Genomic DNA, 288,358 nt, shown 5'->3' on the forward strand with positions numbered 1-288,358 from the left:
ATCTTAAAAATATGAGTACAGAGCTGGTGCAGATTAAATGCAATCATTGAGTATCCCAGGAATGGAGAATTTTTGAAAGCATTAAGAAAAGGTGCGTTAAATTTACAGTGTATGTCATTAATAGTAGACTCATAAGATTATATTGGTTAACTGGGTTAGAAAACATTCTGCTAAATAGCAGAGTACTCAAACTCCAGCTGTTTGTTTGCTTAGGGATTTTTTTTCATTTAAGAGTGGAGATGAAGGAATTACTGAGCCTTACCTAATTTTTTGGTAGGAGCTTTGTTCTGCCACCTTTTTTTCACGTGTAGAGCCATACTACTGACACCAAGAGAGCTGGTTACGTTCAAGCACTCCATTAAATCAAAAGTTCAAAGGGAGGATTGTATGCTTACAAACATACATGAAACAATGAAAAATGGCATCTGTTTGAAATGTGTATTTAGGACAAAATACAGCGGTCACAGTAATAAATTTAGTGCACAAGATGAATACAATTCAATTTTCTGGGGGAAAATACTTAAGGTTCATTTTGTCTGGTATTAAAAAAAAGAGATATGTTTACTCTCTAGGTGTGAATGTCAAAAAGAATGAAAACAAGGGACAGGTTTTTTTTTTTGTTGTCTCAAATGTTTCATGCATACTATGAAATACATTTCTGTATTTTTGTACTTTTTTTTTTTTTGTAAAGTGTTTACTATGCTATGGTTTGAGAAATAAGTAAGATCTGGAGATCCCTGAAGTTCATTTGGAAATGAGAAATTGCTCCTTTCCAGAGCAAATCAGACATGAGCCACTAGGTGTCCCTAAATGTAAATTAAAAGTAATCAGGAGGTTAGCTAAGGCTACGTAAGAGCATGTGGAACAGCAATGAGAGAGACTGGAAAACATTTCCTTTCACAGGGAACAAACTGGTGCTTGTAATAATCAGTAACTGAGAACAAATGTTTGGTTTGGCCTCTGATGAGCTAAGTTTCTTTTGAAACTTATTCCTTCTTAATTAATATGAGCACAGTTTAATTTTTGTGTGACAGCAAGCAATTTGACATTAATCATACCAATGAGTGGCAATGCTAACGGCAAAATAAAAACTGTAGATAGATTAAAATAGATTGTAAAAAGGGAAACACATATTTTTATAAGATTTATATTTCCTTGCATTGTTTTAGTTCACTTTTTCTGTGTCTTGCTGCCCAAAGGGGGCAATGCTTTCTGGGCTGTGTGAGGTCAGTGATCCAAATGACTTCATTGAAGAGACTGAGGTTGCAGTGGGGGCAGAGCTGTACCCAAATTTAAGGATCATTATCAGAAGTAAGTGATCCTCTGTCCAGTCAGTGTAGTGGTACAATTACTGGTTTGTACATACTCAGTTTCTATTTATGCAAAATAGTAAGCATGTTTTCTTTCTTTCAATAAATTCTTGATCAGAAGATCCAAACCCACTGCTAATTTCAACACTATTTTCAAAAGACAGATAAGTGATAGTTTTCTGAGTCTTTATGAAACTGAAGTCAAGGAAGGAGAGATGTGAAGTGACATGCAAAATTTGTACAAAAAACCCCTAAAGTTAATGAGAAATGAATAATCTGTTTTTTTCTAAAGTTTAGGACCAAAATAAAAACTATATGGTCTTCTCAATACATCTAAGTATTCAATTATGCGAAATTTTATATTTGAGGCACTTATTTGTAGTTTGAATACCACTTTAATATAAAAACAAACCTGTGAGATAAGTCTAATTTTAGTCTAACAACCTACTAGGTCCCGTGACTATCACAAGTATGAGAGGTGGAATATGAATCTATGACAAGTTCTTGTATTTTTGTTTGGGTTAAAACGTCAGGATTTTTATTGCTGTGGCTTGACTTCATTACAGTTTTGGAGATTAATAACAAATAGCTATTTCAATAAAATTTATATCTATGTTCTTGGTGTTTAATAACACATAAACATTTTGAAGGGCCCTTCATTTGTTTCCTCTTGGAAAAGGGTCAATGGAGTGCTTTGAACTCATTTATCAAGGTGATTCTTGTGAAGCCCAGAACACACCACCTATTATCCCTAGCCATAGTTGTGCCTAGCTTTTGGAGGCAAGGACAAAACTGATCTAATTTGTAGTTCCTATCTTCAATATTGCTCATAGTATTTCAGGGTCAGAAATCAACAGATTGATTTTCTGCTTATCCTGTCGCTTTGATGATGTATCTCTTGATAGCATATTTTGTTACAGAGTTCATTATTTCTATCTTTTATCACTTATGAAGTCTACTGAAAATTATAGTATACACCTGGGAATGCAGAATCTATATTTCTGAAAGGTAGAAATGAACTGTCTGGGAAAAGTGATTTTTTTTTTTTTTTTCCCTTGCTTTGCTGGTAGAATTCCTGTTCATGGGTTTCAGGTTTCTGTCATAAGGATGATAATAATAATAGTAATAAAGCTATTTATCTGTGATCAGAAGAGTGTGTAATTTTTTCCTCATAATAGACAAAAATCTTTTCCCACTAGTTCTCATTTTAAGCCAATGACTGACTTCAAGGGGAATGCAAAAAACCACTTCATGTGTTAGTCTTCTCAGGTGAATGGCAAATTTCTTCATGTGCAAATGTTAAGGAGATTCTGATGAATGTTAATCACCTGGAAAATTCACTCTCTAATTTTCAAAGGAGCAAATTTTCCTTCTCCTCAAGGAAAGGATTTCAGAAGAAAGACAGTCAAAATGTTCATGTTCCAACACCAAAGGTTCTTTAAAAATAAACATGGGTCAGCATAAAAGCAGACAAGAGAAGATGGCTTCATGATGGTCTCAGACAAAAATGTAGGGGATGCAAGGAAACTGCTCCTACACTCTATATATGTAATAACAATTGAAATTTGGATTTTTTTTTTCTCAGCAGGGTTTTTTTAATATTCTCTTCTCTAAGTGACATATTGTTCAAACAACAATAAGCTGTGTTTTCATTTCCCTGTGAAAGTTGAGAGGTTGTCGTCCACATTTTTTTGCAATCAGTATTCAAATGTGCTCTGTTTTCCTTTTGCAAAATATTATATTAAAATCTATGAGTCCATGACCTTAGTTATTGCATCACAAGTATCCTGTAGAGGAGAAACTTCCTGAAAAGAACAATATGTAGTTTTAATGCCAAGATGGTGAATCACCAGGGTGAATTCTCCTTGCTTTTGATGAATTAACTGAAAGATGGTGGCAGGTTTTAATTTGCTAATATACGCTGTATGAATTCATATAAAGGAAGAAATAAAAAAAAGGTGCATTCTCACTAAAAAAAGGTCAGCTCACAAGTGGGGAAAATCATATTCTCCTTATATCAGTTGATAATTTGAATTGAAAAATAAATGCATAGCTCTCTTGGAAGCAGATAGCTCACCAGTGTCAGGTATCAGGTGACACATCTTTAACAGCATTGCACCTAATTACTCTCTTCTAAAGAATAAATTTAAATGAAAATATAGGTAGTTTTGAAACAGTTTACATAAAAAGTTCAATGTAAACAATTAATTTTGCTTTTTTTAAAAAAATTTCTTTCTAAATTCTTGATTCTGCATATAGGTCTGTGATGCTGGGTCCTTTTAACTGAAGTTAGCATATAGGGCTGAAGTGTTATATCAGGCACTAAATAACAGTTGTAATGTGGAAAGGGGAAAACACTGGGGAAAGCATGGCTGAGTAATCAGGTAAGTACTTGAAGTACTAAAGCTCTCAGTTGGTGAAGCATGGATTTTGTACTGCAGCTTCTACTCATATGCCCTTTAGCCAAACACCATCTTGACAGCTTGTTCCAGCTCTGTGCTTTCACTATTCTTTTGTTAAATATAATAAATGCTTTTTCCAAATGAAAGAGCATTGGCACATGCCCTGTTCTCAGTCCACCGTGACCTTCTGCCAATGTTCAGGTATTCTCTGCATATTTCTCCCCATAAAATCATAACATCTTTCTTAATTGCTTCTGTAAAAAACAACCCTGGCATCATTGTAAAGTGAATCCACCAGAATGGCCACTTTTGTACCTGTAACCCGTGCATTTAAGGAACAAGTCAGTATTCCATATGAAGGTCCCTGGTATCTGAGAATGGGCATGGAAGAAAAGAAGAAGGCTAAGTTTGCACAGTTCCAGATAGATGCAGAGATGCAGCTGTGTAACTTTGTTTCATGCTAAGGCTTACTGTAAACTCTACGTACTGAACATTAAGTCAGCAGTGATTAGATTTTTGTTGCAAGTAAATATTTTTTTTCATGTGATCGAAGTGTACCCTTGGGATCAGTGTCTCATCCAGTGTGTACCAGGCTGGCTCTGTTAACTTCAGTAGAACTGTGTTGTTTGCATAAGGTGGAAACCTGTCTCTAAGGCTATCAGACTGCTGTGGGAGACTTGTTCAGAACAGAATTCAGAAGAGAGATATGCAAATATACTAGTCTAAAACACAAGACCCAAATGCAATGTTAACACCTTCACATTGTGGTATAGTAGCATGATCCTAAAACAACATAATTGCTTCTTCTGACACTTCTGTGGAGGGAAGAAGTTACACACATTATGTGTAGTGACTGTAGGCTTTCATGATCTCCTGAACTAAATTTACTTCAGTGTCACCCTTCACAGTTTGACTTCGTGGGCTTTCACAGAATCACAAGGAAGGAAACTCTCAGTATCATCTTGTCCAGCATCCCTGCTTTAAGCAGGATCAGCAAGAGCAGGTTGCCCAGGATTGAGTTCAGTCAGGTTTGGGGTATCTCCAAGGACAAAAAACCTCCACATCTGGACAACCTATTTTAGTGTTAGACTACTCCCACAGTAAAAAGAGTTTTCTTATGTTCAGATGAAACTGTGAGTCTCAGTCTATGTCTCTTGCCTGTTCACCTGTTATTAGACAACAATCAGAAGAGTCAATCTTGTTTGCATCTCTCATCAGGTGTTATAAACTTTGATTAAACCAACCCCACATCCCCAAGCTTTCTCACAGCCAAGCTAAACAATCCCAGCTGTCACCTGTATTTTGAGGTGTGCCATCCTCCAGACCCAGTTTCTTGGAACTGCAGACAGCCACTCTTAAACTCTCCCCTGCTTCAAGGACACTCCCCTACTTGAATTTAAGGCCTCAGACCTCAAATATAATATGATGGAGACTGAAAAATTTATGAAGTAAAATATTCTGTGTCTGTGGAAATATATATACCATTAACCACAATTAGAAACAAAAAAACCCATCCCAGTGTTAATCTGAGGAAGTAGTCATGAACAGCACAGTTTTTATAATAATTTAAGTGCTTTGAGTATTTGTTGTAAAAAATTGTGAGGATATTTACTGTCTTATGAAGTAGAAGTGCTGCAACAGAATTAGAAATTCACAAGGTATAATAAAATTCAACTTCTTGTGCAATATTTATTTACTTTATTTTATGAGAGTACTTATGTTTAGCTGTATTGTAAAGTGTTCTCTGTGACTCTACATTCAACAGAAAAAGGCCATAAACTTACTATATTCCAATTCAGTTGCTTTGCAAGCATCAAAATCAAAGTATAAGAATTCCAAAAGTATGTTCTTAATACAATAGTTGTACTGAGTTTGTTATTTCTGGAAAAGATGGCATTTAGAAATGTGTTTAGACAAGAAACAGCTGCATACAGCAGATAGAAGTGGAGGAAATGAGGGTAAGGAAACACTTGTAATATTTCTCCTTTCTGTGTGTGAAGAGGGAGATGGAATTTGTCATCTCTGCTCCATCAATTGGTTGGCTTTCCTCCATGTGAGCCATGGGAGGAGTGTTCTGCAAAAGTGAAACACACATGCAGTGAGGGAGTAGCACCAGAAGGGTAATTTAATTCAAGACAAACTGTTTCTTTTCCTTTTGTATAAAAACCCCCTGAATTTCAATGCGTGGTCTTTAATATATTTTTCTACTGGAATGGAACTTCTCTCTGTAAAAGGTAGGCTTTTCTTATCAAGCTCCTTCATCCATGTGAAAAGTATTTAATGTGTAGCTATAAAAAGTAACTTCAGAGACTGGAGTTGCGCACTGCTCATTTATGTTGATGAGAATATTTCTTGCAGTATTTCCTTGAAGGGAAGTATGTAAATTGTGCCCTCTTGTAATGCCGTTGAATTGCTCCTGTGTTTGGACTCTGTTCGTAGCTCAGCAACATTTAGGCCCCTCAGCATTGTGTTGAAAGTGAAAGTTTCCTGGGTGTGAGATGTGATGGACTTATTCAGGCTGACAGACATCCTGGAAATATAGTGCAATTCCATAGAATTCTTAGGGGTATTTAGGGAGAGAGGAAAGCAAGAGTAATAGGAATGTACAGGAGGTTAAGCAAATGGAAAGGATATTGGAAAACAATGGCAATCTCTTGGGAACCTTTACATTAGAAAGTTGTGGACTAATCATTTTGTTTTATTGACAGTTACTGGCTCCTAAGTACAGCAGTAAAACATACAATGTATACATGAATATATTCATAGAGCATGATTAATTATTGTAGGATGGCAGTGATATTTCATTCAAATGAAACTGAACTGTCTTACATGTATTGACATGGCAGGGAAATTTAAAGAATATTTAATGTTGTTTAAAAGTCTAAATATACTGAAATTTATTAGTCAGACACTTGATACAAAATTATGACCAGGTTATATTTTCATAACTATGACTATCTGAATCACAATCCCAATAGCTTAAGAGCATTTTTCATTAATGGAAGAGATACCATAGTGTGGAACTTTCGGTTGTTGAGCAAAATCAGGATTTGGAATGTTCACTTTTTATTTGGTAAGTTGTTTACTGAAGTATGTTCTTTCTAACAAGCAGGTAAGTACACTGTAATAAAGGATTCTTTGTAAAATGATAGAAGTTATTTTAGATTATGTACAGTCAGTCAGTTATCTGGGACTATTATTGGGAAGAATTTAAAACTGGCATTGTGAGGTGATGAATAGTAAGTATAATACCCTTCCTTGTCACCTGATCTCCATTCTGCCCTTTGTATTTATTAAGTTCCTCTAAAGTACATAGACTTTCCACATGTTTTCGTTCCCAAAGAATTCCAAGTAATCATGTTAGCTTCCCACAGAGACACTTTTTTAAGATTACTTGTTTTCATTTTTGGTTGTTTTTTTATACCACATAAATCCCTTAAATTCATAAAACTTACCAGAAAACATTGTTACAGTATTATGTGAAACTAATAATAGTTCTATTTTTTTAATACAGTAAAAAAAGGAAGGTTGGATAAAACAACTGGTAAGTCTGATTTCCCCTTCAATTTCTGCTTTACATTTTTGTTTTTTAGGCAAGGGGCTCTGTATCACACTAAAGAATCATTTAAGCTCGGGGTTACATCGACACATTGGATCGACAGTTCTATAAAAAATAAATGTGGAAAGAATTATATATATATATTTTAAGGATCAAATTATCAACCAAAGTTGTGACCTGAGACAATTTGTAATTTTAAGTTATGTAGTGTTACTGTCTCGCAAACTAGGGATATGTAAAATATATTTCCACTAAAGCAAATGTTTACGTAATTTGAGCACCTAAACATGTCATCAGTTAATAGAAACTTTTTAAGATAAGAGAGTACAGTACTTTAGCTTAGCCAGGATGGAGAGAAGATGATGTCTGAGTTTTCCCAGTGAGCAAATACAGACAGGAGACACTGATGGACAGTTATAGGGAGCAGCTGTATACCCTAGGCAATAAATATGAGCAAAAGGAAGCTGCCCAGGACTATCCAAGTCTATCTCCAGGACCCAGTTTTAGCCATGGTGGAAAAGAAATTCCAAACACAGCCAGAGGTTTCTCACAGACATGTAGACTAAATTTTAGGCCTTCAAGACCTTTGTAGTTATTAGTTCTCAGGAGAAGCTGATATACAACTTAATTACTGCAGCAAAATTTGCCAGGAGATGTCTGGCTAATACATTGAAACAAATTCAAATTGTTTAAAGTTATCTGGATTAAAGAAAGGTTACCTGAGTGGACACAGACAGAGCTGCTAGTTCTTCTAACAGGCTATGAAATACATGTACAAAGTATAGACTGAAAAATCTTCTCTGTTTCATTGAAATCCTAATGCAATCAGAAAAACTTTACAATGTTATATTTTGTTAGTACTCAAGAGGTGATAATTTACAGAACATGGTTGTCAAACAGAATAATTTGATAAAAGAGAAGTAATTTTCCTTTAAATGGTGTTGAAGTCTTGTCAATGCCACAAGTAATGGCAATAAAGTTTGAATGGTGTATTCTCTGATAACTGATCATGTTTCCTTGGGCAGAACAATTCTGTAGATGGTGAATGAGAGCAGTCTTGAAATACCCACATTATTATGTGGGTATAAAATTATGTGATTCTCCTGTAGTTTATTTATTCCTTTGTGTCACCTGCTCTGCCCTGTTTTGGGTTGAAAGCTGAAGGTACGAGCAAGTGGGTAATCTGCCTTTTTATTTTTCACAAAAATTATACTACATGCCTCCATTTTTTGACCAATAAAGGGTTGGAAGCTGCAGTAATGGCTTTGTGGAAACAAAACTTCTTATCATTTAGCAGAATTGACAGCTCCTTTCCACTGCCAGGGTATTGTAATAATATTCATCCTTGACAGTGTTATTCTTCAAGGAGGTTACATATTCAGTTATTTAAAAGGTAGAGTATCTACATTTTCTTACTTAACACACAACTTATGATATCTAAAGAAGGTGAATTAATCAGAAAGTGCTGAAGGGTAAGATTTAGATCCAGAGGAGAGCAAAAGAGGCCAAGGAACTGCTGGAGAAATAGCTATTTTAAAAAGCTATTTTAAAGCTACAGTGTTTCGGGCAAGACTATATTGCAGGCAGTCCAAGATATTTTTTATTTTTCATGCTAGAAAAGGAGCTGGGAAAAGATACCAGGTAATTAGGTATAATCATCTGGTATGGCACATAATAACATGAAATTTTAAAATGGGAATTTGAAATTAGATTTAAATATGAAATAATAGAACAATGAAACAGATTAGCACTAAAATTGTGGTTTCAAGTGTCTAGCTTGTAATTTATGGCTTAAAGGAGATACCTTTTAGTTATGAGGGAGGTAGGTATTGTAGTTTTAATTCAGTGGGTGCTCTAAATTGCTCAAGTTAAACATTGTAGATTGCTATTTTTAGCCAAGTAATTTAGAAATCTTTTGAAATTTTCCCAAACCTTGAGTTGCAAGTTCTCCCAACTGTAAAAAATTTTGCAGCTAGAAAAGATTTTGCAAATTTTGTGTTTTGTTTGCCTCAGTTACATAGAATGGTGGTGTGGGAACCATGCATTGTTGATGCCATTTCTCACAAGTAAGTCACCAGACTTCTAAATTCATATTGTCTTTGTCATGTTTTTTCAGTATAAAAACAAAGTCATGTTTGAGATGACTGGTGCACTGAGTTATAGAAATTAAATAGATAACACTGGTCACCGTTGACTTTGTTTGTTAGAAAAATAGTTTCTGTTACATGATACCTTTAGTCTTTTGGTCAAATATTATAATTGGTCCAAATCCATAAGATCTACATACAGGATGCACACAGCCAACGCTGCTTCTTCACACCTTTTGTTAACTGCAGTGTCATTTGATACAACCTAATCAGAAACCTATTGTGCACAGGACAGCTTCCCTCCAATGCAGAGTGTTTGATTGACCTGTGGTAATGCAGACACTCCAGAAATTCTGTTCTTGGCTACATCTTGCATATCTGTTTCAGCAGTAGTTCTGTTAAAAAAGAGGTCTTTTTTTCAGTCATGTGTCAATGTTGATCCTTATCTAGAATGCTGGAGGGTAGTGAAGGATGTTTTACATGCATGCAAGCTAAAAAGCCATGTTCATTGAGATGATAGAATATGCCTTTGCTGCCTTAGATTCCTGTGTGAGGCCCCACAGGACAGAGCTTTCCCTCAGTTTGTTCCCTTTTTTTCTATCAGTGATATTTTCAAGCACTTTGAAATTTTTAAAATTTTATTCTTTTTGCTGATTAGGTCCAATTTTATGAATACTCATACCATGCCTCTAAAAAGGCACTTAGAAAAATCTGTGAGTTCATCTGAAACCCTTTTTGCTGCTGCATCAATACACAGAACTAGATTTGTGCACGAAGACTGAATTACACATTACAAGTCTATGGCCTTGCCTTAATTGGACATAAAAGCCCATTAGCCAGTCCACAATATTATCATATCAATTGAAAAGCAAAGAAAATGCAAATTTGCAGAAAAGGAGTGTGTACTGGTTTCTCGCAAGAGCTGCCAGAGAGACTGATAAACAGTAAAAAGCTCTGTCTGGAAGCTGATCTTCAAAATATTCACATTTAGGATTATGTTCTCTCTCACCTGTCATGGGCAGAGATTTTCCTGTCATAATTCTACTAAAATAAATAAGAATTTCCTTATTCAAATCCACATATTTGAACCACACCTCTGAGTGGAAGTATGCATGATGTATGAGCTAAACCCTTGCTGCCACGTGAATAAATATTTCCAGCTTCTGTGAAGAACTTAAGTGGGGTTTAATGTGCTGGTTATTTCTTTTTCAGACACATCCAAAACCTACGTTGTTTTAAAAGTCCAAAATTTAAAAAGCACTACAATAGATAGAAGAGGAAGTGAGCCTTGCTGGGAGCAAGACTTCATGTTGTAAGTAAAAGGGCATTCTTATCAATTGATTTTGTTTTATCTTTGCTGTATTTGTGAAGTGTAGAACAATTTAGTATCTGTGAGGTCATGTACAGACCACAAAAACAAGGAAAAAGTATCCAGCTCAAAGAAAAGGTGCCAGCCTAGCTCTGGGGAACAGAAGTTAATTTTGCAAGACTCTGAATAGCTGAAGGATTTACATGAGTCAACATATGTACCTTCTTTACATTCCATCTTCTGGATAGATGAAATGACATACCATAGATGTCATCAAAAATTCTGACTTCTGACCACATCAAACTAATCTTAATCTGGGGCTGATTCCTCCCCAGCTGCCTGGTCAACAGGCTTCTCCAACAGACTAAATTTTCCAAAGAGGAGGATTATATCTCGCTTTGAAAATGTTAAGGAAAGTTATTATCAATAGCTGTCCTTTAATACTGCAGCATTCACTTGTAGAAAAGATAGTCATGTTTCAGTGTAGAGGAATCATTGCTCTATGCTAAAGTTTTCTTGTCATGATTATTTCAGAACTTTACTGATTTAGACATAATAGCTCTTTAAACCATTTGGTATGGACTGAATGACAGTGTAAAAATATGTCAGGAAGTAGATCAATTAAACTTCAGCATTTGCCCTATCTGTTACCTTTTGGGCAGGAGGCAATTAAAAATATTTTAAAGTGAGTGTGTGTAACCTAGACTCTGAATCTTCCTGAGGAACATGTTACACTGTTATTTAATATATTTGATTTGCTGTTGTTTAAATGCTTTTGATCATATATGTAAATGAGTGTTCCATGCCATCATTAAAAATAACCAATTTATTAGGATCATTTTCTTCATTTGCAGTTTAATAATTACCAAAGAATACTAAACCACTTTTGTAGAAATTGCACTACAAGGTTTGTGTAGCTCCATCTGCTGCCTACTTATCTATACAGCACAGCAGACTTTGAAAAGGGGTCATAACCAAGCATTTACAAATATATTTATCTAGATTTTGATAAGTATTCTATACTTTATTTTCTTAAGGGCTCTCACTCCATCTCAGAAACTGTGTTCCATTACACGCAGATGTTAACAGCTTGCATTTTAAAAGTTGCAGATTGTTCAGCCTTTCAATCTGCAGTTTCACTGTTCACTTGCCAGTGTTAAAGTTGGGGTCCAAAAATACTAGAAGGTAAAAATTTGCAATTGGTCTTCCATAACATATTTGTAAAGAGAGAAGCTGAATAAAACAAAAATTTAATATGTTTATTTAATTCCATAAAGTAAGTACAGCAGAAAATTAGACATTAATGCAGGTTGGTTTCTGAGAGCAATGGGGTGAGTTAAGCAGCTGTTTCAGAGGTGGCACTCTTTGCCATTCTCTGATTTCACTTGTTCTTTTCCTGATGACTCTAAGTATACAGTAATTCTCTGTGGTACATGACACAATAAGTTGAAGATGAATTTTACTACTGAAAATCAATTCACTTAAGTGAAGATTACATACAATCAGTCACAGCACAGACACCAATACCTGCTTTATTATATTGTTCATATTTCCAGAACTGGTCTGTAACTGTTTATAGTAATACATAAAGGAATGCCTGAGGAACATTCCCTGAGGAAATAACTTCTCTCTTAATATTAATTCAATGTCAAGAGGAATCCTATGGCCTGGTAAAATTTGATTTTAAATTCTTGCAAAATGAGGTTTTGGTATGGTATTTTTTGGGTCAAAACCAGCTAGTATTAAAATGCATGTATCCTATAATTGGAACTAATATAGAGTCTGGATCTGCAGCTTTTGAAGTTAGGAGTTATTTTCCCAATGTTCCAGCAGAACTGTCCTCATCATTTTGTAAGGCCAATCCTGAACATTAAGACTTGAGATTTGGCTTGTTCAGTCTAAAATTTGTGTCCATCCTGCTAATTTGTATTTTACAAGTATACAGAAAAATCCCCACCTCTGTATCTGCTGTAAGAAGATAATAGTAAGTTGTTATTATAATAGATTGCTGAGCAGTTGAGATTGCATTTTCAGATTAATGATTTCTGTATTCACTCTTTTTAGTGAAATCTGTGCTGATGGAAAGGGCTTCATTATAGAGCTGTGGAAGAAGGGCTTGCTCTGGGATAGCATTTTAGGAGTTTTATGGATTCCCCTTTCCACTGTGGAATATGCAACAGATGTAAGTTGACTTTCTGTGGAAACAGAAAACACTGAGCAAAACCCAACAAATTTCTCATTCTTAAACTCCCCAATTACTGTGACAATATTTGTGATGTATATTTCTGACTCCTTTGCTTCAGCGTGTAATATTAAGGCATGATGTACATATGGCTCTCAAAGTGACAGCTGGCATGCATTAGCCATATACCCTGGAGAAATGGCTCAGATACTGAGGCAGGTATAGTACAGAAAGTGAGTTAATCAGCACTCAGCAACTATTAGGGAGGCAGGGATTATTTGGTTTATATTATTAGAGTGAAAGAATTTTTGACCAAATTTCATGGTCTGGCTCTTTATTGTGTTACCTTAGGTAAATCTCAAGGGCAAAATGGACAAAATGCTGTCGGTCTCTTTCTCATGGGTATTGACCATTGTCTCAAAGAGAAAAACAGAAAAGTGCCCTGTGGTACTACAGAAGACATTAATAGTATAGTGAGGGCATAGAGAAGGATGAGTGGGGAAACTGGGTCAATACAAGAGTTATGTAACCACCATAGTCACTTGGCCACCAGAATGATCATACTTGCTTTCAGTAGGGTATAAAATAAAGAAAAAGGGTTTCTGGGAGTGTGGAAATATGGAAGCAAACTGCAATTGCTGCAAAATTTTCTAAATTCAGAAAAGGTAAGAGGTACCTTATTCTAATAATCCACAATTCTCCCAATCATAAATATGCTTTCCTATGCATAGTCCATGGAGGCTGTTTTTAAAGGAGTGACTGTAAATTAGACAAGCTGAATTTAATCTTTGCAAATAAAAATTATTTGTCTTCTTTAATATTTCTAAAACATAAAAAAGGCAATTGAAGATCGGGTAAAGGCAAGAAAATCAGAACAACTTCCTGCAGTATCTCTCATGAGACTCTATAGCCAGTTCTTTAAAGGAACTAATAAATATTAATATATACATTGAACTGACATTTCAATGATTCTTCTCAGAAAATGGAAGCAGGGGAAGAAAGTAATTCCTGCTTAAATTAGAAGTTACTCTGTATCACAGCTGCCAAGTGCCATTTCAAGCCCCAGGGCAAGTTGTTCTGCTCTGCTGCCCAAGCTGTTGCTGAGTTACAACTTGCTGACACAGAGGTTGTGGCTTACTTGAAACTACTGAAACTTTAAACAAACAAAGATGCAAGATAAGAGATTGTTTCTTAATTTCTTCAGATCCTCTAAACCTTCATTTATAATTAGTCCACTGTGGAACTATCTTAGTTATTTATCCTCCTGGTCTTAACCCTGCAGTTCTGTTCTAGGCTTTATAACTCAGAAGTAACCTTCGAGGGAATGTTACTTTAGAAGCTCTTTTTTGGCTTGGTTAATGACTTATATGGATTGTTTCAGTCTTGCTAGAATGTACTTGTTTGGCACCAGTTCAGAGGGGAACTGGAAAATCTCAGTTGGTAAGAATAATTTTCAATATTCATATTTGCTCTGTCTTGATCATCTGAAAACCTCAATGTGTGTTTGTCTATATTGGATTGCAAATGTTATATTCTTTTGAATTTGATAACTGTGAGAAAACTTGATGAAGTTGATTTAAAAAAAAGCTGGAAAATTCTAAAATGGTGTTCTAAAGAGACTCATATTGATTCAGGGGAAACTTCATTCAGTAGAAAGTGGATAATGCCATAAATCCCGCCCAGGTAATTTCCATAACCTGTTTTTCCTAGGAAGGCCCAGGTTCCTGGTGGAGATTGCATTCTGAAGTAATAAAAAATGGAAGTGAGATTCAAGGCACAAAAACACCAACTTCTCATGAGATCTTACTGGATATCTACTTTGCATTACCATTTGGTGAGTTACAGATTAAGCTCCAGCATTCCAGCTGTTCTGTTCCTCTCTAAGTTCCTGAAATTTCACCTAAATTTCTGAAATACAACCACAAGTAGCAATTTTTCTATAGAATACTAAATGCCTATTCATCACTGGAGCATTTTCACAATTGATACTGGTAATTTTTGCTGGTAAGTAAGAATCACTTCCCACAAGGAGCTGGATGAGCAGTTTGCCCAGTTAATGTTCATGCACATGTGGATTGCAGAGCTAAAGAAGGAAGTAACTCCTCAAGGCTCAGTACTAGAGCCTGTGTGTTACAGCTCTGTAGCACATCAGCTTTGACCAGCTGTTTGCACAATGTAAATTTTAGTAAAATCTAGGCCTTCACAGCATTTTTTACCCTACTAGAAAAGGTTGTCTGCCTTAATGTTTAGTGCATATGAAGATGGAATCTATTTATATGTATATGAATGTAGTGTATATAAAGGTAGAAATGGAAACCTCCTCTGAATTATCAGAATGTTTTAAAAAAACTATGTCCTTACATAGTTTTCATATCTAGAAACCTAGTGTAAATCTGGTATAGGAACTCCAATGGTGTGTTTTGAAGATGTAAGTTCAGATTGTTGCTGATTTCAGGCCGCTGCTTGGAGTGTGTTGCCTTGTATGTTGAAGCTTGTATTCCTTTTTCAAATAAATATATTTGAAAATGTTCCAAAGACAGTCCCTGAGATTGTAGTCCTGGAGCACTGTGGAAATCCTGTAGAGGTCACTCTTACACTGTAGTTTTCTTCATAGAGCAAAGAATTCAAAAGCATTATATCTCGGTTATTGAGAAAGCCAGGTTTATCATCTGCCTGGGGTTTGACTAGGGCATTTTCATTGCTCATCCTACTGAATGACTCAGCTCAGCTGTGATCACCTGAGAATCTGTCCTTGACTACTGGAATCAGTACAGCTTCTTTATTATGACAAATTACACTGGAAAGGTAGAAGACTGCAGTTACTTTTGACAATTCCTGAAAGATGTTAATTTGAGAATGCCAGTTAATGGGCAGAAATATAAGAGCCTTCCATGCTGCTTTAATAGTATAACTTCATTTGGACTTGAAGCCCTGCAGGTAGTAACATGGAAATGTGATCTCATCTGTAATTCAGTGCCTTTTTCTAGAAGTATCCTCTAATATCAGTTGTGGTAGCAATGAAGTGGCTATTTCACCATCGCCAACTAGACTGAGCTCCATTAAAAGGCTGCTAAGTAAAATGAGGACCTACTATAGTTAAAATTCTGTAAGCAAAGTAACAGTAATAAAACACTGACTTTAGATAAACATTACAGTTGAATTGCAAACATTTTTAATGTTTTTAAAAGTCAAGTTTTTTAAAGGGTAATTGGGCATTTATGAAATACAATAATGTTTCTTCAAACTTATTAGTTCTGTCTTTTAAGAGAAGACAGAAGAAAATTTAAAGGACATGTCTTATTTTTCCCTTGAATTCAGTAACAGAGATATGTAGCTTCCTCCTTCACATTCAATTATACATCACATAAAGAGTGTAAGCTAAAGAAGTTAAAAATAATTTCACTGAAGTTATTGGTAATAGCTATTATTTGGAAAATCACCTGTGTGTCTTGGGAACTAAATCAAAGCATCATTCCCATTAAATAACCAAAACTTTAAAAATGGAAAAAAGAGATGGGCACACAAATTGTTCTCATCATTATGGAAGAAAATTTCCTCACAGTTAGTGTCAGATCATGAACCCTCTCCTCTCACTAAAGCTAATGGGATGATTTATAGAGTAAAATGTTCTGCAGGAAATCAGTTTGTACCTCCCACTGCAGATGAAACTTGTCATGTTTCTCTCAAGACCTTAGAATTTGGGGGGGAGGGGGGGACAGGGAAGGTCAGTTCTAGACAAATAGCATGTAGAATTAAAGAAAAGCCTGATTCCTTACATAAAGCACACACCAAAAAAACCGAACAGAACCAAAATCAAACCAAACAAAAACCGCTAGATCTCAGAATGCTCTGCATGGACACATAAGAGATACCCTGCAAGTTGGACTGGAAAATTTGAAAGACCAGCTTTCTTCCCAACCCAGCAATAGGTAATTTTTTAAACTGTTACATGAAGTTTGTTGAAGAAGGTAACTGGTTTAGGCCTCCCAAGGTTTTTAGAGTAACAATAAGATCATCTTGAAACTCTTTCTTCTTGTTCTTGTAGTAAGTGATTTTTAATCATTAGAATGTTTGTAATTGATTTGATAATCCCCTATTACTACAGATTTAATGAATTAATTAACTTTATGTGTACTTCCTCTTTTAGAAGTAAAATGGACTGAAATATTTCTAGCAGCTTTTTCCTTCTCCACAGATACCCACACAGATTTAGATTGCAGATGTTGGCACAGAGAGCTGCCCCTCCAACACACAAGACATTCTCATCAAGATACAAATGATAGTCAGTCATCCGTGGAAAGTGGGCTCAGCATACAAGAAAGCATACTAAGGTATTTCTCCTTGTCACATCAGGCATGTGTGATACCATTTGTTGATTTTCATTTTTTTTTAAATGTCTGAATGTCAGCATGATGCATATAAAATTATTTTTAGCAAGAATATGACTGGAAGTTTCTTAAACTTATAAAGAAAATGCAGGTATGTATTAGTTTTTCTATGTTATTTTATAGCATTTACATGTGCACCTGTCCTGTTCTCACCCTTGGGTGTGTGTCTGCACAGAGTTCAGCTATTCCACAGTGACTTTCTGAAAGCTTACGAAAGGAAGGGAAGCAACTCCTGAAGCGATTTGGAATTGAACTATTACTATCTATAATATAACTAACTATAATAATACCTATATTACTAACCATAAAATAACTGTTTGATTTCCTCTGGAAAGCAGGAAAGATATTTGATTCCATTTTTGAAGCTAATATATTTACCTAGACAGGCTGCTTCCATTTCTGGAAGTTTCCAAGAATAGAATTAGTATTTTCTATCTATTTGTTTTGAATAGCAGTGGGAAATAAAAATAAGGGAAAGATAATTGCTGTCTTTCTGCTTGCCTGAGTGTGCAAAATAACGATGCATAATGGTGGAAGGGGCAAGGAGTAAGGTGGCAACAACTGTAATATTTCTCTGCCATCACCTTCTGCCGAGTGGAGTTCAAGTCTCAGGAGGGAGCCCTGTCAGCCTCTAAGAACACCACTCAGCAGTGGTCTCTGAGCAGAGAGAGCTTTCTGTGTGTTGGAATAATCACTTAGCTTCCCTTCTTTTGAAAGGCAAACTGGTGAGAAAAAAAGTTCCCTCTACTGTTCATTTTGGCTTTCATATCAGCTGTCACAGACTGTATTACACTTCATTCATGGTGTCTTTTATCCATAGCAGTGCAGGGAAGGCACTGTGAGCACCTGACGCTCCAAAAGGTGTTCTGTTTTGATGAGGGTAGAAAAGGCTCCTGGGAAATTCAGCAAGAATATTTGGTGTGTCAGGCACTTGGCTCATGTTTAAATTGTGTCTAACAGCAGTGGTACTAGAAAATTAGCTCAAACACAAGAGAAAATATGATAAAAGCTGTTACATGATTAAGTTATGTATTCTCTGAGGCAATAACATCTTGATGAACTTAATTTACCTTTTCACGTAGTCTAAAAAAGCACGGTCCTGGTGCATGTAACTTCAACACAAAATTAGGAAATAAAGGAGTCTGCAAAAAGCTCAAGCTCAGGGATGCAGTTAGTCAGTCTGCACATGGACAAGGTGCCACAGCATTGCGTGGATGCTTGTCAGCCTTAGCCTGTTTACATTTACTAGGCAGTCCTGGCAGGGTATTTACAGAGAAGTACAAGTGCTTCCTTAGGCTGAGAGCTGTCAGTTATGGCAGCATTCAAGAGCTGTTTCTCTGTATTTTTCTAAGCACATGTCCAGTCATTAGCATATCATCTGTGCTGACGTGTCATTTTCAACAGAGATCTGAGCCTCTGAGCAGGTTAAGCTAAACTGAAAGAAGTTAACCCAATCTGACTCTGCAATTCTTTCCTTTACCTCTTTGTAGCAAATTTATTGAAATTAAATGAACTTTCATGTTACTAAATTGAGGGTCAGCACTGAACTACAAGATATTATTTTAAAATGAAAAGTTATTTTATCGAATAATAGGTATTTTCAAAAATTCTGAGCAGAAACATGATTGTTTTAAAGCTTAATTAAAGGTAGAGATGGGTATTTATTCCAAATAACTGCATTTGTACTAAAAATCTGAAAAGTGGGGGAGTAGATGAGACTGTTTGTTTTGAATAGCTGTATTAAACACCAAATCTAACTGTCCTGTAAATATTTAAGTGTTCATGCATTCCAAATTTCTTCTTAAGTTGTTTTTTGCACTGGTATTTACTTTTCAGTTCTCTGTTTATATACATAAGCGGTGCTTATGGCCATTGACTTTGTACGTAGACTGATGACTAATAAACTGTAACTGATTAACTTTTTGCATAAAGGAAAAACTCAGTAAATCAAAATTTCAAGGATGTGGTAAATAATTTAGTGACTTCTTATTAGAGCAATTTCTAAGTATTTTCTCCTAAAAACTTAAAAAAAAGGACAGAGAGAGAAGGGGAAAACACTGGTTAATAAAAACCCCAAACCAAAAAAACTGTTTCCCTCCAATGAATGTAATGAATGTAATTAATGAATGAATCACTGTGAATTTTTTTAAATTATCAATCAAATATTTATTGTATATGTCATTGCAGCTCAATATAGTAACCATAGGATAAATCAGTTGGTTCTCTCTTCATGCATTATTAGTATCCAGTGCTGAATGCTACTACTTGCAAGAATAATGATTTCATGGTTAATCTTTGGTGCCACTGAGATAGAAATATGTTGCTGTATATCCAGAATAGCCAGAAATGTGCAGATATGCCTGGCAATCATAAACTAAATGAACAACATGAAATGGATTAGGGGCATTTCCAAAACAAGCAAAGTGGAAAAAATATATTTTTAAAAATAGTTGACTAACCCCAAAACTTAAGGAAGTACATCAATGCGGACAAGGATCTTTCTTTTAATAAGAATATTGATTTGCCCTGTGATACTTGTTTTCTCTATAGAACTGTAAATCAATCGTTGAACAAGGAGGAAAAAAACCACATTTTAAAAAACCCCAAAATTCCATAATTCAGGTTTATTTATTTCTGCCTACAAAGGCCACATGAGTAGATGTCATCCCTACACACACAGGAGAAGAAGGAGGGACTTGCTGCCCACAAAAGACCTATTCTAGGCCTACATAGATTGTATGGACAAATTTGGGTTTGATTATGGGTTCTGAAGTGTTTGGTTTTAACAGTCCTTTCTCTTTTTTAATAGTTTGGGTAATTGCTGAGTATTAAAAGGAGATAGATTACCAAAATTGGACCTTGTGGTCTGCAACCACTAGCAATGTTGATTTTAGTGTAATATTTATTGAGCTAATATTAATTAAAATAAATTAGTGATTTGTGACAGCAAAATGCAGATTTGTTTTCAAATGGATGAAAACTTGAAGAGAAAGCTTCAATGTGATAGTCTTAGAAGTTTCTTAATGCTTGAAACATCATGAGCCTTAAATGGCCTCTTAAAAATGTAATTAATCTTTCCTGGTTTTCCACACAGGGAGAAGCAAACAATTGCTGAGGTCTAAATTAATTTGAAGTTATTAGTTTACAGCCATTTTTTCCAGTAATCTGTTTCATTATTCATGGCTAGATAACAGAAAAAATGATAGGCAAGCAGAAAATTATTTCTAAACCATGAAAATTTCCACCTCCACCTCTTGGCTACATGTTACATCCTTAAACTAAAGCCATATTTCCAGTATGTAGCCATACCTCTTTAAGCAGATAATGTTTGTCCATATAAGTTTGGTTTTTATTGTGATCTTTCAATGGGAGATTGTTCCTCAAATTACAGAATAGCTGTAATCAACAGAAGCATAACTGATCTTCTGTATTGTTATTGTTTCCTTTTATATTTACTGCCAAAAAAAAAATAAGGTCCAAAAGAAGAAAAGAAAGAGGCAGGGTAACAAAAGATGCATATCACATGCAAGACTTTTGGCTGTGGACATCCCCTGTTTTCCAGCCTTTCAGAACTGGCAGATTTTATTTTCAAAATATAAAAAGAAGTTGACATTATAATTTGTGATGTGTGGGTTTGCATTTAATTATTATTTGGAGGCTATTCTCTAAAATGGAGGTAGTTTAACTCCTGTAATACTTGTGTGTTCCAAAGGCAAGGTAAAATGACTGTTTATTTCAAAACCCATGAACCAAGAGAGTTCCCTGAGTATGAACTATTTTCACATATGAAAGAGGATTCCTCTAAGCTCTTTTGCTTCTTGGGCAGCTTTGTTCTGCTTGAGCTGCAGAAAGCAGTGTGGGCAGGAAGGTATTCAGCTTTAGGTGATGTTTAGTCTTGTATAATAGATCAGTCATTTAGAACTGTAAATAAATGTTGTCATTAATTTATTTACAGTAAGGCAGATCTTTTCAATACAAACCTTATGTAAAATTAAGCCCTTTGTATACAAGCACAGTGTTGAGAGTTCATTTCACTGCACCCCAGGCTTAATTCTCATCTGTCAGTCAAACTCACATGCTCATTGATGATCCTTCCTGCTCTGCTGCCCTTTCCAATTTCAGTTCCACCCTCTTGCTTTTCTCAAATGTGTTTCCTTCAGATCTTCTATGGCCTGAAACTATTGCTTGTGATTGGATTAAAAGTAGTACTTCAAAAAAAAATTTTGAAATAATTTTAAAGAATGTTACAGTAGCTCTCTACAGCAGAGAAGGCACAAACAAAATCTAAAATTAGAGTTGGGGAATGCTAAGTCTCATACATATAGTGAATTTTAAGTTTAACCAATTTTATGGGGTTTTTTATATCTTTACTTTATAACTGTGACAAATTTACAAGTATTACCCATTTTATTCATGTATTTTAAAATTTTTGAGTTACAAAAAATGGAAAATAAGATAAATTAGCAGTTAACAAAATACAGAGAAAATATTGTACTTGAAAGAGATTGAGAAAAAAGACATTGAGATAATTGAGAAACAGTTAGGGAATTGAAGATGTGTCAGGAAGAAAAGCCCAACAAATTATATGTAAAATTGTTACAAAGTGTAGTAAGGAACAAAACAGATTCACTTTGCAAGGCAATTTGCAGTTTAGAACAAATGATGGTGAGTTGATATGACATGCTGATGTACATTTTCTTTCCTAAAGTTATCCCAAATAGATTTTATTCAGTTATTTTTGTTTGATTGGTTTTGAAGTTAAATGCTTTAAGTCACATCCTGAAGTTCTCAGTAGGACCTATTTAAGAGATTTTGTAAAATTATATAATGTGCAGCTCTGGATCCGATCTTTGTGGCACATCTGAAAGCCAAAATCTTCATACCTAGCTGGGTTTGTAGAAATGTGCAGGATTAAGGCTTTAGGTAAATGAGGATGGGCAGTCAGGCAGGATAACGCAGCAAGCAGGGCAGGGGCAGGGCTGTCAGTGCCCCAAGCCAGTGCCCCAGGCAAGCGTGGGAGTAGCAGCAAGGGCCAAACAATAGTGCAGAAGGCTGTGCTGATGGAACAGGTCCAAGGCCAAACTGGCAGCCCCTGGAGCTCAGGGTCAGATCCGAAGGTGCAGCCAGGGCAGAGCACAGCAGTGATCACCAAACAGTACACTGGGGTCAAACTCAAGCCTGGCAATGAGTCCAAGAGTGGGGATCTCAATCAGCAGGTGCACAGGCAGAGCTGTGCTTGAGCCACAGACTGGCACTCTGGTGACATAATGCCAGGCAGGGACATATTTTTTTAGGCCATTCCTTGGTTTTGAGCATGAACTTGTATTCCAGTCTTGAGACAGTCTTGGAAAAACTTCATTAGAAGAGTCGTAGTGTCTAGCTCTAGCACAAAAGATACATCCAATTTTTATATCCTGCTGTATATGTAAAATAACCTACAAACCCCAATTATATAATAGATTGCACATTAAAATAAAATGCAAATACCTTTGTCACGTAGCAGAGATTACTCTTGGTTTCTTCCAGTGTCTATCTCCACCAGTCCATATTGTTTTGTGTCTATTTTGGTTTTGGTTATTTGGAGTACTCTGATGATTGTTTTGCATCCTGACATGAACTGATACTGAGCTTTAATTGACTCCCTTATTAATATTCATAGTTTTATATTGTTTATTATGGTGACAATTTTTCATAATAAATGAGAAATCATTAAGACTTTCCCTGAGATTCTGTGTAATATAACATCATTCATGATAAATTCTTTAGGTTTGAAAGGAATAGGAAAGGCTTTTGAAATTTTCTCTTACATAGATTAAGTTCTATGCCTTCTTAGAGGTCTCTAATATCATGTAACTGTATTAACTCTATTACTGTTCTGCAGTTATCTTATTGTGGGTTCCCAAAGGTTTACTTGCTATAAAGGTTAACTCATTTTACTTAGACCTTACGTAAGTAGTAAATTTTTTTAAGTAACCTTGTTGGCTTCTGGGAACTAGTCTATCTAATTAACACTTCTAGCTGTGTGTAAAAGATGTGTATTGAATCTCTGTGCAAGTATTCCCTTGTAACTATTAGAAAATCTGTTCATTTACAGAAAAGCTAAAATAGTCATCAGGTAGCAGTTCTTCTGCAGAGAAATTCCCTCTCTCTGTATGACTTGATCTCTAAAAACAACAGCCATTTCAGGTAGAGGCATAAGAACTCTACCTAACGAGCTACACAACAGGGGGGAAGAGAGAGCTCTGGTGGGATGAGCAACAAAAGTTTATAAAAAGTTTGATCGGGCTGCTAGTGCTGTGTCGTATTTCATCTTTAAGCTGCTACCCTGAAAGATACCATTATATTCAGGTGCAGGGTAAGCTTCACTGGAATTAGTTTACTTTATTTGCATAGCAGTTTATTTTGGTTTTTTACTGCATGCATACTCATTTAAATATTTTTATAATACTAATTTTGATGGCTTTTTAATAAAATTATTAATTTATGGACATGGTTATGGATAGAGATATTCTGTAAGAGGAAATTCAGTTCAGTTGATTGAAAAAATATTTCTTTCCAATATATACTTGGGGAAACAAAAGACCCATAGTGTTATTTTTTTTAGTTGGGTGTATTAGAAGAAAAAAAAAACGTTTTAATGATGCAGCATGGAGGTAGGTGAGAAATTGGGGACTAACAAATAGCTGCATAGTGGCAAATCCAGGCAAAAAATCTGGAGAAATTCATAAAGTTTCTCTAAGTGTCAGATAGGCATTGTTTGCTTTCTGGAAAAATCCAAGATGACACTTTGACAGATTCAAGATTGATTAAAAGCTGCAACTTCACGGGACAGCAGAACAATGTCTTGATAATGTCTTATTCACATCAACATGTGTTTCTTTGTGTCACCTGTCTTCTGCCATAGCCTTTGGTCTCATCAATCAGCTTCTGTCCTAACTACATGTTCTTTTGTTCAGATAAACATCTTGCAGTTTGGAAATAATTAGTGTAGCTATTGCAACACTGAGGAGATAATGTAGCTTGTGGGGGTTTCTTAGGTAGCAACATTGCCTTGTAATATCTTTATATCCGTCAGAAAGGCTTGGAAGTTACTTTGTAAAATGTTGATTTACTGTCTTGGCAGGACTTCATAAAATAGAATCTTTCTACAAAGCTACTGTTCTATGGCAACGTAGGGGGAAATATGAGCTATTACTTACTGGCACTGTATTAAGTATATGAGATCAACATCACAAGACATGGTTTTCACTGATGTGAATGACAATTTACAGGAATTTAATAGTTTAGGTATGGATTACTGTACATTTCTGTTTGTACACCCTTTAACACCAGGCCTGCAGTTATGGTGGTTCTTCAGAACAAGGTTTAGTGTAATTGAATAAATTTCTCCAACATAATAAAAACAAGATGTCACCCAGTCTTGCAAACCAAAGCTTTTGAATAAGGGACATATTAATATTTGAGAATAATAGTTCATCAAATAGCAAGAAAATCCCACAACCTTGAATGCAAAATGCCTCTACATATTTTGAAGTCTAAGCATTTGAAGTGGCCTAAAATACAGAAGTTCAAGTAGTTACTATTTCTTTTTCCCAGTACTCACTCTCAGCTACACAGAAGAGTTTGCTATTTCTCTATCTGTGATGAAAAAAACAATTTATTGGGTACTGTAAGTCAGAGCACCAAAATAACATTACTGGAAAGTAATTTTTAAAACAAGCTGTGACTTTCCTAATTGGGTTTAACAAAGAAACAAAGACAGCTACATCTCATAAATAAGTCATACTGTGATCAGACTTCAGACTCATCTGAGGAGTGAAAAGACACAAGGGAGAGGAAAGTACTTTCCTTGCAACAAACAGTTCTGCCCAGGAAGGGGAGGAGTGGTCAGGCTGCAGTAATTAAAGGGTTATCTCTAGCAGCTGTGCAGACTTGCCTGGGGTAGTTCTAAAAGCAAGCAGGGACAAACCTCTTTCTTCAGGAACATATAGAGAGCAACATCGATGTGAATAATGCCTATGAAAACCTTATGAAGAACTGGAGGAAAAATTTGAAATAGGAAAAAAAAATATGAGTTTGTGTATGAGGATAGATACATACCTTCCAACTTTATTAATCTGCTCTAGAGGTGAGCCAAAATATGTAGGTTTTATATAAGACTTAAGTTCTTAATGATTAGGTAGGTAACCCGTGAAAGAGTGCTGGAGGAAAAACTGAACTTAACTGAACAGATATGTAAGTATATTTTAGTTTCTATTCATGAATTGCTTAATTTTTGAATCTGAAGGGCTGAAAAACAGAACTTACTGCCATACTATGTGTTTTATGCATTTAAGGTGATCTCGAAGAAGTCAGAAAATGTTATTTCATTACTGTAGTAGTGTTGGTTTTAAAACACAGTGATAAAATTTAGTACCTTGTCCCAAAGAAACTAGGAACTTGCAATTCTAGTTTCAAAACAGAAAAAACAACCAAGAACTCAGAACTGTAAACTACTTGAAGTGAAAGCTAACAGTAGTATAAACATAGGATTGAAGATGATAATATAGGTACTGAAACTTGTTATTTTAGACAGTAAGAAAGCAAATGAAAAAGAAGAAAATTATACTCAGATTTAAAACTAAAATCTTACTGTAGGGATGAGTGTCTGGTTGCTGATCTATAAGTACATTTTGTTCTCTGCTCTGGTGTCCAAAACTTGTATTTTCAAGAGTAACCTGAACATCTGTAAAAGGGGCCTGTGTAGGGGTATAAATTTGGTGCTCCCAGAAAAGTGTCTTGGAGGAAACTTTACCTTCTTTTGCCACTAACACACAAAAATATCTACACGAGGGAGTTGGGTAATGCTAAATTGTATTAATCTATGCAAGGCTTAAAAAAAGTAGGTCTTACTGTGGTATAGTTAACTGTGAAAAGCCTAGATCACTTAATTTTCCTTTGCAATTTTACCACATCATTAATTTCTTTTAAATGTGACTGTAGCTAAGATGGATGAGTATTGCCTACAGTTCTTCCTAGTGTTTTACTAAATTACTACTTACTGCACAGCTTTTTAATGTTATAATGATTCTTTTATCTATACTGTATAATTGTGGCCTATGAAAAATTTTAAATTGAATTATGGCTTTATAGCCCAATAATCCTTGATGGGATACCCTTTCTACAGCTCCACACCTCAGACAATTTTCCAGTAAGGACGGTGTTTCCTTCTACCAAGTGCATGAGTTGACTTAAAATCTAGTGATGGAAAGCACTTGTTGTCAGCTGAAAACTATTTCAGTGCAATCAGCTGCAGATGATCACAGGTGCTGTAACAAGGACAGGATTTTGCAGCCCAGGTGGATGTAATATTGCTCATGTTGCTGTGGCTGCTGGGCATGACTGTGGTATCAACTGCACCAACAGAAATATCCCCAAAGAACTTGTGCTGGTCTAAACGAGTGCCAAGTGTGTAAATCCTCATCAAAAAAGTTTGGGGTGTGTTACAAACTTATATATTGCCAATGTGCATTAAATTGTGCATGTTTCAAAAGTTACAGCACTGGAAGTGAGATACTTGAAAATACCTTGTTTGGTATTTTGAACAATAGAGAAGCTGTTATTCATCTTCATTCTTTTCTGTCCTCCTTCTGAACTATAAAAACATGCCGAATAAAAAGCAAAATTGTCATCAGTATCCTTTTGCCATATTTGTACAAGAATGACCATTACCAGAATATTCTGAAAAGCACATTTAAAGGGAAAAAAAGCTAAACAGTTTTGTGGTAGTGTACTATGCAAGTATAAGTCTGCTTGATATGTCCATTGGAGATTGATTTAAGCACGTGATGTTAGTTTCAGCCTGACTGTTGCCAGTGGGGAGTGGAAATTGCCAAATAAAAAATGCCATAATAGAGTATAATTATTTCAATTTTTCTTCCACAGTTTGTTTCCAGTTATATTCAAAGCTGACAAAATTGACATTAGTGATGAATACTTAGAAATGAATGCAGATGTTCAGGATTGCCTATTACAAACAAATAAGCATTCAGAAGATGTCATTTTTTGTCTGTATGTGGCCACACTGCAACTGCTATGTAATTAACTGCCTTACAATGAAGTCTGTAGAGAGATTTAATTTTACAAGAGGTGCCATGAAAATGCAAATCATCACTGAAATGCTAGAGCAATTTTAATGTATTTGGCCAGCAAAATTAAGAGGGAAAACATGTATTAAATAAAAGTGTCAATGTGACTTTTGTTTTCTATTAAGAATCCTTAGCTTTTGATAAAGCAGACTGAAGAGCCCTCGTATTTATCTATCCTGTGCATTCCTTTGCACATAATGGTCTTCTGTTGGTAAATCACTGCAACAAGATTGGTTCTTTTGATCCTTCTGGCTAGGAGGTGTGAAACCCCGCTGAGTTTGATCGATGGTGTATCAAAAGTTTGAGCTGGGATGCTTGTTGATCTCACCAGATCTGAATGTTGTTGGACTTCTCCTAAGGTGTGTCTTGCAGTTCTCCCCCTCTCATTGTTCTTGAGGTCTGCACTGCATCAGAGACCACAGTATGAATCATATTGATTCACCACCCCTACACAGCTGGGCTCTATATTGTAGGGGTGGTGAATCAGTATTTGTCATTTGTTTTCAAACTTTTTGTTGTTCAACCACTGGCAATTAATGCTCTTCTAATTATCAGCTACGATTCCCTTATTTTCTGGCTTAATGCTTGTATGAAGTTCCCTAATCTGCTGCTGTTCCTGTTCTTTGTTTCATAAGATTATAGTAAGGCATCTGCCTGGCACGTATATTGCTTGTGCTTAGTTCAGTTAGCAGGACAGATCATTCCCAGCAGCATCGGGTGGTCTTTGTTACCCAGAATTCCTGTAAATCACATGTCGTCAGAGACTAGGTTCAATATTGATAAAGTGTTTTCTGCCAGGTAACCTACTAGTTTTACTAGATCTGAATAGAAAATTACTAATCACTTGTTCAAACTGGACCCATCACTGTGTCAGCAGGAAGTGAGCATGTGGAAAGCTGCTCCTTGCTGTGTCTGTCTGTGCTGAGTTTCTTAAGTGGCGCAGGAAAAGTGTGTTCAACTGCCTTGTCTGACTGCTCTGCTCAGCAGTCTGATCACAGATTGATGACTTCCTAAAAATATTACATACCAGTTAAATATTGTCTCCCTGTGTACATTATGCCTCAAAACTTAAAAATACTCTTTTCCCTATTTTAGTTAAGGCAGAGATAGTTGTTTGTCTGTGTTTCCTCTGAATCAACACTGACAACACAATCTCCATCTGACCTTGAGGTTAATTACCCTAGTAATTCCTAAGATTATTACCCAGTATTTCCAGTCTAGTTAACAACTACCGGATAGGGTGGACCAATTACTAGTATCACTTGGTTGATTTACCTTAAAACAAAACCAAAAAAAAAAAAAAACCAAACCAAAAAAACAGTAGAGAAAAGGAAAAAGGCTGAACTTGCAAACATGCAGCCTCAGAGATGAGGGCAGGGGAAGACAAGCCTCTTCATACTTAGTTTGCGTCATGTGCACTCAGCTGTGCGTATCAGAGCGAACGTTTTTCTCCTCAAATAAAAGAGCACTGTTCCAACAGTCGAGCACTGTTCCAACAGTCCAAGATAATTAAACAGTAATGTGTAGACCAAGGGATGGCACTGAAGTATAATATAAATATACTGCAAAAACTTTACTTAGGAACAGGCTTCTGCTGTCCTCTGTAAATTATATGTGTAAAATTTTACTGTGTACTTTATATTTTGCTACTTAACTGGTATTGTACAAGGCAGTGTCTTTTGAATTACTCAGAATCTTGCAAGAGTGGTAGAGTCTACACTAATTATTTTAACCTGTGCTTAACAGCCACGAAAGGAATTAGCATTTAGCAGTTTAAACCAACATTTTTTACAGCTGTGGTGAAACAGCTGAATAATGGCCCTGATTATAATTGGCCTGTGCAAGTGTGCAACTTCTGTGTGGGGGCAACCAAATATGCAACAGATTGTATTTGAAAGATTGGATGGAGTAAATGTTGGTTTTTGTTTGGTGGTACTTTTTGGAAGGGAGTATTGTTTTTATATAATGTAGCTTCTCAGTAACTCCTTTAGTGCAGTGGGCAAAGGCTTGGTGACTGTGTCTCTGTCTCACAAGGGATATGCCTTTCCTGAGGAAATGCAAAGGTTTCCTTTTTTCCCTCTCTTGGTGGTTTGGGTTTTGGTTTTGTTTTCTGCCTCTCCTCCTGCCATTTGATATTAAAGACTTTGTAATCCTGATTTATGAGCCACTATAATTGGGAAATGTATTCCTTTGCTATGTTCTTTTATGCCTTGATAATATGGTGAACAGGGATCATGTCTTTTAAAGCCAGTAAATCTTAGTTTCAATAGAACCCCCTGTAATCAAAAGGTGATTTTGTGGATAATGCATCTGACTTTGATCCACTTGTCCATAAATTTATCAGATTTATTTTAATTTTTTTTTTCATACTTGTTCTGAGTACTTCTTCTTTTCCCCCTTCTTTTCTCCAGCAGAAATACAGACCAAGGTAATGGAGGTAATTTTGCAAAAGCAAGATGGGCCAGGGCTATTCAGAAGGTAAGAACTACTCTTAAAGCTGCTGATGTGTCACTGTAATTTAAATAATTTTCTTAGTTTCAAAGATAATTTAGTGTAAGAATTATAGTTCATATAAGTAGGACCTGAGGATGTGACTGCCAAGTTTCTGATAGTTGAGACAATTCCTTCCATTGGTTCTTAAATCTATGTGGTTTCCTCACTTCACAATTTTTTTTATTCTGAAATAGAAAGAGGATGAGATTGTGAGACTTCAGATGAGGAGTGATTGTAGTTTGGCCATCTTATAGGTGTTACATATTAATCCAGAAACCATAATACCAGACATGTTTTTATAAATAATTTTGGTATTGAGGAAGATCAGTACTTCAATAATATTTAATTAAAATTGTTTTAAGAACATTTTCTCCTAGAAAAAAATCTTATAAATTCTATTGATGATACCACTGCCTCAACATGGATTTTTTTATTAGATGTGATAATTAAGGGAAATTAATATGATCACTTGGTATCATTATTTTCCACATAAACAGACCAAGTATTTTCTTTCTCTCTATTGCTCTTAAACTGTACAAACCACTACCTCTCGTCAGTAGTTGGGAATTCAGATGCCATTGGTTTTTGCCCAGTCTTCTAGCCTTGACTGTAGTGCAAAGCTATTGTTGATAACTTGTGAGAATCACAGCAATCATGTCTTTAGTGTGTATAATGACCTACAAAAAAACTGAAGAGTCATGGACTTACCTTCCTGTTTCGTTTGTGTGTAGGCCTCTTGGAAATACTGCTAATTCTCAGGTAGTGTACTGTAAAATACCACTTCTGTGCTTTTGTGGCACAGCCAGACTTGGTTAGTGGAAATATGAGTCAAACCCTATCTAAAATGCACCTTCATCGGTTCTTTTTGAGCTGGTTTTTTCCTGGTTTTTTGGGGGGGACCAAGTCCTATTTCTTTTTTACTGAATTCTCTTGTCTTTATGATAATTCATAGACTGTGCCTGTGCAAAAAAAGGGCGGGGGGGGGCGAAATCTGTTTATACTGGGGTGTTGTGGGAAGAGTACTCATCTGATTCATGTGATCTCAGTTTCTGCATCCAATTCTGTCACTAGTTTGATCTTTTCCTTTTCCATGCTGCATGTTAGCCTGCTGAAGGAGACTGTCAGGAAGCATCCTGGTCTCCCATCAAACACAGGGAACAGATAAGTCAAATAGTCCTGTTTTGTCTTGAAGAAAGAAGTTGCAGTAGCCTTAAGATAAATTCTTCTGTGAACAGTTATCCTTCAGTGTGTGCTTAATTGCCTAGTCAGTGGGATAAACTTATTTCTGAGTTTAAAACCAAATAACTAATGTCATACAGTCAGCAACTTGGAGTTGATGAAACAGCTGAATTTCATTCAGATGTTAAAAAGTGTTTTAATGAAGTAATATTAGAATTGCACTTCTTCCTGCTGCTGTTCTTCAAAGTAATTTTGAGGTCAGGAATTAGAAGATGGTTAAGTAAGTGAGTTAATATGCATGAGCTGGAACCTTGGGCTGTCACTGTGCCATTTAGTTATTTTTTTGTAGCCAAGTAGTCACAATATCTTTTTGCACTGAAATAAGAGCAGAACGCTCAGCAGGTAATCTAGCATCAGTTTGGGACTGAAAGATAGTGGCAAAGTTATTGTAAGACCTTTAAGAGTTTGAAGATCAGGTGGGTGGGAGGTGTAAACATATACCTCATGTGCAACTCACTTTGAAGAGGAAAATTTCTTAAATATTTTGAAGTGTCATTTAATTCTTGAAACTGTAAATTAATTTGAATAAGGTTTTTCTTCTGATAAAGTTATTGTCCCTGGAATACAGTTATGTCTTTAGTCCTTCATACTTCAGTCTCTTACACTGTGGGTTGCCTTGGTCTTTTTGCTTTGTCTTTTCTTTCTGAAGATAAACCGGTTTTCAGAAAGAGTACACTGGTATTATCTCATCATTGATTTAATACAATTGATGTGACATTAACTGCCGTTGTTCGCCCAGAAACTCTGAGAGGCATGAAGGATGAATCTCTGCCAATGCCTAATCAAAATAAACTTTACTTTTGCAAGTATTATTGGGGCTAAAAAAGGCTGTCATGAAAAAAACCCCTATGCAGCGCAATAAGATCAGAAGACTAAACAATCCTGATTTTGCAGAAGATATAATATTCACAGAGCCTCACAATGGAGGCAAGCAAACAGATAAAGTAAAATAATTTTCCACAGAAAACCATCTCTATATGTAGGTAACTGCTGTCAGATGTTACCACAAGGAGGGAACTATCTCTTTCCATAAGGAGCTGTAAAAGAAGTAACAACCTTTAGTAACCATGAGGGACATTTTTAGGCATCAAAGCAGGCTCTAGGTAGGGAACCAATCTCTGGAAGCCCTTAAGAGCAGAAGAGTAACAATCTGGGGCAGGGAGGGGGATTTAACTGTTCCTGGAGGTTTAGGGAAGTGGGTTTAGCTTGGAATGGGGGGAAGGTGGGGGTAGTTTTCTCAGGTTGGTGGCCTTCAGGTATTTATTTCCTCACAGGTGAAACAAACATGACTTACTGCAACAGAAAATATATTGGTGGCTTAGGCTCCAGTTCTAATATTTGGAATGTAAACTTTTAATTATAATCTATGGAAATATGAAATTGAATTAGGCTGTTCTGATCAAATGTGAGGTGACAGCCCTGTGGTTCACCAGAGGCATTGTAGCTGATGAATATTTACTCAAACATTGACTAGATAGGAAGAGTGCCAAACTATTTTGGAGAACATTTCTTTTTAGATAATAAATTGCCTTGGTGCATATTAGAAATAGTAATGGTTAAACTTCCTTGCAATTATATAAGATTTAACAGTGTTAAGATAAAAGCTTTAGGGAAATCCCCTTGTTGAGAGGGGAAAGGAATTAAGAATTTGATGTAAAACTTATAAGCAGCAATTAATAGCTTTTAAAAAGACAATGCAGAACTAGATAGGATCCTCTATTTGTGTTTCTGCTAATTGATTAAAATTAATTGATTAAATACAAAAATCTAAACCATAGTTCTTTTAAAATAATCCAGTCCTAGTGGTTTTCCAGTCCTGGTTTTCAGTTTCATATTCACTATACTTCCAGGAACAGTGAGGGTTTTTTTGTTTACCTTAGTTTTCTAACAGCTTTGAAATAAGTGGTATGAAGTACTGACAATAATTATGAAAAGATGCACTTGGAGAGTTTTTTTCTTTCAACTCAGTGTCAGCTATGAGTATAATCAAATGGGTTTTCCCCTCTCCCCCTTCCTACCCCAGCTGTGTATGTCACTTTGATTATATCTTTAGTTACTAATCCTAAGTGAAGTAGAGACTGCTTTGCTGCTGAAATATATTTGAATAAATAAATGTCACCTCTCTGAGATGGATATGCTTTGTATTTGATAAAAAACATATCTATTCATTCCTAAGGCTAACATTAAGCAGGACACTACTCATGTAAGTTACCCCTTGCATCATTCCACAGCTGTTTATTGACAATAGCGAGTGCTGGAAACAAAAAAAAACAGTGGCATAGTGGCACTAAATTGACTGGTTTTATAATCTGGAGATCAACAGTGATAGTGGCACACATCTGCCTTGGCAAATCTTCCTGACATGCTTTATTCCTAACTTTGCAAAACGAGCATAACACAGCCGTAGATCACTACTTACGCAATTAATTAGAAATATTGGTGTGTTCCAATGTTAAGAAAATACTATGTAGCATTAAATATTCATTGTTGGTTGTTCTAATGCTGTGCTTTGTGATTTGTGGTGAAGTACATGACTGATGCTCAATATGAGAACTCTCACTAATAGAGAAGTTATCAGCAGTTTAGTTTTGTCAGCTCTATTGATTAACTGTCTTATTCAGAAAAAAACTTGATAAACTAATACTGAAGCAGGTATTACACAGTGACAGCAGTGGGAATTTAGGGCTGGGTAAGAAATCATTCTTTGTTTAGGAGCCATGGGGCTAAGAGAGTAATTCAAAATTTCTCTTTAAAAGATTTCAATAGGCCCAAAGAAATTGCTTTTTTTTTTTAAAAGCAGTCTTTCAGTTGAACAATTTTTTAACCTTGTATACCAAGTCATGCAAGTGTGTCTTGAAGTGGAAGAATTTCCTTTTCGTGAAGTATTAATAGATATTTTGCATCCTGATGCAATTAAAAAGTAATTATTATGATCAAGTGACAAGCACCATTTTGGCTGGGCAAAATTACTTTCAGCAAAGAAGCTGCATTTTTTTAGTTTTGTGAATTCATTTCAAAGATTAAATATTTAAACAAAAAATTACAAACTGACAATTTGAAAACAGAAATGTTGAAATGTGCTTCCTTTTCAATTAAATTAATTTAGTATTAGTGCAAATTTGCCAAGCTGCAGATATTTTGACGATTTGAATGTTAATTGGTGCATGAGGAAGCTCAAAATAACTGATGAGTTAAAGAAATTTCTAGGATGTCTTTATAAACCACATTTTTTCACATATGTAGTGTATGATGAAAATTATTGATGGTTATATCAAGCAGTCCTACTTCTATAATGCAAGTGATTTTGATTGCATTATGTCTGAACTCTGAGTTTACAGGAAGGTAAAAAGGTCAGTGTGAGGTGATTAGACTAACAGTTCTAAGATCACTTCATAGTTGCCTTTAAATCGTTCAAAAAGTGGTGTTCAGAAAGTTTACTTTTATTAAAGGAGACTGATAAAGGCAGAAGTTGAAGAATGTGTCACACATCAATTCTGATCAAACTGCTTTTGTTTCCTCTGTTTCCTATCCTTTCAGGTAAACATTTGATTTCTTTTGTTTTTCCTGGTTTGTTTTTGTTTTTGGGGGGTTTTTTGTTTGTTTTTTGGGGTTTTGGGTTTTTTTTTGTTTAATTTTTGTTTATTCTGAAATTACTTTCTCTGTAAGTTTCTCAGGGAGTAAATGATTTGAAATTTGATATAACTGTGAAGAAAAGAAAATGGAGATGTCTTTTATCTGAATAGAGTTACAGTTAACTTACCCGAAGACTTATTTTAAATTAGATCTTCCTATGATATTGTGACTTTAGATATTCTGTGATTTACTCCCTGCCCTCACTGCCTTAAATCCACATGAAAGTTGAAAATTTCTTTCTTCACTTAATTGAAGATACTGAGTGTTATAGACCCTGGGAGAAACCTTTATGAGCTGCTCTATCATTATTTGAGGATTCTGTTAGGCAAGGTCAGAAAAAGACTCATCACTTTGCTTTTCTCCTCAAAAAGTGAGACATAATGATTCACAATAGAGGATTAAAAATCTGTTTTTCTTTTGACCATCGTTATAGAAAATCAACAAGCAGGAATGGAACATGCTCTCTTCCACTCTTCCACAATTAAACTTCAGTTCTCTCCTTTGCTTCAGAGTTCAGAAGGGAACCATTGGAACATTTTTTCTCTTTCTCCTGTTTCAAGTAACTATGTTAGAGCATTTTGCAGGTTGTTTTTTGACTGATGTTAAATGATTTTTTACTGGTTTTATTGGTAACCTGTGGGTAATTTAATGTGTTATGGCATTATACAGCTCCTGTGCTTGTTTGAAATTGAATTATAGAGTGCTTTGTGAACATTTGCGGCAATGCTTTAAAAAAATGCTTCCGAAGACTGGAACTCACCAGGGTTCTCATCAGAGAAAGTTTACAAGTGATAATGGACGTTTCACATAAACCAGGAAAAATAAGCCAGTTAGTATGAATCAGCTGGGCTGTTCTTTATGGACACCATTCTGTGGAGGCAAAAGTTGCCTTTTGGAATGTAGTGAAGATGAGTAGGCTTGTGAAGGCAAGAATCCATTACATTTGAGAGAATTGGGATTGTTAGTTGAAAGGATTTGCAGAGAAGCTCTCACAGTGCAAGAAAGGGGAAGAAGTCCAAGGGTGAGGAGAGAGAAATAGTGGGATAACCAGCAATCATAGCAGTGGGACATCTAGGATAGGAGAGAGCACTGAGAGCAGCCAAGAATGGAGCACTGATGAACTTGGAATCCTAGCAGAGAGAATGACAGGTCATGCACTGAAAAGCTAATGACTTATACTGATGGACTCTAAGCAGTAGCTAGAGGGAGAAGGCCTAGGGGGGAAAAAGATCCAGGAGAGTCAATTACCTTGCTTCCAGATTTATGATAAAAGATGTAGCTCTTCACAATTGTTGCAATCACTCATTTTCTCAAATCCTTGCAGCATCTGCCTTAGAGTTCCTACTTCATCACTGTGGAACTCTCTTGTGATCTACCCTCTTTAGCCATTTTCAGATTAGTGGGGTTGAATGTTTCAATTCACTACCAAATTTTTTTCAAGTTGGGTGGTGTGCTCTTTATTTCTAAATCTTTCTGTGCTGTTGCCACTCTGACAAATCTTGAGACGTCTCTTAATTAGCACATTTAGTAGCTCTGTTAAATATATACTTGAATTTAAGTATATGACTGCGGGTTGTATTGAATGGAGATGCTGTAACTCTTCCACTCTGTCACTTCTGTCTCAATGAGCTTTACCCTGTTGTCATGGTTTAACCCCAGCCAGCGACTAAACCCCCCAGAGCTGCTCATTTGTTCTACCCCAGTGGGTTGGGGTAGAGTGAGAAAACTTGAGGGTTGAGATAAAGGAAATCTAAAACCAGTTCCCCACATGAAAAGTGGCAAATGAGTCAGATTCTTCATTTTAAAAATGTTTTAGCAAGGGTTCTAAATTCCTAGACAAAAAACTGAAACAAATTCTAGAATGAACGCGTTGCTAGAGAATACTATGAACAAGCTAGGCATAAGGAAAGAACACAATAGGTGATTAAATTCAGAAGTAACATATATTGTTCTTAAGTTACCGCTTCAAATACCTAACATTTCTTAAGGCGCTTGACAAATCTGAAGGGGGGGAAAGCTCCATTCTAGGCAAAAAAAAAGTATATTATTGGCCTTTCTTGATTTGTTCTTCAGTTGTTGTTGGGCTTTTTCCCCTCTATTTGCTTTTTAACTATGAGCTCTTCTTATGATCTGTTATGAAATCAGGGCCAAATTTCGCTTAAATTGCAGCTGGAAAGAAGCAGTTATGCTTTTGTGTTGTTTATGTGTTCTCTGTTAATTGCAATTTAAAAAAAAATCTGAATTATGGTTTTATTTCACCTAATAGCATTCAAACTGCCTAATTTTATAAACCAAGCAATTGGTTTAAAGAAACAATGTCTGGAAAAGTTTTAACGTGGAGTAAGAAATGGCTTTAGCTTCCTTTTCTTCAGAATCTCCAAAGCACTTTTCACAGATGTCTGAAGTAAAATTTAAACCAGCTCACAGGTACACTATGAAATACAAGAGTAGTTTAGTCTTTCCCCCTCTTATTGCAAACTCTTCTATTTAGAAGGAAACATTGAGCTTCACTGTAAAGAAAAATAATAAATGTGGAGAAAACAAATTCTGATATGGAGAAGACTATCTTTAAAACGCTGTGCGTGCTTCCTGAAAGAAGCGGGGAGCGGCCGTGCTCGGGCAGGGTTGGGGATGCCGGGGAGCGGCTGTGCTCGGGCAGGGTTGGGGATGCCGGGGAGCGGCTGTGCGGTGTGTGCGGCGGGGCCGGCAGGGGGCGCGCTGGGAGCGGCCAGTCGCCCCGGGCGCGGTGCGGTGCGGTGCGGTGCGGGGTTTCGTCGGGAGCCCCGCAAACCCCGGGGATTTGGCTCCCTTGCGCTTTTCCGCTCTCATTTGCGCACGGTAGGATGAGCCAAGAGCTGTCCCAGGAGATTTCTTTCTAATTGATTGATTAGATTTAAGAATTGACAGTGATTGCCTTCCTTTGATAAATGGGCAGAAATAACCATCCCTTAAGCAAACTGGGGAGCTGATGTGCAGGAGAAAGATAGCTTGGGTCTGTGACAGCTTTTTCAACTTTCAGGCTGAAATCTATCATGAAATACAAATTACTTCAAAGTCGTTCTATCCGTTTAGAATTGTCACCTTTTCAACTCAAGTATTGCACAGTAGAAATAGTCAAATAATATCTAAAATAGTTATATGTTGTTTAATGCTGGGTTTATTACACAAAAACAGTGATGGAAATTGCTGAAATATGTTTTCAGGACAAACTTTTATTTCCATGAATTCAAAGAATCATCTGTGAAAGGCGTGATCATGTAACCCTGGAAGAAGCCACGAAGAGTAGCTATTATGTCCTTACCAGCTTATAGCTGCCCCTTGGGGTCTGGGTTTTTTGTTTGGGGTTGGTGGTGATAGTTTTTGCTTTGGGTGGGTTTTCATTGTTTTTCTCTATTAAAACTACAAGGTTTGGCTGGAACTGTGTGACAAATTGCAACAGCTCTTTACGTGTTGTATACGTTCATATAAATACATGTGTTTCTCCTCTTCCTTCTGTATGTGTGAGTTACTACTTTAATGCTATGTTTGACAAATAGAGTAAATCAGTGTGAATCCATTGAGTTCAAGGGCAGCTTCATCAGCATGTCAGGTTACTGCTAAGTAACCACTAAAATGTTTATGGCCCACACATGCAAATTGCTCCTTTGCATTACTTTTTTGAAAACTGATGTGGATGCACAGTAGTTTCATTCCAGTCATTGACTTACAAGTATCTGGGCTTCTAGAACTCTGAGAACTTCAGCTACTCTACAGAATTAAAACCTCTGATCATAGACTTACTCTAGAAAGTCACTAGTATCATTTCTGCATTAGAAGGGTGTGAACAGAGGTACAATGTAATTTCATTTGTAAGTGATTAGTAGGTATTTGTACATGAAACTTCATTCTTGATTGGTCAGCATCATTACAAGCAAAACCAGCACATTTCTGGCTTGGAAAAGTTGCACACAGAATTTGAACTCCAGGGAAGATAAACCATCATGAGTTCTGGTCTTTGTATTGATGTTTTCTTTTTTATTTCCTTCTGAATTATCAGTTGAGTAATGCACCAGGTACAAGAAAATGTCCTGCTTATGATGGATTATCAAATACGTTGAATAAGTTCAGCTTTCAGCTGAAATATTCAACAACATGTGGTAGCACAATAGATGAGTATAAACAGGGTCAACACTTAGGAACTTCCTCAAAAATGGTGACATTAATCCAAGATGTGAGTTAATGTTATTGGCTAACACATTTTTAAATTAAATTACAAAACCTTATACTTTTGCAAAACAATTCTAGTGTTTACTGTTTTAACTGTCTGTAGTCTCAAAACCATTTGTTTCATCTTTATTTCTAAGTGTGTATCTACCATGGGTGGCCATGCTTGACTAGGCTGCCTGGTTTTTCTTTTTTTCATCCTTACATGAGCAATCCTACTGATTTTGAGAGGCATTGTTATTGCACCTTGTGTAGTTAGGACTATAGTGATGAGCATTGATACCAGTGCAATATTTCCTATTGTGCACTTACAAGAAAGTTTTATTGTATATTTTGTTGGTGTGCAATATGGCAGTTTTGAAGAATCAGTTTGATTCAGTTTAGACAGAATATTAAGTAATTGCTGCAGGCTAATAACTACAATAAGATTTGAATCATCAAGCATTCATTCATCTGGTTCTTAACTATAAATCTAATTAATGGATTGTTTATAGGTTGCATTTATTTCAGCAAGACATAATAAATATAATAGTCCATAATTATTTTATAATGACATGCAAAAATCCAAAACATTGATTTAACAACTGTATGTAGGAGATATGATTCTAGAACTTTTCAGTTTATAAATTGTATGTAAAAAACTGTGTCCCAGGATGATGGTACTGACAGTAGTACAAGGATTGCAGAAAGTGAGAGCTACAACCAATATGTTTTAATTATTACTAGAAATTATGGGCTGCCTTTTACTCAAGGTATCCTTAATATATTTTTGAAGAAAGTAACTGATTTACAAGTTTCTCTGTTACAAATGTGTCAGCTCTTACCAGACTGTTCAAAGTTTGAGGGTTTGATTTTTATATGGGAAAGATACATAATTTAATATTCCTTATGGCATTCTAGGCATGCTGTCTCCCAAGATTAAAGAGGATAATCTCATACCTGTGGTTTTATGCCTGTACACGTTTTGTGAAACATCTATACTTGGGCTGTGTGTACACTTTATAGAATGGTTTTATATAGGCTCATCCTGGATGCATTTCTGTCGTTCTTTGTGTCAGTTTTAAATGTGTTTTCAATGCATGTAAGGCTGGATGGGGCCTTACATAAACTACTAAACCTGTTAACATTTGGAAAAACACCTGATGTATTCTGTGCAGGATGATTTATTCACTGCATGTACAATAGTAATCCATTCTGCTATTTGAGTTGCAGTAAAGAAATGACTGAGTCCTACTGCCTAGGTTTTAATTGGGGACATATAAAGTGCTTTACATGGAAAGTGAGTGATAACATTTGTTATCTGGAGCGCACTTAAATCATCATGGAATGATAGTAGTTATGGAGGCTATTTAGCAGATTCATTACAAAAAATTATCAGCTGTTGATGAAAGCACTACTGTAAGAAATAGCTACACAATCATTTCTCTAGGTCATGCCAGACTGATAAATAAAAGGTTAGGGAGAAACATGGCCCTGCCAAGCAAGAGATCCTATCTCCCGCTGCTATCCTTGCGGCCACAGATGCGCACCTGCCAGCTCCCCCGACGCACTGCATGTGTTGTTTCTGCGAGCAGGGCTGCTCCGTGAGCCTGTGTGAGTGGCTCTGTGAGCAGAGGGGCTGTGCCTATTGCAGCGAGTGCTGCATTCGGGAGCAGTGGCAGGAGAAAACAGCAGCGGGGGAAGTTCCCAGCACATAAAGCACCAGGATGATTACTGTTCTCTCGTGTTGATGTTGTTTTTGAACCGGAGTAGGACACTGACTCCTACTCTGCTATTATAGAGGAGAAACAGCACTGAGCTGCAGAATTAATTAGGAGCTATCATGATTACTCTTAGCTGTTAGCACAAGTTGTAGGAGGGGGAAAAAAAATGGGAGAGGGAGGAAAAAAATCCCCATTTAATTCTGCCTAGGGAATACCGTGGAATTTAGAACAGATACCGTTGCAGACTAGCAGCATGCCTGACTGCACTTGACTTGAATCACTGGGAAGCAGCCTCATGTTGTATCATTTAAGGCTGAAGGAAGAACGGCAAAATAGTAATGGATTTGTGTACAGTGTTTCTGCATAAATGGAAAATAATATAAAGATGGTGGTATGTAATTTGTATTTTATTTTTAAGAAGAATTTAATCCAGGTATGTATGCTCTTTGTATTTTTGTCTAGTCTACATACAGTTTTCTGTTTCCTTTGTTTTCTTTCCTTATTTTCATTCTGAATGTACCTCCCACTGTTCTTGCTAATGCAATGCATTGATTTGTAACTGATTTGCTTTCTAATGCTGTAATGTTGATGAAACTGTCTGGGCTTCTGGAATTAACACTTCATTAAAAACGGGGGGGGTTTATTCTGTAAGGTTGGTAACTTCACAGTTTAAGTTAAGACAGCATGGTGTTGGATTTTTCAATGAGTTGATACATTTAAATTGATACAAAAATACAAATAAATTAATATATGAATACATGGTGAAAATATAGTATGTTTTACTTATTTATGTCAGTACTCTTCCCCTAATTTGTGACAGGATTAGTAATAAATTGAGCTTTACGGATGCTTATGTATTTCTGGGTCTTGATTAATCTCCAAGATGAACACCCTGCAGCCTTCTTTTGAAGAGGCAGCTTGCTTAGCCTACATGCTTTCTGTTCCACAGCTAAATCTACATCTTAGAATACTCTCTATTCTGTACCTCCTCCAAGCCACAACCTAAAAAACCACCATAACTATTTCATACATTTTTGCCCATCATTTTAGGTTCAAGAAGATAACATAAGTATTTTTGCCTTCTGCAATTTCAGAGGCCAGTAGTAGCTGCAACTAATTTCTTGGTATGAGATTGATGCTTCATTTTGCTTTAAGAGGAAGAATAATGCAGATATGAAAATATGACTGTGTTCTTTAGCCCTCATCTTTCTTTAGTTACCTGGCTCCTTTAGCACTTTTTGTCATATTAATAATTTCTTTCAGCTGACGATTGGTTATATCCAATAAGTGAAATAGAACGTAAAGCTATCAGTGCCCTTAAACTAAGGACACTGATAGCTGTGTTGTAATGTCTAGTAAAAATGTATTAAAACCACTTAATGCCTATTTGATTGTTCATTAATCTTGAAATGTCTTAAAACATTATGTTGCATTTCTAATTCAGTGCAGCCTACTTACAAGTAAGATTATTTTTTTTAATAATGTATTAATCCAAAAAGGGTTAATATCTGTTCCAGCATCTTAATACTATTGTTGACCCTTGGCAGACAGTAACTCCTATGCCTTAAAAACATTCATTGGTGTAACATTGATTGCTTTCTGATGTGAAAATGAGCTGTCTGTAAAGTTGTAGATGTTTTTCACAGAGAGGGTGATACTATGCTTTTTTCCTGATTAGAGCTGTTGGTGATTATATAAAATAGATGCCTTTATTTAGCATACACAACTATGATTTGGCAATTGAAAATGTGAGGTTGCTTGACACATATGAATTTTCTAAAAATCAGTGCTAAATCTTACTATCTAAATTAATGTAGTGAGAAGAGCAGAGGGAGAATGCTGTTGAGTCTAAAAGCACTAAGAATGAAAAGTAGAATTTAAGGTTAAATCATGTTTTGTTCATCACAAATTCCTTTTGTAAGAGATACAATGATAGAAACTATGATTAGCTGTCCTCTCAAAGAACTTCATATAGAAAAAAGCCATGATGAAAGATAAGTGAGAGTTCTTTCAGTGGAATATACACAACTTGGAGAGTTCTAAACAGGTTTTCTGTCACTGTACCATTTGCTTGGTCCTGCAGTGATGTCAGCACAACATTACCATAATGACTATATACTGCTGTGAAAACACTTAGGAAATCTCAGGTAAAGTACTGAGATTCCAGAGTATTACACAGTAGGAGAAGACTCATAGCTTAGAATATCTCCCAATTCACTAAAACATCAATGAGGACTGAAAATTCCAAATTTTCCATTAACTGTAGTGTTATGAAGATCTAGGAAGATATTAGTAGTATAATAGCTTCTGCCTTGTGAGACCATTACAGCACTGAAGCATAAAAATTCTTTGGCACCTAAGAAGGTTGTTACACTGTTTTTGTTTTTCTCCTTTGTGTCATTCACTTCAGTTGGTAGCAGAGCTTCTTGCTCTCAGGTATAAATCTGAGTATCACTCACAGTTGTCAGTATATTGACGCAAAGACAGCAGGGGCGGGGTTTTTTATAAAGTTTTTGCAGCAAATTTGGAATTATATTTAATGTCTACCATCTTTATCAATGAATGTCATCTCAGGTGTTAAGCATGATTACTGTCTGTGTGTGCCTACTTATTCTAGTGTATGTTGTCAATAGTATTTGTAGTCATTTGTGCTTGTGGTACGTTTCAAATGCAAATGTCACAGATGATTGCTGCCATTTATCAAATGAAGGGCCACTTTATCAAAAACTTTCCTTTTCATAACTTTTTGTTCTAAAAGTTTGATGTGACTATTAGTTTATCAGATTTTAGAAAATAATGTAAAATCTCTTTGTTGGGGAGGAATGGAATCCAGAGGGCTTACTTTGCCTATATGAACTTGTTCTCTTACTGTCAGCATTTCACTGGGAATTTTTGTAAGTTGTTAAAAAAAAAATTCCCCCCCCTATACCATAAAGAAAGAGAAATCAAAGCTGTATAGTGATGTAGTTCACACATGGTCACAGAGTTCACGGCAAACTCTGTCCAAGAGAGATCTAATTCAGGGCAGTGTGTTGCCCATTCCGACGCTCAGGCCAGTACAGTTAGAGGATTAAAATTCTTACCTGAAAGAAAATTGAAGGTTTGTTGTGGGGTTTTTTTGTTTTTTTTTAATTATGTTTTGTGATGGAATTATTATCTTGAAGAGTTGCTGAAACTTCAGAAATGTTAGTATTAAAAACAACTTTGAATACAGTCAGTGCATTGTAAATACAGCATATAGGTTATGCTTCAGTGTAAATTAAATCACTTGGGTTCTCAGAATATAATGTCTATAAGACCCTCTTAAAACAGGAAAAACTAAAGACAGAACTGAGATTTGGTCAAAATGTATGTAGGTGCTTTCTATTTTTAAAAGGCACTAAATAGGTTCTGATTATTGTATGGTAACTCTTTTGTTTACTTACAGTAATCTGACATAATAGCAAGCTGGTAGCAGTCTAATTAAGCTAATATATCTGGTACTGATTTAGTAATACGGTAATCTCCATATTGTCAGCAAATAACTTTTCTCTCCCCTGTTTTCCATTCCTTTTGTAGCTTGCATTAAAGTAGAAATTAACTATTTGGAGAAATTGTCTGAATCTTAGTTTTTGAAGTGAGTATTTATTCAAAGTAAGTTTATCTAGGAAAGCATATATCATGTATACAGAAGGCGAAAAGGTCTCTATTACCACCGTGTTTATACACTACAGTGTCTTCTTTTTTTCTTTTTTTAATTGAAAAAGTTGAGGTAGAAACATTAAAGAAGAAAAGGTCAGTACATTTAGTCAAATAATATTGAAGCTGTGTTCCAAATAATCTGCAGTCTCTTATTTTTGCACTCCCTTGTATATTCAACTGCCCTGTGTTATCTACTGCTCTCCAAATGGGCCACATTTTACCTTTAGAATCTGTTCAATAGCATTTTGCATCTCAGTATTAATCTAATATATTTGGCATATCTCTTCCTTTGTTTTTAGTTCTAGTCAAGGCTATAGATCTTTAAGAAGAGTTGCCTCAAATACAGTTTTTATGTTTGTAATGTATTTACCACACTACAGATTTGTTTATAAAGAAATATTGTTCTAATTACCTTCAACCATCTTATTCATAAATATTTGAATTGCAATTTTAGCCTCAGTTGCCTTAGCAAAACTTTCTGGAGAAAAATGCAAATATTACAAATACAAAGGTGTGCAGAATAGTGTAACCAAAAAAGTAATTATACAAGTTGTTGCACAATAGTGGGTTTTTTATTCAATTCATATCTCTCTTCAACAGTAATTAAAATAAGCCAATCCTCTCTTTTCCCTTAGTGGTCATAGTAGTAGGGAAGCAGTGAAGACCACTTTTCTCTCCAGAAAAGTTACTCATCCTAGCTTGCTAGGAATTTACATTTTCTTCTAAACAAATCCAAAGACAATATGTTTCTATATATTACATAGTAGTTTAATTGCAACTGTTAAACTACTGAGTTAATTCACTAACACACAAAGTTCTAGATATGATTTCTGGGTTAGATGTTCTAAATTACAATGAGCCAAAGTCAGGTTTAAGCCTGTGCTGTTTGCATCTGTTAACCTTAATCAAGCTGTAGGCTGACAGAAGAGATGTGTAACAGCTCTCAATGACCAGTGTTGCAATATGACTGTTAAACAGTTAGATTGGATTCTGTGGTGCACTCCAATAATATATGTGCAACCTCTTCAGGACAGCAGTAGGCTATGTGGGTTAAAAAATAAGCGGATTGAAGGCCCTTCAGACTGGGGTTTGAAACAGTAGTTTGGTTAGTTTTACTTTTTACATTCTCATAGAGGAGGCAACATGTTTAAAGGGGGTTAGATATGTTAATGGCAAGATCCATAAAGAAATATCACCAGGTAAATAAGCAGATATGGTAAACTTTCCAAATCATTTTGGAGAACCATAGGAACAGCTTTCTAGCCAAAAGGAGAGTGCTGATAGCACTTCATGCTCTTATGTAAATGTTGGAAGGGCTGATCTGATAGGGCAAAAGTCTGCTGATGTGAAAACCTGAGGAGTTCTTGGAACAAAGAATAATTACCCAAAAGAGAAAGCAGGTCTCTTTATTGCTATTTCCAGGGTCTTTGGGCAGGTCATCCATGTAGCATGTGCAGTGTTGAGATAAGAGTCATTTTACCTTAAGAGACTCACCAATTACACAGATTTAAAATGTCAGTAGTTAAGACTACAAGGAGAATTTAAGAAAAATATAAAGAAGCAGATAAGTGCTCTAAATTAAGTTCTGAATTAGGTCATCTGAGATGATTGTCAGTATAATGCTCCTGTTATCATAAATTAATGAAGCAATGTGCAGTGTACACTGCAACGCTTGTCAAAAGGAAGGAGGCACAGGTTTCACCCAGCAGACATAAGCTGAGGGCAAGTACACTCATGTCACTATAACCTTATTCCCAGGCAAGAATAAGATTAGTACAAGACCATAATAAATCTCTATATTGGAATTCTGTTGTTTATTCTTGCTCCTGATAATGAGACAACCTCTCTTTGTCTTAGTTTCTGGATGCAGGGTAGATTGGCTACATTATTTTTTGTTATGTTTGATTAATTAATCTCTTTGGAGCATTTTGCAATTCACAAAAATAGGTTGCTGTCTCTAGACTCCAGTGACTATTTTGGCAGTAATACAGTGGTATTGCAGCAGATGAAGACTTCCTGGTTTTGTTTTGGTTCCCCCTACTGTCTTGGTGTTGTGAACATGAAATGTCACAGGGCATTTTATAGAAAAACTGCACTTCAGTCTCCTCATCCTCCCTGCCCCGTTTCAGTCCACACAGACCCCTGGTAGCTGATTAATAGTGTAAACGTTAAGGAAGGCTATGGTTCTGCCTGGTTCTTGCTTTATAAGGGGACAGTCTGCATCCACAAAGCTGCCTCTGAATGGAGAAAGCTGCAGCTCTGCAGCTCCATTTACCAGGTTCTGAACAGAAACTGAGCAGTGATCTAGCTATTCTATTGAAATACTGAAATTATATTTTAAAGATGATTCAGTTTTCTTTTTTTCTAAAAATAAAGGGCTGGATTTGTTAAAATAACTTTTTGAAATGGGAATCTCTGAGGGTCTGGTGTTCACATATGTAATTAAAATACACTGTTTGCATTATATAAAAAGCTCTCATTTTTAACTCAGCCCACTCCTCCCCGCTTCTACCTGACATTAGTTTTTGACTTTGGATAAGGGTTATACATGATGCTTCCAACTGACATTTTTATTTTGACAATGCTTTGTTATCAATGGTATACTTGAAACTGGTCCAAATTATCTGTGCCACATCAAGTTGATCAACAAAACTATTGTCAAACTTGCTATGGGTAAAAAGTTCATGGAAGTGTCATTTTGTCCTTTTGCTCTAGAAGTAACCCATTAAGAATTTAATTTAGTTCTAATCTCACAATCCATTTCCATTTCTCACAAATCCCAGTTTCCTGCTCTATAACCATCTAGCGTAAATTCCATACCTCACTGCTGTAACATTTCAACATGCTTAGAATGGGCTAACCCAGTGACGTTGAACTTTATCATACAAATTGTTTTAATTCAATAAACAAGCAAAGTGAAATTTTTAAAAATGAGGTCAAAATGGTTTATTGGGAGACCTGGATAAAACATGAAAATCTCCATATGACAACTTGCAGGTCATTCAGATAATTTACTTAGTTCAATGTGCTTCTTAAAAGACTGATCTTATGGAATTTTAACCTTACATTGATTTTAAATGTTAAGAACAAGCTATGCAAATCTTTACAGAAAGAAATGGGTGAGACCTAATAATGACTCAAACTTGATTCCATGTGTAGACATAAAATTGCAGAAAATGAGTTTTTGACAGAGCAATGGTAGGCTGTAAACTGATTAACAGATCATATGACTAATACAGCTGAGATGGAACAGAACTCGCATGAGAGAACATAAATCTGCTCCATTTAGCAGATCTCCCTGTGTTTGTAACAGTACAGCTTTTAATTCACTATGGCGTTGTCAGAAACTGGGTTTAAAAAAATCCAGTGCTGAATGTTGAGCTATTTGTAATACTTTCAATTATGTCTGATAAAAAGCATTGGTCAGACACTGGATAAAACACACACATATATGGCTTGCTATGAAATCAGGATTCTTCTACAGAGAAGCATTAAACCTTAGTTAAAATGAATGGAAATGTTCTAAATTCCAGTGATAACTTCATTATTTCTTGATGCTTTTTAGGCTGAAACAGGAAACAAGCCTTGTTTCCTGGCTTGTTTATACATTCTTGATTTGAAGTAATTTGAAGAATGTCCAAGTCATCTAAGTCAAGTTTATATAAGAGGGCATTTAAAAATCTGTGGCTGTGTGGGTGGAGGAGGTAGGCAGTCACACTTCAAATCTTGTTCAATAAATGTTTGCAAACATTCAGTGTAAGAGCTGAATGGTTAACAAGTGGTTTTATATCTAGAAACATGCCTTTGACATTGAAAAGTGTCCCAGGATGGTTCCTAACAATATGTGAAAATAAGGCAGCCTTGGCTCTAGTGAAAACCTCTCAATATTCATTTGCATTCTTTGAAAACTGCATGCAGTCTCATTGAACATTCTTTTTCTTCCAAACATTGCTTGGTCTTAATTTGCTCTTAATACTCTGACTTTAGGTATAAGCCTACAAGAAAAAGAAGTGGGAAGAACTGTACTGATGTATACTTGTTGAAAATGTGATTCATGTCCCACAGATATCTCACCTTTTTATAAAATAATGTTGCCACTTTGAGAAGAGTGAAGAACGTTGTCTGCTTCTCACTCTGCATCCCAATTTTGTTATAACTGGAAAAGAAATGTCTGTTTACATACTCTGTTCCAGGATTCCAGAAGCCAACCAGGCTTTTAGCAACTTTGCCTGTGCTCTATGCAGCAGTATGAATCAGGGGTCAGTGATTATTTACCATTACATATGTGTATGTATGTAACAAATAAATATATAGAGTATAATGGTAAGGTCAAAGAAGCCAAGCCATGCAATGCAAAGACCAGATCTTGAGGTGTGTGAGGGGACTGTAATGTTTCATACAGTGCCAGGCTCTTTGCAGACAAGGACAGTTGATATTCTCTACCCCTCTTAAGACATCACAGAGCAGTTTTAACCCTTCATACACCCTCTAACTAAACAAACTTCTTATTCTGCCAAAGAATTTTTAGCTGCTTTACAAACCAAAATTGTCTTTTAAAGAACTTTCTTGGATTTTTCAGAGCTGGATTTTTCTGAGCTGGTTGCTTTGGTTTTATTCTGCAGTTGTGAAACTGGATATGCTGTACAAAAAAATACATTTACATGTTTAAAATGTATTGACTATGTTTCCATGGAATACAAACTTTTATTTTATGGAATAGATACTTCCAGATACCTCATGAAATCTTCTTAGACTTCTTTTAGGTCAAATAGCTTTCCTGTTGTAATGGCACCTGTTTCTGTCCTGCAACTTGTTGTCATTATTATCTATTATCTTCTATGAGGTGTTTTCTTTTCACGTCTTAAAGAGAAATCAAGAAGATAAGCCCACTTTTGAGTCTTGGCTTATCAAAGCATGTTAAAGTCTGGTATCAAAGCAGCTATTTCACAAACCATAGTCATGCACATAATTCAATCTCACGGTAGAACAGTACTTCAAGGATAATATACTTGCTTGTTGTACCTGAATCCTACCTTGCTCCAAAAGATGAAGCAGGAGAGAACTTTCTACTTCTGTTTTACTAGCTAGTAACAATTTGTTACCCTGTCAGGTTTTTTGATCACTGCTGTATATCGTATGGATCTAAATTGAAATGTCAGTGCTCTGAAAGAAAGCACAGAGCATTCAAACTGAGTATCTCTGTTAAAGGCAAAGAATCAAACTGGACGAAGAAGCCTGTAAATAACTATAGCTTATTCATTGTTGTTAAAATATTTGCCTAGGACTGTTTTCATGAAAAAGTTATTTCAGTTATTCATGAAAAAAATCTATTGAGACAATAGGGAATCATCTGTGGGTTTTTGTTGTAACCTAATTAAAACATCAGCAGTATTATTGAATTATAGGTTTGCTTGACAGCCATTGTAATGTCATTCCCTCCTTTTTAGACACTTCAAGAAGCCATGTGCAACAGAGTGAGATTTTGGAAGACATACAAAGCTTCTTCAGGATTTTGTTTTGAACAAAGAGACGCATGATTTTTTTTTTATATAAATTTTATTTTTCTGTCGCAGTATTCCAGAGCATCAGTAGTTTATATGGCTATAGTCTCCATTGAAACATTTGCTGATGACCCTTTTGGAGATACAAATACTTCTCTGGATCAAAAAGTGTATTTTGTGGAAAAAGCTTAACATAAATTACACTCCATGGTTTCTGCTCTCTTCAAGAGCCTGATCTCATCTTACATATATAAGATTTGCAAAGGAATGTTTACAAAGAAATCGGGAAATAGTACAAAAAGGAAAGAGAGTTGTCAGAGCAAAAAGGAACAAGACTTAACTCAGATTGGACAAACAAAAAATCCAAAATTTTCAAATGCTTTAAAAAGCACCGTTAAAAAGATTGCCAAGTGCCCATCTGCTCGCAACTTATCAACTGAAGAAGAGGAAAGCAATAAAGAATTTTCACTTTCTCCAACATTCAGTTACAGAGTTGCTATTGCCAATGGACTGCAAAGGCATATTTTTGTAGCTAACACTAATAGTGAAGATTTAGTTCAAGACCTGTCTTCAAATGATAGCTCATGTTCTGAGTCGTTAAGTGAAGTAAAAACTAATAGCAAGAAAAACGAATACTTATCCCACACAATGCCTGTGAGACGCAACAGGAAAAGCTTGAGCAGCCTTGCAGCTTCTGATGGAAGTTCGGATGGAGAGCGCACTTTACACACACTGAAGCTGGGAGCTTTACGAAAACTAAGGAAATGGAAAAAGAGCCAGGAGTGTGTGTCATCAGACTCGGAGCTAAGTTCGTGGAAGAAAACTTGGGGATTAAGAAGTAAATCTCTGGACAGAACTGGCCGTCACCAGAAATCAAATACTCTTGAACCCGGCTTTAGTTCAACAGGTTGTATTAGCCAAACCCATGATGTTATGGAAATGATCTTTAAAGAGCTTCAGGGAATAAGTCAAATTGAAACAGAACTCTCTGAATTAAGGGGGCATGTTAATGCTCTGAAACAATCAATTGATGAAATTTCTAGTAGTGTAGAAGTTGTGCAAAATGAAATTGAACAACTACGAACTGGATTTGTACAGTCCAGAAGGGAAACTCGGGACATACATGACTACATTAAGCAGATAGGCCATCCAGGAAACAAAGCAAGTCTTAGGTTTCTAAATGTGCCTGAAGAGCGGCTTGAAAAAGCTGAAAACACAGTTTACAAAATATTAATAGAAAAAATGGGGTTCTCAGAGGCACAAAGCACTATTAAAATTGAGTTTGCCCAAAGGCTTGGGCAGTACAGAGACTGTCCAAATGCAAAGCCAAGACCTATCCTTGTTTACTTTGAGTCCTCACAACAGAGAGATTTGATTTTAAAAAAGTCTTATAAACTTAAGGGAACTGGCATTGGGATTTCTACAGATATATTTTCCCATGAAATTAAAGACAAAAAAGAAAGAGGACTGCCTACTTCTCAGACATATGAAAGCATGGATATGAAACTTTTAACTGTGGAGACAAAATCTAAAATGCATGACTGGGAGTCACCTGACAGTGATAAAGACTTGGAATCAGATATAAATAAGAACAGTTACGCAAAGATATCGAAATCAGCACTTCAAATAAAACCAAGCACTACAAAGGGGACAACTGAGTCCCCAGACACTAAAGGCCATGACAGAACTGCTGACAATAGCACCTTTTCACACAGAAGAAGTTATGACAATCAGTCACCAGAATTTGACACTATGGAAAAACAATCAAAAACCTATTATTCAGATGTGACTCCCTTATGGCATTTGCAGAATGACTTTGGAACACCAAAGCTTAGCCGTTCAGAATCAGATTTCTCAAAATTGTGTCAGTCTTACTCTGAGGATTTTTCAGAAAATCAGTATTTTAGCAGAACAAATGGCAGTTCACTATTGTCTTCCTCTGATCGAGAGCTTTGGCAGCGAAGGCAAGATGATTCTCTAAACTGGTATGGTGGCTCCCAAGAACAGACTTTTGCCCAAGACATGCAACAGTATCCAGAACAAAATGAAGCAGGGAATGTAGAAACTGTTGATAGTGGAGTAAGTAATGGAATACTAGGTGTATCTGGAGATATAAACCACTATGATGATAGTCAGCTTTCTTTACAGGATGATCTTTCCCCATGGAAAAACTGGAATCAGTTGGAACAAGGGGCAGACTTGGGCCTAGACTCATCCACACAGGAAGTTTTTGTGTATGATATGAGCAGCCCTTCAGATCAACAGACAGACTATGGAAAGGGCCAAGGTTCTGACCTCCAGTATGACACTGAAAGCTATGATTTCACTCTAGATGGTACTTCTCCATCCTGTCCAGGCCTTGACAGTGAAACACAAAGTCAGTGGACTGGTCAATATGATGATTATCAGGAAACAAATTCTATCTCCTCTTACCAGAATCAAAACAGATTGCCAATGATGTACCGAAGTCAAAGTGAACTGCCAAGTGACGACTCAGAAGAAACAGCCCCTAAATCATGGCATAGCCGATTAAGCATAGATCTTTCTGATAAGACTTTCAGCTTTCCTAAATTTGGATCTACACTTCAGCGTGCTAAGTCAGCTTTAGAAGTAGTCTGGAATAAAAGTACACAAAGTTTAAGTGGGTATGAAGACAGTGGATCTTCTTTTATGGGAAGGTTTAGAACTTTATCTCAGTCTACTGCGAATGAATCAAGTACAACACTTGATTCTGATGTTTATGCTGAGCCTTACTGCTACAAAGCAGAGTATGAGGAAGACATAGTTGAACCATCTGGTGAGAATGAAACAGACTATGTAGAAGTAATGGAACAAGTCCTTGCTAAACTAGAAAATAGAACTAATAGTAGTGAAACTAGTGAGCAGGTCCAAGAATATGAACTGGACCAGTCTTTGTATGAAACTCCATATGCAATGCTACCAGAGGAACAATATGACACACAGTTTGACAGTGTGATCAGTGAAGAGATATTGGAAGTTGAAGGTGACATGGTTCCTGAAGTAGAAATAAGGGAAGATGAAAATCAGAATGTTCCAGAAGTGATTACTGAAGTTACTGAAATTCCAAAGAAAAAAAGAATACGGCCATCATTTAAAGAAGCTGCTTTAAAAGCATACAAGAAACAAATGAATGATTTGGAGGAGAAGATCCTTGCTGGAGGTAATGGTATTTTAATATTGTCTTTTAAGTAGCACGTTGTTCTCATTAGAGGTGGACATTAATTAATTATAGTACCTTAATTTGCACCCATTAAATTCTGTAGCAAAAATTCTGCTTATGTCTGGTTTTGTTTATAGAGTGAAATAGTTCCCTAGAAATCAAAAGGTTAAATTTCACAAGTTTGTTTTGAAATACTGTTCTGAATATGTTTAGTCAGGCATGTTTGTAAGTAACTGTATTTCTTTGAATTTCAGTAACCTGAAAATTTAGTTTCACAAGTCTTAAGTCTTAAAAAAAGAACTAAATAGTACACTGTTCTTGGTTTTCTCATTACTTTATAAATGTATTTACAGGAGTAGCACAGAGTGTTCAGATATCAGTAGCATCCATGAATGAAGAAATTTTAGTAAGGAACTAAATTCACAGAGGGTATTGACACTGATTCATGATTTTTATCTTCTGTATTATCAGACTTCAAGGCAGTTATATATATAACTTTAATACCTCGAGTAATATACAAATATGGTAATATTCAATGTAAACATTGACTGTAACACTAATAACATATGTTATAATATTGCATGTGCATTTAATTGGGAGCATCATAATGACTGTAGCTAGCCAGATGGTAATTGTCACCTTGACTGAATCTTTCCTTTATCTGCCTTGGAAAAATAATCATCTGATACGTTCATTTTCAAGAGGAAAAACTTTAGCCTTTAGCTAAAGACTGAAGTGCCTTTAGCCAAAAACTGCATTCAGTAGTAATGAGCTTGAGCTACTATACCATTTCTTTGGTGCTTGGATACTTTTACAATAAATACATAGTCATCTTGAAAGTATGCTACAAAAGCATTTAAATATTGAGAGTAGTAGTTTACTTTAAAGTCTGTTTTTACATTTAAATAATGACCGTCAGTTGTATACTTGTATTTTCAGGTCTCTTTCCGCAGTACTCTGTTAGACGCTAGATGGGTTGTATATGAAGGAACAGCTATCAATAACTAGTTTTGGCATTACTTTATTGTGGTTTTATAAGGCATGAGAGAAGGAAGAACCGCATTCATTTTACCTAGTAAAATGTACAATAGGAATGTAATGGTCTGAGGACTTAATTAAAGATAGGACACAAGGAAGACCCAAAATATTGAAACCCAAATTGATTCCACTATGTAAAGTCTGTGTGTTTGTGTACATTGTTAGATAATAGGTTGTTAGAAAATGAGAACTAACTTTGGTGTTACATCTCTTCCAATCATTTCCATGAATTTAAATGTATGTTCTTCTTTTAACCCAGCAGGTGAAAGACTTTTTTTAGTCTCTTAATCTATTGACTTTTTTTTTTTTTTCTGAATATCCGAAATATTTCTTATATCTACAGAGAATCCTTCTGACACCAAGGCCACTTTATGAAAATGTGTTATTGGGTATAGTCTGTGGGGCAGGATGTCTGCATGGTTATAAGATGTCATACTAGGACCTCCATTTTTGTTTCCACAAATAAAATAATATAGAATATTATGAAAGAGAAGGGAAATAATGGAGAAAGGGAATACAGCAGGAGGTTAAGGGAAATTTACAGGTGAACTGCTACAACACATTGCTTCTCAGCTTATTTTGAAAACAGTGTGCATTCACTCTTGACTGTGAGGGTAGCAATTTTGTTTCTTCTCCACACTGTGTTTTCCATGCCATCAAGGGGGACACCTGTTTCAGTCAGGAATTCTGCCCCAGCCGTAGCCAACTGGTTTGTTACAAACGTATCTTTGGGTCCTATAGCACACTTAGCAGTACCTATTAACAAAGCAGTCTTTCATGGTTTTATATCTAATGGATGAAGATTATATTCTTACGTTTATGTCTGCAGGACACGTAACAGTTTTTCAGTGTTTAAATCTTGCAAAATACATTTTTTAGCTGGAGTAGTCTACTCAAAGAATATATTACCTGAAAACTCTCTGCTGAGTGACAGGTAGTATTATTGGAGCCAAATCTTTCTTTATTTTACTTTCGGCTTACTCTCAGTGAGCTGGATAATGGATATTACAGACAGTCTATTCCCAGATAATGAAGTCCACAGGTGAAATGTCTGTCCTTGGAGATAGTCAAAATCCATCTGGGCATGGTCCTGTGCAATCTGCTCTAGGTGGCCCAATTTAAGCAAGGTTCTTAGACGAGGCCTCCAGAGTTCCCTTCCAGCCTTAGCTGTTCTGTGATAAGGAAAGCCATTTCTGAATACTTTGTATGCAGCCTTTGAACAAAGGTGTCTTCTTAATGTCACTTTGTCTGCTGAGACAAAATACCTTTCACTTGTTTATTACTTGAATGGCGCATAGTCCAGGAAAATACATTTTTTAAATCGGTTCTTAAAAAGTTCTACAAAACTTACAAAATGTATTTTGTAGCTTCTCAGTCTTGATAACCTGCCTCCTCTTCTTGATGTGTGTAATTAGACATGTCCAGAGAATACTTAGCTTATCAATTAAGCAAATAGTAGTTTAAGGTATTCTGTCTTCATTTCAGTATTTGCAGGAGCAATAATAACTTCTTTTAAAAGTGACTAATAGCTGTTCCAGGGTTTATGTGACTTTTATGAATGGGTTTGGGGTTTTTTTACTCTCTTACCCCTGCAACTGATTGACAGTCAACTTCGATTTCTTACTTTTGGATGGAAAAGTACTAGTAAGAGAATAAGTTCTTTGAATCAATCTTCATTATATAACTAAAACATAACCTATTCTTTAATGAACTGCTTCCCCCCTCCATGTAGGCAGGAGCAGGTAGACAATAATCTGTCCAAGGAGAGACATAACTGTATCATACAGTAGTGTTAGTTCTCGCTTTTAATACAAAAGAAGGGTTTAGAGTGCTATGATTTTCATTCTAGTAGTGCCTAAGGTAAGGTCAATAAATCTTTGGTACATAAATAATTTATTAGTGCACAAGAACCCCATAAGATAGTCCTGTTCTCTGTCGCTAGCTGGAGAGAAAAAATACACTTTGGGCTGATTGCTTATGTATTATTTATTACAAAATGTTGTTGGAGACATACCGGAATGACGAGGCTGTACGAATGAGAGGAGATGAGCAGTACATGAGTAATCCTCAGATTTAAAGTTCTGTAAGGATATAGAGACATTGTGAGGATGCATGTATATTAATGGAGGGATTGATGGCTTGAAAAACATCAAAGAAATGCTATCCAGTTGTTTCTTTCTTTGTACAATGTGATGGAGAATAACTTACACTTTTATTCATTGTTCTAGTCCTCGCTTGCTATTGTCTTTTTCCCTGGTGGCTTCTTTCATTCCATCCCTGTCTTATCTTTTACAGGTGCCTTAGCATTAGCATGATTTTCAGTCCTGAAGGAATTATGGCTCTGGATAAGATTCCAGAGTTTCATGCACTCTTCTGAGTTGTTTTTAATGATAATATAGACTCTTTCTACAAATGGTAGTTTATGGAACAAGAGCACTAGCTTCTTGTTCCAGTTGTTGAAGATCTTAGTCATCATTTGATATGTCAGATTTTAAAAATCAGTGAGATTTTAAAACACCTTTGGTCTGAATTTTCCATCACTGAGTAACCTGTAGATTGTTCATGATGCTAAGATGGGTGAACCCATCTAACTCTATACATACATGCAGTGGCAACTCAAGAGGACAGGGCACAGGGATTGGATTTGCCTCCTTTACAGTGGAGGAAAGTGTTTCTATTTTTTTGTAGGAAGGATTTGTATTATGCTCAGTGGGGTCTGACTGAAGAACAGAACTCCTAGATCAGTATGAATACACTCTTATTCTGTTTATGCTAACATCTGAAACCGAAGGAACCAGAAATGTACTACCTCACTGCCCTGGTGGTGTGTTCATTTGGTTCCAGGTTAAGAATAGCTGCCAGTAAATTAAGTGAGCTTATTTCAATGCATATTTCAAACTCTGCCTATCCAAACTATTTTTTTTAAGTACACATTTTCTTATTTGGACAGCTTTTCTGGCTTTTTTGTAAGAACTGTTTGCTAAAATTGCCTGAGTCAGCTGTATTTTCTCAAAGAGAAAAGGCTTTAGAAGTCAGCCTAACCTTGTCTTGTAGTACACAGACTTCTTTTTCCTGTGTCTTACCTCCATCATAGGATTTTTTTAATACACTTGTATAGGTAGGTACACAGTTACTTGTAACTCATAGTTATAGTTAATAGTGTTGTACTGCTTTTGTTATGTGAATAAATCTTGGATCCAGACTTGAAATTATCAGTGCCATAGGCCAGATGAAAATCAATTGATCTGGTATTGTTTAGTAAATTAATCAGTCATTTTATAGCTATTCAGGTGGAAACAGGATAAATAAAACCTTACCTTGGCCATGAAAATTCCATACTGGTTGGTGGTGACTGTAATGGAGAAATAAAAAGCCTGTTAGAAGTTAAATTGGTTTTTTATGTTAAAGTGCTCTTCTGCATGCAATCTACATTAGCTGTGTTGGGAAGTGGGCTTTAAGAAAGGACCACTGTTTGTACAAAGAGTAATGAAAAATAAGTATATATCCCATTTTATTTTTTAAATGTTTGAGGTCACTACATTGACTGATTAAAATATGGTGAGTTGTGTTTGAGTTTGGGGAGGGGGGTTGGTCAGTAAAAATAAAGTTGTTTCTCAGGCTGCTGGTGCAGACTAGGGGAGGGAAGGATGTCCTAGACAGATGGTAGAACTTTAGTGTTTAAAATACTGAAGCAATTAATAAAGGTAGAGCAAGTATATTTGCATATATTGTGCCAGAGTGAGATACCTGTTCTTTCACTAACCTGTAGTAACAGCTACAGTTTACTGTAAACACTCCCTAGAATCCCCCGAAAGGGGGGGTGGGGGGAAAGAGAATTGAAGCTGAGTTGTGGCCACACTAAGTTTCCTGTCAGTTTAGCGTGGCCTTGTTCAGAGTAATGAATGAAACATTTTTCATGTGATGTCTTTGAGATGCTTTTCCTGCACTGAGCCCAATGGTGTTTCTCATCTTTCTAATCTCAGGCACAGTGTGATGGGGAAGGGTGGGCAGGAAATGAATGAATGAATGAGCATTCTGCAATTAGTCTTTCCATCACTGGGAAAGAATAGCCTTTACAGAAACACAGTTAATAAAAGGTAACAGCAGTACCAAGCCCCAAGATTTTCTGTTCTGTTTCAAAACATTGGAGCTGCAGTACTCAGTGATGCAAGGTTCTGTTTGTTTTTCCCACATCTTGTTTATTTATGGTTTGAGTTTTTTTCACGAGAGTGATGAATTACTTCATTAATATAAGGACTGATTGAGTATTCTGTGTGGCTGATACAGCTACATCTGCGATGTTTAAGGAAAATGAATATATATTCACCTAATATATCATCTATAGAGAGATGGATTTGGGGACAAAATACTTTTTAACAGAAGGTGATTAATCTTTTGCTCTTCTTATATGTACGTAATGTAAACAGGCAGATTCCAGAGAGTTTTCATCAGTGTAAATTCCCTTCTGTGTTCACATCAGACCATGGTCACAATGCAACAGATGTATTATGTAAGCAGGCTGGGGAAGAAATGGTTACTCTTGCTATACATTTTAATAGATGTGTAGTACTGAGGAAAGAAGATTACTGCAAGTTACGGAATCTATTTTGGTGCTGTATAGGAATGATAATGAACCACAGAATTTAATAATCCAGTTTTTTTAACTGCCTTTGTTTTCTTTCTCAACACCATGTTTGTGTCTGTCTTGTGGTCAGGCAAACAAAATGATGGATGTCTTGGACCTTTTTTTTGTTTGCTTGGTTTGGTTTGGTTTGGTTTTGTTTTGGGGGGTGGAAATGGTGCAATAAGAAGCTGTAGTTTCCCAGGGTGGGGGGACACAAAACATATTTTCAGGTGATGTGGGTAGAAACTGATAAATACAATATATTCCTGCACTCAAACTGGCTAGCTAAAATTCTAGAATATCCTTTTTTCATGTATGTATGTATGTGTTCACTCTGAAAATCCTCCACTAATATTGCAGTAGGTAAAATAGATCTGTAAAGAATTCTTAACAACTCCATGAATTCAATCAGGATTGTTGATGAACCAATGTATATTGATTTAACTGAGCTTCATATGCTTGTTTTGTGCACAGGAGAGTATATGAATTATGTTCTTGCTACTGGTTTCCCTGGAGTCACCCTTCACTTCCTATTTCTCTTCTGTCCTTTGATGGAGAAAAGGGATATCAGAGACTTAAAACAGAAAATGGCAGTCTGTCCAGCTTGAGGTTAATAGATTTGTAAAAAAGGTTGCTTTTGAAAAATTATGGGAGGAAAGTGAATCAGTTAATGATAAAGGTGATACATCCATCTTTTGTCTGTAAGAAAAAGCGAGTAGTTACACTCACCACCTGCTGTAAAGTTGGGGCTTTGTGAAAGGATGCTCTGTATCTGTTGTTTGCTACCTGTTCAGTCTATACTTTTTTTCCCACCAGTTACGTGAGTGAAAGAATTATTTATAAAAACCTGTTTAATATATCTCCCAGGAAACATACTAGTGTTCTTTGGCTTATATTTTAATTCTGTAGTTACAGCATTCATTCTTATAACAAAGTCTTAGATTATAATATTGCATCTCTTTGTAAACACGGTAGTAACCAAATAGATTGAAGATCAACAGTTTAATTTAGCATAGTAACTCCTGCTAAATCAGTGTGCATTACATCAGGGAAATGTGTGTCACAATTACATTTGGGTAACAGTCTCAGATTCAAAAAATTCTACTGTTATCAGATGCCTTTTCCTGGAATAGCTACACCTATTCTTTAATCATAAAAACGCAAATAAACCAATCAGCCAAACAAGCCCATACAAAACCCCAACCAAACAACAAACCAAAAACATGCACCACAAACACCCCACATCCTTAATCAGTAAGGTTTAGCAGAAATCTGTATTTTGGCTGTTTAATAAAATCAGATAGACAAAAAAAAAGGAAAAAAAAAAAAAAGGAGACCACCCCATACCTCTTCTTTTTAGAGAAGGACTTCTATTTTTAAGGAAAAGTGATTTGTTAAAACTGCTAGTTTCCTCCATAAAGGAAGAAAGTCTCTGCAGCTCTACTATTTTTGAAAACAGGAGACCATTTTACACTATTTTCATTGATCTTAGAATTAATGTAGATTGATAAATATTCATGCAGTTTGCCTGCTGTTTTTATGTTTAAGCAGATTTAAAGCTGCTAGGGCTAAGAGGAAAGCTGACCGTGAATGTCAATTCCAAGGGGTTTTATACTTATTTTGCTAGGAAAATGAACAAAACTTTGTATCAGCAAGTTTATTTTTTTTTCTTTTTATATCTAAAATATTTAAGCATTTTCTTTAGATCATTGTATTTTGGAAGAAGAAATAATACTGCATAACTGTTGAATGCAGCTTCAGGAAAGAAGGAATCTTGTGAAATCAACAGGCTGAAAAAAAAATCTAGACATGCATTTAAAGAATGTAATGGCTTGGAAAACATGAGTTCATAAATAGGCTCAAGTCTTCCTCTGGTTTATTGGTGAAGTAGGATATTACAACAGAGTGTGTATGAGATTCTCTGTTTTGCTGTCAAAGGGAAATTCTGACTACATTCCTGGGACAGGTACCAGAATTTTTCCTTGTGAACATTTTTCGGGTGATCAGTAGGAGACCTAGACAGTTGTTGCCCAGGAACTCTGAATAGAAGGAAATATCTAAAACCTCTCCAGTTATTGCCGATGCGAAATTATTGTTGATACTGACAGAATATTGTTAACTATGAGAATTGTTTCATAGCCTGCATGATCAGAAGTTTCAGGAAATCTGAAAATCAGGACTTACAGGTGTGTAACTGGTAGAGCCATTTAAAAATGTCTTGGATGCTATGATAAAGAATATGATACAAGCATTCAAGTGAGCTAGAAAAAAATAAAACCACAGAAGATACTGTAATCTGTTTTCACTAAATAAGTAGTGGCAAAGAGCAATCTGCTGACTGACACTTGAGTAGCTTCTCTGGAGTAGATTAGTGGAACAGCAGCAAGTGATTTGTCAATGCTGTCACAGACCCATAAACTATGTATAGCTCTGGGTATCACCAGTGCAACTGCAGCCTCACCAAAGGAATTCTTGTCCTTCAGCTGCATATATACCGAGATGGAATAAGGACAGACAGATGTGATGGATGTACTAATGTTTAATGTAAAAATAAAGCAGGAGAAAAGAATATTTATAAAATGGATGAGTATAAACTAAAGCACCTTTTAATCTTATCCTGTAGGTCTTCCTGTTTCATTTAGCACAAACAGGATGGAGCTGATGCTCCTCTGCATCTGTAAGGCAAGGAGGGCACTGCAAACATCAAGTAGTGGAATTTGCCTTGGGAACTTTAAAAGGCATGTTGGGTGGAATTTTCTTTTTCCAAAAAAACATAAAAGTAAAGGACAAGGGGACATGCCTTTTTCTATTAATTATAAAATGTGATTGAGGAATTCAGAAGGATTTATGCATGTCCTATCAAGCAAAAAAGTCCAAGAGTACCAAAAGTCATCCTTTGAATTCCAGTGTGCCAGTCTATAGCTCCTCTTAATATCTGTGTCTCTCTTTGGTGTTCAGGAATAATTATCCCAACGTATTATTTCAAGCAAAACCAAAAGAAATTGTAATTTGAATTTGGGTTCTCCTGTAGCATAAAAGATAACAGGAGGGTAAATAACCATTTTTAATGTTTTAATGCTAATCATATTATTTCATGTAGTTTTCTTCTTTTGTATCTTCTAAGCCAGTTTACTTATCAACAGAAGGAAATCTGATATCTTTGTCTTATCTCAGTAAGTGATCTTGGCTTGATGTCATCTTTTTATTCTGTATGTGATTATATATTGACTCATTTTTTCTTCCACTACTGTAAATCTTGAAATTAGTTTGGCTTATCTAAATTTTTTAGCTTCCTAGTATGGGGTTTGGGAAGAAAATGTTTAAAGTGTTTGAGACTATTTTAGATAGTTCCTTAAATCTTGTCTCAGAAGTGGAAACAACTACACAGAAGAAACAACTTCCTGCCAACCGTAGCTATGAGTCTCATACCCTGTGAAATATGCAACTGTTTCCCAGATACTACATTTTGATTCCTTGTTCCTGATCCTAGGTGTATGTTATTCTTGCTCTTTAACAGTAACATATTTATATTACTTAGGGGTTTGCCACCATTAGCATTTTATTTTACAACAGGGGTACACTTTTGAAGCAAATCTCAGTCTTCCCAGTTCACCACATTTCCTTTGATTGGTGGAATGGTTGAGTGGGTTCTCTGTGTTTTACTGATGCAACCAAGCCAGATGTTGCTCTTCAACATGTGATGTGCTTAGCAGCTGATGGGCTTTCAGTCATCAGGGCCAAAAACAGAACTGGTATGAAGTAAATGCCCCTGAAACACTTTTGCTGTGAGCCCTTGTGTCTTCATCACCAACTGCTTTGACCTTGTGATCTGCTCTTATGGCACTCAGCTATTTTCTTTTTCACATGTGTTTTTTGTGGCCCAAGGTGGGCAGCAGCTCAGCCCTCTGTCCCAGGCTGCCATTCACCATTCCTGCCCTGCTGTCACTTCTGTCTATGCTGTCAGCACAAACCAGCTTGAGTGTCTCAGTGTAATTCAATGCAAGAAAAACTAAGGAACATACTTTTGTTTGTTGAAGTCCGGAGGAACTACTCTCAAATTCGTTGTCAAACCAAGGATTGCCTGGATTTCTTTGGAAATAATCCAATTGGAATTCAGCTTGCAAGTAGGATCATGATAAAGTGATCCAAGTCAAACATTTGTGCCATTATTAGCTATGTGATATAGACAGGTTTGCAATAATCAATTATCTGATTGCTTTCATAGCAAGTAATTAATTACTTGGTTGCATGTACTGTTATCATATGTAATGAGGGAGATAAAATATGCCTTTTCATCCTTTTTGTATAATGTATGCCTTATCATTTTAATGCTTTCCGGGGTCAGAGTGCTTAAAATGCACATTGTCTTTTATTTCTTACCATCACCCTGACAAGCCAGAGACTGTCTTCAAGAGGATGGTAGTTTATTTGAGTCCACCACATTCTGTAATCAAATAGTTATTTTGACAATCAATAATTTATGCTTTTAGAGATAAGTTCTAGAATTTGGTAGAAGTGTCTACTAGCTATTGAAAAACAATAGAAACCTAAGCCATTAGAAGTCTAATGGGACTCAGTTTCTAAACACCAGAGATGTTTTTAAATCATGTCCTTTTGTTTCAGATTTGCAGACCATTTTATTAATAGAGACACAAATGCAGTTTTCATCTTCACCAAACTGACCTCCTGTTTTGGCTCTCCATGTATCCGCTAGTAATTTTTCTACATCACTGCTAGTAAAGTGCTAGCAGCAATTCTTCTATTTCTCCTGTCAACCAAGCTTTATTCAAGTTTGACCTTCTCTTTGTCAGACAAGCATCAGTCATCTCTTATGATGCGCTAGCTTTAATATTATCTTTCAAGCGTTATATGCTATCTCCCTAGAATAAGCTTCCATAATACAACATCCTCTAGGCTTACAGAGGGTAATGTTCTGTTCTGGAGTGGCAATAATAGCTTCCGGGTGCAGCATTTATTATTTTAGCATGGCTTCATTTGTGTCATTGTTTTGGCCAATCTACTTCTTTCATGTCCTGTTTCCGTTCAAACCTGGTTTTCATCTGTTGTTTTCCTTTCTTAGCTATACACACTAATTAAAATTGCCCACCTCAGACCACAAACTACTTCTGACTGTGGGTACTTTACACACGTTATTTTTGTGGAACAGCTGTATTGTTATCTAATTCCAGCAAGTATTTTGTCTGAAGGCTTCGCTTCCAGGAACAATGTAATTATCAGTCAGTTTGACATTTTTGTAGCCATTTTGCAGAATTAAATATTGAAATGGTACTTTGAGAGAATAATGAACCTTAATTCTTTCTCCTGTTTGGTGTTACGCAATAATGCACACTTACAAGAGTGGAAAATCAATGTTTTTATTAATTTTTATCCTAGGGTTTCCTAACAGTTTAGATTTTTAGAACCTTATTACAATTCTTGTGCTATGGCAGGGGTGGAGAACTGAATTTTTGCAGTCATTAAAGAAAGAGGAGTGTATTGGGACCATGTTCTGCTGCTCAAGAAAGTGCAGAAGTGAAATAATGACAAAAGGCTTTTGAAGGCAGGTTGTGGTTGGGGGGCAGAAGCACCTGAACCTCTTTGATATAAATATCTCTGCTGGCTGATAGGGCCAGTTGTATTTCTGATGGTGTCACCAGCTACAAAAGCAAAGGTCTGTCTTGACTTCTGTATGTTTATTGCTCACATACTTTTCATGCTGGAAGAAGCTGCCTTTTCAGCATCCGTAATAGATTTTTTTTTTTTCCTCAGAAATTTGGGTATAGAAACTACTTGTCTTGTATGATGAAATTCTGGTGAGAATTTACAGATGGCAACATTGCTAATAGAATGAATGAATTGGACCATGACGATTTGAAAACAATTGCTAACAATGTAAAGTTAAACTTTCTTAACATCTGTTTGTTTTCATACTAAGTTTGAATAGTAATTATGCAGCATTAATAAACAATTGTTGGAAATTTTACTAAGCCTACATTTAAACTGATGGATGGATAGAAAATAACCAGGGGGCTTATTTGAGGGTACTGAAAAAATGACAAATAAGCCCCTCTCACACCATTTCCCAGCTGTCCCCATATGTAAACCACTTTCAAGAGAAGCTAGGATTTAGTGGCTATGCTGAATATTATAATTTAATATTATCATTAAATACCTGGAACTTACTAAAGGAAACTTAAAGACTAATTTTATCTAATTTCAAGCTTAGTTACTGTTGTGGTCGCCATGGCCCTGTATAACTGACTGGCTTAAAAAATAAAAAGGATGGTGAGCATTTGCCTTTTGCCTTCAGTATTTGACATTTGTGAACATAATTTTCAGTAGTATGTAGCTAGATGAACATCCTGCTCTTCGTCATTCCACCACACAGGCATGTGTGTGTATATATATATATATATGTATATGGACTGTACTGAGCTGAAAGAGCAACAATTAAGGAGCAATAGGATTTTTGCTGTAATCCTAGTAAAAAACACCTTCCTGTTATCTAAAATGGCATGTGGTATAGAGGTCTAATATGAAGGCTATTACTGTTATTTCATAATGTTGGGGATTTTCAATTAAAATAAAAATTTAAGGAGAAACAACTAATTAAAATAAGAAGGGCTAACTAAATGAACCACTGTTTACGCTGCTCCTAGGTACACTTAGAACTTTATTTAGGTTAGTGTTTTGAATGTGTGGATGACAGAAATGACTTATATGAAGATAAGCTCTTTTAAGTAAATCATTGTCATTCAGCAGTATAATCTGAGATGTCTGGCCTTGAAGCCCTGATTTGAAAATACATTCAGTGGTATCTTACATAATCACAGTTCATTTCTTATCTACATCAAGGAATGTTGCTGTCTATTCTGGTAGCCTAATGACTACTAAAGTGAGTTGCTTGGTGACTCTGTACACTTCCTGATTCGGTGCTCTCAAAAACAGAACACTTCCATGGTTCACATTATTTCACTCGTGGTGAGTTCAGAAGAAGCAATAAACAATGAAGTTTTCAAACTAATTTTGTCTCTGAAGATGCACTCATTTGTTACAAAAAAAGAGATGTTCTTAAGATCTCTTTTTTGGGAAATCTGCGTCAGTTGTCTGCTTTATGCAATTTCTATTGAGAAAAGAAACCATTAGATGGGTGCATTTTTTTTTTTTTAATAAGAAGGAACTGCAAAGAAAATTTAAACCAAAAACATACCTTTTTTTCCCCTTCCTAATTTTTGATTGGCACTCTCCTTCCTAAATTTAGTCAAAATTAGGTTCCAGTTAATGAAATGTAGTGAAATTAGATTAAGTTGGCTGAAACACAAGAGAGGTAAAGAAAATTTTATATATCAGTCTCTCATGGTCTGAAAAATTCCATTTTATGTGGAAGACACATCTCAACAATTTTTGATATAGCTTTCTAAACAAGTGAGTTAAACATAGAATTCATGTGAATTTTTTGGCATCTGATAGCAATGTTATCTGCAACCCATTTAAGAATTGCATTCCATGTAACTTATACTGAGATTTATTATGTGCCTTTATATGGCAGTATTACCAATATTGTTATGAGTAGATATTCTAGAAAGAAGGTGCAGGTTGCATGAACAGATTATGGTGAGGTTTCTTAAATTACAAGTAGTGTCTTGCCTAAAACTTCCCTCGATCCCTAGATTTCTCTTTACCTTTTGGACTCTTCTGTTTGTACAAGTTTGAGAATTGATGCCTCTGCCTCCCACACAGAGCCCTGCTGGTATATGCTCTCATGCCTTTTCTCTCATTGATGTCCAGATGCTGCTCCAACCCTCTGGTTTTAACTATTCATCTTTTCTTAGGCCTCATAAAAGCACATCCCATCCTGTTTCCATGGCCAGCCCAGCCTCCAGTCCTCTATTTACTCCTGGCTCTGCTCTCACCCTGCTTGTGAAATGCTGTAATAATTTTGTAGTGGGGAAGTTAGATCATATGCTTGTCCAAATATTCTTCATATGCTTGAAAGAGTAGCCAATAGTATATGATGTCATGAGACAAACACATTTCACAAATAAAGAAAGAAAGAATATTTAAAGAGGAAGCTCATTTTCATAAATCTAGTCAGTCAAATTCTTTGATCATGTAAGTAGTCTCTAAAATTAGTGGCACAGTAGAGTCTTTCAGTTCACTGATTGTCACTACAGCACTCCATGCAGCATTAAAGTTGCCAGTATACTTTTGATTTATGTGTTTGAATGTGGTTTTTTCCCATATATAAACTGGTTTAAAAATTAAACATGGCACATGTTTAAGGTGTAAATTGTTATTTTATAATGTATGTAACCTGTGATATCTCCAAACAGCTTAAGGATACCTGAACAATTTAAAGGGTCCATAGAATGCACACTCCCTTTGGGGAAGTGGGAAGATCAGTAAGGTGACAATTAAAACAGTGCTGTTTCATGGATGCACTGTACTATAAAGTGCAAACATGGCAAGACAATGAAATACAGTTAGCTTTTTCTGTCAGCACATATTTTCTATCTGATTGTAAATGTTCACATTGTGGTTTTGCAGTAAGGAATTTAGAATGGAAGGGATAGATAGATAGATAGATAGATAGATAGATAGACAGACATGTGAAATAACTTATACTTTCCCATTGTAGTTCTATTGGCATTTGGGGTTAATTTCATTTTATGAGTAATTGTGATAGAATAGTTACAGTTCAGGATTTGGGGTGGGGAGTGTGGTATTTATATCCTTACAAACATTTTCCTTTTCCTTAAAAATAGAGCACTAATTTTTGAACACTGCAACTGTATTAAATATGTATTCATTATTATTAAAAAGATATTTTTTAAAAGCAATTAAATTGAAAATCATATGGAGATAGGCTATAAAATGGGAATTATATGCTATCTGCACAGTCCTGCATGAGAGGCAGGGGTTCTTACCTCCCAAGAACACCTTTTTGCTTGTTTAAAATGTAGTGACAGTGATCTTGCCAGAATTATACAGCTAAGCACAGGTGTTACTTGGATTCTGGTCTACATTAACAGATTAAAACACTGACAGATTTTATAGCATAAAATTTTTCTCAGAGACTGTTTTTTCTAACCTGTATTCCCCTTCTTCCCAATTCTCTTTCAGATAGCGGTTCTGTGGATGAAAAGGTTTAAAATCACCTATTTGCTATAGGGATCATGTATTTTGTTGATGTTTGTTTGTGACTTATTTGACCTGTTTTGTTCCTTCATTTTAGTTGTGAAATCTGCATGGTTTTTTTCCCAGCTTTCCACTCTTTTGTTCTCCTTTGAGTGTATTGCAAATGTGTGACATCTCTATACAGGGTAACCCTCACTGTTGTGCTTACCATAATTGCCAACACAGGGGTCTGCTACTGTCAAACATGATATCTGATTTTTGCCTCTAATTATCACCTACCCTGCATACACTATAGGATTTAAAGGACAACAGTATTTGGGAAGCAATACCTTATCTTCCCATGGGTTCTTCCAGTGTGTGTCACTGAATGCTGAATGCTACCAAAATGTTTCCCAAAGGAACAGTTACTCTAGCTTTGGCCTGGAGCTGACCCTGCTAAACATTTTCATATGTCTTGTATGTTTGATGCAGTTAAATTCTGTCCAAAACTTACTAAAAGCAACCAAGTAACTGTACTCTTTTTGGTCTCTATTAAAGGCTAGGATAGTAAGTGCAAGTTCCTTGGATGCTTCCAAGCTCTATGCAGTCCAGGCATTTGCTGGGTAAGTAAAAATATACTGAATTTTGTAATTTATATCTGTGAATTAGTCTTATAGCATTATAGTATTTTTTCTAAGTTTTCTTTGTTTTAAGAAATTGCATTATTCTAAAAGGATAGTTTCATTGTGTGTGTCTTCTCCTTTTAATTATTTTAATTCTTTATTTTTTGAGAAATTAATACAATAATTCAGATGCTGAGGTCAATTATATAAGAGATTTTTTTACCTCTTTGCATGTAAAATAAGTGTCCTCTTAAGCCATAGCACAATTTTGTCTTTATTCTGGTAAATGTGTAGTAATGCAATGCTAGCAATATAATATCACTCTAATACATGAAGTCTAAAAAGTCAAGGGAAAAGATCTTCCAGTGGCTGAGAGTGAATGTGATAGAAACCTGTACATTTTGCTTTGTTGTCTCTAAATGAAGTTATCTTGCATCCGCTTCTAGGGATTCCTTCTTGTTTTGAATACTTTTTTATTATTCAGGCTGGAAATGGAAATAAGTAAAAGTCTTTGGTAAAATTTATCAGCTATGTTAGTTACCTAATTAAAAGCGGTATCCTTTTGCTGGCACACTATATAAGCACTTTTTGCCATAATTACACTTTATTAGAATGACAAAGTGATGAGATTAAATTAGCCATTGTTCTTCTGATTTTTATATCTGAAATGCTATACAATACATGCTAGGCACTATGAAGTTTTTCCTGTTTAGGTTCCTGTTTTGGGGGAGGTGGGTGTCTCTAAAAGGTAGTTATGGCATTAATTTGCTTAATATAATACCCATGCTTCTATGGAAGGTATAGTTAGGGTAGAATTTCTACTTAGGCTAGACTTTAAACAAATACAGGAGCAGTCTACAGCTTTTTAGTGGTGTAGATAGTTTCCATTCAGTTTTTCATACCTCAAAGTGTTGTATTTCTGCCTTTTGCAACTCACAGAACCTTCAGAGTTGCTTGAAGAGTATGAGGCCACAGGTGACATCGTGTAGGATTAGTCACCAAATGCAAACCAGAAGAGAAACAGTTGAACACCTGGTTATTGGGTAGTTTAGACGGCATTTTGTAAGCAAACTCTGAGTGTGGGCATTGACAGTCAAGTGTTGTGTCTATGCCATAGGAAATGACCATGCTCTTTTGCTATGTATTCTGCTTTCCATAACCAGTTACTTAACTACAGTTTCCTCAGAGATGTCGACCTTTAAAAGGTAATGTAGAATTCCTATTTTTTGTGGGTTGCACACAAGCAATCTCGTAGGTGTAAGGAGAACTTTTGCCACTTACAAGGACTACATAGACTGAAGCTACTCTTTTTATGCCCTCTCTTCCATTCACAGGTCAATAAATTCAAATATTGAATCCTCTGAGAATAAGCTGTGTCAATCCCTTGCGCAGATATCTTGTAACCACTGCACAGGGCTACTTCAAGTAGCTGACAGTAGCTCAATAGTAGCTCATGTTTTTAGATTAAACCTTGTTTCTTTTGCTGACAAAGGTTAGACTGGTCCTCTCCTCCCTTTGCTGTCTGCAGTATCTTTATTCAAGCCTCTGTTTCACTAGGCCTTCCTGAAAACAGTTATGCAATTTTCATTTAACTTCTCATTCAGGCAAGGAATGCTGTCATTTCATAGACTTTTGTGGCTCTGTTTTAGTCACACTTCCCACTCCACTCCTTCGTGCAAAAACTAATGCCAATTTCTAGGATCCCTCAGTCTTTTCACTGCCAGCACAACTGACTGCAATTAGCTATGACTCCTTCTCCCTCTTACTCCCTCCAAAGGGTGTTGCCATTTGAAGTGAGGGGGAGATTCCTTCCCTCACAACCATTGTTACTGTTCCTTTTCTCTATGGAAATATCTCAATTTCCTCGTTTCTCTGTGCTCTTCCCTCTCATAGCACAATGCTGTGAACCCACCTCATGCACCAGCACATCCCATGTCCATGGCAGGGACTCTCCATTCTCTGCACTGAGCTTCACTTGGTTGCATGAAATAAGAGCAAAGCCCAGGATGAGAAAGTAAAGGCAAAGACCAAAGACAGCTTTTCTGGGGCTTCTCATGCAACTTCTCTGTTAAAAGGCAAAAGCACCACCTTTCCTGGCTTTTCCATACCAATATCACATACCTTCTTTTTTTTATTTTTCTTCACTTTCTTGAAGATGAGGCACTTTAGAGCTCACTATTTCCATATTTTTCAAAATTGAAAGTAGGTCATCTGGGGTATTTATCATGTATATGAATTTTAAGTAGTAGCATTTTACTTTTTCCAGAGACTTGCTCTGTATTAATTTACTGCTTGGCTAATGGTGAGTCAGAGACTGATAATTTTACCACATGGCCTAATCCATTCTGAAATTTGCTAACGATACACAGATGGGGCTGCATTCAGATGATTACTCCTTTCCTTCAGTGACATGTTCTCAATGGTAAAACCAATTTATTTTTCTTGGATTCTCTGACAAATTCAAATGCATTATTCTTCTGCAGAATATTTTCAGAAGCACAGAAAAAACAGTCAATATGACAGGTTTTTTTGTTGGCTTGAATGATAACTTTCATCAAATTGTTATGATTCCACTTCATCACCTTCTATGTCAGGGTATTGTTGGGTTATAATTTGACTTAGGAAGGGGAGTAGAGAATTAAATGTATAACCAACACTAACATGAATAGTTTTTCTATGGCTATAGTGTTTAACGTTCCAAAGACTATACACAAGGACCATAAATTCATTGTCAATACAGCATTTTCAAGTGTGTTGGCTCTGGTAAAGTAGCTCTTTTGTTTTCAATAAAATTTGATTTCAAAACCCAGATCAGCATATTAATCCTTGCTTGCAGCTGATGGACAACAACCTTTAAGTATTTACAGTCCTCTTAAATATTACTAGAAGTATCAGTTTGTTCTAGTACAGAGAATTTGTGCATAGGAGAATTTCGAGTTCATATTCCCGAAGTCAGGGCTATTTTGGTAAAAATGCAAGAAAAAGCACTACGTAAGTTCTCCAAAAATAAGATCGAGATGTGTGTTTTTAGCAAAGAGGCAGGGAGTTATTACTGTCTTGTGTGAGTTCATCTGCTCATTGATTTGTTGCACAAAAGAAAGGAGAGAGTTCCCTTTACAGGCTGCAGTTTCAAATTGCAGCTCTTCCCCCAACTGTGGTTAGTTTCCTTAACCTCTTAAAGGTCTTCAGGTGACTGTGTTAAGTGTAAGAACTCCCTGAAATTTATCTAATTCAACATCTAAAAGAATTACAGACAAGTTGTGGACCCTGCTGGTAGAACATATAAACTTCTTGGTAGTAGCTACAGTACTGCCCTGCTATTGTCAGAAGAGTTAAAGAACATTTAAACAAAAATATTTCATGTCATTGATGCTTTGCCTTGCAAATGGTAACTGGAAAGAGTTTTAGTAATACAATTTCAAGATAACAAAATGGGCACTTTTTGACTGTATATAGCTTCTAAGTAAATATTTGTTATATTGTACTGATGCCCGGGGGAAAAGCAGATCTAGATGTTTCTGCTCACTTGAAGTTGAGCTGGAAATCATAATGAAAAGGTTGTGGGGGGAAGTATTGATTGAGTCGAAGACTAAGTTATTTAAAGAGACAGAGGTGTGATAGCAGATACAGCTGCTGTTATAGCAGATTACTGAGCAGAAATTACACCACTAATGTCATCATAAAAGATCTTTTATTATGTACTCATCTGTCTTTTTCCTGTCATTCTTGCTGTTCCCTCAAGACATCCTTTTCTTTTTTGGTAACACCATCAGCAATCTTAATTCAGACATATCTTTTTTTCCCCAAAAAAGACTGTAAGTCATTCTTGCATTGGGATCTTTTCTATGTTATTTCTTCATGATCACTAAAAGGAGTTTAGTAAGAACCTCCATTTTAGTCATATTTTTATGTTATAGAGCAGAATAATAGATGGAAATCTACTAGATGATATTGCTTCTTTGTGAACACAAGGATGCCTTATACATGATAAGTTTTATTTACAACTGATGAAACTTCTCCTGAGTAGCAAAAAGCCCTGAGTTTATTTCTTGGTCTCTGCACATTTACTTTTTACAGCCTCAGAAATACTATTTTATTTCCATTGCACTTTTGTTGGGTTTGTAAGTGTGTCTGGAAGTTGCAAGTTGGGTCTGCTTAGATCTTTATGTTCTTGAAAAAAAAATTCTAGTATCACAACCCTGTGTGGAAAAATGCTCATGTGAAAATATAAAGGAATTGCATAAACAGACTATGAATTCTTTTCCCTTTCTTAGAGAATGGTGCAAGTGCATCAGAAGGCAGTGAAAATTTCACTAATTTTAGTTATATCTCTCTTGACTCAATAATTGTGACATATATAAATAAATTTAGAGCTTTCAGATGATAAACACTCTGTTGAGAATGTAGTTTTTATATACACCAAGACAGAGGGAAAGAACTGAAAAAGGTATTTGAGGCAGTGCTAAACAGAAGGACCATGGAAAGGAAAATGCTGGGCCTTGAATAATATGGTATCCCAGCTTCTCTGAGAATTTCCTAGTGTCTCTGAATTAGAACTGACAAGGTGTATATTTAGCAATCTTCCAAAATCCTCTGTGGAAGAAGTTCAGGGGGATAACTGTGTTAATTGTTTGGAAGAGTCAGAGAGAATGAGGCTGATTTGTTATCCAGATCAATATGTATTCTAAATTCTGTTGGTGTGTCAGCCTTTTATTCTCTGAAGTGACTCCAAGTTGTTGTTTCGCCAAATTATTGCTCTTTGTTGTCGCTTCCAAGTTATATGTGAGATCTAACTGGGGTTTAATTGTGAGCTCAATGAAAAAGCTGAAACCAGGCAAGAGAAATTAATGATGGTCACCATGGAATTATTTTAAAATGTGACAAGTTCTATTTTCCACAGTCACATGGAGTTGAGATGTAATTATGTATTTAGCTAGATACTTTAGACTTTGTATCAAATTTATTACAACAATATCTAGTGACATCAGTGATATTCAATATGTAATTCTGGACTGCATCACAACTGCCAGATGTACAAGAACTTATGATGGAAAGCTATTCTTATAATTTCTAAATCAATGGTAAAAAGTTTAGGAGGCATTAAGCAACCTTTCAGCTATTCTGCTTTGGGTAAATGCCAGAACAAAAAGCACTAAGAACACTCTCACTGGTTTTTCATGAGAATTGAAGCACCTGCCTTTAGCTGATAACTGCTAATTTTGATTTTTAACTGTAAATAGAGATATTATAATCAGTTCTTAAGGATGTAGACTTGTAAGCTCCGCGGTTTTATTTTCTTCTTTGCCTTTTTATCTCTTACAGTCGTGGACTGTATGGAATTGACAGCATGCCAGACCTGCGGAGAAAGAAATCTTTTCCCATTGTTCGAGATGTGGTGAGTGACTGCTGAAACTGTGGACTCATTTGCCAGTTCTGTAGGTCTTTCTTGTAATGACTACTGTGCATCTGAATGACAGCTTGCAACAATTGTTTTATGGAAAAAAGGTGTCATGAGAGAGTGGATTGAGGCCAATAAAAGTCAATGAGGCAGTTTTTATAATGTACTAGATAAATCTGAATATCTCATTGGATATTTAGGTATTACTTGTGTAATCAAGTAATGTGCATTTCACGCAATAATAAACTACTCATTTTCACACAGGCAGCTGCTATTGAGTGTTTGGGATACTGATTCACTTGATTTATTTTGATACTGAAAGAGAAAGAAAGTTCCTTTTAAAAAGCAGCCTTTTTCACTATGAATATTTTAAAGATTTATGCATACTGTTGGTACAAGATGAGGTATCAGGATTTTTAACAGTCATTGTAAACAATAATAATTTAAGAAAATAAATTTCAAAGTGGAAAAGAATGGCAGCTCCTTTGAGATTTATTCTTGACTTTCAGTCTAAGCAAGATTAAGTAGAATCTCTCTGCTCTGAAGAATTTCAAGTGCCATTCACATTTCTCTTTTCTTTTCCTGTAGTACTGAATTCATAACTTAATAAATACGTATTTTGTCTCTGATGGTGGTGAGCCCCCAAACCAATTTCTCATTGTAAAGAAATTATGGGGTGTGTGGCTAAGTAAATTACTTTAGTTGTCATTAAAAGGTCAGCCTTTGCCAAATTATGCTCTGTGTTTTCTCAGTTACTCTGTTCAGTTACTCTGTAGTGATCCACCACACTGTCTGAGCAGTCAGAAAGAGGAAGCACAGCAACCATTTTAGAGTAGAATTCCTTCTGAAATCGATGAAAGGTTACAATGTACAACATAGTAGAGCCTACACTCATTAAAACCATCTTTTTGACAGCCACTCCACTACTATTAGTTGTATTAAACATGAATATAACCTACTGTCTTGTTGTGACACTTCTATGCATGCTAAATGACACTTTGCTTTATACTTAGTTGTTGGAACTGCTTACAGAAAGGTATAGCTCAGAATGCATTAAGACAACAAAATAAATGTAAATTATTCTTTTTTGTGCTTACTTATGACTCAGAATAATAGAAATAATATTGCTAGAAATGAGTGCTAGACTGTTTTGATACTGACTGAAATATAATTTTTCTATTGCAATAAATCTGACACATTATTAATGTTCTTTATAACTTCTTTCCTATCTTGGCTGGATTTTTCAGGCTATGGTAAGTACTTTTATATTGATAAATGTTCTAAAATGACCATAATAACCATGCACTCCATTAATGTCATATTTTATTACGTCCTTCTATTGGAAAGTAGAAAAATATTTTATGGCTAAGAATTTAGTCATAAGAGAAGTTGTGCCTTATGTGAATGTGTTGTCCTCTGCCTCATGAATACAAAAATTATTTTAAAAAGTTTATGTTAAGGAGTTATCAGTAGATTCCAAATATCTTTTCTAATGATACAATGTTTTAGACTTGAGCATGAAGCTTCCCCTGTGGTACTGGAAAGCGCTAGATACATGGAGAAAGAGAAGTTGAAAGTGTTCCCTGCTTTTAAATTCTCTTGTTATCAGATACATTTTTCCATATTTTCCTAGTCCCTCTGCACTTCCAGTTCCACTCCACTATTTTCATGCTTCCAGCATGGTATTTCAGCATAATGTTCATCAAAATTATCTACATTTTCTTAAGATGATATCTTAAGAAATAAGATATTCCATAAATTCACATTTTGAAAAATCCACTTTTTAACAGAGAAGCACAGAGTATGTTGAGCTGAAAGGCACCCACAAGGATCATCAGGTCCAACTCCCAGCCCTGCATAGGACCATTCCCAAGAGTTACACCACATGCCTGGGAATCCAAATGTTTCTGGAACTCTGCCAGGCTTGGTGCTGTGACCCCTGATACCACATTTTCCTGATACCCAGCATAACCCCCCTGACACAGCTTCAGGCCCTTCCCTCAGGTCCTGTCACTGTCACCAGTGAGAGGAGATCAGTGTCTGCCCCTCCACTTCCTCTTTCGGGGAAGTTGTAACTGCAATGAGGTTTCCCCTCAGTCTCCTCCAGGCTGAACAGTCCAAGTGCCCTCAGCTGCTCCTCACATGGCTTCACTTCCAGACCCTTCACCATTCTCATTTCCCTCATTTGTGTGATCTCCTCCTAAACCTTTGAAAAGTTGCTTACACTAATATATTGGGATTCTCTGTTTTCTTTGTTTTTTTTTTTTATTTAGTCATTAGAAAACAAGGCAGTCAAAATCCACCTGCAGGAAAAGTTCTCTTTGTTGCAGTTGTGTGTCATTGTTAGACTTGTGGTAGAATATATCTGGTACAGGAGAGAAAGACAGTGAAAGGAGAAGTGATGGTTCAAGTGCAGTAACAATACAGAGAGCATGAGCAGAATTCTGTTTACTGTGGAGCCAGGAACAAAAGAGTCCAGTGCACTTGCTGATGTAATTGCTGTAACTTCTGATTTTACAAAAGCAAAGTTCTCTTTTATGTTAGTTAGAGCTTGAATTGAGGTGACTTTATACTGTGCAATCACTGTAATCAGGCAAATTTCTCCTTTTGATCATTCAAGAATGTATTGCTCCTTAGCTTTATTATTTGATTATAAGAACACAAGAATACTTTGTGAATCTTTGCTGCTGTTATAAAACAGTCTGTTGAAATGAAACACCAGATGAAACAACTGCCTGTTTCAGCTAAAATGATAATGCACTGAAACTCTTTTCTGTAAGTGTTTCTGCAACAAAAACATTTATAGAGGCTAGAATTCAAATATGATAATTTAAAGATTCATATAAAGAGGAGACTCGTTTTAGTCAAAGATGTCATATTCTCTGCTCATGTATGTTGTCAGCTAAATACCTGGACTATTTTATATTAATTCTGCTATCTGCAGTCCATTTTCTTAACTCCTTTAATCATTGAGAGGCAAATTGGGTTATATTAATAATAAAAATATTCATACATTAAGTAGGTGAATCATAAAATAGTATTTGTGTATTTGTGAAGGCTTTTTTAGTTCTACTAAATGGAAATCATAATAATATAATTATCTTTGAGGCTGTTCAGGACATACTTTTGTATTTATGCTACAAAGACAAAGAAAAAGCAAATGGTTATGTCCAGTCATGATTGTGTTGAGTTGAATTGTCATTTTTTTCTAAATCTGTTTTCTGGGCTTAATATTGCAGTTCAGGATTTGACACCAGGTTTTTTAATAGAAAAATTATGGGACTGGGCTAAGTAATTTCACTCAGTACCTTACTTCCTTTCAAGTTATTTTCTCCTCCTTCCTACCACCTCCACGCCAGCACCCCAAGAAACAGAGTGCAAAACTGTCTTCCAAAATAATGAAGCTGAGATCCCTAGAGTGATATATCTGTAGTTGCCCAAAAGAAACAGTTCTGAAATTGTGCAGGTTTTAAATGCTGAAAATAGTGATGCTTTTGCCATAAATACCTCTAGTGGGTAACTTTTTCATCACATTAAAAATAATATAAACATTTGTAAAGTGGTAAAAGGTATTCTCTCTTCAACTCTTTTTTTTCCTGCTGATAGCAGTCAGTAGATTTTTTCTAAAGAAAAGATGATCAAGAAAATTGAAACTGTAAAACCAGAGGAGTGAGTGTCGCATGGCACAGCTAGGAGTCATGGACAGTTACATTAGCCTGCCTGCTTGTTCCTCTGTGCAATTTTAGCTGTGCAAAACACAGCTTGCTTATTTCATTGTGATAGAGGACTTTTTCTTTTTTTTCCAACACAATTGATCATTTAATATGTAACTGTAGCTTGAGTCCAATTTGCTTTTACTTGCAGTTACCATTTTTCAATGGTTTTGCTACAATGAGTTCTAATTATATTAATTTATTTATTTAAGCTGCTAAGACAAATTTGGAGTTAATAAATTAGTGTAGATACAAGTCATTAGGTAATCTAGAAGGCCTTAAGCATAAATGAGACTAATTTATTTTAAAGCCTGTATCAGGGATTTGGAAAACAAATTAAAAATTAAATAGATGATGGTGTGCTTTATCATCTTCTCTTATTGTTTGAGGTTTTTGCTAGGTTTTTTGGGGTTTTTATAGATTTGTTTGTATATTCATGATTCAACAGTACTTAAGGTCTTTACACTCTGCAGGTCAAATTTTCACATAAGGAAAGGCACGAAGTAGTATGTGAACATCAGTTTGAGAGGGTAAACAAGTATGAACTGCTGGCAAGTTCTGTGTCCTCTTAAAGGAGAGCTTCCTGTTGCTCACCCTGCTCTTTTGATGCTCTGACAGTTTGGACTTCCTGGAGGGTCCAACTGATTAGCATTCTTGCTGCTACTTAAAAATAGGCAATAGGGGAAAGGTTTCCTCATTACATTCATAACCTGTCACCTTGTTTCCCACAGATAAGTCTGGCAGCTTCTCCCCCTTTCTCTTTCCAAACTGCTTACTGCTCCTTGTTTCATTCCATACTTAAGAAGTGACACTATGTGTTCAATGCTTCATGCTGTTGAGTCATCACCAACTTCAGTGTTTCAGAACAGAAGCATTTTATGGGCTTGCTGTTGTAGATGTAGTTTGTTCTGACATTAGTACATAAATGGAAATAGTCTTTGTGGGGTTTTTTTTTGCTAAAATCCCTGTAAATTTAACCCATGTGACTGTTAAATTTACTGGTTTATCACAAATCCCTCTAGATATCACTTTCTTCCAACATGACAAACACTTTATTAAGAACAACCTAATTATCTGTTTCCTATTAGGTTTTGTTATTTTATATAGGGCACTGTACTATAATTTTAGACACATTTCTGATTAAGGAGAAAAATGGTAAAGCTCCATGATTCCAAGGGCACCCCTTGGGAGAAATGGGCTTGAAGGACATGTGACAGGGTCAAATTTGCTTCCCTATTATCTTTTTTCTAATGGGAAATAGTATCTGTTTATTGACTTACAGGGATAGCATGAAACTGCAGTTCTGCTGGCTCATGTTCTTTGGTGTATTGCTGGAGGACAGAACTCAGCAGCAATCATTGCCTTATATTTGAGGTTAATGTTATTATGCCCTTTGTGCTCCTGTCCTGACAAGTCGTTCACATTGCTCTATTGCTTGGAATGGCTAGGATTGTGCAATTGAGACCTAAAAGGGTCAAATCCCTTCCTAAGTGTAAGGGACATGAAGATAAGAGGTCAAAACTATAAAACTAGCATAGTGCATACATGTACCTGGGTACTTTGCAAGACTTTGAGAAAAAAAACCTATGCTTTAAGAGAGATCAAGATGAATGCTTTTAAAGTACTTTGTTTTAAAACCCAAAACTCTACTGATTATGGAAATTGTTTCTTTTTCTCTTAATTATCCAAAAGCAGTTTTACTTGCCGTTTTTAACTTTGATTTGTGGGTCCTGTAGTGTTGGATTTTATCACAAAAAGTGTGAAAAAACAAAGCCTGAGCACTGTTTAATCTTTCCTGTGACTTTGTCAATCTCACTGGCACACACCCATGGAATTTCCCATACTCACAGAAATAGAATGAAAGGATGGTCACAAAGAAATCAACAGAACTATCTACTTAATAATAACAGAATGAAAAATCTATTGGCGAATTAATGGCATAGAGTTGGTAAATTGCTGAATTTAAAACAGAAAAAAAAGGAGGGTTCTTTGTAATAGGAGAGAGATTAATCAAATACTACTAAGCCAAGGATGATTTCTTACCCTATAATTGCTTTCACAAGATTAATAATTCTGTGTCAGTCTGGAGGTTTAATTATTATCAAGAGAAACTTATTGAAAGTTGAATCAGGGAAAGTGAACATTTAAAATTAAAATTGAACGGTCTTATAAATAAATAAATAGAAATTCATTTTAAATGTGTCAGTGTTTAAAATTATATAATTGGAAGAAATTGGAATTGTCTCTTCATCCAGAGATTAATGATGCAGTTCCTGTGCTGATGTAAGCCTAAATTGTTTCTGGCCCAGTATGTATTTCACGAAAACAAGAATGTCGCGTACGAAGTATCATTTAAACTTTGGCTGTAATAGTTCTGTAATGATGGACTACAAAGACCCACTTCACAGTTAGGTGAAAAATCTGTATCCTCACAACAAAGGCAACAACAGACTTATGGTTAGTGGGTGGTATAATTGATCCACACACTGCTAGACTGTGAGGGCAGCAAAGCATGACAAAGCAGATACAGGATGACAGAAGCACAGAGATAAAGCACAAGTGTACAAACAGACTTGGAATGATTTAGAATAGGAGAAAGGAATGAAACCAACACTGCAGGTGAAGTACAGCAATTTAACAGTGTTGTGGTTGATATTTTGCACAGTGAAATAAAACTCATCTGTGTCTGTCAGGCCAAAAGGATTGCTGATAGCAGAAGTGATACTCAGATTTGAAATATTATTCGTAAGGCACAGAACTCATTTCCCCAGGGTCCTTTCTGATCATTATACTCACTAATTAATTCTCAAGGACCCATTTAAATTTCTGCAGTGTTGCAATAAGGAATATAAAATTTCCTTGTTTATTGTATATTATTGTATATTAAAATCACTTTATTTTCAGTCCCTTTGTGTGTACCATACTAGAGCAAAAGAGATTGTCTCTACATCCAAGTGCATGGTCTTCAGAACTAGGAGATGTCCATATACCAATAACATCATGTGGCCAAATGAGGAAGATAGAGTTCTGGTGTCATTTCCTGTCTCAAATAACCAGAGTATTTCTCCATGCAGCTATCCATAGTATTGAATTAATATTGTCTTTAAGTAAAAGAATACTTCAGGGTTTCTCAAAGTCTTTTTATTTAAGACAAATAGCATTTTATATGCATGCACACAGTTTAAAAATGCTCATTGAGGTACAAAAAATTATCCAGACTGACAACTTGAACCGTAAGACTGCTGCAAAATGATCTCCCATGTTGCTGCAGGCACAGTCAGCTTCCAAATTAGGGCAGGATGCCTATCCTTGTACCACATTAATTTGGTTGGCAAAGCGGAAAAACAGTGACAGCCTGTGGTTTAAAAAAACTGAGTCACAAACCTCTGAATAACAGGTTTTGTATTAGAAATGGCAGTTCAGCTGGGCACTGCTGAAAGAAACAGTAATGATGATGGAAAGTGTACTTCCGTTATGTACTGAAACCTTAAAAATTGTGGGCTGCAAATATTAACTAAAAGTTTTTGTGTCTTCTACAGTTTTGTTTATATCCAATAGCATAATCAAGTACTGTTTGCCTTCCATTAGATTCATCAGCTGGTTTTACTCATATAATTGGTAACTCTTTTGCACTTGCCTTAAACAGACACTCGCAGCTAGAAAATCTGGTATTTCCATGGCCATGCTCATCAGGACCTCCATAAACACTGATGAAATGGTAAGTGTTTTCAATGACAGGTTTAAATCTTTTAAATAACAGAGAAATTTTTGTTTGAGGGTGTTTAAAAATTATTTCAGCCTTAGACATTCCAGACTGGATGAAGTTGAGTGTATTCCATTTATTGTGTAGGAACTTTCAGGGATCTTGAGCAGAATTTGCTGCCTGATCCATAATAGCAAGACCAGGTTTGCTTCTGCTGACTCCCTTTCATGACAGTCAGAAGGGACTAAGGAAGATACCTTGGATTCACAAAACAGTTATTTGGGGAAGACTTCTGTTTTAAATTGTCCAACTGTACCATGTTTACCTGTAGTCTTTCGTCTTTCTTTCTTCATCACACTGTGAGTGCAATTAGAATGACAGGACTCTGCAAGATGGGGTTTTTGTGATCATTTTTTCCCAGTCCTTATAGGTGGCTGGGACACTATTTGATTTTTTTTTTTTTTAATGTAACTCCTGCAAATAATATATGTGATTCTAGAAGGAAGACTTAATTCATACGAGAAGTGACCACAAGAATCTTTTGAAGAAACATACTGTCATAGCTGGTAAAACATGTGTGTTGTGGTTTTCCATTACTGATTCCACTTAGATTTAGCAACAGAAAGGTTTTTGAACAAAAGCACAACAGGTGCTATTTTCTTCAAGAATACTTTAAGCATGATGCAAGAAGATTTCTATGATTGGACCAAGCAAAAGCAATAATTTGAAGAAATACAGGACCATTTTGTGTTCCTCCAATTGCTAGTGCATACATAACCTTCTAAAATACCTTCTAGTCTGAAGCAAAATGAAAAGTTGAATTTTTCTTACACTGTTGTTAAGTTCCATAGCAGAAGAATGGGAGAACAGAAAATACTGACAGGTGATCTGGGAACTGAAACACATAGCTCAAATACACAGCCATCCATCAGTCTTACCTGATTTATTGTGAACTTTCTGTGCTTACAAGGTAGTCATAAAGTTATGATTTGGTGGTGCTCAGGGATGGATTGCTGAGGAAGAAAACAACTGGTGTTTGAAATGTTCTTCCAGTAGGTGCAGGGAGTACTCTTTCACAGAGAAATGTAATGATACAGCCAGTAAAGCCTTTTGCAAGATATTTAAAACAAGGGAAAGGCATTATTTTCTACTTGGTCTCTAAGTAGCCAGCCAAACTTAATAACCTAGGGCATCATTACACTGGTAGAGCAAGATTTGAAAACTAAAAGGACAGACATTTTCAGGCAGAAAAGAATTCTCCAGATACTCTCCACAAAATGAAGATGTGAAATGCAGATGAAGCAATGGAGTCACCAATGAAAGTTAAGGGGAAAAAAAATCCCCTTTGGGCAAGTTATTCCTCTGATTAAAGCTTTTCTAGTTTTTACCCTTCCTCAATTTTTTCTGGAGGAAATATTAGTGACTCTGGTGGGTGTGGGTTATTTGGCTGGTTAGATTCAGTATGAAAATTCTTTGAACTAATGCCTTTTATTAAAACTCAAGTGCCACCTACTCAAAAAATTACACCCTGAGGTTAAGGCTTTGAGCTTTGCCACCTGTCACTGCTATGCTTTTGGTACAACACACACATGACCCAGTGAGTTTGTATGTTCTCAAGCACAGATCCAAAGACCTTTTGAGCAGTTAGACATACGCTTTCAGTTGAGCACCCTTTTAATTGCTTTGTTGAACAAAGAGAGGTGCAAGTTTTTGAAAATAATGCATCAGTGACGTGGAAAAAGTGTCTCAAGTAGTATATCACAGAAGTAAATTTCCCTTCAGAGGATAAGCAGATAAATAAATAGTTCTCCTGTATATTAGTAGGGCTAAATGTTGCCAAACCAGTTATATAGTTATATTGGAAGTTATTAGAGCCATGTTGCTATGCTCTGTAATTCATACAAAAGAGACATTTAAACAGAGAATAGTAATAGGAATGAAAGCCTCTAGACAGTAAGAGAAATAAAATTCTCCTTTGCAATTTGCTTTATTAGCAACAGGGGAAAGAGCACGTTCAGCAGCAAAACCAATCTACAAGTTGTGTCTTTCAGCTGAAAACTTCATTTAGCCCTAAATGTTTATTTTAAGGCCTGTTGAGCTCTGCCATTTCTGACATTTCAGGAAAAGATAAAAGTTACTGGCAAAATTCTAGAAGTATTTATAATGTGAGAAAACATTGAAGCTGCACAGGATGAAAGGGCAGGATTTGTACTGAGGATACGTGGTTTCAGGAGTGGGAGAGTGTAATCGGTGGTTTCTGAGAAACATGATTCCTCAGCAAGCTGTATAAATGCACCTTAGGTTGCTTTAAGTTTTCTTTCAGGTCCCTGTAACATGGAAGGCAAAAGGGGAGAAATGTACAAAAATGAATTCTCCAGAGTTATGGAGAATAGTTATGGATAATAGTTACAGAGATAATTATGGCCATATAACTGTCACAGTCCTTCTTAGGGTCTGTCAGATCAAACTGGTGCACACCTTTGCTTGCTTTCAGGGAAGTTATTGGGATAGGCTAAGAAGCACCCTGGAGATATATTCAATTTGTTTTAGTCTTTGCTGCTATATCGGGTTTTTTTCTTGGTTCAGTTCCACAGTGTTCTCAGAAGTGCTAAAATCAAATGTCCATGAAATGTCTCACCATATATCTTTGGCCAGGCTTCACAGAATGGACTTTGTTTTCAGCAGTAACTGTTCATTTCAATAAGAGCTGTTGCAGTCTAAGCTACTTAACATTTGGTTTTGTTAGTTTTAGTGCTTGACCCTGTGAATCAGTGGATTTAGGGCTACATGGTAATGGTTTTCCCATGGTAGCAAAAGTCTTTGAATTGATGACTCTGTGCAAAATTATACAGATACCCACAAAAAAAGTTATTTTTATTGGGCAATTTGTTATTTGTAGAATATTTCAGACGTCTGAGTAGAGATGCAGGTATGTAAAATCAAGAATGTGTCAGCATATTTTTAGACAGGTTAATATCTTGCATTTGGCATGTATTTACCGAGCTGAATATTAAAGGTAAGGGAGTGTTCACAAATGCCTAACCAAATAAGTTTGCCTTGCTTCCTATGCTATCAGAACTGTGGCAGTGTAGTTAAAGCACAAATAGACAAATCCCAAAATCTTGTTCCCCAGTTTGCTACAGCTGTATAGCCAGCATTAGAGCTACACTGCATTATATCCACACCAGAGGAAGACATGGTAGGATAGACAGACTTTCAGAAATATACCATGGTGATACCTTTTTTATATGGTTTCTTCTGTCCAAAACAATTATTTATTTACAAGGGAATGGGTCTAGAACTTCTGATGCATTCATGGCATTCATAGGTGCATTTCATGAACACCCACCCCCTGAAAAAAACACAACCTAAGTTCATATTTTTTTGTGATGCCAAGTGCTGCCTTCAGGCTGCTGATTTCTTCTTATTCCCAACAAATTGCCTGGACCTAGAAGATCTGTGTGCCTGAAAAAAAGTCAAATAAACAAACTGGATCATTGTGCCCATGTAAGCCAAGGTTTCATATACAAAACTGCAGGGACTGCTTTGTTTTCACCCTATTAAGCACTAAGGAGCTGAGATTGAGGTTGTTGCAGTACTAATCAGTGAACAGCCAATAACTCTTCTTGTGGCAGAACTAGTCATGGGACTTAAGCCAAAAGAGTCCAAGAAATGGGTTTGGATTTTTGAGAGTATGGATCATTCTTGTCTATAGTAAAAAGCAACTTGATGTTTAAAAAGGAAGCAATGATACAGAATGCTATTATAGGAATGTAGATAAAATGGAACCCTAAAATTGGCTTGCTGTTATTTGATGAGATTGTATAGGCAGTAAGTATCAAAGGATAGTGCTGTATATAATCAAAAGGCATTTTGCACAATGTGTCTGAGTTCCTATAGGAAGTATTTAAATATTCAGAATTAATTTTAGGTAGCTACTTAAAATGTCCCAATGAATGTAATGCTGATGGTTTTTTTTTTTTTTTTGTGCCTCAAAATATAAAAACATATATATGAGACTTGGAGTTAATTGAGTAGCTTGTTTACAACTTAACTCTGCTGTTTGTGTAATCAGACAAAAGTAATCAGGAGTTCTTTTGTATTCAAAGTGTAGAGCTCAATGAGTAAATCAGTATTTTGCTAATTAGTTCCTATTTCTATATTTATTCTGATATTTGTAATATTTTAAGTATAACTGACATATAGTTTAGAAACAGTTTACTTCTGTTAAACAATACAACTGAAGGGGTTTTTTTTTTTCCTTACCCAACAGAAAATACATGTCTTCAAGAAGACACTGCAGGCTTTGATCTATCCAATATCATCAACTACTCCTCATAACTTTGAAGTTTGGACAGCCACAACTCCCACATACTGTTATGAATGTGAAGGCCTCCTTTGGGGCATAGCCAGACAAGGCATGAGATGCACTGAATGTGGTGTCAAATGCCATGAGAAGTGCCAAGACCTCCTAAATGCTGACTGCTTGCAGAGTAAGTATTTACTGACAGCTAAAGTGCTGCTTTAATTCACACCTTTTGATTTTGTGTGTATGCTCAGCTATGTCCTGAATTGAAGGACCAGATCACCCAAAATCAGTGAAGTGTTGATGCTCATAAGTTGAGAAGCTAGCCAGAAACTTTATAGAATACCTACTGTTAATTTTGCCTTTGTTCTTTAAACCTGTCAAATGCTGCTGGACATTTACAAAATAATGCTTGGTAAAATCTGTGAGTTATTTATTTTCCACTACCTATGGCAATATACAGAGCAGTTAATTACTTGACTTAAACTCTCTTTGTTTTATTTAACTCAAAATGCAAAAAATGTCAAAGGACAGTAAGTAGGATCTTGTCCCTTCAAAATACCAAACCATGTATGTGTAAGGGGGGAAAAATTTAGTCAGTAAGCTGTTTGGCACTAGAATTAAGGCAAAACAACCTTTTCTTTGCTTTTTCTTTGCCCAGCTTCGTTCCAGCCACCATGCATTCTCCTGTGAAAATGTATCAGGTGTATTTAAACCGTGCTTAAATTACAGCACAGTTATTACACAAGATTCTAAGTAACAGAAAATCAAGACCTGCATATTTTCTGATATTCTGAGTTTGGAATGGAATGGGCTTTCATTACTCTGGAGTTGCTCAACACTTTTCACTGTTGATATGTTCCAGAGCTCCTACATGTAGGAAAACTACATAGGTATTTCACTCAGTTCTTCCTTCTTACTGTGTTCTCTGTGTGAGGAGCTGTCACAAAGGATGGATGCTCAAGGTTCATACTGTCCAGAAACTAATTAAAATTTCCCAGAGAAATTGACCCCATGGAGGATAAATCAGTGATGAATTTCTAAATCAAACTTCATAACTGTGCTTAATTGTGATTCTGTGCTGTGGTTGAAACTGTGCTGTTGTCCCCTGGCCCATGTAACCAGCCCAAAAAAAAAACCCAAACCGTAAGAAGTGTTTCAGAGCCCCATTATGCTTTTGATGAGTTTTTACAGATAAATATGAATGATAAGTCTGAGAGCATGCAAAAAATAAATAGGGTTGGCAGTTGTCTGTTGTGTGAACAGTTTAAAAACATGAGCAACTGAGTCTTGAAAGAGCAAAACCTCTAGAAGGCAAATTGCAGATAAAATATTTAACATGCCTAAAGGATCCCACTCTTCTCATTAGTATGCAAATGTTTCTGAGCATCCTGTCACATTTTTTGCAACAGATTAATTGTTCAGTGTTCATACTATACTACTTTGAAAGTGAAGTTCATGATCTTTGTTTTCCATTGAAAAAATGAATTGACCAAATAGCTAAATTTTTGGTTTTGAGAATGCTGATGCTAACAGTGTCATAAAGTGAAATGTAGTTATTTTTAATATAGGCATCCTTTTACCCAGCTCATAATCACTAGGATATATTGGCCTCCAAACTTCTGTGATTTATTTTTTTAAATATATAATGATTGCTAATGTGGACTGTAGAAATGAATCCACATCTCAAGATCTTTAGGGTCAATATACAAACTTGTTCTAAATTAGATTTAGAAAAAAACCCAGTGATACCTTCATTAGATCTCTCATCTTCAATAAGATATCTCTTTCTACTACTAGGTGCAATATTAAATTAGAATTGATTTCAATCATGTTGAGTTTGTATCAGTCCTTAGGGTGAAAGGAGCTTGTTAACTTCCTGGGCAATGTAAGTTACACTATTGTCTTAATTAGTTTGATCAATACTCCATGAAAAGAGTTGTTGATAGATAGCAATAGAGATTTTCAGCAGTAGAGGATGTAAAAATAGTTGCAATAAACAAGTTACTATAAAGAGAAAGATATTTACTTGAAGTATTTTAACACATATTTCAAGTTTTATCTGTGCTATGTCAAAAATCAGTAAAGTTTCTAATAGGAGTATGTTATTGCCATTCCAATTGTCTCCGTGGTTTATCATTCAGTTGTGCTGTTGCATTTCTGCTTTTTAAGGAAGGGAAGAAAATAAAATGAAAAAGAGTTCTCTCCTGCATCTTCTAAGAATGTCTAGAAAATGTCTCTAAAACCTGTCATGCTCTCCAGGCAGCTCAGCATCATCTTTTGTAATAAAATCACTGGAGAATTTTTTAGCTGGTATTTTGTTTCATGGTAGCACATAATTCTATTTCTACTAATTCCTAAATTTTCAGTCTGGAAAATCTTTAATTACTAGAATTTTGATCTTCCACATTCAAAAAGATTAGGTACTCTGGCCAAGAGATTTTCATGATTTAGTAGCCACAGAAAACACCTTGAAGAAGCCATATAATTCAGCCTTTTGGCAGTCTGGGGTCACTAGCATGTGGTATCTCAACCCACACTTTTCCAATCTTATAACATTATGCTTTCCCACTTTACATCTCTATATGTAGATATGTGTTCTCTTCCAATTTGCTAAGAAACCTTCAGACACCTTATAAACTGAAGAAAACAAAGCATGTAATATTTGGTTTGTAGGACTTCACTGAAGTCTTATGCTGAAAGATGACCCTTTCCAGCTCTATAGATGAATTGATAATTTCTTCTTTAGCCATTGTAAGCTGAGTGCCTCAACAAAAACTCCTTCAAAAGAACATATTGGTGTTTGATGGTATTGTAAAGAAGGAACTCTGCATTTCTTCAGTATTTAAATATCTGAATTATAATTGCATAGCAAATTGTTCAACATTATTTTGTTTTAATTTTTCTATCCCTTTAAAAGGAACGATAATACTTTAATCCTCCCAGGAGCTAGTTGGATGGTGTTTTCACAACTTTTTGGAAGAGTGAAGTACTTACTGCTGCTAATGATAATGAAGATTCTGATATTCAGTGCCATAAGCCTTTGAGTGCTGTTTAACAACATGAGCCAAAATTCAGCAATGCCTACAGCAAGTGGCAGTGTGTCTTTGATTATAGAACTTTTAGTATTCTTTTATCTTGCTTTATATGTTAATCTCGTCAAGAGCTGAAATAGCCTCTTTAGCACTGCAGGAATTTAAATTTTTGCTTCCTACATTTGTAATATCATTCTGATCATACAAGTCTGATATTTCCTCACACCCAACTGCAAGCTTGATATTTTTGGTTTTTTCCAAGAGTATATTGTAGAGACATTGATCAGAAACCTTTTCCTCTGACAGACAAAGGACATTTTATAAGGTGAACTTCTCTTTGTTTTTTAAAGGGCTTCTGAGATTAGTTACAATTGTTAGAGAGGGAAGTCTCTCCAGAGCACTTCTGAAAAGAGCTGTGAATAAAATCTGCAACAACTTGGTCTCCTTGAAATCTCTTTTTTTTTTTTTTTTTATTTTATTTAAAGCAATAAACATTGTAGTGGTTTTGATGTCCCAAACGAATTACCTGAGTATTTTCTGCCTGACACGCCACCACAAGTTAACACAGTCTTCTTGCATAGATAATATCCCTTGATCTCTTCTACCATCCTCATACTTACTGAAATTATCAGTAATGACCATTTTGCTGGACAGAAAAAGGGAACAGAAAAAAGGGAACCTTTCTGTTCCGTACCTGTGATACTTTATTTTGCTGGATGGGCTCTCTTTTCCTCTCTTTTCCTTTCTTTTCTTTTTCACCCTAGCACAGGTGTGGTGTCTAGTGACTGAGTTTTGAGATCACAAATTTGTGCCTACTGCTCAGTTCACATACTGAGATGTTTTCACAGTACTGATTGGTACTGAATATTATTGAATCAATAAATATTTTTAGGTGTAACACATAACACTGATGGAAGCTGAATATTAACCCCTTGTGTTAAACTAAATCAACTGATAATTTTAGATATTATGAAGAATAAATATGAGGTATTATTCGACAAAACAAAGATCTCGTTCAAGTACTGCAGTATCATGAGTTTAATGGAGACCCTAGAGGGGAAAAAGAACAAAGTTAATTTTCAATAACAATGGTGACCTTTTCTCTCATTTCAGGAGCAGCTGAGAAAAGTTCCAAACATGGTGCAGAAGACAAAACACAGAATATTATTAGTGCTATGAAGGAAAGAATGAAGATTAGAGAGAAAAATAGACCAGAGGTGTTTGAAGTGATCCAGGAAATGTTTAATATTTCTAAAGAAGATTTTGTGCAATATACAAAAGCAGCAAAACAAAGTGTTTTGGATGGAACATCCAAATGGTCAGCAAAAATAACCATCACAGGTAATTTTCTGTTGTTCCAAGAGCTCTTTATTTCCTATTCCCCTGGATCAGGAACAAGACTTTTATAAGTAGTGCTGGACTGTGTGTCCGATTGCATACTTGGTGCATCAACTAACAGTTGAATTTATAGAGTGCCAGCCACTAGAGTTGAGTTTCAAGTTGCCAAAACTACTTTATATTCTACTGGTCTAGGAAGGAAGACAAGGAAAAATGTTCTGTCTCCTCTAAATCCTACCAATAGCTCCTGTGCGGATAATGAGCTTTTTGCCACCAACTGTAAGAGTTAAAGTTCACAAAAAAGGGTTTGAGTGACTAAAAAACACTTGAGCTTGCAATTCCAGATCCCATTGGTTTGAACCTCATTATGCATTCATGTTGCTTGACTAAGGGTGTGTTTCATTTCAGTGATGCTGATGTTGCATAATGCTGCTCACCCAGAACATACTCCAGATGGCTTCCAATTGCATTAGCCTGGTTCTTCATAAAGATTTCCAGCTCCTCTGACTTTAACACTGCAGTTTTTGAATTAAAACCTCAGCATAAATGGAGGCTATTCTGAAGGTTGAGGGGTGGTGCATGAAACTCAAAAGAATAATTGTGGAATTTTGGGACTGTCACCGAGCACTAGGGACATATTTAATTCATATGTTTATTCTTAGTTCTACCTCTGAAGGAATACTGAAAGCTGGCTTGTGTTCAGGCCAGTCTAATACATACAGTTTAACAATCCTTGAAGACTTTTTCTACGCTGTCACTTAATTCTACTGCATAAATAGGAGAAGGATGCTTCTTTCCCTTCTAAAAGTTTCCCTGTGGATTTAGAGTGAATGGGGAAGACAAAATAAGATAGTTCATTCCTAAGAGGTTTTTCAGAAATTGAATGTGTCAAAGAATAGCAGAATTTTACTTCTTTCACTGAAGTCAGCACATACAACTGAACCCACACCAAGAGCTGATCTGCTGAGCAAGGTGCCTTTTTTAGGTAATCATTTTTATGAGCACACCAAGGGAGCTTCATTATCCAAAATGATTGACATTAGAGAATGTTAACTAAATGTTACCACTGAGATGATATTTAAATAAGATGTGCAAAGTAAGAAAACCAAGTGCTGCTGAATGGTAAGAGCCAGAGCAAGTGTTACAGCTGCAGTTCTCTGGCTTTGTTAGGCTGCTCTTTGACAGATCTGCTTCTCTAGAGATTTCCACTTCTATGAACTATGATGGAAAATCAAATTATATGTATTTATATTTGCCGCTAAATTCATATCCATTAACTATACACCCACATTAACTGTCGGAAAGGATAGCAAATATGTAAACAGTTGATGATAGTTGATCTGAACTGTCACCCTTTCTGTGATAGCATAGAAAGTACTCTAAAAATCATGGTTCATCTCTTAGGAGAGCAAATGACAAATGACAGCCATGCCCCTCATGTTTAGTTTCATAATCCACAGGGCAGATTTTTTAATATTTTTGGAGGTTTTACTTTGGTAATGTTAGTTTGGATCTCTGGAGAAATTCTTTATTTATTTATTGGGGGATAAGGAGGTTTAGGGAATTATCAGGCTCAAGACAGGCTATTCTATTTTTTGCCATTCTGATTAAACCAAAGTTTGAGAGAAATATTTGAATTATGCGTGAAAAGTATTTGTTTGGTGCTCAATTGTGAATCTTTATATGTATTACTCTATTAAACTGTATTTTAAAATTCTATACAGTCCAGAAAGGTAGTTAGACAAACCTTGTCAGTCTCCAGAGTTGCAGACATTGGGAAAATAATCCAGAAAGCTTTCCTTCACGAGCCCTCACTCTGAGGGTTTTGTTTCCTGATGCTGTTGTCATTCGCATTTACTTCTTGGCAATAAAGGCTATGAGAGCTAAAGCACATTTCTCTCCTTTTGTTGCAGTTCTTTGTGCTCAGGGCTTACAGGCAAAGGACAAAACTGGCTCAAGTGACCCATATGTTACTGTGCAAGTTGGCAAAAACAAGAGAAGAACAAAAACTATTTTTGGAAACTTGAATCCAGTATGGGATGAAAAATTCTATTTGTAAGTATAGAAAATACTGTTGATTTTGCTTTTTTTGGTCTACATTTAGGTGATATAACACTACCAAATGAAATATTGGCTTAATTTGAAAATATGTTTTGTCTGTGCTATGCTTATTCATAGCATTATGAAATTAGCAAGTTCTGAATGGAGAAAGCACCAAAGTTTATTGTGGCTTTATCTAATAGTGATCATGTAGCTCATAATTAAGTCTTTTTGGGTATCTGTTGGTGGTGTCTACTTATTCTAATTTTTTAGGGAACTTAAGTAACAGTTTTCATTATTCAACCTTACATACCAAGCACTAGCAGTTGAAATACTTTCCTATGTGCCAGATACTGGCCATGCAAGGTAAATGTATTTTTATTTGGCACTGTGATTCTCCGAGGTGTAACTGGGGGATTTGGGAGTAACTGGTGTGCTCCAGGCTCAGGGCTGGTGTGTTTGTAATGTCCATGCTTTTAGAGACTGAGTGTTGTCCAAAAGTCTGATGTGGAGAGCATTGTTTAGTTTATTCTCATATTCCTTTCCTCCTATAAAAAGGGCATAAGTTGTCACTATTCCTATCTATGCAAACTGTAGAAACAATTTCTGTCAGGCATTTGAAATAGAGCCCTGTTTTCTTCGAGAAGGTGCAATGTCAAAACATGACAGGTTACCTTCTTATTACGTAGCACTTCCCTGGTTTTTGACCAAAATCTGCTGCCTTATTGAGGAGGAGGTTATTGTTTCAGTAGTTTTGCTCCAAGATGCTGCTTCTGTTTGTCTGGAAAAGGTACTAGGGAATCCAGCTGTATTAAACAATGTGTGCCCATTCCTTTCGGTTTCAAAGGCTTGTATTAGAAGTCATTAGTTAGTTCAGAGAAAACAGAAATTTGAAACTTTTTATGAGCTTCTTCTGTACAGAAGGTGTTTTCTTTTTGAGTTAATTGGGTAACTCTGGTAACAGTTGAAGTGTCATACCTCACTGAATGACTTTGAGTGAGCAAAAGTAGGAGATTAATTGCTTTCTTACGTTTAATTGTAGGAGTTGTGTAATGTCAAAAATTGGATGAGCAATTCAGCAAATTTGGTAGGAAGCTTTAAATATATTTTCTCAAATATGTGAGCAGGGCTACAATAAAATCCCTATAAACTTTTAAATATTCTGTATTTTTTTTCTCCCAGCACTATCATCTGCTGCCCTAGCAATAGCATTTACAACCCACCCCAAACTTTACTATAGCATGAACCTCCTGAGTAACTGCTTTGAACTGAATGCATTTTCCAACATTTTTGTAGCACTTTTGCTTTCTAAAAGAATCTCCCTGACTTATTTAATGCTTTGGATTTTAACTGAAAGTATATGAGAATTTCTAAATTGTATTAAATAGAATACAATTTTTTAGCCACAAGATTAAATCTACAGTAAATCAATACAATTGTTTAATTGACTCAGGAAGTATTATTTAAATTAGGCTCTATTAGTGATATTTGATATTCCTGTTTAAAATCTAATATTAATCATCATTATAACTTTTAAATCATAAAGTAGGAAATATATAAGAAATAAGATGTCTCAAAATCTTACAAGCTTATACTGATTATTATACCAAAACATTCATTTAAATCTTCCCATCTGCTCCAAAACAAGGGCTTGGAAAAAACATTGGCTCCCCACTGTGCTTTTGCTCTGTCATAGCACATGGAGTGAGGGCAGTGTTCTAGTTCTTAGAACCACAAATAACCCAGATATGATTGTATGATAACAGTAAGGGAATGTTTCTAACAAAATCTGGTGTGACCCTCTGAGAAATGACCCTGGGATACTGGCATAGGTTTTAGCATGGGACCTCATAAACCGTAACTAAAATAGAGCCTTTTGGTGCACAAGGTAGAGAAGTAAATAGGCCAGCAGATGTTCATTTAATGAATGCCATATAGGTGCTAAGGGCTTTCATCCTTTCTACTAGTATTATTAGAGATGAGATAGCAGAGAAGTTTTGGGTTTTTTTCACTAAAACATTGGTGATAGAGTTTTTTTCAGTGGAGCAAAGGAATAGTCCTGCAGCTGTCACCTTCCCTTTCTGGTTGAGTGTGGCATCTGATACGGGAAAAAGGACTGCATTTTCATACTTTTAGTTACAGGAAGATATATATATATATGCTGTATAGTTTTCAGCTTTGTAGAAACCTGTAAATTGATACACTACAATAAAACTCTACTCTTGTTCTTTCCTTGACTATTTTCAGTAGTTGATTACTGAAATACAGAAATCTGCTGTTTCTGACAGTGCTGCCTAGCAAGCACTGTCAGAAACTAGCAGCTGGCTTTGCAGATATCACAGTTCCTCTGACCATTCATAAACGCCTCAGATCTAACTGTATAATACAGAAGTCTTTCAAATAACTGCATGATTATTTTCCATTATTTATTCTTTCTATTTTGGCTGTCACTAAGCCAGCATAAGGGCTCTAATAAATATGTTCATTGGATATATATTGCTACCTTCAGTGCATGAAAATATTTGCTCAAGCTGATTTCAGTCATCTAGCTGTGGCTGCTCTTTCCTTAGAATTCAAGTGTAGCACTCACACACTATTTATTCCAAAATAAATTATTAGTGGATCCATTCAAAGCAGTATTTACTATAAGTGGCCAAGGGGACTTCACCAAAGTCCCTTTCTACTGCTATGTTATACTTTCTTGATCAGCTGAACTGACTTCTAAAAAATATGGTCTTCGCTGTACCTGAAGATAACATGATTGGTTAGCTGTTGAAATAGTGCTTCAGTTTCCAGTGATATTTAAACACAATTTTGCAAGAATTGTTGAAATAGCTCAAGGATTGTCTCATAAGCAAGAGCATGTAACATAGAATTATTTTACATAAAACCAGTTGAATAATAAAACCTGCACATTAGTTTACTAAATCCATCTATTCTAAACATTCTTCAATAATCAGCCAAGTTTCTGAGACACATCCTGGTAATTAAAATAACTGTATCTCACAGCCTCAGCCCAAATCAAGTGCAGAACACCTTTAAGAAACAATTTGAATGATAAATTGTTTGTTCACTGGTAATGTTTTTCAGTTTTATAGTACAGCATGCTTGGTCTGAGTCTTTTTTTCAAACTGCTGTCAATCCAGATTAATTTTATACAACTCTCTTTTTGTTATGACAGAGTAAAATAATGCAAGAAAAAGCATAATTAGTCTCATTCTACTTTATCAGAAAGCATGGCCCGTGACAACACTGCTAAAGAATTGGGACTGGCCAGACTAGAGAAGAGACAAGTAGTGGAGGTAAGGATGTCTTTAAACACATCCTTTCTCCTGCAGAGAGGAATCATCTGTTTTCCATGCTTACTGTTATAGTAGAACAAGAAGTAATAGTCCCAAATTCCATTTAGAGAGGTTTAAATCAGACTTCAGAAAAAGTGGGGCTAATGAAGTTCTGGAATAGATTTCCCAAGAGACCATGGAACTATCTCTGAACACCTAAGAACAAAGACTTCTCATGGCAGTGGTGTGGATCTGGTTCTGGCTTGCAGAAATGGCAATAATAATAAACATGAGGGTAATAATAACAATAAATTGCTTCCTGAACTTACTGAAGGTAGCAGAGTATCACCTAGTTGTCATTTTAACACTGGGTGCAGATCTCTTAGGGGAGATGTGCAATCAGGTCATGCTAGTGCATCTAATATTAAATCTACCTTGGGGTGCTATTGTAAAGATACTTTATTATTTCTATTTTATTACTCTAGCCATTAGAGTAAGACAGAACTCTTGTGAGGATTATTTCAGGTCTGTCTGTCATTCTGGAAATGCAGAAGTAATGTAATATCACCAGATTGTTGGTAAATTATTAAAACTGTCTCTTCTATCATGCATCTCTGGATATACTGCAACTTTTCTTGTTTTCAGAAGCATCAGTACCTTCCTTCTCTGTGTGCTAGAGAACAATTCACTTCTCATCTCCTGTATTACACTTTTGTGAATTCTTTTACTGAGCATTTAAAGCAGAGTGGCTTTATATAAAAGATGAGCACTGAAAATAGCATATTGTTTGGCCTTTAATTCCCTGGGCTGATTTTCCTGGAGTAAACAGAAGTAGGAATCCCACCCAAAGCCTCTGCACAGACATTACCAGTGACTAAAGCAGAATGTGAATGTCATTATATAAGGCTGTTTCTGAGGGTCTGAGCAGGTAAGTAGAATCATTCAGAGACAGCTCTGTAACTTTAACAGTGACTCTCCCTGCAGTCACACTGCCACAGGGTAGGCTGGGAGAAATATGTGTTCATCCACACAGTTCTTGAAACAAATCCATGCTATTTTTGTGGTCTTGAACAGGAACTTTACAAATGTAACAGAGCTGACTCAGTGCTTAAGTTTCTGCACTGAGATGAACATGAGTTAACATATTGGTTGTGATGGGTCTCACCATGTTGAATCCAACCTAAGATAAAAAGATGTTGAAGACAGCTGAGGTTATCAGGGAATAGTACAGTCATTCTGACCATCTGAATAAATACTTCTTAATCAGCTAAGTGTATATCAGAGGCAAATTCATGTTGTCTCAGGAGAATAAAAAATAGGGTGTTTGTGCTGAAGTACACAATGACTTTTTATATGCAGCATCTGCCTGAAAAGCAAGCAGGAATAAGATTTCTATTAAAGGCACAGGTATGGTAATGAGGGTCACATAAATACCTCAGCAGTGATAGATCTCCCTGTCACTGTAGAAATCCCCTGTCAAATATTTCTGTTGGGTGCACAGTTAAATGCAATTCAGGGCTCTAGCTATGTTAAGCAGTAACTCAGAGCTACATTTCAGGAAAATTAAATGGTTTCTGTGTTTAGCCTAGTTTCTTAAGGCAGGGTTGTTTATGTGACCCATCTGTATCTTCCTATATTTTATATGTCCTTGCCAATAGCTTTTGAATTTTGTGATCAGTCAGAGAAATTTCACAGATTGCCTCGTAATATGTCTGTCATGTTCTATGAAAATATGTGGTCAGAGAAAGATGAGATCCTAACAGTTTCCTTAGTATGAGCTCACCCCACAACATACACCAGGAGCACACATGAAGGGGTAATTTCTGAAAACCCCAGCTATGGGAGACAATTCACTAGGTGATTGTGGTTTCTTGGATGTCAGGGAAGCCTGTCATAAGACAAAAGAAAACTGTGCTTTATTAGTTTTGCTAATCACAGAACAATGTGCATTTTAATTACCAGAATTATCTACAAAGTTAAAATCTGGAATAAAGGCAGACACAAGGATTTCTGTGATGCTGAATGATGTCACAGTTTGGCAGAGGAAAAGCTGTGCATGCCATTTTTAGTGTCTGATTTGCCTTGACAGTAATAATACCATTTACAGCACTTTATACTTCCAAAGCCCATTACCACCACTAATTAATTCTTAGAATACCCCTGAGGGGTGCTGGTTGGAAGATAAGTTGGAGTATTACTGTTTTAACACTGGAAACCCTGAGACAGATCATTGAGCACTGATAGTGCTTGGAATAAAATTCAAGTAAAAACTCTTAATTAAGTGTCAAACTAAGGCCCTGCTGAAGATGAAAATTTGCTGCAGCACTTTAAAGTAATATTTAAAGATAAACAAAGATATGCAATATTTAAAATATTTCTGTAGTGTTAGTGAATGGATATTAAAAAACATACTTAGTATGGTTGTTCGAGTATGGCATGGATTTACTGGTGCCAGGACTGTACTAGTCAAATGTCAGCAGAAAGCTTTTCACTAACACAAACCTCTGTAGTCAGTGTTGGGATATTCCAATCAAGTCATCAAAAGCAATCATTGACAAATAGTAAACAGTCCTCATTGTACCTTATAGGAATAAGCAGTAATAGAGCTTCTTTTCCATTTCTGTGCAAATACATGCAGGGTGCAGCTGGGAGTAAAAAAATTTTTCCACTTTGTACTCTGCAGATTGCAAGTGAAGCCACCTCCTTCCCTCATACATCCAGCAGTTTCTCAAATCCACTCAGCCCAGGAGGGGTTAGTAAGCCACTTAAATTCACAAGAAATTTTTTAGAACGTGGCCTGGTCCCTACTCTTTCTCCTTACCAGGGAATGGAGGTCTTGAAGAACATTAATGTATGTTTCAAAGAAAGCAGCTACTTATTTTCCTAGGTTTTTTTGATTGCCTTTCTTTTCTTGCTGAGATGAGTGTGCATACTTCTTGGTTTTTAACAAAAGTTTCTTGACACACACTGGAAATATTATTTTCATGGGGTTTTTTTTTCTCGTGTCTTTTATTATTCCAGACTACTACTTTGGTAGTTTACTGTATGTACTACATAGCATTCCTAAATAAACCTGACTTAACTATCCTGAGATACTTCTTTAATTTAAAATGCATACTTCTTGATGCTGTTATTTACTAATAATTTTATTGAGAAGTTCTTGACATTCCTAAATACAATTTCTATGTATACGTAATTCAATCAAGTTATTCTCTTTACATATATAGTAATTCTCATATATGTAGTAATTGTAGTTTTGTCCCTGACAATGTGGGATGGCCTTTTATTCCTCTGGATGTTGCAGGTTGGTTGTGCTTTGACATTTGATGCATTTAAGCAAGTGTGTGGAAATCAAGGTTAATGAACTAGACAGCAGTACAGAGTTATATAATTTATATATCACTCACATTTTGTGTTTTATTTTTTGTTTTCCAGTGAATGTCATAACTCTACAGATAGAATAAAAGTGAGAGTATGGGATGAAGATGATGATATCAAATCTAGAGTAAAACAGCATTTCAAAAAGGAATCAGATGACTTCCTTGGGCAAACAATCATTGAAGTAAGAACACTGAGTGGAGAAATGGATGTATGGTATAATTTAGGTATGATTCTTACTGATTTTTTTTAAACTAATTTAGGTAGAATCTTACTGTCTTTAACTTTGGGACTTCAAAATATATAGATTTGGTACCAATAGGTAATGTAAAGTATTAAACATGACAAGTTGATTTGAAAATGAAAGATACAACCCCCAATTCCCATCCCCCTGTCCCACTGGTAGGGAGCTGTGGCTAGCACAGGTTTTTCCCATGAGAAATTTTCTTGTGTTTTATAAATAAAGATAAAGTTTGGATGTTGTTGGAACAGTGTCCCAGAACTTGGACAGTGCAGGCCTGGCCAATCAGGCCTGGGGGAAGGCTTCTGACTGACCAATCTGGGTGACTTGAGAACTCTATATATGTGATGAAATCAAAACAATAAAGGTCATTCCTTCTTGCCACTGAGAACTGATGCCTTCATTACTCTGCTAGCTGCTCAACAGCGACAGGGAGCAGGTAGAGAAAATCAGCAGTGAAGTAAACTTGTGAAGAAGGGAGAGGTTGAGGGGAAGGTGTGTTTTAGGATTTGGGTTTATTTTTCATTGCTAACAAATTAATCCCCCAAGATGAGTCTGGTTTTGCCCATGGAAGTAATTGGTGAGTGATCTCTCCTCTGTCCTTCTCTCAACCCATGAGTTTTTCATTAGATTTTCTGTCCCCTGTCCAGCAGAGGAAGGGAAATGGTAGAGCAGCTTTGATGGGTGCCTACCAGGATTAACCCATCACACTCATAGTCCAGGTTGTTGCTAAAGTCATCATAACTAAAGGAAAATTATTAGTACAGATATCAGGTAGAAAATTAAAGTCATTTCGGTTGAAAAGGGGGAAGTAGTAAATAAATTGCTGTAGAGCCTTGTTTGAATATGGGAGATAAAATCAGGAAAGATTATTTACTACATAGTGAGATATTATGTCTCATTGCCTGAACTATGTGTGAGGTACTAAAAAAGATTCTTGTTTTCCACAGTAGGACTTCTTGACTTTAAAAACATTAAACTAGAATGATTTATGCAAGCTTTTTATATGACATATATGTGTTCTTGGTAGTTACTAATGTATTATTTTTCCACTCTTCAGAAAAGCGAACAGATAAATCTGCTGTCTCTGGTGCCATTAGACTGAAAATCAATGTTGAAATCGAAGGAGAGGAGAAAGTTGCTCCCTATCATGTGCAGTACACCTGTCTACATGAGGTATGTTGGAGAAGCTACAGTACACTGTACAGAAATTACTATTCAGTTGTTGCATGGATAAGGAAGAAAGGCTACAGAATATTAGAACAGTGAAACAAATAACTGCTGCTGTTCTTCAGGACAAGTTTGTTTTAGATTTCCAGTTCTGTATTGCTGATGAAATGTCAAATTCAGAGGCAAAGGCAGAACAACGTAAGAGCAACAGATCATTCCTGCCAGGGGGAGTTAGAAAAAGAGGTTGAACCAGATAAACTCTCCCTGTACTGTTTTTTGATTTAGCACTTTGATGCTCCATATGTGATTGCTAACATCAAGAACATATAAACATTTGTATATATTACAGAAATATACTGTAAAGGATTTCTTTCCTTTTACAGTAATTCATATTTTGGAGAGAGTGAGAAAAAGTAGAAGCACAGACAGTATAAAATTTAATTTTGCTTTTGTCTAATTTGCTTTTGCCAACATTGAAAAAAATCATTACTGATAAATCAGAGTGTCTTCTGAAATATTTTCTCTGTAATTATTTCTCTTTGTAATAACTCTTCCCTCAAAAAGTGATCCTTGTAGAAATTTTATTCTGAAAATACAAGTAGTTTCTGAAAGCTGATAGCTAATATATGGCTGAAAGTTCACCACAGCATGTTGCCACAAAATCCTATTGTTTACCATTTGTAAAATCAGATATTCAGGGGATTTGTGCTGATAGATTTTGACCTAAAATTGCAAATGTTAGACCTATGAAGTAAATCACAACGTTCAAATGCTTTAAGATAATCCAAGAGCCAGTCTAATTAGCAAAACAAAGTATTTTGAAGTTTTGCCTTTGTTTAAAATCATTAAAAATAGAAAATAAAATTTGCTGTTCAGTTTGTGGATACATATGGAGCTAGGCAATCAGAGAAGCATTCTAAGCCATGAATGTCACATCCTAGCTTTGCTGCCAAGGTTACTAAAGCTAAATTTTATTGCACACCTTGCACAGCCTGAGAGGCACCTGCAGTATTTCTGTTAGCTCCCTGTAATTTAAGGACTTATTGAATTTGAAATTTATTGGTCACAGATCCAATTAAAGTTGAAACACTCTGTAATAAGCATTACAACATCACGATTTCATTCGTTAACAAGGGCATATAAAAGAGAAGTTTCCACACTTTTTTATGTTGCAGTCTTTCTGTGCCAGTTGACCGACAGGACTTTATGTCAAGGAGATACAATGTGCTGAATCACAAGTCTGCTGACTAGTTTGAGCCTGTTTCAGAAAAAGAAGCAATTAACAAAAGGACTAATAATTAATATGTTGATGACTATGTATAGCATATATTTTCAGAATGGTACTTAAAAGCCAAAATTTCCTATTGGAAACATTTCTTACCTTTAGAATCTCTTCCATTACTTGACGGAAGTTAAATCTAACGGTGTTGTGAAGATCCCTGAAGTGAAAGGCGATGAGGCCTGGAAGGTGTACTTTGATGATGCTGCACAAGAAATTGTGGATGAATTTGCAATGCGCTATGGAATTGAATATATTTACCAAGCTATGACGTGAGTATTATCATGGCTGGTTTTCTGCTTTTCTGTCACTAGAGTGTTTGAGGGAAGTAATGAATTTCAAGCCTTCGTTATTTCATTCACCATTTTTCTTCCGTTCCTGACTTAAAATTCCATTTTTGTCCATCTGATTTTCATTGAAGTGCTTCTTATCTGCAGTGGAATTATGATATGAACATTTTATAAGCTGTTACTGGTATTACTGCTAATGCATTCCTTAATCCTTGTGCTACTGCTGTATAGCAAGGTTCAGAAAGACTTGCCATGTTCCAGATGGGACTGGGATGGTAGAACAGGGTTTTGCAGTCTCTGTACCCTTTTCCTACAGAAATTATGGAACAGTGGCAATGGCTATAGTGAGCTTCCATAGTATATGTAAATAATTCATGTAAATAATTTTAAACAGTATTGAGACCTATTACTACATCGTCCATTCTGAAGTAGCTGACTGAACACCTCAGAACACAGCACCATGTAGCTCAGAGGCCTGGAGACATGAGAGATCCATCATGTATTCTCAATTTGTCCAGAAAGAGTTTTTCTGGTGAAAAGGACTGTATTCTGCTCCTACTGGAGCTGTAGGAAAGCAGGGGACTCCAAATGAGTCCTCTAAATGAAAAATACAGACTTTTTTCTTGTAGAAACCTGGTATTGTGTAGTTTTGAATCAGAACTTCTCTCATTTTTTTTAATCTCTTTACTTCCTAAAAAAAAGTCTTATAATAAGTATGCAGGCACATAAAAATGTGAGATTTTCTTTTTATTGCAGTAGGTAATGACACCACCTGCTATTGCAATGAGCTCGTCTTTCACTTTATGTGGCACTCTGTGAAATACTGTTTCGCTCATCTAAGGGAAGGGTAGAGGATGTATTTTGTAATATACACATTTTTAATGATCTTCCTCCAAGGAACTTACACAGCATTGCTAACGTGGAGCTCGGCAAGTACTCCAATACATTTTTCAGGAGTCCTCACTCAAAAATTCTAACCAAGCCATATTTAATTAAATTACCTATTTTGCCTTGTCCTCTTCTTGGTCTTGGTTTCTTCTACACCTTTTCCCCCAAATTTCCTTGACGTTGATGACTGCAAACCAGGTATCTAAAGGTAGATATAATATGAAAGTTCAGTATTGGTAGTCACAAGAAATAAAAGCTAAGATTTCGTTGCCCCCATACCCACATCCTTTTACATTTTAAAATGTTGTGTGTTAATAATAAGCTCTGCCTGTTTGAGGGGAAGGCCCCAGCCTGTTTAAGTTAGGAATAAAATCAGTGATGAAGGTAATCTCAAGTAATACTTGGAGAAGAATATATATTCATATACGTTGTTTTGCTGATTCATCTGCAGACATGTCTCAGAGCATTCTGACTTTGGGGAGAAGAGTAGTGAAGACACTAAGTCTATTTGTCATGAGGAATTTTCTTTTGGACTGTTATCTGTTGGTTTTATTTCTTTTTATGAGATTACCTTTTTCTTCTGGAACAATTTTAGTGGCTGGAAAAAAATGTACAGCTTCTTGATTTGGAAAATAGAATTATCAGATTGCATTTGGTAACAAAGAGCTCCCACTAAAACAAAAGCAATTTTCTACTATACAACAGAGAGAGAATTTGAATGTAATCACTTTGCCCAGAGGAATATTGTGTAAGCATTTTTTGCTTGAGAATCTACTTGCAGAGTACTTCTCCTGCACGTCTCATGATAACATTGCAAATTAAAATGTTTGCATTTGTAAATGCAAAACTGACTGTGCTTTAATACCCTGCGATCCAGACCCTAGAGAGCATCCACATGCCTCTTATGCACTTCATCAGGCTGCGTGAGTTTTTAGGATGCTGCTAATGAGGTGCTCTTTTTGTCTGAATGTAATTTTTAGTATTTGTATTTGTGTTCAGATTAGCTGTTATATAAAGTTTCAGTGCCAGTTGGTGATAGTCAGTCTTGCCACTTTTAAGTATGGCATATGCTGGAGTAGGAACACATGCCTTTCTGTGTTTCTACACAACATAGACCTGATTAAGCTTCCCTAAAGTACCCCTGTCTAAAACAATTTGGCAACAATTACAATGTGCCACTACAGCACTAAACAACCCTGCTTGTCTATAATTTCTGATTCAGGATGGAGGCTTTGTCATCTATGATCCCCTGAATAAACCCTTAATAAAGAAGATTTCTTTTTGGCTCTCAAAACTTACTTATATCTATTTCTTTAGAGCACAGAAATAATATTTCAAACACATAGTCTTGATTTTCTAAATAGTGAGCGTACTCATTACTGAAATGTGGATATCAACCCAAAAGATGTCTCAGAGGTGGTTACCTGTGTGCTTTAGTCATTGTTCTCAGTGGGACCTTTGTCACTAAACTTAGAGAATGAATTCAGGTGTGGTTGCACCTGTTACTGGAGATAGAAGCATCTCCATGGTTTTGTGAGAATAAATGTAGACAGTTTTTCCTTAAAGATGGTGACTTAGAAAGGGTGTCTTACTCTCAAGATATGGATTACAATGCACAGTTCCTGAGCAAAGAAATCTGCTTTAAGTTAGCAGATGTGGAATTCATGCCAATAGAAAAACAACCATCAACCCAAACAAAAATACAACAAAAAGACTGCTTGTGTTAAAGTAATTGCAGCTCTTTGAAGTCTTGACTGTATAGGTTACATAATCCACTCTTCTTTCTTATGATTATTTTATTCTTCCACTTCCTGTGGAGTCTGTGTTTGGAAAAGAAAAATGAGACAATTACAGCCATTCTTACACGGTTTAGATGAGATTTTTTTTTTATTGTGATGGATAGCAGCCAGATAGACACTGTTAGCCACATGAATGGTTTGTGCAACTCCCAGAAGTATAAGCATAGATGTGTGAGACAATAGAAAAGAGGTATCACAGAAAACAGGAAGAAAAAGTAGAAAAATAGCAAAATGATCCAGCTGGCCTTTACTTTGATATGGTGCTGTGATGGCAATCATGTCACCATATCATCAAAATGTGATTTGTGGTGATTGATGGCAATTTATGCTGTAAATTCAGTGTCTCAAAGGAATCATACTGGGACTTTATTTACCTACGTTTATTAAGCCACTACTCTGCCATCAAGAAAAAGGAACTTTTTTCTTCTCATTCATCTTTCAACATAATTTATTTCTCTTTAGAAGGCAAAAATCTGAGCAAGTATTGAAACAGTGTTTGACTAGATGCTGAAATTACACATAATATCAGCAACCTGAATTTACTGTGTAATAGTCAAGTGCAATAAAAGCTCTATTAAGATCTTTGCTTCTTACTGGCAAGAGTCACCACAGGTATAACCTAATGATTCTCAATCAGCAATGTAGCTCTCATTCCAGCAGGTTAATGGGCACTAACTATGTCATCTTGTTCTCCTGCTAGTTTTCAATTAATGTGGCAGCGTTGCAAAAAGCACACAAATTGCCCATTAAACTAATTTCTTATTGATAGCATTTGCTTACTGATGAGTACAGCACATCAATTAGATTTCTATCTTTGCTAATTCACGCTAGCAGAAATATTGGAAGAATCACAGGCACTGCTTGTTGGTCAGGAAATTGCATAGTAAGAAAGTTGGAGCAAGCAGGCCTGGTTTCAGACACAACTGGAGCTTAAGCATGCAATATTGCTGTAAAATGTGTGAGACTTAGCAATGGTTGCTGTGGCATCATGTGCCCACTAGAAATTGTTCATAACTCATGCTATTGGCTGCTGTTTTCAAAGAGCTGCCAAAACAAGGACAGGGGTTTCCTTTGATTTATTCATTTTAACAGGCAGAAGGAAGCCAGGTAGCTTGCAGCTGGCTGATAACCTGAGTTATCAGCATTCTGAGTCGTGACCCATATCGTGTACTTGATAGGTTCTGTGAGCATTAGAGATTTTAATTGAATGAAGGAGAACAACAAAAATCTGTCACAGATGCTGTACCATCATTTTCACTTACAACATTACAGGTGAAACAGTGCAGAGATATAATAAGGACATAAATTATACCAATAGGTTTAAATTTTTCTCATGAAAAATAGGTACAATTTGGGTCTATTTTCAAGATAATAACTCAGTACAGGTCATGGGTAGCGCACTGTGAAATGGTTGGAAGTCCCTGCACAAAACACCTTAAAGTGTTGACCCGAACAATATTTCCATGGTCTGTAATGTTCCCTGAAGGCAACTGAGACAATCTCAATGAATTCTGTGTGCTGACTGCCCCTTTTGCCTGCCTTCTCCCTCCACAGAGCATATATTACAGGTATGACTTAAAGGCTAGTGGGGTTATTAGTGCCTTTTTATCTGCAGATTGATGTTACTCATGCACTAAGGACCTTTAAGTCCACTAAAAGATTTTTGGAAATTGAAGTTTGCAGTAAAAGTATTAATTATTTTTATGTCAATCTTTTGAAGACTGGTTCTGATCATCCCTACATATATTTCTCAAACTTATTCGTAGAAAAGGAGATATTTCTCTTAGCTTTAAAGTATACCTTTATTGGTGAGAACCACCTGACATCAGTATTGTATTTTAATACAAAAGAAAGTATTATTCTACTTGACAGAAAACATGTGACTTATACTGAAAGGTTTTTCTAAGGGGTAGAGAACTATTTTGTTCTTTTGTTGAATTCACATTGCAGTGTTCAAAAGCACTTGAAAATACTGGCAATGAATTAAAGGTTTGGTAATACTATTCCATGAGCACATAGCTGGGAGTGCTGGGTTCTAGTCCTGGCCCATGTGATAGGTTTGCTGTGTAGTTTTGAGCAGATTCTCTAAGTTATGTGAAATGCAGATAATAGCACTTAATGATTGCCCCTACAGGAAGATAATCTTGACTGATATCTTGAGAGATGATTTGGGCAGTGACAGCCATTAAGGGTACTTGGCTTAAGTTCAGCAGGATGGATTTCAGTTGTACCTTGTGTTAATTTTTCACTTGGAAGGGCACAAGTGCCCAGGTGGTTCAGGCCTAGCACACTGCTCTGCCTTATGCTCCTGAGGAGAAACTGAGACAGGAGCCAGAGCCTCCAGCTCAGAGGAGCATGTGGCCAAATCAGGAGCCTCAGTCATAGAGAGTGACTGGAGTTCTTCATCCTCTTCTGTTTGACTGTTCACTCATTTTCACCACCATCTTTCCTGCCCCTCATTCTCCTTCCTATTTGTGTACATTCAATCTTCACCCCTTGAACTCCCTCCCAGTCCTGCCTAACTACTATTCTTGAAATTAGGAATTTATGTTTGCAGCAATGATGTTTACTCTCCTCATGTGTCAGATCTTTCATTCATCTTGTACCTCACATGTTTTGTTGTGTTATAAGCTCTTTGAAGTGTTGCTACGTTGCACCTCTAGTTTTGGCTTCTTTGGGTTTAACAGACTAAATTACCTAAATTTTACTGGCCTAGATTGAAGTGGAACAGTTTCAGTTATGGCCTAAATCAAACCAGAAGCTGCTTGATGCCTCACCTTTCCTTAATAATGTAGCCTAAAATAAAAACCAACCAAAAAAAAAAAAAAAAAAAAAAACCTGAAACGCTGATTTAAATCCTTTTGTTAGCAACAATTGAATACTTTTCCACTATAGATCTCTGTGACTTTCTATGATGAGGAGCTTAAGTTTGATTTTTAGGTTTTCTTTAATAGTGAGTGTTTTGCTTCATAGCAATTAAAATAGTTAACTCACATTTTTGTGTTTGGGCTTAACAGAGCAAGAACTGAATGTGAATCTAATGTGGCCAGTTTGAAAATATCAGTGTGCAACAAGTGGCAATTATATCAAACATGTCTGGATTTTTCTCATATGCATCTGCTCAGTTTTCCACGAGGTAGCTTGAAAGTTATATCTTTGGAGTTAAAAAGAAATTATGGTGAGAGAAGAAGCAGATTCCTTGCCATATTCAATAACTGTTGGTTTGTTTGAATTGCAGGCACTTTTCCTGTCTATCTTCTAAATACATGTGCCCTGGTGTTCCAGCAGTTATGAGTACATTGTTGGCCAATATAAATGCTTTCTATGCTCATACAACAGCAGCAACTAATGTATCTGCCTCAGATCGCTTTGCTGCTACTAACTTTGGGGTAAGTAGATTTTCTTTTTTAATAAAGTTCTTGTCCTGGTTTTTTTCCTAGTATATTCCATATTAACTTCTACATTCAAATTTTTTTTGGTTGCTTATTTTAAAGAGTAAGAGTTGTCAGCTTTTGAATATTTTACCCTGAGTCTTTAAAATCAATCATTATAAAAGCCAGAGAAGATGCTGCTCAGTTCCTTGTGAGGCATAGAGGGTAGAAAGCAGTGGCACGTGTTTATAGTACTAAAATCTCCAACAAGCAGGTTTTTGTTTTATTGCAGTGGAGCTTGCAAACTGCTCACTGCATTAGACTAAGTATCAGATGCAATTTCTTACTTGAGCTGTGTCATCAGTGAACTCATATTAACCTAATGGATGTAGCTGTAAAGGCTGCTCTACTCACAGGAATCCGTAATGATGGATTCTTGGTTTTGCTGAAATTTTTGCTGGTGAATTGTCCAAGTCCTGGATTTAGGTATCAGGAATTTTAGGAGGAGTACTAGCATTTCAGAATGTGGTAATACTTCTTTAGTTATATCTAACTTTTCTGCTGTGGATAAGTATCTCACAGCATGGACTTCTAGTCTTTGAACATGCTAATAGATAAAGATACATTCACTCCCTATTCTGATTTCTTCACCTACTCTCACTGGAAATTGAGAGCAGGAAAGCAGAGCCATAATTCAAAGAGGTTGCCTTCATAACTCTGATATCACATGATCCAGAGAGTATAAAGGCAATCTTATGCTGAAAAATGCATTTATTCCTTCCTCTTTTTTTTTTTTTTTTTGGTAGGGCTTTTATATATAGGGCTGATATCAAAGGTATATTTGATTTAAGGGTTTTCATAAAATACCATTTATTGGCATGAAATAAAATATTAATCATAATTAAAATTTATTAAATTTAAATGAACATTTCAAATTTCAGATTTTATTTGAAGTTGTGTTGTAGGCACTAGTACTCTTCTCCAATATTAGAATAAGAGGAATTATGAATTTTAGATTTTCAAGACAAAATTATGAAATTATACGTTTGAATGAGTAAGCCAAGAATGACTTAATATCTTTGTTGAAACACACCTGCTCTTTCAATGTTGAAGCTTTATCAGACATTTGATTTTGATGCAGCTTTTGAAATTTAGAATGATTTTGCTGGTTTTTATACTTTTTTTTCCATTTTTCTAATGATCAGAACTACTTTTGTCCTCAGATTGGACAGAGATTAATTCCTTTCTCTGATGTTAATGCCAGTTTGCCTTTGACGCAATTCCAATCCAATTCATAGTTCAACAGATGGGTGGAAAAAGAGTAGTAGGCATCACTAATAGAGATTTGGAGCTCTTTTTTCAAACAATTGACTTATAAGCAAAATATTAGATTATTCTTCTCTCCTGGGTCAAAAGGCATTTGTTAGTGAATAGCTGCACATCATTCATCAAAAAGAACATCTCAAATTCAAGTCCTCAGGCTACAGCTGGGAATGATTTGGCTGACTGAATATTTCAGTACAGATTTATAACATGACAAAAAAAGTTCTCTTTTGATTGATCCCTTAAGGGAACTGTGCCAAATTAGTGGGTTTGGGTGTAAGTTAGTACTCCACTGATGAGAGACAAAGACTCTATTTTCAAATTACTGATCATCCCATTAGAGGGATGGTGCAGATACAATCAGTGCATCCTGAGAGCTGTCAGCTCCTGCTACTTCCAGAAGTCTGCCACAGTCACATCAGCTGAGAAGATTTCTGCACAATTTTGTGCAGTAGACTATGGAATATGTTATAACTTGGTAATTAGAAACACTCATTAGTATTACTTGAGAATGGCACAACTCAGCTGGAAATCTCACAGCAAAATACTTTCACTTCTCCTTCATCTATCAAGATAACAAGTTAATCTTCACATTTGAAAGGAAAAAATATAAATCCATAGTATTAGTATTACTTATTCCTACAAAAGCCATGGTTTGAGAAGTATAATTTTTAATCATATTTTTGCATCAAATTGTGTTGTAAACGAGCATAATTTCTCACTTACTAAAGGGAGAGGGGGAGGTACTTTCTTCAAGAGTTTAATCAATTGCAGGGAAAACATAAGACAGGAGAATGTTGCATTGCAAAATCTTTGTGACCTCACTAATGTATTGCACAGCTGCACAACGTTTAATGCACACCAGGTAAATTACAACATAGGACAGAAAGGGAAAATAAAGTGAAAGATGTATTGCCTAGCCTTGAAATATAGATATTTCAAACCATTGCGTATATATGAAATAATGGAAAACAAATCGATTTTCAAATATGTTAAGAGTGGAAAGAGGCATTGTAAAACCCCAGCAATTACAGGGAACTGCACATTCTAGTGCAATATATTCTTGTTTTCTTTTTACAGAGAGAAAAGTTCATAAAGCTGCTGGATCAATTGCACAATTCTCTGAGGATTGATTTATCTAAATACAGGGTATGTATGACATATTCTACGTAGAGTCAGCATGAGACCCCAAATCCTTTGGAACAAAAATTGACAGAATTTAAGCTGTTTAACAACAATATTTTTCCAATTTGACAAAAATAAAAAATTTAGTATTTTCTTTCCAAAAGCTAAGAATGGGTCAAGGGATAAGCACATATTCAAAAAAGTCATATTCAACAACTTTGGTTAAACTGGTCTGTAGCTAGTCTCAAGTTGATTAACTCATGTGGGAATTACCTTCGCTGACTCAGGTAGTGCAAAGTGCAATTACCTTTATTCTGAGAGATTGACATCTTTGCTAAAAACTTGCATGCTAAGATCCTAGTAATGTTGAAAGAGTCTTGTCTCCTTGTTTTTCCATGTGGTTGGAATTCCAGTTTCACTTCTGCCTCATGGCATCTCTTTCCACTGAGGTTTGCTCCAAAGCCAGCCCTTCAGGAAAGCATGCACTGGATCTCTGCCAGTTATCATATGGTTCTGAACTCCCTCTCCTTCTCCTACTTTGTATTATTCTGTTAACCCAGAGATCATAGCAAAAATTTAATGTATTATTTCTGCATTAAGCTTACCACTGCCTTTATGCCTACAAGTGATGTATGTGCCATGTAAAATCCATTAATTATTCTCATTAGCAACAGTTTCCAGACTTTTTGTAATATTTTTTACTGGTATTGTGATAGTTCCAAAATACGTGTAAAAAAAACTTTTATTTTTAATTTATGTTTTGGAAATATCACAATAGTTTATATCATTCCTATTACAAATGCAGGAGCATTATCAAACTTGTTCCTACTCATGTCCAAGGGACATCATTAACTTCCTCACAGGCAGAATTCAGGTAATGTGTGAACATCTCTAATCCTTCCAAGCAGCACCTGATGTTTTCTTAGACAGTTTTTAACTAGTTGTTCAAGGATTTTACGCGTAACTCAAATTTTGCATGATTCCTCTTTCCCTGATTCACCAGGATAATTTTCCTGCCAGCAATTCTGAAAGACTCCAAGATCTGAAATCCACTGTGGACCTGCTTACCAGCATAACTTTCTTTCGGATGAAGGTATTGTCATTTACTCGCGCCAATAAATTTCCTGAAGGAAACAAAAAATTTACCTTTTAAATTAGTTTAAAGTCAAGTCACATAAAGCAAACTCAGCTGGACTCCTTAAGAGTCATGTAGAATAAAGTTTTCCTACTAATATAATAAAATCACAAGTGAAACAGCAAAATAGGTCTGATAACTATTTGCCTTAGTCACTCCAGAGGTTGATATCGAAGTTGTCAAGCATGGAAATATTTTTGGAATGGAATGACGCACGTTAATATTTCTTAATGAAAAAAAAGAAACACAAACCAACCTTTGTCATAATAGCATGTCGTTTCATTGCATTAGGCACTACATAAAGAGAATTAAAATAATCCATTAAGTTAAAGTTTAAATTATTGTATCCTGAAATGGAGTAAAAAGGTGAACCCTTTGCTTTAAAAAAAAGTAACTGCTATTTGGCTGATGTTCAAAGGAAAGCACATAATTATATGGTTTCATTATTTCATAAATAATCAAAAAACTTCTAAGAAGTAAACCGTAAGATGTAAAGATGTAAATGCTTGGGCACACGTGCCTCTTTTATCATATAAATAATTTAATACAAATAAAACTTAATGATAAAATCTACTGGCTTAAGCATGTATTTTAATGTATCTGTAAACTAAGACCGCCTTAATTCAACACAATTTTAATTATTTTTGTCATTGCTTTATTTCAACACTTTTCATCCTGTGTTACAGAACTACATTCAACACTTGGATGTTTTGTGTTCAATCTAATTCTGACATTTTGTCATTTATTAAATACTTTATTAGGTCCTGGAATTGCAGAGCCCTCCTCGAGCCAGTACTGTGGTGAAAGACTGTGTGAGAGCTTGCCTGGACTCAACTTATAAATACATTTTTGATAATTGCTATGATCTCTACTCCCAGTTAGTGGATCAGGTAAGGTCAATATGAACTTGCTTTTTGCTATTGCTCATTCATTATTGTTGGTTAGCATTAAGGAAATAGAAAGTCTTCTAGTGCTCCTTCATGTCAAAGCACTCAGATTTTCATTTTATTTATGCATGAAGGAGCAATATACCATAAATACACCCACAGACAGCTATGAACTCTGAAATGTTTAACAAGATGAGTTTCAAAATGGAAACTCATTGGTAACTCATAACATAATCATCGCATTGGACATGACTGTAAAATTGTCCAGTGGTTTTAGGGAAGATGACATCTGACTGATTACTGTTCATTTAAAAACTGTAACAGGAAAATAATTTTTTTTAAATCTAACATTTCACTTCTGTAGCTTTAGACAAAAAAAGTATTTTAATTTGCTGAAAATGGTACAGTATTTCCAGCCTTATATTTAGCACCTATGATGTGTACTTGGATCCAAGCTTACTTTATTAAAAGTTACTTTATTAAAGTAACTGCATTAATAAAGCAGAGGATAATTCTGAAATATTTCTTAGTATTAGTTTTTCAGGTTGAACTGTCAATGCAAAATAATTATAGCATTTGTTGTGTTCCAAATGTCATGCAAAATCCTTGAGAATGCTGTTTATCTTTTCATTTAATATGGTCATTCTGTAAGTAATGTTAGAATTAAGTGCTGTCTTAAAGAAACATCACTGCTTTATTACATTATCTCCTGTACCTTGTATTTGCTTTCTGGATGGTACACTGAAAAAATGGGAGTTCTGTGACTATTCCAGCCTTGAACAGGGTTAATTAAGTACTTCAACAAATGCACATTTTTTGTGTAGGAAATAATTAATAAGAACACTCATACAAGTGATCATAATGATACAAGACATCAAATTTCATTTGAAAGCATATTTCACTTAAATCCAGAATATGAATTCCTGTATTTCAGGAAGGATTATGTTTGCTATATATTCAATATTTCTGAAATGAGAATTTATTTTCTTGTGTTGGATTCCTGTTAGGCGAGAAAACTTAACTGTAGCTTTGAACGTAAGAATTTCTCACCAACACCAAGAAGCACTCCAGACTTAGTGCTGATGTGTGTTTATCCTACAACAGATTATATTGTAAGCTGAGTAGGAGTATAAAATAGTGGAAGGAGCAGCTTCAAGCATCACATCTATTTACGTCATAAACTGTTCTGTTTTCCTGCTAACGTTTACTCTGCAGCAATTTGATCTTGTCTGTTAAATATAATATGAAGTGCTGCTAGACTGGGTATTACATAAGTCTGCAGTTTATCAGCAGATTCTAGTCTTCAGTAAACAGCTCAAAGTGATGAAGTCTTACCTCTGCAAAGCATTGTGACAACTGCAAAAGCTTATCTGTATTCAAAAAATTCACAACTTTTTAATGTGGATCCATGCAGTCATTTAGCCTGTCTATTTTAAAAAATGGTTTTAAAGTGCAGGGATATTACAGCCTTTCTGCTTGGTAGAAAATGCAAAATGTGCTTAAGTGATGGTGCTCTCTAAATTATATTTCAGGCAAAACAGGCAATGTTGTTATTATATTTTTCTCTCACTCTACTTAATGGTGGAGAAGTAAGAAGTACTGAAATTAAAAAAAAAAAGAAAAATCCACAAGTATTCGCTCAGTTGGAAAACTGAGTTAACTGCATTTCACTGTAATTCTGTGCCTCTTGAGTTCTCTTTTGCAAGATTTCCAACAGGGGCAGTTTTATGAGGAAACTTTAAGCAGATAATTGTCTGTACAGTTACAATCACCAAGCAGTGCAAGAAACTTCTGTGAGGATGTGTAAAAAGCGAAATTTAAAATAAATAGATTGTATTCAAACTAATTAATTTCTAACAGCAAATCACATCAACAATCAAACAAAAAAATCAAACAATCACATATAATCTTAATGCCAGACAGTAAAACTTCGTTTCACAGAAAGTTGGAGACAATTCTGAGAAATATAACTAGTCTAGCATTAATAGAGATGAGTAAAATTAATTCAAAAGGCTACCTAAATTCTGCATCATCTCTTGAGCTGTACCAGGAGACTGTGTTCAGCATTATCCTTGTACAGTTTCCTATCAATATATCCAGAAGTGTATTTGGTTTAAAGAGCACCTAAGTTCCCTTATCTCTGCTCACCTCCCCATAAGGTGAGGTCTCCTCCCCTCAGAGGGAGGACAGGAGTTCATCCTGGCGTGGAGCTGCAGCACAGGAGCTTCATGTTTTAGCTGCACAGCTGAGCTTTGAGCTGTGAGTACTGAGAACTGAAATCGATGAACCCCAAAGCAACAAGAAATGGTTCTTATGTAGGTCACCACCTGCTCTCACTCGGGGGAAGGACTGGCAGCTGTTGTCCTGCTGAGCCCCAGCACACTCAGGGTGTGCATCTGTGTGCAACTCATGGGAACCACCTTTGCTGTGCTTTTGGCTGCAGCTTAAAATTCTCAGACATGCCTGCCACAGTATTTCTAGAAAATATGCTTCATGTCTGAATGTGTGGGATTGTTTAAGTTTGGGATGAAAATAGAGCAGTGACTGATAAATTTGAGGATGCTTGAGCTGGAGTTTTTGGAAATTTGCCACCATAAACGCAACAAGTAAATCATAAAATATGCTCAGCAGTCTCCATTTCCTCTTTTTATTGCTCTCTACCTTTGCAGCAGACAGACAATCACTGTTAAAAAGCTAATGTCTTGCAGCAAAATGTCACCCCTGAGGATATTTACTTCCTGGGGTGAAGCATTGCAAATGCTAACATTATGCAGAAATGTCATATTACAGTTCCACACCAGAATACAAAGAAGAGCTGATGACAAAAAACAAGTGACTACTACAGATACTAAAACATGATAGCTTGACAGGCTTACTGACATGTATATTACTATCCTCATTATTGGAGACAAAGCCCTCTGATAAAGAACCATCGAGCTCCTTATGCAGCACATGCAGTATTTTCTCTTTTTAATTAACAGTGATCTGAGTGAAGTGCTTAGCTGCCCTATGTTGAAAAAAAAATGTCTTGGAGAAGTAGTTTAGGAAGCACTTTGGTAGCTTCCTGACTCAATTTACAGATATGATGCTGTTTCTATTTTCTTAAGAAAACAAATTTTGAAATCCTGGCTGATGCTCACAGTGACTGAAGTCCCTTCAGTAATTCTTTTTGCAGTCTTCTCCACTGAGTGAAACCAATGAAATGCAGACCATACTCTTAATGTTACCTGAAGAGCTCTTGGTCAGTACAAATAATTTCATGACTGAGAGCACCAGTACACTGGGAAAAAACCACTGGGATACTTAATATTTGGCACTGGCTCACCAGAACAGTACTGGTATTCTGGTATACTAATTTTAGAGACCTTTATTGAGTCTCTTGCTCAGCTTTGTGTGTTGTCACAGCACAGTGTGGTGCAGACCAGGAGGCAGCAAAAACCAATTGACTGGCTCAGGAGCCAGGGGTTGTACAGCTGCAGCAGCACAGCGCTCTGCCCTTGCAATTCATCTCTTGTGGAGGTACAGCACCTTAGCCTGGGTTGCTAACATACTGAAATATCCCAGCTTCTGGGAATCAGAGCTGTAGATGAGCACATGGATGGGCCTATGCTTTGAGAGCTGGCTCAGTTTTGCTTTACTCAGCTGTGAGTCCCTGTCACTTTTCCATTTGGGATTTTGGAACTCAAGCCGCATAGTTGTTTTTGAAGGTGTATTTCCTTTTTTTTTTAGTATAAACAACGAAAACAAATTACTTATTAATTTCTAATAGAGATATTGAAAGAATTGGAGCATGGCATATGTGATCTTCAAATGCATGAAGTGGGAAATAAAGTGCAGTAGCAAAAGCTGTTTACCACAGGGAGTCCTATTTTTCAGGCAGGCAAATTTCAGTGATGAGCAATACTTCTAGTGAGGCACTTTGTTATATTTATATATTGCTTTAGATGCACTGAAACCATTCTATCTTCTTCAAATCTGGCAAGCAGAAGGTACTTAAAGATCTCGCCTTGCGTTATAGCATTGTGTTTGATGGGCAGTGTGTTAACCACAGTAATAGAAAAACTTTTGCTAAAGTACTTCAGGACAAGAGAAGGATGTATCTTGTGCTGTGGTACCTCCAACCCCGTTCTGAGAATCCTCTATCAGAAAGGCCAATACTTAGAGATAAAATTGCTTTGTAGCAGCTTGTCTGGGAAAGTCAAAGAGCTTGCAATAAGTGAGGAGATCACTTGGGTCTTCCTCCACCTGTTCCCCTGCAGAAGCAGAACACTTTTGAGTAGCTGGGGCAAATCAAAATCACAGTACCACTTGACTGGCCACTCCAGAGGAGCTGTGCATGTTACACTGTCCTGAACAGACAGACCAGTTAAACCAGTTCCTTTCACGTGCTAGTCCTCAAAGAAAAAGGCTGAAAATTCTTAATGAGAATTCATCCAAAAGAATTCTATTCCACTTCAATTGGTACTTGAGAATACATAAAATATAGTTGCCCAGAGAAGGTGTGGATGCCTTGTCCCCAGATGTGCTCAAGGCCAGGTTGAAGGGGACTTGGAGCAGTCTGGTCTCGTGGAAGGTGTCCCTGCCCATGGCAGGAGGAAGGAACAAGACGATCTTAGACATCCCTTCCAAACCAGACTTTTCTGTGATTTTGTGGTGATTCTATGAATAGGGTTTCAGTTTCAAATAAGAAAACTATTTAGGTGTTAATTACTGCATTGCACAGGGAAATCTCTCACAGCTTTTGAATGCATATCTGCAAGTGTTTTCTAACCTTAAGTAAGTTCTGTAAAGCCAAATTTTCATTCTTTTACATATTTAAAAAATTATATAAATTTCTAGAAATAAGCAGGTGTGATGTATAGATGTCTACATATGAGTATGTTTTAAATGTAGTGCATATTGTGTATTCCCTTGTGATTCTACATTAAGTAATATGTATATGTACAATTAAGTAATATAATATAAGTAATAAATATGAGCAGTTTAAAATATGGAAGCATTGTTAAAATTAATACTTCATTAGCTGAGACTAGTCAATAAAATTGCCCTCTGTAGCCCTGTGCTGATCAAGGCTACTGTGTTGGTTTCCATTGAGTTTCCACTCTGTCATTGTTTATATACAAAATATTGTATTCTGAAACCTAGCTTGGGGCTTGTAGCAGACAGCAATATATAACTTTCTGATATCATAGGATTCAATTTATCAAAGTCACACAGATACTAATGGGTATTGATTGCACAGAACATAACAAAATAAAAACAAAGCAAAATAAAACCAGACATTCATCCTACAATCTGGTAAAATCAGTGATGAGAGAAGTTGAAAGCCCTCTTCTTCAGACCAGCCTTTACAGATTTGTCTCAGGGTAATATAGATGTAGATTTTAATCTTGCTTCACACTGTGCCTGAGATTGCTTTCTCCACTCTCAGCCACTTTTCCAGAGTACAGAATGTTTGCTTGTCAACAGTTTAGCCTTTTTTTCCCCCCATTAAATTCAGAAAACTCTCCTAATTTTATCTTTTTCTTTAAGAGAATATCAAAATGCCACTAACTGATTTTGGAGGCTCTGTTCTGCATGATCCATTATTTGCGTATGAATTCAGGTGACTAGGAAATGGATAGTGAAAGGGAATTGAGAAAAATATGATTCAATGCAAATAAAGAATTTATTTCAATTCATAGCCCATGAAAAATTGTGCTTATTCCCTCTTTCTGACTTTGATGTCTTCTGTGGCAAAAGACAAAGAGTTATACATCACCTAGTTTGCATGTTGCATTAAAAAACCCCACAGAGAATCTCCTGTACTTACTGTGTTTGTGAATCTGAAGTGAATAATATGACTTCTCTGTAAAGATACTTTTCTTATAAAGTGTTTGCTACAACTCTAGGGTAATCCTAAAGACAGGAAGTGCCCAAGTGAATTAATATGAGTCAAAAAACCTCTATTGTCATGTCTTGTTGGTAGGATATCATCTGGTATTATTGCTGGTTTGATCTGCCAGCAGAAGCCCCTTAGGAATATCACTGTTGTGCCTTTGGCCACTCAGTTATTGAGCTTTTAAGGACAGGACATCTTATGGCATTTCATGGTTCTGTACATGTGGGCAGCATTACCCTCCAAAGAGATGTGTAACATCTTGGAGGTCAAGATATTTTAAGTAGCCTTTCCTGTGTGAAAAGGCTCATGGAAAAGAAAGTGATTCTGCTAATTGGCAAACTTTCATTCATACCAGTATTCAGAAAGGTCACTTGGTTACTGGAAGAGCAGTCTGTGATTTGAGCTTGTTCAGTGCTTTATCAAACAAAAACAGAAGAAAGGAAACTTCAGAAAATCATTTATTTGAAAAATTAAGAATCACTAATAGCATCTGTTTAATTAATCTTTTTGTCACCTTGCTTTATCAAGAATTTATGTTCATCTTAACCTTTCCAGTTGTATTTTTAAAAAATTCTCAGTATTGTTACCATCCTCCACAATAATAAGCAGGATTTAGGGTCTCATATATCTTCTCACCATATTTGTGCCAGTGTGGCACTAATTAGGTATATCAGGTATTTAGTTCATGCTTTTACACTGACAGTTTCTTTTAAATGGATATAACTAGAGTGAAAAAAATCTAGAGTGAAGTCAGATTTCCACCATTGTTCTACCTCATTATAACAACCCTACACCAAGCCTGCCAGATTTGGGGAAGCCCTTGGGCAATACTGTCAGACATACAGTGTGATTTTGGGCATTGCCCTGTGCAGGAAACCAAGTGTTGGACTCTGATCCTTGTGGGTCCCTTCCAATTCAGAGTATTCCATAATTCTGTAATGCTTCTACAAAGGCATCTGTTGCACATAAATCAAATAATAATGCTGAAAATAATACGGTTAAAAGAGCTTGAATTATTCTGAGCATTTCTAACTCACTAGTTAGATTTTAGGATAAAGAATGGAAATAACAAATGGGCATGGACAGAGTATGCACTTCCTTTTCAGGGCATAAAACTACATCTGTAATGTGAGACTATTTTAAAATTACCTTCTCGGGGCCTTTTGAAAAGGTCATATTAATTTTCAAGAGATTTCTTTTCCAGAGAATTTTTGTAGAAAGAACCTCCTTGTGCAACTATTACTTTGTAAGTTGGTTACTTTTTGCTATCTGCATTGAAGAACAGAATTTTCCCTTCTGTGATTCACAGTCACAGTCATGAAGAGCTGTCTCAGCTATGTGTCACTTGCTGTGAAATACAGTTCTGGGATAAGATGCTGGGCTAAATATGAGCTGACTTTGTCTTCTACAAGTGCCTTTCAGTTGGTTTGATTTTAAACATGCACAAGCTTCTGAGAAAAAAATTGTGCATTAGACATACATCTTTGATATAGAAACAGGGCTTTTTAATAAAAATATAATGTATACCAGGGAAAGGTCTTGTGGGTGACATTAATGCTCCAATGTTCTTTTCTGTTTTGAAAAGCTCTCTCACTTGCATTGCAGTTGTTAATCATTGGTGACACCAGACCCACCATCCCTTGACCTGCTTCTGAGCTTAATTTCTGTTTCTTTAGGCACTGAGGTAGTACCCTCTGTAGCTTAGCTGAGTTTGTAGCAGTGTGATTAATGACACTTTTCTAAAATATTCCACAGTGGCCGCAAAAACTATTTCAATTAAGTGTTGTTGAAATTCCCTTTCTGCCATTCTAAATGCTATTCATAGATAAAAGTTAATTGAGGTTAAAATAACATTTAATTAATTCACTGTGACACTAATGCAGTGTTATGCATACTCAAAAATATACTAGGTCTGTTGAAGTGGTCATACTTGAACTAGGAATGAGTAGTACAGGGAATATATGTTTAAACTTGCAGGATCACAGGCATGTTTATTTTCTGACTCACTATTTGAGACCCTTTTCAATCTCAGCTCTCTAGAAGAGCATGTGCAGACATATCTCTGTGTGGCAGAAATTGTGTATGTATGTATGCATCCATACAGAATTAAAAATATTTCTTCTCATATTTGGCTCCCAACAATGAAGTTATTTATTGGACATTATGAATCTGATCCTTCTGCCAAGCAAAGGAATGCAAAATACTTTTGTCTGGGAGGTTGTAGGCTAAGAGTTCATAAAGTCTATCTGTAAATGCTCATTTTAATGAAATTAAATACCAAATTCTCAATAAAATAGAGGGAAATTCAACTACTTTTTCATTTAAACCATACAGCATAGCAGCTGTTAGGCCGAACACCTTCAGCGTATAATTCAAAAAGAAGCATTAAATACTCCTTAGCATTGATTTTTTTTTTTCAGCCTTTATTGTGCAGGGTATAAAAGTTCTGCCTCAACAGGCGATTTTACCTGCACTGGGTCTCGACACAGCAAAGAATTTAATAATGTATCTAATTAAAGTGTGGGCATGCACTAAAAATCAAGTCTCTATTGATCTTCTTTGCTGACATGACAATCTTTGCACTGCCTGTTTTTTAATATTTGTCCACAGCTGAGTACAGTTTTTCATTCTGCTCTGTTGGTTAGCCAGTCTTCGTCCAAAGTTTCTGAAGTTTCTTAATACATTATTCTTCCCAAGCAAGTAGTAATCTGTAGGGGGAAGTCCCTTTGTATTTTCCCTAATAAAAAGATATTCAATTTTGTTCTAACAGAGTAAGAAACAAGAAGTTCCTAAAGAAGAACAGGGACCGACAACAAAGAATTTGGATTTCTGGGCACAGCTTATTACTCTGATGGTCACCATTATAGATGAAGATAAAACAGCATATACACCAATCTTGAATCAGTAAGTAATTACTTTCCCCATAAAAATTAAGAACTGTGGCTTTATTAAAATAAGGAGAAGAAATACACCTGAGTTAGAAGTTGTATTTTAAATAGAATCTACCTAGAGATTTTTGTACAGAATGAAACATTGTCATTGTTTGATAAAAACTTAGTGCTCTGATAATGGAAAGACAATCTTTTGATTTAGCAACATTAAGGACACATGGTATATGAGTCATCCCAAAATGTTAAGTAGCAAAATATTACACAGGAGAGCTAAATGGATAGAAGGGAAATGTTGGTGAAACAGTGTGATGGTACTGATATTATGAGAGTATCTTGGCACACATGGTGTTCAAATCATGCTCAGATTCTTTTAGGTATGATTTTTAGATATGTATTTATGAAAAAAAAAATGAACTGCTCAAGAAGACCCTCACCAAATTTATGGTTGGCTAGCCAGACTGACTTGAAACTGCATAAAGTGGAGAGCTATATCCTGGAGATGGAAGTTGACTTCTCAGAATTGAAGATGTAGCAGATGAGGGAGGTACAATCAATAACCAAGACAAGTCAAATAACTTAAGGTTGATACACGAGTAGAAAAGAGAGAAACAATCGATAAAGACAGAAAAAGGAGGCAGGGCTGGGGTTTGAACATGAAATATATAGAAAGAGTGCAAAGAGACATGTTTCACATATTACAGCTGGAGAAACAGACCTCGCACTAATTGAAATGTGACATGATGAGGCCCTAGGGAAATTTTCAGCTCTTTGGAGTCATTTTAGAGAGAGACTGTAGAAAATCTGGGCATGGTCTAGCCGTGATGACTTATGCAAAGGTTAGCATTAAAACCTACACCTATGTCTGCCTTATGAGTAAACAATTAATAAAGGTGTCTGCAGCTGAGTTTGATTAAATGCTTTAAGGGGAGCAGGAACAGTGTGGTTTTTCCAGCCAAAATCGGGTAGCTACTGAAAGGCAGTCTGTACATTGAGATGTGCTTGTCTGTTGATGAAAGGTACCATTCTATTCATGGGCCCACAGTAAAAGTAGCAAAGAAACCTCCTGGTGATAACCAGAAGCTGAAAGATACTTCATTAACTTCTGACTCCTTCCTGAACTTGAAATAAATGAAGTATTGTTCCAGTCCTGGATAATAAGCATTTCTTTGTTCAATCATCTGTTGCACTGGCCTTCTTAAGGAATAAGTTCTTATCCTATAGAGGAAATAAAGCACTTGTCCTGTGTACTACATTTTTATAACATAGTGTGAAGTTTCCCCATTAATGAAAGCTCAACTGTTTGTCTGACAGGCTGTATAAATAATACACTCATGGTGAAATACCTAATTCAGACACACCACGTGTATGTGATTCATTTCAGTCTCTTCATTGAAATTAAACAAGTGTAATTGCAGGTTAATTATCCTAAAAACAGTTCTAGCTGTATTTTTATACAAATGTGCAGGAGAAAGTAGAAGCATAAAGAACTGAGTTCTTCTAAGGGGATTAGTAGGTTCCCTAAAGTACAGATGAATGATTGTGTAAGATGTGAAAAGAGAATCAGGAGTGGACGGAATTGGGACAGATTAAGGGAGAGAGCTTGTGTCTCTGACTTCTCTCTCATTTTTGCTGTTGTTTTGTAAGAGAAAGAGTGAACACAGGGAATTACATGTCTTTTAGAAGTAAGAGACATCAGAAGTAAAAGATAAAGTGGCTGTGGGAGGAAAAAACTTGAAAAACTGTTCAGATTTGCTTTGGATACATTTTTTTTGAAAAGAACAGCTTCTCCTAACACAAAAGCAGCATGGAAAAACTGTGGAGAAAAAATGAGACAGCCTCTTCCCCCCTGCTTACCCCAGAAAAGAAAATGGGTTAAAACAGATGAATTGGAAATACGTTGAGTGCACAAGAATACTGCAAAAATATAGCTCCTTACCAGAAATATGTGGCCATGCAGTGTCTCAGTGGACTGTTCAGCCCTGAATGCATTTGAATCTTATTTTAGAAATGAAGTAACCAAAGATCCCCAGGAGAGCATTCTGATAGAAGTTTTCACAATTGTATAATATTGCTCAGAATTCTACTCCTCAACCAGTTTTGGAAACCCTATTTTTATACCTACCTTAGAGGCAGAAATTATGCTGTGATGGAGTGGTTTGAACTGTATCAGATTATGAATCCAGATGAAACATGACATGATGGCCTCAGCCAGGCATTGCAGCCACTGACAGACCATACCAGACCACCCACTGGGAGTGTGGGGGCAACCTGCAGTTCTTATATGACATAAGAAACTAGACAAGTTTGAGGGAAAAAAGTGGTTTGGTATTTAAGTTCTAAAATTCTCATTCTAATAGTTAAGCAATGTAAAACGTATTTCAAACCTGATTCACAAGCAAATCTAGAACTTCCTGCATTCTAACTATGCATTGTATGTGCTGTGAGACAGGAGAAATTGCTATCAAAATAAAATGTCTATTCTATTCTATAAAATAAAATGTCTATTCTAATAAAAGGAACATCAAATCCTTTGATCAAATCAATGAAGAGCCAGATCTTCAGCTCAAATATGTTTCTGTATTTTGAAAGCTAGATCTAAATGTTGGGCCTTTGCAGTTTTGGGGTTTTTTTGGCACATATATTCAGAACATTGTCCTTGTAGTACAAATTTAAGAAACAAGACAGCTCTAGTGGGACTTTTAAATTTGTTCTCTACTGATCCTTAAATTTTTGCAATGTAAGGGTCTGTTTTCTCTGTGATCACGTTGTGTCTCACAGTGTGGGAAGGACTAACATACGAAATCTGCAGCAGCAGATTTCCTCCTGCTTTAGGAGCTAGAATGTTTAATATCTCTGAGAAGGTAGGGATAGTAACTTACATTGTAGAAACAGTATAATTGTAACCTACTTGTCAGTGAGTTATGAAACATAGGTCAGTGGAAAAAAATTATGGAAGTGAAAAAAATCAGAGTGCGCTGTATCATGAATTGGACTGTGTCAGCCTAACTTTAGAATGTTTCTTTAATGATGGAAAGTGTGTTTGATGTGTTTTGTGTCTCGATCCAGTGATATTCTCCGTTATCAATTATGCTTTATTCTGTGGAAGCATGTGAATATCACTTCTTTCATTAACTTGTGAACATTATCCTGTGTAACAAAGCTGTTCTCATTCTTTCACAATACCCACTGTCATCTTCTCTTGCAGCAATGTATCCTGCACTGAAAGACCAGATTAGTTATAGAGACTATAAAAAGTATCTGTCGTGCCCATTATTTTTTCTTCAGGGAAAGGAATCCTACTTTGGTTAAAAATAAAGCTTTGGATAGATGGAGGATAGAGCACAAATGTAAGAATAAATGAACTCTTTGCAGACAGTTTAAATAGAATACATATTTTCCAAAATCAGAATTTTCGTCTTAAGGGTTAGTGAAGCAGTGACCATGGCCAGCACTCCACAGATGGTGTGATCTAACCTCTTGCTGTGTGCACAGCACCAAAATGAATGTATTCACCCCCTAGGACTGGTGAGATTTAGCACCTGGGTGAGATTGAAGCCATCAAGTATGGAACATGAACTATTCTGAGAAAGTGGATCTGAGTTTCAGAGACTTTGATATTCTCAAGATATAGTAGATTGGAGATTTGGCAGCCCAGATTAAGAAAAAGCAATTTTAATTGTCATGATAGAATTTTCTGAGTTTGGGTTGAACTAGAGACTTGCATTATGGTCTGGGAGAAATGCTTTGGGGAGGTAATATATGTTTTGCTTATACATTGATTCTTTTTGTTTTGTTTTAAGCTGAGTTCAATTTAATTCTATTGATCTGTGATTTTATATATAGCCCCTTGTTAGAAATAGCCAGTGAGAATTGTTCTCACTAAATTTTTGCTTCATTAAAATCAATAGAGAGAAGACACTTATAAGTGGCTGTCTTGTATGTGCAGTTTAATGTTTTTGGAAATACATGGATATGATCATGTATGGGCAACATAACTCTTCTGGATAAAATGAGATTTTATATAGTTCCAAGCATGACATAGAAATTGGGAAAATTATGGCTTATGGGGCAGAAATAACTATAGCAAGAGCAAGCCAAATGACTGACAGAGCACTCTTCTGGTTGTCCTTTTGCTTCACAGAAAAATGTGAAAATACGTGGCTTTTACAAAGATTAGAAAATGTAATGTGTAGAGATTTGCATGGGAAATTTCTCTGATATTTTGCTGCTTAGGGATCAAATTCTGAAGTAGTTTGAATTTTTTTTTACCTAAAAATAAGGTGATAAAATACAAATAATACAGAATACCATACTTATGTAGAGGCTTTAGTATTTGACCTTTAATTATCCCTGCCCTTTAAGACAGTTGCTTCTGTTTACCATTTATCTTTAGCATGTAGGATGTGTTTTGTGCTTCAGGTGTTCATTAGCTATGAAGGTTCTCACATATAGTAAACTGTGAAGATACCTCTGGTAGTTTCATAATCCCCATGACTGTGACAGCTGTGCAATGCCCATCAGTATCTGTTAGAAATATAAAAAATATCATCAATTTTAGACTTCACCTAAGTGAAGGCAGGTGGGATGTGTTGAACTGCAGTAATTCAAACAACATTGATAATTGCAGGTTGTGTGTGCATGTGCTTTCACAAGTTAGAGTGCATGCACATAAATATTTATCCCTAATCAAACAAGTGCATTTTTATCAGACCCAGCCTTGCCTTATAGCTTTGCAATATGGTCAAAAGACAATGCCAATATTAAATCAGCTCTTAAATACTTCCTCAGAGCAACAATGTCAAAGTTCAAGGCTGGTGCTAAGAGAGAACTCAGGGTGGACTGGAGGTAAAGAAATTAAGACCACTGAAACACATCTAAACTTTTGAACAGAAATTAATTTTGTGTTAACAGAATTAATACAAAGTTCTTTAATTGAACAGCCATTAGCATAAAGAAGGCTCAGTGAACAGAGCTAGCAATTGCTTCCTATTAAAGTGGCAGAGCTAATGAGCTGTTTAAGTACTTTTTCTTTGCAGATATGATCAGGGTCAAAGAGATCCCTAGAAGGAATACATTACTTAGATCACACTGCTACCATTTTAAAGTTGCACATAATTCTCATCCTTTCTATGTCAACAAGACCTTTAAAAATTCTTCCATTTTTACAAAAATTATTACAGAATATTTTCAGAATTTGATTAGTGCTTTAATAAAAGGTCAAAATACTTTGGATCAAATTCTCAACTAGTAGAAAACGTAATAAACTCAACACAAAAGCCACACAGCTCTATGTATTTTCTAATTAACATATTCCCTTATTTTACATATTTCTGGTGAACTGTGGTTGTATTTGGGTCTCACTGCCCCACTGTGCTATAAACAACTGCTTACCCCACTTCTGTGCTCTGCTTTCTGCTCTTCAACTGCCTGACCTGCCCGCCTCTCCTTCTGTGCCCTGAGAATGGCTCATATTCATGTCAGTCCCACACCTGCATTAAAGACAGCCTTTTTTTAAAGACAAATAACTCCTCTTTTAAATGGGATATAAAACACAGTGTCGATCACTAAAATGCCAGCTTTGGCTAGTTGCTAACAGTGAAAGATGTTAACTCAAAGATTAAAGCCTTTCTTTTGCATAGAATAAGAAGCTGGGATCTGTGAAAAAGCAGCATAAAAATACTTAATTGATAGCAGCAGAAAGTATCTAAAAAGGACTGTTTCTCAAGAATGACATGAATCATAAGACCAAAACTAAAATTTTGAATCAAAATCAGCATGTCACTATATGTTATATTCCTTAATGTTTTATCCATACTTCATGGTGGAAGTCTGCAGTGAATTCCGCAGATTCTATGGTTAGATAAACCAGTATAGCTTCACAGACAGCTTCACTCTTTTCCTGTGTCAAAGGGGAATTAAGGAAAACCTGTGGCTTCTAAGCATCTGAGCCAACTGTTTAACATTTTTCATAAGCCATCTGATTTATCTAAAGTTGAGGAATCATCTGCGAGGTAGATGAATATTTCTTGATTTAAAATGTCATGTGAGGGAATTTGTGCAACACGTAATGAATTACTTACCCAGGCCCCCCACATCGGGGAAGTTTGCATTTGAAGATTGGATGGTTTATATAATTGTTACAAAACGTAAGATACAGTAGGTGCATACTAGGGGAATTATTGTGTTGAAGTATTTGCCTTTTTGCTGCACGGCAGTAAACATAATTCCTAGCAGCAGGTGAACTGATGTAATGTGATTGATTGCAGGTTCCCGCAAGAGCTGAACATGGGAAAAATCAGCGCTGAAATCATGTGGACTCTGTTTGCCCAGGACATGAAATATGCTCTGGAAGGTAATTAGAACAAACTATTAATTACACTAGTGTGTTCACCAAGACTGATTTCCACTGCAGGTGATACCTGGCGTCAGATTTCTGTGTGTGGTTAGAGCTTTCTGGTGTACTTGTTTAAGATGCTTTGTAAGTTAGTGAAAATTAAGTGATAAAAGGGAATCAAGTCATTGCACTGTGAATATATGAAGTTATCTGTGGAAGAAAGAGGCAAAACAACTGTGACTTGAAATGCTGCTTCTCAGACCTGATAAAAATCTTCAGTGTCCAAAGAGACACACATATGCTTGCTACAGAGCATTGTAGATACTCCAGTTTTTCTCACTAGATGAAAATTGCCGACCTGCCCATAAGGAACATTTGCACAATGAAATTATAGAGAAAGCACACACTTATAATTAAATCTTTTTGTGTTCACAAGGCAGGATGTATTCATTCTAGTTCCAACAGAATCAAATGCAGTTTCATTTTGTCTCTTAAGATACTGCTGTGGTTAACCATTGTTAAAATACACAGGCTTTTTCTATATAGCAGATTGTCTCCAGCTAATGGCTTCAAACACCAGAATATATGGTTATTGCAGCAAACCAAGCAAAAATACCTGTATGAAACTGGCATTGTCTTTAGTCAAGTCTGCTACTAGCTATGGAGCAAGTGTGACAGGGCTGAAAAAAAATATATTAAGTTGGATTTAAACCACAATGCAATTCAACAAGCATAAAGGATTTAAAAAAAGAAATTGAATGTTTACTTCTGTATTATTTTCTCCAGAATGTCTAATGTGATGATATCAGTGCGGTGGTGTTTTGATGACATGGTAGATTTTTATGGTGATAAAGAAAGAAAAGATGAGTGGCTAGAATGGCTATTGATGGAAGAACTATTTTGTTCATCTGCTGTTGTGTTACTTTTGTTTTGTTCATTGTGTTATTTGAATGGGATGTCAGGCAGATCATCCTTCAAGTGTGGTCAGTGAGGGCAAAAGCTTCCAAGAGCTCAGAAACATGAAGACCAAGTGAAAGCCACTGTTTTGGATTAAAACATATTCCTGGTTCCATCAGTGAAACAACCTTCTGTCTGACAAGAGAAGCTGTCAGTCAGAAACAGCCATCATCAGAAAATAGCTGTTCAGTAACTCAGTGGTGTGATTCCCTTACAGATAGTTAGCACAGATTACTGAGTATTTCCAAAAACCAAGACAAGGTTATGACTTCATAACCTTGGCTGGGGAGTTACACTCTGCACAAGGACATCCCTGAGCACGCAGAGCTTGTAGTGCTTTAGCCATCGGATTATAAACATTCCGTACTGCAACAAAATAATTCACAAAACATCACTCACTCTCTTTGTTAAGCACACTGATCACTCAAAAGGCAGCTTCAGATCAAGCCATGGTTTGTTTCTTGGTTGTAAAGAACAGAATAGGAAGCTCTGAAGAAAGAGTTAATTATACAATATATGAAGTGTGGATGGTTGCACTGAATCAGGACTTTAAAACAAATATTAATATTAATCTTTATTCTGCAGTGAGAGGTCTAGAAGGCACTTGACTTTTGTGTTCCAGATCAGTCCCTAAATACAGTCTCATTTCTGTGTTGCTGTGGATACTGACTTTCTGAGGAGAGGAAATGCTATTGTTGGTGTTAGGAATTCTAAGCTGCTCCCAGAATCATTAGTGAAACAGTTCCTGCATATAAATAATAATTAAAGGAAATTGAAAATAGCATACGTTATTATTTTGAAATTAGTATAAATTATTATAAATATACACAATTTCACCGTCTATGATTTCATTCCTAAACAGGAACCTCAATAAATCTAATCACAAAATATAAATCAGTATGCTGATTCTCTACCCAGCCTTGCTGGGGTTTGAATTATTAATTCTTTCCATAGATATTCTACAAACTCGGTTTATCTCATTTGCTGATGGCAATTGCACTTTTTTCTTTAAATTCTATAAGATTAGAAGCAATCCCTAAATATGTTCACAGTTGGTCCTCATGGTTTTAATGGAGTTCATTAAAATGCATTGCATTCTGCTATGCCACTCTCGCCTTCCAAGTTATTAACACAGGCTACCATCTGTTCATACCTAGTGTCCAGGGCTGTGATTGCAATCTTTCCCTACTCCAATTTAGTATTAATCTCCTGAAGCAGCATCTTTTGTGTCACAAAGTTGATTCCTTTCTGTATCCAATCAAGAAGCAATGAACTGGTCCAGCATTGTTTGCAAAAGGATTGCTCATGTGATAAAAAAGATTAGATTAGCTAATACGAAATCCTGTTTCTGGTTTTACCCACTTAATGTATTCCCAAAGATATCCAGCCACACCCATCAGATTAAATTCAGGAGATAAGAAGACAGCAAATACTGGAGCATCCACTTTCCATTCGTGTTCCTGAGTGCAGTTCAGATTGGCTGTTCAGGCTCTCTCCCCTCCCTGTACAGCTAAATCCCTCCTGGCTCTGCTCAGGGCATGTGTGAACTGCAGAGCTGCTGCTCTCCAGCAGTGCCCTCTGCCCACCTCTCAGCAGAACAAGCCAGCAGCCCTGTGAGGGACACAGCAGGCACCACACACCCTCTGCCTTCTCTTCTGCCTCGGTCCTTGCCAGGACACTGCAGCTAGGAGGCTGCTGCTGGGACATGGAGAAGACAGAGGGGACAGCAGCTTCCATGGCAGTGGCCTTTGGCTAGAAAAGAGCAAAGCCATGGCTCTGTGAGTACCAAGGCAATCTATTGGCATTGGGGAACAGCTTGATATTCTGGTGAGGGAGGAAATGACATCCCAAAGCACAGTTCAAGTCTCCACAGCTGGCAAGATCAGGGCTACACTGTGCCAAGCTGGCATGCCTTGGAAACAAAACTGTACTAAAATCTGGTATTGAGTTCATAATTTCATTCTCGATTTTCTTCCAGTTTAAGTAAATTAAAATGTTTAGCCTTTGCAGAGTGTTAAAAGTTTTAAGCAAACTTTAACAAATTGAGTTCAGACCAGTTATACTTTTTTTTCTGATCTAAGGAGCTTGGGATTATTTTCATGTATAGATTTTGCATGGAGAAGGTATCTCATGTTTCTCTTTGAGAATTGTCTTCATTAGATTTGGTCCCTTTGGGTTTTTTTTTTTCTTCTTTTCAGGTTATTCATGACGTATCAGTGATACATTATACATTGTTGTTTGCTATTTAGTTTATACAAACATCTGATTTGACAGGATGGTAATATTGTTGTACTGTCTGATCCCCCAATTATTCCATATTTATGCTGCAAATGAATGAAAACAGAGAAAGAATTTCACCAGCATGTGATTTGTTACTGGCTTCATATGGTAGGAAGTCTTTTCCTTTACAAGTATGAAGATGCAAAGGTTAAAAGATGATGAGAGTAATGAGCTGAAATTAGACATGCAATTGCAAAGTATCGGTTTTTTTCTTTGTCCTCAGAAATGTCTTTTTTCAGACCTTTCAGTTCTCTAAGTTTTGAATAGGTCAGATCAAATGTCTGAAGCTATCCAGTCTGTTAGAAAGAGAACATCCTAATTGCTGTTATTATGATAATCTAATTCTGGTCATGGCCAGAAGTCAACACCAGAATCAGGCCAGAAATTAGTTAGCTGCTGTGTAAATACAGCAATAGACAGTGTCCATCCTGCAGAGCTAAGATTCTGCAGGCCTTATGAAAATAGGAAAAGGAGATAGTCATTCCACCATTTTATGTATTTAGTGTAGGTTTGCTTTCCAAGTTTGCTGCTGTCCTCAGTGCTTAAGCAGATACTATTTTCCTGTTCCTCTGACAGATACTTCTTCTATGACAAAAACTGATAAAATAATTTGAAAGAGAAGAGGCAGGTTTGTGAGTTGATGCTGAGCACAGAGACAGCACAGAAAAAAACCAAAAAGGCCAATGCTGCCCAGAGAAAGGTCACACCAATTGGTGGCAGATTTCAAGTCTATTTTCACTCCAGACTTACAATTTACAAAGTTTCCCTTAAGACAGAATATAGTCTTGGCTTAGAGGGAGGCTACAGAGGTGAGGGGAGGTGAGACTGAGGCTTTGCAAATGACGAGAAGACAGCATCTATAAGAGTGCAAGGCTTCGTCACTATCAAAGTATGAAACCTTTTTCTTTTAGTTGGTCTCATTCCTGCATTGGCACTTCTCAACAAATGTGTTCTGAGCTTATCTTTCCAGACACCTGAGGAATTAAGAGTCCTCTGTGGTCTCATGGTAATTCAGAGAGTCTGTAAAGGCAAAGACAAGGAGATTACAGTTGGGTTTAAACTTTCCTTTGGCAGATAAGATAGAGTTTTGACATGGAAGAAGAGGGAAGTTCTTTGGAGTAGAAGTGTTCTTTGGTCCCCATAACAGATGAGGATGTTAATAACAGCAGGTACATGCTGTACATCCTAAGGGGCTGAGCTTCATGAGTATGAGAATCTACCCATCAAGGGCAAAGTAGAGATCTCCAAGCTTGCCTAAAAAGCACCATAGCCATACCAAATTGCACAATTTTTGTCAGAGTTAATTAGACCCAGTAATTAAGACAGATTAAGTGGACAGAACTGTTCCCAGGGGCTGAGTTAATACTCCTTCATGGCTTTGTATTGTGCTGTAGCAATGTGTCATCTTACTTGGAACTGCATCAGAGATCTCTGGTATGGCAGAACCTTGCACTTGGGATATGCCCTTTATATCTGTCATTTCACTGTTCTCTAAACCACTTTCTTGGATTTTACACATTAAACCATAATCAGAACAATGCATATTACCACAGTACAAGTCTACAGTAACCTTAGTAAGTTAAAGCTTCTCTAGTCTGGCTGTAGGTGTATTCACAGTGCCTAGAAAAAGCGTAGAAAAAGGGTAGTGTATCAGTAAATGCCTGACTTCACTGCATAGTCTTAAACTTGTCACTCAATACTAGCAGTGTGTATTGTCCCATATATTAAATAATGAAAGCTCTGTTCTTTTTTATTCTTTTTTTAACCAATGAATATTAGTCTTATTCTTAAACACTTTTATTAGCTCTTACTCTTAAAGCACTTACTTTTAAAAAGTAGTGTGTAAACTTCTCCTTGCCTAATTGTGACAAAGGCAATTTTTTGTTAGTCAACTTATACTAGTACCACCATGCTGGATAGGTTATGAGTGTAAATGGTGCCCTACATTAATAATCATGAGTTATTTATAGTTCACATGGCCCTGTCCTTTCCACAAACCAAAGAGTTGAAGGGACGAGTGTTCTGTTCAGCTGGAGGGGCTGTGTACTGTCTGGAGCAGCAGGGGCAGGCAAGACTTCCCCCAGAGTTTGCTAGGTATCTCAAGCCAGAAGAATATTTTGCTGCTGCTTTATTCTTGTTCTTGATCACAATTTTTTACCACAAAGATGATACCACTTTATTCCCTCTCACATTTTTACAAAAGCTAGAGTTATATCATTTGTCTGAACTAATTTGATGGCTGGGGGAGGAAAAGAAAACCACAAACAAAACCAAAACCTCTAAGCAAAAATGTGATTTTGTTCCCTCAGACAGTCCCTTAAAGGACCTGCACTGTTTAGTGCAGTTCTGCATCTGCTGGTTGGGGAAAACTTTCATCCTTTTGTTTGCTTGAGGGATTTCTTCCCTCTATCTCTGTCAGAGTGGAGCTGCATAATTCTCACACAACAGCAGTTGAATGTAAGTGCTGCACCTCTTCCTGCATTCTGTGAGCTCATCACACCATGAATCCACTTATATTTTGGACTTCTTTCATTGAGAAACAGTAATGAATAATGGCTTTCTTGAAACTAAATATCTTTTTTTATCATCTAGAATAAAATATTTGAGTTAAAGAAAATTAAAAGTAACAAGCAACCTGTATGCTATTTTTAATCTTCCCCATTTTTACTAAGACACTCTTCTAAAGCTTTTCTCGCACAACAGCTGTTCTTCTCCCAGTCTCTGTTTTCTTAGGTTGAAGACTCAGTCTTTTACTTTCAGGACTGTTCCACTTGTGGAGATTCACTTGTGTCTTTTTCTCCTATAGATGCTGAAGTAAATTCCCTCTTTATGGGCAAGCGCATTAGTTCTAAACTAAACATTTGATACTGCTTCACCCCCAGGAGAATGGAATAAATCCATTAAAACTGTGTGTTTCCACATTATCTTTTAATAGGCCTTAAGTGCAATTTGCTGGGTAAGAATTAGAGAACAACTCTGTGGTTTTGCCTTTGCAGGCAGAGCCAGATCCAACACGGGTAATTATTAAAGAGCAGCCTCACATTCATCTCCCTGTCAGATTCTTCCTGTTTTGTACTTCAGTCTACTAATTACTTATAAAATGCAAGCATGCCTGTTTGATAAGGTTTTATGCTCATTTTGGACACTTGTGACAAGGCAAAGAGCAGAGAATCGGGTTCCTCCATGCAAAGATACATTATTTTTTAAAATTAAGCAATAAGTAAATGGAAGAAATCTGTCACAAAAATTACATTGAAGATGCAAAGCTGAATATTCAGTAGTTAAGTTCCAATGCTATTGAAGTGCTCTGTTACCTTTATTCTGTTTTCCATCTTGGATTCAAGCATTATACTATCAAATCATAAAATCATGGAATGATTTGCCTTGGAAGAGAGCTAAAAGATCATCTAGTTCCAACCCCCATGCCATGGGCAGAGATGCCACCCAGTAGACCAGGTTGCTCAGGGCCCAATCCAACCTGGCTTGAGCACTTCCATGGATGGGCATATATTCTCTCTTCATTTTACAGTTTTTATACATATTAAAGGTTTATGAAAACCTAATCACTATAAATTGGATTCCTATATTAGCATTACTTTTCTTCTTTTATTACTTTCTTCTTTTATTACTTTGAATAGAGGTTGAAACATCAGTATAAAGCATTTGAAATTTCAGTCATATTCTTCAGAACCAGGGCTTTAAATATAATAATAGATCTCATATCAGATAGGAAGGACAATTTATTTTGCCTCATTCCTAGCTTCCTTTTCCTTACACTTTCCCTGATCAATAAATCTACAAAGCAACAATTCCAGCAACAGTAAAAGAGCGCAGTTCAGATTACTTCACTCATTGGAAGCAAGTGCTTGTTTCCTTTTGTAATCAATAGTAGCTATGTATATCCAAAGACAGAATTTTGTCCCCAAATGTTTGTTCTTTGAATATCTTTGAATCTACTTATTATCATGGTATTCAAATTTCACTCTGATATGATATTGAAGGGTGAAATTTATAATGAGGTTGATCTTATTCACTTATTTGCAGTACTGGTGTTTTTCTTTGTCTTGGCAGCAAGCAAAACAGAATAAGTTAATGTATAATCAAGCTGCATATCTTGCATTGCCTTTTTGGTGATAATCCATCCACTTTTCTGGAACTTTTCTGGAAATACTTGGCTTTGGAAGTAGTGATTAATTGAAGAGACTAATAGGAGTAATAAGGACCTCAAATATGCAGTAAAAAAAACAACAGAGTAATGTTAATAAGATATCAAAGTTGTTTTGCCTAGGTAATCCGAAACATTTCGGCAATATAACTATAACACAGCAGGTAAAAAATGGCAAATGCAATGCTTTGAGCAGAGGATAGGGTAGTTTGCAGCAGGTTCATACATCCCTCATGATCTTGCATGTTGCATCTCTCAGGTAGTATATAACAGTGGTAGTTGATGCCCTTGAAGTTCCCATGAGACATTTGCCTCTCTCAGGAAATCATGTACAGCTCTGCCTTTTCAGACACCAGGCAGCTGACCCTGCACTCTCTTGCACCTGCTGTGAAATGTCAGGCAAAGCAGAGCACTCTGAGCAAATGGCCTCTTGCTTTGAGAGCTTCTCTTTGAATATAAAGAGCAATGTCATTTCAGCTTTTACAGTGCACTGCATTAAGTCAGGGATTGATTAGCCACTTCCACTGTAGGCAAGAGGACAAAAAAGAGCAGCAAATCCGTTTTTTCTCACCGTTCAGAGTAAGACACTCTGTCTTTATTCCCTGATGTCTGTCACAGAGTTCTGAGGGTTGGCAAGGAGCTGTGGAGATCATCCAGTCTAGCCCCCCTGCCCAGGCAGGGTCACCTGGAGGAGGTCACAACAGGAACACATCCAGGCAGGTTTGGAATGTCTCCAGACAGGGAGACTCCATGACCTTCCCTGGCAGCTGATCAGTGCTCTGCTGCCCTCAGTGGAAAGTTTTTCCTCGCACTGAGGTTTAGATTTTGGCCATTGCTCCTTGTCCTGTTGCTGGGCACCACCACAGAGAGTCTGGCACCATCCCCTTGGCACCCACCTTGGCGACACTAAATGCATTAATGAGCTCCCCCCTCAATCTTGTCTTCTCCAGACTGAACAGGCCCAGCTTCCCTCACAACAGAGATGCCCCAGACTCCTCATCATTTTTGTGGCCTCCGCTGGACCCTCTCCAGGAGCTCTGTGATGTTTTCCAGTAACTCCTCCTGTCCAGGGAGGAACATGACTCCATGCTAAGGAAATCTTTGAACGAGATCTACGCTGCCTTTCTTTATGCGTGTTGCCTTAGGAAGTGTACTTGGTCTCCTTTTACTTCAGTTTCCCATTTGTACAGCTTATTTGCCCCACAGGGATGTTCCAGGTGCAGTCTGTTATGTTTGTGAACTGTCCAAAGATATTTTGATGAAAATTTCCAAGTAAACACAGAGGAAGATTGACTATGTAGAAATCTGTTGTGAAAGATACAGAGTATTTTTTAAGAGAATTAGAGGAGGGTTAGATGCAAATTAGAGATAAATCTAATCCAAAAAGGAGGCAGTGACAGAAGTTTTTCAGGTTTTGGGTTTATTATATTTATCTTGACACAAAGAGCCCTTTCGGAAAGGTCAGTAGTATTTCACGTTATAAAAATCAATGTAAATTATACATAATTATCAATTAGTTGTGTTCTACTCTGTATTTCAGTTAATAACCAGTGACTTCCATTGCCTTAAGCAAAATACAAGAATCCTGGGATGAGATTCTAGTAGAATGTAATGTTTCCCTCTAAATCAGATCTGAACTTTGTTTGAGTTAAAATTTTTCTTCATTTGTGGCCTGACCACTGTTACATTCATACAACCAGAGGCTTCAGGTTGCTCTCAGTGGTACAGGGATTAAGTCTAGAGCACTGTAAACATAATACCCACATTAAAAGAGGAATTGGTATTGCAGCCACTCTTGTATTGAAGGGAAATTGCACTGGGATCAGCTGCACTAATAATTTATACTTTTATCCAAAACATAGGTGCATTATATGGTGTAAGGTTCCCACAGTTTGAGAGGGAATACCAGTTCATACCCAATCCATATCATGCCTTATAGGAGCTTTTCTTCCACTAACTATATGTGTTCCCAATTATACTTCCCAATCTATAAGACTGCAAGTTTGGAAATAGAAGGTTTTCTGAAACAGCAGTTCTGGAAGAAATAGATAGCAGCTGGTAGTCTCTAGAAAGATTGGTAAGTAATTATTGCAAATAATATGGAATTATGTCGCAGTGGTTGAAAATAACAGCTGAGTTTTGATGGGAAAATTTGCAGTTAATCCAAACACAAATCCCATATGCTTAGTCTCAATCATTTCTGTTTAATAAACTTTAGGGCAATAGTACATATGTCAGTCAGACATATATGTCAGATGACTGTGATGTAATTAATTTGCTACACATAAATATTCTTTATGGTAGTTATTAATCCCTGAAGCATTACCTATAAAGCCTGAAAACTGGACAAGGTTTTTTATAATTATATTTATGTGTATCTAGTCAATTTGGTCAATTTGGTCATTTTTTACAGACTAATTTCCTTGAAGTTCTTGTTCATAAAGCTTTGAAATATACTTTAAAACCATCTATTACAATCCTTCAAGCAGCTTAACTATATGTTTTTACAAAAAATATTGGCTTGGAAACTGCTGTAGAAAAAGAAATTGCTCTGAGTTTTTGTGCTCAGGAATAAGGAAAATCAGAGTTGAACAAAATATCAATTTGATTATCTGAATATTTAACATGTTCATCTTCTATGAAGGTTGTTAGATTACCCTTTTTTCTTTTTTTAGTAACTAATACATATCAAAAATAACATGGAAACTCAGAGTGATGTTATTACCTCAAGGTTAAAAAGAGAGAAGGATTCTGTAGTGAACAAGATTCTATTCCAATTTGTTAAATGACATTATGTCTTTCGTGTCATGCAGCTATTTCTGCTTAGTAAGTCATCGTTATGACTTTTATTTGTTGCTTTAAGAAAATCTCAGCTTTCCCTAGCAGTTGCTAAAAAATGAGCAAGAAATCAAACATGATTCCAAAGTGCTGTTGTTTCGTCAAGGCCTGTGAGGAAAGTGCCTTGGATTATAGTCCTTCCTATTATTTTTCTTTATACATTTTTTCTCTAAAAGAACTGCTGCCTGCAATTAGATTATGTGCCAGATAGAGTGTCTGTGGCTGATTCCATCACACACCAAGTTCTTTTGCATACATTAATGCATTCCAGGTTACAGCTTTTAAAACAATCCCTCTTCTTTCTTTGTTACACAAATAGTTGAGCAGATTTTTATTTTTTTCCTTCAGCATTGTTGCTTACTGGAAGCCTTCTCAAGGAGGTTCCTGTCTCTGTAATTTGTACTGCTGAGATGGAGGTTCCATCCAGTTTTCATTGTGGTTGCCGCTACAATTTCTGTTGCTGTGAGCCTGTGGAAAGCACATGTGCATTTCAGCATCACCCCTAAGGAGATCTTGCCCCCCAAGTGTCACCAGTGATGTTAAAAGTTACACTTACTGGAACTGCAATTCCTAAGAGGAGTTGAAGTGCTGCTATACACACAGCTAAAGTTTACAGATACTGCAGTTTATAAGAATCTTACCAGTATTTTTTTCATGGATGCATGACACAGTGATATACAATATGCCTGCATGGGAACTGAAAATTGCCTCTTTATGGAACTTACTAGGTGAATAGATGCTTATAAAAATATTCTGCACTTCAAAGAATGTGTTAGAAAAGGAGCAGCACAAAATAAAATCACTGCCAGAATTAGGTTTGCTGTACTGGAGATTTCCTTTCCTAGAATCAATTATGAGAATGTTCAGGTATTTCTGTCATCATCTCTCCAGAGAGCTCATTTGCACACAATTGTCAGGTTTAGTTCCAGACTGACTCAGAGGTATAACAATTTTGCAAAGCAAGAGTAGACTTTTTTAAAAAGAGTTGTATTGTGCAGCTACTACATCTGTCTTCCAGAAAGCCCAAAATGGATATATCTGTGTAGGGAAACATGGGGCTAGTTTTCCCTCCTGGAAAACAGACACAGAACTCCAAAATGCATCCATGTATCCATGCTGGCTCACATTTGCATTAGCTTGTGGAAGTTTTTGAGAAATTAAGGAAGCCATCCATCGGTCCTAATCTAAATTCAGAACACCTACAGTGATGCTGCTGAGCTTTGTAACCAAAATCCATGGTTACCATGGATAAACCCATCTATTATCCAGTTAAAATCATCACAGGCTGACTCATGGGCACCTGTTTGCTCTGTTCCTTGGTTTACATGCACTGAAGAGGGAATATGTATGGATATTAAATGACTTCATAGGTCATATGAAGTGTTTGCTGATGTTCTCATACATTAATGTCAGGAATTGTGGATGCATTTTTCAGTTATATGTAAGTAGAAGTAATATCCTAGGAGACTCTTTAGATACTCTCTGCAAGGCATAACAGCCTGGAGAAAAAAGTTCAATTATTCATTAATTACTTTTGTGCTCATTTTTAATGTGTTATAAATCTTAACTTTAAAAAGAAAATATTAATGAATGGTACGTGTAAGTTGTACCCTCCTGGACAAGTTTGCCAATTAGTGGCAGCAGCTCATTTCTAAAATTGAAGTAAGCATTTCCTTGGTTTGTGATACTATAGCAAACATTCTGAAGTTACATAGTATAATCTAATAACCCATTTATGCAATGCTTGAATGAAAAAAAAAAGTGCTATTCATTTCAGAAATTCCACTCCTTTGGAATGCAATATAAGTTATATTTTTAACAATGACTTAATAAGCAGATGCGCAATGAATTTCATAACAATAACATAATTGTTCTCAGTGAAAGATTGGTCTACCTTGTAAGAACACCTTTTATAGAGCAAATGTTCCTCAGAACCATGAGAGAAGGCAACATCTTTCTCTCCATGGTTCTGTTTAAGGCTAGGAACAATGTACTATGCTGGGGAGAATTTGTAGTACTCTCAAGTAGCATGAAGATGAATAAATGCAATATTTAGACAGGAACTGATTTAGTGATTTTTCTTGAGTGTGATGGAAAGGTAGTGAAGGTGAAAATGCTACTGCAATGCTAAAAAGGCAATAAAAGCCCACAGGGGCACTTCATAAGCTGATTTGCACAAAACCTAGTAATTCACTGCATAATAAAATGCTTCTGAAACACTTGTTGGATGGCAGATGATACTATGGGAGTGCTGATTTGGCATAATAATAAAACTGAAAATTTCCTTCTAATGTACCTGGCTAGACCTGAGAAACACACAATGTGTAGTTTATAGTGCATTTTCACTGGCAGAGAATCCAGTGGTACATTCAAGTGTATGACAGAGGATGGGATACTCCTGCTGTTACAGAAAATTAGGTTCACGTCCAAATATATATGAGATTTGTATAATACTGTGTTGCAAAGTAAGCAGAAGTAAGGAGCAAAAAGGAGGTTTGAAAGAGGTAAGTTATTAATACATACTATTTACACACAGACATCATTCCTGTTGAGCACCTGTATTAGGTCATTTTTTAAGGGAGCTGGGAAAAGAAGTTACTCTTTTGCTTAGGGAAGAATGTGCAAGTGACATGACACCTCAAACAGATGAGATCTGTGGAGATTTTAGGAAGGTGTGGGCAGTAAGTGAAGGTATGATTACTGTGCCCAAAATTTGTGGATCCCTGGTTTCATGCTGAGGGAGAAGGAAATGAAATTTGAGCAAGGATAAAGTGTCTGTTAGCTAATGGAGCAGAGGAATGGAGCTGTCCAGGTCTGCAGTGGTCAGGTGAAGAATGCAGAACATCATGTACAAGCTAAAATAAAAGATCAAAATCCTGGAAGAAAGATGGACATTTGTTCCAAACAAATCAGACTTTAAAAATGCAGAAAGTGGTTACAGTGGTTCCTTGACTCCTGCCTCCCACTTCTATCTGCATATTCAGTATTGGGAAAGCAAGAGGACACTGAGGAGGTGAAGTCCTTTTGAAAAATTTCAAAAACACTTTATTGAACTATCTTTTCTATTTGTGCCATAAATGAGGTGGCTGTAGAGCTGTGGAATTGTGTCCTCTCTCTTTTTCTTAGCTCTGATGAATGCAGTCCATTTGCCATTGCAGGTTTCACAGATTCATGTAGGACTGGCATTTATAGCTGTTCTTTCCTCTGGCTACTACACAGCTCTGGTTGTCTTTTCTAAATTGACACTCAAAAGCTTCTTAACCATTTTGTAACAGCCAAAGAAGAATCCAGAGCATGGTAAGTCAGCAAATTTGTGGGTTTTTCTCACTGCAGTAAAGAGAGGTGAGGAGCCTAATTTGTGGCTTGGTCTTTGGTTTGTTTTTTTTTCTAAGGGTACTCAGATCCTGAAAATTGAAACTGTGGGTACTATTACCTCTAGAAAAATCAAACCAATTATGCTTTAAAATGCAAGTCCTGTATTATTGTGTCACCAGTGCACTGAGGCACAAGAATGTTATTTACTGTTAGAACGCTATTAAGTGCTTTTATTTCCACTCCTTCTATTACAGAACATGAAAAGCAGCGGTTATGCAAAAGCACAGATTATATGAATTTGCACTTCAAAGTGAAATGGTTTTATAATGAATATGTGCGAGAACTCTCAGCTTTCAAGGATGCAGTGCCTGAATACTCTCTGTAAGTGGTGTGTGGGAAAGCTTCCATGAGTCTGGGCTTGGTGCAAGGTTTATTTTGGTCAAATATTCATGCTCAGGTTTGTGCAAGATCTCAAGGTGTGTAGCACTGACAAGTATTTTTGCACTTACTTCTCTTTAATTCTTCATTCTAGCAAGTGAAATAATCCAGGTGTTACACGTGCAATTAGCTATTTCATAGGTTTCTACAGCTGTTGTAACTTCAGGTCTTCAGAGATGACAAAATGCTTTGTTCAGAACATGTCTGAGGAAGGTGTGAGATGTGTGAACAGCAGCACCAGGTCCTTGAATTTGTTTTATACCCAAATTTGCATAAAGATATGATGCTGATGGGATCTACTACTGAAATTGTTCTTACTGGATTGGGTTCATACTCAGCTGCTGGTTTTCTATTCACCTCTCTGCCTGCAATATATATATATTCAGTCCTGGCCTTTTATATGGGCTGTCCTTAATCTTCTGCAAGTCTTCTGGTTTGCTGAGATAGTTTAGGGCCTGTTACTATTTTTAAATTTTTTAGAATACTAAAGAAAAATCAAGCACAGCTGATTTTTACTAAAACAAAGTTTTATACAAGTTATTTCACATGCAAATAAAAAATATGTTACCAAAGAGCCAGTGTTGATAGAAGTTGCATACCTGCCATACTTCACTGGCAGTGAATTAGCTACTGCTAATTTTACATTGCCAGGGTATACCAGTGAGAGTATTGTGAAACTGAAGCCTGAACAGCCTTTTGGTAGCTGCAGCATTTTGGTGACGAAAATTTTTCCAAGGTTGTTAGATTTTTTTGCTGTAAGAACAGATATGAAGAAACATACTATCCAAACTGCTGGATAGTATGACATCTGTCCTCTCGGGATCTTCATGAAATCCACCTACTTAAGAAAATTGCTTTTAATTTTCAGGTGGTTTGAACCATTTGTCATTCAGTGGCTGGATGAAAATGAGGATGTCTCAATGGAATTTCTTCATGGAGCACTAGAAAGAGATAAAAAAGACGGGGTGAGCCTTTACTTTTAAAGAAGAGAATAAATAAAGTATTAAGACAGTTCTATATTATTACAAAAGCAAAAGTACATTTGGTCCCTCAATACTTCTTGTACTTCAGGAGATAAAAGTTTTTGGAAGATACCTTATGGAGAAATTCCTGTTCTTATTCCCTCTGCCTAAATCCCCATAGAATTTTTTCTATGGTGTCATTTCACTAACCTATGATGTGATAATGATGTCATGAAGGAAAATTTTGTTTTAATTTTGAAGAAGTTTGAAAGTATCAGAACATCTGAAAAGCCACATTTCTCAGCATTATCAGGAAGCCTGCTTTTCTTTATTACTTTTTGTGACTCTAGGAGGAATTTCAAGTATAAGAATCAGTAAAGAGTTTTGATCTCTGAACAAATGTTAACATTTGAATGTTTCTCTCTAGTTTCAGCAAACGTCAGATCATGCCCTCTTCTCTTGCTCTGTGGTTGATGTCTTCACACAGCTCAATCAGAGCTTTGAGATTATTAGGAAACTAGAGTGTCCTAATCCAGAAGCACTCTCTCATTTAATGAGAAGATTTGCAAAGGTAAATTAAAGTCAATGCATCTCAAGTAAGCTTTAGAGAGAGAGACACTGTGCTGCCACGTACTTCAGAGCTAAGTGATTCTAGTGTTTTCTGGAATCAATGTTTTCTATCTGACTGGGATCCTCAGAAAGACACACTGTCTGTAGCTTAATGCTCAGTTTTGTCTACTGTGTTAAAATGGTTTGAGAAGTTCTATCCTCTCTGAGATTTCATATTTATGTCTTTTATACATATATGTATGCATATACATAATCAGTTATTGTCTTGCTAAGAATTGATTGCAATTCCATTAGTGGAGCTATTCAGTGAAATGCAATTGGCTAATTAGCAAGTGAAGGAAAAATTCAAGTTGTGGCAATAAAGTATTTGTGTTTGAAGTCCTGAGGTGGTAGTTATTCACCTGCTGTTTGATAAACTCAACTCTGCCAGCTTTCTATTTGGATAGTTACATTTCCTCACGAGCTCTGAATTTCCGTTATAACCCTGCTGGCTTTAGAAAAGTTCACATTTACATTTAATTTTGTTCTTCCGTTGCAACAATTCTCCATTTGCAGAGTTCCTATTTACATGATTATTGCAAAGTAACTCATATTGCCAGGCTTTGAACAGTGCTCCTTTTGTCTTATTTTTTCATTATATTTCTAGTCTATGTATTGTCACCCTGGAGGATTTTTTGAGCTTGCTACTGTTGCATTAACTATGTAGTACATTGCAAGGAATAGAGTTCTCAGTGCTTCTCAAAACCAGTACTGCTAAAATTAAACTACCTCTGCTATTGAAAATTACATTACATGAAGAACTACCCACCATCTGCTGTGCAGGGATTTGAAAATGTGCTCGCAGGATTGTTTATATTATATCTAAAAAATATAATATACTATATGTGTAAGCACCTGTAAAACCTATCATTTAGACAAACCTCCTTTTTTGTTATTTTTGGTTTACATTCTGAAATTTACCATTTAAAAGATTCTTCTCCTCTTCTAGACTATCAACAAAGTACTTGTTCAGTATGCTGCAATTATTTCAAGTTACTTCAGCTCATATTGTGATAAAGAAAACGTGGTGAGTAAGAAGCTGTGGCTTTTTTCTGCCTCAGAAATTACCTTTTAGTGACTTACTGTACTTTTTGAAAATGTAATCATTTCTTTATATAGAAAAATATGAATGGAGAGAAGTCAGCCTGTTTTCATAGCTGCTTACAGTGATGTGTAAAAGCTGGAATAAGTGAAATTAGTTAATAATCCTAGTTAATAATTTCAGTATTAGAGCTTAAAAATAGTTACAAGTGGCCACAAACATGCCATGGATAGCAGCCTAATACTATGGTGAACATGGTGAATGTATTTTTATCTCGTCTCTCAAACAGGAGAAAATATTTTTGTTTAGGTTTTTCACTATGCATTGCCTTGCCTCTCTGTATCAATTTGTGCATTGGAGAGTTTCTAAGATCACTGTTCCCTGTGCAGGGAATGTGTGCAGACATTGCTGCTGCTGCCACTCACTGTGCTTTGCCCATGCAGAGGTGAGAAGAAAATCGTGAGCTGTTTTGTTCCCTCACTGCTTTCAAGGGAGTCCCTAATGAAGGACCAGATTGCCATGGACTCAGATATAAATAAGATGAGGACACTAAAGATGTGGTTGAGCAAATGGAAACATTTTCAATACTTTAACAAGGCCAAGGAAAATTATACTTGTAAACTGGCTTTTCAATACCACTGATACTCGATCAAAGCTAGTTGTCCCATGGCAGGCAGCTTTTAGCACAATGTCTGCTGTACTTAGCAGTGTTTTGTGCAGCTGGATCAGTCTGCTGTTGGATCAATAACTGTAGCCCCATCCTCAGGCTGTTCATCTTTAGTGGTGCATCCCTTAGCCCATCACAGGTCTCAGCTACGCTCCTCTGTCACATCTCAGCTACGCTCCTGTCACATCCCTGGGCATGACTTGGGGACAGGCTCCCTCCTGCCACTGCTCTCTGTAGTGAGGGGCAGTGTGATGCTCTACAGGTCACCAACATACACACAATAAGAGAGTTTAGAAATACATCTGTTGCAGATAAGTATCAATTACTGGTTGTTCCAATGAATTTAATATTATTATTAAATAAAATTCACTGCTTTCTAGAAGGTCTGGTAAGGCATTGAATCAAGTCAAACTGTTTGTGTAGTCTTTTGGCCTGTCCAACAGGATTTTTTTAATTGTTGGAGTGGTTAATTTCTGAAACCATCCTAGTGTGCCTACCTTGATTAAGGCTTTAGATGGAATTTATCTGCCTATGAGTGATAGAATGGCTTGGGTTGAAAGGGACCTTAAAGATCATCTCATTCCACCCACCCTGCTGTGATCAGAGACACCTTCCACTAGACCAGATATAAAATATTGTATCAAGTGCCTCTGGGGGACATTACTTTTTTTTGCAGAATTTGCCTCATTGAAATACATACTTTTAGCTTAATAAAAGTCCATTTGATCTGGTAATTTCAGCTACAATAAAAGTTCATCTGCATTAGAGTTGATAGAAGAGATTAAAACAAATACTTTTTATGATTCTAATTAGAATTTGGCATTCTTTTTCAAGTCAATACTTGCAGTAATTTTATTAAACACTACAAAATGTGCACATAAACTGTTCAAATAAAAGCATATCAGAGTTGCTTTTTATAAAGATATTTATCAAATGTAAAAACAGCCTCTTATCTTCCACCTCCTGTCAGCATTTACAGATAAACATGGGTTCTTGTATTGTACTTGCCCCTCACTTTTACATGTTGCTGCATCTGGCTGTCTGATTCCTGCAAAGTGCTGCACAGACTATTCTGAAGGGCAAGGTGATAATGAAATACAATGAGAATGTTTTCAAGTAATGTTCTGTACTGACAACAATAGCAATTTTTTCATTGAGCCATGGTAGGCTTAGGCTCTGAAAGAGCCACCTGAGCCAGCCTCAAAGGAAACTTTGAAACTGCTTCAGTGTGAAGTAGTTCTCTTTTAGCTTCAATATATTGCCAAAGGCATTTGCATTTTTTTGGAACAAAAGGACCAAGAAGTTCTATTCAGCTACTTATGCTCCCATGAGAAATCATAATTTTCATAATTATTGATTTGTGATATTGCAGATATTTTCCAAAATAATTAGTTTGTTAGAAGTCAGGAGATAATACAGGAAAGGATGATACAGTCTTAGTGGTTGCAAGTTAATAGAAGGTAGATAGACAAATAGAAGTGGGGTTTGCAGATTTTTGAAGAGATGGGCACAGAGGTGACATTTCAGCTATCCAAAGCCAGCTGCATTTTGTAGGAAGACAAACAGCATGCTTTGCTGCAAATGACTAATCTAAGTAGTAAGAAAATAGACCAAATTTCTTTCTTTTTCTTCAGTTCAGAAGGACTGTGACACCAAATTCCTGTGAGAGTAATGTATCAATAATTAAAGCTAAATCATGTTATTGATCCCATCATGTTTCAGCTCTACACTGGAACATGCTATTAACTAGAAAGGTACAAATGAGTATCAATCCCTGTAATCATTCCATCACCACCTTGCTGTCTGAAAAAATTATATGTGTTTTATTGAAATGCATTTCTTCAGTGTCTGAATTAATCCAGTCTTGCACTAGAACACACTAGCCTAGACCAGGCAGAGCTCTTTTAGTAAGTATTGTCTGAGTGCTTCATCTGCACCATAACAAACCAGAATATGTTATCCAAGTACGCAAAATTCTAGTAGTAGGTTCTTTCTTCCATTATTTTTTTTAACTAGCTCCTTAATTTTATTAATGTTTTACTTTTAACCTTATCTGAATACAGAAATTGCTGCCTTTTGCACTGTGGCTCTGTTCTCTGCCTTTAAAAAATGAGCTTAAACAGCAACATTTCTAGACTAAAATAATATGATTACAGAGTTCTATTGCCTAATTTATTCGTCAACTTTTCAAGTCATGCAAAAATGCATATTTCTAAAATATTATTCTGTTATTAACAGAACTGCCTGTTGATTTATTCTAATAATTAACCCAGTAATTATCTGGGTTACAGTGTTGTCACAGTTTTCTGCAAAGGCTGGGTCTAGCAAGCAGTGTCACATTTCCTCCCAGCCTATTGTCATTCCCAAAGCTCTTTGATCATTGTGGTCTCTGCTCTCCAAGGAATGGTGATGCATTAATCCACCACATGTAACTGTATTAGCTGTGACTAGAAACTACCTGGGATATACAGCTCAGGATGTGAAATCCTGGGATCTGAAGGCTGTCCAGCTGATTGGGAGTTGGTATCAAATTCCCTGAGGGCAGCACTGCCTTTAGTGAGCTGTCAGTGGCTGAGAAGGCAAAGAGAAGTGTCAGCTAAGTGGGAAAGAAAGGCAGCAGTGGATGGGAACCTCCTCTAAAATACACAGTTGTATGGGTGACAGTGGTCTCAGAAATCTTTTCCAAACGTAATGATTCTATAATTCTTTGAATGTAGGGCTGCTGAAGAATTGGTTATGCACTATCTCACGTTTGCTGCTCTCTCCTTAGGCCTGTATCTTGATGAACAACATTCAGCAATTAAGAGTCCAGCTTGAGAAAATGTTTGAGTCCATGGGAGGGAAGGAGGTGAGTCTTATTTGTTTCCTGGTTCCTTCAAAGTTCCTTAGAGATCATTAGCACCATGTTTGCTAGTCAAATCCTAGTCAAAGCTTTCACTTCTACTTGCAAAGAAAATCAAAGTGTTTTTTAAAAAGTCTGCAAGACCTATTTACTGCCCAGACAATACTGGACCTAATGACCTAGCACTGTTTCACAGACACATGCTAATGATCTGTAACGTTCTACTAGCACTGGGTGTTTTGTGTGGCAATCTGTAGTGCCAGCTTGATTTTAATGTTTGTATTGGACTATACTTTGCTTTTTCTGTATTGGTACGTTTTGTCTGTAATGTGTCATTGTCTTTGTCTAATGCCTTTGACTTGCAATCCACTGAGCAGAAGAAAGAAGGAGAGAGATTCTCTTATGAGGTTTGTGATAGTAAGCATCTTTTATTATTCCTGACCATATTTTCTAAGGCTAAGAACAGTCACATTTTCTACTTATTTCCATTGATGCATTTGTGTAATTCCCTACTATCTAAAATCAAAAAGAGCTATGCTTGGGCATTCAGTTGACACTAAATTGAAAAGTTTTACTAGGCAGATAGTGTAAAGCCTTTCAGAGTTTAAAAATATTTTAAGTGCACTTTTCAGTATCTGAGAGCCTGCTTGTATTCAAGATACCATTTCAACAAGAGCTGTTACTCAACAGTCCAGAACATCCTCAGCTTTTCCCCCTTTTTCATTTCAGAAGACTTAAAAGTGCCTGGAGTCCTTCAACAGTTAAGGGACATAAACAGTTAATAATTCCCTGACTGTAGTCTTTTACTGTTTTGAAACATGATGAATAAATTAACATATCTTCAAACTCCAGAAAAAAATCCTGTCTTCTTACTGAGAGGCAATGTTAAGAACATGAATATCCTACCCTTACTATCAGAAGCTGGCTTTAAAAAAGAAGTTACATATACATCATCCTTTTTCTTGTTGAGGCTGTAGTTGGGTAGATACACAAAACTTTGATCTAATGTGGGCACACTGTAGAGAAAACTGGAAAATACAGCATTTCATATTTCCACATCCCCAGTGGGACACTGCAGAGGTGAGATGGATCCTCTGTGTCATGCAAAGAACTGCAGCCTCCAGGTGAACCTGCAGAGTCACTCCAGGGAGGGGAGGTTCTGTTGAGGCAAAAACAGCTCCGTGGAACTGCCATGGCAAAAATACTTCCTGTTCCAAATAACCTGAAATCAGCTTCTGCAGCCTTGTCATTGCAAATTTCTTACCGAACTTTGAAAATAGGATATTTATCATCTATAAGTGGCTGATTTTGTGGTTTATATTAAACCCTTTTCCCTCTCTAAATATTACAATTAATCTTGTCTTCTATGCTTTTATGTTCTGTGCAAAGCACTGTTGTGTTAGGTCTTTGATCCAATCTTACTTTTGAATGCCAGGATTCATAAAAACAGCTAAGTGTCCATAAATCAGGATAATGACAAGGGCAGAGGAAAGCTGAGTTGCATTTCATGTCTATATTTATCAAATTATTTTCAACCAGAATATTTGCTTGAATTTCTAAAATGTCCCCTTTTCCTCAAGAAAACATTAGTTTTTCATTTACTCCTAATGCCTTACGTAATAATTTTTTTTAAATTTACGAATTTTTCATACCAGTTTTCTTTCAAAAGTTCTTATGACTTCTCATCCATTTTTGGTTTCCTTTTGATGTTAATGAGGATGAATAATGAAGGTGCTGCAGTATCAAAGCAGCATTTCATAGAAATATGGTGCAACACACAACCCTCGGAGACAATTTGGATATATTTTTCTATAATCCCTTTGTTAGGTGCCTGAAGTGCATCTCTGCACCTCTGATTCACAGTCTAAGAGAAAAGATCTTAAAAATACATTCAGACTTTTAGGACAACTTGAAGAAAAGTACATTCATGTTCAAATTTTTTTTCGCCCATATCAAAATGCTGCTAAAATGTTTATCCTCAAATTAGAATATTTATTCCCCTCACTATTCCAAAGGCACAACTACTAATGGCCAATTTGGCTTATTGAACTGGTACTTATAAGAAACCAAGCCAGCAATAAAATCTGTATGCAGTTTTCTTGCAGGGAAAAAACAGTTTAATATTTCACTTGTGGAGGGCATAAAAGTCAGATGATTTTCAGCAAAATAATGAGACCTATTTGAGTTGAAGCAAAACTAATTCTAAGAAAAATTAAATGCTGTTAATCTCCTCAGTGTCACACTGTGAGCAGTATGTCTTTCAAACTGTGCAGTCAAAATAACCACAATCAAGCAGCAGTCCCTGTGTTCAGAGTAGGCTTATTGCACATTGTAGGCAGGGAGCTCTATAAATAGAGAAAAAACTGGTTTCTCAGATCCCCCACCATTAAAATAAAATAGTCTGAACAAGATGAGTTCCTTTATTAACTGTCCTCCTCTGCTGCAGCCAAGCAGGAAGGGTACTTAAAAATCATATCAATGAGAACAGTTGGCCTTAATAAAGAGTAGTAAAGTGGATCCCACCCACTGCTTGTTTGGGTTTTTTTAAATCAAGCCCAAAAACATGGGAACAGATCATCATCATAGAATTTTGGTTTAGCTCCTGTTTGTTTCATCCAAAAGGAATGCATACATTTACACTAAATGTTTTTTTCATGCCTGACAAGTTGGAAGCTGATAAAAGAGAAGGAAGAGAAGTTAATTCTTGTGTTGCTTTTCACCAGATGACAGAACATGGCAGAAATGAGTTAAAGTAATTAGGATCAAAAAAAAAGGTGTAAAGCAAAAGGAGTTTGTTTATGACAACATTATATTTACTGTAGATAAATCATATTCCCACTTCAGTAAATTCAGTTCCAACTTTACATATAAAGCTTAGGAATTCTTACAGGAATCTATACATGATCTGAAAGACTTTGATGGATTGATGGAGGTCCAGAGTTCAGCAGAATAGTTCTAAAATGTCCATCTTTACATCTGTAAAGTCAGAGACCCAAGTGCTTTAAAGTGTACTCCCAGCAGTGGCAGCCAAACCTGTCACTGTCCCAAGGGTGTGGGTGGAGGGAGGATGATGTCCCTCAGAGACAAAAAGAACCACTAAAGTCATGGAGTTGATAAATACCTTTATCTTTGCTAGATATACAGAAAAAATGTAAAACTATTATCTGAACAGAAGTAACCAGGTGGTCCCACTAGGAAACTGTAAGCAATTAGACCTGTGAAATTGCAGATAAATGCAATTCAGATTAAAGAGATTCTATTTAACACATGCAAAAGTAATTTGCATCTCTGTAGTTTGCTGCAGAAACACCACCACATTTGCAGTTAACAAGATTATGTCCATGCTAGCACACATTAAATTACAGCAGGGAATACCTCAATCTAACACATTGTAGCAGCCAAATTAATCAGATTTTTAACTCTTTTCCAATGCTTGTGTGTATAAAAAAGTTCACAGTTTTAGACAGGCAGCATTTGGAAACAGTGATGTTCAAATATTTATTATTTTTTTCAGCTGTTCAGCAAATGTGTTCTCAGTTTTGGTGCAGCATTCAGAAAAAGTCAAACTTCTAATTATCTGTATAATAGTCCACAATCAACAGATCCTATGAAGTGTGCCAACAAATTTATGAGTATATTCCCTTGTGGGTAAAAGCTAATTCTGCTATTTAAGAAGATGGTAAAATAACAGTAATGTGAGCCTAGAAAAGCCAAGAAAGTTTAGAACTGATAGAAAAGTATGATTTATTCATTATTAATGAAATAAGTTTGCTCCTTTAAAAAATCCAATTTTGAAACATGAGCAACCTAGCCCGATGTATTTTAAGGCTAGTCCACACATGCTGTGAACTGTCAGTGGAATCCACAGTGCATTTATCCAAGGGATAAACACAAGGTTTTTTTCTCTTTTGGTGCTTAAATTAGATATGGCACACTAATGCCACTTGTAGATGGGTTTCATTGGTGGTTTGTTGTGTTTTTTCCCCAAAATAATATGCACAAGTAGAGCCTTTTCCTTTTATTTTCCTGAAAAATGTTCAGGGTGGTTTGGTAGTTTTCATTCCTTCTTCATCAAACTCTATGAAGCAGATGAGACTTGAGGAGAAAAAGTCCCCAGTACTGTAAATACTTCATTTTCATGTCTGTATATCCCTATATGACATCATCTCAGATGCTGATCAGCATTGCCTTTTGTCTCACTTCCATGCTTCCATCTTAGCTCTACCATATCAAGAAAAAGCAGCAGGTCATGGCTGTGGCATATTTGGATGATGCCTGGGGACAAACATTAGCAAAGCATGGTAAAATAAATGAAAAGTGCACATTTTGGTTCTGGTGAGACACTCAAATCACCATATTTTCCAGTAGTTCAACAAAAGCAGCATTTAAAAATCTTGCTGACATGTTCTTAGCGATGCCCCCATGGCCAGTGTGGCCGGGCAGCCCGCATACCTCTTTGTGTGCCCTCCTCCCTCCACCTCATGGGTGAGCATGAGCATGTGCACACACAGGGCTGGATGTCCTGCCAGATGCCTCCAGCTGTGCACACACTGACTTGTTCATGCCATTTGTGAGCACAAAGCCTCGAAAGCGTTTAACAGTTGCATGCAGTCTTCTATAATGTGTGTAATATCCACAATCTGGCATTAGTATTTAATCCGATTTTGGCTGGACTAAGTTCAACTCCAGGTGAATTTAGCAGATACTTGTGTTTTCTGGTTATCACAACAACCTCTGATAAAAGTATTTACATTGACCTCTGTAGACGCAGTAACAAGGTGATTTTCTAGCTTGTGCATGATCTGCTAAGAAATTTTGAGTTTTCTGCCTGCCTGGTATTTTGTGTTTTCCTTGATATGTATCATGTTCAGTGTGAATGCTTGTGTGTTTAGTGTTTGTTAAATGTTTATATTCCAGTGGCCTTAAATTTGTATTTTGTATGTATCACTCCAAAGGAGACAGAATAATTCCCTAGTGAAATGCATTTCTTGGAAAATCTTTTCCTTTGTTAGTAAAGTCTTAATTTGTTTACTAATATAGACATTGCAGTAAAATTAGCTTTTTAATTCCTGTTCTTCAAATTATGGAAAACAATCCCTTTAAGTGTATGAACTGTCAAAGTGTATCTGCCAGGGAAACTACTAATTTATACAGCAGCAACAGAACTTCTCTCAATGCAAAGTAACTCAAAACTAAATCAGTAAGTAGTCACAGTAAGTATTTACAGTAGTAAGTAAAATATGAGCTTCTCAGATTAGAAGAGTACTACACAACACTGAGCATCTTCCTAAAGGATGTGTGGTAATCCCCCCTTGTCACCTATTTCAGGTTTTTGTCAAAACCTGTAGCGAAAATCTTGGATTTTCAGTGATTTTAACTTATACATAACCTCTAAGGAGAGAAAGGATGGTCTAAGATTAAAACCCAGTAGATCATTGGATCTATTTCAGTTTCCTTTGTTTACTTTGCTGTAGAATTCCTGTGTAGTCTCAAGTAAATTATCCAGTGTGCTGTGACAGCTTCCCCTTGTCTCTGAAGTGTGATTACAAGAGCTGGCCTGCTGCACCACAGCACTCAGAAGCACCAGATGAAGAATAAGCACCAAACACTACACATGCAGTTGAAAGATAGAAAAATGCAAATAGAGGCAGCCCTGATTATGTATTCTAAATGTGCAGTGTCCTTTGAAGTTGTCAGAAGATTTGTACCTGACCTTGCTGCAGAACAGAATCCAGAAGTTAAGGGTTATCATTGAAAATCATTCCTTTACACTGTGGTGTAGACAGCTGAAAGACCTGGAACATCAGCTGTTAATTCACATTCAGCTGTTAATTCACATTCAGCTGTTAATTCACATTCAGCTGTTGATCCTGATGATCATCTATCATATCCCAGAATGGGTGTAACTGTCTTTATGCTAAAATGCTAGGGAGATAAAAAAATTATTTTTTTTATTTGGAAAAGAATTCATAGCAAATAAACAAGCTGCTGATCAATATCAACAGGGTACCTTTTTGATATCTATGCATGGATCCTCGTCCCTGTAAGTGCAAAATATATTTTTTCCCTGCATTAAATTTTTTCCTATGTTTAGTAAACCTGCATCAGAGCATCAGAATGTGTTGCTCTGTGCTTGAATTATGTATGCCTTAATGGCTTTTAGAAACAGCAGTACTGAAACCTGGTAGATTCCCTTTCCACATACTCTATCAGTAGAATTGGCATGGATAGTCTTGTAGCCTTTTATTTCAGTGCTGGCTGTTCTAATTTTACACTGCATTATGGAAACATAGGAAATATGGAAACAACTTCAATGCAACTCACAAAACAAAATACCAACAATGGTGAAATGTACAGAAATAATAAAAATATAAAGGCGTCTGCATTACTATTTACACAATCACTACCTTCTTATGCATCCTTCTCTTAGTGTGCCTTGTTGAATACCACTGACCTGATAATGGTATTTCTCTCCTTGTGACTGCCAACACAGTTTCTGCAATCCCACAGAAAGTCCTTTTTTTAATGGCACAGTTTTGACTTCTAACAATATAAATATTCACTACTGCAATCAAAGATTTTTCCTTTCTTTTTTTTAATGGTAATTGTATCTCTAGGCCTACTAAAGCAATTCTGTGTTGCGACCGGTGTTTCCACATCTGGTTTTCCATACTGCAGTGTATTTGCACATAATTCCTAATTCATTGATTGTGATGGAAAACCCAGAAACTTAGTGTATAAATAAAATATGATGTTATTTATCTCTTTGCAGTTGGATCCTGAAGCTAGTGTTCTTCTAAAAGAACTTCAGGTGAAACTTAGCAATGTATTGGATGAACTCAGTGTAACGTATGCTGCAAGGTAACAAACCCATTTACTTCAAACCTTAGAGAAATATTCCTGCTCAAAAACCTACCTCGTTGATGAAGTCTGAGTGGTTATTTGGATGTCCTGAGGCATGGCTTGCTTCTGCCCTGATGGAGTGGTGTGCATTGTGTCTGTGTATGTGTTTAGACTCTGAAACAAATAACAGTAACCTCGCTGTAAAGACAACTGAACATCGCCTGTGGGCATGAACGTGTTACAGAGGTGAGGCTGATGGCTTTTGTTCTGCTTTTTGGGAAGCAAAATTGCTGTTTTCTTCTTGCCTGATGCTATGTTAAACTTTCCTCTCTGACCATGTTTATGTTACCTCCTGAGACTGACAGCTTTTTCCAAGCAGCCTGCTTCAACTAGGGATGTCTGCCTGAGTTTAGCCTGCTTTGAGTGGTCATTGTCAGTGGCCTTCTTGGGTCATTTGCTTGCCTGTGGCTCTGCAAAAATTGTCTACTGAGCCTTACTCTCAAAACCTTTCATTAATCAGAGTGCACACTGCAGTCCTGAATGAGTATGGTGCTGTGCCAGCAGTGCCTGTGGTATAGGAAGCAGCAAGTTACTTCTGCTTCAAATTAGAAAGAAATCTAAGAAAGATTAGTGCTGTAGTGGTGCTCATTAAGCAAAGTCTGTAGTTGCTTATTTAATCCATCCATGGGCAGTCTGGGTGGACAGACTGCTTTTTTCTGAGTGTGCTTAGTTTGCTGTATTGTCTTGCTGTACTTTTGCTCCCAGGCTCTGCCTCTCGGATCATTGACAGTGCATGAATATTAATTCTTTCCAGGGCTTCTTTCTGAATGAGCCAACTAGGTTTCTGCAAAAGCAAACCCAGAATAGCTCAATCCAGGATATGCTCCAGATAGCTAGAACATTCCTCATGGGGCAATTTACTGCTTGGGTCTGTGAGGTTAACAATGTTAGAAAGATGGCTAATGTCAAGAAAGGCAATGCATTATTTTGCCTTTTGTTGGAGGGACTGGTCCCAAGAATTTCCATGAGCAGTTTCACTAGCTGCCTCATGTTGATTTTATCTAGGGCTTAAAGTGTCTAGGTAAGTGTACTTCCAAGTGTATTTGGAAAAGTTTCTGATTTTTCCAGTGTTTTCACATGGAGGTTTGTGTTCTCTTTTTCCAATTAGCCATGTCACTGGAACAACTTACTGCCTAATTATGTTTCTTTTCTCTCACAGTAAATTCTCTTTCACTTTCCTTGAGTTAATCTTTGCCATTTATCTTTTCACCTTAACAGGCCTGGTATATTTTTGGCCTCTGTTTTGCATTTCTGTTCATAAACTAATCCTAAACCATTTTGATCCATCATAAATCGATCCATAAATCAAATTACCATGTGTGCAGAGACTCTTTCTTCCTCTGAACTGGTGACTGATTAACTGCTGTTCTGCATTTTGTCAATATATTGTCCAAAGACTGTCACATCAATAGCACTGTGAGACTGTCAGACACTCAACCACATCAGTTAGGAAACAGAACAGTTTTCAGAAAAGCTGTGCAGGTACAAACTCGAGGAGCAAGAATGTGTTCACCTTGAAGTGAAAAAGATTCCTCCCAGGAGGAAGAATCTGAGTACTTCTAAGCAAGGTTCTTTTGCAAAAAGATATTTTAAGCAGTCCATATGTTTTAACTCTCTGTAGTTGCACTGACTGTGTGAAATTTGGAAGAAGTCAAATTGAGCCAAACAAGGCAAAATCTGTGGGAATATTTGAGTTTTTGCCAAGAAGAATATCAAAGCTTGGTTCATATTAACAATTAAGAGAAAAATTATTTCTTGTCACCTGTTCACATTGTCCTTTCACACCAAAAATAAAATCTTGCGAAGTTGTTCCTAGCTGGTAGTCAATTACATCTAACCTTTAGATTCTAATACATCAGTTACTTTCAGGAAATAAATATTTGGCGTACCTACAAGGGTATGAAAAGTGTGGTAGAATGGAAACAAGGCAGGGAAAAGATCAAAACACTGCATGAATTACTGACATGAGCTATCATCTTCAGTAGAAGTTATTTTCAGAATGTAACACCACAGTATCTTCAGTTGTGAACATTACATCATTGCATTGTTGAAAAACCTGGTGCAAAATCATCATTACTGTTTTCTCTCCCAGAATTCTTTCATTCTCCTTTGTTTTCATCCTATAGTTTCCAATTTGTTATTGAAGATTGTGTAAGACAAATGAGCAATGAACTGAATCAAATGAGAGGAAATGGGAATGCAGCAGCCAATAAGAACAGTGCAGCCATTGATGCTGAGATTGTGCTTCGGCCTCTCATGGATTCCCTGGACAAAACGTAAGTGTGGCAGGCAGAAAGCTTTGTGTGGCAGACTGGGAACTGGATGCTGCAGTCAGGCACAATGGGTTTTCGTCTGGAGCATTGTTCATACCTAGAAGCACTCTCTAGTATTTTTAATACTTGTAGTATCCACAGGTGTGCAGAATCCCATGCTTAACCTGTTTACTTACACTGAGCAATTTTTACATAAGCTACAGACTTGTCTTTCCATGTCTTGTCATTTTTTGAGACACTGAAAAGGAACTGGTGCATGGTTCTCTCCTCCATGTGCTGTGTTATGAACATTGTGCTGAGGAAAAGAGCAAAAGTAAATTCCCATTCTGAAATTGTCTGGCATTTGTTCTAGGCTTATACCCAATGTCCCACTGCTTAATAATATGCATTTCTGTGTCACCAAAACCTGGTTACCATCTAAACAGCAGCTTGATTTTTTTTTTTTTTTTCCATTTGGTAAAATGCTAAGTTTTGAGAGGATCCTGCAAACTCATTCTGGCCTCTGAAAGTAAGGGTAACTTAGTTTCCCTTCATCCAGCAGTGACAAGTTGTGAAGGCCATGTGCAGCACAGGCACATCTGTAAGCACATTGATGGCCTTGGTCATTGGTACTTGTGAAACCCAAGAGGCCTGTTGTTGGCAGTGACTGTGAGGACAGGCAGCCTGGCACTGACCCTGTACTTGAGGTCTCCATCACACAGAGACAAGTTACACACCCTTTTGGTTCCTTTTGTGGGTTTTCCCCAGCCAGAAATTTTCAAAGTGAAGATGGAAAAGTTGCTCCAAAAATTTAATTTTACTGTAAGTAATAGATAGCAAGATTGCACAGACATGTCAGTATATAGAAATAAATGCTGCCAAGCAGAAGTTGCAAATTTGCATTAGCTGTCAGCAACCAGTTCTCCATCTCAGTAGAAATACAAAACAAGGGAGACATTTGCTCTTTATTTTTAAGACATAAACAAATTATATACTAAAGCCTTAATTTAGGGGTGTGGGAGTGCTAAATTGTATCATCCATCAAACTTTACAACTCATCATGACTTTGCATTTTCAATAAATATGCATCAGTGATATACTAAGCATTAAATTAGATAGAGGAGATTTAAATGAGTTTGTAATCTGCAAGTATTTTATCAAAAACATTTACTGATAATATTGCAAAATAACATAGGTACTGAGAAATTTTTATTAGTAGAGAAAAGATAAACTTTATTGGCCATTAATCTGAGCATATAGTGATAGAGCACCTCTGAAGCCTTAATGCTAGTTTTGGTGATTGGTTTGTGTTTTGTTTTATTCCAGTTTAAGTGTCTCTGCAAAAATCTGTGAGAAGACAGTTCTGAAGCGGGTTTTGAAAGAGCTCTGGAAGTTAGTCTTAAACAAAATAGAAAAGCAAATTGTGCTTCCACCACTGACAGACCAAACCGTAAGTGTTCCAGGAGTAATTCTCATAATTAAGTAATTCAAGGATTGTAATAATGTGCTTGATCAGGTGTTTGCCAAGGGGTCTGACACTATCCTGTTCTGTACCTTGAGCAGAAGGAATAACACCTGATTGTAGGCAGTGTGTTGCTCTCTGGTGTTTCAGAGTCATGCAGCCACCTTGCTCTTGGCTGGTGAGGGAGACTTTGCTCCTTCATTTACTGCCTGCCCCAGCTCAGAGCAGTTTTTATGAATGCAGTCATGTGAAAGAAGCTGGATCACTGGCTTTGGAGTTTGCTCTTATACAAGGGGTTTTGAATCTGATTTCTCTTGGCTTCACTGGGCAGAGTAACACAAGGAGTGTTCCTTGCCCTTCCCAGTTGCATCAGAAATTCAATCACTTCCATTTCTGCAGGTGTGAGAAAGCCAGGGATACCCCATCCCTTCCTCCAGCCCTGCCTGCTGTGCCATTCCTCATCTTGAGGCAGCACTTAATTAACATCAGGAAGCTTAAGCCAAATATAGCTGTAAAGATTTGGGGTATTTTAATAGCAGACTTGACAGGAGGTCCTCTTTGGGCAGAACTGCATTTACAGCCTGCTGAGGAGAGGGAACAGAGCTGTACTTACACAAAGTGGTGCTGCAGCCCAGGAGAGTCTTGTGGGGCATGGCCTGATGTGAACTCTAGTGACTGAGCTGAGGGCAACAGGGCAATCTGATTCTGTCAAAGGATCAACAAAGACAGCCTGGCTTGGAGGCCTTTTGATAATTGCTTTTTTTGCTTTTTTTTTTTTTTTTTATTTTTAAGGGACTAGGACAATCTAACTGTTAATTCTTCTTGTTTTCAATCTTGTCTAAAATAAATTGACCATCTTATGACAAGCTAATCGTCGTGTTGCTACAATGTGCCTTTGGGCAGCTTTGCTGTTATACATCCTATGGTATAAGTTCAGCTGCTAGAAATCTGTTAGTCAGGATCCATAAGTTAAAGGCATAGCATTAAATCATATTATAATATATTGAAGATACATGAAAGAATATTGCTGGACAGGTAGGAGAAAATCTAATAGAACATTTAAAATGGTGCTAAGATAATAATGCAATTACCTGAAGTATTAAAAATTCTAGGCTAGAGCTGATCTTAGCCAGGACTCCAGTCACTGATTTTGTTCATATTTACTGTCATGGCCTTGTTTACCATGCATAATTAGAAACAACCTATCTTTCAATAAGTGACTGTTTCAAATTTATATTTCTGACATCTTTCATTTGCTTTTCAAACTTTTTGGTGGAAATTTTATCTGCAAATACATAAGCAGCATTAATGGTAAATGCACTTTCCATCATGTGTTAAGAGCATTTATTAGCTTTATGCAGGATCAGTTGTTACACTGATTCATAAGACAGTGTGTTCAGAGGTGAGTTTTCCTAGTGGTAGCCTCTATATAAAGTGTCACTGGCAGGCATCATGAGCTGCTTCCATTTATTTTGCTACTTCTGTTTACTAATGAACACATAATTTTAAAAAATCACTGAAAAGTAGGATACTGAAAGATGGTTCCCTTTTCTAGCCCTGAATATTTCTCTGTTAGAGGGCGAGAGGAACAGGCATTCAGAAATAGGGTTTTATACACACACACACACACACACACACACATATATATGTGTGTGTCATAATTCTCACTACTAAAAATAATGAAGATTTGAGGTGTAAGGTCTATATTACATCTTCTTCAATTGAAGCGTGTAAGAAGCAAAATTAGTTCTGGAAACTGAAACTCTTTGGAACAGAAAAACTAATGAAAAATTAGTCCCATGTAAGCTGCATGAACATTCTTTTCCTCAAATCCAGATAATCAGCACCATGTCTTGCTCAACTGCCATGTAACTGCACTGGTAATTATGTTGCTTGGAGTAATTGTGATAAAAGATGTGAGCATGGAATTACAGTAGGATTGTCTGAGACAAATGTGTGGGCATTGGCCTTGGTGTCATGCCAGGATTTGGCTATTGTAAAATATTGCTTTGCCTTCATAACACTTCAGTATCTCTTCTTTAAGAAAGTGCTCTGGCTCACAGGTGACCCTTGTGCTGTGTTTTACTCAGCTGAGGTTTTCCTCTACACAGGCTTTTGCAGGATCCTCAGGGCTGCTCACTTCCCACTATGATTGTTCATTTTAGCACAGCACCTGAGAGCTGCAGTTATGGACAAACATCTCACTGACACACACTGAGAAAAATCACAGCCTTAGCTTTGAGTATTACACACAAAATGAGATAGCAGAAAGGAGAGCACAAAACCACTCTCAGCAGAATGTGCAATATTTGTATCAGCTAGAGGATGCTGGAGGGAATCTTGCTGCAGGCATTCAACTACTTGGCCTTATCAACTGAATGAAAATGTGTCTCTTGTGCAACTGAAACTTTTATTTAGCTTTGCAAAAGGTGACTTTTGCCAATGTCCTAGCAGAAAATAAGGTTGTGTTGACATAAAAAGCAAACATGCTGTCCTGTGTCTGTTTCCTTAATATTCAATGTGATTACAGGGGCCCCAGATGATATTCAGTGCAGCCAAAGATCTTGGACAACTGTCAAAACTCAAGGTAATGAAGCCAGATGAAGCTGTGAAATGCTTGCGCTAACAAAAAAAATAGATGAAATATTGGTGACTGTGAGGCCAAACCTCATGCCTCATTCTTGTTCTTATATAGTATAATAAGATTGAATATGGCAGTAACTACTCAGAAGTGAATAATTATTTTACAGTTCCATCAAATTATTAATAAAATTATGAATAAAAGATTCTGTGCTTATATGGTAAGTGATCACTACTTGGGGTCAAGAAGCCATCATTCCCATATTGCACAATTAGGCCTTCTGAGCATTAAACATCACCAAAAATTAAAGGTATCTTTGCTTCTGTAACCAGTTTTGAAAAAACTCTAAGGAAGAAGTCCAGTAATTTTCTTTCTGTTTACTATTTATGGTGTGCATTGAAACATAGTATGTACCTCTGCAGTAAAGTCTTCAGCACTTCAGTGCTGGAGTCCACTTGATGGACAGCAGAGATGTTTGACACTGATGTCACTTGTTTGCCAGTCAATTGTGCCATTAGGATTTCAGATTTGTACAGAAATGTGATATCTGGGGCCTCTATGAATGAGTGGTTAGTTTGCTAGAGGAGTTAAAATATTACCTGAGGAAATCACTGACTGCTTATTAAGATTTAGCAGGAGTGTGGTCACTTTATGAATCTAACATGCTGTAGTAGGATCGCCCCTTTTTTTTAAACATGGGGCATTAACTAATATCTGGTAAACTGTCAGGTTTATTAATAACATTAATTACTTCTAAATCATCTAATATAATTATTTTAAGTTAAATTTTAACCTTTTCCCCATCCCCCGAAACAGAAATAATGCATCCTAGGAAAAGAAGCAATGTTCAGTATTAAACAGTGGATCTGGTTCTCTACAGTCTACGTTTTCAAGCAACAACATGATTGCTCTAGGTTATAATTTGTTGTAAAAGGATTCTGAAGTTGAATTAATCCCTGTTAATCATAGTCCTTGGGGGGCATTTGGCGGATTTGTTTGTTTGCTTTTCCGAGAACAGATATTCACAATATTGTCTCCCTTTGAAAACCAACTGCAGTCTCCTCTTGCTTTGCAGGACCATGTGATCCGAGAGGAAGCCAAAAGCCTGACCCTGAGGCAGTGTGCAATAATGGATGTGGCACTAGTTACTATAAAGGTACAGCTTTATGTGTTTTTTCTGCTCTGTGCTGGAGTGCCCAAGAATGGATGGATTGGTTTTTAGGTAAAAAACTAGAGGCATACAGTCTTCATGGATTTGGTTTTTGAAGTCAAAAGAAGTCATTAAGGCATATTATTTAATTTACTTATCAGTCTTTTTCACATTGGCTTGGATCGTTACTTGGTGTAAATAACTTAAAAGCAATCGGTTTCTAGAATAACAGCATATTTTGGTGTCTGCTGAGAAGAGACAGCACATCAGGAAGGAAAGGAGGCAGCTACTTAAGTACAAAATTGAAGATATAAGTAAGAGGAAATACTTATAATCAAGTGTTTTGCAATAAAACAGTCTCCATGGCAAGCAAAAATTAACAGAGAAGGGCCTCCCAATTGCCATATTTTGTATTTGTTCTGGAATCGGAATTTCTTTCAGAAATAAAAATAATTGAGGATTAGTAATGTTGTGGAAACAGAAATGGAACAAATTGTTGAAGTACTGTATGCTCCCAAGCTAAGCCATGTGAAGTCCTCAGTTGAGTGTGTGAAGCTAATTGTTTTCCTTTCAAATAATTTGTTTTAAACACATAAAAGTTGGGAGAAATGTAAACTCTAACCTTGCCTAAATTTCCAGTGCTTTTAAGCCCTTACAGAGGCTATGATAGGTATTGACCATTTTACTAAAAACAAGGGTAGATTTGGAGGAAAAATATTAAATAGGGAAAATCCTTTGTTAATTCTGCATCCTTATGTGTGCTAATTTATAATTGTTAATTCATAACATTCATAAACTGAGGTAAAGAATGCTTTCTGAGAAACCTATTTTCACATCATACAGCAATGACTGTATGCATTATAACTGTCTACTGTACTTAGAACCTGACATGGCAAAATCATTTCTTTCCAAAATACTTAACAAATAACCTTGTTCATGCAGAAGTTGGGCTTATACTGGTAGAAAGTGAAAAAAGGCAAACTTTGTGAGTTAACTCGAGAGAAAAAGACTGCTATGTTTCTTTAGGAATGTAGTTCATAAGTTGAATGATCAAAATATGGAATTTTTTTGGTAATGCTAAGTAAATATAGTTTGCTTAAAAGCAAAAAACAGGCTGCCCAAATAATAGGAGAATAGTAAAAATGGCCTGGGATGAGTGTCCAGAAATTGGGTAGCTGATTATGGTAAGGAAAGCTTTTGCAGGGAGGAGTATCTCTGTACTTGCAGTCTTTTTTATTTTATTTTCATTTAATTCACTGAGAAACAATTATGATTTAATAGTGGATGGTGTTATTAATCCTTTGAAGAATATAAAGTAAAGGAATATTTTTTAATCTTAAATATATACAGTAAGTCATCCTTTGTCTTATGTAAAAAGAACCATAGCAATGTATATATCATTTAATATTTTTTAGCTTTATTTGCAATTTGCAGTCAGGAGAAGTTGCTTTCTGCCCTCAGTAATGTCAAACTGACTTCTCTGCTGCTTCATTGTGTCAGCCCAGAGACAACATTCATTGATAATACTGTCCTAGTTTGCTGTACACCCAGAGACTCAACAAAGAGAAACCAATAGCCAAAAGGGCTTGTGTGGCATTTGTCAGGTTTTGGGTGAGACTGCACTGGCTCCAAGCAGTGATTTCCATATACTTGACATCTGCCCCTTTCACTTGTCAGTGTGGCTTTCAAACCTCTTGTGTCACCTACAATCCCTGAAAGCCCTCAGAGAGGAGCAAGAGTACCAGGTGAATTACTTTAAGGTTTCCATCTCTGAGGAACAGGGTAATACTGACCCAGCTGAATCTGTAAAACCCTCTTTACTCATTGTTTTTCTATAGTTGGCTCCATACAGTAATAATATGTTCCCATTGCTGATTGTGCTTGCAAAATTTACCATCTATAGGAAAAACAACAAAAAAAACCCAACAAACTGAAGAAAACAGGGGTCAGGTGTTCTTGTTTCTTTGTCTGGCTGTTACCTCTCAGGGAGCTTGCAGCCAGTTGTAGCTGCTGCTGCAGATAACATTTTATTGGGAGACACAACTTTAAAAAAAATCATAATAATTGTCACAACAGCAGGAAATATTAACAGATTTTAACACTTGCTTATAAATTGATTATCATCCTTAGTGAAATCATGACTAAACTCTTAAGCAATTAAGACAAGAGATTACTTTGGAACATATAGTATGAAATAATATGCTTGGAAAGTTACACATTTCATGTAAGTATGTAATGATGATAAGATAGGGGTGGTTTAGTCAGAAACTTTTAAACTGACACTAACTTCCCCCATAGTATTAAAACAATATAAAATTTTGCAGCCTGATGACTTCAAATCCCATGTTTCATTCCTATAGATATTTTTTCCCTGTAACAGACAGTAGCCTGCAACACAGGAATGTAAATTATAACTGTTATGAAACATCTATGTTTCATCTCCTGCAAAATCTTGAGAACTTGAAGGTAAAATGTGTACATTAAATGCAAAGGGCAAGTGTGGACTGTAGTTCTGAGCTTTCCAGATAAGCTTGGGATATACAGCATTTGGTGGATATGTATGGATGGGAATTGGAATGCATTTATTCCTTTGGCAACACTCCGAAAAGGCAGGGAGAGGAGATTATACTGACAGTCCCCAGCACTCCTTGTACAGAGAGGACCAATATCACATGTCATCAACTAGCCACAGTGTGTTCCTGAAAAACATTGTTTGTTTTTACTAATTACCCGTTAATGGGAGCTTTATTGATCTTGAGACCTAGACCTGTAATGTGGGTTGCAAAATGCTCTCCAAGGTGTTTGAACAAAATAGAGGTATGTAGCACATTTATCTTTTCATTGTAGCCAAAGTGTATTAATTTATCAAACACTCTCTTGTGTAAAACTTCAGGAAAAATTCTTCATTGTGTGAGGCAGAAGGGAAGAATCTGTCCCCTAGTTTTTCTGAACTCAGCTTTGGGATTGAAAACATAGTAGAATACATTTAGATATAGAGAGAGATACTTTACATAGTCAGCATGGCATCAAACTGGTAAACATACTCGTTTTTCCACATCTAGCTGTGCCAGTAGAACAGAAGTCATCCTCTCACACTGCCACTCCAAAACTTCACACTCAAGGGTATTCTCTCTAAAAATTTTAACTAAATTCCCTATTTCCTAAAAAGGAATATATTCTTTACCTGTGCTTGTAAACCCTGCCTTCGTTTGAGAGGGGTTTGTGATGTTGGTTGTGTTGGTGTATTTTAGATTAGGAACTAAAACTGATTCCACTCTCTGCAACCTAAAAGAATGCTGCAAATATGTGTCCAGTTTTGGCAAATGAATACTTCAGATCATGAAGACGAAATGAAAATTTTGTTAACGTTTTCTTCCCCTAATGCTTAGGTTTTTGTACTCTTGGAAATCAGCTTTGTATTAGATATTATGACAGTTCTCTCAAATGCTATAATCATCAATCTACACATGCCTGTTGCTACTTCCTAAATATTCATTTAAGAATTTTACCTAAAGTTGCATGTCTGTAACTGAGGCCTTTCTCAGATAATTTTCCTCTGTGAACAGCCATATTTGTTTTTCATTTTAGCAATACTTCCATGCTGGAGGAAGTGGACTGAAAAAGAATTTCCTGGAAAAGAGCCCAGACCTGCAGTCCCTCAAATACGCTCTCAGCCTTTACACCCAAACTACTGACGCCTTGATAAAGAAGTTCATAGCCACACAGACTTCTCAAAGTAAGTGATCTGTAAGGGACAGAGAAGTACATCAAATTATATTTAAAATGTTTTAAATTATTGATTGCAAATTACATTCTCTACACCCTGTGGTGTTTTATAGTTTATTAACACATTTGCCTGTGTGATGTTATTGATGTTATCCCTTCTCTAATGCTGCTGTCAATTGTTGGAGCTTTTCTGAGGACAGTTCCTTTAGTGATGTGTGACTTCACAGGAAGAACAGTCCCCAAGCTCTAGGTGAACACTGAACACCAAGGCTGGTTGTAGGAGCACTGCACACACATTATATTGTTTTCTTCATTCTAGAAACTGCAAATTTTTTGCATAGAGAAATCTTTACTAGATTCCTTTTGAATGTAATGAGCATTTGTAAAAACAACCTGTCTGCCACTTTATGGCTTTGGGATAGAATACAATTTGCTGATAAAATGAATTACCCTGCTCCAGTTCATAAAAATTAGAAAGTTTTAGTTGGACAGTAAAGCCAGAAATAATTGCTTTTACTTCTGAAGTACAATATGTTACTCACAGTATAAAAAGCACAAAACATGAGTTTTGCAGTTTGCCCCAAGATTATTTGCAAGAAGTGATTTGCTAAGCTGTTTCCATATTAAAACTGAGGATCTCTGTTAATAACTCATCTATTACAAATGGGAAAATAGCTATAAAACTCTAATATGTAGGGAATTAAGTCTTTTTTCTGCCTCTCAAAAAAAAATTAGCAATATAGATTCAGGCAGAAAATCGTTACTTACTTTTATGTGTATTTTGCTTTTCTTTAATGTGTACTTCCATTGTAACTTCAGGAGAAAAAAAATATCTAGGTTGTAGCCATAAGTAGTGATCTTTTCTAAATCCTGAGCCACAAAATTGAGTTTTCTGATTTTCATCATGGTTTCAGCCTGAGGTCTGTGTTCATTTCTGTGTACACATTACCATGCCTATATTTGCACACCAGTATTGTCAGAAATGTAGCCACTGGGAATGAAAGTTAAGGAAAAATGACTCATAACTTTTCATTATCCTTTAATACCTCATTTAAAAGAATTAATTCCTCATCTATTATGATCTCCAGCCTCACAGCTATAACTGTATCATTAGCTTTTAGTTAAAATTACCCTGTTTGCAAATCAGCAGCTTTCCGTGGAATACAATTCACTTGATATTGCCCAAATCTTTTCACATTGCCAATCCATAATCAATAGACAGTTGGACATAATTAAGCTCAAAGGAATGGGGGAAAAAAAGAATATTGTAAATATAAAGAAAGCATATAAAATAATAACTATAGATACTAGTGGATGCTTGGTTTCCCTGTAATGACTACAGGAATCAGACAACATATCAGGCTTACTTTTAACCAAGGGTTAAAATAGTTTCTCACTCACCATGATTAAGCTTCTGTTTTTCTAGGGAATTGAAGAGCAAAAAATTTGTTTGATTGGTGTGAGAAGGGGGAGTTAACTTTACACACCTTTACACACAAACAGAAAGAAGGTTGGGCTTTATGGTCTTGGAGGTCTCCCCCAACTTTAACATTTCTCTGATTCTCTGATAATGGCTCTGTGAAAGTGCATGCTATTGACACTTCTGTATTTGTGTTCATGCAGAACCACGTTCAGTAGGAATACCCAAATTGTCCAAGAATATGATTTGCACCATTTCTAAAGAAGGATGACTGCTTGAACCAGAGTTTTGTTTCCCAGCCTTTGTGTCCACACATTCCTAAAGATCTGCCAAACAACGCAATTTGCATAAGATAATAGTAACAAAACCATTCCTAACTATGACTCAGGGATTCATAGTTTTTCCTGTGGTGGTTTCACCACAATAAATACTTGAAAGCTCAATTTCTACTGCCTTTTTCAAATGCATCATGAAACTACATTGCTATAGACATATGCTTCAAAAGCAAATTATCACATAAACAGGAATAACGAAATTAACTGCTGTAATCTTACTCTGATGATTTTTTCTTTTCAAAGCTCTACTATAGACTCTCAAGACTTTTCAAAACAGACAAGTGTTAGAATAAGTAAATGACAATGCTGAGCACAATCTGGCAGTAACTTTTTCAGTAACTGCTTTTTTTTATTTATTTTTCTCCATATAATGATTTTTCATGGCTGAAGGCCTTTTCCAACTGTAATGATTCTGTGCTGATGAAAGTTGTAAATTTAATGCTCATTCAGTGTTGCAAACACAAATCTGTAACCACACTATGAAAAATTAAGGATAAAAGAAAAATGTCTAATAAATAAAGTTCATACAGACAATACAGGTATCAGATTAGCTTTCTCAGTAACACATCTTCAATTCTATCATCTTCTAGCATATTTAATACCTGCCTTTCTGCCTCATGGAAGAGGAGGGAGAGGTTTCTATTCTGTTATCCCAGACCTGCCACACACTTCTAACGTGTTTGTTTGGAAATTAAATACTGTGGGAACTCTGATCATCAGAGATTTTAACATTGGTATCAATAGGATAGTAAAGGGGATATAATCTGTGATTGTCCCTTAGTATAAACATGTCCAGAAAAATAAGCAAAGCCTGCTAAGCACTTGTCCTATCATAATCCCCATCCACAAATGTAAAACATGCAGAGCAGCATCCTCTTTTGCAAATAAATTATCAGTACTGTTTGGGAAAACTTGCATGGAAATACATAGAATGAATTATAAAGTGGTAATGAAATTTAGTTCCACCTACCTGAATTTCACATTTAATATTACCCAGAAGGTGTTGAGCTGACTCTGCAGTGCCTGTTGTAAGCACATTCTTCTGGATCAGTTCTCTTATTCAACCATACACAAGTGCTATCAGAGTCATTCCATGGAGCAGGTCACTTTTGGAGTGTCTAAAAAAGACCAATGTCTTTTAGACATTGTAGACCTAGAGGATTTTGCAAAAGCTGAAGGCAGTTTAGGTGATCAGAACTGCATTCCAAAGCCTGAGTGACCAGTGTTTAACACAAGAGGTGGTCATTGATTCCTCTGCAAGGAGCATATAAAACACAGCCAAAGGAGACTTGTGTACCCTCAGTGCTCCATTACCAAGCAGATCACCTGAGGTCCAGATCTCAGATTGATTTGGTTTACTCTGGACTTCTGTCACCTGTAAATGGTCACTTCATTTGTGCACTAATAAACATTAACTCATGCTGTAAAAGCAGGTGGCCTTTTTCCTCTAAATTCAACTATAGTATAAAGTTCTTGCATACGTTTAGATTACACTATGTACTGTTTCCAAAATCTTTTGTAACCCAGCAATTGCTTGTGCTCACTCCACTTGTGCCAAGCATGAATGAGTTGTAAAATAGCAGCACAAAACCCAGCTCAGTTACAGAATTTGGGGGTTCAGTGCTGTATGGAACAGCCATGGCTGGTTAAGGCAGCCAAGCATCCAGCCCAGAATTTCAGGGAAAGCTCCAAGGTGTCTGCAAGTGATTATATGTTTTATACATTGACAATACATCTAGACAAAATGGACTCATTTCAGGTCAGACAGGACAAGATAACTTTAACTGAACTTGAGCTAGACTCAACCACATTTTCACAATCAAGACAAAACTATGAAAGCCAAAGGACAAGCTCTTACTACACTTCTGTTGGCCTATTGCATGAGCTTTCCTACTGTATGGCACACTTGACTTACCCTTAGTCAGTGCTGAGACCAGTACTGGTGAAACTTCTCTAAAGTCATTAAAAAAAAAAAATAAAAAGAGAGAAGCAGTCACCTTTTTATTAAGTTGTACCTTCACCTTTTAAACTACTCAAAGTATATCAAAATGAAATGGCTGTGCATTAGTTTAGCAATTGCCTTAAATCTTCAGTAATTTCATAAACTATAGCCTGTGCCATGAATATTTACATTTGTTTAGCATCAACACTAATAACATTTGAACAAATATTATTTTAGCTTTCACAAACTACATAAAAAACCATGTATAAACATGGTTTGTATAAAGCCGTGTAAAAACAGAGTTTCCTGAATTAGCTCTTATTTATTACCACTAATTTCTTCAAAGTAAACACCACTGTTGCATCTAATATGGTTACTTACTGGACATGGAGAAAAATTTTTTCTTACAAATTTACAGCAGCTCCAGTTTACAAATGTCATTAGAGAATGCTGCTGTTATTGTAAGGTACACAACAGTAATACATAATGGCAAGACTCTGCAATGCATTTTTTAGCTTGACTTAAAATATTTTGTATTACTTAAGCAGAAAAATCAATACTCATCTCCCAACACAGAGCTCATGCTGCAATTCATACCTGTGTGTTTACAAGGCTGCAGAAAAGGCTTTGCTTCAGCTCGTCTCTATCAGATTTCTTCATTCTTATGCCAGATCATTGAAAGCTAAAAAGGGATGATGTATCTGAAAACAAAAAATATAATACTCATTCTCATTAGGTAAATATGCTTATCTCTAACAGTAGCTCCATCCTTGTCTTGTGAGGTTTCCAATACAGGGAAGGAGTTACACAATCAAAAATTAAGACAAATTCTTTGCAACTGCCAAGCCAAAATTCAGCTCTGTACTCCTGTGCAACCTGGAATTGTACAAGACAAAGCAGAACCTCAATATTTCAAAAGTGTATGGAATGACATTAAAATAATAATCCAATATTAACTATAGGCTAGCAGATAGATGACATCAGACTACAGAAAATAGTAATTGCTTAAATTGTTTAGCTGCTCTTATAGGTGAAAAAGAAAGACCTTTTCTTCTTTTGTTTGTCAAAACCATTGTGTTATTAACTGTCAAATTTTGAAAGCTATACCTGTATTCTATCAGGAAATTTAAGTCCTACAGAGCATTTCCAGTTCTCTCATACCCTATACTTCAGACAGAATTTAACTCAAGAAATAATCCCTGCTTCATCCACTGTAGTTTAAATTGAGGTCAGAATCATGTGTTACACAACCTTATTTCATGAAAGAAAAAAAACAGACCTGCATTACAAGCACAGAAATCAGCACACTATTGCAAGCAGCAAAAAGGAAAGATAAGAACAATGGAGAATCTTGCAGAACTACAACTAATAACAGTATTCCAGCATATGCTGATAGCAAAGTAAATGCATTCAGAATAGTGGCAGAACAATAATTATTTTTAAAGTTCACACAGATAAAACCAGACTGCTGGTAAAGCAGAAGGTCTTTACAAACATTCACTTAAATTAGAAAATGTCTGGTTGTTCCTTAAATGAAACAGTAAAGCACCTAAATTAGAAACAAGTTGCATATTAGTTTCCTCTAAGTCTTCAAGAAAATAAGCACAAGCTACAGGTAGCCATCAGTATGTGACATCAATTTTAAAAAAATAACTTCCTACTAGAAGCAGAGCATTCAATACATATATAAACCTCTTAACCTGAGAGGCCTGGGTGTTGTCTGGGTAAAATGCTGGACAGAGTACATACACAGATATATATATATGTGTGTGTGTGTATAAAAATAGATACATACACACACAGAGGGATACATGATGCCAGTTGGTTGCACACCTCCCAGATCAAAGCTGGCTCCTCCAGGTTTTCATTACCACATGGGCAGAGCAGCAGCTGCAGCTCTGGGGGTCACAAGGAGCTGAGCAATTGCAGCCCTCAGTGTGAGGAGCACAGCTTTCCCCAGGCAGAGAAGAAGGGAAAGCCTTAGCTGGGAATTCCACTCAAACCAGTACTTCCTACTCACACTTCAACATTCTGCTTTTATGTTATGCTCTCTGAGTGCCTCATATACCTGCCTGACACCACAAAAATTCCAATAGGAGAAAATATACTTTGGTAGTGTGGCTTTGTACAATTGTGGAGAGGCTTACAGATGCTGCCAAATCTCCTGTCAATCTTAATTCCATCACACCAAGTGATCCTTTAGACAAACGATTTACATTTTCTAGTCAAATTCAAACCTGCTAAATCTTTTCAAATCTTTTTATGACAGCATGGTGAATAAACGGTTTCTGAAGTCAGCCTTCAAGTACCTGAACTGGGTTCTCAGAATCCCCTAAAACAAACAATTATCAACCTTATATAGCAACTTGTTGAAGCAAAGCACATGTTGTAGTCAGTGTAGTTATCATGATAAAAATCAGTTTTTTCTCCTGCTTTTTCTCTAACACACATGCAGAAGAGAACATCGAGCTTGCTACATCCATCTCTTAGAAATTCAGCTTTAACTTATCTTTGGATTAAATTAAAATGTTTAAAAAAGCACTCAAAGTTTTCCTCCAAATCAGACTCTCAGGATCCTGTGAAAAATAACTCTATGAGTCACCCTGATACTTTATCTGCTAATAAATTAGCAGCTGAATATCAGACAAATATATATATTTTATTGGCATCATCAATCAAAAGATGACAGATGCTTGTCTGTATTAAAGTGCTGATTTCATAGCTTGTGTAACTCCTAGAACATTGGAAACTATGAAATCTTGAATATTTGTTTAATTTTTTCATTCTTATGTCCTATTTAGAAAATAAAGCCAAAGGACAGGTCCAGTACTTAAATGAGCAGCTTTATGCTGAAAAAGCCAGTGAGGCAAATAGGATAGGTCAGGCTTACCACAGGCAACAGTGCCAGCTCAGCTGGTCTCATGGCCTGGCTCCCAGTGTTCAGTGAGCTTTCTAAGTCTTGGGTAATAAAATCATGTTATGCATGAGTATTAGTTTGCAGTTAGTTGATTTTCTTTTGAACTGGGTTTCTGATCTTCAGAGAGGTAAAGAAGATCTTGAAATCCTGAACCCTTAGAGGCAGAGTAAAGGAAAAAAGAGAGAGAGAAACATATATGTAAACCTCCACAGATCTAGAAACTTTTGATACAGTCATACAAATTTCAGTCTTGCTTCTTGTCTTTGGCTACTTTGGGGCAAAAATACTGCAAGTTACCACATTCTTAAATTTCATGCTAGCTCATTTTCTGTGAATTCCATTTATTTCTGCTGGGCTCTTTTTTGATGCAAACCTAGAAGTTAATTTCCAAAGCCCTCCTCATTTGAAAACCTGTTGCTGCTACAAGTTTAAGCAAGACAAAGGAATCCCTCCACAGTAACATACATTTGTGCACAATCACAGACTGATTCAGTGGGAGTCTCTTGCATTTAGCAGGAATATTATCCTAAAAAAATATAGGAAGCCACTGTTTTGTTTTTACAAAATATACATGACTTATTTTACAATTTGCGTATTCTGCTGTTTTCTCTGTCAGAGTGCACAAGTTCACCTTTTCCAGAGGCACCTATTAAGGAATAGGAGGTAGGGGAGTTTCTCTGTGCAAATGTAGTGATTATGACTATCATGGCTAAAAAACGTTTGACTTGGTCCTTAGTCCAAAATGTCTGTCTTCTGTCAAAATCATTAGTGTTATAACAGCTGTCAAATTGATAACATTCCAGCTGCTAAATAAGGAAGAATAAAAGCCTGACTTCTAGGTCTTTCTGGTCCCTGAGGCGAAAGCACCTTTGGCCAGAGGAGATATTTTTTCTCCTTTACAGTTTGCTTGCTGCAAAAGAATGATTGTGCTTTAAATGCATGTGATTGCTTTAAGACCCACCAGTAAGAGGATGCTGTATTTTGCATCATATAAATATACTAACAAATAAAATGTAAAGCAGATATTAGAGGGCAAGCAGTAATGTTAAACATCCATAAGGTTTTCAAACATAAGGCAGAATCATTTATAAGTTTGTGAACCTTCGAATTAGTTACATTACAGTACTAAAGAAAGAAAAGTGCAATCATCCTCTGCAGTGCACAGATAGATATTTATTGTCAGCTAAATTGGCTTATTAAATGTAGTAGGATAAATGGACCTTTCTGTAGTGCAATCAGAATCACTAATTCCTGCTGTGACTGTGCAAAAAGTGGTAGCAAAAAAGAAAACAAAACAGCAGAAATAGATCAGATTTTAAAATGAAGTACCATAGTTCTGGAATGTCAACAAGAGATGCTATAAGCAAATACTAAATGTCCTAGAATTGTATCTCTAGTTTGTTCAGCAGGTCAGAGAGAAAGATAGATGGGGTGATCACTAAAAGAAACCAACTTATATTCTAGACTCCACTAGAAATTGTCTCTGTTGGCTGAGATGTTTTGCAAAGGAGATTTTCTCAGCAATACTGAATGTAGGGTCATTTTAATGTCAACTGCTTTCAGTATAAAACTGGGTGATGTTTGTCGCAGATTTCTTTATAACCATATCAAGCAGCACTGTACCTACAAACCTAATCCCACTATATCCTTGCAGTACTGCTTGGAGCACTGTTGTAAATTATGGGCTACTAGGAAAAGGAAAGAGATACCAATTAGGAGACCTTTGCAAGAATATATTTTGCATAAATTAATAAAAAAGTTGGAGAAACAGATCAAGTCTAATCTTACAGGTTCACAGATTTTTGTCTTGGTGAAGTCCTACCAGTCATTATTGGAGGTTAACATGGCACTCTCCACTATTACCATCACCCTCAGGCTGCTCTCAAGGCTATCTAATGAAAATGCTAATTGTCTTCTTTTAAAATATTCCTGGGGGTTTGGTTGGGGTTTTTTTAAGCTAGAGGCTAAAACAAGTAGTTGATATTTTCAGTGATATTCAGGATCAGTTTAACTCATCTTCCACTGCAGTCGGGGTGATTTATTAGTTGTGACTGGAAGAGATTTCAAGAACAACTCATTCTCTCTCTCAGTACATTCAGTTTATCCTGCCCATGCAGTGTCCCTAAGATTCAGGTGTTGAAAATTCCTGGTTCTCTTCTCCTGTCTAGCTTGGCATTGAAAACTTTTTAGTCAGAACACAGTTATAGTATGTTCAACTCAAACTTAAGAGCTGAAGGAAGGCTATAGATGGAATCAAAAGCATCATTCATAAGGAGGCTTATAGCCACAGAAAGTACCTGTGTTGAGGCTGAATTCCCTGTATTGTGGAACAGCTTGAAAAGGTGGTATTTCACAATATGAAAGAACGAGACAAATTAATGCTCTAGGACCTCCAGTGTCTACTCTCTTTGATTTACTTTACAGTATCACAAAGCCAATGAGAATACCCTATATATAAAAATATATTATATATAGTATTGGAGTTCTACCCTGGGCAAGCCACTTTCTGAATTATAGGCACTGTCTGCATTTAATCCAAGTAATCCACATAAATATAAGGGAAGCCTTTGCGCCCAAGTCAGCACCTTGGGTTAAATGTAACTCCATTAAAAACCTGCTACTCACTGATACATGGCCTAATGACACCGTGTTTGCAAGAGAAAAGAAAATCAGCTTTAACTTCATGACCTTGATCAAAAGAGAATTTCCCTTCCTTTTCCAAGTAAAAGCTGATTTTACTAAAGTCAGATGATACTTTGGTCTATGCTTATAAATACAGCCATTCTATTATTCTTATTATTTAGCTTTTCTGGTTCATTTTTTTTCCTACCTTTTTATACAACTTGTTTTAAGAAATAACGTATTATTCATCGTGAGCAAGACATAGAATAATTCACCAGCTTAGAAATTCCATAAAGCACAGCTTTAAATAATTATCCAAATACAGGAAGCTTAATTACTGACACCAAAACTAAGTAACAATGTCTAATAAATTGTTTATTTACATGTCAGTAGTGGTCCCAACCTCTGATGGATACTAAAATACATCTAACAGCAAAATTTGTAGAGGTACCCTGCAATTCAGAAGTAGCAGCTATAAATACAGTAAGATATTGACACTTTGCATTTTTGCTAACACACTGCTGACTGTATTTCAAAACAAGTTTCACAATAATTCCAAGCCAAAGGGGTAGCAATTCACTTCAGTACGTGGTTCACAGAGATTACACTGGGGAGCAAGTGCAGTTCACAGAATTCAGGATTCACAGTCATCCAAGCAGAGAGCAAGTAAACATATCAGTTTTGTTTACATTGTATTGTTATAATCTGATATACTGAGAAACTTTTCAATACATACAGAGAGTCTTTTTAAAGAATCACTCTTTGCAAATTGATTTACAACCTCCACTGGTAATTTAAAAGCAAAAGCTTTAAAAATCACATTCCTGGTTCCTCTGCCATCCCCCAACCTTCTTTTTTTTTAATCCTTCTCTGTCTGTGCTAGTGCAGAACTTCAGAGTTTGATGAAACAAAACCTTCACACTTCACAATAAGATTTTTGGGGTGTACATGCAAACAGAGTTTGACAAAACCACCAACTTTTGCATTTCAGGATATGAAACACACCTAAGGACAGCCAGAATGGAAAGTCCAGATGAATGGGATTTTTTGTTTCGCTGAGGCACTTTGCATAGATATTTGCAATTGCCTGGTACTTTTGTTGCAAAATCATTTATGAATCTGTAACTGATTGCGACTTTAATGTGAAACACATCAGAAATTTCTAAGTGTTTCTGACAGAAAATACCACTCACTTTTCACTTTCTATTTCTCTTGATGCATTGAGAAGCCAAGGGTGCTAACCAATAATTCTTTTTTCAGGTCAAACTGCTAATAATTCAGTGGGTGAGATATCTGTACAGGTGGACCTCTCTACCCATCCTGGAACTGGTGAGCACAAAGTCACTGTCAAAGGTAAGTTTCAAAGAGCCAGCTTTAAAAAGAAAGCAGCAAAGGACCAAACCTACAAGCACCACATCCTAGACTAAAACATACCAATAAATAAAGTAACAAATATTAAGTATTACAGTAGTTATGAAGCTATGAGTACACTTCAGGTGATTAGGAGTGTACTTTTTCCTTGCTCAACATCAGCAGAAGTTCAGATTACACAGGAAAGTACTGTCTATGCTTCTCTGTGTAGATAATTTAAAGTTATTATATTAAGTTATGGAGCTATAAACTAAAATGTGTCAAATTATGCTTCAATTGCTTGTATACAATTCAATTTTTAAAAAGCTACAGCAAAGCTGGGTGGTGAATGACTGCACCAAGTCTTAAGAAGTTGCATTTTTAACAAAATGCCTTTGTTCTGCACAACCTGAATTTCAGAAACACAGGATCTTTCAGATTAGTATAAGCTGATTTTTTTAATTACAGTGAAGGTAGCAGGCAAAAATAAGCTATAAATGTAAAGGATTTGTAAAACATGTTTATATTTGATACTTTTGAACCCAGAAGTAATCAGACATCTTTACTTGGCAGGGAAGGGGCAAAGCTCTTCCTAGGCTTACCAGGTAGTGAGATCCTATAGGAGAGCTCTCAGGTCGCCTTTTACTGCCTATACTAAATCATAAAGGGTAATTAATTGGAACTCTTCCAACAGAATTTTATTTAACCTTATTTCTTTTATCTCTTTGCAGTTGTAGCAATCAATAACCTGAACTGGCAAACAACAGCTATGTTCCGGCCCTTTGTGGAAGTTTGCATGTTAGGTCCTAAACTAAGTGACAAGAAGAGAAAGCATGGAACCAAGACAAAGAGCAACACCTGGTCACCAAAATACAATGAAACTTTCCAATTGTAAGTCATTTATGTCTAGAAATTGCCTCTTTTTTGACAATTTTCTTAAAATATTTTTGCCATTAAACCATTAATAACAAAAAAAGCCATCCTAAGACTGCTGTACATAGATACAGACAGCATTTCAAAATTATTTACTAATTTGTAACTTTGTTTAATAGGAAGATGAATAGCAGTTAATGGCTTCCAGTCTTCAAAAACCTAGTTAAAATGTACAATTCATTTCCCAACAGAGGAATAGCTATTAATATCTGTAGGAATCTATTGGCCTAGGTAGTTATTTGTACTGAAGCATTAACTATTATTTCTAGATATCTTCTAGGGCCTTCATGACTGTAGAGATATCTAAATGTGTAGAGAGTTTTAAATTTAGTACTTCTCCTCCCTTTTCTGAGACCAATTTACTTTTCTCCCCTTACCCTCCAACCCTGACTTGAAATGAGTTCACTGTCTCTGTCTCACCACAAAGCTGCTTTTGATGCCTGCTGCCAGGGATTTTCCTTATTTTTTGAAGTTGACTTCAAGTCATGGTGCTGACAGTAGGGGAGTTAGTTGAACGTTTTATGTACTTTCTAGGGAAAGGTAACTGCCTATTTCAGCTATTGAGGAAAGTCTGTTTCTGTTCAGGCTGATGAGAACAGAGGCTCCTCAGCAGGAGCATCTGGAGGGTTAACTGTCTAGAAAGTTTAAAACTGAATACTCTGTTGCCACAAAACGGAACTTTAACTACCACTCTCACTTTAATTTTTCCAAGATTTCTAGAGTGAATTAATTCCTTGGGGGAATTAAACTGAACCTCCTTGTTCTAAATTCATATTGTTAATCCACACAGCCTGCTGAGTAACGAAGATAAGCCAGGAGCCTACGAACTTCACCTCTCAGTGAAAGATTACTGCTTTGCCCGGGAAGATCGCATTATCGGGATGACAGTGATCCAGCTGCAGAGCATCGCCGAGAGAGGCAGCTGTGCCTCCTGGTACCCCCTGCTGAGGAACATCTCTGTCGACGAGACTGGCTTAACCATCCTTAGAATACTTTCTCAGAGGAACAACGATGAAGTTGCTAAAGAATTTGTAAGACTTAAAACAGAAACAAGATCTGCTGAAGAAACAACCTAAAATACCCAAGTAATGCAAGATTGTCACCGCCGAGAACATAAATACAACGCTGTTGTCTGACTAGTGCATGCATGTGCAAATCTGTGGGAATGTTTAACTATGTTTCAGTGTTTGCCAGTACTTATGTACTATATTTGCAAGGTATGTCAAGGAGCTGTATATCTTTTATACATATTTTGGTCTTTGGTAAAGTAATTGTTCCAATGAAGTGCCAAAACTAAGATTAAGAGTAAATGTTTCATCATATCTTTTTAAATGTTGATTTCACCTCATCACAATTCCATTATTTTTTAACATTTATTAATAAATAAGTAGCTTTTTTAATTGATAATAGGTTATCTCTGTTAAACTGTGTTGCTTATTCTAAATTAAGTTACATCCCTTAATTCTTATTTTAAAAATGAGGTGGTACCTAGGTTTCTTCAAACTCTCATGTTATGCAAGCCTCATTTTAGGTGTCTTACTGATGACTTTTTCTATCATTACTACAGATGCAGTTACTTATAGAAAGTGTTTGTAATTTTATAATTACCAATATAAAGTAATGATTTTTGCATAAAAACTGAAAAAGGATGGAAATATTTTATGCTAATCTCTTTTTCCAACCTTTCATAAATATCACTGTGAAGAAATGCTGTTAAAGCAGGTTCTCAAGAAGCTGTGCTTATCAGAGTTTGTTACTGATGTTTGATATCTTGAGATAACTTTGTTCTTCAAAACTGCCACGGTAATATCATATTTGTATTAAAAGAGTAAGTCAGTATCTGTAGAAACAGGTTGCTGGACAGTACAGTATATGTGCTTTTAAAAAGTGATTTTTTAAATGATATGGTACTGTACAAGGGGTAGTAGTTTGGAATCTGTAATGCCAGTTTGTGGGTTGTTTCTAGAAATTGTTTATGAGAAGAAAAGATGCTGTTAGCATTTTCACTCAGAGTTATTAACGTTGCTTTACATACTTAGCTGTAACATCAGTTAAGTGCTTTATTTCTTTAATTTTTTTTAGAAAAGTTCAACAGTTTGTACTTATGCAACATTACTATGTATTGCACTAAAGCAAACTCTGTGTCCTGTAAATATATTTAGTGAGGAATTGTAAAATAAAGTATGCAGAAACTGCTTTCTAGTTTTGTCATTTGATATTATTTATGTAACTATTGGTTTTATGTGCATGCAAAGCCTATGGAGTGGGCTTACTATATAGCTTTATAATATATTAAAGTATGATTTGCACTGTCTGACATCTGGCTGTTTTGTAAGTGTAAGACTTGATATGTCAGAGTCATAGAAAAAGCAATAAATTAGGTAGGTATATACACACACACATCAAAAAACCAATGTGTAATGCAACATGTTTGTCATTGATTTTGGTTACAAGTGTTTCTGATTACACAGGTTGGAGTTTTCAGCTTTGCTTAGGGAAAAAATAACTGAGGGAAGGGGGGATGTAGTTTGTATATTGATGTCAGCCTTCTGAAAATGGAACCCAGGGCTCCATGCAGGTAAAGCAGATCCTTTCCAGGATACCCTTTTGTGAGATGATTTGGAAGATATTTTTAAGGTCTTTCAACATCCTCAAACTTCTTGCTTGAATACTAAAAAGTGGATTTGTCGTAAGTACATTTAGAGGAGTTCTACACAACCTCTAAAGAGTTAAGAACACTCAGCTAAAATCAGATTCCAAATTGTATTTCCACAAGGTGTAGCCCAAAGTCTCAACAGTACACACAGACTGTTTACAGTTAACAAGGTTTGATGTAAGAAAACATCAGCAGACTCAGTTTCAAATAAAAAAGGGGAATAATCAAGAGATGAGTAATTCCTGCTACAGAATGCTATTGTGAAAAAAATGCAAAAAGAATTCCACAATCTATTTGTGGCTCTGTGAATTAAACCAGAAAGGTTGGAGTAAACAGCTTCTGTTTTTTAACCTGGAGCACTTTCATCATATTTTTCTGTGGCTGTTTATTCTACTGTAAAATGGCACACATTTTAGTGCATAATGTAATCACCACCCACTTAACTGTTTATCCCCGAATTCAGGATAAAGGAATAACAACTGAATCAGTCAAGCAAGTCAATTACTGCTCTTAGTGGTCTCCCTCAGCTGCACACACCAGAAGAAATCAGGCAAGCTGGTAAAACCAGCCCTTATAATCCACAGCTTTACAGAGTACACTTCTCAATGTCTTACTGTTTTTAACAGAGAAATACATCAGAATTTGTCATGTGGAAGATAAGAGGAAAATGCATTAACTCTACACCACAGGACTGTTTAATCACTATAAATCAAAATAAAAGTAAATGCAATGGTGTAGCACAAGCAGTTAGACCTCACATTTCACGTAGTCAAAATGATTGCTATGGAAGTGCTTTCAGTGATGTTTTAAAAGCTGCTATAATCTCTTTTAGGGAAGTAAATATCCCATTTTGAAAAATTCGACTAGTGAGAAAATTTTCCTAGTTCAGCTGAGCTAACCTTAGTGAACTGACAGTTTTTCCTGCAGTTTCAGCTCCTCAGTGACAGCTGATGTAATCAAAACTGTAATTGAAATTCCATTTGTATTGGTTGGTTAAGATAACAAATATACACGTAATACACTTAGGGAAATAAAGGAGAAGAAAAGACAGCAGAGCACAGCAAGATTAGTTTGAGAACAAATTTTCCATTCTCCAAGGAAAAGTTACTACATGGAAACTATTTGATATGTACCTGAAAAGAGTAAATGCATTTAGAGAAGTTTGTCATATGACAGCTCTTCAAGTTAACCTGTATACTCAGAACTGACAGATTTATATAAAACTGTTCAATAAAGACCGAGAAAGATTTTTACCCTTTTTATTTTGCTTTTTAGGATGAAAATGTAAGAGCCAAATATAGAAACTGAAATTTTCCTCAAAGCGTTTTGTAGCTAACATCTGACAAAAGAAGGGAAATAGTAATGCATGAATTAAAGACAAATATAAGAAGTTAAAACTAGCAGCCATTCTGAGATCTCAAACATTTATCTATTTTTTTTTCTCTAATGCCACATTGAGATGACACCTGAATTAAGAACACACTACTGAAACTGGGCTTTCCTTTTCAGATGGACACTGAGCCCAGGAAATTGCCAAAGTACCAAAGGAAACATCTATGAGGTGCAACTAGATGTGCATAATTATTCATACACTTTATTTCTTCTGGAGACTTAAATTTCATCAAAGTAATCAATTCATGGGTGTTCAAACATCACTGGGAGGCTCAACCAGTCCCAGCAACAAAATATGAAACATTTTTCAAAGAACTTTGTCAGTACCCTGGAAGAATCAGAGACTTTTCATAAAGAATTCCCAGCATGGGCAAATGCCATCCTTAGGCTTAGGTAGGCATGACTCTAGTGATTTACTTAGAAGCTTACAGAACAGAAATAATAAACCAATAATTTTCTTGGTTTTTCCTCAGTTCTACTAGTTTCCATTGATATTCTCATGCTAGTGACTGTAGAAATCAAATTTGTAGATAAATACTGAAAACGGAATAGTAATTTACCATTACTGTATTAGTCTGAATTAAATATGCATTTCTCACAAATCCCTTGAAATCTAAAGACCTGAACAAATATGGGGAGAATATTAAGTTATTGTATTAAATTAAATTTAGCTAGCAGACATAAAATTAACATAAATGGATTCAATGTTATTTGTAAAATACAGCTGGGCAAGTGTTGGAAAGCATTCAGTTGTTTGCACATGCTTATTTTGATGGTATTTTCATATGACTTTGCATTTTGGCACCAGATTTACATGATTGACTTATACTATGAAAAATTCATAGAAAACAATCTTCAGGAGATAAATTCTAAATTATTTTAGAAATTATAATCAAGGCATGGGATACAAACACTAGACTAAGACTAATAAGCAGAACTGGAATATTCTAAAAACATCTAACTGTAAGTATTTGCTAAGATATAGAAAAATTAAAGTTTGTGTCTGGAGAATTCTTGTTTCTTTTGGGTGTTCTGCACTGAATGAATGCATGCACACACTACAGAGTATAAATGCCTTTCATAAGTGATGAATCTACAAAATCTAATTTGAAGATGAACCCAACAGGGAAGCAAGTGAACAACACTATCTTTTCAAACAGATTCTGTAGCTGACAATCAGCTTACCTACACAAACTGTTCCTAAATGACTCAGCCTATGACCATTTCATTGTAAGAATTCAGATTCAGATTTCAAAGACTCCAGCAATTACAGCAGAAAGCCTTCACTCTCAATTTAGCAAAATGAATTAATCACTGCAGAATGATATAACAAGTGGGTGTACTTTTACTTTGTAGTAAAAGCCATTAAAACATCATGGATTAATTTTAAACTAAACAAATACATGATAATCAGAAAAGTTAATCCAAAGAAGTGATGTCTGCTGTTTAATATTTTTCTGTTTTCCCTACATATTACAGTAGAGTCCCAGGATCCAACCTGCATTGCCTTGGGGTCTCACATAACACCTATTTCCCTAGTTTTTTGTAACAGTAGTAGGAGTTCCAGGCAAACAGGACAAAGTAGAGAGCAGCTCAGGCCACAGAACAGCTTCCTGAGCTGTCCCCAGCTCTGGTCTGTAAACTGGACAAATCCTGTTGTTTGACCACATGCATAAAGGAAAAAACAAACCTACTTTGGGGTAAGCACAAGTGACATCACTGGAGTTGGAACAGACCATACTCAGGCAAAATTCAGAGATCTCCACTTTCACTTGTCCAAGATACATGGAGCTGCTGACAGTTACTGAGGCAGCTCTCACTTGTATTCCATTCAAGCCCAAGAGGGCCTGCACATTTCTTTTCTCAACATATTTACCCATTTAAGCAGGAGGATTTTTCTTGCCAGTGATGGCACTGACTGCAATGTGAGTTAAGCCTCCAGGCCTGAGGTCATGACAGTGAGAAAACAAATGTCAGTTACTGACTAGCAGAATCAAAAACTGAAAAGGAATTGCAAAAATATGCACTGGACAGTAGAGCACTAATGGAAAACTACAGCACAGTGAATACATTCCCCTCCTCTAGATAACAGTCCCTGTAAAATGCCTGCTAGCTTGATTTTAGCTTACAACACGTGGCAGGGCTTTGTCCGTGGAAACCACCCAGTGTTTATAGGCATTACACAGCAGTCGTACATAAAAAGCACTATACAAGTAAATTGGATACCCAAAATAGCTGGACTGTATGGGAAGATACTCAGAGGAAAAGATGGAGAGCAAAAAAAAAAAAAGAGGAATGGATGTGGAAGAGGGCTGACAGGCAGTGTGGATTCAGATTGCCTTCCTTAACTCATAGCAGAGCCAGAAAATGCTGTGTGATACCAATATGACACAGAAAAGTAGATCTGTCTGTATTTTTGTCATGTTCTAGTCCAGCTCAAGAGTTACTTCTGTCAATTGTGATTTCAGTAGAGGTACAATACAGAATTTGATCCCTGAGAGAGTCTTCCCTATCTTTCTGTACTAAGTGGAGTCTGAGTAAATGTGCTCTGCATTGTCACTATCCTCTGTTACAAAAAGATAAACATATTCCCAGGCTGGAGACCACCATAACCAAGTTCAAGCTACAGAGCCTGCAGATATTATTTCCCTGAATAATACATATCCAAGACACAACATTAACTAGGTGGCATATTCTCTTGAGGAGCTTGAGAAACAACAGCAATTTGGATCTAATGATGCAGCAATATATCAACATGTGAATTTGCACCCAGGAGACAATAATACATCAATATGCCCTTAAAACACAGTCTGCTTTTCTTGTGTAATTTGCAAAGGAACTCTCGTGCCAGACTGAGCCTCCTCAGCACAATGACCACTCTGAAATCAGGTCAAGCCCCTCACTCTCCCCAACTCAGCATTGGAGACAAAGCATTGCAGTAGCTACCACAGTGAGATGGAGTCAGTAGCAGCAGTGAACTTAACTCTCACCAAATATGAGCTAGGATGTTCAGTAGTCCATATAATTACAGTACAGCCTCCCTTTAGTGTAGAGAATTTCATTTTTTATCAGGGAGAAATTTCACAGCAGAAAAAAAAAGAAATTCAAAGAATAGTGTTTACATTTAACAATAACTTACTGCACTTCTATTAGAAGGAAACAACAAAGAGGTATAATTCTTAGTATATACCCTTCCTTGTCAGTCAGGCAATAAACAGGCTTATACACAAATTTATTGCACTAATTGAATCGCTTTAAAGTAATAGAAATAATAAATAAATATAAAAATTCTTATAAACAGCTTGCAATTTTGGCCAATGCTGTTATTTAGACTGGCTGGCTAAATACTGTGTGAGAAGGAGTTAAATCTTTGTTGAATGCTCCAAGTCTGCCATGGAGGCTGGTGCCAGCTAAAAGAGTCCTGTCTGCTCTCTGGCTGACTGCAATGCCTAGAATCAGCTCATTGAAACACAGACCAGGTTTAAAATCCACCACATCAGACATTGCTAATGGAAACAAACACAGTTAACTGGAATATTTAGAGAATAACATCTGCTTTTGTGCAGAGTGCAAAATGAGCACAGAGGAGAAAAGTCTGGAACAGTATCATTATTTACAGTAGCAGCTTGTATCTGAATGACAGTGTTACATAAAATATCACAGAAAAAAGGAGATGCTTAGAAGCCAAAACAAGAGACATTGCAATAAAACAGAGCAGGAAAGGCAGAGTTGAAAAAAAAGGGCCTGTGTGACAAAGACTGTGCTATTCTAAATCAGACCTGCCACCTAGAGTGTCCTTTGAGACTCTTACACTGTAAATTATTTAAAGAGACTGATGGAGGATAATTAGCACACATCTATATACCAAGGTGACTGTGACTAACCACAAGAAAGAAACAAAAAACCAAAAAAACCTCTTCAGACCATCTTGGAAAGGACTTACAGCAGGAAGAATAAAGTTTAGATTCACTTTGAAATTCCATTATAAGAACATTTTTGGTATTTCTTTAGCCAATAAATAATAGGCAAGAAATGCAAGAGGACTTTTCCCTTTCTTTCTGCCCACACCCCAAGCTCATAAAAGCTTTGCTGTCAGAACACTTCTGTAGAAATTAAAAATGACTTCTGAATTCATCAGTAACAAACACAGCACAGCAACTTTTAATGTAAATCTGTAGTCAGACAACACCATAATACCATAAAAATAAGCTAAATTGCAGGGACCTTCACACACCCCCCGAAACCATTCAGGAGAGTTGACTCTGTCCAGTCAGAGGTGAAAGCAAACAGTGAGTGAAAAGTCCTGTTAGAGACTGCAGGGGCACTGCTTACATAATGTTTGGGGCTTAGGTGAATTATCCACAACCATATTCTTCTGAGGCAAGCAACATCCCATTATTCACACACAGCAAAACTGAGGGAGTAAGATTAAATTTTTTGTTTAAATTATAAAGGGCAAGTGACAGCAATCAGAACTGAAATTCAGGAAGCCTTAGATTCCATATTTATGTTCCAAGCATTGCACCTTGTTTTTTACACAAGGCACAGCATGGGGTATTGTCACTATCTCTGTCTACAGTTATTGGTGTTTACCATTTGATACACTTCAATTGCTTTATTGACCAAGTAGGAAGACTTCAAATCAACTTTTCAAGCAAACCTGCCCTCGGATAATTGCTGATAGTAAGTAAAAAGGCCTGTGAATAAGTCGACTCATTGAAATTTCTAGAGCGAGATATCAGTATGAAAAGTAAATCCATGTTTACTGTAGTGAAGGTGTCAATATTCAGAAGCAAACAAATCATTAATTCACAATTTGAAATTCACCACTGAAGAATATTTCATAATGCTCCTTAACCTATGTATCCAATATATATATCCAAACTAATAAAAAACCCACAACCTTTTGGAGATCGAAAGTTCTTCAACTGACTACAACCATAATATGCAACTAACAAACACCTTAAATCAAAATCCTGTTAGTCCTTTCTGTGTGATATCAGCAACAGGTAAATGTAATAAATATAACTTCAGGGCTTCTCATTACAATGAGAACAAAACATGAGGCACTTGGGAGCACTTAGCACAGACTGCTCAAGTGGACCTTAAATGTACAGCTCAACCTGGGGGCTCAGAGACAGCTCCTAATGGGGAAAAAACCAAAAATCCAGAGAAACCACACAACTGAACAGACAAATTAATTAGAAAAGCAAAATCTGAAGCTCTCTGTCTCAGCCCAGAACCTTCTACAACTGCCACTTTTACCCAGCACCTCTTTGCTGAGAGAAAGCTGTGATGCCATATAAACAGACAATTATCATCAATAAAAATTGCTTTGCTATCAAATGGCAAAGCTGCCTGAGCTTTGACCACAATATAACCACTGATAAGAAACAATAGCAGAAATCAGGCCTTAGCATTGTTTAAAGCTATGTAAATTAATTTTTAACTGACTTTTATGTTGATTCAGTTCATATATGTTCAGTTCATCTCTTTCTTTTCACTATTAATCAGAAATGTACTAACAGCATTTTTACCTGAGTTTTCACCATTAAAAGCAGTCATCCTTCATGTTTTCTGAAAGTAATTTTTTATTCCATATGAAAAATTTATCACATCATCTATAAGTATTTGAACTTTTCTCACGCAACGTGGAGAGAGATGACCTTTTCTTGATAGATGTAACTTAATAATTTTAGGCTCTTTCCCAGCTAAAAATGCAGGAACTACTCCTAGGAACTAGACAATGTTGCATGCACCATCACCATCAATAATTCCTGCAAGACAATTAGCAATGTTTTGTGCTAAACTGTGAATATCAAGATTACAAGTACCTAATTAGTGCACAGCTTCACTAAGACATTAAAGAATTACTTACATTTGATACATCAAAATGTACTTTTAAAACGTCAATCTTTGCAGATGCCACAGTGGCTTTTAAGCTTTTGATATACACTTCACCTAGAAATTCTAGAGTTACACAGCTCTGCAAGGATTCTCTGGCTGGTTTGAAGGCATCTAGCTGGAACAGCACTCAGCAAAAATGAAATCTCATGATACCATAGGAACAAGGAGCTATTCCCTACATACAAGAAAATTCACCAAAAAAATATGGAATAATTAAAAAATACCAATCAGGTTTTAGGTCATTTTCAGAGGTTACTTAATTTGACCAAATTCTAATACTTCTATATTTGCCATCACTGGGTATCAAAAAGAAAATATTCAATTACCCCAAAAGGCTGAATACTCTCCAAAATTCAAGGAGCTATTTAAATTCATTAAGCTACAAGTGCAAATTGGCATCCAAATTTAAAAGCTGCCAAGATTTTAATTCAGTTTTAACATGCTGTCTGATCTATGATTATACCGAATTTTAAATTAAGTTGCAGACAACTGTGTAGACTACTTTCCTCCAGGAAAAAAAGAAAAAAAACAGGGAAGAAAGAATTATTTGCTTATACTTGTGGTTTAGTATACAACTTCTTAGAGCTTTTGATTTGAGGATGTTTCAGGGGGGATTGTTTATTTATTTTAGCATTTAACATATAGAACAACAAATCAAATATCTGATACAGATATAATTAGAGTAGGCCAGCTATCATTTCTAAAATTGTAATCAGAAGTAGATATTTCCATTGAAAAGGGATTCAGGCACAGTAGAATAAGGGGAAACAGAAGCAGAGAGTGGTGCCAGTACAGCCATGCCAGAACAAGGATCAGGGCCAGACTCCTGAATGCCAACCCATCACCCATCTGCAGGTTATGAGCTTCACAATTCTTTTTCCTGATTATTCTGACTAACTAACCCACAAGCTGAGGGGGTTTCTTCTCACTGCCATGTGGTCAACGCAAACTGTAACTATGATGCTGCTAAAAAATGTTTGGGAACATAAAATGCAGAAAAATAAGGGTCACTTGGAAATATCACTGAGCATTTTTACAAGCCACACACACAATCATAGAGCTGTTTGATAAATGTGTCAGTGTTCAAACTGAAAAGATAGAGCCTGCAAGTCTTAGTAACCTAAGCTCTTCCCAAACCAATTTTGTGTTTCTTAATGTAAGAGAGCCAACTGGAAACCAATCTCCACTATAACTCTGAAAGCCCTTAAGTTCAACCAAGACAATTTTTATTGTTAATATTGAATTTGTCCAGTAATTAAATTATAATGAAATATTAAACATTATATGGCAAAGATGAGCTGTGATTTTTGGAGAGCAGGAGGCAAGTCTACTGGACAGTGAGAACTCAAGGCAATTCTTTTCATTAAAAATATATTATTTTTAGTTATTACCCAGGAGGTGCTCTTATGTCATAAATTAAACTTCACAGAAAATTAGATTAAAAATAAGATTTCTTCAATCACTGCTGAAGTAATGAATTCCCATTGGATGATCCTAGGGTAGCAGAATAAATATGTATGAAAAAGAAGCAAAGGCTGCACTCATCCAAGGTTATTCTGTCAGCTGGCAAGAATTACACAGCACAAAAAAACCTTCTCAAAAATGAGGTGCAGCTGAGCTCTAGCTTTAACTACCAAAGAAGTAAACTTTTACACTTGAAAAACTGACATTACTACTATTCAGGTAGTTTGGCTTTTTCACAAAATATATTTGAAACATAACTTGTCTTTACACAGAGTGGATCAAGTCCATTAGAAGCAGGCTGCATGTGTAATGTGGTATCTGGGTACAGTTATTTTAGATTAAAAGCTTGGACAAGAAATAAACAAATTTTAACTAGCAGTCAATCCAAGGACTTGAGAAAGAAAATAGACAAAAATGGAAGAAAGTTCAATTTGAAGCTTGTCAGCAAAGTTATATCCAAAATACATTCATTAAAGATATCCTATTTCCAACTGTATTTAATTATTTAGTACATAGCTAGCTTTAAGAACTTGACTACACCTCAATTTCTTTTCTGAATAATAATTCAGAATAATTATTTAGGGATACTCTTCCAAGATATGCTCAAGACTAACCCTTCAGTAATTCTGCCCCTACCTGAAAATGAGAATTTCTGAAAAAAACAGAGCTCTGATTTGAATGTGTCTGTATTACAGCTCTTCCTCACAAACTCATTAATTATCAAGAGTCAGAAACACACTGAGTGCTCTCCTACCAGATATGAATCATAAATCTGACAAATCTCCTTTGATTGGAAGGAAGGTGACAAGTGTCAGATTCCATTCTTGGCTGAAGCCTCTCCTGCACTCACAGCTGCTGCTGCAGTTTGGCAGCAGCTCTGGTGATTCCCAACAGCTGAGCCTGTGCTGCTGCATGGAAACCCAAAGCAATTAAAAGGGTGGAATTGGCTACATTCCTGAACACCTATTGGACTTGAAAAATCAAAATCCCCATCACCTGCAGGCAGAAAAATACATTCTGAAAACCAAGCTCAGCTAAAGAGAAATTCATGAAAACATTCTAGGAAACAAAAGAAAAACAGAAAAAAATTAACAGAAACACGTGTAAAAGGTAAAAGAAAAAAACACAAGCACTCTCATTGCCTTGACTGACATTTAATAATTCTGATTTTTAAATATATTTTAACATATATCACATAGTCATATATAGATATTTGCTAAGTTGGCTACTAGATTCTAACAATACTAATTCAAAAGGGGAAAAAAATATCAGCCTATAATGTTCAAATGGGCAACTCTTCTTCAAGTTATATATAAAATAAAAAGTGTTCAAAATTTAGTGATTTTTTTCTTCAGTAAATATTATGTTTAATTAATATTACTATAGAAAACCATGTTATAATTTCCTTGACCCTCTCTAAATATTCAGCAACACAAACACTTACTTCCTAATTGTTTAGAGACTACCTAATCCACACATCAACCACTATAGCCTCCAGCCATAAAGTCCTCTTTTTGTTGGATTTTAGCTTAGTAAAAAAAAAAAAAAAATGGTTCATCATTTCTTATTCTTAGCTAAGCTGCCATTAGGTCACGCATCAGTTTCCTTTAATCACAACAACACAGCATTCCCATGTTTTCACAAGGGTTTTAAATTCTGCCTCAGCTGTGCTAAAGCACTTTACATACCCTTAAAAACCATAAATGAGGCAATACAGACTGTCAGTCTCCTAAGTAATTACACATGCCATCCTTCTGCTAACAGCTGGAATCTGGAGTTTAGCAGTGCTAACCAAGCCCCTGTCTACACCAGGAAACACATCCATAATCATCTCACCACTGCTGACACAATTTCCCCTCCAATGAGCTTGAGATCAATGGGTGGATTTTGCATTTCCAAGTATAAAGCAGGAATATATGAAGTGCTATTTTGCAGGCATGCTCTGAATTCCTGCTTCCCAGAACAGATTTCACTGAGAAATACACATTAAAAACACACACATATTCAGAATCAAGACACTAATCTTGGAATTTTTGCAACTGTAACAGGTAAATGTGAAAAGGAAATGACATTGATAGATCAAGTTTCCAGGTTGCAATCAAACTGAAAAAATACCACCTGAGGAGCTTAAACATTTGTACACCACTGAGAGGATGTTCTGAAACTGCATGGCAAATCTCTGAGGAGCACAGAGAAGCTCCTGTGCTCAGATACTCAATGTTCACAACAATTGCTCAGTGAAGGTTGAGAGTGGATGTTACTCTCTCCATCTGGTGAGGGAAAAGATCATACAGATAAAATTTTTGTACTATACAGGGCTTTAATTACTGCTAGTGATACTTAATTGAAACTTTTTCATTAACCTTCATTTGTATTTCATTTGTCTGCCTTTAAGCTCCTCACTCCAATAAAAAATTTCCCTAAATAAACATTTTTGAAGATAAGAAACTAAACACTGATGAAATTCAGGCAATTTTTTTGAAATCAAAGATACTGATTCGTTCATCAAGTGGAAGACAGAAGGAAGATACTGGTAAGAATAGACATTTTCTTTTCCAAAAAACTCATCTTTTTCTTCTATTGACTGACTGAGGGTGCAATGAAGGGTGTTTAATTAAAACCACACAATGAAGGATGCCTTTATGAAGTACTAAAAGCATTGAGGAGAACTACTGCAAAGTCAGTCCCCTCATAGTAGAAGCTTTAGAGAGAACAGCTATTTATAGACAAAAAAATTGATCCAAAAAGGTGGATCAGTATCTGGCACTGAATTTGGGAGCATATAAGAAATCAACTCTCTGATTCAGGCTTCCTACAACAAAATTACAAGCCTGCCATCACAAACTCCTTTCCTAATTGCTGGACCACTGACACCCTGTGTGACCATTTCTAGACATTCCAAACTTATCAAAGACCTGATTCTTCTGTGTTCTAAACTCTAAAAGCAGTATGGAAAAGGTGTAAGAGAATCACTGAAATTTCTACACCTTTTACCCAGTACTCTTCTGGTACTGGATAACTGTGCTAGTATGGATAACTGTTCTGGGCCAAAGCAACAGGGAATTATATCTGCTTCACACTGATGGCAAAAGACAAAGGTGACTTTCCAGCCTGGACTGCAGCAGCCACCTGTCAGGGACAGCATTTTGGAAACTGTGCTAATGGAGCTTTATACTTTGTCTTTCCACAGACTCAAGAGATGTTGCTTCCCTATTGAATGTGCCACTGATAGAGTTTCAGTCCCCATGACCCTGGAAGGTAAATGCATTTATCAGGGAACAACTCCACAGGCTAAGTCAAAACCAGTGTGTTCAGTACTGGTTATCATCAGGAAAGCTGGCAGCACCCTTGAGATGGGGCACTCTAATTGCTGCCAGAAGCCAAGGTCACATTCTGCCTACAACAATGTCGTTTGAAAGACAATGGAAAGCTGAATTCAAGTAATTAAACCACCTGAAGATGAAAGGTTCTCCTATAGGTTTCAAAGCAGTGATCTTTGACTGATTGAACCAATTTCAAGATATTTTTCAGCTGCCTGTCCTTGATTGCCTCCCTGTGCGTTGCTGAAGTTTCCCACAAGAAAAGAAAATGAATTTCAGTCCTGAGATTAAAACACATTCTGAGACTGCAATTTCACATTACAAATGCTTCACTGTGAATGCTGTTGTGGAGTTCCTAGCAGGGAAAAGAAGAGACTGTGTGATTGAGGAGAGAAAGTGTGGGTATCTTGCTTTCAATGAGCCACTCATATCCATTGTAAACCCACACAATCCAGTCTTGTCTTTCATAACCAGTCCCATTCCACTTCAGAATGGCCCTGAAATGTTGCACAATGCTTCTAGATTCAGTCAACCACCAGAAATTGAATGTGCAGTCACTGCCTCAGCTTCCTGTCCTCAAGCAGCCTCTATCTCAGGAAAATTAGGACATACTTCTCTGCAGCACAGTGCAAATACTGTGCAGTTATAAACAAGGCAATAATGCAGAGATGATGGACTTGGACACCACTGAGGAGATCAGCTGTAGTGCTGGTGACAAAAGTAATATGCAGAAAATATTGCTGTGTTGCAACACAAAACCCCTGCAAAAAGCAAGCTATATGCTAGCACATAAATGGAAAAACACTCACAATCAGTGTTTAGGTTTGGGTTTTTATGATGCTGAACAATAACACAATTTGCTTTCATTACCATTCATTGCTGTATAATTGCCCTAATTTTCACAGAAAGTCTGGGGATGAACAGAGGACACTCATATCATCTGACTCAGTTTCCCCTCACTTTCTGATGCAGTTCTCTCTTTTAAGCCCTAAAAAACCAGCTCCAGTCATTTACTGTACAGACAATTTGTCACTTACTGCTGTGACAATAAACAATCCTTATCCTCCACAGACTGAATTTGCTGTGGTAATAGAACATTCCTTTGCAGAAGGAGGATTTCTGAACTGCATCAATCTGAAAATCTCCCAAGAAAAGACACCTGCAAATCATCCAAGGTTTGTGATTTTCCTTGATGAAACAGTGGCTCAGGAACACAGCATGATGAGCCATCCTGCGCCTTTTGAGACTTTTCATTACAATGTCTAGATTTCAAGGACAATCGAAACTTGCACAAAAACTTTTATTGTGCATTTTCCAATTGTAAATAAGAGAGCATACACAGAACAGGGGAAAAAAAATTTAAAAAAAAAAAACAACCATCAAACACAGAAGCAATCCCAAGGCCTGAACCTCTGAGTCAAGACAAATAAATCTGGATTCTTCTGGATGAAGGAGTCTGTAATTAAAGATAACATCAACAAATTTGCATTATAATTAGATCCCACAGGGAAGTCAAAGACCAGGAGTTCAGGACTATCCTTCTGTTTGTACTTTATAACATTCAATTTATGATCTAACCAATCCTGGCAAATATTTGTCACTAGAGATTATATTAGTTGTTCTAGAAGTCACATTAACAGAATCAGTTCTTAATTAGGCTCACCACAATTGAGGAATTTCACTACCATTTGATATTCTTTAAGTTTGCCCACAAAGAACAAGATTTTAAGCATCAGGTAATGCCACCTGCTTGGAAAAGGCACAGAATACACAGCATCTTTTTTTTTTCTTTTCTCCATCCTTTTCATCTAATTTTACATGATTAATCACTTTCATGATGCCCAGCTTTCTGCAAACTGCAAAGCAAAGTCATTGCTATCATAAAAAGCTACTTTTGCATAATCAGATAAGATTTAGCAAGTCATTCATCTTCATTATACAGCTGATAAGCAATTCCCAAGTTGCATAGTTTTCTTCTCCTGCATGCTGATTGGCTATTATAAAAATGAACACATTTTGGATCATCCAAATATGTTGATATAAATAAACAGGAGCTGAAATATAAGAAGTGTGGCGTATAACTATTTAAGTACACTATGTATCCTGAAGGCATATATATGTCAGAAGCAGCAGTTTTCTTTTTTTTTTTTCCCCAAAATATACCTTTGTTTGAACTTCCCCTTGCCTATAAACAGAGCAGTTCATCTGACTAATGGACATTTCAAAAGATAAAATGTGCAGACAAACTTCACATACTTCCTGGAAAGATACAAAAAAAATTGCAAAATTCACCATCAACATCTACAGAAAGAGAAGAGGTAAACTCAATATCCTGAAACCTCTTGATCCCAACTCCTCTCCAAAGTCTGTTTCAAGGGTACAGAGGGAAGAATAAAACTAAATATTTCTGACAAACAGAACTTACATGTTAATGATTATGCAATCTATTCAATTTAACGTTACAACATTTGCTCTAGATACAGCAGATGTCTAGATACAGCCAACACAAAGCTGGATATTGAAAACCCAAGAAGAACCAGAGCAATATTCAGTATAGTAACTCAGCAGAGGCAGAGTTAATCATAGCTGTACATGTAACTTTGTGCCAACTACCATACCCAAAATTATTTCATTTGTTCATACACCTAAACTGTATAACAAGGTAATATATGCTCAAACAAACAATATTTAAATAGCTCTTCCAAGACTATGGTTAAAAAAAAGAAGTCCAAAGTATCACTAAGAAGCAGTTACTCCACCAGCTTCAGTAAATACTGCTTCATCAGTTTGTGAAATATTTACTACTGATGGCTGCCTGTTCTGGAGCTCTCTAGAATCATCACCAAAAAGACTCCTTGGGTGAAAGGAACACTGCTGTGTTAAAAAAAATCCCCAAATACTGTTTTCAGCATATTAATATTGATGAATTAATGTTTTTCTCTCAATTCACACAATACTGAATTACAAGATCCCCCGGTCAAACTCTTCTCTCACAGCACCTGTGAACATTTACTTCATTTCCCCAGAGACCTGTTACCACCTTCCCAAGATTTCCTTCCTGAGCTTTATTCTTCTGCAAACTTTGGAATTTAGCCTGAGGAGCTAGACAAATTTGGATGCTCTCACTCTTTTCTCAGTGGTTTCTGCCTGTAAGTATGTGCTCCAGATAGAGGTTATTTTTAACCTCAATTAGTTTGCTGTATTAGCACAAACAAGGATGTGACATAAGGTTGAATAAGCAGACAAGTGCAGGCAAAATTCATAAACTAGTATTGCTCAGAATAAATGAAGAAAAGAAAAGCAGGGGGTGTATAGACACACACACACTTCATCCACTTATCCTGTCTTTCTCCTGCAATAACCTTCTTTCTTTCCAGGGTAATTTCCTGATCCAGTCCCTGGCTCAGGGACTAACAAAAGGATCGTTAGGCTGCACAAGCACAGGTGAACCCAGAGCAGGATTTCCATGTACTTTAAACATCAGAACAGGTTTTCATCCTTCACTAATACACCTATACCTCTTAACCAAGAGCTGTATTTATCTGTATTGTCAAGCCATACCGTATGGCTAATGAGGAAATTAAATTTGCTTGCTAGAACACACATATATCCAGTTGCTTAATTTTTCTTTGCTTTCTTCCTCAGTAAACATAGAGCCCATCAAACTTGCCAAACAGATCATTAGAATGAAATAGCATACACAAGGTTATTGCAAAATATTTTTTCCTTGTTTCCCTTTCTTAAGGGAAATAATAAGGGAAATAAGTAGCACTCATTCTGACACTGCTCTTGTGAATGATGGCAGATGTCTGGTGCCTTGCAAGTCTGTTTCTTAGCGGAAGAGAAGCCAGTGACGTCAAGTCTGGGTGTAATTAAAGTGTAACTTGTTCTATTGATGCAGGATGTCAGCTCTAGACTTAGCACAAAAATTACCAAATTGCCCCTGGGTGATCTCTTCCTTCAATAACAAGTCCAACAGCAGTGGGCAGTGCTCAAAGAGCAGCTCTGCCTCAAGAATTGGATTTAATCAGAGCCCTGGGTAGAGAGCAAATTCTCCTGCTGCTCTCATAGTCCCTCTCCAAAAGACTTGTCACTACAGTGAGACTTGCATAACCAACACTTACAGCAGCACAGCATGCCTTCCCAAGACTGAACATATGCTCGTGGGCTAAGGAAAAATCCTGCTTGAAGACTTCCTGTAAGCACCATCTGTTGACACCTACATATCCCTGCTACTCACCACTGAGAGACAGCACCTACAGGTCGAGGCTGAGGCTTTGTTGTGCTAGACTTGCAAATAACAACACACCACAGTCAGCCTCTCTAAACATTCATCCATAGCACAGAAGCACCGGCAGTTACTCACCAGCAACTTGCAGAATAATCTTTACAAGGTTTGCATGGAGCAGCTCTTCAGATGTGTTTTTTTCGAAGTGGGATTTTATGTTTCTAGATACCTAACACACAACATCCATGCTAAAGTTTCAGATTTTTGTGAAATAATGATTTCCCCCATTTATTATGAGCTCATCTGAAGAGAGGAGGTATATTTATAGCCAAGATTACCAGCCAGTGGCTGAGCTGAAACCTTGGCAGGCATCCATTGAAGATGACAGTGATCCACTGAGCTATGTTAACAAGGACAGGGCACAGGGGAAAGAAGTGACCACAGAGGCAGAAACACAGTTGAAGAACAAAGCTACTGGACTTTGCTAATCTGATTATATCAAACAGCATATTATAATGGTCTCTATAAAAAACTTTAAAAAGCATAAAAGTATTTCTCCATGATATACCAATTCTAGACAAAAAACTGTAGATTATAACTCTAAGTCCAGAAGGGAAAGTCCTACACATTTCTATCTTTCTACAACTTTATGAATTGGATTTCAGATTTTAAAAGCAATTCTGTTTAGTACCCTAAAATAATCTGTAGACTAACTTGGTCCCTGAAATGTGATCAGTGAATATATTCATGTCCATAAATATTTGTTATTAACTTGAATGTTAAATGAGTCTCCAGTTATCAGTGGTCCCATATTTCAGTGGAAATACACACACAAATAACAAGGTCAAACAAGGAGAGAGACTAGAATCATGTGCAGAATTCCTCATGAATAAGTGACCCCAAGGTTTGAGGTTTTTCTAGAGACAACAACATTAAAGTTCCTGTCATGGATAAACATTCCATATCTACAGAAAACCATGTTACATTAAAACATAATGATTAAATCTTAAAGTGTTATTTGTTCATACTTTGCTATAGAACACATGATCCCCACTATTTTTAAAATTAAGTGGTATTGCCAGTTGGTTTAGATTCAAAGCAATCAAGAACATGAAGCATTGTGGATCATGAAGCATCAATGATCCATTGTGCCTTTTTACAGATTATTAAAGAATATTCTTAAAGAATATTTAAGAGCCCTGGAAAAAATCCAACCAAACCAAATTTATATTTAGGATTTGACTTAGAATTATTAAAATCTAAATCACTAGAGTTAAAATTAGGAACATTAAAATAGTAGCAATATGCTTGTTATCACTCTGTTGTGTTCACTCAGTTTCTGTTTGGGATTCTTCCAAAGAAAACAACCATAGGTTTTACTGAACCAACCATATGATGGAACGAGGGACAGATGGAGAATGAGACTGAGGCAGTGCACTCACAGATGGAGGAGGTTGTAGATGATATACTAACGATATTTTACACCTCCCTGTATTTTCAGTAAACAGTGAAAAGAGATACCAAAAGGCTATCACTGTTGGTGGTAAAAGTGACAGTTCCTATTCGTAAAACCATGCTAAAATCTATACTTGAGCTACTCCACCTAAAAGTAGTTAAAATTTCTGAAATGCCCTCATTCCTAACTTCCAAGAGATGGGTTTTAGTAACTACTGGGTACAGTGCCTTAATCTGAACCAATACCAGACAAATTAGGGGTAGATTCCTACCAATTTTCTAATTTGATTGCTCTCAAATGCAGGAATGTCAACAGTACTGGCCAAAAAGTTGGGCATTCTCAAGAAGTTACATAAACAAATAATTACATCTTTAATGAAGATACCATGTAATCCCACATGACATGAATCAAAGTAGTAAATCAGTTTATCTCGGCTACACAAAAAGCCTAAATACTTGAGTTGCACCAGTTGTACATTGAATGTAATATTTTTTCTGTCATATTCCTAACCATACCCAAGATATTACTGGGAAAGAGTATGAAGATGTTCTCCCACAAATCATAATGGAGAAGAAAATTAACAAAAGTGAATGTGGCTCAAATTATGTTAACAGTAATGATTCTTTGCGGAAAAAAATAATATTAACTTATTTCTTCATAGAAGAGGGTAGAATTCATATAAACATGAACGCTTAATACTCCATCCATCATGAACCATTAACTTCAAAAATTGTAATTAACATTCATTCTAGGCACCTTAGTCTCCAGATTATGCAGTATCTTCATTTTAAAGAAAAAATATCTATTTGGTATTACTAACCAAAACCACAAAATGCTGTAGCCTTGAATTAAGATTGACTAAGTTTAATTAAGCAAATACGTGTAATCTATATTGATTTACTATAATATATTTAATATAAAGCAATTCTACTCAGGTTAATTACATAAATATATTATACAAATCAATATTACAAATTCTGTTGACCTCTAAATTTCTTCTCTTCTAAAAGAACAGATCCCTACCACCTGCTCATACCTTTATCACAGAAGCTGCAATAGCACCAGCTTTTATGCTTCACCTTCCTCTAGAAGGGAATTGTTATTTGCTGCAGTGTCTCTTGGCCAGCTTTTATCTTTACCAGGCTGCATTATTTAGTATATAGTCTAATCCATGCCCCCCTGTCCTTGGTTGCATTGTCCTTTATCCATCAGGGATGAATGTCAGATTTTAAATATTTACAGAGGTTTACACCAAAGGTCCAACTCTACTCAAGGAGCAAAGTGAACCCTATCAACTCTGAACCACATTGGATTACATGAGGGATCTCATATATTGAGCAAAACTCTGTTGATTATAATGCAAGAATAAACAAATTATAGCATCTCAGGTGGCTTCCAATGATTCTGCTGAGAGCCACCCATGATATATAAGTGCTACATGAAAAGCACAAAGAAGCCTAAAAATACTTGTTCTTCCTCACACAATTGCCATACACCCTTCTTCCTCATCAAATCTGACAACAGCCAACAGGTATCAACTCTTACTGCTGTAAAACATGCCCTGGTATCTTAATAACATTCTTCATTAATACAAGGTTTTCTGTGGGAGAGCATCTCTGGATGGCAACAGTGCTCATGGCATATCATGGTTTCAATTTCATACCAGATTTGATGAAACCTTAGCCCCAGCTTTGGCTGTGCCTACACAACCAAGCAGCAAGGAGCAATAACAGCAGATTTGTAGAGTAAACCCAAAGCCACTGAGGTCATGACATCCACAAAATACACACTGCCTAGGATTTTAGTCTGTAGTTGTGCTGGGTTTGACTGGGGTACCGTTAATGTTCTTCCCAGGGGCTGGTATGGGCTGTGCTCTGGGTTTGTGCTGAACACAGGGCAGATGATACAGAGATGTTTTTGCTATTGCTGAGCAGAGCTCACACAGAGCCAAGGCCTCTCCTGCTTTTCACAGGGCCACGCTGGAGAGGGCTGAGGGTGCACAGGAGGCTGGGAGGAGACACAGCACCATTGCATGTGACAGTGCTCTGCGCTCCTGGGGAGGGCTGAACACCTGCCTGATCCTGAGAAGGAGTGAAATAATTCCTTGTTTTGCTTTGCTTGTGTGCACAGCTTTTCCATTCCCTATTATACTTTATCTGAACCTGTGATTTTTCTAACTTCTACACTTCAGGTCTCTCTCCCAATCCCACTCCTCAATGGGGGAGAGAGTGATCAGCTGCCTGGGGTTTAGTTGCTGGCTGGGGTTAAAGCCACAACAGTCATTTAGCTCCATGGACTAATCTTCTAGGTTTTAATTTCAAAAGTATAACCCATCCAAATTAAAACTCTCTCATAGGCATAACCGTCTGAATTCTTATTCTGAAATCCCTAGGCTTCCCATTGTCTGCACTTTTAATATTTGTATTCTGTACAACTTGAGTAATTAATAAAATTTCAGATTGCTTTTCCTCCTCCTAAAATTTCTTCGCTAGCCAGAGGTCCTCAAGAACTACCATAACAAATAAAGCAGAATATTTATTTCAGTTATTTCAGACCTTTTTTTAATCTCATTTGCTTTGTTTTAGGGAATGAAATATAAATATCATGTCAAGAGACACTCTGTATCTTTCAGTGCAGTTGACTAGTGGCAGTTAATTTTTGGTTCATGTATTGAGGTGCATGAGATTTTCCAAAATTGCCCAGCTTTTCATGAGATAAAATTGCAATCTCATATAATGCAATTTTAATTTATTTATGCTGCAGAGTTGTACAGAATCACCTTCAGTCAAGATCAGAAATAAAATAAGCATTAAACAAATAACTGCAGTGATCCTACCATTCTGACAACTGCTATAATATCAAGTTGGTTTTTTAAATGAGATTAATAACTATCACTGTTAGTAGTACAGTAGATCCATCTTTTGGGAAAGATCAATATTGTAAACTGAAAAAAATTACCAGTGTGGGGGGGGGGAGGTGCAGAAAAGGTCACAGAACATGGAAAGACTTGTTATTTCTCATTACCTATTGAATAACCTATAACATAGAAAGTAATATGAAGAGCTGAATAAGTATGTCATTGTTTTGTCCTTTAATTCCAGCCTCAAATAAAGTTGACTCATTTATAAGCCTCCTTTCAGTATCATTTGTTCCAGAGTTGTCTCCTCTGACAGGCATTCTCTCTATGGCAATCTTTTTTGATCAACTCAGTGTAACAGGTTTTTCCTACAATTGTAAATTATGTCAGTGTAATGCAAAATAATTTTTTAAAATTTCTTATTCAAAATCTATAATCCCAGGAGACAGACAGATACTCACTGCTTTGATCACCAATATAAATGGCAAGAATTAAGCTTCCAGTGTGTCCTTTATAAAAATATTTGCCTTAGAAATCTTTAAAAATCAATCTTTACTTTAAAATAATAGGATGTTATTCCTTGATTTATATTATGAATGCAGTAACTGATTTTTGGTAACAACAGACTTATGTAATGTACAATTTGGATCATAAAAAGTAACTAATAAAAAAATCACTAGTGAAAAACGGAAACCTTTATCAACTATTCTGCTGAAACCTGCATACAGTGGTCCTCAAAGCTAAACAGGTCATTTTTCCAATAAGCAATGTTATGCCTTTATGGTTCCATGGCTTTAAAACATTCTGTAATCACATTTTCTACAACAGAATTTGACTATTTAGCCCTAGACATCTTGAACTGTAATTAGTCAGCAGCTAATATTTTGGTAAATAGAAAATGATACGTCATTTAGTAACGCTTCACATCAGAAAAGGAACCAGTTCTGAAAATAAAAGATAAATGTAATAAACATAATATTAAAACTTAGTCGCAATTAGTAAATTAAAGCAATAAACCATTAAAGATTAGAGGTACTCCAGCTTCTCCAGCTGAAGTGATGGAGCTTAAATACAGTAATAAAAGCTAAAAGCAAAACCAGTCCAATTGACATTTTACCTTATACACTTGTGTGTATTACTGTGGAAAAATCAAATACCAGTCTCTGAGCAGTCATGTTTCTATGTGACAAGTTTATTCATCCTGTATAAAACAGCAGCTGTCTCCCAAGACTGAACTCAGTGCAGAAGCATTTGCAAGCACTGGAAAGTTAAAACTACCAACATCACATATACCTAATTGTTTAAGGGAAGCAAATGTATTTCTCATGTAGCAACATGTCAAATGGATCGATTACCTCACCTAATGTGCCTTGTCAAACCGAAAACTGATCTTGCATCTTTCCAGGTCACACATCCATTTATTTGTGTCATATAATGTTTAGTACTTTAAATGATTTATCAGCTGCGCTATGCTTTGCCAGAAAAGAGGAGTTTGGAAAGCAGCAGCTCCTAAGCATTTTCCCATCCTTTTTATTGATGCACAGTAAATGAACTTCATCAAGAATTCAATGTAAAACTTCCAAATTAAACCAGTTACTGAATTCTATACACACTGAATTCCCAAATGGAAAAGTCAAGACAAAATGTCTATCTTCTTAAACATTAGCTTTGTAGGTGACATATTGGTGACAGAAAAACTATTTATTATGATATCATTCCCTCCTAGTGTGAGGTGCTTAACAGCAGATCAAATGTATTAACTATGCATCAGGAGTTAGCTATAATGTTCATCTTATAATGCCACTCTGCTGATAGAACAACTTTTCCCACTACACAAAAATTCCAATACTGCAATTAATGAACCTAGGTATAATGTTTAAAGTAAATAAGCCCTGTTACTATAATAGGAGGGGAAGTATTTACAGGCAAATGAGGTACAATAAAGCAACCTGTTCACAGGCTTTTGTGCAATTCCTTCATGCAATTACTTCAGCCTCAGAACTACAATGTAAAACCCCCAAATTAAATACAATTAGTTCCATGGATTAACTTCACACCAATGACACTTCAATACTCCCCGAGGACTACAGTCCCCTCTCTTATCAGCGTTCACATAGTTTAACAAACCCTTTGAACTAGGTCACTCTGTATTCCTATCCCATGCTATACACATTTATTCCTGGCACTAGAATCTCTATTTCTGTTTGAATTCTGGGACTCATCTGAGTATCTTAATTATTGTAAACCAGTTACTATTGGGTGCATGTAGGGAAGGACAATGAGTACATCAGTTAAGGACCAGACACTCTATGGCGTAAGGAGCTCAGCTCCTGCTAGGATAACCATATCCCACAGACAGATGAGAGCTCCAAGGGTTAACCTTAAGTATTCAAGTCCCCTACTTCATCCAGTGCATAATCTCCTCACCAGAATGGGTACACAAGGAGAGAGATATTATAGAACCACTACCATATGCTTCTGATTCAGGATGTGTGAAGCACCCCAGGGCACGTCTGAAAGCAGACAGACCTCTGCAGAGATCATCTGAATCCATGGCATCCCGGGGACACTGCACTGCACTGCACCACAAGACACCACCTCCTCGAAAATGTATGGGGCAAAAGAACAGGAGATCTTACAGAGTACTCGCCATGGCAGATCAGGCTACTTTCAAATAACATTCCATGATACAAATAGAAAAGGGGTCACTTATATATGTGATAAAGTCTCAGATGAGATTTCCTTCACTTGGATTTCAGATCTGGGGTTATATTAGTTAATTTCATTAAGCCATCAGATTGCTATGCCATCAAAAAGAGAAAAATTGAGTATTAGGCAGTATTAAGAAATACACAAAGACCAAAATGCTGTTATGCACTGCATGGCAGACTAATTTTAAACACCATCAACTTGGGTGTCCCTGCCCTCAAAAAGAACAGAATTGAACAATAGAAAGCACAGAGCATGCTGACAAAAATGAGCAAAGCCATCAAATAGTTTTGTAGTAGACTCCAATGTTCCTCAGTCAAGATTAAATGAGAATTTTGATAGAAGTCAACAAAAATCAAGAGTGGCATGGAAAATAAAGCATAGCAAATGACAGGCAGATGGCAGGTTACAAACAGAAGACTATGTAGTCCTTCACCGTGTTTAGAAATTACTCTAAGGATTAAAACCAAAAAAATGGACTCTTACTCCATTTAGAGGAATTCCTTTTTGTTCAACATCTAGAGTAAATCTCAGAGAAAACCAAATCAAGTAAAGCATGAGTGAGTTCAACAGGGAATCATAAATCAGTAAAATGAGGATTCCTTTAAAAATAGGTCAGGATACATTGCAATATTAATCCTTCTCTAAGTACAGGTTGCTTTATCCACATTCCGTTTTCTTACATCGCAAATGCTTTCAAGCATCATATTAGTGTCTAAGCAGTTCAAACAGCACAGAGCTCTTGTTCAGCATTGGAAGGTTTTCTCATATTTTCCTAAACAATGAGAAAGGAGATGTATATACACACTACATCGGGAGTTACCAATGAAGCAGAATAAATGGGTCACACAGTGTTTTTAAAAGTCTGTTACTGTGAAAATACATGCCCACTAATGGGATGTAAAACCAGGTTCTCAGTAAGTAGGTCATGCAGCATTTTTATAGACTATTAGAACATACACATGCATACTAATGGAATACAAAACTGGATTCTGTAAAAGTAAGAAGATTAGAGAGACCAAAAAAATCCTGTGACATGGATGGGTCTGAGGAGGTTGCTCTATTAGACAGCTGTATATATTTGTCAGGGATAATCTGTTTCCTGAAATATTTCTGTCTCTTTTCTTACAAAGTTGTTTCAAACAGCCTCTAGGGGAACTGTGCTTCTCTGTTAGCTCAGAGCAATAAAAATATAGCTCAGTTCTAAAACTGGATGTTAAAAAGGAATTCTGCCTCCAGAGAACACTACTTTAAGCAGTCCAAAGTTTGAGAAAAGGAAGCTGGAAGATGACAGAAACAAAACTAAGCACAGTTACATCTAAAGCTATCATTCATTCTCCTGTAATTTTGTTGACAAACTAAGCTTACATACAAAATAAAAAACACATTCAATTGGCATAATGTATAACTATAATAAAACTACTGCAGCATAATAGAAAGGATGTAAACAACGTGACTAAAAGAACACCTTTCTTATTTAAGAATACAAAATATTTATACTGAATGATCATTTATTTGAGACCTATCAGACAAGTTCATCATTTCTACTCCTAAGAGTGATTTGTCACAACAAAATCAAGACAGTTGAAGCAAAAGATTTCTGACAAGTAAAAATACAACATCAATTTAAGCAGCATGTTATGCATCTCAAAAGTGAAAATGCATTGATGTGACTAGTTATCACTTTATGTACCAGATAAATTCTGCACTGGGCTCTAACTACCCCAGAGCCCAAACACATTCGCAGTTTAACAGTGGATTCAGCACTTGACTATCTCAGCCTTGGAGAAGTAATTAATTTTTCTGTGAGAGCAGGTTGCCCTGAATGAAAGAATGTGCTGTATGAATTCTTTCTTCATCCTTCATCACAGGAGGCTTGCTGAGGCCTCCCACCTCTCCCTAATTTGAGCAGCACAGACTCCTTTAAGAATGACATCACATTACAACCTGTCATTCATATGATGCTAATGCCTGCAAGATAACACATCTGTATCTTGCCAGACTCTTGACAGCCTCACTATTGATTTGAATTGTGTGCCTTGCTAATGCACTCTGCAGAGACTCGAGGGTGCCTGACTGCACTGATACAGCCAAGGTAGGACTCTTAATACAGTCAGAGCTGAGTGCAAACAAATTTTTTGGAGTTGCAGCTTACAGAAACAAAACAGCAACCAAATCAGAGCAGAAAATAACCCTGTAGCAATCAAAGACCCAGCAGCGTTCAGGGAGCAACAGGCAACAGAGTAAGAAAATGTACAGACTACCTTCAAAATGCAGCTTGCATTGCCAGAATTTAATGACCTGCGCCCAGGTCCAAGTTAATTTTTAGTTCTTCTCACCACCCATGGGGAAGAATTGTAACATGCCACCTTGTTAAAATTAAGAAAAATGTATCGTATTCCACACCTGGATGTTCAGGAGTTGGTTTCACTTACTTTGTTGTCAGCTTATGACCCTTAGGTTTTCCCTGCAGGTTTGATTTCAATCTAATTCCTAAAGTAAAGCACTTCACAAGGGTTCTTGACATTCAAGAGCTATAAAAAAATAACTCCTAGTGTTTGCAGACACAGAACATTTTCATTTTAAATGACCTTCTCATTTCTGATGCTTTCACCCTGAGCAGCTTGCCCTAGGAATCAAAGGATACAAATGTCCATTCAAATATCTCTTTTTATTTTACATTTTGGGTTTAGTCTGACACAAAGTTTTTGACATGCCAAGAAACACAAATTTTCATATTATTTCTAGCTCTAAAAAAATCAAAAAATAACAAGAAGGAAAAAAAAGATTCCAAATTCTCTGTAAACTCTCTGTGTGGAATACTTCCACACCACAGCTAAGGCAACACTGCACAGAATGTCAAATAATGTTAACATTGTAGCAGTTGATCACAAATAAAATTAAGGTGGTCTGAAACCACCAGCAAACCTTTTGCACAGTATTCTGCAGTAACATGTAGGTTCCCTCTCAGTCTGCAGAACCACCTTTCAGTGTGAGTGGTGCTGTGAAAGAGCAGTAAGTGCTCCAGATCCTGGATGTACAAATTCTTTTTCTGAAGGATTGGAGAAAATTATTTTAAGAAATAATTTGTATTGAAATCCCACCAGGTGACCTTTATGGAGTCATCTTAGCCATACTCTAGGAGTGTTCAACATCTGAACAATTTAAAGTAGACCATTAGAAAGGGTTTTGTTTTTCTTTCTGAATTGCAGGGTTTCTATCCAGCCTTACACATGCACTGCCTGAAGGTGACCCTGAGGCTCATTGGCAACAGTTGAACAGCCCTTAATTCTCATGGGTGCATTTTGGAAACACAGCAGAAACACAGCATGTGTGGAAAACCTCTGTCAGACTCATTAAGCAATTACAATGATTTCCCAGGGGAATACAGCAACTGTTCTCATAGTAGCACCCTTAAAAACAAGTACTATTCTTGTAGATGCACTGCATTAATCTGAAATAACCCATTTCATATGTTGCCTCAAGGGAAGAGTTAGTTTTCTACTATGCATTAACTTCTGATCAGGTTCTCACAGTACCAAGTAGTATTTCCAAGATCTCACTGAGACTTATTCTCTGTCTCAAAGATTGTATTTTTAAAGACATTTTCATTTTATTTTTATTTTGCTTTTTTAATCTGTCCTGTAAACAATTTGGGGGGTGGGGGCAAATACCCTTATTTAATCACATATGATGCTAAAAATCTTGCTAAGAGTAAGATAAAAAGTAAACAACAATAAAATTTAGGTCTGAATGGAGAAAATAATATCACCCTATACAAATGCAAAGAGAAAGAAGCAATTGTTCTCACCCCTACATGTTTTTTCCAAATTTGCATTCATTGCATAAATACCAACCAAACTTATAAGTAGTACCACACCGGCTTTTGGTACTGAAATGGAAGGGGAAAAGATAGGAACTAGGAAGAGGGCTTTGTTTTGAAGGAAAAAGTTGGGGTATTTGTTTGCTTTTATTGAATACTACATGTCAATCACAAAGCCAATTTGCAGGAAATACCCAGTTGGTCTGCCAATCTAAAATACTGATCCTGAGTTTTTGCAAAGACTGAATTCCATGAAAGTCTCTCTGTACCTGCAAAAATAATGACTTTATTATTAAATCTCTGAAGTTTTTAGCCAAGAACAATTACATCACTCTTAAATTCAGAGTCATTTCTTGTAAGAATGTGAAATCATGCAAAGGCCAAAGTTACCCTTAGTAGAAAACTCTCTGACCTCACTAATTCAGCTAACAAGAAATAGTCTCCTATTCATGTAATTTTAAACAAAGAAGTATACTCTACTCTGGTGCCCACCCATCTGGTTCCTCAGCATGAAAGCACTTCCAAAGAGCCCAGTTCACAACAGCCACTCTGTCACGGGAAAATTCCACCCACATTTTGTGAAATAGAAAGATAACAAGTTTGGAATATGACAACTCAAACTCACTTCAATAAGTGTGAATGCAGGGCACAAAATTATCCTACAAACAAAGCAGATTTCATGCTATGTGCAGTATCCAGAGAACATTTGGATTTTACACAGAATACCAACAAATGCATGAAAAAGAAAAGATATAGACTGACTGCAAAGGAATTTGGTCACAATGGGAATCCTAATGCAGAGCTGCATCACAGTTACTCAAATGAAAAATGAAAGTATTTTCAAGCCTATAATGAAAAAGAATTATATGGAGAAAATTAGTAGGAATAATTTCTCTACTCTCTTCCAGTTCCTTTTAGCTGAAATGTTTACAGGTGTGTGTGATTAATGGCAATCTGTCACCATCACTGCCTCTCAGAAGAAAGGGCTAATGTACAGCACTTCTACCAGCAGATATTCTATTGCCAGCAGAAAACAGATAATCTAAAGCCAGCCTTACACCTTACAGAGCCAGAATTGCCAAATACTTGAGCAGCTGTCAGAGAGGTCTCGAAAGAAAAGTTGGCTGGCCAAGTGGAAAATAGTAGCCAAAAGCAAAACACTTCCAGCAAGATGTGTCTAAGGAAGAATTTCTCTCATTCATTTTCTAATCAAGAATCATGAAAATGGAAGAGAAAGAAAGAGGAAGAAGGAAAACTTCTTTCTGAAATAGAAAGGAAGAACATAAAAGTCTCAGAGTTGACCAGATATTTTACAGGTATTTTAGTGGATATGTCAAAATCATATATTTTAATAGGAATTTTTAAAAGGTAGATTATCTCAAAAATTTGCAAGAAATTTCCAGCAGCTCTTCTGACCATGTTTCTCTCTCCAGTGTGCATATGGACAACCTCAGCACACAGTCTTTTTTTCCTGCTTTAATCCCCAATATGCCAGATTACCTGTTGTTCAATAAAGTGGAAATTTACTCTGAAAGTACAAGGTTCATTTTAACATAGTTACTATGAACATTAGATTAAGGTCAATAATCATGCAGTATGCAGGGGGGGTTAAGCAATGAATGTAATACATGAGATATTCAGAGAGGTGACACAGTTCTCCTCACACTCAACCACCTCTCCTTTAGACTTCAGTAAGGTTATAGTATAAACAATAAGGCCTTACAAGACGCTCTGTAATAGCACAACTCTTACTGTTGTCAGAGACAATCTCAGTAAACTGAATTCAGACACATGCAGCACATTTCTGGAGAATCAGAATTATCTGACACAGCCCTCAGTCACTATTTTTAAATCTAAATACAATTAATCACAAAGGCATTTAAAGTTTCTGAGTCTTTGGCAGCTTGAATTCTAGGTCTAAAGCAGAAAATGAAGACAATAAGGAACTTAGCAGGTATCTTTTGCTGGTTTCCTTGAGTCTAAATACAGTATGCGTACTTTAGAACCACAAATAAAATTAAAACTTATAATTTTCAGTATTTCATTATCTGTGGAGTTTTCATTAGTAATATTTAAGATCCAAACCATTTAAATATGAATGGTAAGGAAGCAGGATATGCCAAGAAGTAGAGCTTTTACTGTTACTCTTTAAGATCTATTTAAAAATTCAGTTGTTGCTCCTGAATAGATTTAACAGATGGGAGTCTCCAAAGATTTTTCTTGTGGCAGCACAAGGAGAACCTTGGAAAAGTTTGTAGTGCTTCCTATACTCCCCCAATGCGCATGCATACGTTGCTTCTGCTTTTCCACAGATTCAATGAAAACCTTGAAAATGATGTATCCAGAACTTATTCCTCAGCCTTTCTGTTACTGTAGCTTTCACCAGTTATCAGTAGAAACAGCTAAACCTTTAAGTGTTGTGTATTACCTCCTGGAAATGCCTTTACTTAGCTTCAAGAATTTTCTCTCCATCTAGCCTGTTATTGTGGCACAGAGATCAGTAACAGCACACTCAGACTCATGGTCTGCTAGTGGCAGAGCAGTGACAGAACTACCCAGCCTTGTTCTAACAACCTCATTCTGGCAAATGAAGTGTATCAATATATTCCAGACTATTTACACCCCTTTGCACTTGGATGTCTGATATGAATGCCCTTCCTGAGAAGCAAGCAAACTCTTAGTGACAAAAAGATAAAATAAAAATTACTCTTTTTATGTTTTAGTCCAGAGAGGAAGTGTATGTGTTAGCTGTATAATAAGATTATACTTAGAAAAAGTGGATAGTGATATGTTCCTCCTTTACACTTAGCCTTGTCTTAAATCAAGTGCTTTGGTCCAACCATTCCCACAGCTTAGTAAACTAGCTATGTGTCAGTTAATATTTATGCAAAAAAGAAAGAACAGATAAACACACATGTAGCATAAATAACAAAAGCTTGGCAAAAAGTGGTAAAAGAACTGCAAAGAGACTAGCTCACTATAGATAGGTGCTCCATAAGCTGCAAGGTACACACATGTTTATACCCTTTTTAGATCAATTCCTTCTCACAACTTTCACTTAATCTAGTCCTTCAGCTGTGCTAACATGGTGACATTCTGGTGGGATGCAGTCAGAAACTCACAGTTATATCCCATTTACAATAACAAGCATCAGCAGGAGCTGATGATGTGCTAAGTTATGCCTCCTGCTCTTTTGTCTTTCAGACCCTACCTTAGACATTGGATGCTCCTTCTTTGTTTCTAATATACACACCCCTTAAAAACATGGTTTGTCTTATATTGCAGTCTGTCTCACTCTCGAGTGTTACAATAACTTCCAATTCATCTTCACCTTTCTGTGCAAAGGTGGAGTCCTCACTTTAAAAGGTCACTTTTCTATACAAGTAAGATTCTGCTCTAGTTGGTACTTTGATTTATTGTTTTAGGAGTCAGCAAATTTACTCATCTTCACCCGAAGATTCCTGCATCTGTCCTTGTTTTAAATTTGGATACTTCATTTTACTTCTCCCCCAGCTCATTTTAATGTAAAAATCTGAACACACATGCAACGTTGCTCATTGGTAAAAGAAATATTTCTGCTTCTTAATAAACAGCAATTAGAAAAAAAAACAAACAAGCAAAACAGAGAAAGATAAAGACAAAAAGGTTATCTAATAGCTGTACTATAAAGAAATCCAAGTGCATTTTCAGAAGGTAGCCAGGCAGCACAGCAAACATCATTAGCTAGAAAGCAGGAGACAGGCAAATGCAGTCTTATTTCTCACAAATTAACCCCAGTTCCTCATAAGCAGATTTAAGACTTAATGAAAACTCCTTGAACTACTGTTAATCTGGGAGGATGTCCAAAGACAGAGTGGAAGGGTGTGTTTGAAAGCCTCAAAATGAAGGATCACTAGATCAGACCTTCCCTGGGAGCTGTGGAAGGTGATTGCTCGGTGGTGTGAAAAGAGTAGATCAACCAGCACAGTCCCACTGACACTCCAGCAGAGCAGGTGACTCCATTCATTCAAAAAGATAAGCATAAAAGGGTTCAAAAGTGACTTCAGCTACATTGCAAAGTATCAAAAGGAGAATTTAATCAGATCCTGCTAACTTGACCATTTAGCCCTGAAGTATCCAAAAATATTTGCTTTAGAAGTTTAGATCAATTTAACTATTTCCTTATTAGCATGAACCTTTGTAAATATTGAGATACTAAAAATTTTTGCAAAAAAAGTTATTGGACACTTTTGTCTTCCCTGAATCAGAGAATTGTTGCTTTTTCTGTTTAGCAGCAGAAATATACTTCCTTTCTTTCCTCTTAGCTCTAGCCCTGCTGCCTGCTACCTTGTGTATCCCTTCTTAATAGAAATTCCTAACCAATTTTATCCACACAGAGCCATTCTATTCCTTGCCATTCACCCTTACCTACACACTTTCCCCCTCAGTTTGTGTGATTTCTATTTGGTCTTCAAGTCAGTGAAGAGCTCCTGATACAGCCATTATGGTCTGTTTCCATCATTTCTATTTCACCTCCACACTGTATAACATACACAAAAGGCAAACTATATTTCCCTCAGGAGCTGCAGCCTTTTATCCCTTAGCTTTTCTTCCCAAGAAATCCTACCTAGCAATTCCCTGAATCTGTGGAAGTCTGTTTCTCTGAAATGTGTTATTCTGTTTCTCCAAGATATACTTTCCCTTTAAAAAGTGAGTTCTATCTTATAATTTTTTTTTAAACTTGTTCATTCAACAGAGTTTCTCAGTTCCTCTATTAACCAGAAGCCAATCTAAACCATCTGCTACAACAACATTTCGTGGCTTCTGAAACAAGTTACCCATCCCATTTGAGGACCTCTTTTGTACTGGTATAATCTTACTATCATGTCCATTTTTGCAAATAATAATATATAATTGTAAATAATTATTTCAATTAAATATAAAATATCATCATTTGTAGTTTCATATACATGTCTAATTTCATTAATATATAATTTGTAATATACTTAACCTTACTGTTCAAAAATATGCTAATACTATAAATTAATTCATACAAGTGGCTATTAAAGCCATTTAGAAAACATTATTCAGAGTGTCTTCCTTGATTAACCCCAAAGTGCTCTCTCTTCTAGGGCAGAGACTACTGTGGCTCAAAGACCTCAGAAAACGTGTATCCAGAGCATCAGAACATAAAATATCCAGCCAAATTTCTACAAACTCAGTCTTTCTTCAGAGAAAGAATTAGAACATCCTATCAAGACTCTAGAATAAAAACATTCTTCTCTAAAAACTGATAAATAATAAAAGTAAGAATTCACGCTTCACAACAAAATCTTTGCAATTTTGGAAATGTTTTTAAAAACAATAATTGATAAAATGATTATATAGAACAGTACTTGAAACGTCTCTTTTCCTCTGCAATCTTTTTCTATAGCTATTACTTGCAGACGATAACCAAAACATGCTGTAATAAATAATGAAGTTTCTGGTTTACTTCTTTCCAGACACGGAATTCTAGGAGATGAATTATTAATGCATTATTTTAGATTCAGAAAAACTCTATGGCTTCTCTTTATGCAGCTAGAGATTAACAGAAATGAGATGGATCTAGTCAACTCAGGATGAGTTCTAATTCCACTAATCATGATGTGAAATATGAAATGTTCTTTTTACTTGCTACAGAAAACAAGAGCAGCTACCCTGCCTTGATCTCCTTAAAATAAAAAAAAAAAAATTTAAAACCCCTACATTAAGCCATTAAAGTCTTAACCCTAGAATACTGCAGAAGTTTTTAGATGTTTTATGAGAAGCAGTGATCAATAAAGAGTCAGTTGCCCACTGCAGGAAGAAAGAAAGGAAAGAAGCAGAGGTCAGCAGTGTGTGAAGCCAGGGCAGCCACTTGGCCAAAGAGCCCATGCACAGCTCTGTATCTTTGCTTTTCTTGTTAAGGTGAATTTCATTTGTGTCTCTTGGCCTCCACACGTGTGAGTGACATGGCAGAGAGAGAAAAGCAAACCAGAGGATACCAGGGACACATTAAGCAGCTGCATAAAGCCCTGGGGTGATGAGAAGTACTCCAATTTTTGTGTTGGGAAGCTACACGTTGTGCTGATAATGTAGTAGAAGGTTTCTGTAATGTTTGAGGAAAAGAAATCAACATACTGCATTAGTTCTGCACAGAGAAACCCTTAAAAGTTTGCTGATTTGACATAAATGTGCATCTATTGCTCTTGTCGCTCCTAGAAGTAATGAGAAGAGCATCCCAAATAATCCAGAGATTTCTGCCAGCAATAACCATTTTTCAAATAGAAAAAAAATTCTTTGTAATGCAAGTAAAATGTCGATTGACAAAAAAGTAGTCTGACATCAGCTTTAGCAATATGGCTCAAGACTAATTCTGATTTGCAGCTTACAGCTATTTAGCTATTACTCAAAATCTCTCCTTCTCTGCAGGTGGAAGATTGGTATTCCTAAAACCACTATTTTTCATTACTTGAAACACTGCAGGGGGGTGGAAATCACAGTTCAAAAATCCAGAGCTTTTTAAATTATAGCAAAAATCGACATTACATATCAACATAGCCTCTAGTGAGCATTCATTCTCTCATATTAAAACTTTCCTTTTGAGCACATTAGCCAGAAGTTTACTTGCCTTCAGAACACTGAATTTGGCTGGCAGTGCACTATGAATATTTTTCTAGAAATACTTCATCTCTTAAATTTCCATTACTTGAAAATGAAAACATAAAAGTTGGAATTTATCTATTTTTTCACTATTTAATAACACTATGAATAATTTCCTGGTAACTAATTGTAGGTTATGGGCCATTTGAGAAGAGATAGCTCTTTGCGCTTGTGATTTGCTGCTCAGTCATATAAATGGCAATTTTTTTCTCCAATTGAATAATATTGGCTTAAAGCTAGGAAAGTAATTCTAGACAACAGAAGTATTTATTTAATATTTAAAACCCATTTTCTCTCTCCTCATATACCTAGCTATACATACTGATCTAACAGATAAGTACTATGGCTTATACTCATAAAAAGACATCATTTTCATTAAGGAAATTACAACACAAATATATAGCAAAATACACAGGGTGGTGCAGGAAAGGAAGGAGTTCTCCATGTAGAAGAGCATGCTTAAAGTACAATAAACCCCCAAACACTGAGTTTTCCTGGAGAAAACTTGAAACAACATAATGTTCCCGCTGTCGAATTTGCTGTATCTTACTGAAAATGGGCGAGTTTTCTCTGCTGCCAGTAAGGAAAGTAGAGAATAGTACAATCAAGGAGCCACATACAGCAAAGTCCCCTGGAGGTGTCTGTTCAGAACCTCAAAACAATAAATCCTCATTCAGATCCAGGCCTTCACTCTGCAGTGAAAATGCCCTCAGGAGAACTGTTAAATACTTTTTGCAGCCATTCCCATTAGCTGAGAAAACACTCCTCAAATCCTCCTATAGAAACACCTCAGTGAGACAAGTAAAACAAACAACAAATAAACAGTGACAACATTATCACTGTAGGGTGAAAAGCTCATACTTTGACAACATCATTACAACAATGATTTGGTTTGTGTGTTTAAAAGTATCACAGAATTTTTCCTCTTCCCTGAGGAACAGAAACACATAAACCCTGGGGTCAAACAAAATACAAACCTACCTGAACATCCCTCTTTCCTCAAAGTACAGCAAGTTCTAGCAAAACTGTACAAGGTTTGACGACAGAATGGAGGAGACCATATATGGTCTGAGACAAATTTAGCAAACAGTAGAACCCAGTTAGCTGGACAGCCTGAATTACCTCCCTTGAGCAAAGCTTCTGCTTCAAACTTCTACTGAAATAACCCAGGGATATTTCCCCTGAAATAAATATGAAAATAAATTTTGCCCTCAGAACAAAAATTGCTGGTTTTCAGAATTGGCTCATGACTGAACAGCTGCAGAACCTGTCCTGTTTACAATGAGTATGATCTTGTTTTTATGGGGAATGGAGTTCTTGGAAAACATTTGGTTTAACATCTCACAGGCAGAACGTGCATGATTTCACAGGATGAGCCTATATTTTTGGGAGTTAATATTCAGAGATACAGAAAACTCTATCATGTTGCTGTAGCATTCACAAAATTAAGCAAAAACATATTGTTGTGACCAATCAACCCCTTTGACATTTTATAAAGTTACATCAAACTTGGCATTTGCACCATCCTGAAAATAAAATGAGTACATACACTGAGATAGATGTAAATTTGCAAAGCTGAAGAATTTGGCTCACTAGAGTTTGTTATTTCTGCTACAGCTCTACAAAGCAATAAATATGTCCAGCAAGATACAGAAAACCTTTTGGATCAAACTGCAAGTGTAAAACAAATCACCAGAAAGTTTCTTGTGTACAATACTGTGTTGTGACTCAGAGATTCACATCACTTGTCACCCCTACAACAAGAAGTGCCATTGTCCAAGAACTGTAAAATCTCTTCCAACTCTAGTTATAACAATTTGAGAGTTGGCTATTTAAATCTGGCACATATTATCTTCTGTCAAAATAATTACAGTCTTTTGGGAAAGGTTTTCCTGTGCTGTCTGGATTTCTTTGTGTGAGGTTGTCCCCTTGTCATTTGCAACCACATCCATAACATTTTAATGGCAATTGCTGGACCTTCCACTCTGCTACTGAGCTGTTTCAAATAATTTTGACATATTTTATTCCCAAGACTAAGCCTGATGAACAGTTTGGGCTGACAAACCATACCAAACAGCCATATCTGTAATTATCAAAAGCCACTCAATCTTAACTATTAAAACCATGAAAATGTTTCAAATTCAGAAGCTTATATAGTAAATTCCAGGACTCCAGCTATATCTCTGAACAAAAAAATTACGGTAAATAAAACCCCACACAACCATAAACAGGTATCCTCTTTGGCAGTGAATTTTTAAGTACTTTCCACTTCTGTTTCATACTGTTGTTATATCATTCTCTTCCTGCTACATCTGGCTAATTGAGTTTTAGACTAAATATTGGGTACAAGAATCTAATGCATTATGAGAATAGACATCAGTCTGCTTGCTTTTATAGATCATATAAATACTAGGAAATAAGCATAGAGAAAAATCACTGAAGTAGCTCCCCTGGTGAGATCTCAATCAATTAAAACCCATCTAGTACGGAATATATGAAATGACAAAAAAAACCCAGTTTTTCTTTTGGCTTTATTTTTACTGTACTTCAGAGTACAAATATGGTATAACTGCATTCCAACTGAATTACAAGGTACTAGGATCTGAGTCTTCCCTGTGGTCAGTAAATCTGACTTCAAAGGTTGGATAGATTTTTCATAAAAACACAGTTTAATTCTGATTTGGTGTCAGTCTCTCTCAGTTTTCAATTCAGGAACCCAGAAATTCTGAGAACATTTTGCCCTGAAAACACTAAAGTGCAGTATCCCAGAAACAAAAGGTCCTGGGGTGATGTGGCAGTAATGCCAATTTGCTTGTAGGGCCAGTGAAGCAGAGCAGACCCTGAGAGCTGGCAGGGCTTCTCCCTCTCTGCTCCCTGTGCAGAGGGCTGGGCATGACCCAGGCTGAGCCCTGCGGTCACCAGGAGCTTGGGAGCTCAAATTCTGACCTTAGCACAGGCTCACTCACAAGTAAAGCAGGATTCAGAACTGGCTCGGTCTCTTGATGCCCTGAGGACTGAATTCAGCACACTCAGGGCCCATATCTCTGGGGAAAAATTGTTATGGGAAATCCTCATGAGCTGTGACCCATAGCTGCTATCATCTGCAAATGCAAATGGCCTAGTACTCTCATCCAGCAAAGGAAATGGCTGACTTTCCTTATTTGCCAGGGATTTTATTTCAGAAGAAACTGTTCTACCAGCTCTTTTTTGCCAATTACTTCCCAAGCAATAGGAAAACCTGAAGACAAACAATCTGTGAGTGCAAGCAGCTGCAGCTGTTGTAAATGCAGAGGCTGTCCCAGGCAGGCTCCATCCATTAGCTGTGTCTGGGCGCTGCACAAAGGCTGACACAGCTCAACACCATCCTGAGCCTGCCCCAGGCACAACATCGGCACATCTCCTTGAGCAGAGGATGTCTCTAATCAGCTTTTTGTCAGAAACCAGTGGTGCATCAGGCATAGAAATCAATAATAGTTTCCTCTGTTGCCCACACCTTTACCATATTTGTATTTTTAATTAAATAGAGCTTTATCTAAACTGGTGTCTATAACTATGTTTTGGTATTCACCACACCAGCACATCATTTGAGGATCTATATTTTGTATTTCTGTGAGGTGGGGTGGCATATATACTTCTACATATTAAGTGTTTCAATTATAAAAAGGGGGGGGGGGGTAAAAAAATCCTGTTTGCACATAAAGGTTCATGGTAATCAAACCATTATCTGCATTTTTTCTTGAGTCAGTGGAGAACAAGCTGAAGTCAAGTATCCGTTGCTAAAGGGAGTCTTCAAGTATTGTTAATTAATTAGGAATAGTTTACTGAGATCTTTGCTTGGCCTTCTGCTTCTTGGGGTCTGAATACACAGCAGAGGAAGACACTTGGAATGTCACCAGGAAGAATTACTGACCCCACTCTTCTTGGCCATTACACTGAGCTGGCAGAATAAAAAGGTTTTCTCTTCCTATCCTCTCATTGCAATAGGGATCAATTTGCATTTAGCACATAAGTCTATGAAAGGCAGATTGTACAAGAGATTGCCTAAGAATAAAAGCTTCTAAAGCATTTTTAAATTTAAAACTACATAAAAATATGTATTTATCTTAAGCTCAAAGACATGTATTTTTTTTTCTGTTAATCACTCCCATGAAAATACTGGATTTTTTTATTCCTCTGGTCTGTGAACATTACCAGCTAGCAGATTTCAGCTGAAATGGAAAAGGAGTTTTTCTCCAGATTATTTTCTTAGAAACTACTGAAGTGTGTCTTCCACAGGTCAAGTATCAAAGGCCTGAACATTGACCCAAGAGACAGAGAGCAATACAGAGATTAATCTGAAGCACACCAGCTTCAGAAGATGTCTTTCTGGTCGAACATTTTCAAAATAACCAAGAATCAACCATTAGTAAGAAAGCATTTCTAACAATAGACATAACTAGAGGTGGAACTGTTTATCTGCGTAAGATAAACAAGCTACTCCCACAAAATACATGCTCTGTGTGGCTGGACACCACCATATTTATACACTAAACAAACTGAAAATAAATAAGAAATTAAACAAGTGTCCCTGTGCATTCCATTCACTTTATCTTCTTTGCATGCATACTTTAATATGAAATCCAGTGGAATATCTGCAGCAAATAATTCTTTTATTGGTTTGGGCTCTTATCCACCAGATTAACATCCATTGGCACAAGTTCTATATCTGCATTTTAAATATTTTGAATTCTCAACCCTTCATACATACATCAAAAATAATGACAGCAATTTTCAGTATCTAACACATACAAACACACATTCATTTTATTGTACATTTAATTTGCAGTGTGTGTTCCGATAAGATGCTTTCAACACTTAAACAAACTAACACTGATGGTCATAGAAAGCTGAATAAGGCAGTAAATATTCTATAGGCTCTCACCAAAAAGATACAGATCATCAACATTTATGATACAGATAAATAAAGGCAATAAAGTAGAGGACTGAAAGTTGTAGTATCTGAGGATATTAAACTGAGATATACACACTTGGGTTTAGATAAGAAAATATTCAGGTGAAACAATGACGAGAATTTTTTGAGGGTTTTTTTATATATTAAAGCCTCTTGGACAATGAGATCATATCACCATCATTCCTACTTGGACACTGACACATTGACTACTTCTCACTGCAATACATTAAAAATGTCTTATTGGGAACATTTTTGTGCCAGAGGGAGAAGAGATGAGACAATTTTCCAGTTTGAATCTGTATTTTTAAAATTATGGGTGTGTTCTTAGTTTAATGTTGAAGACTAGAGCTGCAGTAAATTCCTCTTCAATTTTCTATATGTGAAGTATTTAGGTGCATCAGCTGAGAAAATACTGTTCATGCTTTATGAAACACTGAGCTCTGTATGTCCCCTGCCCAGGCAGGATTACAGAGGATTTAACCACCACACATGTGCCCAGTGCTTTTTAAAGTTGAAATATCATTTCTCAGTTTGGGGCTTCAATAGAGCAGTTAGAGGCACATGCAAAACATTACACACAATTTTCTTAATGAAACTTGGTACCTGTGTCCCTATCCTACTGAGATGTGTAGCATAATTAGGAATATATCTACTCCCAATTTGATTGATGAAGAAAGATCTAAATTTTCACAACCATGAGATTAATAAGAGCTTCATGTCCTTCAATTTTCTACTGTGTCATAATACTACAGTGTATTTTCTGATATATGAAGTGGATATAAACTGGTCTTGCTGTATCCCATGATACTCATTACAGAGCTATAAATACCATTCCCTTTCATTTACAGAACTTGAATAAAAGCATAAAGTTTCTGCAGCTACAGAAAATATATGTATTTTAACATCGCATGCTTAACATTACAAAATTATATCTGAGAAATTACTAAATATTTCAAGTAAGTCCTAAAAAAGTCTGAAATGCCTTCCAAAAGAAGACTTAGTAAGTTAGATTTTCTTAAATATCAACGTCCTATTTATTGCACAAAAGATCATAAAATGATGAGACTGCAGCTGGCATACTCTTAAATGTATGATATCCAGGAGAAAAGTACTTATTGTTACATTTTTCAGCCACTGACACAGTCAAATAATTTCAGTTGTTTAAAAGGACATTTCTTAAAAACACTTTAGACATAGTTGTGTCTTTGCATAAAACGAATATATTCAAACATTTGGGAAAAAAACCCAAAGAACATCTAGGCAATATTGATTGAATTTTGAACTATTCCCTCACACATCTAAAAAGCTGTAGCCCTGATGGCAAATCTGCAACTAAACTTTGATGTCCAGATTTATTTGTATCCGTTCATTATTTATTAGACATAATTACCATTGCTACTTGATCACTTCTGTAGACAACATCTGATTGGGAAAATGGGGTTTCAAATGTCTGACAGCTAGGACATGCTAACATTAAATAAATAGAATAATAAAGAACAATTGTTTTAAACCATACAGATGTCAGTAACTCTATTGTTATCTTGACATGCAGCTATCCTCAGAAAATCACACCAAATTGTGTCTTTGGTCAAAGGCACACACCTGCCCTGAGCTATACTGTTCAATTAGCACCTGAGTGCAGAATTTGACCCCAACAGAGTATTTGATTCTTTTTCCAAAAGGACAAGTCTCTGAAAGCATAGCTATAAAAGAAGAAAGAAAATAAAGTAATTTGAATGTAACACCATTTGTAGCTACCCAGGTGAAGTTTGAACCAAGAACAATTTTAAATGCCTCTCTGTAGTAAATACAAGATAATGTGTCTAACCTAGAGCTACTTCTCATTCAGGAAAAAACTACTCCGCATAAAGCAGACTTAATATATCTAGGGATATCACAAACACTCTTCAATATGAAAAAGGACCTCAGGACACACACCCTAATTTTCCTTCTCCAATAATACATTTTTCAAACAAACAGAAATCTAGTAATATTGTACTTAAAGGCCATGATTACATTTTCAGCTAACAATCACTACAGAAATGCTAAACCTGTAATAGAATACATCCATTTTGATCAGGGTAATTACTAACTATGAAAATAATAATGAGTCAGATTTTCAAGATGTAACCTTACATGTCCCATCACATAAGGTTTTAAAGCTAAGTGGCTTAAACACCATTACAGTTTCCATTATAATGAAAATAAATTCCTGATATTATAAAAGCACATTTACTTCAAAACAGAATAAGCAATTAAGAAACATTTTCAACTAATTAAGACACTCTCTGTAGGCAGATAGCAAATTACTGATTACATTACAACTTAAAATATTAAAACACATTTTTTAAAGGAATTGAATGTGAATATTTTGAACATGAGAAGTTGTTCCTGGGCAGAGAAAAATGCAATCATCAAAGGGCTTCATTACACAAACATTTAAGTATATCTATTGATAACATTCATACATTTTTAAAAATGAAACCACTCAGATACATATCTATTTAATCATCAAATATTATAGTTAACTTTTTTGATGAAATTTAGTATTTTGTTGTCAAATTCGAGCCTGCAAACATTTGCAAAGTGAGCACAAAAGAAACATCAGCAAGGCTGAAGGGAAGTCACATCACAGCTACAGCATGCCCAGGTTCTCTCAGACACAGTATTCTTACCTCGTTCTCCTGGGCTCAGTTGTTGAGAGCATGTGGACATTGTCCTCCCTCTGCAGAACAAAAGCAGCCACTGTTCCCAAACGGTGACAAAGGTCACACTAACACCTACAGCTCTTCACTGGGTAATTCACACTCATTGGTGCTTCAAACATCACTTAAACCAGATTGTTTTCACCTGTGCCTCGCTGTGCTTTGCACCTGTGGGCAAGAGAGACACAGGTGAGACCAATTGAGTAAAGTGAGAAAGTGAAATCCTGACAGCAAAAGGCTCTGAATCGCTGGTGGGGCTCAGGGCAGGAATACACACCTCCAGTTTGTTGCAGTTCAAATTTTGGTTGTCACATTTTTACTTAACCTCTGATCTTAATACCAGTATTCCTGTCATCCTGAATATGACTGTATGAGTAGCCTTTCATTCACTACCAGAATATATCTTTATGTAGAGAAACACAGGTCAGATTAAAGTTCTACACAAAACAACAGTTTATCAAAGTTAATTACTGCCATTTGAAACAAAGATCCATCTATTGCAAGATACCCAAACAGAGATTTCTGGAAGCAGCCATATTATAAATGACACTCCAATCACAAAACCATACTGTTTCCCACTTCAGGTTTTCTGTCATGGGATATAATTTGGGAGGACGTTTTAAATTTGGCAAGCTTCAGCTCTAACATAAATATGCAAATAATAGACCCAGCATTTTGTCACTGTCTGCAGCTTCAGCTAGCCCAGACAGGTGAACTGCCCTGAAATACAATCTCCCTCTGCCACACTGATGGATTTTCATCAGATTTCATCTCCAAGAGCATCTTTGTCATTTCCAGTTAAGTTTCAATTTCATTTCTCAACTTGACAGACTGTGGAAACAACATTTTGGGGGGAAGGGGTGGGGAGCTGGTATAATGAAGACCAACCTAAGAGTGCTTGGTTTGCCAGTTAGTGATTCTTCTGCTTTGTCTGTTGATCTAAGTAAACATATAACTCTTCTCAAATATCAAATTGAAATACAAGTTAAAACTCTTAAAAATCTTTATACCAAATCTATTCATACAGACTGGGAAGCCATTTGTAATAGGAGAGTCACAGAGTTATTAACTGATTCACATCTTGTTTAGACAAACACATGTAAAATGAAGAGGCTTTAAAGGAAACTGTGTGAATGTACATCCAAAAGGTATCTAGGCAACAGAAGCAAAAACTGAAATACACAAAACCCTCAGGTACCCCCAGGGGTATGTGAAGTTCATACATGGGTAACTTTTCAATGTGGAACTTCTGTATTTTACAATTCTGCAGAAGGTTTCCAGGCTGGGCAGAGTGGTGCATACCCTTGCATGAGTCAATCTCAGCCATCCTCTGGAGCAATGGAATTGTGTCTCTCTTATTGTGCCAACCCATAGACAATCCAGAAGAGCTGGTTATTTCAGGGCTGATAACTAGACAATGTGTTCAGAAAAGTAATGGGCTGGCACCACTTTTAGGACCCTTCTCTCTCAAAAAATAAAAAGTAATTCACCCCTGGGTGTGGAATTGCTCCCTGGCATTATTAATCAGGCAGTTTTTCTTGCACCCTTATAAACATTCCTAAATTCCCTCTCCTCCCACTGCAATCATGACACACACAAGGCTGCTGACTGGCTACTTTACCCTCTATTCAGCTACAAATAATCTCTCTCCACTTTCAAACCTGAATCCTATAACCCACTGAAACTTGCATTGCCTGTAATCAGCATCATGGGCATGTAGGGTTTACATTGGATAGCAGTGATGGTTAATACTGACTTCAGAAAAACACTGATACTGTCTGTGCCAAGGGATTTAAGGTAATTATCATCAGTCTAGTTCCTGAAATCATAGGTAAGACACTGTAAACTATATGCTGAGTAAACTACTCAGAAAACATATTCTCCAATTATTTAGCTTAATTCTCAGGAGACAAATGTGCTCATGTACCTGGTAAATAACTAATATGTGTAAGTCCATATGAAAGACATTGTAATGAGCCAAATAAATAAAAGGCTAGTTATTGTATTCTTCAATAAACCTGAAAAACACTCCCCATATCCCATAGTGCAAATCACAAGGGATTTGACTTTACAGACTCATAGAGAGAGGTAGGAAGTGAATTAAATGGGCAATGTTATCCATCAGTGACAATCATAAAGCCTCATGAATATGTAAGGCATTGAGTTTTCAGATTAATAAAGTTCAAAATTCATTTTGCTTATTCACAGCCTGCAAATTCCTAGTTGGGTACTTTGTATTTGTATGTAAATTAAAACAAAATATTACCATAAATAATTAGCATTTTCATTCAAAAATTATTTTCCCAAATAAAAACCGATCGCAATAAGAACTATGGGCTTTCAATTGTTATTGATTAATTGAGTCTGACTCTCCTAAGGTCTAAGTGGAGTATTTGAATTATTTGTATAATTAACTTGTGATATCCATATTGTTTAAAGATTTTCCGTGTAACTTGACCTCTATTAGAAAGTAAAACTTTATTTTATTAGTAGTGTGGATGAAATAAAACAATCTGTAAAATGAAAGAAGGCAATCCTAGAAAATTGTATCAGTTGGAGAGTTACAAGTCTTGCACAAAACAAAGTATAATCTCTAATTTGTGTATACAGAAGATGGATCTCAAAAAAAGGAAACTTTTCTTCTCCAATTCCAGAGCATGGGCAACTTGCATCCTTTGCAATTATGCAAAATCCTCTAAATCTGCTCACTGACATCAAATTAAGATACCATCATCCCAATTCACACACCAGGAAAAACAAAGTTATGCATTATTAACACCTTCAAACACAACTGCAAGCTAACAAAGTTTGCTTACTGAGTCAATGGCAGAGCTGCATGGAGAGCCCAGGCACCACAACACCCAAGGGAAACCATCCACCATGGAGAAGGGAATTCTCTAGTAGATATGTCTCATACAATCTGTTCCTTATAGTTCATTTGTCAGAAGAGAAACACACTGACCAGCGGTACATGAAGCTACTCTACATTCTTAGAGATGTAATTGTCATTTTCTTTTGCTTCTTCCCAGAATGTATTTTAACCTGCAGCTCTTCCTTACAGACACAGACTCTCATGAAACAGCCTTACATAGAGAAAAGTCTCTTTCCAAGAACTATTCAAGCAACACTTCTAGCCCTGAGACTTTAGGCAAGGACTTCCATGTGTGTAGTTAATTCATAGCAAACACTATTTTTACTATGACAGGAACTGTATATGCTGCATAAAGTGAGCCATATAAGTAATATTCAGAAGACCAACTAGCAGATGGTAAAACCAGATTGTCCTCTTCCTTCACATTTCCATAGCATCTAATACAGTAAAGCTTTGACCTCAAGCAAGATATTTAGGAGTGAATGGAATACAAATTAGGTAACTGATTAAACAAACACAAAGTAAATGCTAAATTTCATAAAGGACTTTATAGAATACTACATAAAAACTTAAAAAAAAAAAGCTATATAAAATATTAAGTTTGATGTATTTTTCCACTGTTTTTCATTTTAACAAAAGCTAGTAAATGTCTTGAGCCAAAACAAAATAATAGAACAAGTAAAACATCTCCTAGTTGCACAGATAGCTATTACTAGATAAAAATACTTTACAGCATAATAACTGGATATAACCCTTATGTAACATTAGTCCTACAGTTTTTAAAAACCCACTACTGTAATCCAAAGGGTTTGTAGTAAAATAGGTGATTTATGACCCTTGCTTTCAGACATGCTTAAACATTGATCTGTTCAGCACAAGCCTCATGGTGAAAAAAAAAATCAATTCTGGGTTTCAGTGAATGAAGCAGTTTGGTAAAGATTCATGAGCTTTATATATAATTATCTAAAAATCAAAGTTGTATGAATGAAGATCCACTCCCTTCACTGTCCTTCATACACTGAATGATGCCATTTGATACTTATTTAGTGGTTTTAGTAGAAAAGACCATTTACTTCAAAAGAATGCACTTGTGGCTCAGTGCCCTGTAAATCAGCACAGCCAGCTGCATTGCCATCCTGGGATGGACTGCACCGAGTCTGAGGCTTTCACTGAAGATCTCAGTGCCTCTATGCACCTTCAGAGCAGAAAATCCTTGTGTGTCAGCGAGTGACTTGACCTGCCTTCCCTCCACAGCCACCAGGTTTTTGTGCTGTGTGATGTGCAAAACGTGCACTTTCCCAAAAGCAGTGAGTGCAGGTGCAAGGAGACAGCTGATGCAATTTTGAATTATCCCATTTGTAAGCGCCATGCAGTTCCAGGGCTGGACTAAGCCATGAGTTGTCATGAGCAGGAAAACCTCTGCATGCACAATGTTTGCAGGTGTGCAAGACACTGCTCTGCTTTGAAGGACTTTATTAACTATTCCCATTTGGAAATGTGATTATTTTGTTTTTGTTTGTTTCCCAATAGCAGCCCTTTTATGGAAAAAAAAGAAGAAAAAAAAGTGAAAAGAAAAACTTGGAATCCAGAATGATAAATTCAGTGTAACTGCTTTTAGATGTTCAGTGATTTCCACAGTATTGCTGAAGGTAAGAGTAGTTAGTTTTTATTCTTAGTGGCTCACAGACCTAGAGCCACATAGAGTAAAAGCCCATTTCCACCCTGCTTGTCACATGCAATCAGTACCCACATTTGGTCTCCAGCACCTTTCAGCTATAATTTTCAGGCAGAATCTCAAGGCAATGAGGCTGCACAGTGCAAACTTCGAATGAAGACAATGAAATCAAGGGCCATAACTTGGACTTAAACACCATCCAGAGTGATTTAAGCCAGGCAAAAACCCAGATTTTTAACCATCTGACTGATGTGTCTATTTGTACATTATCTTTGCCCAAAAGACAATAAAACATAGAGCGGGAATCCAGATGTATATAAACTATTCATACAGAAACAGATATATAGCAGTCAGCACATTAATTGTAAAGAAAAATCCTTGAAATTTTTCCAGACTTGAATCTTCTAGGCAAACAAATTCAGTTAATTTTTTCTGCAAAACAGAGACAAGGTTTATCTTGCTACTGCAAATGAATCTTGTGTAAAGAGGCTTTAGACTACCTTTCCTGACATATAAATGTATCTTTCCTGTAAATATTTAGAGATTGATTCCAACCAGAAATGAAGAAAAAAATCTAGAAAATGTCTTTTGTGACTAAGATTTGGATGAGAAAGATATGTAAAAGAAGAAAATACATTTTTCAAGCATAAAAGCAGCCTGCAAGTATTCTCTTTTTTGGCTTTTAATCCTTCCATAGAACCTGTTTCACCTAAAGTAATTGATACTGCAATTGCTTTGCTGAAGCCTCCTTTAAATTCAGGCCTTCATTCTCCCATTTTTACTACCATTAGACAAGCTTGACTGGCCCTCTAAGCAGAAGGTCCTGTTCAATAGGTTCTGTCATTTGTAATATTTCCTCAATAAGTACTTGTGCTGCAACTGATGTCCTCCTTTTGCCACTTTACTTGGTAAAGAGAGATCTCAGAACAGATTTCTTTCATGAGGAGGCTCTTACTCTGTACTTGCTTTTGTTTGGGGTTTCTTTTCTACTTATAAAATGCAAAGCTCTGTGGAGATTTCACTGCCTAAATTTCCTGCCTAAACTCAGAATGAACTGGCTACACACTGATAATCACAGACAGAATAAACACCAATCCATTGTTACCTTTTTTATAAACTTGAACTTCGAACTACAGTCCTAAATTTGAAATAAAAATTAAAAACTTTTTAGATCATTCAAATCAGAAGTAATCCTTAAAACATGGTGAGTTTTTTTAATTATTCACATCTTACATGGGGGGAGAAGATCTCAACAAGCAAAGCAGAAGAACAAGCACTCTTCTTGTGCTACTCTCTTGTAACTCTTCCTGTGCTACAAAAATACTGTTTGAATACATCATTATACTTTGCCTAGAAATGCATTTGCAGAACAATCATGCTGCTCTCATTGCTTTCTGGAGGCCCACAGGTTATTAAAAAAGATAATTTTATTCACGAGAGAAGCTGTTCAGGAGCATTTTCAACGGCCTATAAAATGCAATATTAAAAAAATTTGTCTGTTTTTTCTAACTGGCATTACTGTTATGATGTCAGGTCACTTGTAGTGCTTCCCTTTTCACATTATATTATCCCTGAAATAACTCTGAAATTCTGGAAATAAAAAAAATTAGTAACTGCTGTAATATCAGTAGATTTGCTGCTGCTCTGGTTATGTACCTAATTAGGCTTTAATACAGAAATAGATGGTGCTAGATTTTGATCCCAATATGGATCTAAAATTCAGCTTTTTTTGCCCCAGAATGTGAATTATAACATTCTATTCCATGATGGACAAATGGCTTTTTTGGTTTTAGTGTATCTGATGTTATTAAAATACAGTCATCTTTCCACAAGCAGTTTCCTTACTGAGAGGCCAAAGACACAACCACTTAAATGTCTCACTCTGCTAGAGAGGTTTTCACATCTCCAATTATCATGTCTCTAATTATCTGGTTTGTACCACCAATTATAGTCAGACTTGGCAGGTTCAACTCCACCACCCCACTGGAGCTCATTTACCCCAACGTGAATAAGCAGGGTCAACCATATAATCTTTCCATTTGTATCCCAGTTGCAGCACATCTGTTTTCAACAGTGATAGGTTCATGAAATTTAGTCAGAAATTAATAATCAATGCTTAGATATTGATAATGGAAGAACTATCACAGTCACCTATAAACATAGGGGGGGGGGATTATCTTGTATAAAGCCAAGGAATCAATGTACCAAACATAAATGTACTTGACACTGTACATCATAAGAGGGTAAATGTGTGTAAAACTTGATATTGCTCTCCTATTGCTGATTTTCCAGGCAATAACATGAATCAAGCAGGTAATAAAAAGAAGACAACTACTTCTATGGCTATTTTTCAATGTTATTTATCTAAGTATCATACTCTGCTTTCAAATAGAACAAATAAAGTAAATAAGTTAGAATCATGCTCAGAAAAAATCAAATCATTTTTAGATTTGTTTTACCTCTACTGTCTCTAGTCCTATCCTAGAAATGGAAATTTTTCTCCATCCAGTTTCCTAGCATAGCTTGTAAAGTTCAGAAATCTGAAATTCAGGCCATTTCAACCGCAAGAAATTCAAACCTGTCAATCAGAAACTATAAATAGCAAGAAACTATATTATTGTGAGTTTGAGTAGATACATTATCACGAATGCAATACTTTTGAGAGACCTGAGAAGTGATCAGTCGAGAGTGTGAAAACCTAATATTTCATAAATGGAGTTTCATATAAATTAACTCCTTGTAAACGTTGGCAAAGAATGAGTCACTCGACCTGCAGCACAGGTGATCTGAAGGAAATGCATTGGAAGCTCTCCAGTATTGCACAACAATCTGCCTCAGTCTGCAGTTTCCAGGAAAGCACTGTGAGCTGCTCTGGTGCATGGACAAGGTGCCTTTCATTTGTATCATCAAAATCTCCATAAAATTTCACCTGCTGAAGAAAGAAAAAGTTTATTCAAAAACAGACCTGCACAGGCTGGTTAGCTAAACAATTTTAGCTTTTATGCAGGTTCACTGCTTCAAAAATCAGGGAGAAAATTATGTAAAATCCAAAGGCTATTCGCTGTTCAAATTATTTAAATTTCAACACAAAAAAGATAACTTTTAAAATGAGAACTCCCTGCATTTAACAGAGAATTAAGGAACAGGTCAGTAGTTCCTACAAACCTGAGGCCTGAATGACCAATCTCACATAGAGTCAATTAGACACTGCAAAGGTAAATATAGACCCAGGACTTCACTATTCAATGTAAGTATTCCAGTTAGAACACTTCAGTGTGTTTGACAGCCAGCCCAGCAAGTTCACAGTGGGACATTTTTGGACATACTGTAGGACTACGTGACCAACATCACAACCATTTTGTGGGGAACAAATATGGGCTTAGAAAAGCTCCCCACAGAGAGCCCCCATTCTGTGTAATTGATAGAGGCCACTCTGCTAGCACATATTCCTTGCTTTCTGCACACATGCTGATGGATGGGTGTGCAAGGATGGAGAAGTGCAGCGTGAGAAGATATCCATCATTTCCACTGGATCCTTAGTGGAGAGTACAGATCCCTTAAGGTTGTGCTGACAAGTATTACTCAGTTGGCAGTGGCACTTAACTGCCATGGAGATTGAGTTTGTGCATAGCTCCCAAAATCTGTGAGATTTAGAGGCAAGTCTAATGAAGGGCAGCAGAAATTCAGTCTTTCCTTTGACAGAGCAGCAAGAAAAGAGCTCCATGGGGCAAATGGAATTACCAGGGACTTGGAGTTTTTATAGCGCAATCTGAGAACAGTATTAATGTCTTCCTTCCAATTTATAACTCAGCTGACAAGCCCCTACAACACCCAGCTGGGATGGCCATTGCACAGCTGGGGACATTGATGTGCAGGAAATTAAAAATCTTATATCAGAAAGGTCTCAAATTTCGTTACTTGATTTTCAGAGGGATTCTTTTTCAAGACAAATCTAAAGTTTACTTTCAGTAGTAATTGGTAGAAAAAGCAGGTGTTCAATCCTCTTGAATCCAGAAAAAGCAAATGGCTAATATTAGCTGTAAAGCACGGGCAACCTAAAAATTAAGGTCTCACTTGAAAAACAGGAACTTCACTCACTTCCCAGAGTCCAGTGTTAAATTAATGAGTGAGAACAGTTTTGTTTACTTCCCATATTTTCTGTATGTACAGCTGAAATGACTGTCAGCAGGGTAAATGGCAGAGAAGAATTCAGTAACACACTTTCCTGGGCACAAATGCATCACTGAGGTAGGATGAGCAGAATTGGGTTGTTCTCTTTGGCTCAAGTTTGTCACCCATTTTCTGAGGGAGGCAGACACGTACTCGCCAGGCTGCTAAAAGCCTTGCACTGTAAAATGATAATTATTTTCTAATCACTTCCAAACCATCCAGGCATTCCTTGTTCACAGCAGAGCAGAAAAGCTTTCTCACAGCTGAAAATGCTCAGTATGGCTATCAGGCTCTGTATCACCTCTCTCAGGTGATGCGACACAAATTCATTTTGTGCAGCTTGTGGTCTATGTACTGCTGTCACAGTCAATATTTTGATATCTCCAAAGAATACAGGGTTAAGTGCCAAGAGAAACACCAGCTATCTAAGGAACAGATCGCTGAAAATCTGTGGGAGGTTTTACATTTGCAGCTGTAGACACACGTTTCCATCACAGGGGAGGCTGGGATGGTAACTCAGCACCAGTTTTGCATTGCTACGATTGTTGCACTGGATGAAGACCAGGAGCCATTACTGAAACAGGAGAGTTTTGTTCCTCTCACAGTGGAGAATTTTCTTGCTCAAACAAACCCTTTGGTTTGCCATCCTATTTGAAATTATATCAACGATATTCATTACACTGCTAAAGGTCAGTAGGTTGTTTTCTTTGATACTGTAATAATTTCAGTGGCTGATTTTCATAGGCCAGATGGCACTCCTTATGCTCTTATTTCTCAGAGATAATATCTACTCCAAACAAAGAGACCAAGCTCTCTTTATTTCAGCCATCATAAACTATCTTAAAAAAAAAATTCTTGTCCTGAGCCTATCACAAACATGTCATTCTATTTCTGAATTGTATGAAGTTATTCAGAAATATTACATTTGGAAAGTTTCTAGCAAATGGGATTATTTTCCCTTGAGTGTTTCTAAAAGTATTTTGAAATGGAAACTCTCAGCACTGAAACACAGAAACTGCTATTTGCAATAGCAGAATGAACAGTGTTTCTGTCCTGCTGTAAACCTTTATGTAACTTAGTATTTGATGGTTTGCAAGTGATTTGTTTCCAAAATCAGGGGGAAAAGAAAAAAAACAACCAGAAGAACCAAGTATCCAGATTTACATACTTTAAGAGTGAAGACAGAGGGTATTTTAGTCACAAACAGTTACATTTTTTTTTCCAGGACTATTCATAGCTTCTCCTAGGGTATAATTCATTACTGGAAGACTGCTGCCACCATTTATTTTATAACTAGATATTTAATTTGCTTTGTATTAATTGAGCCTGAGGCTTTGTATACTATTAGATGGGGGTCTAGTGGCCTTTGAGACCAAAACCAGCAAGCTGGATGAACTCTGAGTAGAGAAACTAAGTGCATCATCCATGTTGCTTTTCATTGCAGTGACCATATGGAGGGTTCCTATAAAGGTCAATTCTTTGAAAAGGAAGAATGCAAGAAATTGCATGAGAATTAATGCTCAGAAAAAGGAAACAAGTTATAAAAATGAGGGGAACAAATCACTAGGACCAGAAAATATTCTCCTAAAAAAAGATGCAAAAAAATGCAAATATGAAACTTACCATGAGGATTTCAATGTGTTTCCTGTGAGAACAGCAGAAAGGACTGTTAAAATCCAGAGAACACAATTTTAGTCCTAGAAAGAGGTAACAGAAGGGAAGCATGGGGCAGAACATGAGGACAGACATTGTGGCCCAGGGAGGCTACAAACAGAAAGTTTACAGGGAGTGACTCACCAGGACAAGCCAAGTATTTTTCTTACATGGCGCACAGCTAAACGTTAAGTCAGTTTAAGTATGGCAACATACACTTTAGAGATGTAAGACCAAAAGGAATAATTATGTAAATGTATGGGAAATTGGTCCATTAGTTGCTTTTGCACACACAGTCCATATACAGCTGTCAGCTCAGGAAAACTGAGTTGTTTTCCAGAAGGATTGGTTAATGTTGGGAACACCAACCTGAGCTTCCAGTCTGAATAACAGATTGCTTGTGTTCCTCACATTGATAAGTGCCTGGCGCTGCCATATGGGCCACACATGCAATGAAAGCTTGCTGATAGCACAGAATGGAATTCTAACTAAATCTGCTTTCTGTAAAACTTCATCTGCTATATCTGGTAAAAGTACTATTAAATATTTCTTTTCATGTAACAAAATGATATGTGTAATTAGCAAGTCCTGCTCTCCACAGATCTTGAAATACAAGACAACAATCCATGTAATAAGTCCACTCTGGTCAACTCCCATTCAAGTGGCACTGCCTTAAATGCCTCCAAGCTGAAGCACAATGCCTTAAATAGAGCAAGTAATTTTAACATCAGCTAGAACTTTTTCCAGGGCAAGTTCACAAACTGAACAAACCTATTTAATGAACTTGAAAGAGAATCTATATCAAATAGTTCCTTAAATTCCCTCCTGATTCCGAGATGAGACATAATGTTTCACTTTCAAATTATTCAATTGCTTCACCTTTCCCTCATTTGCATGACTTCTGTGCTTAGTTAGGAAGTTGAAACTTAAAAGCAAAGGAAAAACCTTGACTTTACTCTTTTTCCCCAAATAAAACCTCTTTTATATAAACAGCCCATTTTTCAGGGTTTTCTTATAATAGAAAAGTTGTTTCTTTTTGGGGTTGTATTTCTTCATATTATTTTGATTTAATTCAATATTTACTTAATCCAATGTACTTTGTAACTGCTTTTTTCTGAAATAAAAAATAATAGCTATTAAAAAAAAAAAAAGACAAGAATTATAAAGTATCCATCTCCCAAAACATTTTCCTTCTTTCACTTCTGGTGTATGTATAATAATAAAAACATCCCTGCCAAGAACACTACATTTCAAATTGAAAACAATGGAAAAACTCCTACTGGATGCCAGCAATGCAGTAGATTTGAAAACAAAGGTAACAAAACAGAATGGCAGTTATTAATTATTAATCATCAATAAAATGTACTAGCATTAAAATAAAGGCACAAGGCAAAATATTAATACCCACATTACAAAATTTATAATGCTGGTGGCTGATAATAGACACTGAAGGAATCAATCAAATAGGCAATGGGGACACAAACATCAAGAATATGCCCTTAAAAACAAATTCTGAAAAAAAGTACTTGTAAGCAAGGCATGTGCCAGGTGCTTTATACAGGTAGTGGAAATAGTAATTAATAAAATTAATACATGCTTCTAAATTTTTTTATGTGACATTTAAAACAGAATTAAAACACACCAGTCTGTGAACAAAACAGAATTGTGTGGAATTTGTAACAAAAGATGTATGACAGCATCTGGAAAAATTTAACAGCTTCAAGTCAACATGAACAGAAAATTAGCTAAACTCTCTGAACTACTGTCAATTTTTTTACAAGCCCGAAAATCTAAGAAAACCTCAAGTACAAAATGTTCCCGGTGTTATTGCAGTGTTGCAAGCAGTAAAAGCAGCGGCTGGGGAATTGGAAACTGGTCAGCCTTCTGCAAAGCCTGGAACAGATAACTTACAGTGGGCAATAGAGATTCAAATATCATCAATGCCAGTCAGCAGTTAAAATAGAATTGATGTTTTCCTAGCAAGCTGGTCCCATAAAAAGTCTGTTCTCTTTTCAAAAAGTTGCCCAGCAGTTCGATAAACACAGATGTTGTCAATGCAGTCCACCTGGACTTCTCTGAGCTACTTGACTTTAAAAAAAGAGCTTGCACATGGAGGATTGAAAAGAGTCTTTTTCCTAGTTTTTAAACTTTCTGAAGCAACCTCAGACATCAAACATTAACGTCAAGCTGCAAACATTAAGAGACAATCATTCCAAGAGAAATCATCTTACAAAAAGTGTTTGGAAATATACTGCACAAGATGTTGTAATGAAAATAAAGGAAATTGCAGAAAGCTGCCTACACACCCAGGAAATTACTTCTTTTCCAGGAAAAATGTGTTGTTTCTCTATTTAATTTGATGTCCTGTCTCATTAATAAGGGCATCCCTGAATATTCATTTTCTTGGGAACACTCTGTCTGCTGTTGAATATGCAACACATCGTTTTGCCTTTCTAGCTGGAGCTGTCTCCATAAACCTCAACTTTCATCTGTTTTATTGACCTCCTTCTCTTATTCAAATACCAAGAGTAAAGATAGTTTAATACTGCCACATAATTTGTGGTGTCAGTCTGCAAAAACTCTGTTACTATTATAGAACAACCCAGGAACACAGCTCTAATGGAAAAATAATAACCCACCAGGCTCAAGAAACAGACACATTCAGCAGATGCTAAGTAATATCATCAGCCTCTACAAGTCAGCATCTGCACAGAGGCAGCAAAAGATCCATGTCCCCTTTTCAATTTCTCAGAATAATATTTTAGGTGCCAGTGATTTATTTCCTTTCACATATTCAAGCTTTTTGCACTCTCACATTATATATTAACATCTCAATAAAAATATAATAAAAACTCCAAAGGACTGAACTTGATGGATGAGGATGCAAAGAAGAGTGAAAACATGAATGTAAATGTGCCTTTGTCCTAATCTGCTTCTGAACAACCAATTTAAAGGAGTATGGTTCAAAACTCTGAAAAGAATTGAATTTCAATAGAACGAAGTATTTCTGACACTTTAGAAAACATTTTTTAATGTCAATGGGAACAGTAGGTATTTCCTGTGCGAAGTAACTGACCAAAATATACCATTCATTAATACCAATAGAATATGACAATGAAAAATTGATGAGATTATTTATTCAAATAAGACTTTGACCCCTTGACTTTTTAAAATTAAATATGTGTTTTGGTGCTCTTACAAGCAGAATTTATTCCCAGACCACAAGTATGTTGGAAAATATATTTCCTTCCAGAAATCTCTACCATTATTTTAGCAGCTTTCAAAAACACTGAATCCATCTCAGACTTGAAGCCCAAGTTCTGCAGCCTCTTATTTTGAATGCATTGGAATTGCAATGATAATTATGATATTGCCAAATGAAAAGTATATTGTCGCATTATATTAATGTTCCCAGCTTTAGTATTCAGACTTCTTGCACTATTTAATGCTTTTAACTTTATACTTATAATTAAGTAATTGCCATCAAATTATTTCCTCACGCAAAAAGCATAGTAGCAAAAAACTGATGCAAATATATTTAGCCTGAAGAGGAAGTTATTGCATTACATCAATAAAACTGATATCTTCAAATTACTGAAAAATATCGTAACAAATGTACACAAAAAATAAATATGATTTTAATATAATGTTGTTATTTTCTTCTGATCTCTCAAAATGTAAATATGCAATTAACCTGCACTTTATTTTTTAAAGATAAAAGACTCCTTCTGTTGGATGAGAGGGCATTTGGGGTCATGCTGGCAACCAGAAAGTGTTATGGAAGGTCTGTAGTTCTGCTGCAGCTGCTGTGGACACAAAGGTGATGCAGAAGAAATTGTCAATAACTCTGTGTGCTGACCGTGCATTTCTAGATTTATATTAATAGTATGTGTACTGTCAAAAGGAACAAAAATGTATCTTGACTCCTAATACATTTTGCTATCCCCCAAATTTGGGTCTTTATATATGTCCATGATTTAAATCTTTCAAATGCTTTAAATATGATTTATACAGATTAAAATCTACAAAATTGAACAAAGTAGACTGTGCAGAACATTCCAAAAAGACAATCCAAAGAGTTTACATAAAGCTTGAGAAACCAAGGAAATTCACAAACAATTAAATTAAGAAACAATGGTTGAACATGGATATAATGAGATCTGAAACAACAATAATAATAAGATTATATCAGTTACAATGCATTTTGTTAAATGCAAGTAACTTTAGAACTAACATGGTATTTTTCTTCAAATTAGATTTGCTTTGTAGATTTCCTCAGGAGTCAGTTAAGTCTGAAGAAAATCAGTTTGCTAAATTTAAGTTAAAAACATTTAAAGCAGCAAATCCTGTGCCTAACACATGTCAGAATGGATAAATTCAAAGCTAGAGGCTCCAAATCTTCTAGCATGGCTTTAGCTTTGACTGATTCTAATAATGCATGTACACAGAGTGAAAGGGATGCAGCCTGACCACACTGGGTCATTTTTACTGTTTGGACATCTATTATTCAAAGTACAATATGTGTCAAAAAAAAAAAAGTTAATAATTCCCATAGAAAGCTGTTACTTTTTAATAATGTGTAAGTATTTGAAGCTGGCAAACAAGTCAAGTAAAAGGGCAGACAGTAATATTATATGGTCAAAGAAAACCACTGCCTCATACACCCATGATATTATCTCACATTAAAACTAAATTAAAACCAAACTTTTTTTCTCAGTCTAAGCAATATTAATAGTCCTCAGCCTGTCTATTCTTGCAATAGTTTTTCCCAGAAGAAAATGGGTTGGGTTTGGGTTTTTTTCTAATGAGAAATATATTATTTCACCTCAAATTAATTTAGAATTGATTGATGGGAAAATTAAACCTTGGACAGAAAGCAATTGTGGAGTTTTTTTAGCCAATAGGGAAACGCTCTACAAAATTACGGTGTGCAGAGACAGCTGTTGCTATGGAAACTGTTTTGCAACTTTAAATGTAACAGCAAGTACCAGGTGTCTGCTGTAATGAGGCTGTAAGGTAATTATGAATTGTAAATAAAGTTTGCTGCCAGACATGTAGCAATAAGGGTAGATTCAAACCCGGTGTCCTCTCGAGGCCTAAAGGACAAGTCTCTCTTGGGATAACATGCTGGGCAGAAGGTGCAGTTTGGTGGTGAGCAGCTCAAAGCTCACAAGCACTCTCTGCACTGCTGGACAGGTCTCTGCTCCCAGCCCCAGTACCAGAGGAATGATCTAAACTGGGCTGTCCAGCAGGAGCTACAGAGCAGGAGTGCATGGCCAGCAAAAGACACAGCTCTGGGACAAACAAGACTCCAAGCACAGCCACCAGACTTTGCCCTTGGTCACTCCCCAAGCTGGAGAAACCACAGATCCACACTGCAGCTGAAGGGAGAGGGGAGAGCCCACCCAAAGGAGCCCAGCTGCAAGGGTCATTTTCCAGCTACAAACAGGCATTTCCTTCCAGCACTGACTCAGCTCCTTCACAATGCTGAGAAATAGTAACAGATAGTTTCCCCCTGTGCCCTGACAGTACTATATATCAAAATTAACCTGCTGCTTTTCTGGGTTATTTTAGAAGACTGTGATGCATTTGTTCCTGCATGTAAACAATGGACTGCAATTTCCAAAGCTCCAGTTCTTAAAACACACTTTAGTAACTAGCACGATGGAAATTGCCTTAGCATTGCTGAGTCAGAGCCCAAATCTGGCATTGTTGAGAAGTCAATTGAATTTTCTTTAAATTAGGTTATTTTGGAAGATAAATCTCTACAAACTTTGCCTTGAAGAAGATTCTAAAAAGTTCCTCTCCTGAAATTTATCTGTTTCTACCAGGCATTTTTGTATTTCTTAGGTCCTCAAAAAAATGCTCAGAATTTCTGAACTATGGTTTGAATGGCTACCAGACCCATCTCAGAGCCACCTCCAGGGGAAGAAAACTGTTGCTTGGGGTTTGCTTGCTGGCTGGGTTTAAACCACAACACTGTAATACTGACTTTGTCTCTGCCAAGGGCATCCCACTCCAGGAAATGAGAGTGAAGGGAACTTCAGTCCCACCTGTCTTCACACACAGCAGCCCAAACCAGCTCCTGTGACTAGGGCCTCCTCACATGCCAGCAGTTACCACGTCCTGGGCTTGCTCAGGCATTTCTGAGCCAACAAAACATTAATGATTTGACATGGAAAGAGATCCTTTGTAAGATACAATCCCAATAATAACTTACACAAGAGAAAATTTTATTCTTCAAGACAAATTTTCCCAGCATTCCCTCTTGCTATAGGGAGTCTTTGGTTGCTGCCTGATGAAGTTTGTTTCTCATTATAATCACATGAACTCCTAACCACTCAAATAATTTCATTTATTGCATTTATTTAAGTGCATGTGAGTGCTTTTAGTCAGTTAGTGCATGTTTCTAAGAGAAGCCCTGGAAGTCATGACTTGTATTCCAGACACAACATCAATGAATTTGACTAGAGCTTTACAACACAGTATCAGAAAGTCAAGTAATGATAACCTTGACAAAGTGCCAACACTAAAAAAAGCAAAAGCACATTCATATGTCCCTGTAGTGCTGGGGGGTTGGAAGGGAGGGAGGAAGAGGTGCAGTGGAGCATAGTCATTTATCTCAATTATTGTCTGCTTTTCCTAAATCAGTTTTGACAAGAATTACATTTCATAATATCCATTATTCTCTTGGCCTTGTTGGGTTTGGTTCTCTCTCTCCATATTAACAAGTTCATTGGTGTCTCCCCAAACCACATCTCCTGCTATTGCTGCAGAAGAACAAACCCTGGGCTGGGTGGAGCATCACCACCCACATGCTGTTCTCACAAAAGGGCCACAAGTGTTGTCTTTGCCCTTGAGCACCAGCACATCCTGAAGGGGAGCTGTTTGTTCTTCTGGGTCCCAGGCTCAGCCAAGAGACCTTATCTATAAATGATTCATATTATTTCAACACTGCATTTTAACACTGCAGCAATAGAAAAAAAAGCTGGAATAGGGCAGAGGTGATTTCTTCCTAGGGAATTTTCTTTAGAGGGGAAAAAAAGTAGTTTTCAAATTGTGCTGTAAGTTGTTAAAAATTTTATGTTACTTCAAATACGTGATGACCCTTTCTTGCTATCTTTGCCCTTCTTGCAGTTATGGGACTCATAAACCTATGCATGTTTTATTGCTTTCATATACAAAGAAATAAAACATTTTATGTTTTCAATATTGCTAATTGACAGAATTCTCATCTAAAGAAAATTACATTAATTAAGCTACTTTGCTAAATGAGACAACATGCCTTTCTACTGCAATGCTGTCAGGAGCACAGCACTGGAGAAACTTTGATTTCACAATGGGGAAAACAGCATTTAAAACAAAAGGCGCTTTGTTTTGCTTGTTTGTTTGTTTTTTGTTTAAAAAACAGCTATTAGGTTTGTTCTTTCTCTGTCTGTTACGTGCTTTCCTTGTGGAGGTCCACCCTGAAATAAAAATATTAACAGCAACAATCATTCCACAAATTGCCTTGCCTTTAATCTGACATTTTTGATGACAGAAAAACTATATCATTGTCTTAACCTTTCTATGCTTTAAATATTCAACCATTGCCATAATCAGAACATCTTCAATGACAAATCATTTTGTTTATTTGTTTAACCCTGACAGGGAAGAGCCTTTTTACTGCCATTGGGTTTTTCACATTTAGAGGCTAGAATGGGAGGAGAAAATACAAAGCTTTATGTCCAGCTACTGGTAGGAACATCAGTTTCTCATTTTAACTACATCAGGTATCATGTTCCAATGAATGAGAGTGAAAAGACTTTTCAACTATTGGACAGTTTCCCACTTGTTTTGTTATCTATTGATACTTCAATAAATCTCCAATGTTTTAGTTCCAAAATATTCTCACTAAAGAAGAACAAATTATGGCCTCTTCTGCCTTCTTTTTCAATACCTTTCAGAGGGAGAAAGAGATTTTCAAATGTTATTCAGTGCATCAAGATTTTTATGACAGAGTCATATTGATCAAAATGATTTATATGGTGTAAATAAGTTCAGCAATTGATCAAGAATGCAGGTCACTGTTGGTGCTTTGGAATAACCATAATAAATGGTGAGATGGCCGCCTGAGAGACCAAAACTGATAGCAAGTAACATATTGGAAGCACTAAAGTAACAAAATATCATGAAGCTGAAATACATCAGGAAGATTTAAAGGGATCCAGAGAAGGAAGATTATGACCTAACTTTTTTCCTCTTCCCCAGTGAAGTGGTAAATATAGCAATGAACTACAACAGAGAAGTACCAGATCCTCTGGAAAGCATCTGACACTGCTCTACCCAAAAAAATCACTTTTAAGGACAGAGGTCATCAGCCAGAAAAAGAAATTTTGAGGAGCATCAAGTGTAACATTAAGGACAGAAATTTTCCTGGGGCAGAAAACAAACAAAACCATGAACTGTATCTGTGTTGAACATGGCTAACGTGACACCAAAAACATTTTCCTTTGTAAGTGTATAAACAATCATACCAAGTAGTTCTGCAAAAGAAACAGCTTTGTTATTTAGAAGACACCTTTTGTATAGTTCATATTTCAACATTCTCATGGTGCAAATTATACACTGAAAATTATCAAAATTATTATAAATGGAGAGGACGAATTTCTCAGCTGCTTGCAATCATGCTTTCCTGTGTCCTTATTAGCTATTATGAGCTTGTGCAATATACTTTTGGAAAGATCACATAGTTCAATATTTGGTCTTTCCCTTGGGACATTTCTGCCACTTAGTTACAAGACAATTCTCATATTTAATTAAATTCACCAGAAGACATTCAGATTTGTATGTCTCAATCCACAGAAATTAAAAATATAAATAGGAAACCATTGCAGCATTCTGCGTGTCTCCAGCATCTTATCCCTCTTGGCTCCCTTTCTGTACTTCAGGGCTCTCTGCTAGTCCTAAAGGCTCCCAACATTGACTTCAGTTTTCCTCCTAAACATTCCAGCATCAATAAATGTCCTAGACATTCACTGGTTCATCAGATGCAGCTTGATTTATATTTAATTTCAGTACTACGTTTTTTAAAACCATTTCCTCAATGGGAACTATTTTTCCCATCATTTCCAACAGAGAAAGAAAAGCCAGTTCAAGGGGAAACTTGCAAAGCACAGTAAGCAAAGTCTTTTCAAAATCAGAGCTTCAGACAGACCTCCTTTTTGTAGACAACACAACAATAAATCTCTAAAATCTAAACCTAAATAAATCTGTTTCAGTAGAACTGCACCCTTAACAAGAAACTCTGTATAAAGCAGCACATTTCACAGCCTGCCCTTGCCGTATTTCCTACCTTATTTTGTCACACTACTTAGACTTGCTGAGTTTTATTCTAGAAGAAAATGCATGTACATACGGAATCGTGAATTTCTCTCGCATGAACTATGGTTCTCATGACTGTTATTCATGATTCTAGGCAGTCAAACACCAAGATGTGTGCAAAAATCCATGTCCATATTCATCAATCACAGTAAAGAATTGGTTTTGATGAGTCAACCAGTTGGTAGCATTTCATGCAGCAGAAAATTCTGGTTCACTGGTTATTGGCACAAAGTTCCTGAACTAGGAAGCTGGAAAGAGAATTAGGGGTAATCTGAAAACTCCAGACAAACCAGATTAATACTTTCAGTTGAATGTTTAACTTCTGGTTTGCTTACTGTCTCCAGAACTGGAAGCTAATGGCAGTGGCATGGGTAAAATAAAAAGTGCCTTATATTATTTCACCTGCTAATCTAATTGCATTGAAGCCAATTACTTAAAATAACATGAATTTGCTCCAAGGCTTTTATCACTTCAGCCTTGTCTTTTTTGATAAATCAAACACTATTAAAAAGAGAATTCAATAAAGTTATAGTGGGGTTATTTGGGATATATTAAAAATAAATTCAAGTGATACCAACAGACAATTCACAAGTTGGTTCTTTCACTTATAAAATGCATAACACCCTCCCACCAGTGGAATAAAGCAAAATAAAATTCAAGGAAGGACAATTGAATTTATAGATTAGCTAAGTCTATGAAAGAGGTTTTATGCACATAGTACTACACAGACTGAAAATTCTTGCATTACTTAAATTAATCAAGATGCAAAAAAATTCATAAGATTATGATTCCAAAAGTATAATTGAAATGCTATTAGCAATTTCTTTTTTGTTCAGTCAATTAAACACTGATAATGAAGGTGTGAACTAATCTATTATCCTCCCATGACTTAGAGAGGCAAAAAAATACATCTGAAAAAAATCATGAAAAAGATACAGACATTCAAATACACAGAATCTGCTGCAATTATGACTATCCCAGACTGTTGGCTGCTGGGCAGAAGTGGCTCCCCTGTAATTACTAATGGTCATGAAGAGATTAAATGCCTTCAACTGCTATTTCTAAGTTTCAGTGATATTTTCCAGTTCAGCTCCTTTTACTATTCTTAAACTCTAAGGGATCAGTGGAAAGGGGAAAACTCAAACACCAGGTCTTTGACCCAAATTGCTTGCAGGTAGTTAGGATATCAAAAGTCGGCAATGATGGGTACAGTGCTATTCCTTTCACACAGTACCTGACAATGAAAGTTTCGTGGCACTCACAGCTCTCACAAAAAAGGTCTGTGTGGGGACTTCAATTCTGCTTTTAAGAGTGCCACAGTCAGCACTATCCCAGAGGCAGGCAGGGAGGGAGAGCTTCAGTAAGCTTTGTGTTGCAATGAATAGCAATGAGTGTGGTACCTCCCCCAGCCAGACAAGCTCATTAGTCAGAAAAGCTCAGCAAAGCAACGCTGTTTTAAAGTTCAGTGACTCTGAGCAATGGTCAAAACAGTGTGGAATCACCACAATAACAAAGAAAGATGAGCTGATTCAAGCATGCCCAGACAACCTCTCCGAGTTCAGAACCTCCAGTAGCTCATGCCCTGGACAAGGTAATTGCTCTGCCAAGTGGCTGAACACCAGCCAAGGGCAGCAGCCTTTCCTGCAGAGGGCTGCACTGGATATCTGCAGGTCTCAGCAGCTTCACCCAAGATTTCCTGATATTTGTAAATCAGCTTTCTTATGAGAATCAGGTGGAAGATGGATTTGCTTTGCTCTCTAATATATAACTTCTAGTAATGCTTTCAATGAAGATCTTTCATTACGAATCATTATAGGTTTCACTCCCTTAGCCCAGAGCATAAACGAGATTTCTGCAGTGATTTTCACCTCCATGCTTTCATTAACAACCTCCAGTGGGAACAGAGTTTTCAGGAGTTCTGCTCTGCAAACAGAGCATGGACCTGCAACACTTTCCTCCAACATATCCAAAATATTTTCATGCAAGAGACAAAAAAGTATTAGAAGAATAGTGATGTATTTATCTGAATACTTTCTGTTCCCTACAGCTATTTTCCCTCCTACAAAATGGTTTTCCCACTCCAACAATTCCACAAAGGCCCAATTAACTCCATTTAGCAATTACTATTTCCTTGACCTTTCTTACTTGCATTAACTTCTCCAGGTTTAGTTTGCATTTTCATATGCTGAAACACCTAGGAGGTATGCAGTAGTGGCTATAAATAGCCATTTCCAATTATTACTTCTCTGACCTTTTTGTCTCACATTCTTGCCAGTGTTCCCTCTCAGGGGAGCCAAATGACAATTTTGTCAGTAGTTTTTGGATATACTCTCTTCTCTCCTTTATATTCTTCTATTTTTCATATGCAAAAAATCTCAGTGAACATTTCCAGTTAAATTATACATCTTCCTTTTGTTAATCAAGAACTACTTCTCCCCACACAGCTTCTAAATTATAGCTTATATATATATCTATTGTACACAACCTCATAGAGTTCCCCCTTCTTTGCTCTTTTTCCACCCATCTGCAGTCTTTATAGCCTATCTTTCTGACTCTGTTTTGTGTGGCCAGAAAGAAATTATAGACTCACCTGCATTGTTTTAGTTTCCATTCATAGTGACTATTAGTGTCTACTGATTTGTTTTAAATGTTCTTTACTTCATTTTCTAAGAAAAAACACTTTAGATTTCAATGCACAAGTGTATTGGACCTGAAGTGCACAGAGAAATTGGTGAAAATCACTCTTCCTCTGACTCTTGCAAGAGGATCTTGAGTGAGAAGAAGACCTGGAAGCCATATCTTGCAATTTCTAGTGCACTGCTTTAAAAATATATAATACATATAAAACCTTGAAATAAAACAGTGTTTTCCACTGCAAGCACTATTTAACTTTTCTGACTTCAGCACAATAAAATGTAATAATGCAATATTCTTGAATAAGAGCTTGAAAACAAAGGAGTTGTTAGCAAAAGTTATTTACAACTATTTATACACAGAGCTGTAGAGTGTGACTTTTGCAAACTTAAGCATCAAAACATGTCTCTACTATAAAACTACACACAGTCATCTGTTTTAGTGGAAAGCTTATTCAACATTTGAGGCATGAAGGAGATATTGATTTTAAACCACTTAACATGTTTGGAACAGTGGTTCCAAATAAGCACTTTAGGTGATACTAGGTGGAGAAAACTGAGGTGAGAATGAGGAAGCTTACAGGTTTAGCGTGAAAAAGTTGAGTGAGGATTTTCTTACCTATTCCCCTCGCTCTTTTATGACTCTGTTAATGCAGGACACCCACAAAGAGCTTAAAATATATCAGTCCAACCAAGGATGGCATCCAGCCAGCAGAGGTTTGTGTGAACCTGAGGGTTTAGTCTTGAGGCCTGTGCACTGCTGGTAGGGGCTCTGGAGTATTTGTAAAAGGCCTGCACTATGTAACTGAAAGAAAGCCCATTTTCAGTAGGTTAAAACTTGCAACACAAGAAACCAAATTCAACCAATACAAAAAAAATATAAGTGGTCCATAAGTGAAGAAAGGTTGAAAGTTACCAATATATCAGGCAAGGCTCCTGCTGTAGGTCACAACTGATCAACATAACATTATGCTTTTTCCATTAATGTCATGGCCATAGTCTGTGAGGAGGTGATAGATCAGAATTTGCCAATAAAATTGTCCTGATTTTTGTCAATATGTACTAAGTAGTTCAAGTGACATCAGCCACATCCTACCCTCTATTACATTTGTTTAAATTTATAAGTGCTCTGCAGGGTGAGCACATGACAAAATTACCATATTTGCCATGCTGCTTGGGGGAAAAAAAGTATTACAGAAAATAAGATGTATAATATTTTCTTTTAAAGCTCTGCAGTGACAGTTTAATCTCGACAAAAGTTACAACAAATGTTTGAGATGTTCTGCAGTTTAATTTTATGCCTTCAAACCTCTGCTCTTAAAAAAACCTACACAATTTGGAATTCTTTTAAAAATTGTTCCAGCACTATTCAGAGAGCAAGTTTTCCCTTAGAACCATACAGACTAATGTATGATGGCCTTTTTTCAGTAAGACTGCACATCAAGTCTATTGGTAGAAGAAACAACAAGAAATTCAGATTTGACTTTCCACTTCAGCTGATCAGCAAGTATAGCAGAATGACAGTTTACCAATCCACATTCACTCTAGATAACACCAGAAAGGATTTAAACTTTCTGCAAAATCGATTTAAGGATACTTTGTGATGAAGGCAACTTCTACATTTCTTCAATTTTGCAGGGCTTTTAAATTCACATATGTTTATTGTATAGGGGTTTGGGTTTTTTTTCAATTTCTTATTTCAAATCCTATAGTAGTGAAATAATCTAATCTGAATGGGAACCTTCCACAAAACCAGAAGTGTTAGATGGGTTTATGCTAGTGATTCATAGAAATGTTTCTTTTATTAAGGGAGCAAATAACCCAACAAGATCTCTTGGAATACATCAAGAGATGACATTCTGCTTGAGGAGTAAAGCCTGAGTCCTTGACATTTTCTCATCATTAAGATTTCATAGAGCCATTTGTAAAAGTCAGGGACACCAGTCCTTGCATGCTGGCCCAGTTCCAACTTTTGCAATTACTGCCCAACAGCTTAAATTCCCCTGTGGCTTGGAAATATCTTCCTGATTCTTGCATAAAATCCCTACCACATTTTTCTTTGAGAGCATCTCTGCTTTTTGTGGTTCAGTTTTTTTGTGGTTATACCCTGACTTCTAGATCAAAAATAAACTTGACTGTTTTGTACCCATCTCACTACTGGAAAGGCCACAGAGTCTCTTGATATATAACATGCTCTGATTTCTTTCTAAACTATGGCTCATGGAGCACCAGCAAAACCAGAAGGTGCTCTCAGTCACAGTCAAATGATTTCCATTAAAGAAATGGGTTAAATTTATTCCTAATGGTTCAGTTCAGGGAAGCAGGACTCTGAATTGCTGGTCAAAGAAGCCATAAAGAAAACAAAGACAATGAAGTCTGGGAAGTTTAATTCCTAGAGCAGGAAGGCATAGAGAGAAGTCTTGGATGTGAACTGGAACTATGGTTATTACAGAGCAATTTTTTTTCTTTTTTTTTTTTTTCCAAGCTTTATGCCTTCCTCTTGTTTTGAGATTTGTGTTTCCTCTGTCCATCATTCCAGTCTCCTTCACACTGTTGCTTTAAAAATCCATGTAGAGTGGCATGTCTCCTTACTCTACAGAGAGCTTTGGAATCAAAACTCCAAACTCTTCCACCCTAAAAAAAAATACATGCAAGCTTGGACATAATTATATTTATCAGACTTGTGGTTTTGTTTGGGTTTTAATAGTAAATTAAATGAAAAAAAATTACTTGTCACACAGAATTCTGCAAAAGAAAGAGAACTCCAGGAAATACCATGAAATTCTACTTTACCCTTTGATCCCACCATTGGCAAGGCCTGGATAATCTCCACATGACTGGATTTCATGGTAAGTTTTTAATTTGCAGATGGTGAAACTGCAGTTGCTTAGATTTGATGCAAAACACTCTAATGCAACACTTCTGCTGAGATCTCGAAGTTACCTTCTCCACACAGCAATAACCACTTTGCTATAGCAAAAGCCCTTTCACTTTTGAGTTTGAGATGTTCAGCTAATTTCTAGCACCTCTGTAAAGGAAATAAAGGATTTACAGACAAAAGCAGGGTAAATACATTAAAGATCACACTCTACTTCTTTGAACAGTACCTCACAGCGTGAGAAGTCTTCTCTGCACTCATCTGAACTACTCCCAGCACAAGACAGGCTCTGAGCTTGAGGCGATCCTACACGGCTGGCCAAGGTCATAGAGCACATCTGTGACCAAAATGGGCAGACAGCCCAAACCTCTTCCAACTCCTGCCTCCTATGCCTCCTCTCACAATGACATTCAAAAATTTCAGAGCTCTTTAAAATATTGATACAGTACATTAATTTCTAAAATATTTGGGATAATGTATATTGTCCAGTGGTATGCATACAAAATACAAGTCACAGCAATGAGAAAGGCCATTTCTAGGGGGCAATGGAGTTAGAAGCAGTACCACTGCTTAGCAACAAATGTCTCTGTGTCACAGTTATCTTAATACTAGAGAGCTTGGCCAGGCCATTTGACCAAAAGCAGTGAACTCAGGGAGGACAGCATGTGCATGACAGGGGGCTGTGCAGCCCTCCCAGGAGCCTGGGAAACACACACACCCATGGAGACAATGGCTGCAGAACACTACTCAGGAGCCTCTCTACAGCCACACAGTAAAGTGCTCTCCTTGACTCACTATTTTCTCAGATGTATACAACTGCAAAGAGCTAAAAAGAAAAATTTGTACATAATTTTGTAATGCTCTGTCTTGAATGCATACTTTGGAACTGTCTAATGCTGGAGCCATACTAACTTGTTCACCTTGAAATGTCACTCTGTATCTATTGCACTCTGATACTTTGGCTGATGACCAGATGCTTCTTGCCAGCTGCATCCACTGTTTGCATCTTAGTTTTCGCCTTTTAACTTGACTTCTTCCTCTGCAACAATAACCTCAGACAATGTTTTTCTATGACATTCAGTGCTGAAATAATATTGGGATTTCTTGCATCTTTGTCTCTGGTGTAAATATGTACCACAACCCCCTGCCTTTGGTGCCTTTAGACAGGAACATCAAGTGAAGAACACTGCAGGCAGAATTATAACAGCCCAGACACCTCCTTCTGCTAACTGCAGGCAAGTGGGAAAGAGCTCATAAACAATGTATGGCTGCTAAGCCAGAGTTATTGTGAAAAGCTTTTTATTCCCATTGTTGAAAGATGAGCAATCCTGGCATTCTCTCGAGAATATTAACAGCTACAGAGCAACACCAAGAAACCTGTCAAAACAGCTGACTTAAAGAATTTTTGCAGAGCAAGTCTCCCCTCTCCACAGTTCCTTGTGCTGGTAGCAAGTGCAAAGTTTTCACATTTTTGACAACTAAAGTTGCTATAAAGTAAAACACAGGGAGCATTACTCAATGTTTCTCCAAAGACTGCCATATGGAAAGGCACAGAGCTGTTATCTTTCATGGGCTTTCTAGTAGCTTCCATCTTTAATAAGAGATTTGTGGAAGGAGGAGTCCCCAGAAAGGAGCACCTGAGAGGTCTCATTGCCTGCCAGTAACTTCAGCTGCTCTGGGCATGCTGCTCATGGGATTGTGTGTCCTCTTGTCCCTACCAGCTCCTCAATGAGTGAAGATGAAGATAGTACCATCCATTTTTATGGAACCATACCATTCATATTTTAAGACAGTCTCACTCAAGGACTTTTTTGCCAGAAGATATTTTGTTCTGCAGTTTTATACAGGTGATGAGTTTCTTTCTGAAACACTGTTAAAAAGTACAGTCTGCCTCAGTCATGAGTTTGTTTCTGCCTCTGACATTGCATTCTGACATAAAAACCAGAAAAAAGAGACAATATTTCCATGGCATTAGCCAGCAGTACTGACAGAATGATGGGTAACTTAAAGCACATTGGTATAGTCTTGTTAATTTGATTTATAAATGTAATTGCTACTAATCAATTATGTAGTGAATTAGATACCTCCACAAGCAGGCTCAGTGAAGGCCCCTTTATTATCATTGGCATTTGCAGCAAAAGGCACCAGCACTCCGTGTTCCTCATTCCCATCAGTATAACTTTACATCCTCTCAGCTTTCATAAAACAAAAGCTATCATGTCAGCACCTCTGTGAACCTGTGAACAGCAAAGTGAGCTAGCTTGCAGCACCAGGAGTTAAGAGCAAATCACAAAGACAGTGCAGGCAGAGCTCACATCAGCCACACAGCAGCTCACTGGGTGTCTCCCTTGGTTACAGATGGTTTATCTCAGAAAATTGTCAATGGAGATAACCCTGCCTCATGTGTCAAAAGGAAGGGTATCTAAAAAAAAAAAACCAACTTAGTACTCTTTTTAAGTGTGAAACTAAAATGATTGTACCTGTCTCAGCATTATTCAGAACACAAAAGGATCAAAGGTTCATTAAATTAAAATTGGATCTGATTTCATTCTTTCATACAGAATGGCATGATTGTTAGCTTTGTTAAACATCATAATACAATACATTAATTGTTAACTTAATAAATTCAGAATAGCAGTCTCAGAGCAGATAAAGGTCAGCAATTTAGCAGCTAAATCTGGGTAAAAATTAAGCAAAGAAATAAAATGCCACAGTTCAGACAAAATCTCTGTGTCACTAAAGTGAGCTGCACTCCCCAGGCTGTGCCAGGCACTGCATTCTGGAAACATCATTATGTAACGATGCAGCTCCTCACCTGCCGGGCAAAAATACACCAGAGGCAACCTTTGGGGAAAATTCCGTCATGATGAATATACGCAATCATTAATTACATATTTCTGCTCTTGCGTATTTCTAGACCTTTGGAACATGGCCACTGTTTCTGAACAGTCTGCAGTACAGCACAGTGCATACAAGTGTCAGAGGTTGAAACTATTGTTCTCAGAAAATAGGGCTTTCTATTATTTTCATTTTCCTTCCAAATATTTATAACTATGCCACTAGTGCACTGTTGTGTGGATGAATGATCTGTGTTTCATATCGATCTTAGGCAACTCAGCAAAGGCTTTCTTTAATCTATAATTAAAAATTAAAACCTTTAGGGGAGCTATTCATCTGACAGTCAGTTTTCTTCTTGCTGCCCTCTGCCAGTAATTAAATTCTGCTAGCACTTCCAATTTTTTAGGGACTTAGTTTATTACAATTTTCTTCATATTCGTTGCCACAAAACACCAGAGGCTGATATGACGCCAACAGCTCTCATTTAAAAAAAATAAAGCCACGCAGTAATATGGAAAATGCATTTGAAGTGCTTGTATTACCAAGCTGTATTCTGTGAAAAACTGTACTGCGTATCCCCCTTCATTACACTGTACCTATTACAAGTAACAGCTACAGTTTGCAGAATTAATAATGTGGATTTCACCACTCTGAATTCTATTAGTTTAGTTTAAAACTGCCTGGTTTTACCTAGGAAATTCAATCCACCTGATTGATAATCAGAAAGGATTTGTACCTCAAAACACCACCAAGTTATCACTTAGCAGTCAGAGACATGTGCTGATCAAGTCTCAATACATTTTGTACAAGAGTATTCCTTCCATGTTGCCCCAATGGAGTAATGCTGCTGCTTGTATGAATCACAACACTTGCACCCAAAGAGCTCAGAGCACTCCTCTAGGGCTGAGCACCACTTCCCACATGGGCCAAGAACTCCCATGACTAGCCTGAGATCTGATTCTAGAGAAACAAATATTTCTGTAGCTTTTCACCAAACCTTTTCACATTAGACTATTTAACATGCAGAAATGCCATCAGCAAAATGCCTCAGTGATGTCAAACAAGCAGGGTATTGAACTCCCTGGCTGCCTAAAAAATATTTGACTTTCATCTCTGCTTGTCAAATCAGAAATCATTAGTTTACAATAGAGAAATCTGGCACTTGGCACTTTCCTTATTAGAATGGAGGCTTGGGAGGAAAACATGATAAGAACAGCTCTGCAGCAGCACGCCCCTGTGATTAGGATAGAGGCATGTGGTGCTTGACACTGCGGGTCTTGCTGGAAGGAAAAACTACAAAGCAGCTACCAGCCTGCCCCAAGCCTGTCAGCAATTGTAACCATAGGACTTAAAAAACTGGTAGTGAAGATAGGATCTGAATAGCCTCCTGCTGGGTTACACAGTTTCTCCAAAAGGTTCTCAATCACTAGTCTGAAAAATGCTACAGGAGAAACAAAAATGAATTTAGTTAAACAGCCAGGGATCATAGTTACAAGTGAGCAAGTCACTGCGCTGCTGCATTTCAGGGAGCATTTACAATTTCAGCCCACACTACTATTTTTTTTGTCAGTACAGAAAAAGAAACATTAAAGAGTTTAGATTTTAACCAGATTTAGAGTGTCAAACCCTGGAGCTAAAGTGTTCAATGTCATCAACATTCTTCCCACTTTTATAACATTTATTCAAATGCAAAGCAAAGCTAAAGGCTCTACACTCAAGCAAAATAAAGTAGGTATTTAGAAAAAATAATTGACATGCCTTTTCATTCCATATTAAGAGGTTAAATATATGTGCATGTGCGACACAACTAGTCAAAACAATTCTGATATGAAGGAAATTAATATGTCTTTGGTGCTAATCAGAAGAACATAGAAGTTAATGTGCAGTATCCAGGAGGGAAGGCTGCAAGCTTAGAATGTGAGTGCATAGAGGTAAAATTGAAATATATGGTGAATCTGATGTCAGCATTATCCCCAACAGTTCCTTGGCTTATCAGTTCCAATTTAAAAACACAGAGCTGTGATAATAACTATTTTGAAAGACATTTGAATTTCATATGAAATTGAATGAGAACATGAAAACAAAGGAGCCAAATAATCTCAGCACAAACCCAAATCCCGTGACACTGAAAATGCCCTGGGGATCATAGCCATAGCTAGAGAAAAGTAGTATATTTTCTGCAGAGACTGTTTCTGTTTCAATTCATATCCTTGCATATTTATGAAGTCCAAGCAGGAAGTGAGGAATCTACTTTTAGGAGGGGAAACAGCAATGCTGGGCCTGCTTGTTTTACCCAGGATAGGAGGATTACAGGAGGATTTCTGTAATCTGACAGTCTGTGTTCACTGACTCTCTCAGTTACAGTGGTTAGACATATTAAACTTTCAAAATAGAAAATTACATATGCCAAAGCTCTGTTTCAATGATTTTTTCCATCTGAGATCTCTTGCATTGTGCTATTACCTATTTTTCTGAGCTGAAGCAATACACTGTCCTAGATCCTCCCACCAGTGTATGCCAGAACAACAAAATTAGAAAGGTATTAGATATTTTGGCTGTTTGGACATTTTATGAGAGGCAGCTTTTCTTCCATGTCCTTCTTTTCTCAAGAGTGAGTTTCTAAATTGCTGGACATATTGGGATACATATTCTCCTCCTCTGATTGCCATACATTACAAGACCTTACTTGGCCAGAATCTTGAGGCAGAACTGTTCCACCACTTCAAAAGGCACTAAGGGTTTCCAATCTACAAAGCCAGGTTTCATTAAAATGAAACATATGGAAAATTAGACCAAGATAACCTTTTAAGTCACAAAGGTGTAGACCTGCTGGAATGGACAGACCAAAATTAAATGACCTGCTTGCCCAAGTGCCCTGCTGGAGCACAGTCTGCTCTCCCCACAACTCTGCTCACCCTCAGCACGTGGCCACAAGGGAGCTGCTGGCAGGTTGCCCTCCCATCACCACCCAGCCAAAGCCCTCTCTCCATGCTAAGATCCAGCAGAAACCTGGCTGACTCTCTGGAGCTCTCACAGCTGTAGCCCAGCGAAGAGACTAGAGCTGCATGGCCACATGAAAACGTGTCACAGTGGAAGAGAAAGAATGCAGCACCCATTTCTGTACAAGGCCACATGCTCACAGAGCAATTAACACAAGCTCTATAAAAGGCATTATGGCATGGAAAGCAATACAGCACCCAAAGTCAATTGCAACAAGCATCATTTTACTGTGCCACTTTACATTACATTTACTTATCAAAAATGCATGTTTCCATAAGCAAAAATATTTTCATTGCATTGCTGTAAATGCTGCTTTGTTTCCCAGAACCTGACCAAACAGTTCTCATGGAAAAACTACACAGAAGCGGCAGAAGAGAATGTCTGTGTTGACCTTGTCAGAGGGAGGAAAATAAATCTGTGTGCCTTTATTTTTCTTCTAGGGAACTTCTTCATTCTGCTGCTTCAACGTCCTTTGTATGACTCAATGAACTTTGATCCCAAAGGGACATAAAGTTTGGCAATTTTATTTTCTGTTCCTGCCTTTTTTTCTATTAGCTGTTACTCTGAAGATATTTTCTTTGATCCATCAGAAGAAAATCAATCTTTCTGAAGAAAAACAAGCAGAGAATTGTCTACTGACAATCACTGTTCATTTGACTTTCTCTATTATTTGAAAGACAGAAAATGCCTCATTTACTGTAACAGTGCTTGTACTAACTCCAAGTACTGTCCAATGTTTTCCATTTTACTATTTAATCTAGAAAATTCCCTTTGCTGTTAGTTCAGCATCTGTAGCAGTCACACCATATGTTAAAGCAAATACTGCAGATTTCCTGTTCGGTGATTAAGACATGACTAAGTTGTAAATCAAACCTCAGATGGACTAGAGCAGAAAATCTGTATTAGGGGAAAGGCTTTAAAAAAGGTATAAATGTCCGAGTTGCACCCTGTGTCCAAACTCAGCCATTTGAATATTCCCAGAATGGCAGTGGCCCAGGAACCTGCTGTGAATGTGTGGCACAGGTGATCTGAGCAGGGGCAGTCACTCCAATGTCATTGGAGCACACTGTGTCTGCTGCCTGTGCCCATATGGATGAGCAGCCCCCTTTGGCATGGCAAGGGCTCTACAGCCTGTTGTGCTCTTCACTGCAGAAATGGCTGAGAAATGTGCAGAGGAGACTCTCCTAAAACATCCCAGCATTCTCCTGCTTTGTCTAAGCAAAGTTTTCAATATTATTTCCTACCTGTTAGTTTGCCACTACTAGTTAGTAAGCACTGCCAAATGTTTAAAAAAAATAGAAAAATATTTTTGTCTGGTTAATAACTCACATTTCAATTAGAAAAACTTGCATAATGGTCTAAGGTGAAGTACACCATGACATGAAAAATAATTTGCATTGGAAAATTTGCAGAAACCAGTATATTGTCAGTCAGTTTCCTCACATAAACACACAGAAATCTTATTAAATTAAGGAGGGAGAGACAAAATCAACAAGAAAGTATATGAAGATTGATTATATTCAGCCATCATGGTTGAATAAATTGTTCTTTTTGCCCCTGAGGTCAAATATAAAAGCTGATTTAAAAATTCTGTTCATCTGCCTATATTAAAAATTATCATCAGAAAATCTTGATCTCCCTCAAATACAATCCCCTTTGGTAGAGTCTCTGAAGAGCAGAAGGAAAGACATTATAACTGACATATCAACAATACTGTAAATGGCTTTTCATACTTCAGAGAAGACAAGGGTGTAATCAAAATTCCATGCTTAAAAAGCAAGGCAAAGGAAGCAAGACAGCTTCTATAACTAGATCTGTCAAAAATAAATATACAAATACACAAATAAATAGAGACAACTTTTCTGGGAAACAGGATATAAATGCCCCCACTTGGAGGGCATGAGGTGGCTTCATTAGTGGGTCAGTGCCACAGAGAGGAACAATAGATACCATTCCTCATGAGTATCTGCAAAACAAAAAACAAGATGAGTGTTTTCAGGGACCTTTCAGTGTGCAAACTGCAGAAATCTCACAGGGTACTGCTACACTGCAGCAATTTTTTTTTTAATTCCTTAAAATCTGCTAACATTATTCAGGCATTTTCAGAGTGAAATTACAAAATGTGAAGTCGACAAGTCTGTCTTTACTTTAAGCTAAGAACTGAGTGGGCACAGTTGTAGACTTTATAGTCAGGAAATGCTGTGGCTACCTCAGCCTTCTGGAGTGGATTCCCAAGGTCTCAGCAAAGAGTACCAGGTGCCCTTTGCTGAGAAGTTCATGTCAGACCCAACAGTGCTGCCCCATTGAAGCAACCTGCCCTTGCCCTGCAGCCCAATCCAAGAAGCACAGAAAGTGAAGTGACAAATCCAGCCTGGCAGGGAAGGTGCTCATTGTTCAAAAGTGGTGCTGTTCCTCAACAGACACAGACAAAAATTTTCCATGAAAAATGCCAATCCAGCAAACTTTATCAAGGGCAAGTCAGTTTAGTCAACTCTAATGACCCAACCTTTCTGGCTCCCAGCCCACTTGCCTTCCTGCCTTCCTCCTTGCCATCCCATCTGTCCCAGCTCTTGAGAGCATTTCCTGGTTTCCTGCAATAAAACTGGCAGGCAGGATGTGCCACTCTGAGAGAGATTCCCAGGGCATCATCCCTGCACGGAGGGCACACATCTCTTATTATTGTTGTTGTTGCTGTTACTATTTTAATAGAAACATACTTCCAGGAGAGCCAACGAAGAGCATGCTGAGCATCCAGGTGCCTTCAGGAATACTTCTGTCTCCCATCACATTAAAGCCCAGAGTTCCAACAGAAGCATCAAGGGAAGGGCTCCTCTCAAAAGTATCGTTCATTTCCTCACTAGACATGGTAGAAGACAAGTTTGTGGCCTAATTAGATGCTGTCAGGACGTCATTACTAATGTCAAAAGCAACCAGAAAAAATTAGAAGTTCTGATGCTTTGTATATTGATTTTTAAATATTTTTCTTTCATGGAAAAGAGCTATTTTCCCAGTAAAATGAGAGGGAGAAAGACAAAAGAGAGTAGAGGAAAGGAGAGATTTTAATTCAGAGAAAGAAATTACAGCTTTTCCCCCATAAATAAACATGTTTTCTTGCTGTCATAAGACTTAATAAATGGTTTACTGCACATACAACTTGTGTATGTTAACTTCAGTCTACTTCATGTAAGATTTTGACTAACTATAGGGAATTAAGCACTCTGTGTCTCCTAAGGAGCATAAAGGATGCAATGCAACCAGAAAAAAACATTCAGGACGACTGTGGCAGTGTATAGAACTCCTAATCACTTTCAGCTGTGTTTGGATGATTAAAAGAAGAGTATTTTAAATGTGTAACAGAAAAGTTTTCTTGAATTTGCTATTAGATCAGGTGCTGGATTGACAGTGAGTCTCTATTTCTCTGTTCTCATTGTTACTCAGTACCTCACAGGCACAGATATTTGCTTTCATCAATTCTCCAGGCTCAGTAAATGCCTTTCTGTGCTGATGAGATACCTTGACAGCTGATATTTTGGCATCCTATCCATCTTGAAAAAAATCAAAACTGCAGAAGATTTGAATGCCTCCCCACAAAATGGAAGCCTTAATAATATTTAATTTCCATTAAATTCTGGCCAGAAAAAACTTTGGGAATCTATACTTCTTTTGTTCTAGAAAAAAAATTTTGGGAAGGAAGCTCTATAGGTCTAGCTCAATTTCTTGTTAGAGGAAGGCTAACATGAATGCTTTTCATTTCCTGAGATACTAACTTATGTTAAATCAAACTGCCACAAACAACAAGGATAAAGTCCTAAAAATGTCAGAAACTCAGGGGAAAATCAAACAAAACCCACTCCAAGATCACTTATTCCAGCATGAACATCCATACTTTCATGCAAGTGAAATTATCCCAGTCTGCATAACTTGCCCTTTGAATACTAAGTTTGTTCTCCACCCACAGAGCTATGAGTAGTTGCTTTCCCAAGAAGGATTTTTGCAGGAAAGGAGGGTCTTATATTGGCATTCCTCCTGAAAATAAAAAACCTCCATTTTATTAACTGTTCATTTTCCAGTAGGTAGATAATTAGGGAGATTAAAGCATGCTTTCATAGCCAGCCCAATTAGATAACTACATTAACTGAGCCACTTACTATCTCATTCATTTCTGAAGCTGCTAATGTTTATAGCACTTCAGTGATTGCAGAAAATGGCAATAGTGCAACTATTTATTTGCCTTGCTACAGGCTTTCCACGGCTTTGGGATATTGATTTATGTTGAAAGGACTTTTTCCATTGTAAGAACTGCAAACCCCTTGAGAGCAGCCAGGTTGTGCTCTGTGAATGAGGTGCTGACAGCCTCACCAACATCAGCACCAGGATTTCTCTTGGCTCTCTAGGAGCAAGAGCAGAGCCTGGATGATTTAATCAAGAACTGTGCTATTATAATAATGCAATACAAACATTAATTTCAGTGATTTATAGAGCACCCATGCTGTCATCTTAGCTCTCATGAAAGAGCCATCAATTACCCAATAGCAGTTTCATGAAAATAACTCCTGGCTTAATTGCAAATACAAGTTAAACATTCTCTGAACCCAGCAACTTGAAGTTTTATGCCATAAATTTTCCCTTCGTTTTTCATCTGATGTGAAATCAGTCTGCAAAACTTACTATTTTTCCAGTGCTCCCTTTGGGTGAGTTTCACTATCAGCTAAGACACAAATGTTACAAATTTGTAAAAAATACCAGAAGCAGCAACTGAAAGTACTGAGATCTAAGAGACATCACCTGATTAGACACCTGCTGGAGCACTCTGGAGAAAAGGGCAGACAGGGGAGAAGCACAGTGCCGTGGAGGGTGGGGGAAAGAAGCAAAGGCCCAAGCAGAAATACAGAAAGAAACCGGGAAGAAAGAGCTGCTCAGGGTAGAACTTTCCAGGGACTAATGGGAACTGAGCAGAGTTTGCTGGTGCCAAAATGTATTGAGTTAGAAAATACAAAGCTTTAGTCTATAGACCCACCTGTAAAGACTGAACAACTCCATAAAAGCTCCAACTCATGCTCCACCTGTGCTGGATTTTTTGTTTCAAGCATTAAATCTTTTATTTTAATTCTAATGAAACATTTTTAGAAGGTTTTAAGCCTTCTGGGCATTCTGGGCACCTCACTCAGAAGACTGTCTAGATATGTCCATTTCAAAGCTCTGTCTGCCCTGAAGCACCATCACACCTAAAAATAAAACAAGAAATTATCTTTTTTATCATCTGAATGTGCATCTCTTAGTAGATGTAAGAAAAGAAGGTCAATGTTGTTAATATGTCGATTTTTAATTGTTATTTCTTCCTCAAAATGTCCTTTCTTCTTGGTCCTCACTCTCCCAAAATACATCTTTTAGTGTGGCAGTTACAAACTGGTGAGAATAGTTTGCAGCCAGAAAAAGAGCTATATGGAAGATGACAGTCAGACCAACAGGGTCCATGTGAAGGAATTGGCCTTGGTGTGTAAGGTGGTATTGATGAAAGTCAGAAAGCAAGGAAAATTACTGAAGGAGAGCTCAGTGCTGCAGTAGGGCACAGAAAATATTGGATTTAAGTCAGGCTGGCCCAGAGCCACTCTGCTAATTGTTACCTGCTGTGAGCACCCACCTCTCTTCTATTGCTGTTGTTTGGGGGTGGAAAAGCAGGGCTGTGTGAATTGCAATCAGAGCAGCTGCTCTGAGCACGAGAAATGACACTAAAATATTGACCAGGGATCTGTCACAACCACTGACTCTTCCCTAAATGAGGTTTTATATCAGCTTACAATTGTCAGTGCTGAACCTTTATGTTTAGACAATAATAATATCAGGTATATAGTATTTTTAAAATTATGGCTTTCTTGAACCTTTCATTCAAAATTACCCCCCTGCCAAAGCTGAGTTTCACCTTCCTTATAGCACAAATCATACCACAGTACAGAGCATTAATACAGCCTGCATTATTTATAACTCTCACCAGCTACATTTTACCCCTACTAGAGACAGTCATAAGCTTGAAAAATGCTCCAGAGCTTTGTTTCACAATTTAAATTTGAAGGGTTTGAGGTGGGGAAAGCTCTCTCTTGCCTGTCATTCAATTAATCCAAAACTGAACCATATATAATCTTTGATTATATTTATTTTTATCCTCTTCTTCTTCAACAGAAATATAATTTTAAATTCCTAACTGGTTTTTTTTTCTGTTCTGATTTTGAAGTCCCATGAGATTGCTGAAAGTCAGATTACTTATAACTGCAGTAATTTGGCAAAATTGCAAACTAATAGGTGCAATTTTTATTGGGACTAAGCATTAAAAGCTCCCTGGAGTGCAGACTAAGAGTATTTATGATACAACACCTTTTTCAGAGTAGAAATTTTAATTTCATTGATGCTCAGAACAGCTACAGAATAAAAGACACCTCAGACAAAAATCTCTGTTTTTTCAGGGAATACATAAAACTTGTAGCCTTTGTAGCATAAAGTTTCCTCTCTTTTACAAAAGGGAGAAGGATGAAGAAAAAGAGATACAGAAAGAGCCTGAGGTTTAAGACTACAGCATTCAACAAAATGGGAACAAGCGTTTCACAGACATCAAAGCTAGAGAAAGGCAAAAGAAAAAAATTTAGAAATTGGTTTGAGTGTCTCTGTCTCCCCTCTTTAGTGAGACTGCTGAAGTGCCACAGCCATTAACAGAGAAGAGCACAGTAAATACAAGGTTAATCACTGCTATTATTATAACACTACACTCTTACTAACATAAAATAAGTGCAAAATACTTCATCACTGAGGATATTGATCCAACCAGACTGATCTCACTTTCATGCATACAATGCCAAGTTGGAGAAAAAGCACCTAAGAAAAATGAAGCATTAGTCAACCCTTAGTTCCAATGCTCCAGGAGCAAGCCCTGATGAAGTGCCTGCCTGCCTCCCAGGCAGTATAAAACATGTCTGTCCGCAGCTATTCAAAAGCTCGAGGAGATGCTATAATTACTGCATCACTGCCCAAATCCTCATTTTTCACAGACCAAATAAATTCCAGCACCAGTCTGGGTTCTCTTCAGCCATGACTCAGTACTTCAATCCATTACAGTAACAGTGGAATGAAGGCATTATTTAAGGAGGTAACTAAAAGTTTGAGGTAGGAGAATGGAATAAAATTGAGAGAAAACAGGTCATCATAACCAAATTTTTTAAATTATCATTTTCTGATATTCTTTGTTAACACATGCAAATGACTAAGCCACTGAAAGCTAGAACATGTTTTTCCTTTAATCCCCATTTACAACACATTGTTAATGTCTAAGTACCACTCCTGGAGGGGTTTGTTTATATATGTATAGGCCAAACTATTTAACGCATCATTGGTCATATTTTGTTTCAGTTTAGTTCCTAAAAACAATGTAGTCACAATGTAAGTGGCTTAAAATAGTTTTATTATTTGAGATGATTTGCACTCTTCAAACTGAGGCACTTCCCTCAAAAAAATGAAAAGGAACAATTGAAACGTCAATTATTGCAGTTATAACTAAATTTATTCAATTGTCTTGATTTCAAGACATGATTAGGACAAAAGTCCTTAATAAAATGCTTGTATTAAAGCAGTGACTAAAACCTATGGAAAATAAAGTAGGACTTGGTTCTATTTTTCTCACAGAAAATGAAGTTACAGTTCCTCCTGGTTTTGTTTCGATGGTCATAGCAGCACTATACATGCCAACATCAGCCTACACACAGTTTTTTATAAAGCACATGCCAAACCATAGAATCCATGAAAGGCCTGAAAATGAAGCTGTCATCATACCAAAATGAAACTGTCATCATACAAACTGGAAACTGTTCTATAAAATAGATTGCGAATATTTTTGTTGAATTGGTCTTAACAGAACTATATGAAAATATAGTTGCTTTCTATACTGTCCAGGTATGATTATCAAAGCATTTGGAGTGACAGAAAAAGCAAAACGTAAGAAGGAGTCAGAATCGTGCATTTAAAAATAAAGATTTCTAATTTGTAATTACAGCCTCAGACAAGAATAAATTGAGCCATACCCCAGGAAGATGAAACAATATATAAAGCAACATTGTAACAAGCTCAATATTTTTCCTATTCCTACATGAAAATAAGATCCCTAATTATAGCCTCAGCTGGTTAAGGGCAACCCAAGGATCCCAACAAAACACAGAAACCAGTCTTAAAAAATTTGGGTTGCTCTGCATTTCTTTATGTCAGTTAGCTGAAATGTAGCTGACAGAGTACTGCATACACTTCTAATTTGGTGCCATGCTATCGATATTCCCAGCAGGTTTCTGTACAGTCTGCTATTTCAAAGAGACACATTAGATTGTCACTAAGTAGAATTTACTATATTAAAAGCCTTTTCAGTGAAATAATAATCACTGTTTGCTGAGACAGTCTCCCACACGAATCAGAACAGGAGACAAACATGTTCACCTTCCTCTAATCTGCTTTAAATTGCCATGTCGTCAGCTACATAAATAAATACACCCAAACACACAATAACTGGTTTTTACTTTAACATACACATAACAGTGGATGTGCAGCAGCCCCATTCCTACTTAACAGGAGCACTGTTTGCAGTACTGCAGTTATGAATAGGTTGGTTCAGTAGAGAAACCTATTTACAGAGGTTTATCATTGTCTTCAGGACACAACACAAACAGTTTCAGATGTGTGTTTTAGGGTCTTAACAAAATAAATTAAAAAGAAGAAGGGGAAATAATCTTGCTTCATAATTTCTATCTCAGATGCCCAACAGAGACAGCACAGGAAAAGCTCAGAGTATTCTGATTTTTCTGAGTCCAGTATCTCTGACACGATCAGCAATCCAGATTATTTGTGGTTATTACAGATTCTGTGGCATATTTTATCATGGTTGAGAGGTGTTCAAGACAGTGACATGCCCTAGTTCTGATCAAAGAGATTATATCCAGCTCAAACAATCTTTCTGGACAGCTACATTTTGGCAGAAAGCTCTTCCTTGCTGTAATCCAATCTATAGTATTGTAGACTTTATTAATAAGCCACTGTGGAGCATTCCAGAGACAGCTGCTCATTAGCAAGCTAAATTATTTTTCTATGTGATTATTTTTAGAAAGGCCTATGGTAAATGGCTCTGTCCTCTCCTGTTTCTACAGTCAGATAAAAGCACAGAGGCTGTCCATACCACACAGCAGTTGACTGCCTGGTACCTGGAGAACCACCTCAGGGAAGAGGTGGGCAGAGCCAGGAGTTCTCAAGTGCTGCTAGACCTGGGCCATTGGCACAGGTTACCTATATCCCTGTTTATTTGGTGTAGGCAAGTTGAATTACAAAGTTTGCAAGAGAAGTTTAAGAAGAAACGCCAGTACTTTCTTTTCAAGAGAGTCTGATGCTCTTAAAACTGTGTATGAGTCTCCACTTCACCCACAGTGTGTATCCAGAATTCCCAGTTCAAGAGGAAGAGTGTTCAAAAATAGGAGCACACTTGAATCTTTACTTGAGAGGTCCATGAACAGTACAGTGTCCAGTTAATTTAATCTTTAATGTCTGTGCTGCCTTTGTCAGCCAGGATAGCAAACCACATCTGATATCTGATAGACATTTTTACCCACTCCTTGCTCACCCCAATATGAGGGTTGATGTGCTCTCCAGACTTTGCACAAGGCAAAATCAAATACACATTACTGTCATCCAGTTCTCAGAGAATAATTACTTTCAGGCAGCAGTCAGGAGGGGTTTTCAAGAAAGGGGTATTGAAAGCTCTGGGTCATCTTCTGAGAGATCTGAAAAAATCTACTTTCTCTAAGTGCTTTAGTATTGCTTTGCCTTCTATGGGATGTGAATGAAATGTGCTCTTTTGCAGGGGAAATACAAAGCTCTGCAGGTCTCAGTTACCATTCTGCAGAGCTGCTAACACTCTCCCTTTCGTGATGACTCACAGAAACTCAGAGACAAGGCAGGAATGAAGGAGACAGGCTCCACAGCAGGGACAAAGACAGGATTTTTTGCATTTTCTTTTCTGTCAAACCTGTTACTTCTAAAATGCCAAAAGGACTTTTGGTACGGTCAGGAATTTTAGCCTTTTCCGTGACTTTACAGCTCACCCTGCTCTAACTTAATTCTACAAATCAAGATAAAGAGATGGTTAACATTTTGCATCACAGGCAAAAAATTATTTTTCATTTTTTAAAATTTGATTTTTATGACAATTAGACCCTTTTCTGAGATGTGCTACTAAGGAAACCCCAAAGTCCTAATACAGGTCCCAGTGGGCTTGGAATCAGAGAACTAAACTACAGACTTAGTACGGAGTCTCCTTTTTGTTCAGTAAAAGCATTCAGATACAGGTGGCTGCCATCTCTCTGCCATACAATGATTAACATGTTTTCTAATACAATTTTCAGGTGTCACCTTGCAGGTCCAGCCAGAAAGCAAACTCCCCTTCATCAGGACATGCCAGCCCAATGAACCTTAGAAGACTTGAACAAGAACCATCCTCTGCCAAATAAATTGCCTTGACAGCTGAATAAGTCTTCTGTAAGAGAGGGGGAGAGAACAGGAGTCTGTTCACCTGTCTGGAGTCCCCTTGACAGAAATGCATAAAGGACAATAGCGTTTTTTAAATGCTGAGTTGCAGGAAGGTCTGATCACATGGCAGCTATCAGCTTTTCTCCTGCACACCAGGAGGGGTTGTCAGCTTGGGGCTAAGAAGCAAAGGATGAAAGTTTGGCCACAAGCCTGAAGGGTTAAGATCATTTGTAACCCCTCCTAAAGCAAGATCTGAATCAATATTTCTTAGCTTTTCTCATTCTGCCTCTTTTTTCCCCTTGGGTGCTACCTTTGCCCAATTTCACAGGAAGAAAAATCTGCAACACTGCAGTGGAAGTACTTGGTGACCAGACATAGAGCCTCTGAAATACCCTCCCAAGTAAAGAACTAGAAGATAGATTGCTCAAAATACAAAAAAGTAGAAGACCTAAGATAAAAATCAAGGCACATTATCATCTGTACTTGTTAGCTTCACAACCTGTGGAAGTCTTTGTCATTCATCACTGCTCTCTATAAAGCATGACTTTGTAACAAGGGCAGACCTTGAGGTCTGTTTTGTAAATGTTGAATGTGAAGGGACCACTACTAGTTTGAGCATGCAATAATAGCTAGAAGACATGACTGTATTTCAGACATAAATCTGCACATTAGTGCAAATGGAGCTAAAAAGCAAATTTTATTATAATCATCTGCAGAAAAAAAGTGAGGCAGAGTAGCAATTCTGGGGCACCTGCTAGCTCAAGGAAACCCTTAGTCTAAACAAAGATGTCAAGAAGACTTGAAGAAATACACAGTAACTTGTGGACTGCATTTTAAAATCACTAAAGCTTAATTTAAATCCACAGCCAGCACACAGTGGAACACAACATTTTTATCACTTTACTATAACCATGAAAAATTCTTTGTATAAACAGAGCTGAGCAAATTTTAATCTCTGGAAGACCACAAACAGAAATTTCCATTTGTGAATCACTTTCTGCAGAAGAGCTGTATTGTACTCTCCTCCTGATAAGAGAGGAGAGCTCAGTCCTGAAATCTGAGCCCTGCTTTTTGTGGATGGAAGTAAATTTTGCACACTTTGTACTAGTGTTTTTCAGATTGCCTATTCTGACACATGGCAGGTTTAGAATTTACCCTATTAAGTTACAACATTCATTTCCCGAGTACTTGTACAGCTGAAATGTTCAGGCAAGCATGAGTGAAAGAAGGAAGGAAGGTGAGAAGAATTGCACTGAAAGCATGTCATGATAGTTCCGGATTATACCTTTTCATCTCAAAGATGTAAGTAACAGAGATTGTAAATCTTATGTCCAATCTGTAACTCTGCTTATCACTACATACATTAAAAGAATTTTTTTCTGACTGCAATTTTACAAAAACGCTGAAACCTACAATATCCTACATCCTCCTAGATTCTGGAGGATCTGACTCATCTGAGACAATACAGTGCCCTCTGCGGGTTCTCCTCACATATTACAATCCCAGGAAGTAGATGCCTAGGAGTATCGTAAAATTCTGTCTGCTAATCTTTGTAATTACACTGTAAGTATTGCGAGATGAAAGGAAGATATGAACTAAATAGAAAGCACCTCTTTTAAAATTAATAATAATGCTTTTAATTTATAGGAAAAACTTGGAGTTATAATAGATGTGCAGTTTAAAATTCTCCTATGAAGACAGGCTGGCAGAGTTGCTGCTGTTCAGGCTGGAGAAGAGAAGGCTCCATGGAGAATTTAAAGCCCTTTAAAGTGCCTGAAGGGGTTCTGAGAGAGCTGGAGAAGGACTCTTGATCAGAGTGTAGTGATGAGGGAAAACTACTTTAAACTGAAAGAAGGTAGGTTTGGATGTTAGTAAGAAATGCCTCCCTGTGAGGGTGATTGGGCACTGGCAGAGGTTGCCCAGAGAGGCTGTGGCTGCCCCATGCCTGGAGGTGTTCCAGGCCAGGCTGGATGGGGCTCTGAGCAACCTGGGATAGTGAAAGGTGTCCTTGCCCATGACAGCAGGTTGGAACAGGACATCTATAGTCCCTTCTAACCCAAACCATTCTGTGATTCCATGAAATGAGTCACTACTTAGGTGATGGAATTGCATGAAAGCATAGCAAACATGTAACTGCTACCTAAGCATGTGTTCTCCAGAAGAGTCTGCTAATAGTTTTTGCAGGAATTCCACTTGGTTTAATTGTTATTAACTCTAGCAGGAACAAGCACCATTGCAAACTCTATTAGCACTTAAAAAAATCAGAAAGGAGATTAAATCCCATCATACCAATTTGTACAAAGCTTTGGCTTCCCTGGACACAGATAAGCTAAACGCTTCAAACCATATCTGCTTTGGCCATAACACTTAAACACACAGCTGTAAACTTGGAGGTGGTAACATGTGAAGCAGTTCAGATGTAGTATGACAGAACTTGTTCCTTGGCCTACTTTTTCACGTAATAGAGAAGATAGGGATATAAATTATTTTTAATTTGCTTAATTAAAAAAATTAATTTTTCATGATAAATTAACTCAGCATTTTTAAGGGGTTTACCAAAGTACATGACATTCTATTCAGGTCATGGTAACACTGAACTTCAGTACTTGTATGTAATTGAGTTGTGTTGCATTAATACATCACAGTAAGTTTTGCCACCAGATTGATGAGTGACAGGAGTTAGTTTCTTTTTGAATATGTAAAACCCAGACAGAAAAAAACCAGGTTTTTTTCTGAGGAAACAAGAAAAAAGATTCATAATGTTGTCACTTTCCTTCCTTTGTATACAGTATGATTCAGTGGTGTGAAAACCTCTTTCAAATATATCACTGAGTAAAGGGAAATGTCATAGCAATAAAAATCCGTTTCAAGACTGCAAAAAGCATTTTTATTGAGATAGTTCTGCTCTGTATCAGAAGCAGGGCAATTAGACATATGGATTTTATACGTGTGTGCATGCATGTGCAATAAACAAACATGTGGTGGCCAGTTTGCTTTATGATAATTCTTTCTAAGGTACTGAAAAGGAAAGTTCTGGATAAAAATCCAAACCATTTCAGTAGAACTTCACAACTCAGGAAGAGCACAGCAAACATCTGCTAGCTCATCAGATGTAACCATGAAAAAAGCAAAGACACCCTGACAAGTCACAGAGCAAAATAGAGTTAATAAGCAAAGTGGCAGTGCTCCAAAAGTAAACCTGATGAATCTGTTTAGAAGCTCCCAGGAATTCCTGCAGACCCTGACTTTGCAGACAAGATTAAAGGAAATGTTGTCCTTATTAATATGCAGCCTTTCAACAACTTCAACATTATTAGGAGCAATATTCCATTAATATTTTAGCCACCTCGATTTTTTTCCTACTATGCAATAGCATTTTCTCCCAAGAGAAACTACCTGATTTTGCTGCCTTTACACAAAATGCTTAATGCTTCCTGCAATCCTAGGTTTCTAGCAATCCGTTATTTCTCCACACTAACTTTGCTAATATGATGGGAAGAACAAGTCACAAATCTTAAAGGCAAGAGACTGGATATGTGTTGTTATTGCAGCAGATCTCATCACCAGCTGGGCACTGCAAACTGCTCTGAGCATGGAAGTCCATGCAGCTGCCAATGCCCCAAGATTCCAAATCACACCAGAAGGTTATCCCTAATCCCTAGCTGGGAAGCCACAATCTGACTATTGGTTGTCATTTGAGAGGACAACCATGCAAAAGTGGCTTATGAGACCTGTAACACTTTTATGATAGCTTTCCTCACACAGTCAGTGTCAGCTGAAGGATTAAAATTTAAATCAAAGAGGCAATAGCACTCTGCTGAGCAAAGCCAGGGCAGAAAAAAAAAGAATTGTTGGGAAAAAAAAAAACCTAGAATCAGCCTCATTGTCCCAGTGGATAAAATTATGTCAGGAAGTGAGGAATGAGAAGCAAATCGCTAGCTCATGTGAGAGGGTACACTGGTCACATGGTGTGTCCCCTCGAGAATGGGCTGCAGCACAAAGTGGCTCCCTGACTGCAGCTCTAAGAGGATTCAGCTCCAAGAGCAAAATAAACACAGGTTACAGTGCCATGCCTGCAGTGCTGCTGCTGAGGGGCAGCTTAGACACTGCACTACTGCACAAAAATGAGAGAGGTTTCCCCCAAAACCTCCTGCTATAAAATGGCATTTTCTGATTTCAGCTGTTTGTTAAGCAGGAGGTTACCCATTACATAAATGAAACACTGGCACACTTCAGCCTTCCCTCTGTGCTGCCATTGCTGCTTCCTGGCCGTGGAGCCTTCACCAGGTTATTGCAGGGTAGTAGCTGTCTTCTGTGATTACAGTTTGCTGCAGGGCTGAGATCCTCCAGGGGCTCTTGCCCTGTGACAAGAAGCAGGGATTCAAGAATTAAACAGCTGCTCTGATGGTCAGGTTGATATTTATAGGGAAGGCAGATTTTCCCGTGTTTCTTCAAAGCAGGCTTTCATTATTTTCTTAACACAGCATGAATTGATCCGTGTGACCTCAGGCCCCTGGCTTTCACTTCATAATTTAATGTTAAAGAAAACTCAGTATCTTACCCTCTAGGTTTCAAAATCTGGACACAGCAATCCAGATATACCTCAGGGAATTGTATGATTATGTTCCCACAAGTGTGTGTTTATAATTAGGAGCACAGCCTGTAATTTACCAAGTGAAGCGCTCAAAGTCGATTTCTCTGTTGCAGCCAACAAATATTCCCAGCCAAGTCCCTTGTCACAGGAGGAATTCCAAAATGGGTGATCAGGCAGCAGCCAAAAAATTGCTATTAGTTGGGTTCCAAGTAGATAAGTTCATCAGGAATTAGCCAAGTGTTAGAAAACAGACACAAATCCATATGGAAACTAAACGCATACTTTCACACTTGATGATCAGTGAAATATCCAGGATTCTGCTGGAATTGCAAACTCAGATTTTTTTTTTGTAGGCATCTTTGATGATCTCTGCATTGTTACCTGAGCACAGGGATGCACAACCATTGCACTGATGCACAACCATCAGTGCAGCTGCTCCACTTACAGCAGAGATGTGACATTACCTGTGGCCCACAATCTACAGAGCCCCTGGGTGAAGCCAGGGGAGCTGCAGAGCACCTTGGTCTGCTCTGTTTGTCTCAGCACTGACTTTAAAGGCCTCCCCCAGAATGGTCCTTCTCCTTTTCCCACCTCACAATAAACAACTACCAAAACAAGGAGGACAGGAGAGAGAGGAACACAACAGCCAGTGTTCACACAGCAGTGTCACACATTTAAGAGAAACTCTTTCATCACAGTAAGGCCAGTTTTGACTGAGGCATCCTGACATACCTAAAAAAAAAAAACCAAAAACAGCGAAAAAACCCACTTTTGTCTCCTTGAGAGCAAGATGAGTACATCATTCCCATTTTACCCACAGGTAAAAAGAGAAGATGAGTTCCCACCAACACTGAGTGCCCAGAGCAAGGTAGCATATCAGGAAGAGATCACAAGACTTGCTCTACAGTTGCTGAAAACCTCATGGGCATAGAGACAAATGGTCCTGTCCCTAATTCATTCTGGGCCCCACTCACAACACCACAATTCTGTTCAAAGCCTCCCTAGTGCTCTATTTATTTCTTCTGTATGTTCTATTTTCAAGTTTTCTCCATTCCATTTATGTCCCCAATCCCCCCATGACTCTTAGCCAAGCACACCAATTGTAAGCGCCTAGATGATATTGTTTTCCTCCGGAATTTAGGATGAAAAAGGTGCTCATTAGAAAAGCCATATGGCCTGTTGCCATGACTCTGCAGTGCCCTACAGCATTAAGTATATAATAAGTCATGCCAAGAATAGGATTGAAAATGTAAGACCAGCTTTCAATGAGAGAACAATGAGCTGATCTCTTGTTCTGTGTAGATATACCTGATTTAATTTTGTTAAGCAAAATTAAGGAGACAGATTAAAAAATGCTTCAGTTACAACTCTTGTATTCTCCTTACTGAGTCTGTAATTTAAGCCAATTACATAGCAGACAGTTGCTGGAAGTCTTTTGTTTAGGGCACCATCTTTTGACTTTACAGGGACACAGACAGGATCCAGCTGTACCTCACAAAAAACTTGTACCACAAACTAGATAAAGAGTCTAATGAACAGGTTGTGTAGGACTTGAGAAGCCAGTCATTAAATCTTGATGACAATGACACCCACATATCTAACTCATAATCAAGTTTTTTTTTACTGCAGTGCTGCTGTAACTCAATAAGCATCTCAAAGATTGAAAAGAAAAAAATTTTCGCCACATTTTCACATGGAGGTTTTGTGAAATTACAAGTATTTTTATAACGCTTATTTTATCTTTTGCATTACATATTTAGTTATTTTCAGAGATACTTTCCCATCACCACAAACAATTTTTCAAGTAAAAGAAAAGGAATATTGTAAATTATGAAAGAATTTTTAAAAATGAAAATATGCAAAAATACCTGGAAATAAAAGGCAATACTACACAGAATTTTGTGGCTGATTTGAAACTATCTATTTCCTGATCCATTAACTGACCTCTGAACACACATGAGGTCTCAGTGAAGTCCACTAGACCTCAGATGTTTGTTCAAATGGCCCCGAGATGAGTGAAGACACCAGGCTTTAACAAGGCTGCTTCAATGGATACTCTGGAGCCTCACACCAATAGATATGTTTTAACTTGGGAAAAAAGCTGATTTCAAACACACACACACACATATATATACACAGATATACATAGCATAGAGATACAGAAAGTGTAACTGACATAACTACAAATCTAAATTTATTTGAGAGATGATTCTTGCCTTAGCAATACTCATATTGTGACAACGCCACCTACTTAAATACCAGCATGGTTTACACTAAAAAGAGAGTATAGGACTCTTGTAGAAAGTCAGCTAATACGTAAAATCAATACAATGCTGAGAGAAACAAATATGGCCAGGTCGACTGAATAGAGTGAGGAGCATGCCTGGAATGAGTAGTTATTACAAGGAGATTAAACCAAGAAGAGAAATGGAAATTATGGCATGAGAGGAAAGGGCAGTTATCTGCAGGTTGTTAGAAATGTAGGTAAGGACAGGGAGAAGTTTCCTGCAATATGCTTGAGCACAGTGAGCTTTGCTGAGCAGCCTCTCCAAGGAATACAGCAGGGATGTACAAACTACACCACAGTTAGCAAGATCCAGCAAACTAATGACCACAAAGCTATATAGCAGCAAAGGATGTTCATTGCCTCTTATTCACTAGGGAATATGGACTTTCTGGAATATTAGTTAAGTTCAATATTTACAGGAATAATAATCCTAAAATCTACACTACTCTAAGGCAGAGCTGGAACTCAATTCTACAATCTCCCAAGTGAAGGAAAATCCACATTATCTTTTGAACTTTTGAAATTTTGCTGAAATGCAGATCTGCTACCTCACATGTTTCTCTTGAGTCTGGATGTGGATAGGGATACCCATAAGCAGCTGGTTTCTGAAATTACACTTTTGGTAAGTTGAATCACAGTTTCTTCTCATATCAGAATGCAACAGGCAGACAGACAGCAGCTGACATGCAAATACCAAAAGCAAATCACAGTAACTCAGAAAACTGAGATGAAATAAAAGACAGCTTGCTAGTGTCTATGACTCTAAAGAGACAGAAAATGCATAACTCCCTGCCAGAATCCTGTCCTGCCATTCTGGGCTCTCATATGCCACAATTATGCATAACACTTCTGTGCCTCAGTACCTGAAATACTGGAATCCCACAAATCCCAGCATAAAGCAACTGCTGCAGTTTCCAGCCAAACCAGTGGAATCCTCCTCAGTCTATGTTTATGCCTTCCTTTGGGTCCACTAAACACCAGATTTTAAAACCCAACTTTTCAGTTGGATGCTGACGGCATCCACTGACTGGAAAGCAAATCCAAGTGCCCTCTTGAGAAGCACCATTTTTGTAGTTATTGATGAAAATCTGTTTTGCCCTGGCACAAGGTAGTATTTTGCATGTACTCTTTGCCAGTAACCATCTCTGAGCCTAAACATAACTATTCTTCAGGCTGATTTCTTGTCTACAAAATGAGTCACATTATTCTAAAGTAATTATTTTAAACCAAGCTAATTATTTCTGTATAGAAAGTTACAAGGAGTTGAGTTTAACTCAGATGCAACTTGATTTTAGAAGTCAGTTAGGAATATGCTGATGCTAAACTGAAAATGCAAGTACTGAAAAAGAAGTTTCAATTAAATGATTATATATAGGTAGGCCTATGAAGGCCACACTTTGAGTAATAATTTACTCCAATTATTTTAGTAAATGTAGCAATTTCACACTAACTATAGATTTAGAGATGCTTTAGGGGATCATGAATGTTTTATATTCAAATCTTATTTATCCTACCTGAGGACTTAAGGTCCATAGAGTGACTCATGAGAAGCTTATTTAAATATCTTTTATTCCAAAACTAATTTTTCTCACATACAACCCTTCATTTAATCTAAAAAAAAAAAACCAGATTTATTTCTACAGCTTTAATTGCAAATGAAACCCAAGTTGTAAGTTAAGGCAATTCTATTTTTAAGGCTGAGATCACTAGCATGTAGAAGAGCCACTTGCTTGTCTTCCCCAGGCAGTTGAACAGAATTTATACTCTGCTTGCAAACAGTTATTTCAGAAACCCTCAATTTTTGGTGTAATGTGTATCAATTAACATAGACTCCTGATTTAATGAGAACAGCATTTAGAATTTGAATAAATCACTCTGCTGCAACACCAAAGAGAAAAAAGCAACAAAACCAGAGCTCAGCCAGTATGCAGACTCCTAGCTCTTTGAATGGGAAGATAGACACCAAATCCAATACCTAGGTCTACGTCAAGGCTTTACATCTAACCAAGTAAATTAATTTTAATCTTTTTTCATTTAATTTTTAATGCCACTGCTAATCTTCAAGATTTCACAACAGATCAATAATTTGGTATCTCACCAGTCAGTGAAAAAGAGCTAATGAAAATTGTACATTCCTCTTCAAAAAAAAAAAAAAAAAAGGAAAATAAAAAAATTCAGGAAAATAATTTATTCTGCAGAATTATAGCATACGAGCCAGCAAGAAGGGATAGACATACTAATTGCTAATGGCTTCCATCCAACAATAACTTCAAAAATTACATTTCACAAAATAGGAGATCTTAAATCTTGAAAATCCTAAGTCTTGCATCACAATGTTGTCTCTTGTGGTGACAAGTCAGAATCTGATAGGCCTCTTACATGCTTTATTCAGCATTCTGTTAAAAAATGCTGCAGTTCCTGTGTTATTCCTGTCACTGCAGCAGCTCCATATATGATCATTTTCACAAATTATGAAAAATTATCAGAATTTAAAAGAAACTTGAGTTTCTGAATGCCAACCTAAAAGTAGGTAGCTTGATCTCTGGTACCCACTGAGCATTCAGCAAACATTGGCAGGAAATTTGTGGAGGAAAATAAACTCCTGGTTTGACAAGAAGACAAGTGAGAAAATTAAAATCTGCAGAACAGGGACTTAATCAAATGACTAAAGCCAGGAGTGACACAAGTGAGAAGAATCAGGTACTAATCTGCAATAGCCTCACATGCCTGATTTTATTGTATAGTCATGAGAAAACTATGTCAGAAAACTTCTATTTTCACTACACATCATTGCACTAACAACACAAATTGCTGTTCCATGGTTACTTGTTGATTCCTTCTCTCTCTAGCATTGCATTTATCCAGTGTGAGCTCACAAAAATTATACTGAATAGTTTGCAAATGAAGCGCACAGGACTAAGGTGCTTCCTAATGCAGACATACAGATACATACATACAGATAATTTCTTAAAAGAAATTCTCTTGAATTCCTCTCTTGATTCTGATATAGGTATATTGCCTAAAAGTTCAATTCTTCTGACAGTTAGGAACTTGACTTCCAACCCAAATTTATTCATTGCCAGTTTATGGCCATTACTTGTGCCAATATCTATCTTGCAAAACGCTTTCCCTGAAGTTTGCTCTTTGGGCATATTTCTAAGGTAACACATCCATTCTCAGGCCCTGCTTTCCTGAGCCAAACAAATCTTCCCCAGAATATGTATTGTCTGTTCCTTGAAGAGCCTTGCAATCCTTCTGCACCTATTCCAGCCCAAAGAGGCTGCACATATTTGCACTGTTAAGGGTTTTGCAGGCTCTGCAGGAATGGCTCTGGGAGCCACTTGCCCTCAGGCAGGGTGAGAGGAGCAGCAGCAGAGCAATGCCAGCCTGCAGGATGCTTGGGCAGCAAGTGTCCCACACCAGGGACCCCAGAGCTCTGCACCCCCAGCATGCACAGCCCCAGGGCTCCCATCAGCAGGGCCCTGCTGACACTCTGTGCTGTCAGAGCATCCCACCCACACAAACCATCCATCCAGCACCAGCTGGGCACAGAGCCAGCCTGCATCCAGCAGAGCTGACACCAGGCATAAAGCTAAATCACTCACATCTGACTGGTTCACTTAGCTCACAGCTGCCAGGACCACAGCTGGCAAATCCTGCCAGAGCCAAGCTGGAGCCATGCAGTGCCAAACCAGATATCTCTGACAGTGTGACCCCCACTCACCTGCAGCTGAGGTTATGCACCCACAAATAAGAGAGGGTCAGCTGTTCCTGAAACATCTCTGTATACATTTTTTTTTCTATTATTTGGAAGACAGAAAATGCCTCATTCTAGTGTAACAGCACTTGTAGTAACACTGCAATCCAATTCTGCTAGACCCTGAAAGTCTAATATGGTTATTTCAGTTATGTTCTGATAGTCTATGCATCACTGTCTGCCATTTGCTTTTTCACAAATACAGATGATACATTACACAGCCTGCATGCCAGATTCTGAAATCCTCTAGCAGCTCTCCCCATGGACAATAATGTCATAACTCATCAAGGTCCTGAAACAGTGGTGAGTACCTATGTGCCCCTCTGGCAACACCCACCTGGGGTGACATTTGCCTTCTGTACCTTTCAGTCCAGGAGAAAAGTTATCCTCTCAGTCCCATCGTGTCCCATAAAACACAGAACTAAATCATGAGAGCCAAAAGGAAGAAGCTGAGACTAGTACATGCACATGTAGTTCCTGACTTTAACTGAAGTCACTAATAGAGTCTGCTACTCTCTAGGGACAGGTCAGTAAACTATCCTGGATATAGGAAGGAGACAGCACCGTGGTGACGGAGGAAAGAACAAATAGGAGAAGAATGCAGAAAAAAAACAGGAGAAGTGGGACTCATTACAGACAAATAACAACGGGGAAAAATATGGAGGAGGAAAGCAATAGACAAGCAGAAAAAAAAAAAAACCAAAAACGTGGAAAGCTAGGATGGGGACCATTCCCATTCTGCCTGCCACTCATCCCTATCTCAGTCTCTCTCTCCTGGTCTTCTGGGACAGCAGTCAACAAAAGCCATGCTGTGAAATAGGTCTAGAACAGGAACTTGCCCTCAAACCCAGGACTGCTGGGCCTTGGACATATACTCCTGAATTCTCATCACAGGAAAATATAATCCAAGAAAGTTTTTCAAATCATTGCCATGAAAATCAACAATTTTCCCTGATGCCGTGAGAAAAATGGCGTCATGACTAAAACACAATTCAGTTCCCAGTTCTGCCAATGAATCATCTGCAACCTTGTCACTCGCCTCTGTGCCTCAGCTCATCATTTGCACACAAGATTTGCAAGAATCCATCCAAGACCATTTGAAACATTCACACTCTAATCATGGCAGCCAGAAGCAAACACACCAAGCTTTCAAAGAGAAGAAGGAAAAATTCTATGAATGGAAAAATCCAACTGCCAAGAACACAAAAGAGATTTTTAATTTTGTTGTGGAGGAGAACCAAGACTTTGCTGAGTAAAGGGAGGAAAGCGAAGACAGAAGACTGAAAAAATCAGAAGAGCTGAGTGTTCAATCATAGTAGGGAACACTCTAAAGAGGAATAAGAGCTGCACGCACTGCAAAAGTAGTGCACACGTTTGGGAACAAGATTTTCCAGATCAGGACCCTTGGCTCTCTTATTGCATTGCTGGCTGAGAAGAATTTGCTAGCATCAGCTGAGATACCAGACATGCAAGCTGGACTAAGATATAATAACAAGGTGCAATAACAGAATCGTTGCCAGTGGGGGTGGAGGGCATGGGAACATGGGAAACACCAGAAGTCATTTTCAAAGCAGAGGCTGCTATTTTCACTCACCTGAAAAACAAGTTATTTTCTCTCCAAATCACTGCCTGCTACTGGCATATATTATGAACCAATGAACAGATAAGAGAGAGTGGGACATATCCTTTCTAGTGTCAATTACTATGGTTCCCTTTTTTCACATCCAGTTTACACCAGTTAGCTCTTGCAATTGACACCAAAGATGTGCTAACAATAACACCAGGCATGTGATCCACCAAAGGGCTGGTGACAGACACACTAATCCATAAACCACTTATTCTAGTAACTGCTGAGAACCTGAAAAATAGGGAAATGTGGGGAACATGGATCTTGTAGTAGTCCACACAAGACCCATTCAATGGTATGAGTCTATCAGCATAGACTGGAGACAGTGGAATTAAGTCTAGTGCATTTTTTCACTCCTGTTAGGGTATCTGTGCAGAGCTAGAGTGCAAATCCTCCAGGGATATCCAGGAATTGATTTGTAAAGTGAGATGTAAGTGCCTCACTGGAGGTTTTACCTGTCTGACTTCTGTCACAAACAAGTGGAGTGCAGACAAAGGCTGTCTCTGGGCATCAAGGCCAATCCTTTCATTCTTTCCTATGCTGACATTTATACCCCCTTGCTCTAACAAGATCTGCAAATCAGAAAAGGAATTCTACTATAAAGTATCATAACTTTAACCAAGGGAAATGTAAAACAAATTCACATGATGAAGTATATATTTGCTTCAGCACAGCTACATCACTGCACAAAAAATGCAAACATCTTCCTGAATATATCACAATGCTAAGTTCTGATTGCTCTGCAATCAAACTCACTTTAAAACTGTATTTTAGCTATACATGAGAATAAAACTATATGTGAAAACTCCCACAGAACTGCAGTTTCTACCACTTTTAACCTCCTCTCCATGGAAATCCTCATTCCTCTCCTTTTGTATTCTTCTGCCCATGCTTTTAATGTTACTCTTCCCTTCAATAAGATTATCAGCATCTTTTTCTAAGGCAAGATAAATGAGTATGATTGCTCTGTCCTAGACAAGGTCCACCAGCAATCACACTATCTTTTTAATCAAAATCACTAGTCAACCAAAGTGTGTTTTCAATAAAATTGCACTTTTCTTCCATAAACCACTTTCTGTTATTTTTATCAAGGTTTTCCCTGCTGCTGATTCTGGCTGATATGTTTGTAATTGACAACTTGACACAAGTCAGTACCTTTTCTGAATATTAATGATACAGTCTACTCCCTGGTCCTTAGAAATGTAATAATAAAAGCTAAAAGTGTTATTTTTCCCCTCTCAGAACTCAGAGAAATGGTGTCAAGGCTTTTAGACCTGATTTGCAGCTGCAGCAATATTAAAATTAAAGGAGGTTTACTAAGCCTCACCTTAAGGGGGGCAAATCACACACCCCAATTTAGTCATGTTTTGGCCAGCAGGATCAAGGTCCCAAAGGTTACTCACTCACATTTTCCATCTTTACCATCAAGTTACATCAATATTCTCTTTCAAGACACAGGAGAAATTGCTTTTTTTCTACAGCTCCTTGCCTCCTTGGCAGGCAAGATCACTCCTGCCATGGGCAGAATTCCTGGGGTCAGTGGAAGATTCTACAGAGCATGTGAAACCAGGCACCACTAAAGACAAAATATCAATATGAGTGGTATTTCTTCATTACTCATTCCCAGTTCCCACTTGTCAGAGGACTGGTTATGTCTCCTCCTGCCCTCACTGCAATATACTTTCAGCTGTGTATTGTAAACAAGCAGTCAGGGCTTTTTTTAGCTGTGCAATTAGAAGCCATTGTTTCTCTGTTTAATTTCTCCTTCTGTAACATAGCTCCCAGTCATTACCAGGTGGCAGTTGTTGCTCTTATTACTGACCCTGCTGTCTAGATACCTACTCACACTTATTATCCACCCTTATTTTTCCAAATAAGGATCTTAATGAGGACAAGAATAGTCATTATCCCTACAACAGTGTATTAAATATTTTAAATTTAAAATTCAAATTGTAAGCAGTGAGAGAGCATGGCTTCAGAATCTTTTTTTAAAATACCCCCTGTGAAATAATTCAATGGTAATGATATTTTTGTAGTCACTAGAATGCTGATGTATTAAAACCTCTGACTTACTTATTGCAGAATGTTTATTTCCTTGGGCTAACTCCAAAATGGCTTTTGGCTGTTCAACAAATTAAAAAGTTGTTGCTTAATAAAAAACAAAAGACATTAATCCTGGCTTAGCACTAGAAGTGTGTTCACAACGTTTTTTAAAGGTTGTTGTTCCCCTCGACTAAATATCATTACAATGATAAAAACTGTTTTTTTCTCCTGTATCTCTTAATTATCAAGATTTCATTACCTCCTTTCTATCACTATCACGGGGATATAGAGGACACCAAACAAACAAAAGTCCCCTCATTACTTTCAGAGTTCATGACTTCCATCCCAGTTGTCCCTGCTGTGTTAGCCAGAAGAAATGCATCACTTCTCTCCATCCACCAGCACCATCCATCAATGCTCTCTCTCCATACTTGCTTTGTTTGCTTGTTCCTTTGGTAAACTTTGCACTTCAGCATTTTACCCTCTGAAGGAAGCTCTGAAGAGCTTGTGCTGAGGCAGCCTAGCAGGCAGCACGGCAAGAGGGTGGGTAAAAGCAACACCACCCTGGGATGTCCTGGGAGGTGAGGTCAGCCCAGCAGCTACACACACATGATGCACAGAGGCATCTGATCTTCCAAGGAAAAAACACTTAATTTAGCATGTTCATAGTCTGGATGATTTTGCTGAGCCAGCAATATTAACTGGGTAAGTCTAGAGAGGGGATTGAATATTTTTCTTCGGTTTTTGAATCAGATATTCCTGGCAAAGAAACCCTTCACCATATGCTGATCTTTTACACAGAGATGACTGTAACAGTAATATGTTCAAATAACCCAGTTACTTTTGTTACAGTTATTAGACAGCAAATACTAACAAGCACCATTTTCTGCTTTGCACACAGCCCTCCAGTATTGGGCTGGGCAACTGAAGAGATAATTGGATTTATTGTCCACCAGAGCCCATTTTGAGAAGGTTATAATTTATTATGAAGACAAAAATATCTAAGCCCAAGTATCATCTTGCACAAGCCACTGTACAAGAGAGTGAAATCTTCTGAAGACAGCTCATTTAAAACTTATTTCCATTAGCAACACAGATAAAAGTACAGACAAAACTGTCAGTGATACCTGGCATATTATCCCACAAAATTTACCTCCCCATTTGTAGAACTGCACCATTTATTTTGGCTACAGGTAATAATTCATTATAATTACCATTTCAAGACACCATTAAATTTTCCTTTCCTGCCCTTATTTAGCCTAAATTGTTTATATTGTGCATCAGCAGCACATACACAAATTCTTCTCTATTTTTTCTTCAAAAACAAAGGTATCTTCTAGAGTCAAACCAAGACATGGCATGAATACTTATGAAAAAAATTATTAGCTTAAACAGGTACATTTATAGACTCATTTGTTTTTGTCAAAACAATTTGTACCATTCATTCCAATTCCTAACCTGGACAGCTCTTTGCTGACTCAGAAGCTTGCATTTGCAATGTCTTTCCAACTGATCCCATGCTGAAAATATATCTGCCCTGTATCAAAAACAAACAACCAAAAGAGCCACAAAACAATCAACTACCCTAATTTAATTGAAATTTCTCCAATAAGCTGCCCTTGTATCAGCCAGGAACAGTTCTTTCTCTGAGAATTAGAAAGTAAATTCCCTTCTCTGTAAGGTTGCAAATATGCCCTCAGCCCCATGCTAAACAAGTCAGTAATGATCCAGGAATTTAAAGCACATTAAGCCTGGCTCTAACAACAGGGCTACAATCAAGCAAGATGAGAGATCTGCTGACTCAGCAAATTAAATTTCCATAAGGATTTTATTTCATTGAATATATTTACATCAACAGATGAAAAAATCTCAGACGTCATAACATGGTTTGGTGCAGTCTAATGAGGCACACAAGAGAGGGGAAATGAAGTCAACAACTTACCTTCTATTTCCCTTATTTTAACCAATTAATTCATTAATCAGCAAGTCAACAGCATTCTTGGCAAAAACCTCTGGGTTTGAACACTTTGCATTGGGTGCACAGCAAGTCCCACAATGTGGCACAGCAAGTCCCACAGTGCAGAAATGCAGGGCTTTGGGGCCCTCATATCCCCACACCTCCAGCAGCTGGCTCAGTGTGTGAGAAACCAGGCTTCTCCCTCCTCCCAGGGCAGGCAGCACCCACCAGGTAGGCAGAGAGCACCTGCAGCCATCCCACAGCCCAGGCAGTGAAGAAAGTTAATTTACAGCTTCATTCAGTAACAGAGGTGGCAGAATGGCAGAATTAAAAAAGAAAACAAAAAGTCAGGCTTCCTTGCCATTACTTTCCATTAGGTTAGGTAAAACTGCACGTTCTTTAGCAAAAGAAACCCCTGATTAAAAACACTCCAGTTAGGGGAACCAGTACTGAAATTAAAAACATCAACCAGGAGAGCTCAGGACTTGTGAAAGGCTCCAGCCCATAAATCTAATCTCTTGCTGTAATGTGCCCCAGCTGAGTCATAGCCATGCTTCAAAAGGCAGAATCAGAGCAATCCCTGTTCCCCAGCCCTCCATGCATGGTGGTGGGGATGTATCACATTTCTTCAATGCACAGCCTCTGGTCTTGTCCCAGTGCTCAGGTCCTGCAGCATTAGCAGCATTCTCAGAGGACCCAGAGTCAGTGTGACAACTTGCAGGCAGCCTTGTTGCCTAGAGATGCTTCCCCTCCTTTTTATATCATAAATAAATTCGTTCTATACCCTGTCTGCCCACAGTAATTCTAAAGGAACAAACCCTCATAGTCCATCTCCAGACTGGCCTTTAATTATGCAGTCAAAATCCCTGCAAGACTCTGCTTTTTAGTGCTAATATAAAGTTTTTTATCCCTTTTTCCTTCCAGGTACATTCATCAAGGCATGGAAAGAATAAAGGAGAAGTTCCTGTTAAAACCTGGGGGATTTTTGACCTGACCAAACAGCAGACCTGCTTTGAGCTGCTGGAGCTCTTCCCTCCTTTGATGACATTGAGATCTGCATGTGGAGACTGGCCAAGGGAGCACCCAGCAACCTGCTGGTGCAAAATGGTCAGAAGATTGTGTGCATCTAAGAGGCAGGGGTTGTGTACATCTAATTTCCTTATTTTCAGTTCCTAAGCAGCCTATTCTGAATACCAATCAATTGAAAATACAGGACAGAGTTATTTATATGGGCCTCCTCAGGTATCAAATCGAGCTATAGGTTCAGCACACGTTGGGTGTTCTGACCCACCAGGTGTCCATCAGTCACAGCTTCCCCCCAGGCAGTCCATTCCCTCAGCTCATCCCCAGAGAGCTCATCAGCCATTCCTTGTAGGACTGCAGTGCTGCTTGAGAGACACAACCACTGCCTGAGCAATCACCACTCACTGTTCAGTCCCCCACCACTCCCATCCTGCCTGCATAATTAAAAATCTGTCACCTTCTCTGACTTGGCCAGCAACTGGCAGCTCTCTCAGGACAGTGCTCAGCAGACATAGGGCTTTAACAGATGGCAAGACAATGACGCAGTTCAAAATCTAAATGTGATGCCACAAGATCAGAGCAGTGCAGATTTGGTAACAAACTCAAAGGAAAACATTACAAATGTGGAATCAAGAGGGCATAGCTGAAAAAAATAAATTAAATGAATCCTCATATGGTAGGGAATAGGTGTAGTTTGTTGAAGGATGAAAATAACACCTACTTCTCCAGAATGTTGCAGTTCCTGTAGGACTACTTTACCTGTTTCCCACTTCCTTGCTAATGATGCTGCAAAGAAATATTAATCAGTAAATAGCTCTGCATACAACATACCAGGCACTGAGAATTAAAGATGTAGTACATACATTTCATTCAAGTAGTTATGCTTCACATACCATCAGCTGTTTCTTGTAAAGGTAATGTACCACAGCTGAAAATGAGGACTAAAACTGTTTTAAACATGCTCTGATTTTGCACCTTGCTGCTTTGCTAAAAGTGAAAGCATGCATGAAAAGATTAAGTAATTGGATCATCTATCACTATCAATATTCAGAGAAGACAGGCTGAAAAAAAAGACTAGGGAACTTCTGAGATCAAATCAGGATAACTAAAAAAAAAAGCTCAAAAATTAATTTGAAAAATGGTATCAAGATTTCTTCTCTTATTTATGAGTTTGCTAACTAAAGAGTGTTTAAAATACCAGTATATCACAAAGACTGTGCTTCCTTCATATGAACCTACATTAAATTATGCCTTTGGTTCTTGAATTTTTTGATAACTCACCAGTACACCACATGATGGACAAGTACCTAAACACAATGTAGAGATTCCCACAGAAAACACTAAAAATGCATACATATTTCAGCACTTAAACCATTTATCAGGTCTTCTCTCTGCCTGGAATTAGAGGCAAAGAGCACCAGAGCAGTTATTTCACATCCAGCTCTGGTGTTTGCTCAGCTGTCTGTCACATCTGAGAGTGGCACTAAATCACCCAGATCATGCAACAGCAGTAAGAAAGTTATCATGTAGGATTTATTACCTGTGCTCCCATAAAAACTTCTGGGCTATACGTGAGGTAACTGAGAAAGATGGCAAATGTAGAGATACAGACAAGCAGAGCACTGTGTCCTTGTCCCAAGGGAAAGCCATGTTGTGCCATTTTAGGCCATTTTAGTTTACTCCGGAAGTTAACGTGTTTCCTTAGAGCAAAACATTCAGGTCAAGAATCGTGGACTTGGATTTCACTTGAACACATTTCATGTGGAGCTTTCAAAATGCAGCTGAAGTATTAATCCCATGTTGCTCTTTCCAAGAGTGTTCATCACAACAGCACCTATGGACTAGGAAAGGATCAGGCTCCCCCATGCAAGGAGACAGAGGACAGGTATGGAAGGACCTGCTGGGGAAACTACGAAGGACTGTGGTGATGGATGGAGCAAACAGCTGCTGGGCAGCAGAAAGCACAGAAGAAATTTCTTATTTATTGAAAGGTGTTGCCCAAGCTGTTACACAACTTGTACAAAAGCTGTCGTACACAACAGCTTTTCATTCCCATGAATGAGGGATGGCCTCAGATCCAGTTTGCTTCTTTCCAGCCCAAGGCACAACGCATTCCAGACAGACTGGATGTTATCCTTGTGAAATATTTAGCTTTCATTTTAAGACAGAAAAATAACAGCAACAAGGAATCCCCATAACACAGAAACCTGGCAGCTAAAGGTATCAAACAGCATTTCCTCCCCACTCCATGGCTCAGCTTTCACACAGGCCCACTGGGTTCCATCCAAGATTACTGCTGATCTTCTGGATCTTGAAATTAGTTTATTAAAACTGATGCTGTCCCTAAGGTAATCTAGGGCCATGCACTGTGAAGGATCTGGGTAAATTACATTGTCTCTTAACTGATGTCCCTCCCACATGTGCTCTTTGCTCCCAGGGCACCTGGACACCCAGACTCCCTCCACTCTCTTCCTAAGAAAGACAACTTTCCCAAAAGATCCTCCTCGAGTGCTGTAAGCTTAGTTCAACTGCATGAGAGCAAGTAATTGAAACCGATTCCACACAGCATTTAAAAATCAACCCTTAATTACAAATTGGGGTAACACCAAAAAAGTCAAAAACTGAGGCAGGTGCGATACTCTCACGGAAGACCTAGAAAGAACAGATTACAAAATATTAGAGGGTTAAAAAAATTGTTTAGGTCTGTTTTGACAGAACTTCTACTCACCCATCACAAAAAATCTAAGACAGCTGATGCTGTAACTTTCCAAGTTTATCAGGTATTGACTTATACTTTCCAGAGTTCTTTATCCCTGTATCCACCCACACTACCCACAGAACTAAAATTTGTTCTGCAAACTCTAAATCCATAGAACAAAAGTTTTTCCAGGGCATTATTCCAATGTATCATAAAGGTGTTTTTCATCCTCTCCCCAGCAGAAGTCTTAGAACATTATAGAGGAGAAACTACAGAAAAAAATAAATGTGCATGTGATTTAAAAAAAGGAATAGAGTTCTTTGTTAAGTCTCAAATTCAACAATGCACCTACATATGTGCCTAACTTCAGAAAGGGAGAGGGACTTGAGTAGCTATTTCAAGTCTGATGAGTTGAGGTCCTGCACACACAGATTTCTTCCCTTTTCCTTTCAGAGATGTGACTTTTCTGAAGTTCCATGAGCATCTTTAACTATTCAGAAAAGATTCAAATCACAAACTAAGCTGAAATAACATCACTAAGTTCAAACTTTTGATAATGTTTACATCTATTTAATTTTCAATGTACACAGAATGCCAAATCCTACTTACTTTTCATATGCAATTAATCCTACCAAAATCCTTTGGGACTACTTCTGAAAGTAAAATGAGCAGGATTTCGTTTTTAATCCAACATTGACAGGAAGGGGAAATACGATACAGTGTTTTATCCCCAGCAAAGAACCCTGGCACCAAATCCTCCTGAGTGAGTAAAGCGTCAGTGTGTATTCTGCAGCTAATCTGGCAAGAGAGCAATTCTCTGTTTGTAATTTCTATTTTTGCCCAAATGACTGGATGGAGACAGATGGTCACACCAAAGGAGGACAGTTCTGGAAAGAAATCTCCCTCCCCAAGGAATACTTCACAAGATCAGTCTGGGGACTGCCAAGGCAAGATCTTTTGCCAGGCAGCTGAATCACAGCACACTAAATACCTTCATGTTCTGGATTCTGTATCACATTCTTACCTCCTAAAAAATACAGCGCTGAGGGGAAAAGAGCAAAAAGACATTTCTGTGACTGGATAGGGCTTTGAATGCTCAGGAGTGGATGTTGAGATTCATTTTAAGTTTTTATAATCCAAGGAAAGCTTTTCTGACTGCATTTTCTCCATCCGTAGGAGTATGCCCTAGGTTACTGATTATCTGGGATCTCATCCTCAGGTTTTCAAGAAAGATTCTTGTTTCTTTCAGGCTGCAATGGCTCAAGCAAATAAAGTTTCTGAAACAGAGGCCATACAAATCTGATTTCAGCCAAGGGTTTTAATCTCCCTCATAATTTTCCAGTGTTTTGATATCCATTAAGAAGGCCTTCTTTCTTTAAAACAAATGAGAAAATGAGGAATTTTAAGAATTATCTATGAAAATACATGAGATAGTATTGCAACCCATATATTTTTTATTTGAATGTTGAATTTTTCTTTCTCTGAATTTTCAATACACACAAAATATTTTTGATCAGCAGTAAATTCAACTTGAAAACCTTCAGGGCTGTCAGGTAGTAAGAGTGATTTTTCAACAGCAAGATGAAATTAAATGCTTCTGTGATCAACAAGGTGAAGATTTGAAAGTTTTGATTTTGATTAACTCAAGTTTCTGAATTAAAAGTGGGTTTAGAATAGTGGAAGTCTTCCTACCTTTTATCTATCTGTTTTGCTTGTCTGCAGACTGATAAGACATCACTTCTTTCAGGCATTCATACTTGGCTAAGAAACATTCTTCATAAGCTTGAGGGCAAAGGAAAAAAGTTGAATTTACGTTTTAAAACAGCGGATTATGTTTCATCCTACAAATCATAAAATCTGCAAGCTCGGAATCACAAAATATCTGTGCTATACCCTCAGTGAATAGCTCGGGAACATTTCAGCTCTTTTGTCCTTTGTCCCTAGTGATAATAAATATAAAGTTTTCAGTGCTAAATTTGGTTGCTTACTAGACTCACACTTCTCTGTTAGGATTTCCAAATTACATAAGCAGAGAGAGTTTCTGAAACAAGGCTTTAGGGAAAAATCACAGAGCTACAAAGTGTCACTAGATTAAGAACTAAAGAATTACAGACTATTTAACTTCAGCAGAAGAAGCAGAAATAAGATATGCAACACCCTTGGCAATCACCTGGTAAAACAACAGCCAACTTCTTATCTGCATGGGAGCTGCTTTATTCCCAGTCAGGTGTTTGGGGTCAGACCAACTGAGTCACTCATTACTGAATGGCACCAAATCAGACTTGCATCATACTGGTTTCTGTTGGGCACACGTATTAACAATTCTCTCTGACTTCCAGAGCTACCAGAAAACTGTCTCTTGACTGAATCTGGCCCTAAAGGCCTTAGTGACAAAAACATATCCAAAAAAAGTGATGGAAAGGATGAATGAAAGTAAATCTGTTTGAAAGGAATTGTTTGTTTCAGAGCTGTTAAAGTAAGATTAAAATGACATCAAAAATGTCCAGTAGAATTCTAAGATAAAATTAATTGCTGCAGTAAGTCTTACTTCAGTGCCTTACTATGCATGGAAAAGCTTGAAGAGACAGAACGTACTCCTCGTGATCAGGTAGACCATTTTAGAGAGGACTCAGAAAAGCTGAGCAACTTGAGTAAAATTACCAAGGGAAACAGAGCCAGGAATAAAATTCAGGTCTGCTGACTTGTAGCTGTCTACTCACCACTTAGCTACTGCATGTAATGTGTGGGAAGGGAAATGGCATATTGCATTTAGGATGTCAGAATGTACTCCTACAAAGGTAAATGATTCATAAAACTCCGTACCAGTGAACACTTCCCTGCATTTACAATCAACTGTTTAAACATTTAAGACAATGGCACCACTCACTTCTAAGTCACAGTTCTCAAGAACGAATAACATTCAAGGTGATTTTCTCTGCTTGCTAAGAGCAGCTGATGCCCATCTGTTGAGATCTGTTTTGACAGAATTTAATTCCTTTGCAGGTTTTTTTATGTGTTTATCTTTTTTATAATGCTGTCTATCTCCCCTCTCTTAAAAGCACAGTCCTAATCATGATGCATTCAGGTAGTCATGGACTTGTCTGTTCACTAAAGATTTAGAAAGAGAAAACACAGTGGGCGAACTGGCAATTTCTAAATCTAAATAAATGTGAACAGTGAAGGGTATTTTCTTTCTGCAAAGCATGCAGGAAAAGGCTAGGGGTATTGAAAAAGACAGCTGCAAAATAAACAAAAAACGAGGAGGAAACAGTACAGACATAAAGGGTACATCCATCCATATGTTGAATACTGCAGGAATTTGTCATCATTTCATCCCACAAACCAGACAAGAAGAATAGCAGTAAGAAGGAACAGCAATGTTCAGAGGTCTTCTTGCAGAACAAGGTAACAGATCAGGACCCTTTGGTTTAGAAAATAGGGAACTAGAGGTTCACAACACTGCAAAGAGAATTAGTAATTGAGTGTCCTGCAACACCAGAACTACAGAAAACCCAAAAGTATCAAATACAAATCACAAAGAAGTTCTTCCTTACAATAACCAATTAAACAGAAGTATTCATCACCAGATCATCAAGAAATGAAATATAGAGGGGTTGAAAATTAAACTTGATACAGTCATAGAAGACTGATTCACAAGAAATTTCCAAAGAAATCCCTAAATTACCAACTGCTTGAATTTAGGAAAATAAATCATGGGAAAGGGCACTCAGATGATGCTTTGTTACCCTTCTCTGAAAGGCTCTGCTGTACTGACCATCACAGGTTAAATGGACTTTAGACACACACCAGCATAAAGGTTCCTCTATTTTCAGTCTAAAGGCTTTAAACATTTCCAGAACTGGAATTAAGAGGATTCTCAGGAAAAGTGAAAAACTATTAACAGATTTTGGACAAGCAGATGAAACTCATGTCATGAAGTAGATTTAAATGACTGCCAAAAACCTACACAGTCTGGCAGAAGTAGTTTAACAAAAATTGACATATCCTTAGAAAACTGGGAGAATACCTGGTCCTTATATGACCAGAGTCATGTAGATCATTACATGATGATCTACATGATCAACATCAATCAACAATTAAATTGAACTTTGTGCAGACCATAATGACCACTAGAAAAGCTTGCAATATTAACTCCTTTTTCTATCAGCACAGTAAGAGGATAAATTTGGTAATAGAGAACTACAGGTTTTTACCCTGCTCAACCACCTTTAGTTTGACCTAAGAATGCCTCCTGCGTTCACAGCTGGATGTTTTTAAGCAGAACCCGAATTCTGAATATCTGCTGTAGAAATCCTTCAAGAGTCAGTAAAAGCAATTTTCAGAAAGCCATTTCCTTCCTCTTCAAAACAATTGAATCTCCAGCAGCTGTGAAAAGAATGCCTCCTGTCATCTCTGTATCACAGCTTTCTGACAGCATCAGTGACAAAAACTGGCACAGAATCTCCTCCCAGGTCAGTACCAGACATGGAAGTAGACGTTCATGGAGAAAAAGCACAAGTTCTTTAAATGCAGAGTCACAGTATTCCCCAGATATCCTGGGGATAAGCTATATGAGGCATCACAAGCAGCAGCAAGGCCATGCCCTAAAGAAATCTGGATTAAAGCATGCTTTGTGCATAGAGCATTCTAAATGCATTCCTAGCTCAAGGTTAAATGCTGTTTCTTTCTAAATATCACCCATGAATTAGGATCACATTATGATATCTATATCTTCTGTTTCAAAAGAAAGCTTTTCCCCAGAGATCCCTAGAAGCTGGGTACAGCTAATCAAATTAACTTTGGCTGACTTTCCATCTGTCCCCACACAACTAACCAAACAGAGGAGGCAGGAGCAGCCCAGGGAAGCAGCCTAGCTGGTTCTCTCTGACTTCCAGACCCACCAACAGTTTGTTTGGCTTGTTAGAAGAAAAAGCTGTCTGTACAGCCAAGCCTGAAGTCTGCTGGATTCAGGTCTGCCACCTTTATGTATCAAGCTAAACCTGTATGGTGAGTACCACTCTATCCCCAAGTTCTGTATCACTGACTACAAAAAAAACCTGGAAAACACAGTGATTTGAAATGCAATCTCAATTTTCCCAGTGCCTGGAATGGCAGGCAATGGTCATATGAGAGAAAAACATTTGCTTATTTCACTTTTCACCCCAAGCAGTTCTGCAGAGTCAATTTCTGCAGTGAGGCTGAATGAAAACACTTCCTTCTGCAGCAGCTTGTGTAAGCAAACATACTGTAAACAGCCTCACCTCAACACAAGGGAGAATTCCTGGCAGCTTTTCATTTTATCAAGTACTAAGAAATCTTTCAAATTCTCCACTCAGGAATCACTTCAGTCAAGTTGATTACCAAAGCAATTCTCTTAATTTGCAAGTCTAGCGCAGAGTGGAGCCTACAGAAAACAGCTCAGATACCTGCAAACAAGTTTTTTTTTCAATTATGCAGACATCTGCCTTGATTCCCAGTGATAACTTGTGGATGCACAATATTGTTGCCCTATAAATAACACGTCTATTTCCATTCAGGAGTCTGTTCCCCACACTGAAGCAATGTCACTAATAAATCTCACAGCTTGTAGAGCTAGAGCTGACATCCCCCCCTTATTCAGTTTATACCTTTATTCCCATATGTATGTGTAAGACAAAATGTTATCCACGTACTTTTTAAAGGTGAAGAAACAGCTGTTTAGGA

General features: G+C 36.8%; 2 protein-coding genes across 5 annotated transcripts; both read left to right on the top strand.

The window, feature by feature from the left end:
• Positions 1–5,816: 5,816 nt before the first annotated feature.
• Positions 5,817–17,772, top strand: LOC146432756 (protein unc-13 homolog A-like). Its single transcript, XM_085070677.1, has 7 exons — positions 5,817–5,946; positions 7,227–7,256; positions 10,571–10,670; positions 12,732–12,849; positions 14,560–14,683; positions 17,045–17,180; positions 17,361–17,772. The coding sequence occupies exons 1-7, from the start codon at positions 5,925–5,927 to the stop codon at positions 17,431–17,433; spliced, it is 603 nt and encodes a 200-aa protein (XP_084926803.1). The 5' UTR covers positions 5,817–5,924; the 3' UTR covers positions 17,434–17,772.
• A 22,747-nt stretch (positions 17,773–40,519) lies between these two features.
• On the top strand, positions 40,520–179,110 carry UNC13C (unc-13 homolog C). Of its 4 annotated transcripts, none has more exons than XM_085070669.1 (33): positions 40,520–41,068; positions 49,764–52,998; positions 67,784–67,806; positions 68,336–68,400; positions 73,723–73,803; positions 81,160–81,229; positions 85,488–85,707; positions 89,669–89,896; positions 91,807–91,948; positions 98,650–98,819; positions 99,894–100,009; positions 101,391–101,554; positions 107,498–107,648; positions 110,034–110,102; positions 111,082–111,171; positions 111,975–112,103; positions 120,752–120,885; positions 127,139–127,224; positions 141,016–141,142; positions 142,068–142,164; positions 142,589–142,732; positions 143,720–143,797; positions 147,250–147,327; positions 147,699–147,728; positions 154,094–154,182; positions 156,351–156,500; positions 157,803–157,926; positions 160,469–160,525; positions 161,595–161,675; positions 165,258–165,405; positions 175,892–175,984; positions 176,713–176,872; positions 177,705–179,110. In XM_085070669.1, the coding sequence occupies exons 2-33, from the start codon at positions 50,025–50,027 to the stop codon at positions 177,988–177,990; spliced, it is 6,654 nt and encodes a 2,217-aa protein (XP_084926795.1). In that variant the 5' UTR covers positions 40,520–41,068; positions 49,764–50,024; the 3' UTR covers positions 177,991–179,110. The 4 variants fall into 4 exon arrangements, with proteins under 4 accessions (XP_084926795.1, XP_084926796.1, XP_084926797.1 ...); XM_085070670.1 differs by having other exon boundaries at positions 73,723–73,795; positions 81,158–81,229; XM_085070671.1 differs by lacking the exon at positions 147,699–147,728 and having other exon boundaries at positions 40,521–41,068.
• Positions 179,111–288,358: the final 109,248 nt, after the last annotated feature.

The sequence above is a fragment of the Lichenostomus cassidix genome, chromosome 10 (assembly GCF_008360975.1).
Source record: "Lichenostomus cassidix isolate B80296 chromosome 10, HeHo_3.0, whole genome shotgun sequence".
In the NCBI taxonomy this organism is placed as follows: domain Eukaryota; kingdom Metazoa; phylum Chordata; class Aves; order Passeriformes; family Meliphagidae; genus Lichenostomus; species Lichenostomus cassidix.

Coding starts and splice junctions, on each gene's coding strand:
- LOC146432756 (XM_085070677.1), top strand. CDS start 5,925: ATGGAACTTCTCTCTGTAAAAG. Junction 5,947..7,226: donor GGAACTTCTCTCTGTAAAAG/GTAGGCTTTTCT, acceptor TTTTTAATACAG/TAAAAAAAGGAAGGTTGGAT. Junction 10,671..12,731: donor TGGGAGCAAGACTTCATGTT/GTAAGTAAAAGG, acceptor CACTCTTTTTAG/TGAAATCTGTGCTGATGGAA.
- UNC13C (XM_085070669.1), top strand. CDS start 50,025: ATGGTTTCTGCTCTCTTCAAGAGCCTGATCTCATCTTACATATATAAG. Junction 156,501..157,802: donor ATGGATTCCCTGGACAAAAC/GTAAGTGTGGCA, acceptor GTTTTATTCCAG/TTTAAGTGTCTCTGCAAAAA. Junction 161,676..165,257: donor TGGCACTAGTTACTATAAAG/GTACAGCTTTAT, acceptor TTTTCATTTTAG/CAATACTTCCATGCTGGAGG.